General features: G+C 40.0%; 6 protein-coding genes across 16 annotated transcripts in view; 3 read left to right on the top strand and 3 right to left on the bottom strand.

Annotated features, from left to right (window-relative positions):
- Window positions 1-16,072, top strand: part of HNRNPA3 (heterogeneous nuclear ribonucleoprotein A3) — a 17,288-nt gene extending 1,216 nt beyond the window's left edge. Inside the window, exons 1-14 of one of the 3 annotated variants that reach the window (XM_062498594.1) lie at window positions 1-83; window positions 2,603-2,714; window positions 3,180-3,203; window positions 6,814-6,936; window positions 7,027-7,173; window positions 7,255-7,465; window positions 7,701-7,790; window positions 7,851-7,958; window positions 8,135-8,215; window positions 8,893-9,039; window positions 9,947-10,072; window positions 10,151-10,223; window positions 13,270-13,344; window positions 15,460-16,072. The exon at window positions 1-83 is cut by the window's left edge and continues 181 nt beyond it. In XM_062498594.1, the coding sequence (XP_062354578.1) occupies window positions 2,649-2,714; window positions 3,180-3,203; window positions 6,814-6,936; window positions 7,027-7,173; window positions 7,255-7,465; window positions 7,701-7,790; window positions 7,851-7,958; window positions 8,135-8,215; window positions 8,893-9,039; window positions 9,947-10,072; window positions 10,151-10,203 (1,176 nt within the window). In that variant the 5' untranslated portion in view covers window positions 1-83; window positions 2,603-2,648 and the 3' untranslated portion in view covers window positions 10,204-10,223; window positions 13,270-13,344; window positions 15,460-16,072. The remainder of the gene's footprint in view (window positions 84-2,602; window positions 2,715-3,179; window positions 3,204-6,813; window positions 6,937-7,026; window positions 7,174-7,254; window positions 7,466-7,700; window positions 7,791-7,850; window positions 7,959-8,134; window positions 8,216-8,892; window positions 9,040-9,946; window positions 10,073-10,150; window positions 10,224-13,269; window positions 13,345-15,459) is intronic. The other 2 variants (XM_062498595.1, XM_062498596.1) reach the window with 2 other exon arrangements.
- A 735-nt stretch (window positions 16,073-16,807) lies between these two features.
- On the bottom strand, window positions 16,808-44,246 carry NFE2L2 (NFE2 like bZIP transcription factor 2). Of its 5 annotated transcripts, none has more exons than XM_062498634.1 (5): window positions 43,957-44,246; window positions 21,849-22,118; window positions 21,596-21,691; window positions 21,083-21,262; window positions 16,808-19,192 (listed from the first exon to the last, which is right to left on the bottom strand). In XM_062498634.1, the coding sequence occupies exons 1-5, from the start codon at window positions 44,125-44,127 to the stop codon at window positions 17,990-17,992; spliced, it is 1,920 nt and encodes a 639-aa protein (XP_062354618.1). In that variant the 5' UTR covers window positions 44,128-44,246; the 3' UTR covers window positions 16,808-17,989. The 5 variants fall into 5 exon arrangements, with proteins under 5 accessions (XP_062354618.1, XP_062354623.1, XP_062354622.1 ...); XM_062498639.1 differs by lacking the exon at window positions 43,957-44,246 and adding an exon at window positions 39,674-39,791; XM_062498638.1 differs by lacking the exon at window positions 43,957-44,246 and adding an exon at window positions 39,419-39,522.
- On the top strand, window positions 40,298-115,239 carry AGPS (alkylglycerone phosphate synthase). 4 transcript variants are annotated; one of them, XM_062498640.1, is made up of 20 exons: window positions 65,477-65,670; window positions 77,367-77,456; window positions 81,101-81,191; window positions 85,594-85,714; window positions 85,796-85,870; window positions 87,473-87,544; window positions 89,107-89,186; window positions 90,716-90,796; window positions 91,855-91,980; window positions 93,982-94,090; window positions 94,492-94,619; window positions 97,205-97,256; window positions 99,338-99,414; window positions 100,562-100,674; window positions 102,231-102,300; window positions 103,268-103,329; window positions 105,103-105,192; window positions 105,582-105,681; window positions 107,773-107,830; window positions 114,939-115,239. In XM_062498640.1, exons 1-20 carry the CDS (start codon window positions 65,477-65,479, stop codon window positions 115,058-115,060), a joined length of 1,911 nt encoding a protein of 636 aa, XP_062354624.1. In that variant the 3' UTR covers window positions 115,061-115,239. The 4 variants fall into 4 exon arrangements, with proteins under 4 accessions (XP_062354625.1, XP_062354626.1, XP_062354624.1 ...); XM_062498643.1 differs by lacking the exon at window positions 65,477-65,670 and adding an exon at window positions 73,187-73,243; XM_062498641.1 differs by lacking the exons at window positions 65,477-65,670; window positions 77,367-77,456; window positions 81,101-81,191 and adding exons at window positions 40,298-40,374; window positions 42,281-42,488.
- A 39,319-nt stretch (window positions 115,240-154,558) lies between these two features.
- Window positions 154,559-156,801, bottom strand: LOC134047471 (intraflagellar transport protein 70B-like). Its single transcript, XM_062498628.1, has one exon. The coding sequence runs from the start codon at window positions 156,799-156,801 to the stop codon at window positions 154,801-154,803; it is 2,001 nt and encodes a 666-aa protein (XP_062354612.1). The 3' UTR covers window positions 154,559-154,800.
- Window positions 156,802-162,852: 6,051 nt separating this feature from the next.
- PDE11A (phosphodiesterase 11A) lies at window positions 162,853-269,654 on the bottom strand. Of its 2 annotated transcripts, XM_062498280.1 has the most exons (20): window positions 268,848-269,654; window positions 256,122-256,280; window positions 226,525-226,614; window positions 224,199-224,339; window positions 222,335-222,399; window positions 218,098-218,233; window positions 215,680-215,755; window positions 214,231-214,298; window positions 213,760-213,852; window positions 211,083-211,133; window positions 194,656-194,802; window positions 194,445-194,552; window positions 189,577-189,686; window positions 186,990-187,080; window positions 185,022-185,122; window positions 182,079-182,156; window positions 180,708-180,775; window positions 177,676-177,746; window positions 176,582-176,665; window positions 162,853-163,014 (listed from the first exon to the last, which is right to left on the bottom strand). In XM_062498280.1, exons 1-20 carry the CDS (start codon window positions 269,652-269,654, stop codon window positions 162,853-162,855), a joined length of 2,706 nt encoding a protein of 901 aa, XP_062354264.1. The 2 variants fall into 2 exon arrangements, with proteins under 2 accessions (XP_062354264.1, XP_062354265.1); XM_062498281.1 differs by lacking the exons at window positions 256,122-256,280; window positions 268,848-269,654 and adding an exon at window positions 231,414-231,545.
- A 5,064-nt stretch (window positions 269,655-274,718) lies between these two features.
- On the top strand, window positions 274,719-287,195 carry RBM45 (RNA binding motif protein 45). The gene is made up of 10 exons (XM_062498188.1): window positions 274,719-275,042; window positions 276,336-276,458; window positions 276,575-276,701; window positions 278,352-278,462; window positions 278,783-278,962; window positions 279,934-280,063; window positions 280,981-281,077; window positions 281,449-281,615; window positions 282,949-283,145; window positions 286,585-287,195. The coding sequence occupies exons 1-9, from the start codon at window positions 274,764-274,766 to the stop codon at window positions 283,139-283,141; spliced, it is 1,407 nt and encodes a 468-aa protein (XP_062354172.1). The 5' UTR covers window positions 274,719-274,763; the 3' UTR covers window positions 283,142-283,145; window positions 286,585-287,195.
- The last annotated feature ends 1,163 nt before the right edge of the window (window positions 287,196-288,358 follow it).

The following is a 288,358-nucleotide window of genomic DNA, read 5'->3' as shown; positions in this document are numbered from 1 at the left end:
GGTGGCATTCTGCCATGATCCTGGTGAGCAGCACGGAGGAGTCTGAAACATACCTAGAGGAATCATTTTTACTCTGCCTGGAGGCAAGTAGTGATAGTCTCCCCTTACCTTCCTTTCTTCAAAATCTTGATGATTTTTTCCTCAAGTGTTTCAGAGTATGGCAAGCAAAACTAGTGCTGCATTTCTGTGTGTGCATGCGCGCAGTATTTTTTTTATCTTTACTCCGTTCACTGACGGCTGAAACTTAAAAAAACCAATGTCAGGGAAATCAACAGCTCACACTGGCATCTGTTCCTTTAAAACGAGAAAAAACTGGATCTCTTATCAAAGCAGCTAAAAATAACTTTTTCACATAAGCAATTGTTTTAGCTACTTCGGGGTTTAATAACTGAGAGGGGTGATGTGTTCAAAGCATTTTAAAGTGGTTCAGTAAAGCTTGGAATCCTATCACATCAGGTATTAAGCTAGTATCTTGGGGTTTTTCCCAGGCATGGGTTCCTGTATCCTGTAGGTGTTGGGAATACACTACCAACACACTTAAAACTGAGAATCAGTTTTTTTCTGCTTTAACTTTTAGGTTTGTTAGAACACCCTACTGTATGCACTTTAGGTCCCACTTAAGTTGCTTAGAGAAAAAAACGGTGCTTTTCCATAGTATTCTCTGACTGGATGGGTGAACTTCCATCTTGGTAATGTCTGCATTATCTCTGTTAGCTTTTCTCCTGTGGGAGATAGAGCAGCATTGTGAGTAATAAGACATATCCTGGTGACTTCTTTAAAATAATAATTTAAAGATTTCCTTGGAGACTGCATAAGGTTCTGTAGTTAAGTTGCAGTATCTAATTAGCTCAGTGCTAGTTGAACTAGCATTTAATGACAAAATTGTTCTGAATATTTCTATTCAGAGTTTGAGTATGCTGTTGGTAATACGAATTTTAAAAATTAGTGCTGTCAACCTTAAGAACTTTCTGTAGCACAGCATAGGACGAGCAGGGCTGTGTTCCACATGAGCTGGTAGTGTGCATTAGCAAGAAGACAACTCCCTTTTTAACCCTCGAGGCCTTCAGAGGCCATTGGGGCAGAGACCATGCCCCAGAGCTTATGTTGGCCAGTGTGGAGCCTTCCTGGTGAAAACGGCAGGTCCAGGAAGGGATTCATAGTTTCCATTACTTTGAAAAGGTATTTAAGTAAGGTTATTCTTTTATTCCTTAACAATTCCTAAAGCTTTATTTTGCCACAGATAGTTTTTTAAAGGCCCTTGAAGTGTTAACGTTGTTTCATACCTCCCTTACATGACTTTAAATACTGAACAGCTCAGATGAAGTACTTAATATCCTAATACCTCTTAAGTCAAACTAATGCTTGACCTCAAGAGCAGGTTTAACACTGTGTAGAGAGAAACTGAAGATAATTCAAACACTTGGTGAATACTTAATAGAACCTTTAAAATTGTTAATGCATCGAATTGCAATACTCATGATTTGGCAGCTAAGTTTTAATTTGAAGCTGGATTTTAACAAAGTTACGTTTAGGAATTTCCACTTCGAATAACAGCATATATTGCTCATTAGTAAGGACTTGCCTGCCTTTCCATATGCAAAAACAAAATTTGCAGAAAGAAAACTTGAAAAATAAACCCACAACCCAAACAAATCCCTCACAGAAGTATGCCTAATCTTGTAAATATCTATGCTTATAAATGAAGCACAAGTATAGTTTCGCTGAAGTATGTTATGTAGTTAGCAGTATTACATTTTGGCTATTGTAATAAATCTTCAACATCCAAAGTAGCAATGACTATTGGCCAAAGATACCAATACATTAGTACTAGGACTAACTGGAGGATCCTAGAAAGTTTTATTAAAAAAAGATCAAAGAGAACATGATTTATTTGTTTGGATGTGTAGGTATGGGTTCATTAACTGAGCTTATCTTTTAAAAAGACTTCCTATTTGTAATGGTACCTACGTTACACAGTTCATGGCAGTAATCAAATACAAAATATGGAAGCTAAAGTAATGCAGATGCCTAGTGCTGTAGACTGCTGATGATCTGAAGTTCTTGATGTTGCAGGGTAGCATCAGTAAGGGGTTCTTGAAGTACTCTTAGTGGAAAGTATTTCTTAATACAGGAGCTATACAAGATACACTATATTCTCTAGTGTTCCACACTGCTGGATAGCTGACTGCAAGAGTTCTAACAAGCAGTATTTGCAAAATCTTGCATTTTTTCAGTGGTTAAAAATCCAGAGAAGCAGAATTTATGTAGTGGGTTTGGGTATCGAGGGTGGAATTTGCTGCTTGTGTATCAGTTGTCTTAACAATAGTTTTGTCAGAAAGTAATAGGTAAAGGTTTGCTGCAGATTTTAGTATTAGTTTGTAAAGTGGGCCTGACTGGGATAACAGATGCTTCTTTTACAGCTCTTTAATCGTTAGCTAAGTAGGCTGAGGCTTTTTATTCTACTCTTTTAAATACTTCTGGGATTTTTTTTTCTGCTTTCACCCATTTCTTCTTGTAAAGCCACACCTGTTCATTGCAGCTAGAGAAGGCCCTGTGCCACAGGAACTGGGGTAAGTACTGACTTATCCAACCTGTTTTCTAGGTTTCCTAGATCTAAAAGAAAGGCCGAGTTAGAGTACCCTTCCAAAATGGCTGCTATTAAGGAAGAGAGAGAAGTGGAAGACTACAAGAGGAAAGGAAGACGATCCTCACAGGTGAGAAGATGGGGGTTTTTTATTAAAAATAAAGTAGTTTTAATGGGAAAAGATGAAAAAACCCCAAGTTAACCATTTCTGATACATTATTTTGTTTTCTGCCTTCTTCATCCCCGTATTAGTGGAGTAACTTTAAATTGCAGTTTGTTACTTACAGCTTTAATGGGTGGGGTGTTAAGCATAATGGGGAAATTTTGCTTGTCTAGCTTTCTGTTACAACAAAACTGATTAAATATATGTTTCTGATTAAAGCAAGGTGTAATTATTAAGAAATTCATGGATCCTCACAGTATCAGCAGGAACTTGATTACTTCCTACCTTCAAAGTCCTGTTTTTAGTGGGAATGAAGACAGGTTCCTCTTTTTGTTTTCCTTTTTTTTTTTAAGTAAAAATGGTTGCCTGATAGTCACTGCAAATGAAAGTGAGCTGTACTAAGTAAAAATAACTGTTTTCTTTTGCTTCTAGCAGAAATACCGTAGACTGAATAAGGTGCGTAGTATAGAGAAGATGTTGGGGCTGTTTTTGGGAGGATGGGAGCTAGTTACTTTCTTGGGGCAGGGTGTGGAAAGTGGGAGGGGGGGAAGTTCTTAATACCCTTCAGAAAATACCTTTAAGATGAGCAAAAAGGGTATTAAACGTGCTTATATAGCTTGTAATGGAGGTATTTTTGTTTACTTGGAGTTGTTTGCTTTCTAACATTACTTTTTCAGGTTGCCTGAATATTTTAGCTAGTTCAAACCAACTTCTTTCTGGAATGATACACTACTGCAATGTGGGAGGGCTATACACTTGAATTAAGAACAAACTTTGTCCAACTTGCATGTGTCTGGTAGTGTATGGCTATTTTGTATTGAAGTACGGTGTGTAAAGTCCTTTTTGAAGGAATGGTGAAACTCACTCATTTGGACTTTGAATTCAGTGTAACTGGGGTCGATCAGTTGCGTACTAAATATGCTCTTGTAGTTCACAAAAGTAGATTGCCCTGCAATGATCTTAAAAACTGTTGAGTTTCTAGAGAGCAAATTTCACAGGGAAAGTTGCTGAGGCCCGTTGCCTGTAAGCTTTCTGGTTTCAGAAAACATGTAGGATTGTAGTACCTGGGGACAGGGTGGTCTCGGGTTCATCCGCAGCTCAGGGTTAGGTTTGGAGGCAGGCATTTGTGGATACTAGCTGCTCAGAGGCAGAATGCATGGTCCACTCGAAAACTGCCTCTGGAGAGAAATACTGCAACTCCCAAGAGGCCGATTATTCAAAACCCCTGCCACAGGAAATTTCAGTTGATGGCGACCGCAGGACAGAAGCCGTATCTATCGGCAGCAGCATTGTCTCAAAAGGTGCCAGGATTTCTGCAAAGATGGAGATGTTTCGCAGGAATCGCAGGGGGTTCTAGCTGCCATCTTCCCTCCCCCTCTTGGCGAGAGGCAGAGTTGCCGAGCGCTGTGGTTTCGGTAGCGGCGGTGCGGTGCCGCGGGCGGCAGCAGCGGAGCGGCTCCCGCAGCGCGGGCCTCGCCCATGGCGCCACTGCGGCGCCGGCCGCGCGCCCCGCCCCCGCCTCCATATTGGCGGCGCGGCCGCCGCAGCTCGGCACAAAATGGTGGCGGCCGGGCCCGCGCAGCGCTTGGGCTTTAGGGGAGGAGGCCGAAGGCGGGGCAGAAGGAAGGTTGTCTGCCTCCGCGGAGCCTTGCGGTGTTTCTGGAAGCTCCTCTGACAGCTTAGGGGGAGAAATCGTGTCTTGCGGACCGAGTGCAGGTTGGGTGGTCTTGCAGCTGCTCTCCCCTCTCTTACTAGAGGAGTGCTGCAAAATGGCGTGTGGTCTCGTGCCGTGTCAGCTGAGCTGGAGGCAGCCTGGTTAGGATGGAGCTGGGTGGGAGTTAACGCTGAGGGGTTTTCTGCGCAGGAGAGACTGCTGCTAGAAATAGCTTGCAACTGAGAAACAACATCTTGTGTGGTAGAAGACAGCACTCTGAAAACCCCAGTGAGAACAAACTGCCTAAAAAAACAATTCCCTAATTCTGTAAGAAAATACTGCCTTCTATTTTTGCACAGTTGCTCTAACATATGTGTTCTAAGAATAATTTCTGTTCAATAGAACAGAGAAGCTGTAACAGCAGGTGCTCTTCCGAAAACAGTGGTTCTCATGCACATAATAACAATAAGCAGAAAAGAACTTCACTTTCCTTTACCTGAAAAGTTCTGTGGTTACTCTTTTAAGGTCTAAGCACTCTTGAGTTGCTAGCTGGAAACCCTCATAGCCTGGAATAATATCAAAAAACTGTAAATAGTCTGGCCAGTTTTTCCTTACACAGGTTTCTGATTTTTGGAGAAGTCTAAACTTAATAGTTTCACATAAAAAATTTCTTTCAATAAATGTAGAAGTTTGAAACTCTTACCTTTAGCCTAACCCATCTTTAACATAACCCAACTAAAAATTGTCAGTAGATTTTAAAAATGGCAATAGCAACAGATAACAGCACTTGACATAAAGCAGTTCTATATGCAGAAGGTGCATAATCCTGTAAAATTAAAAGTTGGAATGTAGTGAAAAGGGAGACTTCTTTTTAATGCCTTTGTAGTCTGGATCACTTGGAAGACACTAGAAGCTTTACACTGTAGTCATGGGACCACTGACTGTTAATGATTTGTATGATGATCCTGAGGTAACAAAGCCCTAAATAGGGTTTTGTAAGGGCAGGGATTTACTTCCCAGACAACTTTTCATAATCTTGGTTACCATTTGCTGTAGTACAAACCGAGTGTTATAAACCAATGGTTTGCTGAAGCACTATATAATACAGAAACTCTCACTCAAAGGCGTTTAAGCCTTCCTGGTCAACCCTAGCAGTGTTGCAGAGGTTAAAGCCTCTTTACTTCAGATTTGAGGCAAAATGTCTACACGTAGAAGTCTCTGGCTGTTTCTGTGTAGTTCACCTTAGGATACTGCTGCATGTAGTCTAGTTTAATGCACTGCAGCAGAAACAGTGAAGCCTGTTGAACATTGATGCTGCAGAATTGAAGTCATGCACAGCATAGGTGGCCAGCACCTGGAGCGTTTCACATGCACAAAAGTACCCACTTGCTAAATGAGATTTTAATTTGATTGCTTTTTGTAGGACTTCTCTGACAACGGCACTTGTGAAACCATTTTTTTTGTGAACTCCTTGTCAAATGTATGAGGAAATTGCCTGTCTGCTAAAAATGAGCAGCACTGAAACAGAGTGGTAACAGAGTTACACTCTTAAGCCCATTTCAGTCATGTGATAGAAAACTGGGATCTGCAGATTTGCACCTTTTAAATGTGACTGGTCATATATAGGCAGTGTTACCAAGTGCTGTTAAATTTGCTTGTTCTGTGATGCTTGCTAAGTTACCAATCTTACTGCAGTAGTTGTATCCTCTATTAGTCATTGATGAATTGTTGCTCATGGCAATTATTTTGTCCTTAAGACGTAGGTCCATGTTGCCTCACATTTGAGAAGTGTTGCCCGTAACGCTAAAATCCACATACATATATACTTGCACTTTCTTGCTTCCATGTACTCCAGTAATAAAACCATCAAAGTACAGAATTAATGATTTCAAGGAATTTAGTATTGATAAGTTTCATAAAAATGCATAAAAGTTACCTTTCAAAATGGACATCCCTGAAGAGTAGACACTCAGCCTGAGCAGGAACCTTTTTTTCTTGTGTATTGCGTCCTTAAAATTATTTGTAGTTCTGCATATTTACGCTTCATAAAGTGTTAGAACTTCCCTTTATCTAGCAGTGTTTCATCCCCAGTCCCTACAGCACGGTCTGCAACTCAAAAATAGGCACAGAATGAATGCTGGGTGGTGGGGATCAACTGAGTTGCTAGTATATTGAAATCCCTTTACTGTTTGCATTTTACCACTCCTGAAGTTGTTAGTGTTTTAATTAAAATCACACCTCATTAAGTGTTTACTATTCTGCTGTCTAAACCATTAGAAGTCATTGTTCTTTCCTAAACATGTTTCACCTATTTGTAGTTATAATGTGCCCATATAATTTCTAGTAATTCAGTGAGAATTTAATTCTGTGATTTGTATTCAAAATACTTTTTCCATTTTTTTTTTTCAATAGGGCCATGAGCCAAAGGAGCCGGAGCAGTTGCGAAAGCTGTTCATTGGAGGTCTGAGCTTTGAAACAACAGATGATAGCTTGAGAGAGCACTTTGAGAAATGGGGCACGCTCACAGACTGTGTGGTAAAGTCTCTATTATTTGTTTGTGCTTTTGAAAGGGTTAGGTACTTAAAGTAGCTCAGAAATGCAGAGTGCCTCCTTGTGTGTTTGCAGGTGATGAGAGACCCACAAACAAAACGTTCCAGAGGCTTTGGCTTTGTGACTTACTCCTGTGTGGAGGAGGTGGATGCTGCCATGAGCGCTCGACCACATAAAGTTGATGGACGCGTGGTTGAACCAAAGAGAGCTGTTTCAAGGGAGGTGAGTTAGTGTTCCAATTAACCACGTATCCTAATCTTTACCTACAACTTTAAGCACTTAATGTCATTTTTGGCATTGCAGGATTCTGTAAAGCCTGGGGCACATCTCACGGTAAAGAAAATATTTGTTGGTGGAATTAAAGAAGATACAGAAGAATATAATTTAAGGGAGTACTTTGAAAAATATGGCAAGATTGAAACCATAGAGGTCATGGAAGACAGGCAGAGTGGAAAGAAGAGAGGCTTCGCTTTTGTCACTTTTGATGATCATGATACAGTTGATAAAATTGTTGGTACGTAAGCTCTTCAGTGAGAAATTACTTGAGGATAAAAGTGTTGGGATTTCAGAAGAGCAGTATGTGGAATGAGATGATTGCATAATCAGCTGCTTAACTATTGTAAGGGATAGGGTTGATTTAGTATTAGTTTTCAAAGTAACACATGCCTTACAGCAACTTTCTATGAGAGTTTTGCAGCATGTTGCAGTAATGTGATTTTCTAACTTTCCCTTTTTACTATTTTCTGTAGTTCAGAAATACCATACTATAAATGGACACAACTGTGAAGTGAAAAAAGCACTCTCTAAACAAGAGATGCAGACTGCTAGCTCTCAGAGAGGTGAGTTGTAGTTGTGCATAGCTATTTTGTGTAACAGGTTTTCAATTAATGTAATTCAAGTGAAATATTTTGTAGGTCGTGGGGGTGGCTCAGGCAACTTCATGGGCCGTGGAAACTTCGGAGGCGGTGGAGGGAATTTCGGCCGAGGAGGAAACTTTGGTGGGAGAGGTAAATGGCTGGAATATTAGTGTAGAATGTGATTTACATTTTGGTTTGGGTTTTTTTGTTTGTTTTTGTTGTGTTTTTTCTTTTTTTTTCTTTTCTGTGTCACTTGGCTTAAACACCTATTTTGGCTTAAACACATGTTTGTTCAGGAAAACATTCTCATCTGTTTTGTGTTCTAGGAGGCTATGGGGGTGGTGGTGGCGGTGGTGGGAGCAGAGGAAGCTTTGGGGGTGGTGACGGATACAATGGATTTGGTGATGGTAAGTGTATTGTTCACTTGCTTTTCCCCCAATGCTAGAACCAGCTGTAAGTTTTGCCTTCATTTTGGAAGCAAAGTCTATTTTGGTGATAATGTGATAATAGCAATAATAAAAATGAAATATTTACATTGTAGAGCTGTGAAGAGTTAGCTTTTTTTTTTTTGTTCTTCCCACAAAATGATGGGTGAAAAAATACTTGCCTGTATTAACCCTTTTAAAAAATCTCATAAGGTCATGAGGGAGCTGTTTATTACTGAGAACTAAGTGAGGATTCTCATGTCAGTTGATGACTAAAACTGAATATAAAGTAGTGAGCAACTGCTTTCAGTCAGTTCTTAAGACTTCTTGTGGTTCAGTAGTATATTTTTCAGGATGCAGTTAGGATGAGTATCCAAAATGCATCTGAAGAGAAATGCAGCAATTACCAAAAGGCTGAAAAATGCAATTACCAGAGTGCAAAAAGGGATGAGTGAGGTAGCACGTAATTAATTACTTAGGTCCTGATTTTTCCTAATGAAATAGTTAAGGTAAATGATGCAACCACAATGAACATAATACTGAAAACACTGTGGGACATTTCTATTGTGCAAGTGTGTTGGTTTGGGGTTTTTCGTTACATTGATCTTCCTTACTAGTATTCAGCATTTTGTTAAGTTTGACTCTTCTTTTATTCAAAGGTGGCAACTATGGAGGTGGTCCTGGCTATGGCAGCAGAGGAGGTTATGGTGGTGGTGGAGGCCCAGGATATGGAAACCCAGGTGGTGGATACGGAGGTGGAGGAGGAGGATATGATGGCTACAATGAAGGAGGAAATTTTGGTGGTGGTAAGATTCCAGCTTTAATTCCACGTCCATGGCTCTTAAGGTTTCATTTCACAATGCTGGAAATAGGGTAATGCATAATATGAGTTGTATGTCTGGATTTTAACACAGAAGGTCATGTTGCATAAGGAAAGTTCTTTTTCATATGGCTTAGCTTTGATGAACTACAGTGTTGTTTTGCCAGGGATGTATTTTTCAAAAGGTTTTGGCTACAAATCTGGAGGCAGAGTACAAGAATTTTAATGCTTTTGACTGTTTCAAGTATGTTGTCCTCAGATAGCAGTTCTCAACATGTAGGTCACATCCTCCTTTGTGAGGACTACAGATGCAGATTCTTATAATCTTCTGTATTGTTTTCCCCAAATTCGGGGAGTTAAGCTGAAAAAACTGCTGTATATCTCACTATACCTTCTGATCTCTGTATGCAGCATGTCCATTACAGGGTTGTTTGGGGTTTTTTTGTTTGTTTGTTTGGTTTGGGTTTTTTTGTTTGTTTGTTTTTTGTGGGTTTTTTGTTTGTTTTTTGTTGTTTGTGTTTTTTTTTTTAATAAATTGTAATTTACGTTATTGTCATATATGCAGAGTTGTGCAGTATAAGAATAATGGTGAAACTGTTTTCTGATTTTTGGGGCCTTAATTTGGCCTATTGGGTTAACCTCAACTGGCTTACTCAAATGTGCTTATGTAATGTGATGTGTTTAATCTTCTATAAAATCCAGATTTCTGTCATTAAAGTACAAGGGGTCCCTGTTACTTGTGCATTTTGCAAAGAGGTAGCATCAAAATACATTAACTTCATTTTAAATTGTTCTAAACTACTGCAATTTATTTTTACATTGGATAGTGGAATTTTGTGAGTTTTGTGCCCCAAGTGTAGACCAAACATTGCTTTATAAATTCCTTGTTTCAGGTAATTATGGTGGAAGTGGAAACTACAATGATTTTGGCAATTACAGTGGACAACAGCAGTCTAACTATGGTCCCATGAAAGGTGGTGGCAGCTTTGGTGGCAGAAGTTCAGGCAGTCCCTATGGTGGTATGTATGATTTTGTACAGAAAATATTTTTTAATTAAATCCCTTGTTCATGTATTTCAATATACACACTTCTTTTAGGTGGTTATGGATCTGGAAGTGGAAGTGGGGGCTATGGTGGTAGAAGATTCTAAAAATGCAACCAGAGAAAAGGGTAGGTGTAATGCATATTTATAATGATGATTAATAATGTACAAATGTTCACTGAGAGTAATAATTTTCTTATCCTGTATTCAACAGGCTACAGTTCTTAGCAGGAGAGAGAGCGAGGAGTTGTCAGGAAAGCTGCAGGTTACTTTGAGACAGTCGTCCCAAATGAATTAGAGGAACTGTAAAATCTGCCACAGAAGGAACGATGATCCATAGTCAGAAAAGTTACCGCAGCTTAAACAGGAAACCCTTCTTGATCAGGACTGTCATAGCCACAGTTTGCAAAAAGTGCAGCTATTGATTCATGCAATGTAGTGTCGATTAGATGTACATTCCTGAGGTCTTTCTCTGTTGTAGCTTTGTCTTTCTTTTTCTTTTTATTTTCCCATTACATCAGGTATTTTGCCCTGTAAATTGTGGTAGTGGTACCAGGAATAAACAAATCAATGAATTTTTAACTTTTCAATATTTGTGTAGTTCAGTTTTTCCACATTTAGTACAGAGAATTCTATAACAGAAATGAAATGTAGTTTAGGGTGTTTCCTTGTTAGTTAATAGAGAAGATAAATGCATTTCTCAATTACTATTTTGTATTAATTTAAAGTTAACAATAGAAACACCTATTGATTTGCAGTCTTAAGGGGTCTAGTCTCAGTGTATATACGTAACTGTCATTGACATGAGTTACATAGGCATACAGAGGGAAAACATCTGTATGTTGCATTATAGTTTGTTTAGATGTATAACTAGGATTGAGTTACTCAAATTAGTGTTTGTGAATCATAGAACTAAGCTTTATCTTAATGAAAATTTCAAATTACTTTTTGGTTTGTGCATATTTTTTAATTTGTAGTTCTGTATTAGTATTAGCGCTTCAAGAAAATAAGGCATGATAAATATTTTAACAAGACCAACTTTAGACACGTGAAAGCTGTCTGCCGTCTCATTTGAGATGCATAAGGGATAACTGAAGTTGTTAAAGTCTTGGGTGGAGAGAAAAAGAAATTTGCTTTTTACCTTTATATTTATTGTAATTCCCGAGAAGTTAAGGTGGGGGGAATCAAGTGCCTGTTTCTTTGGGATATACAATGATTCTGTCTCAATAAAACTATACTTTGGGGAGGGTGGCTTGGAATTTTCATCCCCTTTGTCCCCATTTCCTTTTCCCTCACACCAGACTGCACTGTTTCAATTAAATGAGGTGTCAGAGTAATAGGTGTGTTCCACAATAATTTAATGGCTATATACTTTCTTGCATGCACCCTAGGCAATTTTCTGGACACATGCTTCTGACTGGGAGCCAAGGGTAGCACAGGTGTAATCACTGACAGTCCCAGGTAATGCGATCCAAAAGCTCATTCCCCATGGGCTTTTAAAATAGCAGAGTTCTTGAGCTGCTTGCCTGGCAGATGTCTGTGCTCAGCTGAGAGCTCAAAGATAAAACATGATCTAGATGTCTTTTACTGACTAGAAGCACTCCCACAATGTAGAGGAATACAGTCCTGAGTTCCCACAGGTAGAATGAATAGTGTGCTACAACTGGATTTGGTGTAGGGGAGTAGAAAATCTGACCAGTATATGTGGCTAGAAGTTGTACTTCATTCTCACTTCTGACCTCCAAATTAAGGCACTGCAGTCTGTCCTGTCCTCATCTGATGTGAATTCTCTTAACTATTGCCAGGCCAGTGCTTGCTGTCAATTCAGACTCAGAAGAGTAGGGACCCAGTCAATAAAAGAAATGCTCAGACACTTGGCAATATGTATTGGAATTACTCACACCTGTTTCACTTCTGGGTCAATGTGCAGTATAAGGTAAATGCAATTCCAGTGTAGGAATGAATCTGCAAAGATGTATGAAATGGCTTAAGGCATAATCAGTCATATTAATAATGAATTATAATTTTTAAGAAGTGGTAGAAAAATAAGTGTGTTGTTTGAAAACAATTAAACATGTTATTTAAACGCTGTTATTGGAGTGTATTTAGACTGCAGTACACTAAAACAAGGAACCAGTGTCAAGATGGTAGCCTCCAAAATGGATTTCAAAGTCTGCTTATACTTGTCTGTGGAGTTCCGAAAGATCTCAAAAGTTAAAGCAAGAATTGGTGGTTTAGTGAACGCTTCTGTTGTTGTACGTGTTCATTTGGGCTTGGGGTGGGGGGGAGGCTGTACTTCAATAAAGGCATTTTTTAAACAACCCATTTGGAGTTTGAAAACATGGGGTACTAAACCACACTCACTAGGGAGTGAGACACCTAACTGCTGACTTGCTTTGTACGTTACCACACTAGATGTGTAGACTTGCACCTGGGGCCTGCATGTGATTGCAGGGACAACTGGAGGATGGGGTTGGTGTCCCTTCTGACAATTGATCTGGTATTCCTAAATTTTTTTAGAATGTATTGACAGTGTTCTTTTTAACAGGGCCTCTTGTAGCTGTACTGTGACTACAATGTTAACTTTGAAAAATAGTGTCATAATAAACTTTATGAACAAGATCTGTATGCAACCTTTTAAGAGATGGATGTAAGTGACCGCTTTGTAGGTGGGTGGGGTAGCTTAGCTGTTGTTTGTGACCTGGAAAAGTGTAAGCCATGAGGACAGTGATCCGCCAGCTTTACAGAACCTAGGATGTACTTCTTTGATCCATACATTGCTAAGGAGACTCGTAAGACAGGACTTCAGCAGCCTATTGAGTATGGAGAAGTCAGCCTAATTAAAGAATGACAAGGCAGCAGGAGCAACAGCTTCAACTTCCAGAAAAGTGAAGGAATAAGATACTGTGCTGATAGTGAGCAGCTTTCCCAAGGCTAGTTAAATCTGCTTATCACAGCTGAAATATCGAAGAAAGTCTAGCAAGAGTTCTTCACCTTTTGGAACCTCCTTGAGTGATAGCTACTTGAGTTGACTCAAAATCAATAGGTCTAGCATTTAGACCTGAAAGGAAGGGCAATGAGCATAGGTAAGGTTTGCCTTTAAAATTTTTCATGAATTACAAAGAGCGGTGGGAGGTTTTTAAACAAGGTAAGAGTAATTTCTTTAATTTTCAGGTTGAATGAGAAGCTGCTGCTTGACAAAATGGGGAATGTCTTGCACATCCTCTTCAAATGAAGGTTTCTGACTGGGTAAGATTTGTAGCGTATAGTAAAAACGTGTTTAATCCTGATTTCCTTCTAGGCCTTCCTTTGACAGCCTTTTAATAAATATGAAGGGAAGACCTAAGTACTGAGCAGCAAATATTCCAGCCTATGTCATCCAGTGTTTCCTGTTCTCGATGCGGGCTGCTTGCTGGCCCAATTCCTATTGAGCATCTTCTGTTCTGGCAGATAGAAAATTGCTTCGTGTCTGAGATGAACAAGACAAGTTGTTACAAAATGATGTGTTTTGGTTACTGGGGAGTGTGCTGGGGTGGGGGGAAATTGTTCTGTGCCTTGTCATGAAGAGAGGTGCCCCAGAGAAGCCCAGAAAGGCAGTGACACAAGTGGTTCATCAGTTCTCAGCAGTGTGTGACCTGCTGCTGCTGCCCCCGTTCTGGGAGGGAGCTTGGTGTTGGTGCAAGCTGGGATTTCCCTCCCAGGTAGTGATCTTGGCTGAGCAGGTGATGTTGTATTTACCTGTACAAATCAAGGTGCTCCCTTTCAGATTCTGGGTGCTTTCAGGCAGGGTCGTTGAGGCTAAACACTGTTACATGATAGCCAGCTGAAATCACAATGGCATTTGTACAGGCAAATGGAATGGCAATAAAAACTCGTGGAATCGTGATTTTATGCGGACTAGAACATATCAGTCTTGGAATACATATTTAGTTTTCTGCATCTTTGATTGTTACAGGTCCCTTTATATGCTGATCCTGTGCATTCTTAGGAATTCAATTTCTATTTTAGTGTTGCTTACACTTCAGTTGCTCTGAAAGTAGTCAGGTGGAACCTGGCTTAATCAGAGGCACATTCCAAACTGTTACAAGTACTTAAACTTTTCACCTGCTGCCTGTAGTGTCCCAGGAAGTAATTCCCAACTTTGTGATAGTTAAATGTAATTTGGAAGTAACATACAGAGACCTCCATAAAATCAGAAGCTATTTAATTGAAAATCTCACAATGACTGCATATATTTATTAAGAAACATTGAGACAACTTTGTGCTTGGCCAAGGTTTAGCCTAAATCTGACAGTGCAGCAGTACAGTCACTTTGCCTTAGTGTAAATGTGCCAGCTTGTTGCTGAGGTGACAAGCTTGCTTTCTTAGACCTGAAAGTGGAAAACCTCTGCTTTTGCTCTGCTTGGCAGAGCTCCCACAGGTATCTGTTTAGCAACAGGTAATGGGGAACAGCATTGCCCCTCAGTGCTCTAGCACTTGGCAGTTGTCTTTGGATTTTTTTAACAGTAAAATTTTGAAAATGTTTTAACAAAATTAATTTTTAACAAAAACTTTGTAGTTTGCCTTGGTACTAGGCCTGTGTATAAAGCTCTTATCTTTCCTTAATATGAGAGGATTCCACATTTTGCAGACTTGTTCTGTGCTCTGGATGAGTCTTTTTGCACCACATACAGAAATAGATAATCACTGAGAATTATTTTCAGTTTGGTTTATAACACTTGTTAAGACTAATTTGCTTATATTCAGTTATTTATAGCTAAATCTTTTCAGAAATAACTGACCAAAATAAACACATTCATGGGGAGTAATTGGTTAATTGTGTCTCTGTTCAAGAGGCACTTTTAAGAGTTGAGAACATTGTTTCATGGCCATGATTTTGTTTACTGCCTTCTGTTGGAAAATAGCTTTAAATGGAGGTGGGAATGTAAAGATGCAAAGCTAACAAAGGTCCCTAAGGTGCAGTTTTACCGAAGTTAACCTGATAACAACAATACTTCAGGTAGAGAAGGGGGTTTCCCCAGGTAGAGAAGGGGGTTTCCCCAAAGACAGCCCAGATTGATGGAGGTATCTATTCTATCACAGAAAACAGAAATTAAACACAGCACCTTAACTTTTATATCCTTTCAATACTTAAGGTTCCTATTCTTTTCAAGCATTGATTGTGTGATGTACTGAATGCTGTCTTTGGTTCCTGTGTTATGACTTTAACATGTACTGTCTACACTGAGATGGAATATTCACAGATCAGTCTGTGGTCTCTGACAAGTGTGTGTATCTTAAATTATGTGGAGCATGCAAGATCTTGAGTATCACTGAAATTCACATATCTGATGGATGGTTCTTTTTCTGCTGTGGGTGCTACAGGTTGACATCTCTCTCTATTAGCTTTTTCCTGAACTAAAGTAATCCAAGTACCTCCATAGAAGAAAAAATGGCCTTCACGTAGAAGATAATGTCGCAAGATGGGAAACAGAATAAAATGGTATAACTGGCAAAGACTTCAAGAGCAGTGGTGCTAGTGTGCTGACATCTTGAAACTTGTGGTTAAACAAGTTAAACTGGAATGGAAATTTAAAATTTCAGTATAGTCCATAATGGATTGAAATTTGTTAAAATATTTCAATTTTGTATCAGAATAAAGTATATATTGTCAAATGACTTACAATCTAAAATGTGTTGGCATCACCTTTTTGTAGTGCTGTGGAGAACACAAAGTGGTCTGGAATTACTGCAACATATTTTCTTACAGGAGCATCTTTCCAGTTTGGGACTGCAAGCCAAAACCCCTTGGTTCAGGCCTGCTTTTCAGCTTTTGTCTTAATAGTTTTAAAACAATGTTTTGATCAAGAAACAAATGGTTTCCACGTGGCAGCTTGTTAGTGTATGAGATCAGCATTGTGATGTTTGGCACTGTCACTACTTAGGCTTGAGAGCATACTCTGTACCTCAGTAATAATAAAATGAAGGTTATAGTTTACAGTCTGGTGTTTTTGTATATATGAGTAATGTGGAGGTTTTTTTTCCTTGATGATGTTGGGGGGGGGTTGATGTTAGAGCAGCATGTGCTGTGTTGATGATGTGAAGGACACTGGTTTAAACTGAATGCAAGTTCTCACAGATCAAGTTACTTCAGAATGATTCTTCACCTGATGAAATTCAAATAAGGCAGCTGTGTTAACTGCAGAGTTTTTGGTTTTTGCACTTTTATTTTGGTAATGGAAGAAGTATCTTTGTAGTGTGTTTTAAGACAAATGGATGGTACAAATACAGTAGTCCCTGCAAAGGCTGCTGCTTGCATTTGGCTTTCACATTAGTGAACAAATAAAGGAATAAATCGAAGTGCAGGGCAGGAGTTTACCAAGATGTCTGTTTAATAGCTAATTTGAAATTCAAAGTATTTATATTGCAGCTGTAGAGAATGTTTTCTGACAGACATTTAATAGCATAGTTCATGGCAAAGGGATCCCAGGAGCTTTTTAGGTGCTCTGTGCTTTGCCACCAGCCCTTGTGTTTTAAGTTACTGTCTATCAGTGTCGCAAGACTGTCCAGGGCCATGGCTGGGTGTGCTTTTCCCTTGATACCTGTGCTCAGAAATCTTCAATGATGGCTTAGTCCTCATGTTTTAAGTGGCAGCAGTGTCCTGCATTCCCCCAGTACCCACCCATGATATGGACCATCAGTGGCAAGAAAAAAAATCACTTCAGATCAAGCATGTGTTTTAGAACTTTCACAGGGATGAAGATAGTTTTTAATGTTTAGATCAACAAGTCTTACAAATTACGCATTTTCTGTATTGAAACAATCCAAAATGCTCAAGTGCAATGAGTTCCTTTAAGTAGTAAACAAAACAATGCTATTTATTTGCCCATTTTTTATTCTTTTATAAACCATAATTTAAACTCCACAAAGCTTTTCAATTCACTGAGCAGAGATTCCAAACAGGGCAGGTGGCTGGCTGCTAGTGTGCAGTTTTCCATAAGCACCAAAGTAACAGCAGGGACACGGGATGCTGGTTGGTTGAAGTCAGAGGCACAGTAGTGTAATTTCTAGGAGAATTGCACAAGAGCCTACAGCAGTCTTAGCTGGAAAAAGGCATAATGCTGACAAGGTTTGGAGAAAAGATTTCATCAATTTACACACTGGGCAAGGAGGAAAACAAAAATGTCAGCTTAGCATAGATTTGAAACTTTGTGTTATATGGTCTTTCCAAAGGTTATTAAAATGAAGCTGAATGAAGCATTAGTAATGCTGGCATGCTGTGTGGTTTAGTATTATGCTAGAGGAAGACTTAACCTTGGATAACTAGCAAGGATTTCTCTTCTTTAGGGAAATAAATGTGTATGAACTACAGCTTAAAAAGTTTAATGAGCTGATAAAGCAAAATCAAACACTGAGTGTCAACTTTTATACTACATTAATATATTAAATATAAAGCAAATATAAATGTGTAAGAAAAATGGGGAACACTATTGCATATTTAGAAAAAATATCAGAAGCCATCCTGGTTGCCTTGCACGAAATTATATTCAGAAGGCTAAAATCATTTTTATTTATATATATATCCAATAAATCTGTGAATATAACAATAGATAGGAACAGTATATAAATATGGCATATTTAAATATTTACATAGATGTGGAAACTAGTCAAAGTGGTGCTATATGAAGGAAGCATCTGTTATAAAGTCAGATTAAAAATTCTGTATCTGTCCATATGCATTATGTGATTAATTTTCAACTTGCATCTTCCGTAAACTAATTAACAACTTTAAAATTATCATTGCATAGACTTACTTGACAAATATTAGTTAATTCTGCATTCCACCTCACAGTAAAAACTACCATGATAATGATACAAAAATAACTCAGAGAACAGGAGCCAGCTGTACTGCCCTTCAAAGTTTAGTCCCCGACTTCCTGCTCTTAGGAACAAGAAAGACGTTGCCATCTCTAGTTTGCTGCAGTGAATATTCACTAGGAGAGTAAGGCTTTCCATCTTCATCACGTAGCATGCTGAAGACCTCGAGGTACAAGGTGGTGAATTGCTTTTTCATTTGATGAAGGCTCCTGTCATGCTCTCCTTTTTCCTTAAGTAACTTCTCTTTCTCATCTTTAAGGTTACTCAAATCATGCTCCAGTTCTACTATATTTTCCAGTTTTCTTTTGCGGCAATTTTGAGCAGCCACTTTGTTCTTGCCTCTCCTGCGTATATCTCGAATAAGTGTAAGCTGGGCTTCATTGAACTGCTCCTTTGACATCATTTCACTGAAGTCCGCAACAGGGAGATTGATGATTTTTTCAACAGGAAAAGGGATCTGCAGAGCTCTTGCTCTTTGCTCATCTCTTGTGAGATGAGCTTCAAGGCGGCCTGGAGGTTTATCTTTTGTGAAGGGAGCTTTGGGTTGGCCGGGAGCAGGAGGGGGTTCTTTCCTTGGTGTGGCTGTACACGGCAAACTTGGTGTTTGAGTGCTTGGCCCTAAGGAAGAAAACGCCTGATCCTGGAGGTGCAAAGAGTACACATCAGCACTGCTCTGCAGCACGCTTCCAGGAGCGCTATCCACGTCTTCCATTTCAGAATCACTGCAACCCAAAGTCTTATCTCCACAGGCAGATGATTCCACAGAGTGTTCCGGCGACGCTACGCTGGAACTTGCATTCAGTGAAATACCAGAGTCAGAATCGGTACATTCTGCTCTGGTCCCTGAGCCATTAAAAGCTTTACACAGTGCAAAGTCAGAAAGATCAATAGGTTCACTTAGAATCTCTGCCAGGGATTGGCTGATTGTGTTCGTTGCTGCTGCATCACCGTTCACCTTTGTATCAATGAACGTGGTGTAGAAATCCTCACAGAAATCAGGGTTTGAAGGGGATGTGTCATTTAAAGAGTTCACACTCAGCTGGCTGGTGTCTTCTGGTGGCAAAATGCTGGAGAAGGGGCCCTCCATACCATCCAGGAAATCTGGACTGCAGTTAATGTCTTTTTTCAGCATGGGTAATGAGCTGCAGTAATTGTAGCTGTTGTGCATCTCTGCTGGCTTGGTTTCAGGGCTCGTGACTGTGCTCACCTCAGCCAGGTTATCATTTTCAATGTTCAGGCACTAGATGGGGAATACAAGGGAGAAGTTGAGCAACGCATCTCCCAACTGATAAAACCCTTTTCTACAACCCAAAAGCATTAAATAGCTATCAGCATGGACATAAAGGGGTTTTATAACACCACTGTAGTCTAGATGGCTACAGCACCCATGTGCTATGAAGAGGCAATCGAGAAAGATGACAGACACCAAGGTAAGAGCACAACACAACTTGTTCTGGACAAAGATGTTTAGAGGAAGAGAGCAGAGCCTCTCGGGCTCGGAGCAAGATGCTGAAGACACCCATTCCAATGTGTTATGGAAACTGCATGGAGCCCTCCTGTTCTGGCAGTTGCTAGTGGGGATCCTGGAGCTGCCAGGTCTGAGCTTCTCATGAGCACCACTGCTAGGAATGGCATGAGTACAGAAGTGTAAAATTCCTGAATGAGACTTCATGAGCATGTACACCAAACAAATACTTCTAGCACCATTACTTTCATGTCACAGTTCCTCAAAACCAAGATTCTTCTAATATTTACTGAATGAAGGCACTAAGAAGAGTGCTAACATGGAGCCTGGCAAACACACGTTAGTTCAGGTGGCTAACACCAGTGTGAGCATCAGACTGCTCCTCTGATGGGCTTTCTTTTGCTGGTTAGAAGAACACCTTCCCAAGGGGACAGCAGTTGTCTAACCGAAGCTGAAATAAGCAGGGCTGCTTTCCCCCAGGAATTACTTAACTAGAGGTCCTTCATGGCTTAAGCTAAGACTTTCAGTGTGAGAGCTCTATTTTTCCATTTCTCTAAACATAATTTGTAAAAGGCAGTGCCCTCATTTTAATTATCCTTTTTTTTCTCCAGAAAATTATTCAAATACTATTCAGAATTACTGCAATAGATTATTTTGGTTTGGTTTCTTAATCTATTTTCACCATCACTACTGCCTCTTCACACCTAATTGCCCTTGTTGCTTCTGTAGGGCCTTTAGGCCTAACACAGTAATCAGGTTAGAAAACTAGATTATAAAAAATATAAAAAGATAAAGGGAAAAGGGAGAGTGGCAGGAAAAAATTCAGCTCCTACAAATTTTCACTTTAGTTTTATGAAATATGATTCGGATTTACAGGCACTCCACCAAGCAATCATCTCTTGTATTAATAGCATAAAGTAAAGCAGCAGCATGCTGAAAAGCATGATGACATTCTACAGTACTATATTTGAAAATAAATTTATTCAATTTTATAGTAAAATATAAAGAAAATAGAAATAGAAACATGATAAAAATCCCTACATATTCTCTGTATTAGCAAAGTGATTTTTTTGTTCCTTTGAAATATCCAGTCCATGTACATTACACAAGTTGTTGTTACTGAATATATGAACAGCATTCATATAAATACACCTGACTCTTTTGTGTACCAAAATATATATTCTCACTTTAAAAAAACCAAACTTTTCCTTAGATGAAAGTTGAATACAAAAGTAATCATATTCACACAATCAGACACTGACAAAAAGCCCCCCAACATTTACAGTAACACGTGTGAAAACAATTCCTGTAGTAGATCAATGACTCAGAAGTGTCCATTTCTGAGCAGCTGAATTTTGACAATGATCACGCTGTATCAAGTTGCACACAGAGGCAAACAGTGACTTGATAAACGTGAGGAAGTTCTGACTGAGAAGTGTTTCATTAAGGCTTATCTGTAAAGAGTTAATTTCATTCTTTCTACATGTTTTTCAAGACATTCTTTTTGAAAAAAACTAAAGCTTATATTGAGTTATAAGCACTCTACAGGTGTAGAAACCAAGTCATAATCACCATCTGTTCAGATGCTGTTGTACTGCCTTCCCCAAAATACTACAGTCCTTCAAAAACATCATGCTTTGTTTTTCAGGTGCTTATCACACTAACCTGTAACTCTGCAAGGGACAGTAATTCTTCCCAAACTTGCTCTATGTTCTGCATGTTCTCTGTATCAGTGGGTTGTACTAGATCAGGGGATTCAGGTGGCTGAGTTTGATCAGAGGAAACAAAGGCTGGGTTGCTATTGACCTGAGCAGGAACCAGTGACTGAAATGCAGCTGAAGAAGCCTGAAGGGTTTGAACAAAAAATTAAAAAGCTGAAGCAATGATAACTAAAAAACCCACTCAAAAAACAAGATGTGCATTTTCAAAAGCAAAAATCTAGTTTTTGGAGATCTACCATTTCTGCAGAACAAACCGGTATTTCTTAAAGAAAAGCTTTTTTTTAATATAATGAAATAATATAAAAATAGGCTTAAGCCTACTCACTGCTTTATGCCAGCTGGAGCCAGCTTGAGGAAAAAACTCAGATCACAAATTAGCCTTATGCTTCATCAGAGAAGACATGAGACTGACCCCATGGAAGACTACCCATGAAACCACTGAACTGTGCATTTTTACCTCATGCTCATCTATAAACGGGAATGCTTCTGCCAAGAGCTGCATGCAGTCATCAAAGGACAAGGCCTCTGCTTCTGGTTTTGAAGGCTCTGTGGTCTAAATAGGAGAGTTATGAAAAAAGGTTACTGCAACTTTGACTAACGAAGATCTTCCATTACAGCAACACATGCAAATTCATTTTAGGCAGCCCCTGGTATTATGCCTTCCTGTGAATGGGAACAGGGGGACACACACTCAAAGCACTGGAGTTTACCTGTGAGAAGACAATGGATGGCTCAGTATTTTCTGACTGAATGCCCTGAGCTGGCTGCACAGGAACAAATTCACCCGTCTCTTCATCTAACTCCAGCTGAGCCAGCAAGGCTTCCTCCTGCTCTTTTTGGAGCTGCTCTTGTCTTTCCTTTTCAAGTTTCTTCTGTTTCTCAAGTTCATACTCCTTCTGTCGCTGACTAGAATCAAAAACTTCACGTCTTGCCCCAAGGTCTATATCTTGCCTCCAAAGGATGTCGATCAAGTTCATGTCCTGCAACAGAAATGCTTTTTTTAAGCAAGTTCCTCCCCAGCAGAATGGTTGAAAACAACAGCAAAGCTTTAATCTATGTGTCAAATGGGTAGACTCACGTAACTGAAGTTTATTCTCTTAATCCTAAAAATTACCAAAAATAAAATATGCCTCTATGTGACCTTTCTGAAGTGTGTGATCTGATGGTTTGGTTCCTGTGGCCCACACACAGGATCACAGAAACCAAGAATTTATTACAATTGGTAAGGAAATACAGGAACTAGCCAGAGCATAAATATATTCTTCTTTTTTGACTTGTCTTATAGAAAACATGAAGATACAGAATGAATTTGTCACAAATAAATATTTTTAGGAGAAAAGAGAGAAATTGAAAAGTTTGAACATGTAAATTTTTTTTCACACGTTCTTGTAAAACTGCAAAAGCTAACTAAAAACATGATGGAGGCTTCCTGAAGTAACTGTAATAGCCATACTGCAAAATGTATTTTGTAATATTAATTCATCTTAAAGATGGTATTCATCTTAAAGATCAGCAGTACAGAGCTTCAGAGCTGGAAGAGAATCTGGTTTCAAAGACACCAAGTGACATAACATCCCTAGCATTAAAGACAATTATTAAGACTGTTAGTTAAAACCTGTAATTTAAAGCTTAGTCTGTGTTGATGTTCTAAATGTGACTGGTTTGGAGCAGCTGAGTATAAAGTAGCTGCAGGGTCTCACACTGTTAATGAGTTGGCCCCTGGCTCATCACAGAGTCCAAATGGAATTCTGCTGTTTAGGAAAAGGCAATTGCTTAATACTATTTGCTTTGGCTAGAATTACTTTTAATTTATTGCATCAGGGTTTTTTATTGTGGGGGGAGAGCAAGAGGGTTAGTGGATTCTTTTGTTTTAGTTTTTTCTTGTTCAAACAGTCAATATTTTTAGGGCTGAAGTCTAGAGTATTTTCTTCTATGAAGAAAACCTAACACTCAAAATTTCAAAATTTATCAATTTGTATGCCTGCTGATACAGAATTTTAACACTTGCTAGCCACATTTTTCAGATGCGTAAATGCCAACCATTTAGCTGGTGCCTAGAAGTTTTTGATTTTGCATCATGTTTCATTATGCTTAAAATTACCCTTCAGGGGCAGCATGTAAAAATAATGTTTGGTGTTGGGCATCCTCATCAGATTAACACACTACAAGTAATACACCAAACACAGCTTTTCATTTAAACAAAACCTTCCTGATTCACCCAGCAGCTCTACACCCAAGATACAATTTTTTGCCAGCACATCAAATTCAAACACTCCCTTCTCTCTGAAGGTTATTTTCAAATAGAGAAGCAAAGCAATCTGAATGCCAGCTCATGCTGCCATTCAAAATGATCACGTCTGTCCAACAGTTATGGCAAAAAGCTTTAGGCCCAGTCCACATCTGAACAAACCAATTCAGTGTCCTCATTCCATGTGGCATGAACAACTTCTACTAATAACTAAAAAAATGTATTTTTACTAAACCAGGTAGTTACATAAAATATCTCTGTGTAACATAATGCAGGCATTTCCAAATCTAAAACATATTTAATATACCTTGCTGGGAGAGACCAAATGCAGCTTTAATGGCCAGCAATGAAGAAGCTGAAATTATTGCAGTGGCTGCCCAAGACAATGTTTGGTCTTTCCAGATTGGCAGGGTAAAACGAACTAATTAAGTTCTGCAGTAATTTGAGACACTGCAATATGGTACAGCTTCATTAAGGGCCAGTAGTTTACCAGCTGCTCAGTGTCTCCTTCTGCAGCAGATCCAAAAGTGTTTCTTAGTTTCTGAGCATTTGCAATATGTTCTGGATAAAACTGCAGGATCTGGATTTTAGGGCTCACTTCTGAATTATTCATTTACAAAGCACCATTAAAATGTGACTCAGAATTTTTTTTTTTGTGCATGTGTGTGTATAATGCACAAAAATATCAGAACAGGTGATCAGTTTCAGGTTAAGTCATGAAAAACAAAAGTTTTTCTTTCTGTAGCTACAGAAGGCAAAACACATTCTCCTTAAGAAGAAAATCCACGTAGCCTTAGTACAAAAACTTAAGACCCAGCTATTACATCTTTCTAATAGCCATTCTAATGGCAATATTCATTATCGAAGTAGCTTTGGGTGTTGCCTCCTTTGTGGGATGAGATGTCTCCAAAGACACCAGCTGACCAAAGAAAATGCTGTGGCTGTACAGCTCTGCCTCTTTGTGCGTGCAGCAGTCAGTTCAGGATTCTTTTTTGAATGAATATGCTCACATACTTATCAAGATTGTCAGGAACTTGAGCTGCTGTTTGACAAATATAACAGCACTGATTGGCTCCTGTCACCATTTTTCAAGGGACCATATTTAGGTCAGTGTCTTATCTCTGGCAAAGAGCTGAGCTTTGCCAAACAGTCATGCTCTACCCTTGTTGGGAGTACTTTTAAATTTTATTTAGTTGTGCTAGTGACACTTAAAACCAAAAGGATGGGTTGTTTTGTTTTTGTTACCACCATGCAACTGGAAAAGAGCCCTCTTATTTTCAGTTCAAAAAGTTGTACATAAATACAGCAATGTTAGTCTTAACTTTGAGTAACAATGCAACTAATTACTCTTAACATAAATAGGCTACTTGGAGGGAGTGTTCTGGTCAATATGCTGATACGTAGTATCTAACAGCACACTGATTTAAATATTAACCTGCCACTTAACACTTATCTATAATTTCAGCCAATGCTCTTAGTAATACTTCCCTTTTCAAGAAAAAAACGTATTCTGGTCATTAGTCCAAAGCCTCAGGTCAAAGTTAAGGGAGTCAACATTGACCAGTGATTCACTGAGGAATGAATCACAACCACAAGCACGAGGTAATGGCAAAGAACTCGTAAAAAAAACCCTTGCAGCCTAAAGCAAACATTTTGCAATTTTGTTCCTCTAGCCCCTCCACAGTCTTCCTCTTTATTTCCCTGCCTTGTCCAACACCAGCACACACATACATACACAGGCAGGCATCCTGCTTTAGGTTCATCACTGAAGCAGTTTTCCCCTTCTACTGTGAAAGTATCCCAGTAGTAACTGTGCCTCCACGCCTGGAGTGTTAAAACTGAAGCTATTAAAACGTGTTCTCCTCTCCTGTACAAGAGCAACCTGCTGGTTTTTAGATGCCTCAACACCACATGCTGGTGTCAGAAAGACTCATTTGGAGGGACAAGGGAGCACAGACTGGCATCTAAACTGAACACATGCACCCAGAGTCCTGTGAAAGATGCACCTGACCCAGGGCTGGCTGCTGCCCTTCAGAGCCAGGCTGACCACTTCCCTGAAGATCAGGCACATTTACTGCAAAGGCACAGCCTCATGTGACAGCCTCCACAAGCGCCCACTTGTTCTTTCCTCCGTTGTGCAACTTCTTGGATTGCATCAGAGGAAACGATGGGTTTGGCAGAGCCCGGAGGCTGTGCAGGAAGAGCCCAGCCTGTGCCCAGGAGGGATTGCAGCCATGGTGCTTCCCCCTGGCCTGGAGCTCAGCTCCTTCCCTCCGAGCACCAACGCCCAGGCCAAGGGCAAACACATTGCTGTCGTCCCACAGTTTTAAATTTGGACAAAATGGTATGGGTTTAAGATTTCCACAAGCAGACAAACAGTGATTTGCTTTTGGTTGATTTTGGTTTGATTTTCTTCACAATTCTGAAGACAGAGAAACAACTTCTCTCAATAGAAGACATTTTTGCTTTCCCATGATCCATGTAAGCAGGAGGTGCCTTGTACTGGTGGTTTGATTTTTCTGTTCATTTAGTGATATGCTCTTCCAACCACATTGATAGCTTAGTTTGGACATATAAAGGCACTTTTAATAAGATAAACATAAATGTTAAACAATTCACATTAAGCCACCATCTGGCCCCCAATGGAAATTTTCATGTTTTAGATTTACATATCAGCATTTGCCATCTGGGCAGAGTCTGTTATACATTTTATGAGAAAATCTCTGACTACATTGTAAAGTTTGACAATTAACTCTTATTGCTCCTAAGCAAATATTTGCAGAGGGGTAAACAAAGGAAAGAGACCCTGTTTTCATGTTACTTTCATGGACTGACTTCCGTGCATTAAACAAAATGCTAATCTTTTGTTTCATCCCTGTCTGGTTTATCTGACTGGTTTTGGTAGTGTTTAGAATGTAAACCATTTACAGGTAGCAGCCCAAGTGTCAGCAGAGAAACAATCTCAGCACCTTCAACCCACTGTAACCTGTCCCCTGGAAACAGAGCACCTTGTGAGGTTTGTGCATTTACTTCAAAAGTCATACCTTTTGCACCATAAACTGAGATAACATGAGCAGAATCTCTCACCAGACAAGGATCTGTTTTCCTTTCCCATGATCTGTTAGCACCTAACCCCACAAAGAGAGATGATTTCACATGCCAGCATGAGCCAATAGAAAAGCAACAGAATCAATGATATTGCATACAGCACGGAGGTCAGGCCAGTGCCACAGGAGGAGCAGGAAAGCATTCCTACAGCTTACTTGCAGAAAGAGATAGGGCAAAGTTTCCCTCAATTCTTATCTGTTTTCCAGAAAGTGAAGGGAATGAAGAAAATAGCACCTTACCTTTCTGTTTTAAAATAAAAAACCCGTGTTGGATGTGAGACAGGCTCTAGGATGTGAAACACTTCAAGGCAAGAATGAAAAGAAGTCCATCAAGTAATAAGGCAAATACAAGAAGAGCTGGAAGCATCTCACCACTTAAGAAAAGCACAGTGGAAGCAACAGCTGAAGGTTTTCACTTCATTTACTCAAGAAGAATTGATTTTGTTCAAGTAGTTTTTAGAAATTATTTATAAATAATTTAATGTTTTCAGACAATCTCTGGCATCTCCGTAACTACTGTTTGGTTTTCTAAATCTTTTTCAAGGTAAGTTACTTAATTACAGCTTACAATTACAGAACAAAATTCTGGAAACATAAGCCTTATGCTTAAGAGAAGGCACAGAAAGCAGATAAAGTTAGCCCAACACCCTAACTTTTAAAAAATAATTGAGAAGAATGGGGAAAAGGGGATGACAGAAGTGACTTACACTGGTGGGCAGAGGGGTACAACAGCAATTTCAGACCTCTGAATTCAGGGTTTGGAAGCGTGACAGGACAGACAGCTGTCAAACAAAGCCACACAACAGCAACTTGTGATTTGTGAATATACAAGGTCAAATCTCCAACTGCCCTGCAGAGCTGTCTGCTGTCCCATATTTTTCACCAAGACTTTCTAAGAAATCTGGGAGGAAACCAGGAGCTTGGATAGATGCAAGGGGACGTATTTTTTCTGTCTTTCATATCTGTGCCACCTAACACTGGTGTGACTGTACTGACACTAAACCAGAATGTTTTGACACTACACCAGCCTGCTTCTCTTTCTTTGTGCCCATTTGTTCTTCCAGGTCCTAAAGTCTTTGGATGCCTGAGCCACAAAACACTCTTAAAGCCTTGGCAGGCTAACTTAACTAGGAAAGGACTCCAAAAGGGTTGTAAAGCCCTAGCTTTAAAGAAGTGATATTGAAAAAGAATTTTTGTTCCCTATTTGTATAAACAAACCTGTTAAAAGCTGTCCATGCTGAGCATGCATCTTGGGACATTCTTCTGCCCCAAGAGAGCCAGGTAAGATCAGCTCCTGAAATGTTATGTCTATGTATGCAAATTTCTATTTTCTCCTAACACACATCACATACTCCAAACTGTACCTCCCACTGTATTACAGCAAGCTCTCTTAATAAATGTCAAGTTGTCAGGATCTACACTTATAAATTAAGATTAGTTGAAGAATTCCTTGTCTGGATTGTTCAGCATTCTTAAGCAAGCCTCACCACAAGCCTTGTCTAAGGGCATTACTGTGACAAAGACTGGGAGAGGTTCTGCCTGGCTGGAAGTACCATTCTGGATAGCACTCGCCCATTCTCCCAACCCTCACTCCAGAAATAACTCCTCTGACAGGTGGATTATTTATGTATTTTACCTGAAATGTCATCTTCCAGGAATGGTATCAATAAAGGCTAAGTCTGTAAGTTATGTACAGCTCTCAACATGATGGTTTTCTTGAACACATCCCATGGCAAGCAAGCTTTCCAAACTGCCAGGGAAAAAAAGGTACCTCATATATACCTTGTAAAAAACACCCTGTATAGTGAAAAGCCAAGTTTCTTTAAGCCCGAAGAACATTAAATGAGCAAGAATGTAACTGCAATAAAAAACAGCTGTTGAAGGCTGTTTATGGTCATTAATGTACTAACTTTATTTTAATTCCAAAACCTGAAAAATCCTAATGCTAACAGTAAAGCAAGAATACAGCAGGTAAAGAAAAACACCATCAGAAACACAGCAAAGACGAGGAAAAGGAAGAACACAGAACAGTTTACTTCTTCACTCTGGCAAGTCGTCTCTTTTTTTTCTGCAAAATCCATCAATCCCCACCTCCCTGACATTCCTTAAAACACTGGACATGTCCAAGTGCCTCACAGCACTCTGAGCCTGGGGCACAGCAGCAGGAGCAACACGCTGCTCTCTGGCTCAATCTCATCATCCAGAGTCAAACAGGGATCTGTGTCCTTTTCCCAGCACATCTGGGCTGCTTTGATGTGACCATTTATGGTACAACAGATCAGGGGACTCTTGCTCAGTGCTGCAGATCTTTCTGCAGAAGACTGTTCCATGATCTATCTCAGACACTCCAGATGCAGCTGTGTTTTCTAAATTGTTTAATCAATACATATTTTAGATGGTAGGTTTAAAATAGTAAGAGTTTAACATAGAGTGTTGGTATCCAGGGACTGAATGGGGCCTGGACTGATCCCACCTCAAGATACTTAAAGAAAAAAAAAAAGAAATTTCAAATCCACTGTCTCGTTTGCACGGCTTACAGAAAGAAAAATCTTAAGCCTGATATTGGTACATATTTTCTTTGTCCAGTATGTGATTTTTCCAAAGTTATCCTCTAGTACTGAAGACTAGATCTATCATGCATTGTATCTGCTCCAAATTCCTTTATTTCTGCCTTAGTCATACAGAAAAGACAGAGTAAGGTCTAACATGGTGAACTGATGACACTGAATTTTTCTTAAATAAACTGAATTATGCCCATATTTACAAGAGCTACTGTGGCTGCTCAGAACAAGCTAAAAATGGCCATGGCTGTCATCCGACTTCTTCAAACTTAGTCCTAAAACTCTTGACATCCCAGAGTGCTTTCTGAAGCATCTGTATCTAAAGCAAGGAGCCGTACATGTTTTCAGAGCTTTGCTTTTTAACTTAAATGGGTTCTGTTTTTCCCTTTGCAGTCTTAATTATATCACGTCAATCCAATTTTCACTTTTCCACAGTATACTTGGCTAGTAGTGCTGCAGTCCCTTACACTCCAATTCTGAATCCCTCTTTCAGCTTAACAGAGTTATTGACTTGCTATTTCTTTATCTTGCATCAGCACATTACAAAATTAAGTCAATAAACACAAAAAGTTAATATGTATTCAAGTTACAATCTATTACACAACTCGCACAATGAACTTGGGAGGCTGGCAAAAATACGGGATTGTTTTCATTAGAGTAGGTTAGTCTGTCTATTTGTTTTTGCCTGATACATCAACAAAATTCTGCTGTGCAGCCCCAACAAGTAAAGTGAGTGATTCTGTGGCTGACTTTCTAGCTGTTGTCTAATCACCATGTACTGCACCACATAACTCCATTTTGAAAGGTATTCAAATAGCAGCCATCTCAGATAGACAAGCTCTTTCTGAAATGAAATATGGCTTTAATGACTTTGTGTTTTGTTTTTTTTTTCTTCCCAAGTTAAAACAGCATCATAATGAAACAGGCATTTATTGAATTTTGTCATTTATACAACAACAAAAGGAAGCCCTATATGTAAACAAGTAATATAAGAAAAACACTGCTAATTTTTTAATCACAGGAATACAAAAGCCTCTGTGTGCCACTTCACTTTCTATATTGAACCTACAGTACCTGAAAAACAGTTACCTGTTAAATTATTATCTTCGAGCTATTCTGCTGTACCCAGCCAAACATTTGCTCTGCAGACATTGCCACAGGATACTCACAAGTTTATACACAAGAGGATTTGTTTATAACAGTGGCTCAGTCATCTAGGAAACATGATCCAGTCAAATTATAGCACATTATTTTGTCCAATCAAACAAATCAGAAAGCAAAATAGCACAGGAACAGAAAAAAGAACCTAAAAGACTGCAAATAACTTTCAGTTGTATAAATCTTGGGTTATAACTTATTAGCCACTATTTTGATTTCACACCTTTTGGAAAAGCATGTTTCAAACCAAACATGAAAACTGTGTGCTTGTTTGAGAGTCTATATATTCTCCAGGATTATATCTTTCTTGTACTACACGCCTGCACTGCACTGCACTGGCATCTTAGTTCAAAATCCCCACTTCCAGCCTTTGCTTTGCTGATGGCTGGGGAAGTTACAGGGTCAGCACCTGTGTGTCAATACAGCTGCAGCAGAGCCTGGATGTGCACACTGCATGCTCTGACATCACGAGAGGCAGCTCTTGTCAACTTCCACCTCACTCAGCTCACAAGCAACTTACTTTGTTAGTGGTGGTTGTGGACCAAGCTGCAGTGGCAAGCAACTGGAGTGCCTGGGTGAGTTAAAAAGCAATGAGGTTCACCCAGTGTCCTGCCAGCACATACCCAGCAGCCCTCTTTCAGAAACAGACAGCTACTGTGGCTGCATCAAGGAAATTGCATATGAACACCTCATCAGCCAGGAGTACTATCTTAAGACTAAAAGTTTAAGAATAGGGTAATATTGCAGGAACAGTGTTTGCTCCAGATGTGCCCCCATCTGGCAGAGTACATAGGTACACAGTTCCCACTGCAGTCTGTGGGGCACAGGTGTTAAATACCATCCTGAGTCAGTCCTGCAATTAATACGCCTTTTTCACATACATAATCCATCTAGACACTGCTGGGAATTCAATCAGTGCACAGTTCTCACTAAACAAGCAGAAGCAGGGGTTCTTTTCAATGTTCAGCCTCTAATACACTTACTGTTTAGTTTCTGCAAGGGAAGAGAAACCAAACCCAGAAAAGAGGCCAAAAATACCTTGCTATTCAACTGCTCACCACTGGGCAGTACAGAATCATAACAGATTTGAGAAAGGGATACCAGAGGGGTATGTTTTAGCTGTGCTGGCAGTATCTTTCCAAAAGAGAAATTCATGGTTAAATGGTACTGTGAACTCAATTTGACACTGTGAGCAGCCTTCACTAGTGACGTACTTCAGTCAATAATAATACCATTCAACTGTGCACTGTTGACCAAGAACACTCTACCTAAATTTATACAAAGCATCATAGAAATCATTATTCAATTTGCATGAAAGGAGTTCATATAGCTTTTCTCTAGCCACACCAAGATACGTGAGTTATCCTTCCATAGAATGAAGCAAGGGTAGGTTGTACTCATTTTCTTAAGCACTCGTAATCCACACATTTATCTACAAAATGCAAGCCTCTAGAAATCATCAGGCCTCACAAAGGCTTCAGGAATCTCCTTCACATGAAGGTCCTGTGAAGTTAAACAGCTAAATCAGAAAGCTCGATAAGGGGCAACAAGTCAGGCATCTACATGTCCACAATGTCCAATTTCTGTCCACAATGACAGCTTTTGCTTAAAAAAGGTAAACCCACTGAGGAAGTGAACAATAACTGGGTAGAAAACTAAAGCTTTGTCTGTGTGGGGCATTTCAGCCCTCACTTTTCAATTTATAAATTCTGAAAGCGAAAGAATCTAACTCATCTTCCAAGGCACAAACCAGAGCAGGTAAAAGGTTTTATAACTCTTGTCAAAGTAATGCTCAGTGTCTTCAAAAGAGCAACAAAACTGCAAAGCTCAACCATCAGTAACTGTCCTGCCATCCAAATCAAGAACCTCCACCTCCCACCACTTTCCTCAGAGCTTCTTCCATGTCTGTCCCCTTGGAGGATACAGTAGACTCACAGCCCATTTTATCAAAAACTCTCATCCCAAGCTTCATTTTGAATTTAACATAATACTGTGGGTCTGACCATAGGGACACTTTCAGAGTACTCTGAAGCACTCCACTAACAGTTTTATTATTTAAGTGGCTTCCATTCTTCACTTTGCCAACAAAAAGAAACTTTGAGAGATGAAAAATGTCTACAGATGTATGCACTAGCTGTCAGCTGAGCAAAGATTCCCAACAGTGGTCAGTGCAGACTACACTCCTGAAGTGGTCAATGATAAAGGATTACAAATTGAGCCAGAAAAGATGCTGTGGCACTACAACACTTCACTGAGTCACAACAATTTGGACTAGTTGAAGAATTAACCTGATAACATTATAGTTCAAATACTAAAACCAAAATAGGAAGCACAATATCAGAAGTCACTGTGCTGTAATTCTCTGTTACAACCTGTTACAGCTGTTACAAAGCTGTAAGGCACATTAATATGATGTGCATTTCCATAGCCAATAATTACATTTAAATAATTTGGAAGACCAGCTGTCAGAAATCACAATTTAGATTCAAATATAAATTCTGGTTTTCATATTATGCTATTCTACTAGCATAATTTTTTTTACTGACTTCTATTTTCATCCTTTGGCATCTTAAATCCTACTTATTTCAAAAGTTTACTCAGGTTTGATTTATTCTACAGATATCAGTGTGACAATCCTCCAGAAATTCCTCAGCTGACACAGATCTGCTCAAGAACCATCTACAACAGAAACAAAGCTGAGAGTGAATATAATTAATAAATTTAGTGTCAGATAACATGTCCATGCATCTCATGTCAAGTAATTCACAGCAGACTGCACCAGGGTCTGCAGTACACTTGCACCAAGGACACTTCATTACTCTATTAGCTGCACTGGTGCAGACATATCAGTGACTCCTGCTGTGATAGTGGTGAAGTCAAGCATTAGTGTCACAAACTGGGGTGAATACCCACACTGACAGGTCTTGGATGACCTCTGCTGTTACAGCCTCCACGATCTCCTTCCAGCCATGAAGCATCTGAAAATCTTACCCTTCTGAGCTGAGCTGCACCAGCCTTCAGAGCCACCCACTCATCCCTGCCATCCTCTCTTGTCCATTGTTCTGCTACCCAGCTGACTGTGGAACAAGTCATCTGGTCACACAACTGCACGCAATCCAACGGCAAATACCCTGACTTTGAACAAAATCCAGTCTTCTTACCCAACAGCATGTAACTCAAGCAAACAGCTCCTGAAGGCAGAAGAAGAAATGATGAAGAGCCCCCGCCCAGGCAGAGCAGACATTAAAACTGGCCCTCTTACACGGGAGCGGGCAGCATTCCCAGTGCCAGACCTGCACCAACCACGTGCTGCCTGGGAATTCTGAATGGGGATCTCCCAATGGGGAGCCCAAGCAGCGCAGGAATTTTTCCACTCTAATTACAGCAGTAAGTAGGAAGATGCTCATTTTACCACAAGGTTTCAAACAAACAACCCCCCCATGATCTTTTTATCACAGCTCTTTACGGCAAAATGGTGGGGTCACCTGAGAAGGAAGCAAATCAAAGTCACAGCAACTTTCATGTAACTCAGCTGTTGAAAAGTTACTGCTTTAACATTTTCTAGGTATTAATTTTCAAACATAGCAAACAGACACACCCTTAATCATAAAACAAACCTCCTCTTACAGGCACACTATCAACCAAGCTCCTTCTGAGTCAAGTTCCCAAGCATGCAAACTTTGTTTCGCAAGCCGTCTCCAGGAGTGGAATTTTGTTATACTTAACAAGAGACAGCATGTAAAATCAATAGAGCAAACTGCAATAAAACTTTGAAACTGCAAGACAGAAGTGTGAGCATGGAGGGAAAAGTTGATATCTTTACATTTCATAGCCACGCAGAAGATACTTCCTTAAAAGGTTTTAAAGAGATGGTTTCAAACTCATCTTACGTAACTTTGTTGCTGCAACTTCAATCTTAAAGGAACTTTCTTTCCCTTTCTCTTCTCTTAATTTTAACTAGATAATAATAATACTGCAGAAGTCAGGCTACAAGTCTAACTGCAAGACATGTACAAAGTTGAGTGGTTTCAACTCCCTCCATACTGCAACAGCATCCACATGAACAGACATACCTTATAAAATGGTCTAGTTTACATTTAAAGACAGAAAACATTAATAGTCATTTACAGTCCCTCCCAAATAACTTTGCTAAACAAACACTGTTTTATATTCCTTCTTACCAATATAAAAACTGCAGCTAATCAGGCCCAAATGAGAAATCAGAACTGACATAATAAAAAACTTCAACCCCATCTGTAGTGCATAAATTGCAGCCACATAACTAGTATTTCTAAGCTATACCCATTCTACTAGAGCTGCACCAAACAGTACTTGTGCTAGGGTTTAATAATATACTACTGAGCAGCAGTTATACTCTGCTGGTAGGACAATGCCAACTTAACTCTGATTTATTCACATTCTTACAATTTCCTGAAAGCTTTCCAAGATCTCCAGAACATGTCAAAACATCTATGTATTTTAAAGTGAGTTTTAAAGTGAATATTTACACATAAATTAAGTGGCAAATACAAAGCAAATGTATTGACATATTGAAAAATCAATGTGTCACTTCAAGAAAACACAGAAAATGTTTCATCAAGACTTCAAAATAGCAAAAGACAGAAAACAGAAGATCCTTCGTAAGATAAAGACAAATGCTCCTCTCCAAAGCAGTCAAATAATTAAACACTTTTATCTATACTAGAAGTTGTTACAGACTGCTTGGTAAACCAAATTAATATTTAATTAAAATATTGGTGCCAAATTAATACTTAAGTGTATTGTTCTGAGAGACTTTGCTTCCATTTGAAATGGCCACTGTTGACATATACATGTCAAAGTATGTTACAACGAGATAATATAATGAGGAATATTTTTTTATTTCCTTATTTTAAAGAATAGTAAAAAAAATTAATACCTATGTAGAAATCACAGAAGCACAAAAATAGGTGTTGCTCTGATTGTTTCACTACTGTGCTGCACAGAGCAGTAACACTGCTCTTCTACTTTAGAAAAACTGAAGTGCTATAAGATAATTAAATTCTTGCTACTGCCAATTAATACGTGACTGTCACTAGCTTTGCTTTTCCCATACAGAAAGCAGTTATTGGGTAAGAAACCTTTAAGCACACAATGCCTATATTTAATTGAATGCATTTGCCAGTATCTGTTGCAGATAAGCCTTCCCCAGTTTCCAGCAGTTTTATCCACCACAGATAGCACTGCCACCTTCAGTTCTTACCGCTGGTTTAATTGTTTACCTTAATGAAGCAGATATGCCATAAAAGAATTGCAGTTGAGCAACCCTGAGGGGCACTGTGGTTCACTGTATATCAGTCATCCTTGGATAACATAAATTCAAAGTCATGACTTCTCATTGGTCATACTGGAAGACTTGCAGAGGTAGCAAATGAAGTGTTTTCAAAAGCAATTAAATCAGTTTATTGCTGAAAAAGGACTAAGCAGACCAATGTGTCATATTCTTTCCCCTTCACCTAAAGCAGCATTCTGTGGCACAAAGTCTAACTTTGTTATAATATACAGGATTGGAAAACTGACCAGACTTCAAACCCTTTCAAGTTTTCTAGGAATGTGCTACATTAAAATAATAGGTTACTGAGGCCTGGAATGAGATGGAGGCCAAAGCAAACTTTAACCAGGTGATTAACCTGGAGACTTTGCAGGACTTCTTGCTGGCTGCAACTCAATCAGCAGGGGATTAATATTTAATTCATGCCAATAGGTTACTGCCTGAACTTGTACTGCCCTGGCCTCAGCCAACACAATCATTGGAAGTACATCGCACTTGCACAAATTGACCTAAATTTAGTGAATGGTTTAGTAATTTTAAAGCTTATCTTTGTAATTGCAAAGAGAAGAAAAGAGAAAGAAGCAGTGCTTGAGATACAAAAATCAACCCAATTTCTTCTTCACAATCAATCACACACCCTGTGTTACAGGTATGGGTACATGTGGCATCACTTACTGGCACCTTCATGTGGACTTTCTGTATTTTTTCTTTGTCCCTCAAGTTCACCCTTTTCTGAGCCTGCAATTGCCTATTTTGATTCTCCTTATGAAGTCGACTGCATTCCAAAAACTTTCAGTGACAAACTCCATCAGCTCTTGCTGGTTTGAGTTTTCTTAGTTCTTCTACTGAAGGAACAAATAAAACAAAATTTTACAACTACATATGAAAAACTTCAGTAAGGAATAGTATGAATTGTTTTTACTCAGAACAAATGCTTCACTTGGGTCCTTTCACTTCTAGTGCTCCTCAACAAAGCCCAGTATACTCCACCAAGCTATCTGATACTTTTTAACAGTATAAATATGTTCAAGATGCTATTGCTACACTCATTTCAGTCAGGATCATGGAAGTAGCAGTAACTATCAAACAGGTACTTTTCTGCTTTGCAAATTTAAGAGGTAAAGAAAGCAAAAGAAACCAAAATGGTATTCAGGTGCAACAATAAATACAATAATAATTTTCAACCATTTCCATGGTTATACGTAACCTATGGCATTCTTATTCAGGATGAATATTATAATATCTCTATCCTTTCAATTAAAAAAGAATAAAGAAAGAGACAGAAAGCTAAAATTTATTCTTGCTATGAACATTAGTGGGAAGTGAACACAAACCTTCCTAACTGCCCACACAGTCCAATAAAAACATCTCAACTTCTTTAAAGCACACAGGAACAGCCAGCTGCCTTCTGCTTACAATGAATGTTCTTTTTAATTCCAGTTTGGTCTCTTTCAAACACTTCCCAATAAACTTTCAAAGCCAAGCTCTCCTCCAACTTTGAGTGTTAAAAATTAACTTCTTCAAGGCAGATAGTCAGGTTTTCTGAGACATGATCTCACACTTCCCACAGTTCCCAATATAGCTGTAAGTTCTTGGCACATTTTAAAGTAATGCTACAGAACAGGGCTCATATGATGGATATTTACTACGCTAATAACAATATTCAATTAGATGTTCTCCAGGATGGATTGACAAGATCAGCTCCTGCTAGGCTACATTCATTTCAGCCAAACATGCTACACTGCATTATATCTAACACTGGCTTAACTGAAAGATATTATTTTTTGAGTTTTGAAGGAAAGAAAGCTCTGCCAATATAGCTCAATATCAAGGTGAGCACAGAACTACTGGGATGTCAAAATAAATGCATTTTTACTTAAGGAAGTGCTTGTGATAAGCTTTCATCTACTTCCTCCAAACTTGTCCTCCATTTTAGTAGATATCAATATATTCAGAAATATGGGCATTTCTTCATTTTATTCACATAGATACATGAATAGATATATCTACAGATATATTGATCAGATATCCCTATTCAATAAGGTTATTAAATCCCATTATCAAGAACATTAAAAAAAAAAAAAAAGAAAAACATCAACTGAAAAAGCAAAGACTTGCTGCCAGCCCTGAGTGGGGTACTTTTTTGACTTTCCCACAGAATCATGTGGAAATGAGAGGCTATTAGGAAATAAAAATAAACCCACTCACTTGATGATTTAGTGCAGCACGTCAAGAAAAAGAAAAGTACATGTAATTCCTCATCAAAGCCCTCTATACTGAAGAGATTACACTAATTGAGCTGGAGACTCTTCAGGACAGCTCTCTAGAAAAACCCTAACAGATACACTTGCATGCACACTCAATTATTTGTCTATTGGTTTTGCTAGTTGTTGCGATTAGTCTTATTTCCAATCTAATGCAACCCACAGCTTCATTACTTGTGTTGGAAAGGGAATTCTTTTTGCCCTCTTGTTGTGAGGCTCAAAATTTAATAACTAAGTGGCTTGTTGAGCTTTTTCACATGGTTACAGGAAACTCTTTCAATAACTTCACATTTACTGAAGAGAAAGGTCCTGCCTTCTCAAGTGTGATTTGAAACATCCAGACCACTTGTTCCACTGCAATCTTTTTTCTAGGATGGTTTGAGTTCTATGTAGGCAGTGTTCCATTTCACCTCTGTGCACAGAGGTGCACCCTCTTTCCAGGCAGAAAGGTACAACAAGGGAATACTTTTTACAAGAATATTGCAGGAGAGAGCTCTGCTAACTCCCCCAGAAGTACATAGCTGAAAGTGGAGGTTTCACATTCTGGTTAAGGAGTTTGATCAACCCCTACACACTCACCTCTACTGCTATGACTATTGCTAGCAGGCACATAGACACTAAGAAAACTTTCTCATCTGCTGGCATGCAAAATGAGGGGCCAAATGAAGATTGTGTTCCCCCTTGAACATTTTGAGTGAACACTTTTTTGCTACAGGGCACGTGAATTTTACATTTAATGAGTACTTTAGGACTATATGTCAAAGATGATGATAAGTTGCTATCTAAAAAACACACAGCCTTTCAGGCTAGGTCTGCAAGAGAAGAAATCAGCAGCTGCCAAGCTTAGATAGGAAAAGTGCAACAGGTGGCTTAGTAGAGAAGGTTTGACAAAGCAGGCAGACTAGTAACAAAAGTGAGGTTTCTGGAAGAGAAGTCACAGTGGACTGGGGAAGAAAGTAAGAAATCATGCAGGAATTAGTCTGTTAAGAGTACCTCAGGAATGAGACCAAAAGTGCCTGGATAATATAGACAAAAACCAAATTCCCAGGGTGTTTACGTAGCACAGCCCAATACAGTGATTTCTTTTGCAGTATTTGCCAACAAACTGAGGAGGCGAGGTGGAGGTCATGGCTGTATTACCCAGGGCTAGAAAAACAGATGCGCCAAGCAGTGCTGTGAGCAGTCCAAGACTCAAAAGGACTATCCAATAAACAGAAAAAGGTACATCCCATACTGCTGAAGTATCTGCAGAAGTACCCACTTATATATCCTAAAGCACAGATAATGTTACAAGAAACTCTACTGGATAGTACATATTGTACCAACACACACCAGAAGAGCATCAGAACACTTGAGACTTGAGTCTTAATTTTGCAGTATGAAAAGAATTAAAGCAGCTCCCAGAACAAGTTTTAAGTATTATTTCCTTAAACCTAGTATTTTGTTGATAAGGATATGTTTCTATTCAAACTCCCAAGAAAAGCACAATTATATAAATTTACAATGGAGTTGAATTATGTTTTCAGTTATTCAGGCAGCTGTTGTGCAACTAGTTTGCAACACAACAGTACTGAATTCCCCAGGCTTCGAGAGAAGAGGCTCCACAGCACATGAGTACAAACCACAAGCACCTCTGAGCCTCCAGGACACCGGCCCTGGCAGAGGCCACCCCGGCTCCGTCCGCTCGGCGCCCAAAGCGCTGGCGGGGTTTTCCAGCGGCGGAGGTGCCGGGGCAGCCCGGGCTCCGCGGGCTGCGTGTGCGAGCCTGGTCCGGACCCCACGGCGAGCCCGGAGCCGCCCCGGGACAGCAGCGCGTGCTTGTGCGAGAGCCCAGGAGCAGGAGCGGGCCCGGGCTGCAGCAGCGGCGGCAAGCGGCGGTAACTCACCCGAGTGGGAAGCGGCAGCGCTCGGGCCCGCCGGGGGCAGCGACTCCAGGCTGCACCCGGCTCGGGCAGCCCCTCCGGCGCCGGCGCCTCCCCGGCCGCTCCCTCGGGGGCGGCCCCGACCCCTCGCCCTGCCCGGCCCGGCCCGGCCCTCCCCGCGCTCCCGAGGCTGCGGGCGGCCCTCGCTGACCCGGGCCCGGCCCCCACAGCGGGCAGCGCGGCCCCGCCCCTACCGTGACTCAGCACGTTCCGGGGGGCGGGGCCGCCGCCAGCGCCACGTGCTCGCGGGCTCGTGACGGCCGCCCCGCCCCTCGCCCTCACGGCCGGGCCTGCCCGGGCCGCGGCACCGCTCTCACCTGCGCGATGCCGGCCGCCTCGATCTCCATGGCGCGGGGCCGGCTCAGCGAGGGCCGGCACGGGCCGGCACGGCACGGCACGGCACGGCACGGCACGGCGCGGGGGCGGCGGCTGGCCCGGCACCGCCCGCCGCTTCTCTCGGTGCTGTTTGGGGACGGGGCCGCGCCGGGACGGCGGCCGCCCCCGCGCTCCGCCCCGGCCCGGCCGCGCAGCCACTCAGCGCCCGCCGGACCCGCGGAGGCGGCGGCTTTCCCGGCAGCGGCGGCGGCCGTGACGGGCGCCTCGTCCGCGCTGCCGCGGCCCAGCGCCCCCCGCTCCCGAGGCAGCCTCTGCTCCGGGTGTCGTCGGTGAGTGTAGGAGCGGCCCTGCTCCGAGCGAGGCCGGGGAGTTCGGCTCTGGAGCAGGGAGCACTGCCGGCAGCCCGGCGGGCAGCGCGGAGGGACGGCAGAGTCCCGGCAACAGCCCCGTGTGCGCCGGCTGCCGGGCAGGGCATCCCGAACGAGCCGTCGAACCAGCCGAAACAGATACCGGGGGATCCGGGGTTGGCACGCACCAAGTGTTTGGAGTTGGTAGCTCCGGGCGAGGGTGCCCTCGGAGCGACATACCAGTCCTGATACCATTTTATCAACCTTTTAGGACTGTTTAATATGCAACACACGTTAAAACAACACATCACAACCCCCAACACATCTACTTCTCAGGTGCCAGAGCGTGCCTAAATGTAAGGGGGAGTGCCTTAGAGCAGACAGCCAGGCCACAGGCTGGCATCCTTACATGTGCCAGATTTACCAAATTGTTGCAGTGTCTTTTATCTTAAACACCTGTCGTTATATGGTGAATTACATTACTCAGAGAGCAAGTTGAACTCCCCTTGAAAGTCAAACAGTTAATCCACTCAGTGCACTGAATACCACTTTGGAAAGGGTCTGCTGCTGCTGTGTGTGTGTAGCCTGGCTGACAGCGTATGACACTGTGCCTTTCAGATGATCCTTGGGTGGCTCCTCAAGCCCATTTCTGACGTACTTTCAATGACTAATTGAACCAAATAGTGTGAAATTAGAGGACAGTTACTATACCTGATAAATCTCCCTGTTACTCCTTTGCGGGTGTTTTGTTTCTGTGCTTTGCAGCCAGAGTACTCTACCGAGTTTGTGTCAGACCCTGCTTTGGGTATGCACAGCTGCTGGAATTTAAACAGCTCATTTAAACAGAGCTAGGGTGAATATCTCGTTTTCAGGTTTGCCCTTCAAGGTACAAAGCTGTGACTTCACAACTTAAAAAATAGCGTAAGTATATAAATTTGATATGTCTCTAATAATTTAGAAGTTCTTTGCACCTTCATGTTGCAGCTGTGTGTCTACCCAAAGATCTTGCTGTAATTACATGAAATTGATACATCCCTTGGAAGGAAGAAGAATCTGTAATATAAGTGGATTTCCTATATACATATTTGATAACTGTACAAGCTGCAGTGGAAGCACTTCCCTTACAATGAAAGTTTAGTTGAAGCATGTCCGTGGAGCCACTAGACACACTGTGGAGGTCTAAGAAGGACATGTGCTGAATGAATTAGGTATATTGAGGCGGCTCTTACAGTGCTGTGGCTTTGATTTCATGGAGGTAGAATACAAGGTGACAATGAATCATTTGTAATGGACACTGAATTTGTAATGGAAAACAAACAGCAAAATGTAAAGTATATTCCTGTATATTATTTTTGTAGCACCACTTTATTTTGAGGTCTGAAAGTGAACCCAAGTGAATCCAACAAGAAGGACTCTTGTTGAAGATTCTGGAGAAACTGAAGCAGGCTGTTGCAAGTTTAAAAACCTTTTGAATGCAGCTGCTGCCAGATCCTTGCGAATTATGTTTTTATTAAGTACCAGCTTTTTACTTTCTCAGTATTATAAAAGGAACAGTAAGCAGACAAGGAGGAGTAATACACAGAAGGAGTAATACACAATGCCAGTTCATTAAAAAATGCTGTGAAGCTATAAAAGTGTCTTTTCTACATTCTTTATTTAATAGAAAACAAAACGAAAGAAAGTATGAATCTTGGGCATTGGCATAGGTTGTATCATAGAGCAGAAATAGTATGCAGAGCCAAGCAGCTTGTTTGGAGCCTGGGGGGAAGTAAAAAATGGCAAGGACACTTTCTGGTCAGGCAGATAAAAGAGCATCGACTATATATTTCATTTGCATTCCTTACTTAATTTCTTTTCTCCTTTCCTTATCTTCACACCTTGTGCTCAGGCTGACCAGGACTTCACTTCTAATGAAAAGGCAGTCATCCAAAAATCGGCTTAATGAAAGTGCTGTGTTGCACTGGATTATTCCTGCTGTACACTGCTGAGAAATGAGATACATGGCATTGGGAGCTTCTGAAACAAAGTACCCGCAGTGCTTATACTGTTATTTTGTCATCAGACAGTCTGGAATACCTGGAAACACAGATTTGTTTGTGAGTTGCTCTTTACAGATTTTTATAGAGTAAAGTTTTTAAGAAAATGTTTTCAATTAACATTGCATCTTTTTAATCCTGGAGTTTATTTGGGATATAGTAACATCCCCGTATAGTATACATGGAGGAATCTGGCCCTACGTGTAGTAGTGCTCTAATCTCTGCTTGTTAAGTGTAAACTTTCCACCACAAAAGAAAAATCCAAATGCTTTTTCCGTTTGCCATATTAATGTTTGTATACATTCATTTACCTTATAAAAAGTACATAACTTATTCTAGATGTATTGACACTCATCATTGCAGTATTACATTTTATAAGCAAATGAGATACATATAATTGCTGGGAAATTCAAAGTAGCTGAAGTAGTATATTCAAGAACAACTCAAGGGGGTACTTTACAAAGATAATACAGAACTTTTTATGACACATATTTTAAATGTTACATGTTGCCTATTTTGATACTAGACATTCTCATTCCTCGTCTTCCATTAGACATTTTCTCAATTGTAATATTTAGAAAAATATTTATTATCAGAATTTATACTGATGGCTTTTCTTGTTCTTTTTATAATAATTTACGTGCATTGAATTTTATATTAATTTATATTACAATATTTGTGAAACTTGATAGTGCCACCTACTGCCGAAAAACAAACTTTTTAAAGACTTGATCGTTTGGGTACCTTCAGATTAAATGGCAGTGTAAGAAAATATCTGTTGAAGTAACAATTTTCAAACTTCTGAAAAATGTTGGAGACAAGTCCTGACTTGCCAAGTCAGCTTCAGTCTCTGAATTTCTGACCTTTCAACCAGTGACTATTTTGACCGAAACTGTAATGAGAAGTGACTCTGAGGATCTTGGATTTTGAGGTTTTTTGATGTTGCATTTTTAATAAAGAAATTTATTTTAAAATCAGTCCCTGTGATATCCCTAGAAAAACACCAATGAAAGGAATCAGTGAAGCAACACTTATTTTTCACTCAGTGGTAAGAAGACATCCTCTGTTTTCTGTTTTAGAGAGATCTCAGCATGAAATGTAAACCAAACAGCCTGGAATTAGCATTACACGTGACACATGTTCTCTTCCCTTCTTACACCACAGAGTCATGAGATGGACCATAGATCCCTGCTTGCTAATGGCATAAGGTGGCATGTTTTCAGCCACCATGGAATTATTCTTCCCTAACCCCTGCCATCTAAAAGCTGATGAGGTTAATATATAATCTGAAGTCCAGTACTGGTTTTGCCATGTCTCCATAGTGAAGACCCTGTGTCTAGGACTAGTGGAATAGTTACCATATGCCTGCAACCTTTGCCTAAGTCCCAGACATTAAGTATTGGTTGTGATTTCATTCTTGGGAACTGTGGAAATACAGGAAGTGGTAAGACTTTGTACATGAATATGAGTAAGTAGAATATACACCCTTAATCTTCCTGAGGAAAGTTCAGCTTTAAATTTGACTCACAGGAGTCAGGAACAGTTGATCTTCTGCTGGTACTTGTCCCATCCTGTAGAATAAGTTGGCATTGATATGGTTTGAATGCTTGATTGTGAGAGTTTCTGTCTTGTTACGGGTTGATGACTTAACCTTAGAAATCAACTTCCTTTCAAGTTGAAAAAATCTTGAGAACAGCATATTAAAACAGATAAAAAGATAACACAGGGGTGTTTCAGCTTTTGCTGAGCAGTGCTTGCACAGTGACAGGGCCTTCTCTTTTTTCTTGGGCCGGTGAACAAGGAGCTGGGAGGGGACACAGCTGAAACAGCTGACCCCACCCCAACTGACCACAGGGGTATTCCAGACCATATGGCATTGCATTCAGCATATAAAACTGGGATAAGAAGGAAGGAAAGGGCAATGTTTGGGCTGGGGGTATTTCATTTTCCCAAGTCACTACTTCACTTGTAGTGAAGCCCTGTTTTCGTGGACATGGCTGAATGCCTGCCTGCCTATAGGAAGTGAATAAATTCCTTGTTTTGCTTTGCTTGTGTGCATGGCTTTTACATTCCTTATTAAACTGTCTTTATTTCAGCCTGCAATTTTCCCCACTTTTACCCTTCTAATTATCTCCCTCATCCCACTGGGGTAAGTGAGCCTGTGGGTGTGTGGGGCTGAGCTGCCCACTGAGGTTAAACCATGACAGTCCTGTTTTGGTGACCAACTTGGGGCTCAAATGCTTTGAGGTAATGACAGGTTTGGTCAGAGTTTGCTAGACTGAATTTATCGCTTTTAGTGCTATTTAGCTATTAATTGGCAGGGTGCTGTGCTTGCCATAGGTCTTGCTTGCCCTGCTGTGCATTAGTCTAGAGCTTGTTAGTGGCTTCATTCCACTATGGCTGTCTGCTGTGGGGCTTATCATCCTACCCAGCTGTGCCTGGGAGCACTCTGATAACAGCCCTGGCAATGTGCCTGGGCTGGCCCATGGCCTGGGCATTACTGCTGGGCCAGACAGGCTGCAGCTCCAGTGTCAGGTTGAATTGAAGGGACCTGACCTGTGGATAGGTCCCTGCAGGAGCAGGACAGCCTGAAGTGTCTGTGGTTATGGATAAGTGTTGGAGCAGAAGCATCTGTGGCCATGGCTATGTCTATAGCACAGCAGGTACACCCCTGGAGAGACTGTGGCCCTTGGATAAGGCTGTGCTGGAGGAGGTGCACCTCCAAGTGACTGTGGCTGTGTAAAGGCCAGGCCACATCAGCTGTACCCTGGAGGGACTATGGCCCGTGAGTAGGTCCACACTGGAGCACGTCCACCCCCAAGGATGGAATCTCTGGATAAGTCCACACTGGAGCAGAGGCAAGGGTAGGAATCCAAAGGGACCAGAGATGGAGACTGTAATGGATAGACCTTTAAATTGTTGAAAACTATGATCTGAATTGCTTGTTATAGGATTACTGCATCAGGAGACACTGCCAGTGGAGAACAAGCCTTGCAAAAAGTGGAGCATGTGCAGCAGTGACCCTACCTGAGCTGGCTTTGGTGCCCAGTAACTCCATACCACAGCAGCTCTCTGGTCCTGAGTGACCACCAGAACAGATGGAGCCTAACGTCCTGACTAAATGAATTCAATTGACATTTCACAGACATTTTATGGACATTTTACAGGTACTTATATCTGTGAAGACAGCGAAGGATGGGAAAGAGGAAGGTGGCTGATGAGGATCTATTGGATAGTATGGGACCTGAGCATGATGTAAATAGTAGAGAATAATGTGTGGAGATTGTACTGGCTATGACTGGGATAGAGTTAATTTTCTTCATAGTAGCTTGTATGGTGCTATGCTCTGGATTTGTGATGAAAACAGTGTTGATAAAACACCAATGTTTGTGCTTCTCGTGTGACACAGGGAACACCTGCACTGTGACCAAGGAGGAAGGATGAGCACTCTCACCCTTGGATAGGTATTTTCCTCATATGCAAAGTGCACCAGTTACAAGTTAATGGATTGCATGTTATGAATTAGAGAACTTGTGAGTTAGAAACCTCACAACTGATGTGAATTAGTGAATTCATGAGCTAGATTAGTTTGTCCAGAGGGGATGCTTGCTTTCTTTCCTAATGAGCTTATAAAATATAAAGTTTAATTTGAAAAGTACATTTTCCTGTGAAATTGAGAGATCCAAACACACCATGACAGATTAGTAGTCTGTGGCCCTTCTCCCTATTGCCTATCCAAATATTTTAAAACAGATGCAAACAGGCAGTGACTATGGATCCTTCTCTGAAAGGAGTAGGGGAAATCCTTAGTAACACTTAAGTTCTGTGTACCTTGTCTACCCCACATTTTGTTTTTCTTTAAAGGCTTTGCCGAAGACCTCTGGTGGCTGCTTTTTGTTTTCCCCAGGGAAGTTACAGTCCACCCAGTCCTTCTCTCTTGTTTCACTCAGTATGGACTATGGACTTTTAGTGTTAATGTGTGTCAGCCTAAATAATTAAAAGCAATGCACACTGTATCCCAGAAAACTAGAAAGGTTGAAAATGTGCTTCTTCGGTCACAGAGAAATATGCAAACTCAAATCACAGTCAGCAGGAAAATGAATAAGCTATTTGGTGATACCATGTGCAACAAAACAGCATCATAAAAATACAATTATTTATAGTAGCATTCAACTCACGCAGTCATCACTGATTTAGTTTCCAATTATACAGAGGTAATTGTATTAACAAACTGCCTTATTCAGTTTAGTGGGAAGACAATTGAAAGTTTTAATGTCCTGGCATCTTCAAATAATAAATGATATGATCTGTGCACCCAATCCAACTAGAATCCTAATGATTGTTTTACCCAGGGCTTACTACAATATCAATATGCCTGAGATGGAACATACTTCTATGACTTTCTGGAGCCAAGACAGTTCTGGAATAAATCTAGAATAGAATAACTGTTCTAGAAATAAATATTGAAATACATAAAAGAACTTATTCCAGAATTAATGACTCTGTATTTATTACTATTTACAGTACAGGTTCAATTGTGTCAATAGAAATGTTTGCAGCCTGCATTTCATTGAATATAGTGGGAAGAACTTAGTTTTGTGACTTCAACTGCTGAAGCCAGACTAACTCTAAATAAACATTTTACAAAGACTCTAGAAGCAACCATAATGGGGTTTAGAGTCAGAACCCCATGTTTGATCTGCTGTTGAAACCCCCACTATCCTGCAAGTGCTGGGATACAGTTATGCTACAGGTGAGCTGACCCAGCTCCTGCCTGCCTTTCTTTACCTTTAAATTCTCAAGTGTTCCCAGGAGCCTAGATTTTTCTGAACTGCATATTATAGCAGTTCATGGATTTTTGTTGCCCCTTCCACACCCCCAAAAAAATATCCAGAAAGTGTGAAAGTGAGACTAGCGCAGAGGTTTCATTGACATTCATTTTCTGATGCAAGAGGTAATAGAAGCATTGGTAGGATATCTGTTCTATGAAAGTATTTTAGTATACTAAATCTATACAAATAGAACTCTTAAGAGGAACTTAATCTATGGTTTTTCATAATCTCTTCTAGGGAATACTTTATTATCTTCTAACTCTTATCTCTGTAAAAAAAGTGTTAGCTAAACAGGGGAGGCCCTAAGTTATGTGCTGTTCTGATTTTCAGAGAGGATGGGACAAGCTGGCTGCTTTACCAGGGTGTTTTTGTTGTTGTTGTTGTTGTTTGTTTTTTTTGTTTTGTTTTTGGTGTTTTTTTAGATTTTCCTCTTGATTGTCACATGACTTGCGAACATAAAATGTTGTTTACTCCCCCAGCCTCTTGTCACACCCCACATATTCTGCTAATGCAGCAGGCAGTTTGTCATTACTAAGTTTAGAATCTAAACAATCTGCTGTCTCTATTCACACTGTTCTGCAGGAGCTGCTCTTGGAGCAGCTGCACAGGTGCTGGCCCAAGGTAATGAAGACTGTATTTGCATAGGAAGGAATATCAAAGAATCGGGGTAGTCCTTAGCACTGGATGGGACCATGTGCCTCACTTTTATCTTAATACCTGTTAGAAGTGTGTGAGGTTTGTCTCTGAGAGTGAGTCTCTGAGAAAATAAAACCTAATCTTGATTCTCAGATATGTAAATGCAACTCCCGTTTTTATGTGCTCTGGGGATCTGCTGCACAGTAATTTTCTGGCTGCTCAGTAGCAGCAGCTAACAAAGCAGTGTTGGTATCTCTGGCGGCCCATGACCTGCTAACCCCTTTTTTTCTACTTTCTGTTTCTAAGTAGCTTGTTCCAGAAGAAGTAATCCACTATGAGTTCCCCTTAATCACCCATAAAGGTTTGGACAAAGTTAAACATATGCATGTATGTCCAAATAAGCTTGGCCTCCAGCCAGTGATTGTTTTTCTGGCTTTTTTCAAAATTCTTTCTCATTTATCTTTTCTCTTTTTGACAGTGTTGGGGATACAACCAAATATTGTAAATTGTAAATTGTACATCTCAAGAGCCTGCAAATACTGATGAAGCAGGTTCTGAAGCAGAACACAGCAGTGTTCTGAAGTTTACTTCATTATCCCGTTGAAAATATTAAATAAAAATCAGTCCTCACCCCCATATCTCTCACAGCCCAAACATCCCCTCACAGTTCAATGTATCCTATGTATTTGCAGCTCTGTGTTGAGTATATACTGGGACTTGCAGCATAAGGTAAACCACTTTTAAGAGGGAGAAGCCGTTGTGGGAGCTGGAGCTGCAGTTTGGTAGCTGGCAGAGTGAGGCAGCTGGGCTGTAAGCAGCCTGAGAGCATCCCAGGGAAATGGCTTGCTGCTGGCAGGCAGACAGCAGCAGCAGCAGGACAGAAGGAAGCAGGAGACACGACAGAACTGCAGATGTCACTGGCAGAAGACTGGTGTCAAATGATCCCAACACGACCCACCACAAACGATTGTAATCCTCATTTTTGTTTCAGCTGCAGGGCTGATAAGGCTGCCACTTTTAAAAGCTAATTGTGCTCAAAGGAGTTGCCCTGTTTGTTCCTAGAAAGCCACTGAGCAGTGTGGCTGCTTCTGCAGCCCCTGTGTTACACGAGGGCTGGTAAGGAGCCTGCAATGCACCAGCCCTGCAGCACCAGCACTGAGCTGGGCAGGCAGCGCCTGCGCTCAGGGCATGGCTGTCCTTGGCAACTCACAGCTGGCACAGCAAAGACGGCTGGAATTCATTTTTCAACTTAAATCTTTACAAAATATTGTTTGAAACCTTTTAAAAACATCTACTACATTGCATCTGCTGCCTTCTCTTCAGCCATTCCTTTTATAAATCTGTCTGAACAGAGTTTACACTCAAGTTTACACAGTAAAATTTTTTTAATAAGACCATAATATTTTTTGACTGTGGCCCTAGAACTTTCCAGATGTTGAGCAATCACTGTGCAGTATTTCTAGTAATACTCTCTAGGAACAGAAATTTTGCTTAGGAGAGACTGATGCCAAGTACTACTCCTTTTCCTTGTGAAAACTGGTGAGGTGTTTTGTTAATATATGTTCCTCAGCTTTCCACATTTATTGTGGTGATAATTTATGTTGTAATTGCAATAAGTGTATCATGTGCTTCCAAAACTATAGCAGAAGGCAGCTACAACCCCAATGCAGCAAACATAAAGGATTTCCTGTATTCATTTGCAGTTTCTTAATCAATTGATTAAGCATCTGATTTTCCATTAAGCTCTCTTTTTGCAAGGTCACTAAGGCTGCTTTTCTTAGCACGCAGTGTGTGTTATGTTAGCTCACAGACTGTTTTCAAGTGCAACAAGAACTGAAGGTGTGTTGCTTGATGGAAACAAGCCCACTGAGCATCTATGTTTTGCTTAGGTGAGCTGATAATACTAAGCAAAGAATGTAGGCTTGGGGTAGCCCCCATGCTATAATTCGAGATATTCAGGACCTTTGCAGGTCTTCTCAGGTTACTGTGCAAACAACGGAAATGAGAACTTTTTAGAATGAGATTTTGCTGCAGTTCACACATCTTTTTCTCTGCTAATGTAGACAGTAAGTTGGCTATATTAGTTGGCTGCCTTTGATAAACTAAATTGCTGGGACTCTGCCTGATTTCCTTTCAAAATGTGAAGCTGTTTTTAAGGAGATTTGGTGAGAAAACAGAGCACAGTGAATTTCACTAACTTCGGCTGGCTTGTAATGGAAAGGCCTGCAGTTACCCTTAGGCATGAACTTGATTATATGAAGAATAAAAAATACAAAATAAATCACATGCTTTAATTCTAAATTACATTATTTGATGTAATAAGAACTTCCATACCAGATAAAATCTAAATTAGTTGTCTGCCAATAGTAATTCCCAGATGTCTCTGAGGAAATTGCCCTATTCTTCAACTTCCTTTCTCCCCTCTGCAAGTATAATTGATAATTATGTAACAGCCTGACTGTAGAAGTTATTTTCTGACCTCAGGCTGGTGGCTGATTTATGCCCTGAACTGTGAACATTTATATCCATTATGAATTTTTATCAGGTCCAATCTAATTCCCTGCACAAATGTATGAATATGTATGTATAACCTTTTACTGAATCCTGCTAAGCACTTGGCCTCGATACCATTTGCCAGCATGTTTCACAGGAGTATTACTTTTGACTTTAAATATAATGCCTTTTACTTTCATGATGACCATCATTTGCTTGGGGAGTGTATCAGTGGTAGTGATAACCCCCAATATCCTTTTCCCCAGTAAATGCCTGCTCTGAGCAGCTCTCAAGCTCTCAAGCCTCAGCTGGATCCTGTGCTGGACCAGAAGGTAACAATCTCCAGCCTGCCAACATTTCCTGCTCCATTCCTCTTAGTCCAGACCTCACCTTTTACCTTATGGGTTGACGACAGGCAGAAGGATGATGCTTGCAGTAAATGGAAAGGTTAAAGTGTCTTTAGGACTACAGTCACTCTGCTGCACTATGACTTCCTGAATCTGAGGAGGTCATTACATTTTAATGTCAGGAGTTTATTTTGGGGAGAAGAAGTTGTTTTGGACTATGGGAAAGACATTAGTTTTGATTTGTGTTGGGTCAGGTCAAAGAGGTGCTTTTGTAAAATACTGGGGACAGAGAACTTAATCTTGGGGTGATCTATCACAGCTACATTTTATCACAGGAAAAAGGTAGATTGTGTTCAATTTGGTGGAAACTGGTTATACCTGGTAGAAGAAAGTTGGATTAGGAATTATTCTGAATAGAAAAGTAAGAACTGTTTTACCTAAAGATGGAATTTCACTGAACGTATACATGGGCTGACTGCTACCATGATAAGAATAGTTGGGTTTTGACTAGAGACAAAAGAAGATGAGACAGACTGTAGGGAAGATCATTCAGAAGCAGCAAGGAAAAAAAAAAGTTTTCCTTTTTCCTCTCAGTCCTGAGACATTATTGGTGGCACCTGCAATGAAAAGAAGACAATGAGACCAACTTCAATGGTCCATGCATGAAAAAATATGAGTTTGTGAATCCTTATAACACACTCTCAGGAACTATTATCGGTCTGGAAAAGTTCCTTTATAAAGAACAGGGATGTATGCAAAGCCAAAAGAGACATGGGGTGGTTACAACAGACAGTTAGCAGTAACTCCATACAGTGATCACAGTCAGTATTAAGCATCTGTGGACTTAGCCACAAAGCTTCAATTTTGGTGTAAATTCTTTAGCTTAGGAGTGAGGGCTGAGATATGGTCTCTTGTTGGTTCACTTAATTATATAATGAACAGCTCTGAAGTTTTTATTTGGATTAAAATTTCCCTGGAACTCAAGTAATTTAGATCTGAGGTTTTGGCTCTAGTCCATTCCCAGCTTGTACTCAATATAAATTACTCTCCTAGAACCATGACATGTTCAATTTATCCTCCATTTTAGACGGTTGAAAAGTGGATGCATAATTCTGCACATGTCACATGTTCTGTAATCTACTGTGACGAATGGACCAAATGACTGAAACTGCTAGGTAATACACTTTATTTTAGTCATGAACCCACACCCAGCCGTAGTTAAAATATCAGGCATTTGAAATATTTGATTTGAATCAATGCCAAATTCAATCTTATGCAAACAGAGAAAGAGAGAGGGAAAAGAAGTCCTGGTATTAACCCAGTGATTTATGTGTGGGAACATAAGGCCATTACAAGCAGCAATTGGCCAATTGTAACAAAAAGGAGTGGACCACCATGAAAAATCTTGACAACTTTTCATTGGAGCTGCTGTGATTGAGGGGTTTGGAACATGGTGATACTTTTACACATAGATAATGACCACAAGAAAAGTAGACTCAGGGACCAGGATTCCCCAAATTCCACCTTCTTTCAAAAATACTGGTCAAGCTCAGTATACCCATCTCCACTTACATTGGGAGGATTTCCCAAACAAATATTCCCATTCTGGAGACAAAACCAGAAAATAGTTCTAACACACCTATCTGAGAGAAATAGATATTTTTCATTATCTAATTCCTAATAACTATGTCAAGTTAAGAGCTGTATCCAGAAATAATGAACTTTGGTGTTGAGTTTGGATCTCCTGGGTCCATCTGACTTGCCCATTAGGACTACAAGTTTAGGTACAGAGAGGCAAAGTCAGCTGAACCTTCCCCAGGAGAAAGGAGGACTGCCTAGAATTTTGTCAGCATTAGACATCCCACAGGTATAATGACTTTGAGGATTGTTTTATACTCTGAAATATTACTATTTTTCTAAGGGCTCTTTTTACTATGTAGCAAGGCAATGTTTGCATAACCAAATGATAGGAAAGGTAGCATAAACAACTTTTAGCTACAGCTACTAATTCCAGTATTCAACTCAACCCAACTAAAGAGGTTTCTGGGTAGTGGTGCCCAGATACGCTCTGAATGAACTTCATCTGAAGTTATGCACGGAAAGGTCCAACTCCTTGTAGCTCTTTAAGCAATTTTCTCCTCAGCCAGAGACCTATCCCCTAATTTGATGTCTCTCAGTGGAAATTTTTTTCCTCTCAGTTGTCATGCCAAACAGTTGTTCGCTTTGTTAGTTTTTTCACAGAAAGGCACCTGTTCAATTTTAGATACTGTTCAGCCTGTTCCACTTCAGTGGTCTGCACTGCTCCTCTGAGAGCCCTGAGCTCTCCACATATTTCAGGCTGCCAGCTCTCTTATGTGCTTTTCCCCAGCAGCCAATTTTGCTCAGAAGCTCTTACGACTGAGCCAGCTTCCATTCCTTCATAAAGGGATACCCTCTTGTTATTGCAATTGAGGAGTTTCATAAGAGGCTTTTAATGTCTCCAGAGTGTTGTTGTGTACAATAAAATCTTGAATCAAGCTTTACCTAACACTCGCTCATGCAATACTCATTTATTGGCAAATTGCATTTGTTTCTGCTGTTGACAAGTACTTCTAGGTTTATTTCTAATATCACAATTACATTATCAGATTAATGTAGGCTTAAATAAAATGGTACATGCTTAGTTTGAGTAGCAGGAGCATTTCCAAGCCTGAATCACTAGTATGTACACTGCCATCTTGTGTCCTGAAGTTCTAGATAATATCAAAATGCTCAATATACATAGAGCTTTTCAGAAAATAGGAGTTAGCTGTATGAGTGGAATCTGGAAGGTTATCAAAAGATGTTTACTGTAATTTCCTTCTCTTTCTTGTAAAATGTAAAATAGTCATTAAAATAACAAGTTCGACTGATAACTCTAAATCCATCTGTTCTAAGGATCTATTCCTTTTCATTAGTGATTTGTGGGTAACCCAGTTTAAAAAAAAAAAAAAATAAAGAAAAAGGGCTACAGAGAAAATTGTGCTACAACCAAGCCACTCTCCCTTTTCCAGCAATAAGGTCCAATACAGACTCCAAGGTCTGGCTCTGTTGCAAGGCAACCTCTGAGCTGGTGTGGAGTTCCCAGAGCAGTTCTGTGCTAAATGCTTCTCTTCTGCTAAACAGGGGTATGATAGAAAACAGTGAATACTTATATTTTTAGCTAGAATCTGTCCCTTTGGAGCAACCGTGGTCTGAACATAACTAGATCATCACCGAGTCTGTTCCAGTGCTCACCAGAGGACTGGGCACTTGGTTCAAGAGGACCTAAAGTGACATGGACTTACAAAAATGAAGAAAGAATATAACATTTCTGCCCCACAGTGTTTATTCAGAACTGGGTTCAAAACACAAAGCCAATGACATTTTGGTGGATGAAACAAGTACTGCATGCTCTTTCCCTAAAAATGATCATTCCTTCATAACATGCTAATCAAAGAAGCCTTTTTGTATGTTTATACTTCCAGTTGCTTCCACTGTATATAACAGTATTTAGCTCTGGTTTTTTATTTTTAAAATTAATTTTAGCTTCTTTCTTCTGTTATTTATTATTATTTTGTTATTTATGATTGCAAATGTGTAGGAGCACTCTGAAAGTTTTGAAAATGGCTCTATAAAACCCCAAAGATTTACTCCAAGCAGTGGTTGTTCTCTGAAACAAGCATAGGGATCAAGACAGGGAAAAGGATGCAAAATCAAATGCTAAGCTTAGAGACACCTGGGGCAGGGCAGAAAATTGTAACAGCCTATCCAGGTAATAGATGCCAAGCTAAAATGGAAGAGAACATCAGCAGGGGACAGAAGCACCCTCAGCCTTACCCACTCAGCCATTTGCCTGAGTTAGTGGTTTCCATGCCACAGATTTTTCTTTCCACCTGTTTGGCATTTCTTTGCCCCTATGTACATACTTGTGTACGTGAACTTACAGCATTATTTTCCACCTCTGAAAGGCAAACACTTGTGGCACCCATTATTGTCTGAGGCAGGCAGGGCTTCTGTCTCCCAAGGTCATTTATTTATGCCCTACATACATAATATACAATGACACAGAGTTTAAAGAACCTCCCTTTCTTGTGACATGAGCAGTTATAATGACTTGAAAGAGCTTTTGCTTCTGTAATGATACTTTTATAATACTTTAATGCTTTATGAACTTGAAAAAGCAATGTGTGTATTGCGGCCTGGTTGCATAACCTCCTGCTCAGTAACAGGAGAACATTGAAACTGTTTGCACAACAGTGTTTAAGTAACGCAGAAAGCTTATTGAAAAGGGCTTTGTCATTTCAAAATCTGGAATGCTTTGCTAAGATTGTTAATGCTATTTTATTTACTTTATCTGCCCATAAGATTCCTGCCAGTTTTCTTAAGTTTTCTAGTGGAGAGTCATACTTCCTTACTTTATATCCTTTGCTGTGTTAGTATCCAAGAGATTTTCAGATAGAAAAAGCTAATTGGATACATATGAGGAATGATAATACAGTAATTCCAGTACTCCTAGAAGTTACATAAAATTAAGCAGGAAACTGTTTTCTGTAATCTCTGTTCTACTGTAACCTTTGATGGGGTGTGCATTTACCTCCCTGGTGACTGAATAGCACTGGCTGCAATAGTTACGGGAAAAGCAGAAGAAGGAAAACCACTGCAAACAGAGCAGGTCTGGGAGAAGAACTGATGTCTTTTGTGTCCTCAGTTCCTGAGGATGTTGGCTGCCACAGCCTGTGACTGGTCAGTCCAAGCCTCTCAAGCACCCCACGCTCCAGCTTTTGAGTGTCTGCCAACAGTTGCCATACTGTGTTAGACTGCATAATGTCCTAGCAATGGATGAACATTTGTGGTTTCCATTTCCAGGTTGCTTTCCATTATCTGGTTCATTTTGTCACTGTGAGACCTTCACTGATGCTAGAAGATGCATGTCCATCAGCTGGCCCATTTTTGTAACTACCTACCAGCAGAAGTTGACGGTGGGAGACAAAATATGAGGGATAATTCTAACTATGTGAATTGAACCTATCCCCTCTGGATGAGTTATTACATGCTGCAGTACCATGTCTGAGCTGCTGGGTGAATCCTAAATGTGAACTTTGGAGAAAATACCAGCTCAAGTTTAGACTTTCCCATTCCTATCAAAAAGTGCCCTCTGACCACCTAAAGTCACAAGCAATAGGCAAAATTGCAACCACTTGTGTGCATCTGGGTCCAGCTAAATCAGCTGTGTTCTTGAGAGATCAAAGAACACTCAGAGAAAGAATAGCATCAGGGAAAGGCAGATACAGCTGCATTGAACAAAATTTCAAAGCATTTCTTTATACTTTATCCTGTAATTCAGCTTAATATTTCTATGCTTTTCCAGGGGTACGATGCCCACCATGTGTGTTATTGCAGTCTTTGGCTCTCCTGGTAGAAGTAAACTACCCCACGTCCCTAGAGCACACATTTCCCAGAGGCCTTGCATGTACTTTATAGCTCAAGCATACTTGTCTAAAAAAAAAGGAGCTCTACCACCGAGCCCAAAATAACAAGTCTTGAATTTTAAGTTTCATAGGCTTTTGTTTTATGTTTTAACAAAGCTGCCTTTCCTTTAAAGTGTCCATCTGCAGGGCTATAAACATTAGTGAGGAAGCCTCTGCTTAGGTTTATTTTCTGTTAGCAAGAGCAGTTGGCCATCTGCTGGGTAAAAGGAAGGCTGGGCTTTGGTGCATTTGGAAGCACAGGTCACAAGCAGCACATGCCAGTCCTTTGCCAATGACACATTTAGGCTTGATTATCAGAAAATTGTTAATCCACCAGCTCACCTTTCCAGATCTCCTTAGATGAGAACTCAGTATCATGGAATTTCAAATGGCCTTCACACAGAGATGCTGCCTACATAAGATAATTGCTGTCCCCAGGTGTGGTAGGTCAAATGAAAAAATGTCACCAGGTCTCAGGATCCAGCTTCAGCTTCTGTGTTTCAGGATCTGAGATGGGGATGTCTGAGGTAGCTGGGGACTCCAGGACTCACTGTTGGCCCTGTGCTGGGACCTCCTGCAGGGATTTGCAGGGCTGAAGACAAAACTTGCCACAGAGGCACTCATTCAAATCAGCTCATTACAGGTCAGCTCTCCAGAAGTCTGAGGATGCTTGTGCAGCTGGCTCTGGAGTCTTGTTCCAACACTTGGTACATTTTGAAGAGTCCTGGAAGCAACGTACAAGGTAAGATGGAATGAGAAATCAAGGGTTGACAGGGGAAAAAAACCACCAAACTTGGAAATATTTTCTTTTAAACCCAGTCAAAACATAAATGACTCAAATGTCAAGTAAGATTGACAAGGCACAAGGATCAAGTCTGCCTGTTTTAACATGGCCAACAATGCCATGCAACTCAAGTAAGAACTATGGAAGGCAGGAACTCTTGGCAATGCTGGGATACACAGTATCACCCGGAAAATAAATCTGATGCAAGTAATTTTTCTGTTTTAATTTTTAATGGCTTTAGAAAGTGCTTAGAAGCTGCAGTAAAATGTATTTAGATACTATAACAAAAATGTTTAGAAGATGCTTTGCTGATATATAAATACACAATTCAGTCTACAAAATAATTGCTAAAAAGCTTTCTGTAAAAACCACTGAAGATCCAAAAGCCGTGCATTCTGCTCTGAGAGTTGGAGAATTTGAATGATGTACTGAGCATGAAATGAGGAATTTAAACATCTTACTGGAGACATAAGACAAAAATTATTTCCATCTAAGGAAAAATTCAAACAGAGAAAAAAACCCTCAAATTAGGGGCTCGAGAACAGTCATTTTAGCTCTGCCTTGCTTTCCTATGTACCAGGAGTCATGGTCCCCATTCCAGCTGAAACTTGCTATTTTAATTGGACTAAGGCAATTTTAATGCTATTGGCCCAAGTTGCTTTGTACCAAGATGCCCAAGCAAGTGCTACCATTGTCACAACAAGATAATTGTCCTGATAAATGCCTCAATTTTCTAACTCTCCCTCTGCTGAATTTGTTATCATGGTTTTATTCTTCCTTCAGTCACAAGGTTGTACTATTTTTCTTAACTGCCCTCTTAAAACTAGTGCATCCATAGGCCAGGAGGGAGTGCTGTGGTAGGGGAGCCAACAGTATTATTCCAGAGTCTGGATGTTCCAGCAAGCTTGGGAATGATTGCCCTGAGGTTTCTCACCAAGCTGCTTTCAGCTCACAAGGGCATGAGGAATCACTTAGTACTTCTTTTTATGCCTAGTCATTAGGTATATTTACAGTAGTACTTTCTCCCTCAATGTCTGGCATTGTTTTCTTTGCCCCTTTCTGTTTTACAACTGTTCCTTTGCCCCTAAACTTTCAGTACTGCAGCACTGAGGAGCCATGAACACAAGAACAGCTTGTTTTTTCAGTTCTCAACACACAAAGAATGTTGTGTTAAAGAGAAAATAAATTCTGCTTTTCTCTCATTTAAAAATGCCTACCTTCTCCAGCAACATCACTGCATGTAATGGAGCAGTAAGCAAGCAGCAGAGATTAATTATCTCACAAATATTTTGGAGAATCAAGCAGTTCACCCATTTGTGCTGCTCCATTTCCCATGTTCTCAGCTGAAAGAGCAGGCTGCTGTCTAAATTGATGGCATCCTTTTCAGCTGAGACCAGCTTAATCTATTTTGTGTTCTTCAAAAAAGGAGCTGCCTTTGTTGTCCCTTGTATGTGCCACATTTCTCTGTTGAAACAAAGAACTGGAGAACAGCATTGGCTTGACAGTGCCTGAGACTGGAGTCCTTAGGTCTGGCAAGGCAACAGCAGCAGGAGCATTTAAGGTGTCCTGCTGCTGCAAATTCCACAGAATAAGCTTACTCCTGTCATTAATTGTATATACTTAATTAAACTTCTACAAGGCGAAAATCAAATATGCAGATAAATTCAAATCACATCACCATCATCAGGAAGGAAATGACATTTTAAAAAGTTAAAATCAACAAATAACCAGTATTTCCAAAAAGGAAAAGGAGACAGACAGCCAGGCTGCCTGCTAGTGACTATCACTGTTCTGTCTTCAGCAGTGCTTGCTTACTTATAGGTAATGATGCTTTTTAGTGGTTCCTACCCATGAGTGTCCACTTTACTCTTCTCCAGGAGGGTGTCTCTCTCATCACAAAGACTGTTTAGCTGCCTGTGGAGCAGCTGCTGAACTGCTCCAGTTTATGGCCTTGCATATTCAGATAAATTGCTGCTCATTTCTCTTAATATACGGTGCTGTACTTTGAAAAATCCTGAAAATTAACCCTTTTTTGCCAGCATTTTGATGTTAAAACTGTATTTTAAAAACAGGAACAGATTTGCATCTGAGCAGAAATGTTGCTTTTACTCATTCAAATATTCTGTTCAGCTGCCTTTGACAGCCCCAGTCTAAACTAGAATTGAATCAACATTTGTTTTGTTTCACATGACAGAATTAGCTACATTTTTTCAAACTTCCTTGATTTACTACCTGGTCTCATTACTCAGAATTCAGTCTGTCTCCTTTTGTTTTTTCGATCTCAAAAGGGACAGAATTGAACAACTTAGATCCAGTTCCAAGGAAAAGCAGAGTAAGTTATGGAAGCTGTGTGCCTCTGCCCCAAACAAAATGCAAATGGTCTAATACTGTCATAATGATAATTTAACTGCCTGTAAACCATTAAATCACTAGTTTTCTGCTGTGGTTGGCCACTGGTGCAACACCACGTGGTGGATGGTGCTGACTAGCTTGTGTTTAAGTTCCTTGTTCACAGCTTTGTGACTCGGGTTCCTCTTTTTCTGACTGCAATTCCTCTTTCCCATTTCTCCATTTCTTGAGCAATGGGAGAGGTACAAAAGAAACATGGTACAAGAAAACAGAATATGGTATGTTCATGGCATTGGCAGTATCCTGCTGAAGCTTTCTGTGGCAAGCTTAAAAAAATGCCATTTCTAAATATTCATTTTGCCTCCATTATCTTGCCATGTAATTGCTCAGGGTGGTCAATCCCCTCATGGCACAGCATATGAAGGGACCACTAAATGCCTAAAGCCACCATGTGTGTTTGTCCACACTCTGCCTGACTCTCATCTAATCTGTTCTCATTATCTTTGCATGTCTTTGCATGTATTCCTAAATTCTTCATTCTGAGGCATGTCTCTCAAAATGAATTGTATTAGTCCCCTACATTACTTCAGTGCATCCAGGGAGAGCACCTCTTTATTTGGCAGTCCAGAGGGAATCTGAGCCAAATTAGAAGGAATTGCTGGAAACTTTGAGGGAACAGACTAAGGAGGAACTGAGTATCACTCAGGGCTGAAAAAAGAGACAAGTTCAGGGGATGGGAGAAAGTGGCTATTTGGGTAAGCATATCTTAAAGTAGTTTAGTGCATAAACTGCAAATCTGCAGAACATCAGGACTCAGCCTAACCCATTTCCCCATCAGACCTTAAATGAGAGTCACAGTTTCCACTCTTAGCTGTGTGTTAAATAACTATGCATCTGATATATAAAAAGGATATGAGTGCCTGCATGTATCAGAACAAATACAGATGGCTCAGAGTGATTGTACACTGCCTTCCATTTTCACAAAGCACCTGGAAATTCAGATGTTTAATAAAATTTCCTCTTATTCATTATATAATCTTGACTTTCCATTAGTAGCTACCTTTGCAGGTATTGTGAGGACAATTTTACTATTGTGTGGAAGATAATTATCAAGTAATATGATATAAGAATTATTGAGACAAGCAAAATAGGTATACAGAAAATTCAGGTCTGGAGTTAACTAAAGTAAAAATATATCACTAATAACTCTGCTTTGGAGCACCAGTAGAAGGCTTAGTGAACTCACAGAAGTTTCACTGAGGAGTTATGTGTTTTTAAATATACCATGGACAAGGACTTAGTATTTGATTCTCAGTGATCATTCCTTGTTCAGATACAGACTTACTTTTAAGTTCTAGCATTTCTAAGCTTTCAGTTCATCTTGTTGACTGAAAGCTGAAATAGTTGAGCTCCTTTTACATTTTCTCTCTTTATCAGGAGACAGTTGACCACCATGTACAAAAACATCTGCATTTTTTGTATGTGTAAAGAGAGAAGACACTGCCCACTAACCTTTTCTATACAAAAAAGGTCAGCTTCTGGTTGGAGATCCCTAAATTAGAGGTTTCATTAATGGCCATGCTCTTTCTAATAATTTTTCCCATATTATCACTCCTATCCTTGTGTAACTTTTCAGATCCAGGCTGATCCTTGCCAATGGCTTGAGGTCCTTCAGGCTTCTCTGTAGCTCTAAGCTCTGAGACCTGGGCCTTTCTTTTTCTGTGGCACTGAGGCCAACAAGCTGAGCTCATAGTGCTGTAAGCTGGTAGTGGATGGATGGATGGATGGATGGATGGATGGATGGATGGATGGATGGATGGATGGATGGATGGATGGATTAATGAAGGCAGTGCTTTTTCCCAGGGACTCTGCTGACATAATAAAAGTGTCACAATGCCTAAGTAGGTATTAGAGAAATTGGCTACTTCAGGAAAATTTCTTGGCCCATTCCACATCAACAAAACTCCTCCCAGAGCATGAATTACTTGGTGTTGAATGACATGTTTACAAATGTGTGTAGGCTTGGTTGTTTTTTTTTCCCTTTGAAAAAAAAAAAAGACTAATCCAGAGGTTATCTCAAGGACTTATGCTTTTTTACCCTCCCCCCCCCCCCCCCCTTTTATTGCCTCAACAGCTTCTTCTGAGTCCATGATTCAGCTGTGGATGTCTCACACCCATCCTAAACATAGGGCAGCCAAAACCCCACCTCTTCTGTAGGTGGTGTCTTTTTGTACAGGGGTACGGAACAAAAAGGTGTTCTAATACCTTAGTGTCAGCCACATCTTAATAGTGGTTGAACTGGAGAAAGCAAGAACACCTGGAACATGCCTTTTTCAGTAGGTGTTTCCTCCTGTTTAAACCTTGCAAGCAGCACCATGAAGTGAAGGGTCTTGAAAAAATTAGTTTCTACTTTTTCATTTTTCTGGTAAGCAAAGGCTTCTTTTTGTCTATTTTCTCAAAGCCTAGTATTATGATAATGTTATTCTGTTGCCTTCAGAAGCAGTGAGGTGAATTAAGAATTGTAGCCCAAACCTAAATCACTTTAAAAATAAATAAAAAGAATCCCACAACACTCTTCCTGCTATTTAGTCAGTAAAGGAATAGCACAGACACATACTACAGCACTGCACTTCCTACCAGGACCGGGAACTTTCTCATGTTTCAATAAAACTTCTTTGAAGTGTTTCAAAATTCTTACTACAGTTTAGGTTGAACACTGTACTTTACCTTCTCTCCCAGATATATGTACAGTTGCTACTTCCCATCAGTTGATTTTCTGCATCTGATACCTACATCTCAGGGGCTCTCATGATTCTCTACAGCCTGTTGCAGGACTCCATTCAAGGCAAGAAGATTTATCTGAAGAGTCTTTGCGCAATCTGTGTGCAGGTTGCCTAGGAGTGTAGTGTTTGTCCTGAGACCATGTTCCCTCCATGGTCTCCCATGGGACCACTGCGTAATGGAACTCTGAGGCACCTTGTTATGAAGACCTCTCTGAAAGTTTAAAGTACTCTGGCAACTTTATTTTGTATTACACTGTAAACTGGCCTTAAAACTGTGTTTCTTAAAAATGCCAATATGCCAAATTCTGGAAATGCATGCCTTTAATGACATGAGATGTCACACCAAGTTGGCATCTCACTTATAGTTACAGATGCACTTGGTTTTGTGGGAAGGGCAGCTCATGGAATGGCAAAGGCTGCTGCTGTGGCTCAACAACAGTTAGAATACTTCCAACTCCTGCATTGTAGATCTGCTGGTATTTTTACTGATATAAGTTCTCTTCAGTCTCACAACATACTACTTTCAAAATCATGTTTCCTAAGTTTTCTTCTCAGCACTAATGCTTATCAGAATGAATTATATGGCTAAATTAGATATAGATTTGGAAAACATGCTGGTGGTTCACTTCTGGCAAATGAGAAACAGTAACCTCACAATCTGACAGCACATTATGTTACTGCTGCTTTTTATGATGATTGCCATCTTTCCAAGGGGGAGCAGGGACTGCATGCAGAGCACTGGTAGGAGCTAAGCATTCTTATTGTAAGAAAAAAAACCCCCTTTTTCACAAAAATGAGGTGTGACTTAGCTATCCATCTGCTTTGCAAAAGACAAGGCTCTCAGTAGTTTCCAAATCATACCACCATGTCTCTAGCATCCCCAGTGAAATCTCCATTCACACACATACTTAAAAAGTAATTTGGAACTTTTTTGAGAAATAAGTTGTAAGGTGGTGACAAACATTACTTATCAGATTCTAGTTGAGGTTAATTTTTTACTGTGAAGCTCTACAATTAGGATCAAATAAATGACCAATGGGCTCATTATTTTTCCTTACAATGCAAGTGACTGTGATACCAGGAGACATTCTAGGAAAATCTGAAGGATATAGTATCTCTTTGGCAGCTTTCAGCAATGTGGAAAGTTTTAGGTAACTGTGACTGAAAGTTCCTCCAGCTATATCCAGAACTTCAGTAAACAATGTGAATGGAAATTCAGTCAAGACTTGTGTTTGTTCCCTACAGACTGCCTCCACAGCAGCAGACAACTAAATGTGGATATGCATGAGTTAATCCAGAAACTTGTATACAAATTATTCACAGGAGGGAAATTTAACTCCATAACCAAACTATTGAACTGCCACAACAGCTGTTTATGTTGCACTAATACCAGAAACCTAACTTAAGACTGAGATCCCATTGCAACTAGTGCAACCACTGCCCCAGGAAAATTGCAGACTATTTTCTAGACAAAGTACACAAAGGGCATAAAATCAATGAACAACGGCGAGAATAAAAGCAAAACAAACAGTAATAACACCTGGGTGGCTTTTATGAACTGCTTTGCATCAGTAGGCATTACTGGGGTTGGTCCTTTATTGTCACACAGTCCATAGTGTTTTTATCCTCAGACCAGTCTCTCTAGGGACATACTGTTATCCTGAGTTTATATGTGGGGAGCTTTGACTCAAAGAAGCAACAATATTGCATGTGAGGTAAGGAACTGAGCCCAAGTCTCACTGCTTGTGCAGTACTGCTCCCCAGAGAACTTCTGCACATTGCTTAGCTAATGGAAAGGTACCACGCTGAAGTGTCATGGGAGAAATAGGTCCCTAAAAGAGGTTTGAAAGAGGGCAAGAGTTTTAGCAATTTTCTTGGGATTTTATTTCACATATGTGACAAACATCTGAGGAAGAAATGAACAAATAAATCCACACTGATAGACAAAATGTCATTATGAAAGAGCCAGTCATCACATAGATCCCAGCAATCCACTTCGGGACTTCCAAAAATCTGTTTGATGCCAGTCAGTGGCAAAAGCCAATCATGAAAAGTAGGTCCCGTGTGACAACTGAGTAGGCTTCAACAGTGTGAGATACTTCATGTCACAGAGGAAAAGTTGGAATTAATCTGAGCAGGTCATCTAGCCCATCACCTTGCCCTGAGCAGAACTGCTTATAATGATATGTCTGATAGATGTATGTTGTCTGTTCTTAACATTGTCTAATGAAGGTCACTTTGTTCTCTGCTTAGGCAGACTACAACAGTTTTTCATTTTCACTGCCATTACAAAGTAGTCTAATGCTAATACTGAAGTTATATCTTGCAGTTTGAGCTCATTACTTCTCACCAGCCTAGCTGGGACATGAACAGCAGATTGATTGCTTCCTTTCATTCCACAGCAGTCTTTTACATACTTGAAGACTGATAACCTATCTTCCTCAGTCTTTAGTAAAGGACTCAGTTTGTTAAGCTTTTTTTCATTCCCTGATGGAAAAAATGCTCTTCCCATCTGTTCTACTTTAAAATGTTTCCAGTTTTCACATCCTTTCCCGAGTGGAAATCCAAAGCATTCTGGTGCATCAAGGCAAATTCATAGCAGAAAACACCTGGGGTTGGCATCAAGTCTGTATCTCCCCTTAAATCCTAGTTCTTCTCCCTCTTCAAAGTGATGCAACGAAGTGAACCCCAGATGTTCCCAGAGGCCCAAATACGGTCAGGATTGTCAGTTTTGGCAAGGACTGGCCCAATGATGGCTATCCCAGATACAGAAGGGGATGCATTCCCAGCAGTCGGTCAGCAGTCATCTCGTGGTGCGGGTTTATTGAGGGGGAGCAGCTCACGGGGACCTGGATCCTTCCTGCCAGCACAGCCGGGTTGCACGGGCAGAGAGAGGCACCCGGCTCAGCAGCCCTGCACTCACCAGGGCCTTGCGTCCCTATCAACAGCCATGATAAAATCTCAACACCTGTAGGATTATCTGCCACCTCACCGGCCTATTTCTTAAGTAACCCGCCTATGATGTTGCCATTAATTAGCATTTCATCATGAACTTAGGCAATCCTCTCTGAAGGCCACCTTCGTGTTCTCTCAAGTTTGTTCAGCGACCCAGAGGGGCTGTAATTACAGCACCGGAGGCGGGAAATCTTTCATAAACGCCTTTTCTCTCTCTCTCCGGTTAGCCCACCAAGCCCAGCGCCGCCGAGGCAGGAGGCTGCGGCAGGACCGGGCAGGACCGTGCCGGGGAACGGGAGCGAGCGGGCCGCGGGGCGCGGGGGGCGGGCGGTGCCGCCGGGCGGTGCCTTCCGCCCGCGCGCCCTCTCACCCGGCGGCGGTCGCGGCACAACACGGAAGCGATGGCGGCCGCGGCCGGGGAGGCAGCGGGAGGTGGCGGCGGCTCCCCGTCCTCCGCCCGGCGGCGGCTGCGCATCCTCTCCGGGCACCTGCGGGGCTCGCCGCGGGCCCCGGGGCGGGGAGCGCTCTCCCCGAGCCCCTGCAAGGCGCAGGGCGGCTCCGCCGGGCCGGCCTCCGGCTCTATCCCGAAGAAGCGGTGGGTGCGGGCGGGGGTCCCCGCGACGGGGCCGGGCCGGGCGGGCTCCCGGAGCGCGGGGCCGGGGCTGCGGGCCGGGGCCGGGGCGGCCCGCGCTCTGACAGCGCTCTGACAGCGCTCTCCTCCCCGCCGGGCACGGGCACGGGCACGGGCCGGCGGGGCCCGGGGAGGGCCCGCGTGGGCTCTGCGGGAGGAGCGGGGCCCCGGCGGGGAGGAGGGAGAGGCAGATCCCAGTCGCGGGTGAGGTGCTGAAGGCATGCACCTCTGAGGGGGCTGGAGGAAACAGAAAGAAGGTGGCCTTCAGACTCTTCCGTGTCTGTAGTAAGTGGGATGGTGTTAAAGTCGTTCATGGGCATCTTAATCATATCTTTAGATGTGATGGAGAAGTTTTGTTTTTGTAAAATACTTTGAGACTGCTTTTATGAGGAATGCAGCACGTGTGAAGAGCAAGGTCTGTGTCTGGTCTCTCAGTCCTCTCCTGTTCACAGAAACCTTCACCCGATGTGAATATTGGCAGAGTGTGCTCATACATTAAGCTCGAACAAAAGTTTCTTAGAAAGGAATAATTTTAGAATTATGAACTACTTTCTCTGGTTCTTGCTGTCTGTAGTAGTAAGGAGTCAGTTATATTACACCAAGGAAAGACAATCAAATTCTCTAGTTCAAAGTTGTTTCACTGGCTCTTGGATTTGTTTTTCTGCTAGATCTTTTTAAAAATGCTATGATTATAATACCGTTATGTAGTTCCATGTAACTTACCATGAGGCTCCCTTTCTGCTGGGGTGGACTTGTACTAGTTTTGTGACATCCTTTCCCCCTTTCTCTGAAACTGATTTTCTGTATGTGTGTTGGCTTTCTATCTTGTAAGAGCATTTTAAGGCTTAGGTTGTAGACAGCCTCCTGTTGTCTCTTGAGCTGTGGACCAGAACTGTGCACGGGGGCAGTTCAGAGGCAGACTGGGCAAGAAGTGAATGGAAGAGCTGTTCCTCCTTCGAGCAAAGTCTATTCAGCCCATGCTTTGCTCCCAGCCTTTTCAAAAGGAGAGCAAGAAGCAGCCTGGATTCTCTTGACGGGCAATTTGTGGCCTACGGTGACCAGCTGAACTTGCCTGCTTTGGGAGGACTGGGATGTCATGCACATGCAGTCAGATGTGAACAGCTTTTGAAAGATTTTAGTTTTCATTGTGGGGAATTTGATGCTTGTGCAGGAGATGAGTCAAACAGTGCTGCTCACTGGGACAAATGGTTTTTTCTGAAGCTGTTGCCTTCCATTTCGAGTTTTTGTTTGGTTTGAATTTAGGAAGAAATCACTATTTCTGAAAAAATACCATCTTAGCTATTTTTCAGGGACTTATTTTAAATGGATTGCTGTATAGTTTCTGCAGCCAGTTATTGCATCTGTGAAGAGCAGGAAAAACAGACTTTTGTGAAGATGTCTGTGAACTCAAAGATAGCTTCTTTCTCAGTGGAAACACAGGCTTGGGGAACTTAACACCTGTATTTCTACAAGTTATTGACATTGCTTTCCCCTGTTAGGATTTGCTGTAGGATCATAATGGATTAGTATTTTTACTCTAAATACCTTGATCTGGACTCAGAATAAAAAATTTCTGTGGAGGTGTAAAGGAGCTGCTGGACAGCTTAGCTTGTTCTTCACCAGAGGTACGACTTTATTGCTGTACTTAGAGCCCAGCCTTTTTGTTCTGTGTGTAGAAACAAGAACAACTTAAAGGGAACTTTATCTCTGTCTTAAGCTTCTGTCTGAACATCTGAGATATGGTTGAAACACTCCTAAGATGCTGCATGTGAAAATTCTGTTACTTCAGTATAGCTAGGAAATTAGGATCTTGGTTGAGCTCGTGTTTGAGAGCAATACCCAGGTTTTGGAGTGATGGAGGAGAAAGTTCTGTTGCCTACACTGATTTGGAGGGGGCAAGTGATGAACTCCTGAGTCTTGTTCTAGTGACTCACAGCTAATCTAGAGCTGATTTTTATTTGTGAGGCTGAGAAGGTTGATGGGGAAATCCAGTTAAAATAACTGACCTAGACAAAGTGCATGCCTTTTCTTGGTAATATTAGGACAATCCAAAGCTGAATGCTGTTTTCTGGTATAAATGCTGATTCAGCTATTCCACCTCTTTTGAACTGATAGTTTGATTTTTCCTAGCAAAGCTGTAGCCTAAAGTACCTTAAGCTAAATGTTTGTTCCTTTCACCTGTTGCATCTTTCCTGTAGTGTTTGAAATAGTAGCAAAGCTATGGACACTACTTTAGCAGATTTAGGTGTGCTTCGCTCATGTTGCATTTATTCTGCAAGTAAATGGCTTTCTTTGATGAAAAAAATGGCTTTGTAGTACTTTAGGTCTGTGACCACAGATTTTTTTTCTGGCTGCTTTTCTAACAGTCAGTAGACAGTGGCCTCTAGAAACATGGCTTTCTTGTTGATAGTTCAACAACCAAACTGTTAAAGATCTTACCCAGACATTATCTCTCACCAGCAAAGGGAGGATGGAGAGTACGTGGTATTGACTGAAAGTCGGTAGGTCTCATCCAATTCTTGTTTCCAAATAAAAATGCCTTGAAAGACTGAGCAATGCATTTGCATATTGATGTGTTTAAGGATTATAATACACTTTCTAGTTTCTCAAGTTATGGTTATTGAGATGGGAAAATTCCTCCAAAGACAAGCAACTATTTGTCTGAGTATCCTCTTGAGGGAAGTCTTTGGTACTGTAAGAGTAGAGAGATATTATTTCTCAGTGGCACTCCTGGATTGAATGTAGTATTTTAATTGAGTGTTGCAGTGAAAGATGGAATCATAGTAACACAGTGTGTGTTGAAGCCTTAAGAGGATGATAGGCATGCTGAAAAAGTTGGTAAAACAATTGAGCCTGAAAATAACTCTTCTTGAAATTACTTTTGCTGTCCTTTAATGTTATGCTGTTGACTTCTGTTGATTGGTAGGCTCACTTTGCTGGTGACACTTAAGTTAAAAACTTACTTAATCTTCAGAGTAACTGTGTATACACAAAGTGTTAAACTTGGTGTTGTTCAAGTGTTCCAACGGCTTTGGAAGCAGTTAGGTGCTGCAACTTCCTGGAGCAGGGTTGTACCAGAGTAACTGCTAGGTGTGCTAGAAAGTAAGAGTGCTTCAGGGGTGGAGCATGCACTGATACTGATCTCATCAAAATAGCTTGTATAGTCTAACTTATTTAAATCAAACTTTCAACAGTTTGGTCTTTGTCAAAAGGGATAATTGATTTAGTTTAAATAAATGTTGATTCAGTAGCTTGCAGGCTTAAAATTTATTCTGTCCTAGAGCAACAGAAAGCAGGACAAGATCTCCTGATTATCCTATCTCTGTGGAGAAGCTGCTTTCCTAGGGGATGCAAAGAGGCTTGTGAATATCTTTTAATTATTATGGACATACTGTTACACAGGGTAAACTAAAGGATGGGTGTGTAGCAAGCTGAGTGCTGTGTGTTGAGTTCACAGGCAAGTGGTTCAGGGTAGTGCATTCATGTTGCCACACCTTCTTCATATAGACACTTGCAGTTCTTGCTGCAAGCAATTATGATGTTATTATGCAGCAACGTAAATTAACTCCAAGAGAATTGGTACTATTGAATATAACAAGTGTCTTCAGAGAGGCTTTGTATCTTACCCCAATACTCTGAGGGATCTTTATTATAAAGACTTCATCCTTTAGAGAACAGTGTTTAAGCAACACGTGGTGCTAAGCTGTATCCTGGTGTAACTGATTTCTGAGTTTAAGGTGATGAAAAAGGGTGAGGAAGGAAAGGCCTGGTGCCACTACACCAGTCTTAAGAAATCAGAAGAGTAAGAACCTGTTGCATTGAGGAAGGTGTGGCAGTTCACAGGAGGTTGTGATTGCATCAAAGCAATTAATTGTTAGTCAAAGTTAATACTTGAGGAACAGATAAAGAAGATTTTCCTATGGAAACATCAACATGAAAAAAAGTGTCATAATCTGATGGTAAAAGTGACTTCATATGTGACAGCAATTCTAGCACGTAGCACCTAGTAGTTGCATGTCAGGAAGATGAAGTGTAGGAAATCTATAAGAATTTAAGTAACACGTTATTTATTGTTAGATCACTTGATAACAAGTAAGCCAAACTGGATATACTCATTAGCTAAATTTTATTAGAAACCAAGAGCCTAGATGAAAGTGTGAAGTGTTTAATATGTGAAGCTCACTATAGATTATTATATGAAAGCAAGGAGCAGTTCATAGCAACAACTGAAAGACTTTTGTATGTCAGCTGCTTGATATCTAGTGAGATATGTACTGTTAGGTACAAGAAAATGAATGTGTATATAGCTGTTTATTTAAACTTGATGTGTTTATTTAAACTGAATAGAATTAGAATAATCTGATAATGCAATAGACTTAAGTGATTACTTAGACTAAAAGCTACTTTGAGCTGAAGCAAATTAAGGAGATCAGTAGTGTAGCGGACTGCAGTCAACTAGGCATTCCTGAAGTGTTACTGTACCTCTTTGTAGAAAATAACTAATATTGAGTATTAAAAATCAGTTGCAGGTTGAATGTGATGGACAAGCCTAATACCTCTGTAGTGTTATTATAATCCAAACACTGGGCTGTTTTGTGCAACACCATCGGGGTTGATGGTGTAGGCCAGAAAGGTTTCTTGAGCTGTGATGTATTTGCTACAAAGCATGATAAAAAATTCTCCATGGGATGGGTAAAAAGGTGTCTAGGAACTGAACTTGTGCAGAAAAATGGCAAACAGTTGATTAATTCAGTAAGTTATTTCTTTTAAGACAGCAAAGCAGATTTCCTGGTTTTGCAAGCTTTCAGAAAATACTTCTCAAAGGACTGATCTCTGTGCTGTTTCATTTACTGCCTGGAAATAGCCATGTGTGTGCATTTTGTAGTAAAGCAGTCTCTTCAAAGATAAAAGTGAAACTGGTGTCAGCTGAAGTAGTAGGTGGAAGAGTAGGTAGAGAGAGCTTCTAGTAAAGTATTCTGTTGCATAAGAATCATTTGGCCAAGTGTCTACTGGGAAGAATGATTATAATATCTTGGCTTTCCTCGATCTTTAATTCGCCCTAATTGACTTTATTTGCTATGGAAGAACACTATAGAAACACTAATTTCCATATTCCTTGGGGCTTTGTTTATTACAGTGTGGTGAAATGAAGAGTAATTAAATAGTCAAAGCTAAGAACGTGTGTAAGGAAAGTGAACACTTGTTTTATCAGAATAGTTTAAAGAAAAGCACTCTGCTTTTGGGTACCTAAACCCTTGATGCCTAAAATCTGGTTGTCTGCATTTGCTGCTTACTGTAGGTATAAATTGTAGTTATGAGTCCAGGTTTGTGTTGTATTAGGTATTCAGCAAACAGAATGGCAACTGAATCGGTGTATGTGCAGCTGCCAGGGCTTAGCTGAAAGTGTGGGCTACAGAACCTGGATGTGTCCAAGGATATAAAATAGGTGTTATTTGACTTCAGACTTGAGAACAACTATATTGGGTTTGCTGCAGGGAAGGTCTTCCAAGAGGGAAAAAGTATGAGAATGACAAATACAGCAGAGAGTCTCTGCCTGCAGAATGGCATTCCTCTCTGGATAAATGATGCTTTCAAAAGCAATTCTTGAAACAATTCCTTGGGCTGCATGTTCTTTCTTTATTTCAGGCACCTGATGCTAATTTACTGCTGGCTTCAGATGCACTCGATAGTGTTGCTGGTTGAGAAGTGGGACTGTTCAGAGGAGAGGGAGAGAGTGATATTCTAATACCTGTGTAAAGGGTTCTGAATTTCCAGCTGGGGGGTTTGGTAACCCAAAGTCCAACTGAGGTAGGCTCCGAGGAGTTGTTCCTTGGGTAATGTTTTCTTGTAACACCTTACCACCATAAAACTGCCTCAGTATTACTGCACCCACACACTTGAGCTTTGCAAGAAGTCTCCAACTTGCAAGACTGTGTTACATTAGGCAAAAACTGATGCTTAAGCCCATGTGGTAACCCTTAAAACTGCCACATTAAACTGATTTCCAGGAATCTGCTGCTTCCATTGTGCAACAGCAGTGCCTGTGAATATTTTATATGTATGTGATTTTAATGAAGAGCATCCTCTGGTGACTAAATTGACAATGTCAGTGGTTATTGTGGGGAAACTGATGGGAGCATCTGGGCTTTGCTCCACCTGAGTCAGGTTTCTCCAGCTGGATTGAACTGCACATTCATCTTGTTTCTCCAAAGAAGCCTTGGCTGTCTGTGGGAGACTATGCTTATCCTTCAGCCTCCTATGGGAGACAGGAGAACTTTTTCATCCTGTCGCTGTGCTGGTCACTAAAACCTGAAATCTGCAGGCAGGTACAGTTTGTTGAAATAGAGTAGTCTTCTGCCTCTGCCTGCCCAGCTGAGCAACTGGATTCTTCAGGAGCACTAATTCAGCTGGTGGGCCAGGGGCCACCCTTCTGCCCCCCCCCAGCTGCAAAAATCCTTATCCAGTGAGTCAAACTAGTATTTCAGTGTTGGGCATTGTAATGGAAGTGGAATATTTAAATTCACTTAAACTAATCGCACTGTGGTAATCTATTGTCACTGCTTCCATGGTGACTTGTTTTCTTTCAGGCAATATAATTTCATGTATTTATATATATGTATATATAAAGATATACATTAGAGATCTTAAGCAAAGTGTGATTTATACTATTTCATATATGTCAGTAGTGAATTTCTGTCATTTAAGTTAGAAGGCAAGAAAGTACTAGTCAGTTTCTACTGTTTCTGATTAAAATATTCCACATTTCTGTCAAAAATGAGATAGTTAATGAGCTTGATATTTTGTTGGAGCCAATGTACTGAATTTGAAAGGTGTTGTCTTTAAGACAGTTTGGGTACAATACTGAATAACATTTAGTTTACAGTGAGAATAATGTCAGATGTTGCTGAGAGTCTTGGCTATATATTCTTGGAAAGGAATCTGGAAAGATAACCAGAAGGGTATGTAAGTTGTATCTTGCTACACATACAATGTGTAGCATGAACGTGTCACTTGACTAAGTCAAACTGAGCAGCTTTTTTTTTTTTTTTATGCTGGGACATGAAACTTCCTAATGTATTTTGATGTATTCAGATATTATACAAGGTATTCAGGTTTGATTGTTTTCAGTTATTTTTAACATTTAGCAACCAAGTCCTTGAATTTTTGAAGCATGAGGATAGAAGCAATTACTGAAAGGGTAGTTTTGTTCCAGATGGAACAAAATACTGATGTTTTAGCAGATACATAATTTGTAAAAGTGTAGGCATAATGATGGTACATTATCAGTTGCACATCAACAGGTAGCTGAAGTCCTCGGAGACAGCATTGGATACATTGGGTACTTTTACATGGAGGAAGATTTTAATGTGTGCTTAAGTCTGCAGATGGTCAGCAGTCCTTTCTGCCCTTTATGTTCATCTGGCATATGAGATGAATGATATTCTCTTAACACTGAGATACTTGGAGTGAAAGTCTGGGAAACATGGAAGGTACATCGATTGCTCAGTCACATCTCAGATCATTCTTGAGAGCCAAGGTAAACATGGTGCATGATGCTAATCTGGCAGGCAGCTCTGATTGCTGCACCAGGGCATTAGAGGGCAGTGGGAGTGCTGTGCTTCAGCTGGGATGTGAAAAGTGTTTTCTAAGTAATGGTGACTGTAGAAATAATGCTGTGCAAGGGCAGTATAAAAATACTGCCATGGGAGGAATGCTATTACAACGCTTAAAAGACTTTTATTCCTTGCTTCCCTTCTGTTTCTTACAGTCAAATTCCAGTTTTGATTTCCAAATGTGAGCTGGAAAGACAAGGCAGTGCAGAGCCAGTGTGTGTTACAGTGTATTTCCCTTACTGGAGGGAGCTAGGGAAGAGCAGCACACTGCCCTGGCTTCCTCTGGCAGAGCTGCTTACACCTGGGCTGGATAGGGTGGCAACTAATATGTAACACTCTTCCAAGAAATTCAGTCTTGAATTATATGAATATGACATTGCTGTTGCCACTGTAGTCATAGAGGCTTGGAGGTCTCTGGATGGCTTCTGCTTTCCTCTCTGCTGAGGGTAATTTATTTGAGTCTTGAGGTTCACCTGCTCTTGCTTATGAAGAACATACCTTTGAGGTGGTATTGCAAGAAGATCTGAACAGCTTGGTCTTCCTTCAGCCTGTGTGATTTACAAATCAGAGCTGACTGATCAGCCTTTCTTTTAAAATCTGGCCTCTTTAGGCTTCACTTTCTTGGGAAGCTATATGTAGTATTTCCTCTGACTTGTTTGTAGCATGTAGGCATGAAGTGCTAGAAACTGCAGTACATAAATAAAACCACAGTTCTTAAATTGGCAGTACTCTGGTGTGGTGAAACAAAAGAAGGACTAAATGTAAAATGACTCATTCCTAAAACAACTCTTCCTGTCTCCAAATAGAAATCTCAGACTTGCTCAGTATAGTTTTGAATATTGAAATTGGCAGCTTAAGTTTCTTTTTCTGGTGTTTACCTGCCCCAAGATACAGCACTGTCCATTGTGTGTGGTGGTGTGAAATCTCCTGCCTTTGTGTTGCAAGGTAGCCAAGATGTTTGGGTCAACTGTTCTCCAAACATGTAAACTGTTGTTTTAGATTTTAATTTAATTATTATCATCACACCAATGATGGGAGCTATGCTGTCTGACAGAGTAAAGCTTTATGTACTTAATTGACTCAGGAACAGTTCAACCAGAAAATAAACACTTGGGAGTTAAAACTCTTAAACTCTGTTCTGTATTTTAGAGCTTGATCAAAGTGCCAGGTGGTTTAACACCAACCTAGGAAATTAGGCCTTTAGAACAGGCAAACAGATGGGAATGTGGTTAGTGGAGCAGAAACACCTCTTATCTGAGTCTTTTTGTCCTTAATTAATAATAACTCCTTATGATTTTGTGGGAAGTATCTGTCTGTACTGGCATCAGGACTAATGATAATTTCAAATCTGGCCATTATCAGTTTATCTCAGGTCACCAGTTTCTTTAGGGCCTGGCTTTTTGTGTCTTGTCTCCAGATTTGCAGGTACTTTCTCTAGCCTGTTTCATGCTTCACTGTTGGCATATTTATTTTGGCACTGCCTTGCAAGAGGACTTCCCTCTCTAACTTAGAGGGGAAGCTGTTTGAGCCTGCCTCAATTTTGCTTAGTAATATCAAGTTTGTTCTGACTTCACAGGGTTCAATAAACTAGAGGTCAGGTATATAGAAATACTCCATTTAGTCAGCAGAGGGGGAAATCTTCCCTTAAGGAGGTCTGTAGTGATTGGGATTTGAATGGAATGTTTAGTTAAAAAAAATCATTTGAGCTGGCCAATTCTGTGTCACCTTCTCAGCTGGGAGCAGCTCCACTGTATATGACTTAGTTTCTTTGTGGAACTTTGTATAAATATATGCAGCATTTATAAACATACATACATAGAAACAAGGAAAGAAGTGGGCAAGTCTGCAAAACAGGCTTTAAGAACCCTTTTTGATAATCTGTCACACAGCAGAATAGCACAAGGCATTCCCATGCAATGGAACACAAGTGGATGCTTGTCCTTTCCTGTATGAACCCTACATGTGTAAAGATCAGAGAGAGGAGGCAGCTGAAGAGGCTTCTCTATCTGGACAGCTCTTTTCAGTTTAATTTTGGCTGAAATTTTAGAATTTACTTCAGTATGGAAGAGCAACATGGACTGGCTCTTTCACAAAACTGTGTAGAGTAATTTCAGTACTCAGTAACTGATAAAGTTTGCTTTAAGTGCCAGATTTGTCAAAAGCTGGTTGAAATGCCTGAATCAAACAATTGTAATGAAATACATGATCATGGCTTTTTCCCATTTAATTAATTAAAACCTTGCATACAGGCAGTTTGAAGAAAATAGATTTTGTTTAAGCCAATTCTATTGAATTACACTGATAGTATGTCAGCAGCCTGTGTTAATATTATCTTTATAATGAAAACCTTTGTTAATCATCATGTGGTTATCTTGCATGTAATGCTGGAGCTGAAAGTGATTGAGGCAGTGCTTTCTCTGAGCCACAAGGTCTTTTTGAAATGGTCACTCCTGATCATCTTATTTTTAGGTAGTCTAAGAGTTAAAGAGCTACATTTACTGTATATAGGGCAGGGAGGTAAATGATCTTTTGACAGACTTCTTTGAGATACATTTCTTCTAACTAAAATTCAGTTTCTGGGTTAGTAATTTCATTTGTAAATGAAATTTACAGTGTTTTAAAGCAAAGCTTGATTAATGTGTAATTACTACTAGTGTATTTCTTAAGTCTTAAATATAACTTACACTGAAACAATTCTGATTATTTCATCATAGTTAAAAGATCTTCTGATAGTGGTTGTGCTTAAGATCTTTCAATTTTCTGCTTGTATTTTGGCAGCTGTTTGATCCTTATGTATTTGTAGTTTCATGCTATCACATTCTGGTTGTATTTGATATGTTAGTCTTGCACCACTTGAGGTTTTGTTGTTTGTGACTTTCAGTCCAAATGTGCCTCAAAGTGTCTCATCAACTGAATGTTAAGAATGCTATGGGATTGCAATAGTGATGACAAGCAACTAAAATCATTATTCTCTGTCAAGAAAATAAATTAAAATACTAAATGTCTTTCTTATTCTGAAAATATTTAGATGTTACCTATTTGTATGTTGATGTTTATGTATAGAGTGAAAACCAAGCATCTTTCACACATTACTCTTGCCAGTAGGAAAATACCAATGTATCACCAGTGATCTACTCCTCCCTCTCTATGCAGAAGGAAAGCAGACAAATCCCTTCAGTCCCAACAATCACATATACTGCTACAGCCTGGGGTCAGAGTGGCTGGAAAATGCCCCTCTGGAAAAAGACCTTCAGGTGCTGGTCAGCAGCCAGCTGGAGTGAGCCAGTGCATGCCCAGGTGGCCAAGAAGGCCAAAGGCATCCTGGTCTGGATCACCAGGGGCTGGAGTGTGTCCAGAGAAGGACAGTGGAGCAGGTGAAGGGTCTGGAGCACAGGTCTGATAAGGAGAGGCTGAGGGAGCTGGGGTTGTTGAGCCTGGAGAAGAGGAGGCTCAGGAGTGACCTTGTCACTCTACAACTCCCTGTCAAGAGGTTGTAGCCAGGTGGGGGGCAGTATCTTCTCTCAGGTAACAGGTGACACAGGATGAGAGGAAATGGCCTCAAGCTGCACCTGGACTGATTCAGGTTGGACATCAGGGAGAATTTCTTTGCTGAAAGGACTGTCAGACATTGAAACAGGCTGCCCAGGGAGGTGGTGGAGTCACCATCCCTGAAGGTGTTCAGGAAGTGACTGCATGAGGCACTTAGTGCTGTGGTTTAGTTGGCATGGTGATGTTTGGTGAAAGGTTGGACATAATCATCTTAAAGTCTTTCCCAACCTTAATGATTCTATGTTTCAATACAGTGTGCAATGGCTTAAGCTGGTGGTTGTTATTATAGAGCTGGTCTTTCAAGTCATAGGATGCAATCTGAAGGAGTAATGGTTGTGGTTTCAGAATTTTTTTGGCTCTAAGCTATGCGCTTTTAATATGTACCTGATTTCTTGAATTACTGTCTGGTAAGACTTTTTTCCAAAACCATATAATGGAAAATCATTTTGGATCTGTAATATGCTAATATTGTCACTCACTTGTTGTTCTCCCTTTAAGGCAAGAACTTTTGAAGTGGAATGGATGGGGATATAATGATTCCAAATTCATCTTCAATAAGAAGGGTCAAGCAGAATTCACAGGAAAAAGGTAATTTGAAAATTTATATAAATGTAGTATCTTTTTAAGTATTTTATTTGAAAAGAGTTTAAAAGCTGCACAATAAAGTTAATTCAAAGAAGGCAAAGTTGCTTCATTTCATAGAATAGGTTATTCTGCATTTAACAGGTTTATTGAAGTGTATACACAGGAGTCTGACATAGTAAAGTACTGTGTGGATTATTGAAATGTTGATTAAAATGTTATAAAGACTAATGTGAGTCTTCTCTGTAACTTGATATAATCTGTGTGTTAATGAAATCACACTGAGAATCTGTACCACGTTCCAAAGTTTAGGTAACATGCAGCATGTCAGTGCAGTTTTGAGAACCTCTTGAATATCAACTAGTTGCTTTATTAAATTTCCACTTTGTTTTGGGTTTCTTAACCACCGTGTGTGGAGCTACTTTATCCTCTGAACTTAAAAACTACTCTTCAATTGTATGTTGTGTAGTGGCACCACTTCTGATCTATTGCCCCCTAACCTTTTATGCAGCAGGCTTGTTTTTCTGAGAAATATATTTTTTGAGAAACTACATTAAAATGAAGTCTGCTTGGGGAATCTTAATTTTGTTCCAGTGGAATTTAAACCTGTTGCCATCTTACTGGTTTGGGTTTTTTTTTTCCTTCCTGAGTGGAAAGTAACCTTGCAGTCTCTTTGCTGGTTTAAAAATACAATTTCCATAAGAGTTAAAAGAATGGAGAAGAGAAATAAAATTCTGTCTGTCCTAGAAATTCCTTCCTAATCTTTGAGTCTGTAAAATTGCTTGAGTCAAAGCTGCAAAAACCTAACTGGGGTATTGAGCACTTTAGTTGTTAATTTCTTGATTTTCAGACCCAAATTAAAATGCAAAGCCTTATATAAGCCAGTTCACTGTATAATATTTAGGGAAATGCTGCACAGAAAATCCAAGCACACTAAACAAGAAGAAAGATAAAGGTCAGGACTTCTGTTTTTTTTTTTTCAGGAGGAAGCATCAAGGCTGTTTGACTGCTGTGTGACTGATAACATACCAGTCACTGTTCTAGAGCAGTGGTTTTTTTCCCTCATCCACCCTCTCTCTGAGAGATAACATTAGAAACACCTTGTTGGGCCACACCAGTATAGTTTCTATTGAATAGTTTGACCCAGTGACAAAAGGAGTGTATTTGAAGTGTAAATAGGAGAATAAGCATCTGCATGGGTGGTGTGGATGCCTCATCTTTTCAGTACCCACTAACAGGTCTGTTGTCCATAAATTTGTCTCATAACTTCTAGTCTGCTCATACTGCCTGCCTATGCAGCATCCAGTGGCAGCAAGTTTGAGGTTCTGGTTGTGTAAAGTAACAGTAAGTATCCCTTACTGTTTGCAGGACTCGGTGGGTGATAGTTCTTCAGCCTATCTGCTGTGTTACTGATTTATAAGACTCAGTCATATCTCTTGCATTTTCTCTCCATGCTTGCAGTGTCCTGGGCCCTTCAGTCTGCTTTTAAGGCCCTTTGGTCTTTACAGTTGTGCTCTGCACCCTTTCTAGCTCCACTAGATCTTTCTGGAGATAGGAACAAAAGCTGTGTGCAGCACTCAAGGTGTGTGTGCAGCAGTGTTCTACAGAGCAGCAGGAAGAGATGAACTGTCTTTCTTACACCTGCCCAGATGATGCATAGCACAGGCTGCTGTTGTATGTGGTCAGTGAAGATGCCATGATACTGACTACCAGTGGGATTCTGCAAAATATGCAATAATGCTTTTTTTTTGGCTTTTGCAGTTATCTTAACTTCCATGTTTTTTTTGTCTGTTTGGGGTTTTTTTTAAACTAGGAACTGAGTTCCTGTCAGTGTGATCAATAATCCCTGCCCTTTGCTTCCTAACCTTATTTTATCCTTCAGCCTGTGGAAGAACCTTTTCTTCAGTACTGTAGTAGTGTATTTTCATAAATAATTTTTGGGACGAACACCTGTGGAAATACAAGGGAGTGTGGGATTTCATGTTCACTGTAGCCCTTTTATTATTTTATTATTATTTATAGCCCAAAATTTTATGTTTTGTTTTTACACCCTGATAAAACTCCAAGGATTAGTGAAACAGCATTCCCCTTCAGGAAAGTAGTGTTGATTTTCACTACAGATCATGTGTCGAATGATCTTTTTATTATAGAGTGCCATCTCCACAGGATGGATGGATGGATAGATAGGTGGATGATACTTGCTAGTCTGAGCAACTAAAGCTGTTTTTTGGAGTGTATCTGTGGCAGGTGGTTTTTGGGGGGCTTCTTGCACCATTGGTGTATATGTACAAAGCTTGCTTCCTGAGGAATCATGCATTGCAGTAAACTAACTTCTTCTATGCTGTGACTTCTGTCTATGTCTTGACTTAAAACTTTTGGTGTTTCTGATAGCTTTAGTTGTCCTTTGAGTAAGGGACTAAGGTTACCCTCAAAAACCAGTTACAGTGATAGTTTAGCAATACTAAGAAGTAGGTCTGGAGAAGAAAACACACCAAGCTGACCTGGGTCTCTGCCTTCATTGTGAACTGATGCAAATGCATTAAATTTTCATTGCTTATTGTGCTTTCCTTTTATAGAATTCACATCATTTTTGTATGGGTTTCACAGCTGTCACAAGAGGAATGATTGAACACTGTCTTCCATACTGAAGAGTCTAGCTTGATTTAAGGTTGTACCCCTTTTAGTTCTAGGAGTAGAGTAGGGGGTTTGTCAATAGAAGAGCTGGGAGGGGTAGTTGAGATGTGGAAACAAAGAGTTGATCTTTCTGTGTAACAGGTGACTCAGCCATAGAGTTGGTTGCACCAGTTGTGAAGGACAGGGTCATAACTGGAGTTGCAGTGACTGAATGATCTTAGAGGGAAGACCTAATTAGGTCTAATGCAATGACCCAGGTGAAAATTATGGTAAAGACTCTAAGCTACTGAAAGCTCTTAATACCAAAGGAAGATCTTCTTTTTCCCCTCTTCTGGGAATACTTTTGCACCCATAAACATGCTGAAGGTGTGTATATGTATACAATTAGTAGCAGTAGTTTCTAGCTGTTCTCAGTGTGCCCCCAGCCTTCTGTGTTTTCACATGTAGTGCACATAGTCAAAACCAGCAGCTCTGTCCCTTGTCTTTAAGTCTGCATTTGTCACATGGCTAAGCTCTTGCCAGTTTGTGCTGGAAATAATTTTACAGGGCTGGTGGATTCCGATGCATTTTGATGATGAAGGGGGAACTTCTAATACTGTTTCTGTTTTCTTGAAAGCATAAGGTGTACTGAAATGGGTTTGTGTGTCTTAGACTGCCATTTACATTGCAGTGTGTCCTCTCTCTATAACTGACGTGTGAACTCTGGTGCTCCTTTCTACACTACTGCAAGGGAGAGACCTTCTTAAGAGTGGTGGAGTGGGATAACTGAAAAGCCTTATGCCCAAAGCAAAGTGATAGCATGCTGACAAATTATTTGATTCTGTGTGAAGTAAAGAACAGTTGCATACAATGAAGTATGCAGTTGCATGGAAAGTAAATGTGCAGAAGCCTTGAAGTCCTGTAGGTAAAGAGTTTGATTTTAAACTTCTGTTTTGTATGTACATAGAATTGAAAGAAGTGTATCTGACATACATTCTTTTAATTTAAAATGACCCTATGTAATATTGACTTTTCAGGTACAGATTAGGTGGTATGGTATTACCAACTTTTAAGGAATGGATAGAAAAAACCTTTGGAGCAAGTCTGGAGCACAAAACTACCTCTAGAGTAAGTAAATAGCTGAACCAGTTCCTTTGAACATTAGTCTTGGTGATAATCAAGACCACACTGTTAAAGATGATTCAGCTGTCGCACATAATTGATTTAAATATAGTGTATTAATTCTTCCAAGTTTTTGGAAAAAAAAATTTGGTGTAGAACTACTGTGTGAAACCTTACATGTCTTAGCATGACTTGTGGTTTCAGGATAACTGGCAGGACGTTTATTGAAATGAAAGTTTCCAGTTTGGGAGTTTTTTGTCCTGCCTGTAGCTTGCATTTCAAGACTGTAGAAACTGTTAGCCTAAGAGGGAATTGTTTATACGAAATCAGGGTTATTCATGATAAGAGACAGAAAATACAGGGAAGTAAACTGTGATGTGTTTTCGGTGTATTGAAAGATGTCAAGGTTCTTATTGGACAATAATTTTTGTCTACATGTCTGGGTGCTGAAAACTGACTACCAGAATACTCAAGATTGAACTGAATGTTTTCAGAAAAATAACACATTGGGAATGTTCTGGGTTTTGTAAGTCATACATACTTTGCTTTGTAGAAAGAGTAACTTATGTTTGTTTGTCAGGAGAGCTGGTTCCCTTACTAGAATCCCTTTGAAGCTTCAGGTTCCTGACTAGATAGCTGCTACAGCAGTATTGGAAGCAGGCTGTGCTTGTACTGTGACTGTAGCAATGCAGCTTTGGGTAATGGTTGTACTCATCTCTTGAGTGAGTTCCAAGATTGCATTTTCTTCGAAGCAGGTAATTTCATCGGGCCTGAAAACTTAATGTTTCCTCAGTCTTCTTTTCGTCAAGACATTCTTTCATCTGCCATGACTTACAGGATCTCCATCTGCTGATATTTTTAAAGAATTCATCTGGATGTGTTTTTGTTGAGCAGGGTTGGTCTTAATTGGCAGCTGCTTTAACTTGCTGTGAACAGGGGTCTTGAGAACTGTTGTTCCCTTTTTACATGCAGAGAAAGGATAGAGCAAAGCAGAATTGAAGGAGAAGTACAGTTATATATATATATATATATAATATATAAATATTTTATATATATATATTTATAGATATATTTTTATATAAAGATATAAAAATAATACCCCAATTTCACAGTACATCTTGCATACCAGCTCCCCAGGATATCTGCCAGCAATGTTGAGTGCTTTTCTGTTACATTGTGCCCCTCTGGTTTTGATGGTCTTGTAAAATCTGAAGCAGGCTGGCTGCCTTGATAAGGGCTAGGACTCTTCAGAGTCTCCAGTGTATACCTGGAGTTCTCATAGCTGGTCTCAAGTGTTGCTGCAGGTCCCTCATTTTCATGGCTGTCATAACTCCAAGGTGTAGGTCAGGTTGTCGTGCTACACTGGGTTTTCAACGTCTGCTATCACCTAAGCATGAAGAAACTCGGATATAGGAACAGCAGCAGGGAAGTGATCTCTTGGTTCATTTGTCTTTCAATCCTATGTCTTCCTCCCTCTGTCATGTAAGATAGGAGGGTTCCCTGTTGCATGTGACTTTTGTGTTTTAATTAACAACAGTAAATGTACCTGCTTCTGTGATCTTCAAGATCTGTTGATGCCGTTTCTTTTTTCAGACCAGACTTAACATAGAGAGCAGTTTAGACCTAGTTCACATTGTTTTCCTAGCTTTTCAGGGTGCAAATTTTAAAATATTTCAGTCCTATGAGAATAAATAAAGATGTATTTTTGTTTGTCACTCTTCTTAAGATTTTATAGATAAATATTAACTTTTTAATCTTGAAGATTAAAACTAAAAATTTAAAAACCTTGTGGAAGAGTTATAAAAATCAAGATGCTTAAAACCATCTGCAAAGAATTGTTACAGCTGTTAAGTAGCTCACATTATAGAGAACAAAGATCTTCAGGCACTTAGTGTTCAACTTGATATGAAAATCATCTGTCTATGGAAATCTATGATGAAAGAAAAGTCTGAAGTCTAAAATGTAAACACAGCTAGCAAGTGTTTTTCCTAAAACAAACGTTTTAAAGATCTTTATTTGGTTCCTGTTTGTTTGTTTCTTATGTTTCCTGGGTTGCTGTCAGCGTTCTTTGGGCTAGCAAACAGCACTGTGTGAATGTGCATTGATAGCAGAATAGTAAGAGCAGCAGACCAGATTTACATCTTGTTTATTGTGACTGGTTCCTAAAATCAAGTTGTCTCAGTAGTGGAATTCCTCTCACCTAGCATTTAATTTCAGCTTCTGTGTTTGTAGGTGACAAGGTGAATATATTGGAGGGAAAAGGCTTTTTTTTTTTTCTTTTTTTTTTTAGCTGTGTGACACCTTATTTCAGTAAGTACAGCATTATCCTTAAAGCAAGCCAGGATGGCACATACCCTCTTCCAGAAGTCAAATCACTGTTAAAACTGCATGTTCATTATGTCATGTGTTCCACCTGAGAATTCTAACCCAAACTTTTGGCTATCCACTTGAACCTGTGAATGATGTCAGCTATCAGTAATGAACATCTCATGCAGCTATTTCTTTCTGAATTACTCCTGTCAGTACTCTTAATTTCTCCATAACCTTACATAGTTTTTGTAGGGTGGACACTCCATGTCAATGATACAAGTTTCCTGGTGAGTTTACATCTTACCACCTTCTTCTCTCACAACTCAACCCATTCAGAATAAACTGCTGCTGTTGTGGCAGGTGGAAGACTATTGAGCTCCAATTTCCTTACTGTAAGGTTGTTAACTGTTAAGATTTTATCTTAAGACATATCTTGGCAAAAAGTATCAGCTGCTTTGGAGGTTTGTAGAGCAAAGATAGGCAAAACTCTTTTCTAGGAAAGAAAACTTCGGTGTGTGAGTATGCTTTCTGTAAAGGCAAACTTCAGAAGATTAAAGCAAAGTGAATTCCATTTTATTACGTTTTTTTATTTGTCAAGAAGCATAGGTGAGGCTATGTCACCTGTTAAGTTTTCTTAAGTTTGTTTGACTAGGTGGAACATTACTGCACAATACTTATTGATGGTGGGGCTGTGAATGAGTTCTTTCAGGCATCACTAGGCAGCCTGTAATCTTTCCTGAGAGCTTTACAGCACAGGCACAAGTGCATTCTTCTCTTTGGGTTGATGCTAGTTAATTTTCCAGCAAGGCTTCCATGGAAGAAGTGTGAAAGCATTGCACTCCTTTAATTTTTGTTCAATCCCTGATTTTTAAAAGTGTATTTAAAATAAAAGATATGGTGGTAAAAATCTTTCAGTTCTGCTCTCGGACTTGATGGACACTGTTAAGAGGATATAAGACTCTTGACCAACATTTTCTTTTGCAATAAGACTTGAAGTCAAGAACTTAGATTTTAGTCATCAGACAAACTTTTTGTTTAATTAAAGAACTCTTTAATTAGAGGCCATTTGTGAGTGAAGACGTATATTTTTTCGGGAGATTTACCCATATTTGCTCAATTTTTAAGGAGAAAAAAGTCATGGTGTTTTTGGAATCTTCAAAGAACATAAAAGTCTTACACTTAATGTCTGCAAAATATTTTTAAAAATCTGGATCTTGTAAAGAATTCATGTTCTCTGAGTGGGTTTAAAAAGTTGACACGTGAACTACGTTTTTATGTGCCCAATAATCAGAAGTGGAGTTCAGAAAAGAGAGTTAAGTGGTTATACCTGCACTTTGAGAAGCTGTAAGAGTACTAAACACGACATCTGTTGGAAGAACCTGGAAGAATGGGCTGTTAGAAAATCTTAAGCAGAGGTTTTCCCTCTGGACTTAGAGAATTTTGATTCAAGGTCTGTTGGTAAGTCAAAATGTCCTGTGTAGCTTCCTTGAAAGAACACCTTTTCAAGGTGTTGGTTGGCACTTTAGATGGAGGCTTTCTGGAAACACCTGTATGTATGTGAATCAATAAGGATTTTTTGGAATCTTTCTTATAGGTGAGATCTGCTTAAAGCGTTGCAGTTATGTTATATCAGTCAATCTTAGTTTTGCCTAGCACTGGACTTCTGATTAGGCTTTGGTCCAAGTTGGATTTAACTCTCTGGACATGACAGGAGGAAGAGAAGTGGGTTAGTGAAAACAGAACTGTTAGTAGAAGAATTTGCAGTGTGTAGTGGCTTTAGTATGTATTCTGGTACCTTGGGAAGTCTTAAAAAGAGGTAATTTCTTTAGCATGCGTTAATTCATAAGCTCACGTATTTCTCCAGATTTATCAGAAGAAAGAAAGGTAAGAATGTGCTACTGAAAAAAAGTTTCTTGTGTGCAGAGTAGGATAAGCTGGATTGGTGGTTTGAAGATGTGAAGGAGAATTGTTGTCTTTCTGTTCTGGACTAGGTGTGTTTGGGTATCAGTCACTGTTAGCCTGTTTTTCTTATTTCTGTTGTACAGAAATACTGTAAGAGTGAACCTATCTTTAATGAATTTATTTTCTTATATTGTAGGCATCCTTAAATGTTAATGATGTACCTCCATCCATTGTAAATGAAGAATTTCTTCAGGATCTTAGAGCCACTAAAATCTCATATTCCCAGGATGCAGAAGATAGGGTATTCAGAGCTCATGGTAAGAGAACTTGATTTGTGTAACTGTGCTGCTTTCCACACTTCCTTGTTTGAATCTGTTAACTTACTGTTTGTGTTCCAGGTCACTGCCTACACGAGATATTTGTACTCAGGGAAGGAATGTTTAAACGAATTCCTGATATAGTTGTATGGCCTGGTAAGTTTTTATTGTCTTTTTCCCCTTTCTGAGCTGGGTGGCCATTGCTTACTAAACTCCTGTGCTTTCTAGTCAGGGGAAAGCTGTCTCTTGGTTCACTGATTTCACTCATCTTTACAGAAACTGGAGGAATTTTCTCATGAATGGTAATCATGATTATTTAGCATCTGGACTGCAGGTCATGTCTGTGAAATCCCATCATTTTGTGGAGAAGTCAATTTACTATTAAATATAGCTGAAGTTTATGTTGACAGATGAATTCACCACTAAGTAACCACAGTGTAATATAAACATGTATGTTCAACAAGAGCAGTTGTCAAAAATGGCAGTCTTAATTTTGGGTTCTAAAGGTGTACATGATGCTAGAAGGACAGTGACATGTTTGTATTGAAGAACATTTTTTTTTTTTCTACATGCTGTACTGTAGGAAAAAAAAAAGTGTAACACTTGTAACTCCTATCAGAACACTTTACAAAATATCAATGACTGGAATAAAGGAGTGTAATCTGAGTATAGGCTAGGCCTGCTTGTTTCTGCTTAATAAAAGGATACAAATGCCTTTTTTTTTATTGAGTCATGTGTCTCTAGTCACTGGGAACTACTTCATGTGCCATTCTTCAGTAGTGAAGGTCATTTGATCTAAGTAAATGTCAATTTCTGTTCAGTTGTATGATTCCAACTCTTTTGTTACCTTTTTTAACTTTGATAGCTGCACTGCATTAAAATCCCCAAAATTTCTTATAAGAACTTAATCCTACTCAGTTTTGCCTCCTTTATTTAGAGGGGAAAAAAATCACATATGGGAAACATGAAAAGAGGCACTATAAGATGAAAGTCATTACTTGAGATCAGGTACTTGACAGCACTGGTGACTGTGAGCAGGACTTGCCACAACTTCTATTTTGCTTGGCTCCAAAAGCAGCTGAAACAAAATGATTGACTACTTTCATTTAAAACATCTCTGTATGACAAGAGCAAAGTAGCCAGAGTTTGGAAACTTATTTCTTTAGTCCTGCTCATTCTTTGCTGTTTGTACAAACTCATGTATGCAATGTATTTGATCTCTTTTTTGATCCTTTAACTTGGCTGTGCCCAAGCATTTCCGCCTCCCTCTTTGACCAAGGACAGAATGGATCCTGAAAAACTAGATTTCATCAGCAACTCCACTTCTGAAACTGAATGTCAGCCAGGAAGAAAAAGATGTGCTAGTCATCTCTCAGAAGATACTTATTTCTCACTTAAAATAAATTGGACAGCCTTTTTTCAATAAAAGCTTTTCATGTGATTTGTTCTCCAAGATACCTAGATGAACTGTTAACTGTTTGGTGGTCCACCTTGCCCTGAGAATTTGCAGGAAGTCTCAATCCATGAGTAGAGCAAGGAACTAAGACTGTAGTTAGTTCTTCAAATGTAGAATGTTTAAACTTTACTTTGCACTGATACTTCTGAGCCCAGCTCTTATTTCGTGCCTAACTTTGAAATGTCTTTCTTACTGGTGCTGGAAAGGAGCTGTTGCTTATTCAGACTGCAGTATTTAGTAATAAGCACAAATAACAGTACCAGGCACAAATCCTGTAATTTTAACTATTTGTTCTTTTTTAGTTTGCCATGAAGACGTAGTTAAAATTGTGGAATTAGCCTGCAAACACAATCTCTGCATAATACCATTTGGTGGTAAGTGAAATTATGAAATCTCATATCTGTTTAAGGTTATTAGTAAAAATGTCTTCTACTTCAATTTAAATATGTGTTCCTCCTTACTTGTGCACTGTTCCCACAGCATGTATAAATTAGGGGGTTTTGTTGCACTGTTGAAGCTCAAAGTTTCAGAGAGGATTGTGGTCAAACACTGCTGCAAAATTACTCTTCATTTCCTTGTAGACATTGTTCAGTAGAAACTCATGTGGCAAGAGGTTTTTCAGGAAGTGTTCCAGATAGAGAGTACAGCTAAAGGCCTGTACAATCTGTCTCCTCCTCAGCCTAAAGAATTTGTAAAGGACTTCCAGTTTTCACTGTGGATGTCTCCTCTAAGCCTGCTGAAGTAGAGTTGTGAGCTACCTTGTTTTGACATAGAGCTTTGGAAACGTGAGATGCTGGCTTTCACGAGCTCAATCTGTGAGGAGGCTTTTGTCAAGAGCTTTTAATTCTGTGGTATAAATCTGTGTATTTTACTTGATACTTGCTTATGCTGTAGTAAAGCCCTTGCAAAAGGGCATTAACTACTTGAGAAAAGAAGCATTTCACTTGAAGACAATACCAAACTTGTGGAGCTGGTTCCTCCCTAAGCACTGTCACCCTTGCCAGATTCATCTGAAGGGCTGCAAGACTGCTAAAAGTCACCTTTTAACTCCTATTAGTAAAACGGTAGAGCTGAAAGCAGCAAGATTGACAATTTCTTGTTCACTGTCCAGGACACAGAAGGATCTTCAGATTGTTTTCCAAGTTTTTTTCTAGTAAACTACAGTCAACTTGTGAAGGGGTTGGTATTTAAGGAAAGTGCCACCTTTTCCATCCCTGGAAACAAAGGTGATGGACATCACTGCTCTTGAAGAGTGTTTTATTAGCTGGCACTTTCTCCGTACTTGCCGTTGTCTCTTCTTCTCATAGCCTGCTGTGGATCTTGAGCATGCTACCCTCTTTTCCTATGGCTGTGGCAGTCTTGGGAAGCAAAAGGCTTCTTGGAGGCTGTTCTGTGGCATCCCATAAAGATACATTAGAAACTGCTTATAAGTCTGATGCTTGATTTTATCCTTTTATTTTTTTTAATAGTTAAACCCTTTCAATTGTTCTTTCACATAAGTATGACCTTCTTGTACTAGGCAGACTTCTTATTCCAAGTTTCTAGGTTGATAATGGCTTCCATAGTAATATCAAAAGAATATACAGAAACTTTAGCTTGAATGGCTTTGTAATTTCTTGAATGGCTTTGTAATTTCTTATCCTTCTTTGTATTAAAGCTCTGTGCTGGGCTTAACAGAAGCAGCTGAGATGGTTACAAAATGTCATATTTGTTATGGAGGGCTGCTAAAGCATTGTTCAGCTCCACTGCTGGCTCGATTTTGTGGAACCTGGTTTAGGAGAGGGGGGCAGTCTTAAGAGGCTAATCACTAGCCTCAAACAGTTAACTTCAGTGATCTTTATTCAGTTCCCTATCAGTAAGGAGGGACAGAGGCATGCTATTGGAAGAAAAGCTACCTGAGAATTTTATGATCACAATATCATTCCCATATTTGCAGGAGGGACAAGTGTCTCTAGTGCCCTTGAATGTCCTGAAGAAGAAAAAAGAATGATTATCTCACTGGATACATCACAAATGGTATGATCTCTTAAAGTTTTATTTTAATTTTTTTAATCATCCTACAGTTACTTGGGTGATCACTAGAGAATGACATTTCTTTCTTTTCCAGAATAAAGTAGGGATGGAAATATTAATCAGCACCATGATGATTAAACTGATACTCCTTCAGTTTGTTTTCCTGCTATTAGTCTTGTTTTCCTGATATTACCTGTATATATTTAATAAGGAAAAAAGGCACTGTTAAGCCTTACAGCAGCTTTAAGTGATCAAACTCAGAGAAAGCTACTCTTCTTCTATATTGGAATTTGTATCTGGGGATAAATTAACGGCTAGGAGGAAGTTATAACTGCAAATTTCACTAGTCTTTGCACTAGACTTCAAATTACTTAAAGCAAAGATCGATAAGGTGACCTAATATCTGTAAATCAACTTGAAGGATAAACTTTAAAGAAATAACTGGGGTTTTTGTGTAGATAACATCTTGAGAATGTGAAGTTCGTAGCTTTATGGCAGTCCAGAAATGAAGCTCTGTAAAATTTATTGCTAGTTTTCATCTTTTCATTATGAAGTAGCTTTGTACTTTTAAAATGATAGATTTATGGCTACTTGATAACGAGATGCTTCAGAAACAGCTCTGTATCTTTGACGTAAGGCTCTGCTGCCTCCAAGTACCTGCTGAACTTGTTAACTCCTTTAGCCTTGAAGGTAATACCTGGGTTTTGGCTCAGTTTTCTCCAATCATTGGTTCTTCAGTTTTTTTCCTGCAGAGGTGGCAGTTGTATGTTGAAGGAAGCTCTTCAGGTGTCTATACAGAATGAAATCCAACAAGTGCAGTAGTGACTCAGGCCTTCATTTGACCTCCCTGTATTGTAGCCCACAGCTTTGACTTCTGTCAGGTTTGGGTGTGACAAGGAAATGTGCTTAATTCTTACGATCTTGCTTTTTTGTCAGCTAGATGTGTAAATAAGCATTGAGTCAGGAAATAAACCAGTTTCACATGTCTTGAATGACTGCCAGCCAGTTCTTGTAATCATTAATGAAGAGGGAAAATAAGAAAATTAAGGTGAAAGGAAGCATTGTCAAAGTTAAAACGTGTGTGTCTCAGAGCAGCTAGGATGATTGCTGAAGCTTTACTATTTTAATAGACACTTAATGGTTATCTTTACCCTAAATCTAGGGTCTGTATTGCATAAAAGCTGATTTCTATAGGCATCTGAGATCATTTAAGCAGTTTATGTTGGAACTGAAGAAGCTGAAGTAGTTGGCTTTGAATAATTAGTTAGCCCATACTTTGTGAGGGGGAGACTCCTGCAAGAGTTTTGATTTAATTCTTTCTGCCATTTTTGCTTTTTGTTCTGTAAACGTCCCTGGTATAAATTGATGAATATATGTGTTAGTCTCTTGTAGTGGTGACTTCATAAATTGAAGTTTGAGGGAGTGAAGAGCCAAAGCTTCCACTGGTGTAATAACCGGAGTGGTATTAATATAAATTGTATGACTAAGCATGTTGAATCTTAAACACTCATTTTTGATTGGCTTTTCAACAGAATCGGATTCTCTGGATAGATGAAAAAAACTTAACAGCTTGTGTAGAAGCTGGCATTGTTGGACAAGATCTGGAGAAACAGGTATTTTTATCTGGTTAAGTTTTATAGTATTTTTTATATTTTTCTTAGGTATTGTTCATATTTTGTCCAAATCATTGAATTCTAGCTTAATTCTTGTGTGTTTTCATGCATCTGGTGAGAATTATATGCAATGGCTATGAAACCACTCTTCCTCATATATGACCAGTAAACATACAAAGCCACAAGTTCCTGTGGTATAGAGAGAACCATGAGCTAAATGAATTGTTGTAGACAGGATGTAGAAGTTACTTTCAGTCTTTAAGTTAGACCCCATGGGTACAACAGAACATAGTTAATGGTCCATATTACGTGGTATACTTAAATACAGCTGTCCAACATGATTGTTATCAGTTGGTCAGTGCAAATTGGTTATCTCAAATGCACTAATGCAGTTATCACTTAATGTGAGACTGCTTGGCCTTTAATTCTTGGTGTTTGACAGCTTTGGCATTGTAATTCTGAGGGCATCCAGTCAACCTCAGGTGCTGTGCAGATGGCAAATCCAAGTTAATGCAGAAAAATGAGAAACAAGTGACTACTTAATGTACAGGAGTGCATGATCTGCATCACAAGTAGTTGACAGTGTTGCATACAGGAAGCCCAACCAGATGGCTGTATATTAAAACACATCTCTCCTTGAGAGAATTAAGTACAGGCAATTTGCTCAAATTTTCTGCAGACCTGCTGCATATCACATTAGGATAGAAGGAACAAGAGATTAAGTGCCTTATTTATTGGCAGCATTTGTGCAAAGTTGGCAGTTACTTAAGTTATAAGTTTTTGCAGATGTCTATGAATTCGCACCTTGTTTTGAACAACAGAGTTCTCAGTTTTAAAATACAGGGCAGGAGTGTTGCAGGGCAATGTGTAGCACAGGTATGTACAGTAGAAGCACAGTCAATTTGCTTGTCATGTACATATCCAAGATTAAAGTTGAATAAATAGGTGTCTGATCAGGATACCTATTTTTTAAAAAAACCCAAACAAGTATATAATATTGAATTTGGAGTACTAAGTCAGTGCAGGACCTGTAGGATGTATTTTTTTCTTTTCTTTAGCTTGCTGAAAGTGGCTTCTGTACAGGCCATGAACCAGACTCCATGGAATTCAGTTCACTAGGAGGATGGGTAGCAACACGAGCATCAGGCATGAAAAAAAACATCTATGGAAATATTGAAGATCTGGTAAGTAGTTTTAATGTTTGTTATAATTTCTCTGTTCAGGTATTTGACTTTTATGACTCACAGTGGGAGAGTAAATTGTGGTTCTTTGTGTAATACTGTTTTGGCATCACATCTTCACTGAAATGCTTGTTTCCTTGCTTTTGGTATTAGTATTAATAATCCGCATCACTAATATAGAAGTAATTTTCATTTGACTAGCTTAAGGAATTGTTACCCTGTCCTGGCTCTGGTGCTGTCTTCTACCACTTTGGACTCTATTAATCCAGTGTAATAATCCTGTCAAACTTCCAGAAGTCCCATGTTCTCTCCTCCCTGTTGTGTGTCCTGAAGATGACGTGAAGATGTCTAGCTGAACTAACTCTGACAACGAGCAAGCTCCCCACCTTCCTACATGCCCATGGCTAGCAGTATTTTTTAAATCAGTAGGCTGATCTAATTGACCATGTGGGTGCACAGTGGTGAGATCTAATGTCACCACACTGTGTGTAGGGACCCAGAGGGAGGAAGCAGTGGACTGGAAATGGCAGTATTCTACTCTTGAATCTGTTTTTAGTCATTAAATTGGTTCAACTTTATATTAACTCTGATATTTTTTTGTCTTTTAAGCATGCTTTTAGATTCTAAAGTCTACATTTTCTGTTATAACAAATTTATTGAATATATTGAAGATAAATCATCACTGCTCAGACTTTGCCTGCCTTTTTGCTTCAAACTTCCAGCTTTCTCTCATAGTTTGTATAGCCCTTCCATGTGTGAACTTATTCCTTCTTTCCTGCAGCACACCCATGTACCCATGTTACCTCAGGCTTTTCTATCAGCTCATAGTTCAGGCATACTTGTTCTGTATACAGATGTGACACTTCACTGTGAGTGACTGAGGCTGGCAGGAACTACAGTTTTTATTCAGCAGACCTGGCTGAAGTAAAACTAGTACAAAGTGTCATCATTCCCCTGCTGCCTGAAGCGTTGCTGAATGGTACAGTTTTGCTTGTACTGGGAGTTGTGAAGCAGAAGGCTTCTCTGTTACGGGAGCATAACTTCAGGCTAAAACATCTTCTGAAATTTTCATTAGGAGGAAATAGGATTGAAAATCGATTCAGAACAGTTCATGAGTTTCAAAATAGCACAGTGAGAATGTTTCAAGGAAGTGTTTACCTTCTGAGGAACTTTATATCTTGAAACTGTGTGTTATATAAGCTGCCTAAAATCCACTACTGCAGAATCAACGGTTCATAAATTGCATATACTGAAAATTACTTAGCTACCTGTGCTTGAAAGGTTTAAAGCCATTAGCTGAAATTCAGTAATTTTGTTTCATTTAAAGGCATCACTCAAGAGAAGCTGAAACTCTACCCTTCCTTGGTATGAAATAGAGGACTGAATTGAATAGAGGATTAAAAAAACCCACAAGTGAGCTCTATTGCATGTGCCTGAATAAAGCTGGAAAAAAATGGAAAAAAAAAATTTAAAAAACAACCCTTCTAGCCCTACACGTCAGTCTTGTGATAGCTTTTATAGTGATAATCTATTTCATGAAGCTTACTTCTGTCTTTCCTCCTAATTGAAATATTTCTGTAGCCGTCAGTGACTGAATTTTAGTAGCTTTATCAAGCAGCAATTCTGAAGCAAAACTTAAGCAAAGTTTAAACCCTCACCTTTTTTCCCGCTGTAGTACGATGTATATTCTGGATTAAAATCCTGGTATATATGAAGTTCTATCTGTGAGGTTCAACCCTGAGAAACAAACAGTTTTAACTGGTATTGCCTGGATGTAGCCACCAGCTGATATGATTTGTCATAGAACACAAACAATCTGTTGTGTGGGGAAAACATGCTATGTTAAAACAATTGTTGGTAACAGTCCTGAGGTTCTAGGGGTTGTCTACAGAATGTCTAAAACCTATAAAGCCAAATTGTATCAAACTTAATATGTTTTGTGGAAAATAAATAAAATCTGTGCTTAATGTTAGTATTTATAGTCATTGCACTTTGTTTGAACAGGTGATTCATATAAAAATGGTAACTCCTAGAGGAATAGTAGAAAAAAACTGTCAAGTACCTCGCATGTCAACAGGACCTGATATCCATCACTTCATTATGGGATCTGAAGGTACAAACAGAGTAATTTCACATACTGCATCCTAATTCAGCTTCTGTAATGCTTGAGTATTTGAGCATCTTAAATGCTGTGGCTTCCGATGTCTTGATGGGTGGCAATGTGCAGGCATGAATTTCTTGTGTTAGGATAAAACATTGAGACCTTAATTAGGACTGCTTTAAATGGACCTGTGGAGTCAGCCTGCAAGTCTAGTAACAAAGAGCACCATTTAGAGAATATTTCATAAGAATTCACCACGTAAAAAGTGAGAACTAAATTAAGTACTACTGCAAACTGAATTTTTGGGATTTCTGATTTATGTTAACTTACAGCATTCTGGTCAATGTTAAGTTGGGTATCTTGCAAGAAGTTCATCTTGCAACATTTTGCTCAGTTTTTCTCCTCTCCTGAAGGAACTCTTGGAGTGGTTACTGAAGTTACGATAAAGATTCGTCCAGTCCCTGAATACCAGAAGTATGGCTCTGTGGTCTTCCCCAACTTTGAGCGAGGGGTGGCCTGCTTGAGGGAAGTGGCAAAGCAGGTAAAGAAAAGCTGGATGTTTACTTCACTCAGGAACTCGTGGATTCTAGCAGTAGGGGCCTATTAATGCTCGAGTATTTCTGGCAGTAGATAACCAGGAATTGGAGCTAGGACTCTTGTAAGCATGTATGGTCCATGAAATGCAGGATATGGTCCATGAGGATTCTGCAAATTGTTCAGTTGAGGACTGAACACATTATGACTTTGCTTGGTATTCTGAGCCAAAACATGGGCAGGCCTTTTAATGGCTTGATTCAGGGGAAGTTGTTTTCATACTGCAGCCTGAAAAATTCAGCTTTGCATCTCCTTCAGCGGAGAACTTTACCCTCAGATTAATTAGGACTGAATAAAATGGACCAGTGTTTAAAGGAATTGAGTTGCAGGAGATACATATGAAAGGCAGTTGAATTAATAGCTTTGAACTGGTAAAGGAACAAAAGGTATGCAATGGAAGGATATGGCCTGTATTTAGAAATCACTGCCTGGATCACAGTGATGTGGACAGGTGAGATGGATATTTCCAAGTGGAATTGTGCTTAGACTGTAGTATTTAAATAGAGAATAGTGCAGTCAGATGGTTTCAGGTAGCGACGTATTTAGGCATCCGAGTTCTGTAGTACTTTTCCTCAAGGCTGTGCTTCCAAACAAGTCTTACTCTGGCTAGCCTCTTTCTCCACTGACTAACTTTGCTTTGTTCTGTGCAAAACACACTAAATTATATATATGAATGGTAGAATGTACCCTGAATTGGGGAAATAATTTCAGAAATGTTTTAATTAATGCCAAACTAAACACAGCTTTACATTTTTTCCAGTGATTGGTCTAAATTAATGGCTTAATGTTCCAAGCCAGATGTTCAAACTGGTATGTGAATGACATGTATATGCTAGTCAGCAGCACTTGCCAGTTTTTCTGTCGTGCTTCTACTGCTAGTGCTTGTCCTTCCTTTTAAAGGTACCTAAGCAGACTTTTTTGGGAATGCTTAATCGTATGGCTGGTCAACATTTGAAATCAGTTAAGGAACTCATGTCTTTTCCCTGTCTGTGGGCTAAGTTAGAGGGGAAAAAAGAGGCACTATTTGCCACTTAATGTTGCTCCATTTCTAAGCTTCTGTTGCTGCTGCTGCTGTTTCTCTGCTTACTTGAGCCTGAACCACTTATTCTCTTCTGTTGCCCCTCGCATCAGTCTCAGTAGTAATACAATGATTGCTGTCTGAAAAGCTCTTTTTTTATGTATCAGTCCACTTTGATGTGAGAATAATCAGCCTGCAGGTTGTGGGGGGTCTCATTTAAAACCACTCCCACAGCCTTCTCTCCACCTGCCTAGTAAGCTCCCTTAGTTCTTCATGTTCTTTCTTCCTCTTGTGTGATCCAACAGATATTAAAGATATTGTGAAGTGTGAATATGGCAAATGAAGTGAAAGAGCTGTACTTCCATATCCATGTGATGCGATGATGACTAGCCTAAAATTCAGACTTTGTCATATTCCTCTAGCCATACATTTCAGTACGACTGGATGTGGCCATCAGCAATTATATGGTGTAGGCATATGCATGACCAGAAACTTACCTAACTGAAGGCAGCTGTTCTTACAGTTTTTCAGGTTCCTGTAGTCCAGAATCTAGATTAGACCCAAGTACAGATTTTGATTGCAGTCTGGCAGCAGAGCATGAGTGTACTGGGTCTAGCCAGGATGGAGTCAACTTTTTTCATAGCAGCATATGTGGTGTTAGCTTTTTTACTTGTAACCAAAAGTGTTAACAACAGTGTGTACACAGTGTCAAGGCTTTTTCTGTTTCTCCCTCTCTTCCTGCCAGCAAGTGTTTTGGGGGGAGATGAGAGGCTGGGAGGGTACACAGTTGGGACAACTGACCCAAATTGACTAAAGGCAGATACCTTGTAACATCATGATCATAAATAAAACTAGAGGGGAATGTTTCCTAGGGGTTGCCATTGCTTGAAGACTGGCTGCATATTGGTTAACTGATGGTAATTGATTGCTTTTGCATTGTGCTTCTGTGGGGTTTTTCCCCCATTTTGCTTACCAAGCTGTCTTCATCTCAACCCATGGGTTTTTTCACTTTTGCCCGTCTGATTTTTCTTCCCCATTGCACTGGGGAGGGGGCTGAGTGAGCAGCTGTGTAGTACTCAGCTGCATGCCAGGGTGACCCTCCACAATTAAACCTTTTCAGTGGATTTCTGTTATGTATGTATCTCTGATTACACAGAAACATAAACTCGATGCACTAAACAAGTGTTCTATCTTTAGTGCATATGCCATTTTAGAAGAACACTCAAAATTTGAAGATCAGTGTTTTTGAACTATTACTGTGGTGGCTTGAGGTTAAACTGAAAATTTGCAATGCATTATATCTAGACATACCTAGTAGATGTTGCTATTCCAGTGAAAACAAGTTGTAGTCACCTCATTTCAATGATTATGATGGCCCCAGGTCTCTGGTATCAAATTGTGCTTTCTTATATGCTATTTTAAAATGAAAATTTGATTGTAATGAATTTTAGAACAGCTATGTACATAATCTTTCTACTCTTTCTCCCTCTTACTCCCCTAACTTTGCCTCCAAGAGATGTGCTCCTGCATCAATTCGCCTTGTTGACAATGCACAGTTTCAGTTTGGTAAGTATGTAGATCATTGTGGAGTATCATCTGTTTCCAAGTATTTTTTAGTGGCTTCAGTCTGTTTTGGGTCGTAATTCTTTTGCTTAAATTTAGACAGAGGGCAGTGAATCCAGAGTTCAAGCTCCAGATAGTGCCATAATGTGAGTTTTGGAAACAAAAGCCTGTCTTTTCTCTGAGGAAACACTGTCAACTACTTGAGTCAGTAAAGAGCCATGCTCTGCCTATAAATGAGATGGGCTTTCTGCTATGTTTCCTTTCTTGACATTTAGTCTATTGGTGAGATTGAAATTCTGGAATCACTTCTTCTATTTTGCTATAAAGGAGCAGAGATTCTAGTTTTACAATATAGTACTTGAAGCATTTTTTTCCCCAAGACTACTAGTACTAGTTGGATATGAAAAAAAAAATCAGAATGCCAGCACCTCATTTTAAGGTAAGTGGCTTGATTCCTTTATTTTTCCTTTTCAGAAAAAAAAAGTAAGATAGAAAAAATAAGATAATGTAAATACTATCACTGTGAAAATTCAGAAGATTCCTGAAGACAAAAGATTTTGTAAAATTTCATCTAGTTCAAACACTTAAATAGGACAGTGTCTCATATGCAGAACAGTAATTTCTCAGCAATTCTTAGGAAAGGCAGTAATTTTAAATTCTAGAAAATTTGGCAAAAGAGACATTCTGGCTCAAGACACTCTCATGGAGACCCTAAAGTTCCACAACACAAAAGCTAATAGTTTGCAGAACTTACTGAGACTTGCTATTTTGATTGTACCCAGAAGATGAAAATGGGAAGTGTGACTAACCTTGAAAACCTCTACTACAGTACTTCAGCAATTCAGAATTTCTGAAACTTCTTTTGCACAGAAGCCTCAGTGATGAATCTCGGCTTCAAATGGAATTAATATAATGGTGTTGAGAAAGCTGAGCTTTGTTTTTCAAACCAAGGAAATAGTGATTGTAAGAGCTGAGAGGCCCAGCAAGCCTTGCTGCTTGCTTTGCTCACTCTTTTGTGTTACACTGTTCTGCTCAGACATGTCCAACAGAAGGCAGATGCATTTATTTTTCTTTTTTTATTTGGGAAGCACAGTTTGACCAATTGCAAGCTGTAAACATGATTTTAAGTGTGTCAATATTGATTTTTCTTGTAGCCATTATTAAGTAATTTTTAAGATTGTGGTTTAATAAATTCATGTTTATTCATGATTTCTGTGTGCTTACTGAAGTGTGCTTGTAGGTGTCTTCCTTGGGGTTTTTATCTGCAGAGAGGCTCTCTCTTTGCTTAAGAGGATAAAGGAGCAGTCAGTTGTTGAAGTTCATGTGTTATTCAGGAGGAAATGCTTTGTGAAGTATTTTAGAAGGAAGTATCATGTAAATGGTGCATAACTTTTTATGAATTGGGCTCACAGCATGTAGGCCAGATGCCAGGCTGCTAAAGTGAAGCAGTAATGAGAGTTCAGAAGTTGTTTGTGACTGAACACAATGGAACAAACAGTAAAAGACTTTCATCTCAATTAAACCCAGTCCTGAGGCAGAGATGTTAATTTAACAGGCTCCAAGACACCATTTATATATCCTGGTAATTTTAGTTCCCCGTTTGTCATTAAGGAAGCAATTACTAGCTTTATGTAGAAAACTTCACACAAGTGATATAACTGTTAAAGAAAAAATTGCTTAGCTCCTAACTTGCACCGTTTTTGGCTGTTTGTTTCAGTGGTTTTGGTATAACTTAAAAAAAAAGTCACTGATTTTTGCTTAGTTTTGTGGTTTAAAAATTAATGAAGTGCTCTCTTAAAAATTTTCCACGTGCCCTAGGCTTGTGAAATCTAAACGAAGGCAGACTTAATTAAAGTGTCAAATATTTGTGCACAGTTGTACATATGTCTTCAAAAAATTAATGAAACCTTTTCCTAAATCATGTTTTAACTGCTTAGAGAGAATTCTCTTTAATTTTGATAATCAAAGTGCTCCAAGCAATTCTTGTGATTTTGACAACCAAGCCATTTTTTATTTGCCCCTTGAAGTAAGAAGCTTAAGAGCACTGTTTGCCTTAATATGCCTTTTTCTGCTTTTTGCCAAAGGTCATGCTCTAAAACCACAAGTTGCTTCCATTTTTACATCGTTTTTGGATGGACTGAAAAAGTTCTACATCACAAAGGTAATTTTGGGGTTTTTAATACTGGTTTGAATCTTATATGCGATCCATAAAATTCAAGTATTTTTGGTAAATTGCTTCTAATGCAGCTGAGTTTAACTGATAATACAGTGTAAGAACTCGAGGTTCTAAAGGTGGTTTAATTCAAATGAGATTGTGTTTGAGGAATTATTCCAAGAGAGCTGTTGTGACTGGTCATACCTGTGTAAGAGATTAATGTGCTTTGTCTAACAGTAACTTGGTGACAGGGGAGGACTGGAACCAGTTTACTCAGCTTGCAGATGAATGATAAGCAGTGAATACTGATGGAGCAAGGCTCACACTCTATATTTTTATCTTCCTAGACTTTCTCAAGGCATGATCTACCTTGTTATTACAGTGAGTTAGAATTTTGCAAGATCTTCAGGGTATTTCCTATATAAAATGATTTTTTGTCTTTCTGGAATTAATTCATTTTTAACCTACAATTATTTGGTGCCAAAATGATGTAACCTAGGTTTTTGTATTGAATATTTTGTCTCATTATTGATTTTTTTTCTCTGAATTACTGGACTAGAGAGTTACTGTAAGTATGGGTATTCAAATGTAGAAAATTTCATTATCTTCCAAGAGGGGGCATACTTCTGGAAGACAGTGACTACTGTTGATTCTGCTGCTTTTTCTTGGACTACTAAAGTGGGAAATGACATGTGTCTTGGGACTTCTTTTGTTAGGGAATTCATATGCTGTTTAGAGATAGCCCAGAAGTTTTTCTTTCCCTCCACATTCATGGTGGTCATAGTTTTCTTCCTGCTTTTATAGCTGATAGGGGTAGTTGATTGAATATGAATGTCTCTATTGCTCAAAGCATTTAAGAACTGATTTTTATTACAGCATAGGTAGACAGCTATTATGCCTATCCTGCTTTTTAACAGGAGGAAAGAGGTGACAGATAATTTCTGTTATTTCAGTTGACCTGTCCTCTCAAGGAAAAACTGAAGTGTTTTGGCAGTAAATTTTTGAAAGATTTTTTTTTTCCCTCCCAATCATTCCTTTTAATTGCAGCAACTTCTTGACCAGGACACATGCCATGTATTTGAAAAGTAAAAACCTGTTCCTGGTGTTCTACCACATAGACTGTGAGTAATGGGAAATTTGTCTCTCTTTACAGTTTAAAGGATTTGATCCCAACATACTGTGTGTAGCAACCTTGCTCTTCGAGGGTGACAGAGAGAAGGTTCTTCAACATGAGAAGCAAGTCTATGATATTGCCACCAAGTTTGGGTATGCTTTTCAAAGAACATTTTCAATGTGAAGCTGGGAATGAGCTGCCCAGGAAAAAATTGGCTTAACGTATTTTTGTAGTGGTTACTGTATGGATATGTTCTCAGTTTACTAGTTTGAAGTGGCAGCAGTCAATTAGCTACTGAGTGTTCTCTTTGATACATATGGGTTGTACTAACTCATAGGTAACTTTACTGAAAAACTTCAACTGTGTATTGCAGAAAAAATACTTACTAAATATAGAATGAATGTTATTAAAGTGGAACCCAGCCCTTTTAATTGCTTACAGGCATGGAAATAGCTTGTTTTGCAATACTAGACTCTATATTTTGACTACAGAAAGGGAGACAAAATCATAAGAGTGGTACAAAATTTTTGCAGAATTCATGTGAGTATATGACTACAAGAAACTTGTTTAGTTGAAAGAGTAAAGTGATTTTCTGTAAAGGGACAGAAAACACTCACTGAAGTGGCAGGCTGAGTAATGATCAGGCAGTTTCTTTCCTTCTGCCTTGATTAAGTGTGATTAACACCATCACTAAAACTTATTTGTCAAGAATGTACTGTTATTGCTAATATTGCTCTCAGTTATTCAAATATACATATAAGTGTTGTTTTATCCATTTCAAGGCTATAATTTTTCCATTTTCTGCTTTTGTTGTGCTTTTACTGTGTTACTTCAGCTATGAATCCTTTTGTATTTTGGTATTTCAAGATGACAGTGTATTGATAAGGGGGGTAACTTGTCTGTGTTGGGCCCATTAGAAGATGGTGCTGTCTATGCTGCTTTATTAAGGTTGTTATTGAAGTCTTTAATAGTTTAACTTGGTTTAAAATGCTAAACCATTGAATGGTTTTATAGTATAAAATACTTTAATTCTATGCTTCAGGGTGTCTGATTTCACACCCACCCCTCTCTCAGATTTATGGGAGCTTGTAGGAAGACTGATTCCAGATGGATAGCACTTTCTTGTTCTTAGAAACCAGTAGTTAAAAACAAATGCTTTCATAATAATCCTTGATGGACTAGTGAAAGCAAGGCTTCCTTTTTCTGTAGTGCTATGGCTTTTGTGTCTTTTTTTTCAATTCATTCGGATCTCTTATGCTTTGGGGATCTGAAGTCTTGGGCTCTTGTGCACATAAAAAATTCACCATGCTCAGAAATGTAATTACTCATGTACCTGAAATTAATATCCAGGATATACTGTGTCTGCTTGTGTTTCTCCACTCTTCTGAGAGTTTTGAAGACTGTTTTTTAAGATCAAATCAAATATTTTTGCTCATCATCAAATATCATCAAGTTATAGATCATCAGACATCAAATATGTTGCTAAGTTCTTCTCCAGGTTGTGGAATGAAAAGAGAAATTAATAAAGGTCTGGTCTGAAGTAACTTCTGATTTCTAGTGAGGAGACCTTACTATTAACAACTATTTTAGCACAGTTTAGGCAGCTGAACTTGCACATATGTTTAATTATCAAAGTTATTTCATAAATAATTTTTGTAAACTGGTGTCTAATTTGGTGGAATATTAATTAAATTCTTGTAAATTGCAGTGGCTTGGCAGCAGGAGAAGATAATGGACAGAGAGGATACATGCTGACATTTGTCATTGCTTATCTTCGGGTAGGCCAGCTTTTATCTATCTGCTGCAACTTCTGTTAATTAATGTAACAAAACATAGAGATGTTTCTTTGAAGATGTTTCTCTGAAATCTGAGTGCAGGCTGCCTTAGATGATATCTCAGACTCCTCCCGGAGGTTGTATGTCTTCCATTTCTGAGCAATGATTGTTCATGGAATTTCATCTGCAAAACACCATACAGACACCAATTTATGTTCTTCTTAAGAAAATATCTTCTTGTAAAGGGTATGGAAATTAGTTTGAGGAATCCACAGGGTGAATGAAATCAGAGGCTTGGAGTGTACTTGAAATACTCATGTGTTCACTTGTCTTTTTATTCTTCTTTGGCAATCTGCTTATGGCTGGATTAAATCACAATTCCAGTATAACAGACTTTTAGTCTAAACTGCTGTGGCTGTTCTTACGAATTTTAGTCTTACTGTTTGAGATTTTTATTTTTCAGAACAATATGCACATCCTGAGTGTTTGATTTGTTGGGGACAAATCACTGAATCTCCCTTTATTTCAGCAGGCTGTGTGTAAGATGGGAAGGTGTTTGTCTTTTTTCTATCTAGACAGCGACTACATCGCAAAAAAGAATTTTTTACTTTTATATTGTATATTATAAATATGTAACATTTACTTATTATATTGATGTGCACAGTGAAACTCTTGGCTTGGTGCTATAGTTATACAAATATGTGATTAGTGTAGACACACTGAGTCTGACAAGTTGTCTCACTGTAGCTAGGACATTAAAATGTTTGTCATCTTTGTCTTTCAAGAGCTTTCCTATTTCCATAATAATAAACTTATGTCACTGGGACATGTGGGTGTTTTTGCTAAAGTAGAATTGCTCTTTTTCTTCTGCGAACTAAAAAGTTGTTCACCTGATAGCTGTGTAGCATACATTGGAATCCCAGATGCTGATGCTGAGTGTTACTGATAATTTCCTTATTCTTTTTATTAGGACTTAGGCCTGGATTATTACGTAATAGGAGAATCATTTGAGACATCTGTTCCTTGGGATAGGTAAACTTTGATTACTCTTTAGAATTTCTTAAAACGTGATTTCATTCAAATTATTCCTAACGCGTGTTTGCTCAAGAGGGTGCTTATTTTAGGCCTTACAATTATTGGATGCAGCCTGATATACCTCAAGTCTTGCAGCTGTGTGTTCTTGCTGTAGCTGCTGATAAATTACATACCAGAATTTTGTAAATGCAGTGTATCAAGCATTCAGTAGTATTTTGTCTTAGGTTAGCTTACTGTAACAAATTGAGAACTTGAAATTGCCCTGTTTAGGAGGTAGGATATTGGTGACAATAATTGCAATGGGGGATGAACAGCCATGTGTGTGGGATCAGCAGTGTATTTCAAATGGTTAGTCTGTAGTGAAGAGGAAAAAATTTAATTATATTTAAATAAGTTTTTTTTTCTTTTTCCAGTAATGTAGGGAAATGAAAACTGAAAAGGTAACTTTTGCCCAAGATGGAAATCTTTTACCTAACAGTATTTTATCTGTTATCTATGGTTGAGAAACATTTGACCATAATATACAAAATAATATACAAAAAGAATTAATTTAATTTAATTTAAAATTAATGTACAAAAATAATTTTGGATGCTCCTGTCCATTTGGTAAGCCTGAAATCTCTTAAATAGGATCTAAAGTGATTTGAATCAAAGCTTGACAGCATTCAGTGCAAAGTCTGATTACTTAAGCAGGCAACCCTATACTCTTGCTATTCAATTTGGTGGCAGTTGTAAATTCCAGCCCGTTTGAAAATTGGCGAAGTATCCTAAGAGTATAGAAGAAATTTGAGGACAATTTTAAAGTGAAAGTGCTCTTCCTTTTACTTTAGCTTTATAGATTTTGAAGCATGGTAACTTCTCAGTCACCAATTTGTTTTGCTTCTCTCTCATTTCAGAAGACAGTGAATTTTTACTTAAGAACTTAAGAAAATAGTTTAAACTGTCCTCACCAAAGCAAATCTTTGAAAACCTTTTTTACTTTGACTCATAAGGACCGTGCAACTTTCCATAAACTGATTAACTTGTTCTTGACAGGTTGCAGATACTTGAATAAAATATTTAGCTGGCTTTCTTACTTGCTAAATGGTTAAATTCCCTTGTTTTCTTTGACTCTTTAGTGTAGTTTTAAATCTGTGTAAAACATCTTAATTGGAATGATATCACTGCAGACCTTTGTGGGAGAACGCGTAACTGAAAAAATGGTCATTTGAAAAACAGTTATTTCTTTTGGTTGCTCTAGCACTTTGTTTTCACCTGGGTCTGTCCTAGAAGAACCTAAATACCAAAAAGCAGAGCAAGTATGGCTTCTGACATGGTCTAATAGCTCATTGCCATATTAGAATTACAGTGTTTCAAGTTGGCAGAGTAGTGCCTAGCTGAAGGATCACCAGTTTTGGCCTTGCAGCAACACAAAGGTATGGTGTTAGTAGAGTTTGCCAGACCTTTGAGTTCTTGAGATCTCCTCTGTAATTGTTAACTACTTTGCCAAAACTTTGAGGCTGCTTTGGAAAGTAAAGACACACAGTAGTAGGTAATCTCCTTATTTATTTTTTTAACATTTTTGACACCTCATCCTTATGAAGAAGACCTTTCAGGTTTTCTGTTTCAGGGTAAACTTGCTATTCAGGAGAAGTGCAGAAAAAGGAGTGGAGCCTTGATGAGGATTATTCTTAGAACAAAGTCTAAGCTAGTTCTTTTTTTTTTTTTTTTTTAGAAGTTCTATAAAATAATTTACTAACATTTTATATTTTAATGTGTTTCCTGTTGCAGGGTTTTGGATCTTTGTAGAAATGTAAAGGAAAGGATAGTACGAGAGTGCAAAGAAAAGGGTGTTCAGTTTGCTCCCCTTTCCACCTGTAGGTAAGCCATGCAATAAATCTAAATAATTTTTCTTGACTCCTTGTTTTGTAAGAGATCTAGATATTACAAATACTAGTAGCCTTGACCTTCCTCTTGAACCTGCAAGTGGATTACGTAGAAGAGTGGGGAATTCAAGGGATTTGTAGCACTTGCTTAGGCTTTAAACTTGCTTATTTGGACAAGAGTCAAGTGTAATGACTTAAGAGCTTCAACTTTCAAAGTCATCGCACTAAGTTGCTCATGGATTAGGAGCAAAAAGGATAAAAATTTAAAGAAAAGATGCTGTCCCTTTGAGTAAGAAAGGAAGTACTCTTAGGAATTTTATAATGTCACATAGTGGTTGGCTTAATATCATAAAGCTTTGTTTGTAACACAGTTCTCTTCAACAGGGTGACACAGACTTACGATGCAGGTGCTTGTGTCTACTTCTACTTTGCCTTTAACTACAGAGGAATTAGTGATCCTATTCATGTCTATGAACAAATTGAGGTAATGTATAAAGGAACAATAATAGTTAAAGAGGGAAAAGCTGATGACCTGTGTTTTGTTCTGAACCTATTGGCTAAGCTTACTGAGTTTTGCAGGAAAGATTTCAAAAGTCTGTTTGTAAAGCTTTGATTTTTATTAGTAATAAGAAGTACATGTTAATAGTTCATCAAGTACAGAAAAGACTACCAGGTGACTGTTTTAGGTGTCAGTAAATCAATAGTTATGACTGAAGTATAGAAGAGCTTGACCTGGAGTTTCTTTGGTGGCAGAAACTTCAAACCTTAAACCCCAAATCCCTTAGTTCCATTATTTACAAAGCTACTTCTGCTTAATACTCCATCTTTAAAATTCATGGTAAAACTGTCAAGATCATACTTCATTAATAGTGCTGCATGTAGAGAAATAAGGAATGGTACTATCTTGTGCCATTTCTGTTAGGCCCAGATAAGCACTGGTCTAAGTCCAGTTTGTTAGACCAGTTGTAAGCTGGTTCAGCATTGGCCAAGAAGCTCTGCAGTAATTCTTCTGTAACACTTCAGCTCATGAAACACTGTACTTTCCTAGTTGGGGGATATTAGTTTCCCCCTAACTACCTTCAAGATGTAATTCTTAGAAGGACTATTGATACCTTAGCAAGGCTGACCTGGAGCAGAGGCTGGACACAGCTAAAAGAATAAAGTAGGCATTTATTAAAAGGCCTCAAAAGGATGCACCTTGGGCAAAGATACACCAAGGGCCTGGCCAGGACTATGACCAGGATGGATCCATGATGGATCCTGGTCACGAGTTCTAATACTTTTATAAGTTTTGGTCTATTTACGTATTTGGGTTAATTGTCCAATTACAGTTTCAGGTCATGAAGTCCCATCCTCCTTGTTTGCTCTCCTCACTTCCCCATTGTTTATGATTTTTGGGCCTGAAGCTTGTAATGATTGTCCTTGGTCTCAAGCTGGAAAAGGACTGTTTTGTCTAACTACCCTTTGAAGAGAACTTACTAACAATTCTAGGCAGCACAGAATCTGACAAATATGAAAGATAAAACTTAAAGCATCACTATGGCCAAACTGCTTTTTGTCCTACCTTCTGGTGCCTAGCTCAAACTTCAGCACCAGAAAATTGCTAATAGGACTGTGGAGAAATAGTATTTATAACTGAGATATCATTCTTCTCATACTTATTATTTAGAAATTTCTCTTGAATTTGGCAAGTGGATGCAAGGTTTTATCTAAAAGTTCAGAGGCTTCCATGTGGTTTCATATAGGGCACTGAAGAATGTAATACTTGAGTGTTTATTTAATTAAACTTTATTTATACCTAGCCATTACTTTTATTTGAATTAGTTTCTGTCATGATCTGTATGCACAACTTCCATTGTAGTGACTAAATTTAACCTAACAAAGGGAGTTTGTTGACCATATATGTATGTACTCCATGGCAGACTGAAAAATCTCTTAACTGCATAGCTACATAGCTATGCTGCATAGCTCCTAAAAAAGTGCACTCTTTAAAAAAAAATGCAGTGCTTGGGGTTAGAAAAGCTTTCACTGTTACACCTTCTAAGCTCTCTAATTATTCAGAAGTGAATGACAAAGAAGATTCTGCAACTTCAACATTCTTAGCATAAAAAACTGAATTTTCTTTTTTTGCCGCAAGCTGCACCCATCAAAGAGTTGTTTATAGTAAAGTACTTCACTGCCTCAACCAGGATCTTGGAGATCTGGGTTGAACTCTGGTCTAAATAAGGACTCACTCTGATGAGCCTGTTTTCAAACTTCTTTTTCGAGACTTAGTTGTCTTCCAAATGAGCATCCCAGCCACTGGACTATGATCCAGAATATTCTATTCTTGAGTAACACGGTTGTTATAAGAGATGCCATTTGAAATGTCTTGGCTTTGATAATGTTTGCTTAGAAGACTCTTACTTCCCTTTATCTGTAGGCTTGAACTATAATGTTTACCTATATAACATTCCCTAACGACTTCAGAAACTTTTCATATGCCTGTGTGTTTGAGTGCAATAGCAAGCATTTCATGAAATCCAAAAATCTGGTGCAATTGCTGTTGAATAAATGCCATGTCTTTCAAATTTAGAGGGCTGCTAGAGAAGAAATACTTGCCAATGGAGGAAGTCTTTCACATCACCATGGAGGTAATGTTCTCAGTTTAATATTAGTCTCTTTGATACTGCTAAATATTCTTGAGTACATAAAATAGTTTGTAGTAGAACTCTGAAAAGTATTTCATGGCATTAACTGAAACTGCTGGGGGAGGGTCGAGGGGGAAGGAGATTTCCTGGCATTTTACCTAGAAACTTCCTCAGTCTCTTTCTAATTGGATCAGTTTGTCTTAAACAACTTTTACTGATCCTTGTGTAGATATATATTCAGTTACAGACTTCAAATGGGAATTTCACAGTTTTAAGACAGTTTTGTGTCCCCTGTGGCTTTGTGAATGCTGTTAGCCCAAATTCCAGAGCACTTGGGTGAAGTGTCTGAATAAAAGAGCCAGTGACTTTAAACTGGACTATGCTGCAATCTACCATTTTTTGCATAATGAATGTTATGTAAGTGTTGACTTTACTGGCCTGCTTACTGGTAAGTTCTCGTTACCTAGTTTCCTATCTTGGAGTTCAGGGATTACTTGTCCTATGTTACTAGCATCTTCACAAGGTATTTTGTGCTTTAATATTAAGAGCCAGTGTCATGTATAAGCAATACTTCCTATACCTGATGCTTACATATACTTTTCCCACATACATGGATAGTCTAATTTGAGTACATGAGGTCCTGTATGATGCTGTAACCTTGGATGTCAGGAAGACTTGCTGTGAAGTCCATGTGATTTGTGCAGCTGCCTTCTTAAAACTGATTATCTTAATGCATTTATTCTCTCCGCTCTCTTGGGGGCATTGCCTAGTCACAGATATAAGAGCAAAGAAAAAGTGTAATGGGTTAAAACCAGAGAAAAAAATTGTAAATCTAAAAGCTCTGTAAGGGGGGAAAAACTGAAGGGTGGAATCTGTGCTTTAAAATGTGTCAGTGACTTCCTAGACTTGAAGATTTTAGCTAGGGCTGCTTTCAGGCATCTTGCTTTGTAATGGAAACTGAAATGGACTCTGCTGTAGCAGTATCAGGATATTGAAAGATGTATAGGTAATAACATGAGTGAAAAGGTTTCAGTATTTTTTTATATGCACTTGAGGTCCTCTGATTAAATCTTTAATATGGTGGTGTAGTGGACCTGTCAATTCTCACACATTGGATGTGGAATTACCCCCTTGATGTACTCCTGTGCTTTCCCTGCTGTGGCAGCTCTATTTTACTGTGCCTAGCATTTCATCCAACTCGCGTGCAGCTGGAGCCTGTCACAGTTGGTTGTATTTGCCCTCACCATGTAAAACCTTACTTGCCACATGTGTTGAACAAGAGAAAAAAATTATATAGCATTTTCAAACCCTTGAATGCTTGAACCTTGTGACTCCACAGCTATGAAAACTGGGTTTCTGTTTGACTTCGTATGTTCCTGTTGTATGCATGACTGCCTCTGATACTGATACATATTTTCCACTTTGAGTGGTTTTGTCTAACACTTCATTGTGTTCAGTATTCAAGATTATTTTTTTTCTGGTGCTTACTAGATGTGGTGCTGAAAATTAGCCTATTGTCCATTTCATTTACTGACCTTCAAGCCTTGTCACTCTTAGCACTGACTGGTCTATTGTGTGGGGTAAAAGAAAATACTGGTGCAATTTCCTTTGGTGTTTGTCTTGTAATTGTGATTAATAACAGTTGTTTTCACTATCTGGAAGCAGACAGGCTGATTTGTCTGCCTACAATCATACTGTGATAAATGGAGCTATTTTAACTCTGGGTTTGTATATCAAAGAAAACAGATGTAGTCTGGGACTTGAGGCTATAGGAAATACAAAGCCTGCTTAAGTCAATCTTCATAAACTCCTTTGAGTGAAGGAATGGTCATATATGACAGTTTGAGTTGTGTAAATTTAGAAATTACAGCTGGGGAAGTACCAAGTGCAGGTAGGTGCACAGAGAGAACTGATATCATGGTACTTTTAACTTTACAAAGAGTAGTTTCAGAAGGACTTCACTGTGGATAAATCTTCCATCCCCCCACCCCCCATTATAGCTGTCACCCTGCCTTGACTGCATCCTACACTCAGAAAGGGACATTACACATCTTCAAGCACAGCTTTCATCTTTCTGCTTTTCTGGGCACTGGGTATCATTAGATTTGAAGTCATGTAAAGTTGCTAGAGAGCCATAGATAGTGTTTAAATAGAAACTTACTATTTAAAAAGCAGCATTAGGAATGACAGGTTTTTGGCAGATACTAGTTTATGTTCGGTTAAATTATTATTCTAATAATTTATGCAAGCCTTAAAAACACCCATATGATGTGTCACACTTGAATTTCTCTTTTATCAAACATGTCCTTTTTTGTCCACTTGAAATAACAAATGCTGAGGAAGTATCAGTAGGTATGGCTGGTGTATAAATACAACTATAACCCCTTTGGGGTACGCTATCAGAGAGGGAGAAGGTTGGATTTGTGTCTGATCCCTTTCACATTACCAAGCTAATGACCCATGTAAAACTAAAGAACAGTATAAAAAGTAATGATACATTGCTTCCCTCTGAGGAACTGTTCTAACTGAAACAGGTTACTTAAGGAAACAATTATCAGATTGTGGGGTTGAGGAAAATAGCCTCATTTAGCCACTTAACATAATAGAACTAATTTTGTTCTACTTTCTAGGCAACTGACTGGAATAAAGGTTAACCAGGTAGCCCAGGCTGTGCAGCTTTAGCTGTGGTGTCAAAGGCAGTTTATGTAGGAAAACAAAAAATAAGAAAAAATACCATAACACTAAAAACCAAAGCAAAACCCCCAAAACAAAGGAAAAAACAAACCTTGCATCTTATTTGCATGCAATTGCATGTTTGACATTGCAATTCTTTGGCATTAGGAGGCTGTGACTTAAGCTATACAGTGCAGTGATTAACTCAGGCAAACTACAAAATCTGAAATTCTAAGGTGCTTTTATGGGAGGGGATTGAACACATTCTTTGCTCTTCTACATAAGGAAAAAACTCTTCCACCCTTTGGTTAGATATACTAGAGCTTTTTCTATGCATTAGAGTGAGTTGAAACTGATACATTTGTTAGACCTGGAGTAACCTCATGTGAAATAATACAATAACACATGGTCCTTGGTCTGTTGAAAATCTTAATAGAATAGTCATCTTCAGTGCCTTAAAAAAAGAGTAAAAAGGAAAGGACCTCCTGATTCATTAACACTGAACTTGAAAGTATTTCAGCTGTTAAGATACCAAGTGAAAATACGCAGTATTGTGGTGGTGGTGTTAATTATGCAGTAGACTTGGTGAACACTGGTCCAATATACTCCAGTACTGCCCTGTTTTACATTACTGCTCTGACCTTTCTTATTATTGCACAGCTCTCCCTGGAAGAGTAATAGCATGTTAAGCAGTTTATAAGGGCAGAGAGCTGCTTTCTGGAGGGATAGCTAGCTTTAGGAAGAGCAACAGCTGGATGAGCCTCATCCTTCTTAGAAGCTGTCACTGGTGCTCCTTTTGCAAAGCTGTTGTTATGCAGTAACTGGTTCTTCAGGTAGAAAGGGCTGGAGCAGAGAAAGTCTGGAGCCATGTGCAGTACCACCAGAACCTATTTCCACTGGGGCTGCACAGTGCTATAAATCTGTTCTGCATGGGTGTAGAATAATTCCTGGCATCAATCAGCTACATGATAATTTTCTTTACAAAGCTGTTCATGTCTGCCCTGGTACTTCATGTTCCAAAAGTAAGAAAACCAGTTGCTGCTTGCTGTTTGGTCACTCCATTTTTAGCAACCAGACTTCTTGAAGCCATCCAGATGCATTTTTGAAGGTGCACAAGTGCAAAAGGGCAATGGAAAGATGAACAACTTTTCCAATGAAACCAATATGGAGCAGCATATACCAGAACTGGGGAAAAGTTACTTAGCCAGTTTACATATTTCTCTTTTTATGTAGAGTAGAATGATAGATAAAAACCTAAAAATGTAGTTGGTGTTGGACTGTCTTTGGAGTTGCTACCAAGCAAGCTCCATAGCTTTCTGATCTGAAGTACCTTGTGACAAATAGGCTCCCTGCCATTCTGTGAGGTTTGTATTCAGTGTTAGAGGCTGAGGTTCAGATTGGAGGTTTCTGGCTTCCTAGCAATGAATGTTTTAAGGCACTATCAGACTGCTTAGCACATCTCAGGAACAGGCTACTTGCCGCCTGTAAAACTTGAAAACTGATTCTCTCATGCTTCATCTTAGATACATAAGATCACTGAATCACAGAATGGGTAAGGTTGCAAGGGGCCTCACTGGGTCATTTCATCCAATTTCCCTGCTCAAACAGGGCCATCCTAGAGCACCATTGCATGGGATTGTGTCCAGAAGGTTCTTGAATAGCTCCAGTGAGAGGGACTCCACACTCTCTTTGGGCAGTCTGTTTAGTGCTTGGGCACCTGCACAGTAAAGAAATCATTCCTCATGCTTAGATAGAATTTCCTGTGCCTATTGTCTCTTGTACGTTTGTTTGGCACCACTAAGCAGAGCCTGGCTCCATCCTCTTGACACCCTTTAGATGCAAGATGAAGTGTCTTCAGAGGACAAAGATGTAAGAAGGGAGGGCTGTGTTTGTTTCCAATTGGAGCACAAGGATTCTGCATGTGATGGTGTGTTTAGCTGGGTGGACAAGTAGTAACTTGCTGTGCTAAGCCACTACAAAGACATTGTTAATAATGTTATGATGTACCATACAGAATCAGGTGATTTTGATCTCATTTTTTAATTGTGAAAAGTATCCTGTGTTGGAAGCCTGGAAGTGGTATATGCTTGTATCAGTTCAGGTTTTGTGCGCTGTCTCCTGTCAGTTCTAGGTAAATGCTATCATGTAGGGCTAAAACTGAAAAGTCTACTTTCTCTAGGCTAGAAATGGGAAGTTGGTTTCCTGTAGTCTGTGATAAGCCTGAGGTTTTTTGGGTTGTTTTTTATTGTTAGGGAAGTTAAGGCTTCCTTGAACACAAAGCTGTTCTTTAGCTAGGCTTAGAGTGGAGGTAAGCAACTTTGTCACTTGTTACTGTGAACATAAAAATTCCATCTTTTACTATTGTGGCATTTTTTTCCTCTTTTTCTCTTCTCATCCTTGAAGCCATTTGGGCTGTCCTGTGGAGGAGAAGAACCAGAAAATGTATAGCACAGTGCTAACGTAAAGTGAAACAATAGATAAATGATCTTTCTAAGTGCTGCTCTCATTTTCACAGAGCCTTTCCTTCACTTGGTCTGTTTTCCATTTTATCTGATGGACCAGTTTAGAATTAGGAAAGATTACTTCAAAGCTTTTTAACTCTAATGTGAAAACTGGAGTAGTCGAAAACTCCATGTATATTTTATTGACATGAACAGTGGGAACAGGAAATCAACTTTGCTGTTATGAAGGGGTTAAAATCTTTTTGTTGAGCATGTTTGTGAAGGACTGCTGGTAACTGTAGTACAGCTTTTTTTTCTTTCCAGTTCACTAATCAGATGTATGTTAGATTTATTATTGCAAAAGTATAAACCATAGAAAATTTGACAAGATAGATGTGTAAATTATCACTTTGACAGAACTAATGATGCACTCCAAGCACCTTCTGTTTTCCAGCACTTGGTGAGCGACTTCATTAAATATGCAACGACTGTTTGGTGCTGCTCAGACAGTAGTTCAGTTCCTTGTGGAATTGCATTATTACTGGAGGTGGAAGAGAGGCAGGCATGCTAGCTGTTGGGCATCCTGCTGTGATTCTAATGTGCTCCATCTTGTTGGAGCAGTTGTTTGCAGTCTTTTCAGGACAATTACATCCATAACCACAGAACACATTCACTGAAACTACATTACAGATAATAGTTGAGCATAGTAATGACTGTTCTTCAGCTACTTGTGTAAAAGCCAGTGTGAGTGACTTGAGGGGATGGTCAAGCCACATTCACAACTCGGGTGTTTTGTAGTAGTAGTAGTAAAGTTTTAACAGATAAAATTCGACCATGTCAGTGTCCTCAGACAGGCACATTGTAGTGACAGTATATTCACAGATGGGGACTCTTCCTTGAGCTGGGGCTGCAAAATGCAGCCAGGGTTCCTACCACATGACAAATTCTTCTGTCCTTCAGTTGTGATCTTTGATCTTGACACACATGCTGCTAATAGTCATTTTCTAGCAAACTGCAGATTTCATTCTGTCTCACGTTATTTGCTTTTTCTGTTGGCATTGTGACTGGCTCATATTCCTTAAGGTATAAACAAATATACTCTGTTCTCCAGAGGTGTCCCTGTAATTTATTATTCTGATGACAGTTTGATGGTTACCCTGAAACAGGGCACAAAAGATAGCTTGAATTTAGTTTCAGATACTCTTAAAGCTTTTCTCTCTCAAACCTTTACTATGTCTTATCATACTGACAAATGGATTGTGTTTCAGGCTGGCAAGTTTAATGCTAGAGTGTGTTTAATGAAAAAAATGCCCTCCGTTTTGAATGATCTGTTAATCAGAGTTGATGATTTGGTTAATTAACATTAACAGGACTAACAGGACTATTGTGAGAATTTAGTGAAATGAGTTCTTATAAAGATTGTTTCATCTTTGCGTATATTTGGTATATGTTGTGAATAGCCATTTTTACATGGGAAACAAAGCTCTTGTGTAATGGTATTGAGCAATTACCAGGCAGCATAGAAGTTTTTAAATGAAATATTAAGTCTTCTTCATAGAAACATTTTTTTATTTAAATCAATACTGGTTTAAGCTTGATTATTGAGTTATGTTTTTACTTTAAAGTAATCAAGAAATGTGGGGTTCTGCTTTTTAGTAATCTCCTCTACAGTTTCCAACTTAAAATTAGTTTGTGGCTTTTTAAAACTTACTACTGATTCCTTGTCTTAATAGAACATGTGATTTCAGCTTAAGCTTCATCTAAATTTCATAGTTTTTAAAGAAAGTAGACAGTGTGGAACACAGTCTTCCTCTGGGAGTATGCTGAGCTTAATGAGCTTGATAGTCTGGTGGGCTCAATAAATCAAATAAAGCAAAACATTTCTCATTTTTGAATAAAAGCATTTATCACACAGTGTTTATTCATTCATGGTCACAAGATTGATTGGCTCCTAGAATCCTGCCATATATTGAAACACTTTGTTTTTGTTTTTCCAGTAGGCAAATTGCGGAAGCGATGGATGAAGGAGAGCATCTCTGATGTTGGCTTGGGAATGCTGAGATCTGTTAAAGAATATGTGGACCCAAATAACATCTTTGGAAACAAAAATCTTTTATAAAGCCCTGCACAAATGATGTACTAAAAATTAAAAATTAATGTTGAAATTCCTCCACTTTCATTGTATTGATATCCCAGTAATCAAATATAACATAGACTAAACTTTAAAAACTAGTAACTTACATTGATTTTTTTTTTTCTACTCCCTTCCCCCTTTTCCCCAATAAAGTGTAAACATCACTGTTAATGTTTATGGACTTTTACTTAACAATGTTCCAACTACTGGGCACAAAGTACCAACCAGGAAATGCAAATTTGACTTTCCAAGTTGGGCTAGGCAGCACAGCTGACAGTATTTTCAGTGCTGGATACTGCCAGATGTCTCTTAAAGCATCCCCCACAAGGAGGACAAAGACTGACAACAGTGTTTTCTACAGAAGCAGCTGCACAGCCCAGCCTCTTGCTGAAGGAAAGCTGCTTAAGAGACAGATGAGAGAACACCAAGGAGTACCTCCCTGTACTGGATTAAGTATGTAACAGACTTTAACCAGCAAATACTTAGAGTACAAATGTAGGCTTTCATCAAGAGACAATGTAAGTCAAACTACTAAAAATTCAGTAGTCTCTCACTGTAGTACTAATGGAAAATCTTACACAATTGAGCTGTTCTGAGTTGTATTTGCATTGCTGGGATAATCTTAAATTAATTGTAGGTCAGTCACTAAGTTTTGTACAATGGACATTTCTCACTGTATGTTGAAAACAGGTTTGTAACAAAATTTTGTGTTCATCTGTACTTCAGTCCTAGTGTGTATGAGTTTTGTTCCCTTGTGTTTGTTTTGCACAGATGCAAAATATCTTTTTCAGTTATTCAAATGAAACTGCCCAGCACTGTCTTTTGAAACAGTCACAACAGTTTAATAAAACACTTAAATGGACAACCTACTGTCATCCTGGAAGTCAGATTTCCCATTTAAGTTTTGTACAGTTTCCTATGGCCTTTACAAATCATTTATTTCACAAGTAGCCACAATTTTAATTGTCCATTGAACTTTATGAAAATGAAATATTTTCTTGATCAGTGTCATGTGAGAGTAAGCATTTTTACATTGAAACTTGAATCTTAATCAGTAAAATAAACACTTGTCAATACTCATGATCCATTTTTAAGGTGGGTTCTTTCTTAAAGCAAATTATCCAACTTTTTGATAATTAATGTATATGCATAAGGTAGAAAAAATACAGACTGTCCTTTGAGGACACTGTCTCTAGTCATCTGCTTCACAGCTCTGTAGTGTCAGTTTGGACACCTTTTGTATTGGTAATGCCCTTAATGAGGAGAAAATGATCAATTGCATTTTTGTTTTTAAACTATTTTAGAATACTCTCTAATTAGCTTTTAGTTTTGGTAATATACCAAAAAGAGTATAAAATGCTTGAAAAAAATACTGCATATCAGACAACTCTGAACTTGTTCTAAGGTTAATTTCAATGCTACAAATTAAAACGATTGAAAAATATGGACACTCAAACCATGACTTTAAACTGCATGCTGTCAAGGTAATTAAAAAAAACTTTTTTACGATCTGCAGGTCATAAGACAGAATGTTCATGTGATATTTTTAATGCAGCTGGATTTATTTTGAATGGTCTTTATTTCACATTTCAGTATAAAAATCTATTTTTTTTTTCTTGTCCCCAGAGTTTGTATTTCAGCAGTAACCAAAACAGTAGGTGTAGTCGGTCGTAGGAAGCGGAGCCTTCGCACTGTGGCTAAGTGTTCCTTAAGTACACAGAGGTGTGTGGGTGAGTGAATCTGCCCATGGTGGTACAGGGACTCCCTCACCTCATCTGCACGGCTGGCACCTTGCTGGTGACTTGTGTCACTCCTCAGTGGAGACCTTTCTAGGAGCTGGTAAATATGAAGGGTGTTTATGTGCCTCAAAGAAAGTTTGTCTAACTATGAAGAATTAATTTTGAAGGGAAAGCATGTGAAGCTTTTTTGCAGAATGACAGCACAGAGTAGAACGAGTAGTCATAGCTTAGTAATGCTGATCTCTTAAGATTTTGACTAAAGTACAACACAGCTCTATAGCATCTTTCCCATTTTTAAATTTTCTGACTATGATTTCCTCATCCTTTTTTGTATTGAAAGTACACAGGTAAAAACTCCTTATACTCTCTAACCTTTAAATAGCCTCTGACTTCTGAAGTGATTTAAAATGCAGTAAAGATTTTTACTATATGTCAGTTGTCCTATGGGAAGGTGAAATAACAGGCTACAATTATCCCAAACCACTGTTACTGCATAGCTCTGAGGAAAAGATTAACTCCAAATGTAGTGAGTATTGCTGTCTTCCTAAATACTATCTTATGAACTGGTCAGAGCTTAGTTGAAACTGCAGTTGAAATATATGTATTACTGTCTTTAATTTCACACTAATAATGAAAATAGAAAAAAATCTCATGCAAGTTCAGAAGACCTAGACAGAGCTCATTCACCATTTAAATGAGGTCTTACTTTCTCCTACTATAGTCTTCCACCACCCTTCCTTCTGTATGCTCTACTTTCTTTCTACAGACTTCACTTCCTGTAGATGCAGCCTGTTCAAAGATGGAGTTTGATCCATGCAGATTAGAAATGCTGATGCATAACACAACTTTTGCATTTGCTTGACTATTTTGGCCATATGTAAGTTACAAGCAGTTTTAATTAAGCTTGTAATGACTTCCAATTACACAGCTTCTCTTCCCTTTGAAGGAGGAAAGGTGCAGAGAGTGATTGTGGCTTGACTGTAAAATATGTTTACATTAGAGAAATCTTTATAAATGTTTGGAGGGAAAAGAAGCAAATCTGTTAAAAGCTGATCCAGGATCTAAATCTTACAGTCAAAGAAAAACATGTCTTGATTTGACTTAAGAGTATAGTGGTTAAGTTAGAGATGTCATCTTTGCCTTACAGCTGTGAACAGAGGCCAGGCCAAATAGTTCTTCCGTAGCAATGTTAATTAACTGAAATCAATTTCAAAGGCAGGGATACATTAGCACTGAAATCCAGAAAACACAAATTGCTTCTCAGTCCTGGAAATGTATGTTTATCAAGGTTGTAATTTAATTTTCTGCAAATAAAGCCAAACAGTGTTTGTCATTTTAGTGTGAGATTAATTGTAAAGCTTTAGTTGTAATGTTAAGAGATTACAGAACCTTATATTATTAATAAAAAGAAAATCAGCCTAAACCGGTATGTGTTTTTTGTGATGAAACTAAACAAATATATTCTACCAACTTGTCATATTGATTCATTTTAATTTGGTGATAAACTCTTACCTAAGGAAAACTATTAGGAAAGTTTTGGCACTTGCTACATATAAATATATGCAAATAGGAGCTCTGCTTTTGTGTCCCATGTAAAGAACAACAGGAAAGAGAGAATTTCAGGGAAGGAAGGGCAAAACAACACCAGGCTATTTGGTTCAGAATTTCACCTCTTTGGTGAGGGCAGGATGGGGACCATGTTCAGCTGCTATTTGAAAGTTCTTTCAATATAAAGCAGAAGCTTAGCTTCCCTATATTTCAAAGCCCTGTTGTATGAAGCTGTTGCAGTAGGTATCTAATTTCCTGCTGCTGTGCTCATCTCATGTAAAACCTCCTTGTTACAGGACCTGGAATATGTTATAGTTCTGCATGCAGCAATGCATCAATTGTGAGTAGAAGCACTATTTCTCAGTTACCTGCATCATTGCTATGAAGACTTCTTGTCTTTTAAACAAAACTGGCTGAAATCACATGTTGCTTTAAAGAAGTGTTGCATTGTCCTTTGTTAGCACTATTATTCAATCTTAACACTGCACAAACCCTGCAAAACTCATAGTATGCAGGGGACAGAAGAACTAATGACATGATTCACCATGTAGAACTATGATAATTGCTCAATATGATCCAATTGTTTTTGTGTGTGCTTGCTCACAGGAAGGAGACTACCCCATCATCAAGCATTTTATTTGTGTTTTCCTTCTATTAACAGCATTAAAATGCAGTATTTTTACTTGGATCCAGTGAGTCTCAATCTGAAGGAGATTTTAGATGATGATATACTTGTCTCAGGATGACAGCCAGACCCTATCAGTGTTTTCTTTGTTTCAAATACATAAATTTTATAAAAAGTTGGATCTGAACTCACAGCTGTGTAAATACTACAGGCTCACTGTTTATGGTTTTATAGTCCCAACACTGACTTTGAATTCCACGTTACCTTTAACATAAATTGATGTCTTTCCTCAGGCTCTCTATGGAGACCAGAATTGGCAGGTGGCTGCTTTTTTCAGTGTCAGCTTTAAGGTCTGCTTTGCTCAAAGGGCAGAGGTGGTCAAAAATGCTATTCAAAGATGTTTGCTGTGCTGTCTCTGAAAAATATTAGTGCTGTTAGTTTGAAATTAAAGATTCCATTTCAAAAATGGGGCTACAATATTTTAAATTGTCCTGTTATTTGCACTATTTAACAGTATGAATTACAATAATATGTACCTTTATTGAAATGCTGTGAAATGTTACCTTTATGAATTTGTTTTTGCACTTTGGAAAAACAAGGCATTTATCTTTTTACGGGAAACTTTATGAATCTTTCATTTTGATTCAGAATACATCTAAATTTCAGTTGACTGTTCATAATTTCTAGTATAACATTCATATCTGAGTAGCACTCTGCCTGTTCCCACCTTCATGGTAGTAGTAATGTAGTAGTATTGCCTCCCCCCAAAATGGGGACCATAGCAGCTTTTACAATAATGTATTTGTTGTAGTACTGTGAAGTATCATAGCCTTCTAAAGGATAAAACAGAAGTGTTGACCACAGCAGTGGATTTGGGTGTGTGCTAAAAGACAATGGACAAAATTCAGTGATGTGACTCTAATCATGTAAAGTTTGAGTTGATGCTTCTGAAACTTGAGATCAAATTAGGGAAATAAGTGAAAAATGTTTTTGTTTAAAAATGATACTTCAAAACTCTATTTTTGAATTAGGAAGAATGTAAAGTGGTTGTCCCAACTCTGCTGTTATCATGTGGCTTGTCTGAGTGTGACTGACTTCCAACAATGCTTCTGTATAGCAGAATATAAAATGGATGGTCTCCAGACAAGGGCGTGATACAGCTGCTGCCATTTCAGGCTGCTGGAGGGCCTTGGCTCTATTCCCACGAGTGACACGGACACTGAGCGTGTGGATATCCCGCAGTGCCATTGCATCAGTCAGTGCTGGCTCAGACACACGGCGCTCAGAGTGTTTTAAATACAAGGAATACCACTGATGTTACGTACTCCATTTTAAGTTGGCAAATATCAAAAACATGAAGGGGCAATTTGGCAAGTTCAGTTCTTGACTGGACTCAGTCCCGGGGCTGTGGTAGTAATGAGAAGGTACAAACCATCCGCTGACCTTCCTCCCTCCCTCGCAGCCCGTGGCAGCAGCAGTGTTTCCTGTCTCGCTCTGTTCCTGCCTCTGCAGAGCAGGAAATCCTGACTGCCCAGAGGCCAGGCTTAAAAACCCTCCTGAAACATGAAGTGACACACATGCTCACCTAGCAAATACATAGCAGCTGGGTAAATACATCTAGAGATGAGGCCATAAAAGCTGGTTATTAAGGAAAGTAAATCTGGCTAATGTTAGAAAGCAAGATGTGGGTGAGCCAAATGCAGTACTTTGGTAAGTGGGTAAGCCACAAGGCAAATTTACCTTCTTAGTACTGTTGCTTCTAGAAGTACAGGGCAACACTGTTCTTTCAGACAAGTGGGGTTTTTTTGTTGTGTTTTGTTTTGTTGCTTGGTTTTTTGTTTTATTTAGTTTTTTTTATTAAGATTTTCATTAAAAATTAAGATTCTGTCTTTTCTCTGTTCAAGCTTGTAACTGTGTTATGTCTAAATTGTCAGTTGTATTTAGGTGTACAAGTTAGCACATTCTAAGTGCAGGAAGATGAAGAATAGAAGCAGCTGGCTTTCTTGAAATGGTGTCAGAGCTCAGTTTATTCATGCGGAAGTGTCTCAAAGTCATGGATTGTGATTGGTAGCCTTCTCCTAAAGAGGTGAGATCCCTTTAAAGCATAGCATTAAAAACAGTCTGCAGAGAACAAAAAGAAGCTGTGAAAAGGGATTGGAGAGAGGTAAGGCCGAAGAGAAAAGATGTTGGAGGACTCTCTGTAGCTTTACAAGGGTGGAGATGTCCCTGTTGTTACCCAGCAGGTGGCTGAGGGAGCTGGCTTTACTGTTTTAGGCGGAGGAGATGAGTGACAGCTGCCCAAGGGGCAGTGGAGTAAGGACCTTCTGGAGAGCCTTACTCCTGTGCAGTGCAGAGGTTTAGCATCACACCCTGGGAACACAGAGGCTGTCTCTCTGCAAAGCTTCAGCAGGCAGCACAGCTTAATAAAAACTTCTTTGTACAACTTCACCTGGCTGTTGCATGACTTACTACTAACAAAATCACAACCACGAAGCAAAGAGAATTGCTAATGAGGAAAACAGAGCAAGGGCAGTGCAAGCCAGTGTCTTGTGTGTATGGCTAAATTACAGTGAAATGAACATCTGGCAGCAACAGCCAGGCAGAAGGACCTGGTTGCTAGATAGAAATGATAAATTTCAGATGGTAACAAATCTGCTGCCTTGGTTACAATTTAGTACTTTTTAAGGCTGATGAGAGGGAATCACTGTCTCTCCGTTTGTAGACCTGTGTGCTGCTCTGCACACATGAATAAAACTTAATGTTATTTCCTGTTCTTTTCAGTAGTTCATGTAAGACTCCCGTGCATATCAGGGCTCGAGTAGGTGTTTACAGCTGAGCCTTTGTGGGCTGCCTGCCCAGCCATGCTTCAGTGCTTTGGGTCCTTCCTCCTCACCTCTGTCACTGCATGATTTACATTACTAAAACCAAAAAACTAAAATTATCCTTGTTGCTGTTGCAGGAAAAAAAAATAGCACTTTAGTTTTCTTTTGTTTAAAACCACGGGCTGATCTGCTACAGCTGTAGACCCGTCAGAGCAAAGTTAAAACCAGCTGAGTGGTTGGGCAGAGAACCTTGTGAATGCCACATTTGTGGTAAGCTAGCAGCTGCAGGGACACTAGCAGTGAGCTAGACCGTCAGCAGCCGAAGCACAAGTGCAGATTGTCTGAGAGAGAGCTGAGCACAGGTTTATGAGCACAGGGACTAGTGTCCAGAAGTGGTGTCTGCGTCTCTTCTTCCCCCCTGCGTGCACAGCTTCACGTTCCGTGGTGAATCTTGGCATCTCATGTTGTAAGCGTGATGTTGTGCTTCTGCTGTGAGTCCCAAGGATGGAATTTGCTCACAGCTTGCACATAAACTCTCCAGAAACAGGATGCTTGTGTGTGCCGACTTCCCAGGAAGGTGGCCCGGGAGTCACTCGCCGAGACAGCAGAGTGTTGCTGATTCCCTGCCAGTCCGGGCTGCGCGGGTGTTTGACACACGGAATATTTAGCTGCTCACAAGAGCCGTTTTCATTTTCTGCATCTGCAAACTCCTGCCGTTTTATTTCAAACGTGCTTTCCTTGCTCTAGCTGTGTGCATTCTAGTCCTGAGAGAGGCAGGTCTGTCCTTCCCAAGATTACCAGCCCCGTTCGAGCAAATCTCAGCAGCCCCGGCCGTGGCCACACGCACCCCGTGCCCCGGGCTGGCAGCCCCTGGCGGGACAGCTCTTTCCTCTGGAGAGGGGATGGCCAGACAAAGGAGAAGGAGGTCAAAAATCGCAGCACTTGGGAAGGCTGTTGGGCCTTTCCCACGACGTGTCCCATCCCTAATGACCGCGGCAGGTCTCAGCTGTGTCCCGGGGAGCGGCGGTTCGGTTCGGCTCCGTTCGGTTCGGTTCCTGCGCTGTGGGCGCTGTGCCCGCTCCGGGCCGTGTGAGGGGCGGCTGCGGCCCCGGGGCCGGGCCGGCCGGCAGGCACTCCTCCGCCAGGTAAGAGCACACGCTGATGAGGATGCCGGTGATTGTTCTGCCTCCGTGGGTGCGTGTTGTCAGTGACACGGGGGCTAGGAGCCGGTGGCTAGTGCGGGTCGCGGATGGAGGTCGGTGCTGGGGCCGCTCGTGGCTGGGCAGGGTGCCTTGAGGAAGCCCTGCGGTCCAGGAGGCTCGGAGGTGGTGGCAGAGCGGCGAGGGCACCCCTCCCTGGGCCCGGGTGAAGCTGCATGAGGCAGCCCTGAGGGAGGGACTGGAAGGTCTCGTCGTTTCGGGGCCGGGAGAGCGGCCAGCCCGGGGCTCCGGGCGGCCCCAGGCTGCGGCCGTGGCCTCTTGGCCTTTGCATGTGTTTCACATGTCTTGAGGCAGCGCTTAAATATGAGACCTGCGCGTCTCCAATGGCTTAAAGAGGCAATTTCACTTCTTCGCGGTTGTATTAGTTACTTTTGATAGCATTCAGCAAGTCACGTTGTGCCCTTGTTTATAGGCGGCCGGCCCACGCGAATCCAACCCGGCTTCGCTAACGCGTGTGCTCAGCCGCTGCGGCTGTGGAGCAAGGCGAGTAATCGATATTTGCCTTGGTGCTCTGAAGTCACTTGGCAATTTTCACTTAAAAGAAGCGTAATTTACATCTTGCTTGGTATGTTGAGGCTTCTGAAAGCAGGAGGCTTCTCTGGTGCTGCTGAGGGTCACTTGTGTATTATGTACTCTGGGCTTGGCCTCTTGTCTGCCATTGATGTTGACTCTGAAATGTGACTGTGAAATGTTGATGCATTTGTTTAACAGTTTCAGGTGTGAAAAACGGCTCCATTTCCATTTGCTATTTTTCTAAAACAATACATATGAAAGCAAAAATCATTGCTCTACAGTGGAAGCTACAATTGAGTTTGCTTTTAACCACTGTATTACAGTTGCTTGAGTACAACCTGACTGTAAAACTCTCCAGCTGCTCTCACTCTTTTCCTGTCAGAAGGTTGGCCATAGAACAAATTAAGAGTACAGAACTGAAACCAAGATGTGAAATTAAACTTTTATTAAAGTAAATCAGGTCCTGGATTTATTTTAAAGAGTGAGGCAATAAAAGTGAACATATAAAAATTGCAATTTAAAATAATGTACATTCTTTTTATGTCATTTCTCTGTTTTCAATTTTATTGGTACAACTGAGTTATATTTACTGAAGTTGCATACCAGCATTTTTCCAACTGTGATGGTGGCTTGTGAGTTTGATGACTTTCACTTTGGGGATGTCATGGAGAAAGGAGGGGAAATCTAGGGAAAAGGGAAACCACAGAGAGCTCGTTACAGCTCCTTGGTCTGCCACCACCTGGCAGTGTATGCAATGTAGGGTAGCCCAGCAGTCTCCTTATTTTACCCCAGGGAAGGAAGCCTTGAGTCGAGTGTCCCACACCTCCCAGGCCCCAAGAGGAGGCAGCTGCCTCAGCTGTGGGGGTCTGCACCTCTGTCCTGCAGATTGGTGGTGGCCCAGCCCCTCCAGATGTTCTCCATGTGGCTCAGGGGCAAGGGGAAAAAAGGGACAACTGCAATGGACAACGATGCTGTCTGCTGGCCCTGGGGCTCTTTAACTAAGAGTTCACCAAACCTCCTTAGTTATAAAATGATAGTGTCCAGAGCATAGTTTCTCTGTACTTCAACAGCACTTGTGGCAGGAGTGGTTTGGGTTCTACTGACTTGCTTTACCTGTTGATATCATTGATGTGTATTGCTTAACTTCACTGAAGGGGAAATCTTCCCTTTTGCTTCAGGATCTGCTGTGGTAAAGAGGGAGAGCCCTCACTTCCTTTCTGGATTCTTCTGAACATACTATCTTTGTACTGAAGAAGCAGTAATTCCTGTGAAAGAGCATTTCGCAGTGTGTTCTGTGAGGAAAGCTGGAGGACAGGGAGTAGCAGGTGTGGAATTGGGCAGGATGCATCTTGTACCTAAAAAAGGATGTTGTGTTTGCCATGGATGCAAAAGGAGAAATCATCTGAGCGGAATAGAAAAATTACTTCAGAAAAAGTGTTTAACACTGTTTAATTTGCTTATTCTGTCTCCTTCCCCTTTATTTGTAGGACTGTGGGCTCAATCCTGCAATTGCCAAACCCCTAAAATGACCCTCATTTTTGAAGATGCACTAATTGTAGTGGCCCACGCATCACAATCAGTCCAAAAGGCTACTCTGCATCTCTAGTAGTGCCATCCGCAGGTGACTAGCAAGGTTACTCACCTCTTTCATAGGTACAGGAGTTGCTTTCAAGCACAAAAATCAAATTTCAACTTCTTTGCAACTGAACATTGCCTTATTCCTAAAACGAGCTGGCTAACAAAGACTGCAGGAGCAATGCATTTTAAAGTCTCATCAGATTGGGCTTGCTCAGTGTGGACATAACACTGCACTCTCCTGAGTTTGTTGTGCAGGTTACATCATTCTTTGGATGATAGGGATGTTGGCTGGGTGTACAAAGGCAAGGTCATGCAGATGTCTTCTTGTCATGCAGGACAACATCTTCCCCTGTTGGTCCTTTTGGCATTTAATAAATTAAAATAAAGCAATGTATATGTTTTGACCTGTTTATAAAGCTGGAGAGAAATAGTTTAGGTTATTTCAGTTGGACAAAAGATGAGATATATAGTAAAGTGTCCTGAGTAAAAGCTGTCTACTCTGGGGCACTCAGGAAAACAAGCCTATGTAGGCTCTTCTCCCATCAGATCTGGGATGAACTGTGTACTTTGTGGTGTTCCCAGTTCACATCAAGGTAGTTTGCACAGAGACATTAACTCTGTATAGGTAAACTAGAGAATGAATTACTACACAATTGATGGCATTACTGAAGAGAATCAGTATTAATTCTCTGTGTGGATACAATGCTAAATAATCTATTCTGGAGCAATTGTGTCTCAAAAATTGCAAAGCTCAGCACCAGCCTACAAAGCTCATTTGAGAATGGGCAAGGTTATAATTTTGATGACTGGATCCCATTCTTACTTTCCCCATTGCCACTGCCCTCTGTCCCTTGTACTTTGGAATGGGAGAGATGCAAAGGATTTGTGGGCTGCAGTGCTGGGCAGAACAGAGGGGGCTAAAGCTCTTGAGGTTTCTCTGCTCTTACCAGTGTATTTCCATCTGGAAATCACTGAGGGAGCCTGTTAATTCAATTTTATTGCTGTATATTTTAAAGACTGTCAAAAAAGCTCAGGGCTTTGGCACAGGTCTTCATTTTAGTTTAGTCTAAATCAAAATAAATAATAAAATCCTCATGAAGATGTACAGGCACCATGAGATACTTATCCAACCTGACATGATGAAAAAATAAACTAATAATGTTTTATAGGCTCATGAAAAAAATATTTACTTACCTCATATGACTATGCCAATAAAGTTTAAAACAGATTAAAAGCTAAGACGGATGCCAGTGATCATACCATATAAAAAAAAAAAAAAAAAGGAAAGCCAATTATGTCAAATTTAGGCTCACTAAATCTGATTTAAATATATTGATCTCTAAGTGTGACATATACTTAATTCTCTTATAAGACCAAGAAATTTGAGTATACATTTGGCAAATCCCTTGAGACAGCTGAAGAAAAATGATACAAATGTACACTGGGTAAGATTTTGGACTGGAATATGCGGTTTGGGAATCTTAACAAAACTTGAAATGAGGCTACTTTGGACTGTGCAGTTCTGTTTTCAGAGGTGCATCTGAGATGGCAGTGGCTGTGGGGTAAGGTCTGCGGGGAGATGGGGCACTCACGAAGGCAGCACGTGAGCACAGCTGCATGGAGCTGAGTGCTGCGGTGAGCACACCCACATTGAAGTGTTCCAAGTATTCCAAGTACTTGTCCAGGGAGTATAAATGTCTGGGAAAACTGGGGAACATCAGCAAACTCTCTACCTGGCACAGAATTACAAAATCTATTAGGTCGGAGAAAAAACATCTCTGAGTTTAAGTCCAACCTATGACCAAACACCACTGTCAAGTATGCTGTGGCACTGAGTGCCACATCCAGTCTTTCTTAAACACCTGCAAGAGACAGTGACTCGACCACCTTCCCAGGCAGCCTATTCCACTATCTAACCACCTTTTCTGTGAAGAATTTCTTCCTAATGTCCAGCCTAAACCTCCCACAGCTGAAACCTATGTCCTGTGGCTGTTGGCCTGGGAGAAGAGCCCACCTGGCTACTACCTCCTTCCAGGGAGCTGTAGAGAGTGCTAAGGTCATCCCTGAGCCTCCTCCAGGCTAAGGACCCCCAGCTCCCTCAGTTGCTCCTCATCCTTCACCAACTTTTTTGTCTTTCTCTGGACAGAGTCACAAAGTCCATGCTGCCAGAAACAACCAGTTTGGGTTGTGTATGTGTTTCTTAGATGGGAAGTTCTTTTGGCACAGAGCTGCACTTCTGCTGTGATTTGTATCCCCTGCTAAAAAATAGACTGGTAGCTCTGAGACTAGGAAACTTTGGAATCAAAATGTACTTCATGGATAGCTCCACAATGAGAACATGAGAACACGTTTGTGAGGTGGAAAAATCCTCCTTTTTTTTTTTTTAATTTTAATTCAGACCAGCAAATCAGCTTGTAAAATAATGTGTAAAAAATTGCCTAACATATTTCTCTACCCGTGGGAGATCTGTAGTTGGATTTTATTCTTTTTAAAATCAGATTTGAAAATATCTAAGCAGCCATGAGTATGATTGAGATTAACTGCTATGCAAAATGACTGCTTTCAGAGAAGAGTGCTGACCAAAGCTCAGCAAGACTAAAAGGTGTGAGCTCTGTTATGTGATATGTATCTATTGTAAAAAGACTGGCAGTGCTTATGTCTTACTGCTGTTCGTTTTTTTTAACCTCTTTTCTTTCCTTAAAAACAAAGAAATTATATGCACCAGAATCACATTCTTCATACTTCAACATACTTCAAACCAATGCATCGAGCAGTGTTTAGAGTCCTGCTTAGTGGGCTCTGGGCCACTCCTGTGGGCCCATACAGGGGGGGCTGAGGGTGGTATATGAGCCTGTCAGTCCTCCCCCTCCTTCACGTATATTTATCTATTTTCTAATGCAGCACCCTGGACTGAAGAGGCTATTTCTGGTCCCTTTCTCAGGTATGCCCTTTCCTGCAAGTGCTACGTGACTGTGTAGTTTGGCCTGTTTGCTTCCTGAGCTGCTTTTAGAAAAAACTCCAACATTTTTATCAATTAGAGCTACAGGAAAAGCTGTCTCAAGGCTCACTGGTAGAAGAAGAAAGCCCATTCCCTAGTACTGGATCTCAGCACTCCCTAACTGATAAAGCTGCAGCTGTCTCCCACCAGCCATGATGGCATGATGGATGAGTGAGTCTCTCTCCTCTGTCTTCTCCAGTGCTGGCCAAAAACAGTCTGAAAATACAGTAAATCTTTATTTAACTCTAGTTCAAAGATCATGTTATGACTTGAGAGAATGTTTAATCCGACTTAAAGTCAGGTGGTGCAGATTTGATTGCTAAGAGGAAAGATGTTAAACAACAACTGGATAATGGAGTACTTATTCAGAGTTGGACTTCTCTGGTGTTAAAAAGTGTTTGCTATTGCCACCATGCAGCAGTCAAAGATTAGTCCAATGTTATTTCAGTTTTCTGAAATGGGTTTAAGGTGCTTAAGATTAACACAAAAGTTTTAAAGACAATTAGCCAGGTGTTTTGTTTGATTTTGTTTGTTTGGGTTTTTTAAATAAATGCCTTTCAAAATCCTTATCTTTTTTTTTTTCCATTACTTACCTACTATCTAGCAGTCATGAAGATCTTATAGGAGAAACTGAGCAACCTGATCACTGCTTGTGCCAGTGTACCCTAGAAAATGCCAGCTGTGGCTGGCAAGCTTCAGTCAGTTCTGTTACAGAGGCTGTTGTGATCAGGAGGAACTCTAGTCAGACAGGAAGATTCCCAGTTCATTTAACCTTTGGGCTTTCTGAAGGCATTAAAATGGTATTTATTACTGCTTTTTGGTTTTAATGGCCTTACTAAAGGCTAGCAGCTCCTCAGATGTTTGGTGGGCCCCTAGCCCAGTTGTGAGTAATGAACTGTCCCTGACAAACTGATGTGAATTGAGCCCACACAGGGCAGTTTACTATAAACAGAAATTCACTGGCTCCCCTTTTGACAGGTTATCTTTATCTCTCTCACAAACTTAGCCAAAGGATCTGCTCCAAAGATCCCAAATTCCAGGACATTCAAAGTCTTCTTGCAAACACTGCAGTTCAGGACCATCTTTTAATCGCTGGCTAAGGGAAGAATTAGAGGTGCAACCACAAGATGCAGGGCTGCCACACTGAAGGGATGATGATAGAAAAATCCTGGGGAAAAGCTTCAGCTGGAAAGAAGAACTAGCCTGTTGTGTTCCCCCACTGTGCCCCAAGTGACAAAGGGTGTCACCTCTGCCAAGTAGTCCTTCAGTTTCACCATAGTTGCTTCCAGGTTTGTTCTTCTGGTCTCTCCCATGCTGTGGTCTCACTGCCAAGGCATTCAGCCCCCAAGAGGAGATTTCCTGTTGTGGGATATTTCCCTTCCCATACAAAAGCACAGGTCCAAATTGTGTAGCTATGGTAGCAATAAGTTGCTCTGAATCAAGGACTATCCATATGTTTTTCCATATTGACCATTCCAAAATTTGGGGATGCTTTCCTTTCTTCATGTTGCATCCCATTTCTGAAATAACTGAGTTCTGTTAGCTATTCTGATTTACCTTTTGGTGGTTTGCTGAGCTGAGATTTTCATGTTGCTTTACAGAAAACCATAATTCTTCCTGTGGGTGCTGGGTTACAATTACAGGGCATTAATGGGCCCTGACAGAGCAATTCTGTGCCCTGAAGCGTCATAGGGTTTGCTTTGGGGCTTTGCTTCTTTCTCTCTATGATACAGCTTAGATATGTATTAATTTGTTTTTTTATTTCATGTGTCCCATTGTGTTCACTGGCTTTTCTGCTCTGCCAGGCTGAGAAGTTTAGCAGGACTTCTTCCATGCAGAAATGCAGCCGTGTGGGGCCTTGAAGCAGCATTGCCAGGGGTTTGCTGATAAATGTTGTGTTACGTTAGGGTATGGGCAGAATCCTTCTGATCCCAACTTTGCTGTGTGTTTGAAATGTTAATGCCAGTAGATTGTACTCTTTCTTTTTTTATTTTTTTTTCCTTTTTGTGCTTCTTCTGTTCATTGTAGGGTTTTGCTCAAAAATTAACGTGCTTGGGTGTCCATACTTTGTTCTGATCTTCATTGAAATTTTCTGTGATCTATGGCCCCGAGCACAAGGAACTGGCTAGGAAGTGCCTGAAATTGTGGTCTGGCTGCAGATACTGTTTTAGAGCCCCATCCCTCTATAAATCTGCATTACAGACAAAAGGCTAGATCAGTGCAATTCTCCTGAGCTTCAATTCAGTGACCCAAAATATATTCCAGCTGAGGATCTGGCCCGATGTCTTATTTATAACTGAGATAAAATTCGCAGAGAGAGATACCTTTTATTAGATCCCCTTGATTTATTTAGGGATGGACTGCAGGGGAGGTGGGAAACAATCTTTTGGGCATGCAAGACTTTACAGGGAGAAATGTCTTTAGTATCCTCATCTTCTGAGGATACCATAGAAATTGTTATTACAGTCTATTCATGGCAAAGAGGTACATGAAAAAAGTGTGAATAATGACAAAGCACTGAGCTTTCTCTTCTGGGTCTTGCACTCTTGCCTGCACTGAGCCCTCCCCTTTTGTCAGAGCTGTCTGACCTGGGAAAAGAAGACCTGTGGTCATCTCTTCCCAGATCTGACACTGCCCCATGCAGCTGACCCTGTTTCTTCCTCAGGCTGGTCTGTTTTTTAGGGTTGGTGTTGTAAGTGGCTGTGCCTCCCTGGGAATGCTGCTTCTCCCTTCCCATGGTGGAAGGGAGCACACAAAAACCATCTTGCTGGGTTTACGCAGATGGGCTGGGACCTGTGACTTCACCCTCTCCACCAGGTCCTAGGACAAGTCTTGGTTTGTTGTGCTGTCACATGTCCAGCACTGCTGTTTGTACCACACAACTAATTAGATGCAATTAGAAAATATTAACTTGGATGTACTCTTGGAACTATTAACCCAAGACCTCTTCAAAGGGGGCTTGAAAATAAGATAGCTAAGACTGTTTGAATGAGTGGGCAGTGCCAGGTCCCCCTCTGAGGTGTGGGTTCAGCAGTGTCGGCACCACAAAGAGCTTTCCCTCAGAACACACCTCACCTCAGAAAGTGAGGGCTGCTGTCTGTTTTCTCCAGGCAGCCAGAGCTGCCAGGTTAGCATGTGTGAACACCAGGTGTTGGTGTGTGATTTTGGCTGCCAGTACAAGTGGCATGACAGAACCCCATGAAGCAGAGATGGCAGCAATGCCTTTCACTGCTTGTGTGCACCTAGTTAGTGTTCAGAGTCCCATATATAAAGCGGGAATTTCATAAACAAGCAAGGAAACCACTTCCTCAGTTTCCCTAGGAGCGAGTGAAATAATGTCTTTCTGGGAATCCTCACCAGCCACTGCCAGCAGGTGTCCCAGCTGTGCTTCTCTACTGAAGATTTACCACTTGGTCTGTCAGCATGGACACATCCCACCTTCTTCATGTTTTCGGACACCCGGTGGGGTTTGCTGCAGAGGCCATACCTAGATTTCTTTGCTGAACTAGTCAAGAATGTAATCAGTGAAATGATGGAGGGAACTCAGACTTAAACGCGGGGGGTACAGGGTATAGCAGGAAGAATAAATCTTTGTCCCCCCCTTCCTGGCCAGATGCACTGTAAGCCTGACAGACTTATGATTTTATATGGAGAGCAACATATGCTACAGCTTTTATTTCTCTAACCATTAATCAAAAGGTATTTTGTATAAACAGCATAATTGCCAGCTCTGGCCAGCGTGGGTGGGCTGACAGAAAGGCTTTGCAGTTACAGATAATCCTCGCCAGACACTGGCCCTGGTAGCCAGCAGCAGCTGTACAGACCATAAGCCAGCATGGGTGGGTGTGCAGGCTGCACACCAGGCTCCAGGCAGAGCCTTTCCAGCTAGCCCAGAGAAATGCTGCTAAAGACTGAGTAGTGGTGTTTCAGCAGAGACAAGCCCTCTTGCATATGTCTGGACTCTTTGTCTTCATGGACTTTAGCCTGGGTTATGTCTGTTCATTTCCATATGATACCAAACCTGTGGTTTTTAATTTCTTAGTTGTGCCAGAGAATGTAAAACTGCAGACGAGACAACCCAGCACACATGAGCAGGCAGCTTCTTGTCCAACTCAAAACAGGGTAGGAAACTGGAAAGGTTAAGAGGACTTCCCTTTGATGCAGGGGATGGGGGGTGACATGAGCAAGTGCTGGGTGTAGAGGTGGGTGTGATATTCTGGCAGAGAAGTGCCTACTGGAAGTGAGCTGGAAGGGAAATGCTGGACTGGAAGCCTTTTTATGGATCTTCTGAAAACCAAGCTGTAGGTACTTTCTACCTCATGTAAGTCTGTGAGAGAGGAAGAGACACATGGTGCTGCAGTAATGCTTGAGCACCTTTTTTCGGAGGGCAGTTGTGTTTTCAGGCTCTGCAAGGGTGCCTGCCATGAGTAGACTGTGCATGCACAGCTTCTGGGGAGTTGGCAGGAGAGGACAGCAAAGCTTCCCAGCATCAGAGTTATTTATTGAAAGGAAAACATTTTATTGTCCAGTTTTATGCCACTATTTGGTGCCGTAGTAATTTATCTCAAAGGACTGTTTCCAGGCTACTGATGCCAGGTGATGTGAAGCTAGAGCTAGGGCAGAACTCTGGTGCCAAGGTGGTTTTGAAAAGCAGCCAGTGAGAGCAAGGAGTGCCAGGATGATAATAAAACACTGATTCTGAAGGCACTTCCAGGAATTAACAATCTATGTTAAATTTAAAAATCTGACGGTTTTGTAAGGGTAATTTCTAGACTTCTGGGATAGGTTTACCAAAGAGCAAATGTTCTGATTCTCTTCTAGAAGTAGTCATTGATTAATTTAAAATACCAGACTTACAACAGGATTAATAACATCTGTATTACAGCAACAAAATCATGCATCTTTGTTATTGATATCTTCATCTGTTGGGAAGGATCCCATCAGCTACAGATTATCTCTTGACTCCTGTAGTTACCATCAGTGGCAAATGAGGCTAATGTGAAGTGTGAAGGAATACACCACTGGGTCAATCCTCCCCCTGCCTGCTTCCAGCTGTTACATGGTGTTAGTGTGGTATGGGAGTGACAATTCTACTACGTTTAATTTCCCGAGGAATCATCAGAAAAATGGGGAACAAAGGGAAATTAATTCAGCCATAGGGATTGTCACAAAAAGTTAATAGTATACTGAGAGAGACTGGCACCAAGTAGCAAATTTCAGAGCCAAATATTGATGCCTGAAAACTCAAGAAGATTCTTAAATCCGGAGATTTGATCTAGCCAGTCCTAGAAGTTCTTAAAAACTTGCATAGAAGGTAGCATGCATTCCTCACCATCTCAACATTTAGTGCTGGTTCCTTTGTAGTGAAAGCAGATTTATGTTTTGCTGGTGTTGGAGTGACTGATTTGCTGAACATCAGAAGATAGAATTTGCTATAACAAATTGTTGGATTGATGATCTAACACATGATTATGGTGTTACTGACAGCCTGTGATGATTCAAAGGCAACAAACATATCTTGCTGTGCCATCTTTTAAGAAATAATTTCTTCCTGACACTTACAGTGATCATCTTACACCATGAAGCATGAGATTTGATTACTGATGCTTTAGCATGCATAACTACAAAGGTTGTTAGTTTTAATGGAGTGGACAGTGTGTCTCATGAGAGGTATAAACACATTGTGTGTGTTTGAAATATGATTGCAATGATTTGGCTTATTCTAATACAGAAGACTTTGCTCAATTTGATTAGCTGATGAAAACACAGCATAGCTCAACAAATCAACAGGGTTCATAGTTAACAGTTTTCATGAAGTCTTACTGTAAGGTAGGTAGTTTTCCTCTCAGTAATACATCTATCTTGAGCAGCAGCAATTGCTGCTGGGAATGTCAGGCTTAGGAACAGCACTGTGGAGCTGGAAGTACCAGAAATGGCAGTTTTATATATCTTCAAGGGAGAATTGGAATGACAGAGCTCTATGATTTGGAGTGATCCATTGTTAAGTAATGAATTCTCCATCAGCCCTTTTGGGCCTCCCTTCCATGGTGGTATTTTTGGCCAGCTAGCTTGCATATCAGAAGGACTGGTCTTCCACAATAATTTTCTTGTGCTGTTTAAAACTACTTCCTCAAAAGGCTGTGCCAGTCAAATTCAGTCTTTGATGCTTAGGTGTTTCAGAGGTAGCAGCATGCTAGGATTTCACATGCTGCCTCAGGAGTTTTCTAGTTTGCATCTATGTATTGTACAACTGCTCTGTCTCAGTTTAAACAACAGTGAGCAGAGGCTGACTAATGAGCAGCTTCCTTCAGCTTTCTGCATCCTGGCATCAAGGTTTAAACTGTGGTTGACTTCACTTACCAGCTGTAAGGGCAGTCAGTCAGGCAGGAATTAAATGATGCTGTTGACATCTCCTTAACACAACTCTTTAAATGTAAATAGAGTTGCAATAGTTGATCTTCAAGCCAGTTTGGTTATGAAGGTGCCCTTTGGCAAATGTCTCCTTCTCTGGAGATAAAACCCACCTGGAGGTGACTTACTCTGAGCTCAAAGGTGGCAAAGGTGTAACCTACCTCTTGTTTTTTTAAATTTAATTCTGAATTTTATATGAAATAAAAGAGCTAGAATGATTCCAGAATGGACTAGAAGTGCAAGCTCAATTATTATTATTGTTTATGAATTATTTCAGAGCAGAGATTTTGTGGGATTTGCTGTTGAGCTGTACTCTCTACACAGGGTGACAGTAAATGTGAGGGCTCTGTCACCTTTGGTCCCATACCTGGCTCTGTAGTTTGATTTCCCAGAGTGATCAATTTGAGGCAATTTACAGCCTGAGTGCTGGATTTACAACCTATCTGGTGTGGCCTACAAATAAAGAATCCTACTGCTAAAGATAATATTCTAATTGATCTTCAACATAAGGGAAAATCCTTTAACATTTGGGTTAAATCCAAGCTCAGAGGGATTTATTTCTCTTTTGTCTCTTCTCAGACAAATGATCCAAATGGGAAAATCCTACGGAGTCCTCTCCTGTCTGCTCTGATTTCAGCCACGACATTAAAGCTGGCCATGGTATTTGCAATTCATGAGACCCTTTTCAAGCCCCCTCTTCTGCCTGGCATATCTTCAAAATCTTGGAGTACTTGAATAGATTATCACTGGGTTAGGTAGCAAGCTTGGAAGGAAGCTGATGGCCCACAGCTGAACCCACCTTTTCAGAGCTGAATGTGTGCAGGTCCAGTTGCACTCTCCACCACCAAGATTTCAAGATTTTTGACCTTCAATTTCAGTGAAACTGAATAGAAGTTAAAAGCTGCCTACTCTTAAATATTTATGTCATTTTAAGGGGTTTTTCTCTCTCTCTTCCCACCCCCTCACTTCTTTTTGATGGCTTTCTTGTTCAGTACTTCTTGAATCCAGCCCTCACATTTATAGAGCCCAGGGGAAGGTTTTACCGTGGGTCTGCCTACCCACACCAGCCTTTGATTTTTATAGAGACCCGCAGCAGTGCCTGCATTTACAGTATAGCAAACAGAATTAAAAACCAAATTGAATCACACCTTGTGGCCACCTCAATCCAAATGCTGTGAGTATGAGGACCATAAGTTATTATGCAGAAACCCTTATTTTCTTCAGATATGCAGACCAAATGTTCTGTGTCTGTTTCACCTTTTCTTCATTTCACCTAATTTGAAATTAGAGCGACAATGGATACAGAGCATGCCTGGCTGCCTATGTCTGGCAGGATTTTGGTCATCTGTGAATTGATATTGCTTTTTTTAATACTGCTGATAAGTGATTACTTTTATTTCTAGACCATCTAGGAGATACAGAAGCATTAAACAGTATGATCAAAGCAGTGGACGAGCTTACGTGAATCTACCAGTAAACTACTGTTACCAGATCTATATAGAGAATTAGGAAAAGTAAAATTATGTAAGATGTCTTGTAACCAGGCTTCTTTTCCAGACTGGGTGTTGAGATCAGGTTATCTAAAGTAGGTGAGGAGTGAGTGGTGTTATGATTCACTGCTTACAATGCCATTCTGGAGACTTTTTTTAGTTGATTTTTAGTGTTTAGTGGGTTGCCCATTGATGGGCCCTGTTCTTCACTCTTGAAAGGAGACTTCCGTGCTTCTGGACTACCAAAGCAATACCGAATGGCAGTTATTCTTTCCTGGATAGAAGTGCTGTTGAGAGAGTGCTAATATGAATCATCATCAGTCAAACCTTTCCAGTTCATACCAGTAAACGTGCTCATACTTACCATGGCAGCACTAACAACCACAGGGGAAAGACCCCAGCCTTTTGTGCCAGAGCAGAATTTTATAACCCCCTGCCTCTCTGCTTGCACCCGTGTGGTTTAGTGCTTCAGTTTTTTTAACCACTCTTTTGACAGCTTCTCATCTTAGCCATGGGTAAGGCTGCAGCTGCAGTAGGTGTTTCTGAAATTCTCCCCAGTGCAATGAAATTGTGTAGCAAATCTGCTGCCTCCTTACTACAAAATACTGCTTCTAATCCCTGGTAAACCAGCTGATTTGCTAGAAGAATTTCTAGTTATATAATTTTAAGTCTTTCATTATTGGTTGTTCATAATCACTCTCAGCCTTCCAAACTTTTATACCCCAGCATTTTATTTGTTATAGTTCATATTCCCTTTCTATTGGCTTCAGTTGAGCTGAAGTAGAGTCTTTGGGTTTTCTTTTTTTTTTTTTTTTATTGAAAGGCACCTGTTTGGCTTGAACTGTATCTTGCAATTTAACCTTTTTATTGCTTTCCCCTATACTTTCCTGCCTCCTCTCCTGAAAGAACACCTCTTTTTTTTTGTGCTCTCCATGATCACAAACAAGTTTCTTGAATAGTTTCCATGCTGAGTCTAAAGATTTTAATTTCCTTGGTCTAAAGTTTTTTAGTATTTACTGCATTTAAGCATAAAGTTTCTCTTCTCTGGTGCTTGTTGATGTGACTCCTCCCTCTGATACTGAATTACAATATGGCCTTAGACAAAAAGGGAAGGTCCTCCCTGACCTCTTTCTGATCCCCTCTTTCCTTAGCTCCACCCTGGCCTAATGCTTGGATTAATGAATCTGATGGGGAAACTGCCCAGGGGGATGAAGAGGAAAAAAAAAAATTACTCTCATCCCCAGCACCTTGTGTGGGACTTGAAGTAATTCAGTGTTTCTTGCCAAACCCCTCAGAGAGAGCCGGGTTTGGTTTCAAGTCCCACCTGTACCTGGATGCTGCTACAAGATGGATGAAAAGGTGCAGAATCTCCTGATGTATTTGGGAGCAGAACAAAACCTGTTCAGCCAAAATCCTTATTCCTGTATAAGAGCCACACTCTGACTGTTGGTCTGAGAAGAACTGGAAGGTCTTGGAATAGGAAATTTGATGATAAACCCTGAGCTGGCAGGAGTGACTTCAAATCTCTCTGCAGGGATCCTGACACGAATTACCTTCAGCCCACCCAAATCATAGTGTGCTTTTATGAGAGCACAGCATGTCAGGTGTGAGGATGGCTCTGATTAATAAAATCATAAGAGGTCTCCATAGTTTAGCAGGCAGACTAATTGGGATCAGAAGATCTGGAAACAACAGAAATGTGATGTGCACTGACATGTTGTTTTTATTTTCCCTTGGTGCTTTTTAATTTTTTTTTTACTACTAGGCTGTAAGTGATAATGCTCCAGGGAAAAGCCAAGTGTGTATTTTAAATCTCCCTTTGCATTACTCTTATACCTCAATTTATTATTTTCTCTGGATTGGGATTGAACTGAAATAAACTACCTCTAAATCAAAATAACTGGGCACATGAAAATTTGCACCAGTAACTTCCTGAAACGATTTTACAGAGCTTGGTATTCCCAGGCAAAGATGCTACCCTAACACCCTGTGAGTTTGTACTGACCCTGGACACCCATGGGCAGCTGTCTCTCTGGCTCCTGGCTGCCCATGAAGGCCACTGGGATCAAGAGAGGCATTTTCTCAGCAGGTGCCTTGTGCACTGTCCCTTCTCCCTTTATGTGCATCCCTTGGTGAGCTCAGTGCAGCAGAGGCTGTTTCCAATCACATAACTAGCATCATGAAGACTCAGTGATATTTGGGACACAAAGGGAAACCTCCCTTACTGCTCTAGAGTGGGCATTTCTGTTTTGTCTCCAGGCTTGATGACTTCACCCACCACAACTCAGGAATGAAATGTGAGTGGTGACAGATGAGGAGTGGATAATTAGTGTCAGGAGAAACTGTTTTGTAGGGAAGAGCTGTGAGTGGATTTTGTAGTTGTCCAAGATTGGCTCAGTTGTGAAGGTGTGTAGGAATTCAGGTGGGGTTGCCTGAGTAAGTGGTGGTGGTGGTGTGCTGCTGGCTTTGGCTGAGCTTCACTGGTGTCACAGAAGTCAGCAGGGACGGACAGAGTGGGAAAAGCCACTTTGGAGTATGTGCATCCACATGGAGGAGTTTTATTTTGATCCTTTCAAGCCCTTATTGTGCACGTTTCTGGTGTTCAAGGAATAGTTGTAATTGAAACTTGAAGGTAAAGCATGCAAATATAATATGGCAGAAGGAGGACACTGGCTTTCTCTCCTCATATTGCCAAGAGACTCTTGGTGGAATAGTACAGATGTAAGTCCAGAAAATTCAGGAAATTTTTAAACTTGGGAGTATGGTGGTAAAATCTAAACAAATATTTCAAGGTACATATTTCTTAGGTTTTAAGGCAGCTCTTTTCTGGAGTTCAAGTTTTTCCTGTCAAGGACTGCATGAAGAAAACAGATGTCAGAGCTTTGCAGACCTGAATCCAAATTGTGCAGTTCCAGATTGGCTCCATTTTCCTTCTCTCTGCATTGTTACCTTGAAAGTATCTAGCTCTGTTTGTTACTTCTTAGTTTGTTTGGGGTTTTTTGCCATTTGCTAGAGCCAGAGCACAGTTTTAACCTTAAAGAAATGTTTATGATCATGTTCCGAACTCCTCAAAGAAGTTATTTGATTGAAAGTGCTGCCTTTGACTGGATCTGTTCTAGCAGGGGCTGCAATGATGCATAATAGCACTGAGTGCTGTGACTGGTGTCTATTACTACCCAAAGGGGATCCAGAGTGCAGAACTTTAGCAAGTGACAATTTCCCCATGGATAATGGGACCCTGCTTGCTAGAAGGATCCCTTGACCATTCTTGCAAGATAAGTCACGGAAAATAAATTACAGGCTTTTGTAATGACTGTTTATCACTGTAGCAGCGCTGGCCAGTCTGGACTAGTAATGAGTTTAGGTGATTCCCTAGTTTTGTTACATTCCTGTGCCTTAAGAGTTTTTGTAATTGAACTGCTGTGTTTTTATTGCCAAACTTTCCTGGCTTCAACATGATACGAGGCAGTTCACGGACTAGGGAAGCATGGAATAGCTTTAATTGTTTCAGATTCCCATCCGCTGTTCCTCCTCCTCCACCCAGTCTCTCCAGAGGTGCCTCTGGGTCAGAGTTGAATTGAAAAGTCATTTAACATAAATGCTTTAGCATGCCTTGGTCCCCCAGGTACAGTGGGCAAGGTACCAAACTTTCAGGCATTTTTAAGAACATCCTGAGGATGGTGTGCCATAGCAACGGTGCTGCTGGCTGCAGTCTTGGCTTGCATGCTTTCCTTCAGCAATGCTGGAATTCCTCCTGCACTTTAAACAAGAACAGACACTGTTCTCTAGGCTTCCTTCCATAAGTATAGTCAAACTGGGTCAAACTCTTTCCTCAGTTGCACTGAAGTAAATCAGAAGTAACTCCACTGACAGCCATGAACATTGCAGTGAAGTTACACAGACAGAGGGCAGAATTCTGCTTGCCTGGGTATGTAAAAGCTGTCACTACCAGCAAAGCTGAAATGCTCATTTACTGCAGCACATGGATAGCATTATTGTTACTACAGACTTTGTTTGGGTGGAACTCAGTGGTTAAACACCTGAAATCTCAGTAGACAAAAGAGAAGACTATAAAGTTTTATGACTGCAGAGTAGGAGATTGCAACATGTAGGTTCGATTAAAAAAAAAATCAGAAACTATGTTATATTACATACTTTAGAGGCTTTGTCACTGAGTTGATTAGTATGACTTAGTTATTAGCTGTTACTAGAAGCTTTCCACTGAGAAATGGAATTAGAAATACCAGTTGCTGTATTTTTATTCACAATCCTGTTGAATTAATCTCACTCTCCCAGATGCACAGAGACTGAGTCCTAAGGCTGTTTTGCAGGTTTAAATATTTGCCTATTTCTTTGTGGGGGGAAAAAATGCAATCTGTTGAGAGAAAACCATGTTTTGTGACAGCTGGGCTTCAGATGCACACACCAGAGCAATAAGGGATGAGGGCTGTCAGCTGCATTTGTCCTTGGGCAGCTGTAATTTTGGGGACTGGGATACTTATTTTCCCAGGCCAGCACTTGGTTTCTAACTCTCTTTGGCACCCCCTGACTTTATCTTAGCCCTTTGGTTTCCCTTTTCTCTGCCACCCTTACAATTCTCCTTCACTCTGCATCCCCTCTTCAAGCCCTCTGATAGCTACCCTGGCCACTAAAGAAAGGCAAGGGATTAGGTAAGAAAACATTCATGTTCTCTCACATGCACAAGAATTCACAGGGGGACACATTCCTGAAACATATTTAACATATCAAGTATTTTTTTTTTAATCTTGCAGCTAGGTCATATAAATCTTTTAAAAATACACATTTTTGTCCAGTTTCTGACTGGACAATTTCAGGTATTTTCAGTGCCAGCGCATACATGAAAAGATGTTGAAATGATGGCAGAAGGTGTTGAAATGAGGTTTACCTGTGGACTTGACTCTCATATGCAATTTCTAGGTGTCTTTTAGACAGCTAAATTTGCTACTCGGAAGAGCCTAACATCAAAACAGAAAGCCTTCAGCCAGACTGTAGTGAATTCATTAGAAATACAAAATAATGTTTTCAGGCAGTTGTTTGTAGTATCTGTCCAGCCCTACTCCTATACAAAGCCTTCTTCCTCCAGTTTTCCTGTCTTATCCTGTGTATTTTTAGCCAGTACAGCCAGTGAGATCAAGCTTCTACTGAACTGGGCTCCACTAGGGGAGCTTGCTGGGTTATGACATTTACAGCCGGGAAAAGCACAAAAAGTAGTTTGAGAGAGTAAGTTAAGAATTAAGATGAGCTTTTGAAGGTGTGGCAGCCCCCAAATCAGCCCACCCCAATGGGTTTGACTACTTGTACTGGTTGCAATGAACAAGTGTTGATGTTCCTCCAGCCTCTTAAAGTGAGCAACTGGGCTAACGCAGCAGGATCCTGCCGAGTCCTGCTTTTTGACCTGATGCTGGGAGCCCTTGATTGGAGCATAAAACACTGGTAATGTGAGCCTTCAGTTGTTTTCACATTTCTACTTGAGCATGGTGTGCCCAAGGGAGACTTGTGGATGTTTGGGAGTTCGCTGGTAATCTTATTTTACCCATTTTTATAACAGATTAAAAAGTACAGGGTTGATGGGATTTTTTTTCTAGTCCTGGTTTTGCTGGTGGAGAAATACAAAGAAAAGAAATCCCTTTTGACATGGGAAATGATGTTATATTTTCTTTAATAAAGAGTAAATTTTATTGTGCGCCAAGCCAATTTATAAATGTGGTCCCTGTAACTAGCACTTTTAATTATGGTGGGGGGAACGGAATTAGTTCATTAATGCTGTGAAAAAGAACAGTGACCTACCTGCCAAATGGCAAGGTGGAAATAATTAATCTGGTCAATTAAAAAGAAACTGATAAATTAAAATGCAAAGCCTTCCATGTGGTGCATTAAATTACAGTTGTAATTTCCAGAATGTTGTGTTTATTGTCAGACTTGATCCCTTCTTTTCTTGCTTGCCTTACTTCTATGTTTGGCAAGTCCTGTTAGTGAATTCTTTGGCGTTCTATGCTAAATTCCTACGCCCATGTATTTTGCAAAAGAGAGCTTGCAAGATCAAGCTCTTTATGAAATCCAACTGATGAAATGCACATGCCTTGTTTTTTATTGCCATATTACAAACCTCCATATTCCTTTTGCTTTGCTTTGCTTGTTTTCCCAACGTTAAATGTCACTTGCCTTTCCTTGGGCTTTAAATGACCCGGGCATGGGGCTGAATTGCTGGGGGTCACCCCAATCAATTTATGACCTTAAAAATCCGATACACACAGAAACTACTGGGCTGATGGAGCTGAACCCTAAAGTACACAGCATATTTGCTCCACAGAACTGGAAGTAGTAAAACAGTTTCTTTTCTATAAATATCAGTAACTCCTCTTGACATTTACAAGTACATAGTATTTTTTTGAACACTGCATGATCTCAAAAGTGCTTAACAGATCAGTGAACTGTGTATCTGCTCAGCATTTGTAACTATAAAGCCATTATGTGCCCTGCACCATCCCTCACAAAAGCCCAGGACATTTGCATTAGCTCCTGTCCATCTCAAGGCCATAAATTGCAATAAGAAATATGGGCTACTTACTGAATGGTTGACCAGTGCTCTGATGCAGCCTACAGGAAAATATGAACGTTATTGTTTACTTTAACTAGGGCATATATCATACAGAGCCAAGGACTTCTCGCTTGTTGAGAGTTGCTCTCCTCAGAAATACTCTGGGGCATGTCCCATTGCTAGGGAAAAACAAAACTGAAATCCAAAAGCTAGGCAGAGGATGATCTGCAAGTTTTATATCTGAAGTGTTAGAACTGGCAAGCATTAAAAATACAGGGGGAGAGCCAAGCCAGATGTTTCTGTGATGTGGTAAAAATAAGCAGTGCGTGTTACAGCCTCTTCAGAAGGTGTGGGTTTGCCTTGTGAGAGGGAACAGTACTAGATGGAATAAACAGCTGTGGCCAGAAATCAAATTCCTGGCAGTTCAGCAGCTCTGGTCCTCCTTCTCCAAAACTACAAATCACCAGGGGGATTTCCCTCAGCCCGGCTCCTGCCAGCAGCTCTGCAAAATCACCAGACAGCCCCCACCACATGGTTTTAACTCCTGAATACTCATATGTGTCAATTAGATTTCCTCGCTAAACCCTTAAGACATTATGATTCAGAGCTGAATTATACACTCTGCACCCATTTTTCTTATCTAAACCAGCATATCATTGCCTGTGTCCAGTTGGGAATTTCCTCCTGGAGAGAAGGGACAAAAGAAGCTCCTATCAGTGACCAAGTACAGGGTGAAGCAAGAGATATCAAATTTATTTACTGCAAATGAGCACAGAAAATATAAGATCTACCCTGAGGTATAAAACTTACAAAACTTTCGTAAAATCATAAGGTTTCTCAACACCTCTGTTAGTTTCTGCTGTAATGGCCCTATAAAAACTGAGGTGGGTGTCCATTGCTGCATGATGAAAGCTATCCCATTAAAAAAAAAAATCCTCAGAAAGCAATTAAAAGGTTGCTGGGACCAGATATGTATGGGAGGCTGTCCTGACATGACAAGCTGTACAAGCATTGCTAAAGTCAAGGGAAATCCCAGCCACTCAGAATGCCTGTACTATTCTCTTGACTTGGTCTTGCTGGCTTGCAAGGCTTGTTCTCCTCTAACCCCTGTGTCTTTCCACCAACCCATGCCCAGGGAGTGTTGTGTCTCACACAGCTCCATCTCAGATTCAGATGTCCACCCAAGCTGTGTGATGAGACTATATTATGCTTCTTGAGCATGTAAGGAAGTTCTCTCATGGGTCATGAGCTTAGGTTGTTTGATAGAAACCATGCTTCTCCTCATCCCTTTGTGTTTTGCCTCGATGCTTTGCTGCTACACAGTTGTGGTCATGCCTTTGGTCAGATTGGCTCTTGTGTTGCATAAAACAGCAGAACAGGTGTGGGAATAAGCAAATCCCAATTTGTGTTTCATGACAGTGCCTGTTTTCAAACCCGCAGCTGAAGGATTGAAGAAGAGAGGGTTTAAGATGGACAATAAACTGAGTAATTTAAAATGTACTGTCAGCATCCCAGTAAGCCAGCATTCCATTTGCAAGGCCCAAAGCAGGAGGTGAGGGGCTGCTCTGCAGGTATCAGGATGCTGCTACCTGGCCCCAGGGGCCACAGCCTGGCCAGCTCCTTGCTCTGCACGGGGCTGACAGCCTTGCAGGTGTGCACTTTGAGGTGGTGTCTCAGCATGCCATATCCTTAGGCACAGATTCCCATGGGTATTTGGGAAGCTGGAACCCGGAAGCTCAGGTGCCTACATGCCATGCAGATCTTGGCCTGAGGGCTCTGTTGCTTCATCCACAGTTGCTTCACTCCTGACCTTGGGCTAGTGAGCGAAAAGGCAGAGGTGGCGAGATGATCCTTAAAAGCCTTCTGGGGTCAGAACCCAGCTTTGGTGCCTGCATGGTTCTGATCCCACTTCCCTATCCCAGGGGAGGGAGAAGAGCTGCAGCTCACTGCACTGAGGGCCATTTTCTTACTCAGGGCACCCCTGGGTGTGTCCCTGCCATGGGCAATCCCTTCGGGGGGACAAAGGAGTGAAGGGGAGCACACGTGCACCAATGGCTGAGCTGCCAGTGTGACAACTGCGTGATCCAAACCTGAGTTGGCCTTCCCTGCTTTTGAAAATTTGTATTTTTCCAACGGGCTAGGCCTCCTTATGCTGTCTATAACTTGAGTCTTCCTCCTTTGCTCTTTGTGCCCCGTTGCGCCCATGCTGTACTTGTCCTTATTTCAAAACCTACACATGTGCCTCTGAGCAAGCTTTCAGGCTGTGGCATGTTTTATGTGTTTTTATTAGCTCCAAAGCTGCAGTGAGATTACACGATGTCTAGATTTCCTTGCAGTCAAACTTAATATCCTGAGAAATGGGAAATTTTACTGAAATCCTGCAGCACTGGCCAGGGTGTGGGAGGGTCCACCCTGCTGTTACCATGCCTATGTTGTTGCCATGGATGTGCAGAATTATCTGGCTTGATTTTTTTTTTTTCTGTGCAGGGAGCAGAAAGAGGTGATGGGTTTTTTTGTGTGTCAGGATGGGACAAATGCACTTTAGGTAATTTTGCCACTGCCCAATTTAAATTAATGCAAAGTTGTGATGGGAACTCAAAATGTGTAAATCTGAAAAAACGTATGGGAGAAGAAATGAAAATGACGGTGAAAACACTGCATGAGTACAATGGGAAAACAAACAGGAATAGCTGTAAGCAATAATCAGAGGGATATGAAATGTATGCTGGTACTCAACCAGGATAAATATTCATTGCTTCAGGGGAGCCAGGCAAGCCAGCATCAGCTGAGGATATTAGCTACATGTCATGGACTGAAATATTTCTGTGAAAAAGAAAGGAGGTGGCTGTTTACAACTGCATTTGCAGGCAGAGCCAAAACAGTCCCTTGGAGGCACAGAAGAGCACCCGGGCTCCCCTGCAGCCCTTAAAGACTTTATCCCATCCCATCCCAGTGCCCTTGCTACCGTCAGTGCTCCTGCTTGGCTGCTCCCAGTCTGGGATTCATTTCACATGGGAAAGACGGCAGAGTGCTTCTCCCTGGGAGGTTTGCTGCATACACAGGGTGCTGGGAGAGGGAAGGTGCTGGAGGATCTGTATCAGAAGCACTAAGCTGATCCCAAGGGCTGCTCACCATGCGTTATCCAGCTGCCGGGCTGACACACAGCGACAGCCTTGGACTCACCCTCCTGTGAGATCCCCGCCTCTGCTCTCTAATGACGACGGGCAGGCTCTCGGGGCTTCAGAAGCAGCAGCAGCAAAGAGCCCTCGGGAGGAATAGTTGCCAGGCTTACTCCCCAGGTTTAAAGTAAAACTCTCCCTGAATGAAATCCAGCACAAATCCTCACTCTAAATGGAGATATGGTTATTGTTAGTGCTGTAGTAGAGCCCCGGAAGGCTCCTCCAGGACTGTATCAGATTGCAGGGATTCAGACACACAAGGTGAAGAAAATGGCAGTCAGAAAAATGGGTAAATGAATCTGTCTTTGTTCAGTGTCAGGAAATTAATGCCAGCTTCTTAAGGCATAGGAAATGACATTGGCTGCCAAATACAAACTGCTCTAGATTTCATGGGAATAATTATGACAGTGAAATATTTTCTTAACTTGACCTTTGGCCACATACTAAATGGAAAGAAGTAAATTTGGCACTGCAAATGCAAACTGAGCCAAATTAACTTATGCCCATGGAGGATCTGGCCTTACAGACCCTGCTCCACAGGGCCAAATCCTGCTGTCACTTGTGCTGGTGTAAATTTGACTCTGTTTTGCTGAACTGCATAGAAGTATTTGGGCTTGCACTAGGTGAATGTGAGCACAATTTAGCACTCAGTGAGGACCCTCCCTCACAGGGGGTCAGCAGTGTCCCGACTGAGCAAAGCCCCAGCTGGTGCAGGAGCTCTGTAAGGCAGAACAGTAGGGGTGAGGGGCCCCCTGCGGGCTTGATAGAAATGTGGTCTGAGGTGGGAAGCCCTTGCCAGATTTGCATCCCTGTTTGCAGACAGCCTTCTGGTTAGTTCAGAGCCAGCGACCCCCTTCTCAGGGGTGAGCACACATTCACTAACAGCTAAAATGAAATCTCAGGTTTTGTAGCTCTGGTTTGTATTTCTGGTTGTTTCCAATGTGTTGATTACCAGTCCAGTCATGGTCATTTGCCTCCTGCCCCTGGAACCTCCTAAGAAATATTGGTATTATTACATATTATATATATATATATATATATATATACACATACATATATATATATATAATTTGTATCAGCACAGATTGAGACTTGATGGTTCTGAGTTCAAACAACAAACAAAAAGACAATGTTAGCAAATGAGATGATGATATGTTTTGCATTCTCATTCTGGGCTCATTTCCACCAGTCTAATTGAAGAATTACTTTAGAAGAATAAAAAATATGATAGCACTCTATTGGTACAACAGGACAAAGAAACTGGACTCATCCAGTTTATAATTTCATCAGAAAAAGGGAGAACATATCAGGCACAAAAAATATTTTAGGAAGAGAAATATGTCACAGCCTACATTTCTGGTTTACATTTCTGCAGTAATTTCATGGCAGAAATATTAAGCAAGTATTGTCACATAAGTTGCTTTCCTCATCATCTGGAAGCAAAGCTAATTACTTAGGTTAAAACTCAGAATGAAAGCATTGGTTGTTTAGGTTTCTTGTGTAAATATGCATATAATTGAAAAATGGAAAGCAGAGAAAATGATTCTCCAAAATACAGTACAGTCTTAAATTACGGGAGGTTAATACACATCCTCAGTGTTTTCAAATGCAAAAGGTGGGAGGTTTCTATTTAATGTGTCTCGCCAGGGAGGAATTATCTGATCTCTAACATGAGAAAACACCAAAGCCAAAGCATAGGCCTGCTGTTACTCTGCCACAGAAAAACATGTTTCTTTGAAATTTCATCAGCTAGAAAATCAGTGAGTATGGTTTCAGATTTCATAGAGGAACTTTACTAGGGTTTTTCTGGGCACAAACGATAAAAATGCTATAAATTCTATCTCAGACTCTGCAAGTGAAAGGTTTAAGAGATTATGTGAGTAAATCATTCATCCCTTCTGAATATCCTGCTGATAAAAGGGATCCCCTGATGTGATATATACTGTCAGGTTTGAATCTGAAGCAGAGAATTTCTTTCAAGTTCCCTTCAGGGAATCTGTACATTTTATGCTGAATATTAGGATCACCTCTCCAGGCATGGAGAGGAAGCTAGAATGAGACCCTAAAGCCATAGAGAAATTATCAGAAAGAGATAAACTGGTTTCCTTTTTTTATTAAATTCTCCTATAACCTGCTTTATAGCCTAGCAAGTCACAAAAATTTCACAGTACATTACACATGCTCGCTGGCAGGCATTTCACGAGATCAGGGAGGCGTCTCTACGCGTTCTGCCCTGGATTGAGCACAAAGGCAGAGGGCAGGGCTCCCGCATCTCCCTTCCCAGAGACGCCATCCCGCTCTAACAGCTTTGTATTTTGTTGACTGTTTCACTGCTACCGAGTCTTGTCACCAGCATTTCATGCCCTCCGAAGCTCTCGTACATTCTTGCGCAGGCTGAGAGGTAGAAAAGAAGGTGGCCCCGGTGATGCCGGGTAAAAAGCTGTGGCTGCTCCCCGTCCCTAAAGGCAGGGTGATTGTTGCCTCGCACACAATTGCGAGCGCTCAGCAGAGGCGGATGGGGCGGTGCTGCCGTGTGTGAACAGACGCTCCCTGCGGTGCCACGGGCACGAGTCTGGGACGCTCTGGTGAGGTCGGGTGTGCACGGCACTGAGCAAATACCTGCCTAGGATCAGACTGCGCTGCTGAAGGGCAGGCTCCTCTCCAATGTGCACTCCCTGGAAGGTGCTAGAGGGGAGCAGGAGGCTGCGGTGGTGCATGGCACTGCCTGAATCCCTGGGCTGGTACCCAAAATTGCTGTCCCCCTGCTGATGCTGAGAGGCAGCTCAAGCGCCTCTCTGCAGGGCCGTGCAGCCTTGCTCCTCCTAAACGCGGGGATAGGGCAGTGGGGATGTCCTGGAGAGCCGAGGACAGGCCACCGCCGTGCCCGAGGGAGCGGGGATGTTGCCATTCACCGCTCGGCTGTGGCTTCCCTTCTCCATTCCTTCTCCTAGCCATGCGCCGCAGGGAGCTCTACCGTGGGCTGGGAAGCGCGGGTTCCACTCCCCTTTGTGTCGGGGGATACCCTGCGCCGGCAGCGCGGCCCGTCCCCGTTCCCGGCAAGGGTCACCCGGGGCGCGGCTCCCGCTGAACGGGGACCCGGCTCCCGGTGCTTCCTCGGGGAAATTCGGAGCAGCGGCGCGGGGGGTGTCGGTGTGCCGGCTGCGCTTTGCTGCCGGATCGGCCATCAGAGCGTGTGGCGCTGGACGCTGTAAAAACGCCATGTGGCTTGAGCTGCTCAGCAGGGGATGAGCAAAGGATTTATGGGCGCTCTGAATGCCCCGTCCCTCAGCGCCGATGGTGCTTCTCCATCTCCTCCTGCTCCGCGTGGGAGCCGCAGTGATAAATACTATTGTCAGAGCACGAAAACCCGACACGCCGTGTCGAGCTCTCGCGTTCCTGTTTGCCGGCCGTGTGAGCGGCCGTGAATCAGCTCAGGGACACACAAAGAGCTCTGAGGCAGGCACCAGAGAAATGCAGCTCAGAAAAATCCGAGCTGTGCTAATTTTAATTTGGAAAACGGCTGTTAGTAAACAGTTCAACCCAACAGGATCTGAGTGTTCGCCAACTCCCTCTGCCCTCTCCCACGGGAAAGAGAGCTATAAAATAAAACCGACTCATAAAAAGCTGTTCGTCAACCTGTTTCCTGCTCGTGACACAGGCTGGAAAGGGTCCTAGGGCCAGAGTTGGGGAAAGGAAAAGGTAAGCAACAAGAAAGGCTGAAATTCAGGGAAGTGGATGGCTGAAATTGAGGAAGTGCACAGCAGAGGACAAAAATGCCACGAGAGGCTCAGACCGTTCCGAGCCAGAGCCTACATTCACCCCGGGAAGTTTAAAAGTTTGTGATGCTGAGTGACGATTCCCACGTTCCAGAGAAAATGCGGCACTGGTGTTTTCGATTTCCCTTTCCGAGCCGCTCCCGGTGCGGTGGCTGTGGCGACACGGGTATCTCCTGGGACCGGGGCTGCGCTGCGGGGCTGGTCCTGTGCGAGGTGGCTGGGAGTGCTCATCCCTGTGCTCGGAGCCACGGCGGCTCCGTGCTTGCTGGCAGGGGCTGTGCCTGGCAGGGTCCAGGTGGAGGATCAGAATCCCCTGCCGGCTTCTGCTTCACGATGTGCAACAGTGATGTTTTCTTAATGTGCAGCAGCTGCACCATGGGAAACACGGGGTTAGCTGATTTCTAAGCAGTATTGTAAGTGGGTAGAAACAAGGAGTTTTGTCATTGAATAAGACTGGGGTTGTAGCATTCCAGTATTTTGCAGAAGCTGCGCTTGGATAGCTTGAGATAGTAGTCCGTGAAAATGGGTGTTTTCCAAGGTGCCAATTTAAGACTCATTGAAGTAAATGTGAACTCTTTTACTGCTTTTCCTGGCCTGCAGTTTGGACTATAAACTACAGTGAATTTAGGGGAAGATCTTCAAAAATAGAAATATTCTGGGCTGATTGGTTTGGTTTGGCAAGGCCTGCTCTAAGGCTTTATTAGTTTAAATTCAGGCAAGATCTAGGAAAATTATGCTAATCAAAATGTTCTTAGGAAAATGAGTCCAGATGTCTCGATTTTTCTACTTAATGGAAAAGCATCAGCCAAAAAAAAAAAACCAAAAAAAACCACAAAAAAAACCCGCAAAAAAAGCCCCCCACAAAACAACCAAAAAAAGCTTTGCTGAAAACAGAGCCTAAAAGTTTGTTGGTAGTTAAAGCTTATTTTACTTAATTTAGAAACTGCTTCTTTGTGTATGATGGGTTGTCCAAATGAGGTCCAAATACACTACCTTCAAAAACATGAAGAAGATGTGCATGGTCCTGGCCATACCCACTCCTTAAGAAGGCAGCAGGTTTTAGCAGAATTGTAAAATATATAGGCATTTCATTTACTGAAAGTTAAAGAGAAATAAAGGAAGAGAAGCCTGATGGAGAGGAGGAGATGGATCTTTCAGTGCTTATCTTTCAGCCCACACAGCCACATTTTCACATTAGTGTTCCAAATCTGAATTTTTCAGGCTTAGACTCTTCTGCCTTTGCTGGAAGCTAAAGTCAATATGGATCTGTGGAAGTTTTGGGCTCAGGCTTCTAAAATAGGATGTGTCAGTAAGATATTGTGGAATGGGCTGTGAAGATGAGCTTTCATTCTTGTATTTAACTTCACTATTTTTAGAGAAATAACATCCCTCCCCTTGTTCATCTGCTAAAAGGGGCTTGCTTACCCAGTAGAAGTATACACAACTCTCCCAAGGAAGTCAGCCATCATGCTCCTCCCAGCACTGTATAGGAAGACTCTGCTGTCTCACCTTTTTTTCTCTGTCTTACCATGAAGTCAGCCACCCCTTGATTACAGAAATTTTTTGATCAGCTCTGACTGTGATCACAAGGGTCTCTGGCATTCACTACCTGTGTTGTGCTGATGGTGTTAGCAGACATTTGATGGAGATCTGAGCACCAAGGGGATCTAAGGTGGGGCATGAAGTAAATTATGTCTCAGGCCCTTTGTGCCTCTCCTGCCCCTGCAGTGCAGGTGGGCTGCTGTCAGAAGGCTGGTGTGAGGCCTTCCTTGTGCAATGTGTACCGTGATTACTGCTTGCCACCTACAACATGGGTGTCAAGCCCTTGCAAGTTTTGAGGACAAGAACATTTCACAAGATGTCCTGTAAGGACAAGATGCAAAAGAGGCTATTAGTGCAAGTAAAATCCTAGAGACTAGCTTTGGTATAGTGATGATGTATATGAGAAGCATCTTGTGCTGCTTATCTTTCAGACACTGATGCTGCAACAGTTTTCCCCTTGCTCCCAATAAAAAACAAACAAACCAACAGAGGCTCTTGCTTAGGAATCTGATCTTATCTGCAGCTGTTTGCCCATTGCAGGCCCTGGCAATATGGTCAGATGTTTCTGGGTTGTGTTTTTTGATATTTTTTTAGAACAAAAGGACTCTGCTGGCTTAGGGCATCAATTTAGACAGATTTTACTATATGTATAGGGAGCATAAACTGTTACTTGCTATCTTCCTTTCTCTCTAAATAAAAATGTATGTGCTTTCCTTTAAAAATGTATTTTGTGTGTAAGTCACATAGTGATAACATTAAATGTGGTATAAAGATGGTAATAAAAGTGGTTGTAACATTTATATATTTTTCATGACCGAAGTGCTCTGCAGTGGGAGATGCTATAAACGCATTCTTGCCACTGGAGGAAGCAACAGTCCTGCGCTGCAAAAGATGTCAGCCACATGAGTGCAGGCCTCAGTTCTGGGCACAGAGCAGGTGGGTAGGCACCTCTCCAGGACAAAACGAGTCTGCCCCAGCATGTCACTGCCGTGGGAAGGTTGGGTGCTATGGCTGAGGAAGAGGCCATGGTGGACAGGGTGGAAAATGCTGCTGGAATGGAGAGGAGACTCCACACAGATGCATCTGCAGAGATGCAGCAGAGGAGGAGGTGCTTTGTCCCAGGCATCATCTTCCTCCTGCTTGTACCTCAGCTCTGCCACTTCTCCCTCTTCTTTCAGCAGTAGAGGCCTCTCCACGTTGAGGTCCTTGTCTTCAGCATCACCCAACCTGCTCAGAAGCCCTGGGTTGTCTGTGGACACAGCATACTCCCTGAGGAAAAGCACATAAAAACAGCAGGAAAAGGGAAGAACAGGAAAAACGTTGCTCCGGCAGTTTTGTTGGGATGTAACAGGATGAAGCAAATGCCGACTGCCCTCTAGCCCTATCTTCTAAAACAGCCACAGCTTGCAGAATTCCACAGGCTTTTCCGGGGACATGTTTTCCATTGGGAGCATGGCTCACGTCCGTCCCCAGCCCGTGCCACGGTGCCTTCGCGGCAGGCTGCAGTGGGCAGTGTGTGCCGCAGCCGGCGGGCCCTGCTGCCTCTGCCCGTTCGCAGTGCACCCCTGTGGGCACGGGAGCCGAGGAAGGGATGCTGCATTGGGGCTGCAAATCCCGGCAGCAGGATGATGAAAGCCCTGATGAAAAAGCCGTGCTCTGGCTGTATGGAAAACCAAGAGCGTATGAGTATTCGAACTGCTCTCCATTAGAGGGCATTCAACATTTGCACGGGCACGGATCTGCAAAGTGATTTTTTTTTTTTAAATGTCCGGTGACTTTTACAGAAAACGCACAATGAATATTAAATAAAGGGCATTGCCTATTACTGCACTTCAGATGCTGTTATGTGGTGCGACTTTTTAAAAACTTTTTTTTAAAGGTCATGCTGTTTATGCTGCATAATATATAATACAGTTGCACTGTAAATTAGAGACATGCTTTACAGCCTGCTGCTGTGCTTCATGGAGGTGAACAAAATTTGAAATCACAGGTCTCCTCCCCATGGGGAAACAGTTGTGGGAAATATTTAATATCACAATAATCAGGGGCTTAATGGCCTAGTGATGAGCTATGGAGGCCCTGTCTGGGACACCTTGCTGCATTGCCTGCCTGCTCTCTAGTCTCTCTAGAACATTTTTCCATTCTTAACACTGTTAAATTTGATTTTAATTAACTGTTATAGGACGTTTAGGGTAAACCGTAGCATTACCTAACCCACAGCATTTCCTTTAGCAGCACATGATATGCTCTGCCCTGCCAGGTTTCTCCCCCAGCAAAGAGTTGACTTTCTCTGTGTTGAAATGATTGTGGGCCTGTACAGTTCTATATAAATTAACTCTCTGGAAGAATTAATTATTCTATTCCTTTATAATAGCTTCAAAGCTTCAAAAATGCTGTTCTCTTTCTTTCCAGGTAAACCACAGCATAGAAACTGGATTCTGAAGGACATGCAGCCCGATTCCAAAATTCCCTCAGGACAGTTCTTCAGGGAGCCAGTATCAAAGGTAAGCAAATGAATTAAAGCCATGGATTTTTGATCCTTATTTTAAAAACTTCAACTAACACATTGCTTCAAAGGGCAGAATATACAAAAAGGAGAGCAGCCATGGAGCAGAGAACCAGACTGCATAGAAACAGTGGAAGGCATTTTGGTCACACTTCACTGTGGAACACCTATGTTTGAAAAGGGATGGGAAGACTGTTGTGGAAAATATATTGAGTGATGCCAGGGTGAAGAAAATTACAAGTAAAGGAATTAAGCAAATAAGCAGGGTTTTGGAGAAGTGTTGAGTGGTACAGGAAGAGTGTAACACAAGGAGGAAAACTCATAAGCAGGTTTCTTCCACCCAACGGTACAGGTTGTAAGCCTTGCATGAAATGAAGTTGCAATGGGTTTTTCTTTAAGAAAAATGAAAAAGAATGTAATTTCAGATTCACAGGTATCTTACCAGATTTAGATTGGAGGGGCTGCACATGGAGGACTGAATTACTACATAAGCCCTTACTACCAAACAGGATTGCAGGGCCACAGCTGCCACCCAGATGCTGTGGGCACTGGGACTCTGAGGGGCAGCACTGAACAGTGTCTCTGAAGCCAGTTGTCATAACAAATTTTACTGAGGTATCATCCTAATACAACCTTAATGGAATTTATTCCCAGTCCCTGTATTAGTTAGAATTTTCTGGAACACTCGTGCACTATTAATGAATTAGCAAAAGGAAATATTTATGTTTGTAGAACTGATATTTTAATATAGAGCCATTTCTTGTGTTTAAAGACACTGTCAACATGATCTGCAACATATTAAAAATACCTTTGGAAAAGCAGAAGGAAGAAATGTTTCACATATAGACAAATTAGAGAATTAAAACAACAGTTTCTTCAAATTCTGTCCTAGAAGAGACACATAACAAATTTTTTTCAAATGTCAACCAAGGAAACTTGATCAAAATTTCAGAAGGATTAAATATTATCTTATGGGTGAAAACTCTGTGGTATTTCTATAATTACATTATTGGTCAACACATCTTAAGTTTTATTTAACATGACTGGTCACTGAGAATGCTCCTAGTTAGCTGGTACAGCTTGATTTCATGAAAATATTCTATTTTCTACTGAAAGTTGTTAAAATACAGCAGAAAATCTTCAGAGATTTCTGGGAGGGTTAGCATTACCTCACAAGCACAAGAACAAAGTTCTAATTTCTGGTGTATGATAACAACATTTACTCAGCCCACCCAGTGATCTTATACATCAGTGCCCTCAAAAGCCTGGCTTCATAGGTGACTGTGTTTTTCCCACTGTGTGTCCCACTCTCTTCAAGGGGGTGCTCAATGACAGCTGGGATGTTTCTTCCATACTGTTCACATTGCTTCAGAAACTGCAGGCACTCCTCAATCACAGTGTCACGCAGCATGATCATGTGCTTGGACATGTTCTCCAGCAAGGACAGGAAACACCGCTTAGCATAATACCACGTGTCCGTGCTCAGTTTTTTGTTATACGGCTCCAGGCTTTTAATGATCCTTGAAATACCGAAATCATAGTTTCCCTTCACACAGTAGAGGGTACCAATGACTAAATTGACAATGCAAAGATGGTAGGTATTTTTATCAGGATGATCATAAGACAGCTGCTCTTCTGCCTTCTCAATCTTCCTCATTAGTTCCTCTGCATCCTCGTTCTGGCTTGTCAGGATGTAGGAAACGCAGAGGTTTGCTAACACAATGGCACTGACGTCCAGAATGTTGCTGTAGTGCTTTTTAACTATTGGCTCATAGAAGCTAATAGCCTCTTTATACTTGTTCTCCTGCATGAAGAGCACGTGAGCCACATTGAGCTTCCACACCTCATGTTCCTTGCAGAACTCCACTGATTTCTGGAAGATCTTTTCTACCATTGTGTAGTTCTTCATGTCCCAGTAAATCTTTGCCTGCGCCATCAAGACAGGTACATATTTATCCAGAGTCTCATCATACTCATTAATTGCCTTTTTTAGGGCTTCATCATCCCAGTTTTGCCTAGCTTCCTGTACCTGTTTTGTGAGCTTTCTCAGCTGCTCAGTAATTGTCCCTGCTGAATCATCTAGCTTGTGGAAAGCCTCCTCAGGGGCAGTCTGACAAGTAATAATGGCATCCAAGAAGTTGTACAGATAAGGTGTGAGCAGTTTGTAAGTCAGATGGGCATTCTCTGCAAGCACATCAGCTGCCAGGTCGTAGTATTGATGCTTGCAATAGAGAAGCAGCAAGTTACCAAAAGTTTCTGGTGGATAGAGGTTCTGTAGGAGAAGAAACTGCAGCTTCCCAAACCCATCAGTGGGCTGGCTGTCCATGTTCATGAGTGCTTGGTTGTGCAGCGTGACAGGGTCCAGCTCTTCCTCGGCCCTCGGCGGCATATCCGTGAGCGCTTCCTGCGCCGCTCGCACGTTGCGCAGCTGGTACTCGATGGCCGCCTTGAGGTTGAAGGCCTCCACCAGGGCCGTGCGGTGCAGGAGCAGCGTGTTGCCCACGCTGCGGACATCGATGCCCTCGGTTGTCATGCCCACGTTGAGCTCTGGGTGCTGCTGGATGCCGCGCTTGATGATGTCGGAGATGTACTTGAGGGCAGAATGGTACTGCTTGGCTGCGTAGGAGCACAGTGCCATGTTGTAGGACAGCTCCGGGCAGTACCCCAACACTTGCATGGCACCGGCAAACTTGCTGCTGGCCTCTTCGTGTCGGCCCTGCCGGTACAGCAGGCAGCCCAGGTTGACCTCGGCATCGGCCCGCTCCGAAGGGTCCTCGGCCGCTCCGGAGCCGCCATCAGCAGCGGTGGCGAGCTCCTCCTCCACCAGGCTCTGGGCAGCCGGGAGGTCGCCCTGGGCGTAGTGGACAGCGGCCTGGAGGCGCAGGGCCCGGCGGTGGAAGGCGGGGACGTCCAGCAGCGGGCTGACGACGCGCAGGGCCTCGGAGAACAGCCCGGCCTTGTAGAGGGCCTGCGCATGGCACAGGCGGTACGGCAGCAGCTGCGGGTGCAGCGCCACCAGCTGCTCGTAGAACTCGGCGGCCGCCGCGAACTCCTGCAGCTGGTAGTGGCAGTAGCCCAGCAGCGACAGGCAGCCCCGGGAGCGGCAGCTTTTCTGCAGCCCGCGGTTCAGCAGCGACACCGCCTCCGCGAAGCGCCCGCCGCCGATGAGCCCGTACACCACGGCCGTGTGCTGCCCGTCGGGCACCGGCGCGGCCTCCATGGCGGGCCCCGGCACGACCGCGGCGGGGCGGAAGCGGGGCCCTCGCTGCCATGGCAACGGCGCCGGCGGGGCGGAAGTGCTCCCGTGAGGGCGGGCGCTGCCCCGGAAGCGGGGATGTGGCGGGGATGTGGCGTCCCCGGGCCTGACCGGCCGCACTGCCGCCACTGGGAGCTGGTTCCGGCAGCGGAGCCGCGTCCGCTGCGTCTGTCCGCTCTCCTTCGCTCCCTTCCCTGCGCCCGTGTCCCGAGCACTGACACGGCCTGTGCAGGGCCGGTTCCGAGCTGCCGCAAAGAGCTGGAGCCTCCTGAGATCGCTGCCTGGGCCAGAATGTTTCCCTCATTTCAGGATCTCGTGCAGCTGGGAGGAATAAAGAGTAAAAATCACCTCCTGTATTTCTAAATGCTGTGTTTCTTTAAGCAGTAAGTGGTGTAAAAGCAGGCTCTAAGCTAAAGACGTCTCGCGGGGCAGGAAGCATTAGACTTCTGTCTTGTGCTTTGTCAACATGAAACACCTCCTTTACAGCCCATCAAGATCCAAAGTTGGTTATGGCTGGTGGATGACAGGAAGTATGTCTGCACCTTGGCGCAATCTGACAGCTTTCCTGCAGCTTTCAAAAGTAGAAGGAATTCCAGCTTACTCAAAAATATAACACTGCTTTGGCAGGACTTCTTTCCCCCCATGGCATTTCTACTGACAAGTGATACTCTAGACCACAGACTGTATGATGTAATTTCTGTACAAGTGAGTAGCTCCCTTAGGGTCACCAGACAGATCTGGTTTCTGGTCATTCCAGACTAATGTGAAGCATATCCAGTGAAGGAGTTTGGTTTGCCCCCAGGAATGAGTGCTGCAAAGTTGTGTGTCAAAAATCGTATCTGGGCCACTCAGTATTGCATGTTTTCAGGATCTTCTATTTGTGTGATTCAGTAATTGATAGATGCAGCTCTGGTTGATCCCAACAAGTTTCAAAGAAAAGTAATAATAATAAAAAGAAAATCATAGCAAGCCATTAAAATGATTTATTTTTTTAAAGACCAGTAAACCCAAGTTGCTAATTTCAAAAGCATGCTTAGAAAGCTGAACCAGCACAGTTTGATTTACTAAGCAAAACAATAATTGTTTAATATTCAGAAAAAAAAGAAGGGGAAAAAGATGCAGAAGTATTTTAAGTTACACATTTTGCAAGTATCTGGGATTCACTTGCCTTAGAACAGACATGGTATTTCTGTGTGTCTGTCAGCTGTCTCCCACAGGCAAAGGTTTATAATGGTATTCCCCAGAAAACTGAAAGATGCAATGGCCAACATGCTTAAAAATTTATAATTAAATAGAAAGTAATCCAAGAAAGAAAAGTTAGCAAGCAATATACAGGTTGTATTCCAACAGTGGCACAGTCCAGCGATGGGAATCTATGGGGCATCTCAGTTCAGTGGATTATACATCCCACTTCATTGCTATGTTAGAAACCATTCACATGATTTTACTCTTTGAAAACTTCCTTTGAAAAAGCTGGTAAAAGAGCTCTTCTTGCTCTGTAGTTTCTTGCCCATAACACTCTAGGTATTGAAGTGCCTGTTAGTATGTTTTATGTATCTTTGAAATAAACCTGTTTTAAAATTTCACTTAGTGCACAAATGCCTTATCAGGAACTAAAATGGTTTTAATTTTATAAAGGGAAAATAAGTAATTGGCCTGTAGACTGAAACACTCCTGCTTTTTCCACTAGAACGAATTAATCTAAATATTACAAATTGCATTAGGCACTACTGGTTGCAGTCTTCAAAAATGATTTGTGAGTACTAGTATTGGCTTTGTGGGTAACTACAGGCACATTATAAGATTGCAGTGCACTCTAAGAAGGAGCAATTAGCAAGGTCCCCAGACCAGAAAAATGCAGCTGCTGTGCCAATGACACCATCTGAAGAAATATCTGAGCTAAAATGAAACATACTTGTCTATGCTGTGGTTACAAAACATACAACTGACATTCTTGGTGAGACCCTGGCCCTGTAAATAGTAGGGGTTGGCTGAGACAGAGCTGTGTGGAGAGTTCTGTGCCCACCTGCCATGTGAGGCATCCAGTTTAAATCTCTGAGCTACTGCTTCCTGACCTTGTGCAGCTCTGCTTTAGAGCAGGAGCAAAACCACGTCCTGACAAGCAGAATCTGCATCTCCATCACATTATGAAGCTGTTCTTATTTGTCTCTAGGTCCTGGGCTGGGAGGGAGTTGTCTGGTTTCATTACTTGACCTATGGCCAAAGACACCTTTTGGACATGCTGTTCTTGGCAGGTTCTTCTGTCTCAACCACAGGAGACCCTCTACCCCAGGGGGTAGGTACCTCCTTGCCTTGAACTTTCTTTGGTTTTCTGGTGGGGTCACAGTGTTGTCTTTCAGGGGAGCACTTTAGTCCAAGGGGGTGCATGCACGTACAAGACCTGAGCTCCTCCACCAAAGCCTGTCTGTCCCATGCCCCTCCCAGGAGTGAAGCCAAAATTTGGGCTGTACCCAGTGGGCATCATTGTATTCTTGCTGAGCACATGAAAGGGGCTTTGGCAGAAGGGCAGGAGACAAGCCCATCCTTGTTACTCGCCACCAGCTGGCAGGGCAGATGCACCTGCAGTTCAGAAGCCTGCTCGAAATCAAGCAGGATTTGAAATCAAGCTCCTTCCTGATCAGCCTTTGCAATTGTAGAACATTTATGGTGGTGTTTTTTTAAAATTATTGTTTTGTTTGGGTTTCATTTTTTTTTTGCGAGGAAAGGGTGATTTTGGTAAGCGGTTTCACAGGTGGGAATCCTGAGTGAAATTACTGTTTGGCCTGAACTGCCTTTGAGGATGGGGATGAAGACCTAGATCTTCTTGTGAGTATTTTCTGGTGACAAAATTAAGGCTGCTGCCTGGCTGTTGTGAGACTTTAAGGCCAGTAATTAATGGGCCTGGAAATCTGACTGAATTCAGGCTGCAGCTGGCACGAGGCAGTAGGACACCTAGAAAAAAGGCATTGCCACAAACAACCTGAGGCACTTCTGGGTGTCCTATGGACAGTCCATGTACCCATCAAATTTTAGCACTGAAATTGTAAATGCTAGAGGCCTCATTCAAGGCCAGATTTCCACTTACAGCTGGGGCAAAGAAATGGTGACTTGTCTTTTGCTGATGTGCTGGGCATCTCAAGGAAAAAGGCCAAGCAGCACTGTCCAGGGTAACAGTTGTGTTCTCCATGTGCTCTCTTGATTTGTCCTTGCCTCTTGTGGACCCGTGTTTTATATGCACTCAAAATATTAGAGATTTTTTTAATTTCTCCTTGTTCAGCAGGCAGGGAAGCAAGTAAAAGACAGAGAATGAGATTAAATAACCTACACAATCATGGCTCTTGTGCATATCTCAGAAAATTTGGCAGAAGTAACTGAAATACTGAGAAATTGTTTCCCTCTCAGAAATAATGAAAAGCAGATACAATTTCTGATCACCAAATTTAGAAGCAGTAGTTAAAAAGTATTTCCCACAATCTTAAAGTATAATAGACTTGAAATATGTTTACTGTACTACATGCTTCCACAAAGAATCATCTTTTTCTGTTTTTTGTTTTCTAAGCTAAGTCTTAGAAAAGGAAGATAAAGTTTTTGTTTGTTTAGCTGCTTGTTTTTTTTTCAAAGATTGAGCTATATGACTTTCAGAGACCTAATGCTGTTCTGAGATACACTACTGGGCCCCCCAGTTTCACTAGGCTTGCTTCATTTTGCCTGAGAACAATTTGATAAGATCAACCCGTGTCCTCTCATTTTCTTCCTTGTGATGGAGGAACAGAACCATAACATTAGTCAGCAGTTTCTGAATTTTGACCCACAATGGCAAAGATACCAAAAGACAGGAGAAATGGATGGAGGCAATTACAAACAGTCACTTGATTGATGGTTGACATTGTTAGGGCTTCAGCTGTGTGTCAGGCTGCGGTGCTGCCGAGTCCCCATCCCTGCCAGTGGGTGTTGCCATGGGCAACAGTGCACTGAAGCAAATAAAAAGGAGAGGAAATGAGGGGAGACTCAACCTTCAGGGAGGCTGTAGGGTACGCATTATAAATTATGTTATACTTAGCAGTATGCAATATCAAAATTGAGGAAAGCCGTGTGTACCTGCCAGCAGTACTGTCGGTTTCTAGTAGCTGTTTTTCCCATAAAGTACGTGTTGTATGGCTTGCTGCTTACTAAACTGCATCTGGCTTTATTCAGGGAAGAAGGAAGTGGTAAAAGAGCAGCAGAAACATTTCCATTTGGTGCATGTACTCACTGCTGTGCAGTTTGCATTTCTGCTCCTTCCCTGCTTCCTTCTGCTAGAGTGATGTGGTTCAGTTGTGCACTAGCAGATTGGCTCTCAAAGCTACTGAATTTCCAGCTATTCTCCTACACATCATTAGAAGCACGGAACAGTTTTGTTTTGTTGTGTTTCTTTTAAAGAAGGGATCAGCAGATTTGTTGCTTCTGTTTGATTGTCAGATAGATGTGGTCAGCTCTTCTGAGTCTCTAACAACTCTGTTTCCTTAGAAAGGAAGAAAGCTCTTTTAGCATCTGGTCAGCTGGGCCAGGCTCTGATTTCCATTAAGTTGGTGCCAGTTCAAGGTAATTCCACTGAAGTAAATGGAGTTTGGCACAGGTGTAAAACTAAGCTGAATTCAGTTTTAATTTCTGCTGCCAGACAACCCTAGAGTCCCATTTTTCATGGAGTACAAAGGCTTTTTTTTCCCCTATGAATGGGCACTCGCAGGCACTGCAATATGAGTCCTCTTGTGTCTGGTCATGCAGCAGAGAAAGCACCCTGGAATCACAGATCACAGGTATGCTGCATTAGTAATCTTGGCACTAATGGAAGGAGACCAACTGTCAGGTAATACTAGGGTCATCACACAGAGACATGTTTGTTTTTGTGACCTGTCATACTTGGTTAGATTTTTAGGGACACCTTTACCACAGATGTTGACACGTGAGCCTTGACTAGTGCTGTGCTACCTGCAGTAATAATGCATTTCAAATTGTACTGGAAGAACTGTGAGAGAGTAAGGGGTAGTCAGTCCAGTGTGATGATACTCTACCTAGCCACTGTTTCAAAATGCTAATTTAAACTGGAAATTATATTAGAAAGGCTTATCCATGGTCTGCTTTTCAATGTAATATAAACCTGAAGCACAAAGCAACAGATTTCCTTTTTTATTTGTAGTCTGTTTTAAAAAAAACCCATTAATCTTTTCCTTAGGTGACACTATAATTTTTTAAAAAATGAATGTTTTACAAGAGCATTTTTTTAAAGGAAAAAAAAACACTCTAAAATTACCATGCAATATTTTGCCTTTATGCAAACTTCCTCTTGCTGAGAAATTTGCTGCACTGTTAATATGAATTTCTCAGGGAAGAAGGGACAGCTTGGTGTTTTTAAAGATAATAAAGTTTGTTTTTAAATGTAGCAAAGGTAGGCAATTCTAAAGGCCCTGATCAATCACTAAGAAGCTTTGTTGTAAAAAAATACTTCTTCAGAATACAAAGCAGGCTTTTCAGAACATTCAGGCATAAAAGAGGAGGGAGAGTAAGAGAGGAGCATCACAAACGCAGGCGTAATTGATTCATAACATGTACTGAAGAGATGCAAAACAACAATGTAATTACACACCATTCTGTTTTCTGCAGCTCCTTGCATATGAATTGGCCAGCCTGCATCCCAGTCCTGCTCTGTATTATTAATTTTATTAAGCTGCGAGTTCTTATATTTCAGTCTGTTGTCAGCTTTACAGATTTTTACAGCAGAAGTTGAAATGTAGAGGAGCTGAATGAACGGTTCTTCTGTTCAGTGTTCCATGTCGCTCCAGATAGCAGTGCAGTCCCACTGCAGGCTTCCCTTCAGTCCCACTAAGCCTTCCAGGAAAAGCAAACTGTGCTGCCATCAAGATAATATCTGATCAATTAAGCATGTCTGGGAAAGCAGTTTTTAAAAAATGGTGGGTCTAAGCTTATGAAAACCTTTCAGATAGCTCTTATTGTAAAGTGACACTGACATTTGCTGGCTTAATTTATGTCTTTGAGAGACATGGTGAAGCTGGAGGAAAAGGAGGACAAGGGTGCCGCCTGGGAAGGAAGTCTTTTTTGGTGCAGCTCCTCCCATTTACCTCTGTTTACTGCTACAGAGTCCAGCATAGGCTTCAGTTTCACATTCAGCTTCACTAGACACTGGAAGAAGATTAAAAAGAGGATGAGAGAAGAAATAGTGACAGTATATCCACTCCTTTGAAGGACAGTCCACGGCATAACAGGGGAAAAAAAAGAGTTTAATCTGCACTATGCCCCTACTCTCCTCACTCCCAGCTGTAAATACCTGTGGAGGTAAAATTATTGTTCCCATTGAGTTCTCTTTATCTATCTGACTTGTTTTACATAAGGCTTTAGGCCACCATAAATGTAAAAAAAAGACACATAAGATAGCAGAGATACAGTTCAAGTATTTTTTGCAATCCTTAAAGATCTTTTGAGGTATCCCCAAATGCCTGAGGCTACCAGCTATGGCATCTATGAGCAGGAAGTCCACTGGTTGTACTAGAAGCTGGACAAAGATGAAATAATCTCCATAATGCTAGATTCTTTTTTCATATAGGTGACTAAACCACAACACTGTGCTTTCCCAAGCTGGCAGAAAAAACAAATAGTGTGTGCTCAAAATAAAGAAATTTAAATGAGTTTTCTTCGAGGTTGCACTGAAATTGCCTCTCCTTTACACACCCAGTCCAAAACTAACAAAGGCCAGTAAGAATCTTTAATCTAGTTTAATCTATCTTTGAATACATCCCCAAATTATGGAATTCCTGCATACCTTTGCTACAAGTTTTTTTTACCTTCCCCTTTAATATCCTGCTTATGTGCAAAGACCGGAAGTGCTTCACTAGGTTTTGTATCTATATTAAAGACAGAAATTGACAGCAGGATGTCAGTGGATGTCAGGAAAGGGTTAACCAGTGGCCTCCCAAGTGGCCATGTAATGTGTCCTTTCAGAACAGAGGAGTGGGTTTTTGCAGCTTTTCTGATTAGCAAGCAGTGGTTTCTGCTGAGAGCTGGGCAGCATGCTTTCTCCTATAGTATGGAAAATATGTACTTGTCATTGGAAAGAAAGGATTGGAGCCAGTTTAAAAACCAAAAATGACAAAGACAGCAAAAGTCGTTCTTCTAAAAGTGCAGAAAATTGTAAGAAAATGAAAGGAAAGGAAAAGCAGGTACCTTTCCAGTTGATCAGTTTTTGCTTTAAATAGCAGGGTTAACAGCAACTGCTTTAAATGGTCCCCAGAGCCCAGATGCCACTAAAGAACTGGATTTTTTTATAGCTAGCTTGCAAAGCCATGGGATCTTGCCTTGAACTAAGTCTTGGCAGATTTTTTAATTGAGCTATTATATGACAATTAAGGGTTAATGGCCTGATTTTAAGATGTGCTGAAAACCTGCAATTTCAGTTGACTTCGGTAGGAAATATGAATGCTCAGCATTTATGAAAAATCACATCATGAGGAAGAAGCTGGAACTTGAATCAAATCCACTTCAAATTACTTCCTTAGAATATGGGCCAGACTGGGCAGATACTTTTGCAGTCTTGGGCCTGGGGTAAGAGGCAGGGGTCACTGCAGTCTCTGCTCAATACAGCATTGTTTGCTGCTGCTGGTCATTCATTTTATAGAATAGATAAGGATTTTTAACATTCCCATCACCATGCCTCACAACTCTTCATTTCTATATCTTTATTTCAGACTTCTGTGTATTCCTTAATTCCTCTACCTGATTTGGTAGAGTCTAAAACAGAGGGACAGTAATGTATTATAAACAGCTGAAAGTATCTGAAAAGCTCACTGCCATTACCATTAGCACCTGCATTAGCACTGCCAGCTCAGTCTCTAGATGTAGCACATGAGATGCTCAGCCCTTGACAGCAATGTCAAGATCAGATCCTTTCTGTGCCTGGCCAGTATCTTCAAAAAGGTTTTGTGAGATATTTTTTCAATATACACCTTAGTTTTTTTAAAAAATTAGACAAATCAATAATATATATATATATTTATAAGCAAACAGCCCGGTGGTTAAATCACTATTTAAAAATCAGTATGCTTCAAACCTCTCTAAGCACAAAGATGTTGTGCACTCAAATCCTGTCAGCCCCAGGATCTGTAAGTACAAAATGCAGTACAGGCTGTTCCTGTATATTTATACACACACACACACACACACACACACACACACACATATATATATATATACACATATACATACATACACACACACACATATATATAGTATATGTAGTATATATACTACATATATTATATATAGTATGCACAGTATATATAGTATATACAGTGTATGTATATATACTATATATACTATACCCAGGAACCTATAGCAGCTCCAGGCAGCAGAGAGGAGATGGAGCTCACTGGGACTGCAGACTCTGTCTCAGTGTGGCTGTGCAGCTCTCGACTATGTCCGTGTCCTTTCTGTGACCTTGCTATTTTGCCAAGACTGACCACAAGACCGTGATGTTTTCCAGCCTAGTGCCAGGGAATAATTGCAGAGGTCTGGGCATGACCTCTTGCTGTGCCTGTCCCTCCAGGCCTTGGCATCTGCCATGGTTTATGGCAAGAGACAGCCCTGTCACGTACTGTGCCAGGATGACTGCGAGTGCTCGAGATGCTTACAGCAATTACCTTTGCTTTGACTACAGCAGGGACCAGGAGCCCAAGGAGGCTGGGAATAGATTCAGGAAGCACCCCTACAGTTCTATGGTAATCACTGTTATCTTACGAGCTGTAAACATATTTTAAATCTGTAAGTAAATACACATATATTTCTTCAAAATATAGATCTAAGCTGACATTAGAGTCTAATAGCCCAGGTTCAACAGAGGCTACCAGGTAAATAACAAGAATGGTTAACTACTAACATTAACTTTGATGAAATAGATTATAAGGAGTATTTAAGAAAGAATAAACCATGTCTTTGTTATTAATTTTTACCATAGCAGCAGCAATTAATTCAATGGAATACATACAAAATATATAGTGTAATTTTAAGAAACTTTATTTTGTTACACATTAATTTAGATTAGTGATACTTGACAGTGCAGATTTTGCACTTGGTCTATAAAATGTCTTTATTTAGACATTGATTTGATGTTTGAATCACTGCTTCTGTATTTACCATCCTTTCACTTTGGGACTTTTTCATTCTGATCTAGTCTTTTAATTAAACTGACTACTATAATTCCTATGGAAATTAGCTTTTATTTTATTTTTTCCAGCTACCAAAGCATTTTCAGTAGGGCTTCTCTGATACAAAGTGCACAAATTGGATTTTATTTCTTCTCGAAATGTAATTAAAAACTCATTTGATTGCTATATATCTGGCCCTGTTTTAATTATTAAACTCCAGTAATCAATTTGCTTTTATGAAGCTTCTGGGAAATTATCTCAAAAGCAACACATTTCTCTCCCTTCTGGCAGGGTCTGGACCATTTACTGAATTACATTCATTGCACCTGTTCCTGATCCGGATTAAACCACCAATTTATTCCCAAAGCTCTTTAAGTTTATTTGGCTGTAGCCTTGTCAGGGTTTTCCACCTCCTGGCTGCAGTTTTTGCTTTCCATTTTACAGCATGAGAACCCCTTGACATACTGCTCCTCCATGCCACTATTTTTGATGCACGCCTCTTACAAACAGCTTTGCTAGTGATCTGTCTAATTTGGTGTCTAGGTTCTTAATGTCTTATTTATTACTTGCCTTCCTAGGAAAAGGCTTGGTCTTCACCAGCTGTCTGACATGGGATACCACCACACAAACTCGGTGGCTGCAGAAACGCCCTGTTCCTGTCCCTGCTTGGTGCAGCTGGCAGGCTGGGAGCTGGCAGGCAGCTGGGCTGGGGAGAGGGAACCCCTGCCCGGGGAGTTCCTGTCTCCTGAGGCTTGGGACCTCACTGCCCACTTGCAGTCCTTCCACTGCAGTGCAGCTGCCTTGCTACACAGCAGTAGGTACAGGACTGGTGAACTTTCCCATTCTGTGCCCTTTACTGTAAAAGCTGTTCTTAGTCACAGTGATAAAGCCTGGGAGGACGCACTGCCTGCTCCAGCATTAGGAAAAGCCAGAGGATTGCAGTTTCCTTCTGCATCCATGTGTTGTTACCCCAGATGTGTGACTAAGCTGTTTGTCAGAAAGTTACTCTGTAGCAGTGTCTTTTTCTTAGGGCCTTCAATTATTTAGATGTCTTTTGGGAGTGTGTACTACTCTGCCCAGAGCATTCTTTCCCAAGGTATAGCTCTGCTTGCATGTAAGCTCCTTCAGCACAAGAAGAGGTTAAAGGCACTTCAGCACTACATTGTGTGCACCTGGGAGAGGGGCAGAGCTGCCTGAAGGAAGAACTCAAAATGGGGAAGAAGAGCGTAAGATACTCAGAGGAAGTTATTTATGGGAGAAGGTGAGGAGGGCAGGGTGGTTTGGTTTGTTATTGTTTCTCCTTTCCTTGTGTATAGGGATGTATATTTTGGTAGGTAAAGCATATAGAATGCAGAAACTGTAGCACTAGAAACAAACCCCTTCAGGGAGAGGGTGATGGGGACCAGTGGGGGTATTTGTTTGTACCTATGGGTACCAACTTCCTGGGTTGAAGTGAGGTGTGGGGGGAAGAAGACTTTGTCTACTACGTCACCTTCATCTCTGGGGAAGGATATTAGTGAAACTGCCAAGATGCAGCACAGATGTGGTCAGAGGCTAAACTTGCTAAAGCAAATACAAAATTTTGTTGCATTCTAAGACAATTACTGTATCTCTTTAAAGAGGAGCTCAATATGTCCCAACTTACAAACACTGCAGGACTTCCAGAGTATATACTTTTGTTTTTGCCCCTTCCCTGCTGGAGATTCTCATCCAAATATTGACCAATTCTGACCTTGCTTAACTTACGAGCTTTGACAAGATTACAGCTCATGAAAGTATGGTTGCGGGGCTAATATTTGTAAAGTGAGTTTATGGAATAAGACCATATAAATTCATTTTTATGACTGAGCACATATAAAAAAGTTATAGGTCTCAGTGTTCACTCTACTTTGGAACCCAGTGGTTTCTAATGAATCACTTTTATTATGTAGGCAGTTTCTTAGTTGGAAGGGAGGACCAGTGATCAAGAAGCCATGGGGATAAATTCAGACTCGGTACAAGCATATGAAGCATTGTTGAAGTCAAGAGAGTCATGACCAGCTACAGCAAAGCTGAATTGGACTCCTGAGTTTTGCTGAAGTGGCTTTCATATGAGAATACACAGGCCAAAGGTGAGCCATCTATCTGAAAGTCCTTGAACTTCAGATTAGTTCAGATAAAAGGGAACCTGTGCTGCAGCCACAGATTTTATCTTCATAATACAAATACTTGATGAAGTTGTTTTGAAAACCCAAAAGTATTTCTGTATATATGCCCATATACTAAATCCCCCAAAATTTCTAGAATTCTACCTTCCATAGTAGAATAAAGAAGATTAAGTGATACAGAGAAGATGTGGGGATTAACTTCTATGAACCCTTGACTGCATGTGTATATGAATTAATTATTTGCCCTACTGATTCAGGACCATATTTAATCATTATGTTTTGCAAAAAAATACAGTATTTCTGAGGGGGTTGAGTTCATGAAAAAAATTTATTGCAATCTCCTTGTGGTTGAAGGGGACTTCGTTTATTCCTTTTAGGGCTAAATGAGGAAGGGTCCAGGTCATCACATACATAATGCATTAGTGGATTACTTTTTCATTTCTGCCAGGGATTTTTTTTCTGATGCCTAAAAGTGTAATTAGATTAAATGAATATATTACTAATTTCCCTTATAGAAAACAGGAGTTTCTTCTAGCTTCTCTCTAAAAATTGTTTGTGGAAGGAAGCTAGTTGTGACTGCATAGGGATCTAACACATGCACAAGTGTTCTGCTCTTCTGCTGTGAATTAATGTTAAGCTTCTTTGTGGTGATGGTACAGTGGCAAGAATAATACTGTACTCCTTTGGAAGTAAACTAGAGAGGGATGATTATAAAGTAAGATTAACCATTGGTAAAATGTGCTGGGTACTTCAGGGAGGAAAGTATGTACAGAGCTCCTGGCAGCAAAATGTGCTCTGACCAATATCATGCACATTATGCTGCCAAAGGGAGAGTGATTCTGAAGGAATGGGACCAACTGAAGTAGCTCTACTGATGTATTGCTACACTTGCAAAGGATTCATCTGTTCATTACAATTTCATGAAACTGAGGGCTTGCTCAGAAGAGTTATTATTTCATAAACAACTTCTTATTTAGCTCTGCTATTTATGGTTTTGATTCTACATCTAGAGCATGCGAGAGACAGAATGTTTCTAACTCCTTTCCTTTCAACATTTTAACCAAGCAGCTGATCAATGTCTTCTGCCTTGCTATTAAATGGATTTTGAAAAATTCTTCAAATCATATAAGTCTCATATGCCAATTTAATTCTTTGAATTTGCCCTCAGCTGGGAATTCTGCAGGCAACTGTGATTCTGTTGTGTTAAACACTTACTTGAAGTGTTTCATCCATCATCATTTCTAGTCCTTTTCTGATGCAATGTAGTTTGTGCTTTGTCTTTCTTGAAAACTGAATGGCTGTTAAATTATCCATTCATCTTCTTTCAGATTTGCTGTACAATTTGAGTTCCCTCTATTGGCTGTCTCTTCTACCTTATCTGCCAACTTTTCAATCTGCTTCCTCAGATCTTTATATATGTTTCCATACATGACTGCCATGTCCTTCACAACACATTGGGCAGATAATTCTAAGTAAAACAGCAACAGAAATGTTAATATTATGAGTGATTCAATTTTTCTCACAGATTAGGGTGAAAGCCTTCAATGAAGCTTAGCTTCACTGAAGTCAATGGGAAATGTTTGTTTTTCTGTCTTCTCCCAAAGACCTTTGTTGATGAACTGCCCTTTCAGCTGAGACAATTTTGGCATATGATGACTAAGAAGTAAGTTGAAGTACTCTTGTCTAAAAGAAAAAAGTACTCCTTTCTACTGCCTCTTCTAAACATTTTAGAGAAACTTGTAAATTCTTAAATTTTTTGATTGTAATACAGTGTTGCATCAATAATCTCACCAAATTACAAAAATCAGCAAAAATAATATTCTAATTTTCAAAGGTGAAATGAAACCCTCCCTGTTCTAAGGAAGCAGAAAAAGAGGATCAGGATCCTTGCACCTTTTGTAAAAACATGTTCATGATAGTCACAGACAAAAAAAACCCCTTTGCTCTGAATCCACCAAAACTATACTTTCCCATATTATAGTGTGAAATAGTGACAGACTAGATGGAAATTGCAAATAAAATAATTTTTTCTTCTTTTCCTGGTTTTTCTTTCTTGTATAGCTCTTCTTAACCTTTTCTGTTAGACAGAAAGTAGCAGACAAAAGCTTCTCTGATTAAGGGCAATAGGTAAGGAAAATAATTTGGTAATGCTTATTCCATTACTGGAAGTTTTAATACAGGGATGGTATCCAGAGTTTTCTGAAAGTTCCAGAGAATTCGTTCTGGGTGGCCTCATTTAAATTCATCATTAGTAGACAAGAAACAAAGCAAGAAAAGTGCTGAACCTTTTTAACTTCCTGCTTCAAGGCTACAGAGAGATCCTTCTACTGTGCCAAAAATCTTTTCTTTGGGCTAAACCCTTATTCCTAACATAATCCTTAGCTACCAACTTCCCCCAGCCTTGGGATTTGGCCTGATTAAGTTTCTTCTGAAGCAAATTTCTTACAAACACAGCAGAATATGTTGCACCTGCTCTTCCTTGGATAATATTACCCACTGGATTTCAACAGAGAGGGTGACTAATTTGATCTGCCAACATCTGTTTGATCTGCCTCGGTCCCTGGTATCATGAACTGCATCCTAGGCTGATGTGCCTTACTAGTCCTTGTCAGCCAGGTGCTCTCAGGAAGCATAAATGATTTATCTCTCACTCTCCATGTCCAAATCAGAAATAAACCCTGCCAAAAGTGTGCATCTTTTCGGTATTCTTTAGGATCTATTGAAAACTATTCTCCTCTTCCTTCAACATGGTACAAAGGAAAAGCTGGCTTCAATGAGAATCACAGACAAATTGCTTCCATTGATCAAACTGCTTCCATTGAACAGATTTTTCCAAACAGCTTAGTCCTGATTATTTTTGTTTTGTTTTTGTTTTTTATTCCCATTAAAACACTCAACAACTTATGAACATATTTCGTGGACTGTCTATATATGTGCATAGTGAACAGCTAGTGAATTCCCTGCCTCCTGACTAGTTGCTAACTTAAAATATAAGAGCAATGCCCTGACTTTTATATCAAAAATCCCAGGTATGGGTGAATGGTGGAAAAGCATTTCCAAAATGTTCACAGAGATAAAGTCTTCTTGATTAAGTAATTTTAGAAGTTTTTCGGTTCTAATTGTATAGAAGTCATTGTTTTGGCTGCATCCAGTGACTCTTGGGTAAGGACTAAGCTATGCCATGCAGTCCATTTTAGACAGGCAGGGCTTCTCAAAGGAGTGCTGCAAACCCTAAATTTCTTATACAATATTTCATCATGCAAAATTGTAAGTGAAAGACAGAAGGAAAGGGATAGTGGTAACTGAGGAAGTGCTGCATCAGGATATAGCAGCGTACGCATGATTATTGAAGGCCTTTTTAATGTTCTCTTCAAAGGAGAAGTTAATCTCCTGTCCAATGATATATACATAATTTCAATATATATATATATAATTTCAATATATAAAGTATATACCTTTAGAAAAAAAATCATGATATGTGTATGCACTTCCAACTCAAGTGTCAAAGTCAGCTCTTGGACCAGAGAAGTTAAAACACAGAAAGCCATGACTGTTTAAGATTCCTATGTATCTTTTCTGTGCTTTGTAGAGGCGTTACCATTTATGACAACACGTGTATTTAATCTCAGTTTTCAAGCAGAATAGAAGCTTTTGCAGCTACATTATCATGGACAACAAATGGATTTAATTACAAGGCCAGACATTATCTTCTGTAGGAAGGTAGGCATATCAGAACTCTTGGAGTTGCAGACAGAGCAATTACATTTCTTTCTAAGTACTTCAAACAGTGTGATAAAGAAGGAATCTGTCCCTCCACATTCCATTTAAAGTATTTAAAATACTTGCTAGGCCGAATGTTTCTACTCTTCCCAGGTTCCCCCTAGAATCCTGGATGCAGTAATGCAAATTCAATTCTGTAGATACTATTATATGCTTGACATTCTCAATACCCAAGAAAAATCTTGAATAGGTCTAAAAATAGCACTAAAATGGAGCAGTTCAAGGGAGCACCAAGGTAGAGGTGAGCAGGGCAATCTCAGGCACGCATAAGTTGTAAAAGCCATGAGCTTCTTTATCTTCCACAAAGACATCTCTCTTAAATTTAAATAGCTGCTGTCATTGTCACTGACTACCTGACTATGTATTTATCTGCCCAGAAGCAGAGTGCATGGCCTTTGGCCCTGCTATTCATAGCGTTACTGTCTCTGCCTAACAATGCCCTGAACAGAGCTGGGTTTCTGTTAGCATCTTTTGTTTGATGTGAATCGCTGAAGCTTTGATGTCGTTTGTGAGAAATATAATGATTTCAAAGAATAAGATCTTCACTTTCCCACTCTATGTGCTCCCCACAGAGAAATCTAATCTGAGTTGGGAAAAATCTGTGACCAATCCTGTTTTAGGTAGGCACAAATGACAGAGTCCAGAAGAGAAATCTGTTAGTGTTGAAACTCTTAGCATATCTTTACTGATGGGTCAGAGAGGTAATTTGTCTTAATGATCAAAATTCTGTTTCCTGTTACACAAACATTTATAAATAGGTAAGGAATACTTTCTCTGTGATAGCCAACACAACAGTCAGCAAAGCCATAGTGTTTTATTTTCAGTGCTTCAAATTTTCTGCTTTAGTTGCATGTGCCTCCTTTTTATAGGGTATTCTAACAAAACAAGGGATTGATTTTATACTGAAGCTTCATTAGTAGGTTTGAAATATTCTACAGTTTCAAAAAAGTGCATTTTTCTTTAGAAATTATTATTCTAATAAGCTTGTTTCTTGTCTCTACTGATAAATGCTTTTCTTACTGTCAGTTTTGAATGAAGAGCAAATGTGATGCAGTAAAGTGTAACTAAAGCCCCTAAAATCTGAGATTCAGTGTAAATGGATTGCTGTTCTGCTACTCAAGACAAAAGCTCAACTGTTACATAAAAATACTCTGATCTGGGATCACTACAGTAACCAAAAAAGTAAATAATAAAATTATAATGTCCTAAGTGTAATAAAATGGAATGAAAAAAAATGTGATGCTTTTATCTTCACAGACCTTTGATCCACAGTGTGAAGGAAATGGATTTGATTACTAAGATATGAAATTGGAGGTGACTTGATTCCTACATTGAGCAGCAGACAGGGGAGAGAGCAAGGGAGCAGAGCTATGGCTGACCTTGTGCCAGGAGCAGTCAGGTTTACAGAGCAAGCACAGAGGTTTTGGATTTAGACACTTGGATATGGCAAAACTATGCATAATTCCAGACATTAATTATTTTTATATATAGCTATATCCACCTTCAGTCTTTACAGTAGCTCGTGGTGTAGTACATTTTGTATATCACTGACCTTCTTCTGAGTGGCATGGGCATTCCAAGGGGCAGTCACACAGGACTGCTAATAGAAGTTGCATAGAATAGATCCTCTTGATTTGCTAGTCACTTGTAAACCTTCTCACTAAAAGGGGCCAAACTCAGGGACAGTCCTAGCCAGGTAAGCAGAGGGATGTGATCCATGTTCCCCAATAAAAGAGACTTCATTACTCTTTACTTGGGGGAACTACTGCACCTCCAAGTGAGCTACCTTCAGGAAATGCAGAAAGCAGAACAGATAGAGCCACATCTCCACAAAAGAGGTTTCAGAACTGAGGAAAATGAGAAGTCTAAAAAAGCCGTAACTAAAATGTGCTGCAAAGTTTATATATTGTTTTTAGTATGAACCTCTCCTCACAGGCACTCTGGTGTAGCCTAGTTCATTAGCTTGCACTGCAGACAGGATACAGTTTGTTCTGGTACTGTGAGAGGCACGGCATGATATCAGACCACTTCTGGAAGTTTGGGCTGTGAAGTTCCTTCAGTACTGCATACTTCAGATGTCCTCAGCTACCAGAAATAGCCTGCTCTTGGGAATTACTTTGAGCAAAGACAATTTTAGGTAGCTCTGCAGATCTTAACTAGACGTTATGGGAGCTGCCAGCATTCAGTGGTTCCTAGGATCATCTCTGCCCTGTGTGTGTGTGTGTAATAACACAGAACACAGCATTAGGTCCTGTTCTAGCAACTGCATTGGTAGGGACTGGCACTTTCCCCACAGCATTCCTTTTGGGGCTCTGGATGCTATAGAATCCCATGTGGATTCAGGATTTCTAGTCACTAGCATGGAAAAAAAATAAATACAAAAGCCTTGATTTTGTTCTAAGGTTTAATGTTGTAATTTTGGTATGAAAATAAGTGTCAAATGTTTGTGGGTTTTTTCAAACATAGTTTTTCTACGTCCTGTGGTAGTGAGCTGTAGGTGTATCACTAATATTTTACTGATTTATCAGCTGCCACTGCATCTCTCTATATTGCATTTGTAATGAAATAACCTGTTCTCTCCCTACATGCAGTTCCTACAATGTACTACAATGGCAAGAGTTTTAAAGAATATAAAAACCCACCAACCCAAAATCTAGGATATGGCCAGAGTTGTAGTGTTCAGCCAGCCCTCAACAGTGGATTTACAATGCCTGAATGCTCTTCTGATGGGATATGTGTATTGAAGTTTGATTAAGCTGGATATGAAAATTAAAACTTGGCTCCACACTGAAGAGAGAATCTCCTGCAGTGTGATACTATGGCATCAAGTTTTCTGTTTACCCCTAAGGCTGGTGCTGCTATGACTTCCAGGTTTGATGGTGTCTCTTTTTTAAGTTGTTGAGCAGCAGGCTAATGGCTGCACAGCATGATGCAAACACAGTGGAAAGCAGGGAAATCAGATGTGAATATATTCCCCAGAGATCTCCTGCTAAGATGGAGCTAACTAACCAGAGCTTTAGTGCTCAGATGTACTTTCCTCATGCAGAGGACGGGCTGATTATCAGCTCTTCCTGCTTTACTGTACATTTTTGGATTACAGATGCTATTAGAAATAATGAATTCTGGCATAATATGCATTCTAGTGTAATATGAGCTATTTTATTGGAAGGAACATTATTTTTAAAGAGTGTCTGTCCAAGATGAGTGTTCATCATCCCTCCCACATATTGTCCAAAATGATCTTGGTCTTTTAAACAGTATAGGTGTATATTCTTCCGTGCTTGCTTTGCTTTAATTGCTTGAAAGTGGTAGCTGTAGTTTACTTCATCAGGACAAAGACTGACAGAAAGGGACAGGATCTCTTGGCAAAGCAGCAGCCTGGATTACCGCTTACACAAGTGTCTGCTCTCTGCATCACATAACAGGAATTGCCATTGCTGCTGGGTAGTCATTTCATTATTTCCACAGTGGCAGCCTCAGATGCCACAAGGTATAGAGGGGAGAGGGCACGTTTCCTTCTTAGGGGCCTTTTTATGTCCTTATTGTATGGTATTGGTTTTATATCTGGTCTAGAAAATGAAAGGAACTGCCAATCCATCTTTGTTTGTGTGTCAGGAAGCTACGTTCAGGCACAAGTTGATAATTTTAATGTTAACATGGGAGTTGTTATTGCTGTGTATCATCACTGAACCGTTCATTGCTTTGAGGTCTTAGGCAGTTTAGGGTGCAGTGGGAGAATTTGTTGCAGTTCCCCAAAGATGCTGGATGAGAACATCCTCCTGTTTTCTCAGATATCAGTGGCCAGTCAGTCTTTGGTGGTGCAAGGCAGGCTGTGTGGCTTCAGTCAAATCCTGAAGCTGTTTAATCCAAAAAAGGCAGAAGCATTGTTCTGATAGGAAAACATCCTTTGTGAAATGGTGGTCAAGCATTGGAATAGGCTGCCCAGCAAAGCGGTGGAATCACCATCCCTGGAAGCATTCAAAAAACCTGGCAGTGTCAGATTAATGGCTGGATAGTAGAGGTCTTTTCCTACCTTTGTGATTCTGTGCTTATCTCCAGTCTTAATAAAGAAGTACTTGGGTGTTTACACACCATGTGCCAAGCACCCAGGCAGTCTGTGTAGAAGCACCATTAAAAGAATAAACTCTGAGTTAAACAGCACAGGTTAAACAACAAATTGTTGGTCACTGACCTTACAGATTTGGCCTAGAGTGCCCCTTAGCAGTTTGGGAAGGTGACAGAAGGAAGTGCAAAGGCTCAGCCTTGAGCTTCTCTTTGGGTCACCCAGATTTGGACAAGTTTGACAGCACCTACTGAGACTGTCCCTCTGGCACATCTCTGTACAGCACTCCATACCTCACCATGATGAGAATCAGTTTGTCTCAAACATAATAAAGTAAACAATTGCCCTATCAGCTTTTATAACTTAGAGAGGAATTATGTTTACAGACATTGCCACCTTCAGGGAATCTGAAGATTTCTGCATGGAATTCAGACTTTTGGGAAAGTCAAAATAAGATAAGAGTTCAAACAGCCTTCAAGGTTGCTCTTAAAGCTAGCTCTTTTTCCCTAGAGAGACAAGAATAATCTTCTCTGCACTCTACAGGAGCAGTAAATAAAAATTACCTCATACAATGGCATGCAGATACTATCAATCCACTCAAGCTGCAACCTGGGTAGTTCATGTTTCCTGTTCCGATCAAAAATGGCCTGAATTAAGAAGGAAACAAAATTGCCATGCTTTAATTACACTGGAGTATTTTACAGATACATCATCCAGCACTTTGCAGCTATGGTCAAATTATCACAACCAGAACACTTTGTAAACCACAATCAATCTTTGCAGCTGTCTTTCTACTGCTTTTCCTGGCATGAAAAATAAACTGTTTATTTTCAATTCTGTTTTGAAACTTTTAGGCTGAGTGTGTTTGTGTTTTGGAATACTATGGTGTAAAATAAATGCTGCACAGTTGGAGTTGAACTGGTAAATAACCTCCTGTAGGAATGTAGATACTTTGAGTAGAATTTTCTCTTTTCTCACATGGGGTTTTCCAGCTCAGCCAAACAGTGGTGGATCTGGGCTGGCTCTCTCTCCCTCCCAGTTATTCTAAAGAATAACTTAGGGTAACTTTCTGTTACCCTTCTCCTGTTGCCTCCAGGTAATTGCTGCTCAACAAGTTGAGTTTTTAACCTGGATAAGGCTTTCTCTTGTAATTGTTCAGTGAAAATCTTTATGGAACTTTCCTAGTTCTTGTTTGACACTTTGTATCCTCAGCCTATATTCCAGTCAATTCCAATTTATCCCTTCAATCACAGTACTACATTTACATGTGTACTTACAGAAATGCATTTCAAATAACACAGATATACAGCTGTGACATAAAATAAATCTGACAGTTTTGATTTCCATAGGTAGCTGTAATTTTTTTAGTTCAATTCTGTGTCTTAAACCCAACACCTGCTGCTTAGAAAATTCACCGATAGGATAACCTTAGGAACAGATACAGAAAAGGGGTAGAAGGGCTCAGTGCAAAAGTGACTGTGTTGACTGGAAAGCTTTTATATGTGGTTATAAATGAATATCCTTACTGGACGGAGCTTTTATTTGTTCTAAGGTTTCTCTTTATGTACAAGATACAGTTAATTTTTCTGAATGAGCCCAACAATATCTTCTTACTCTATTCAAGGTAGTAACTATTTCAGAAGTGATAAAAACTTACTGAAGGGGTGAGTTTGAGTTCAGATCTCTCTCTGTCTCCTTGTTCAAAGAACTCACTGGTTACCAGCTCAGCTGCCTAAAATCAAAATAATGAAAAAGATTAGAGTTCTTGTTACATATTTTTTAGGATAATGAGTTTTTGCTCAGACCATGACTTCAGCCTGTGCTTAAAGAAGTGAATAACCTCACAGGACATCAGGCATGTGTTCATACAGTTTTTGGGACTGGGTCTACACGGGCTATAATATATGGCTGTAGACAGCCACAGTCAGGCACATGGACTTACCCCTTTTGGTAGGGATTTGACTTGGGGAGTGAATTACATTGCAATGCCAAGCTAGCACTCAATATAGTTATAAGACACTTACTCAAGAGCTGAGACCAAACCAGAAAATGATAGCTTTTTGTTGGCATCCACTATTACGTTTATGAAAATGTTTATTAAAATGTTCTGTAAAACATGCAAGAGCTCTCTGGTTATTGCCCTATAATAACAACTTTGCATATTGAAGAAACTTAATTAACCAATACCTCCTGTTGTTTTAATCTAAAGTGAATTCATAAAGGGTTTTCTCCCCCACTATGCTTTACTTTCTTTCCCGGTGACTGTCATCACTATAGGATCTGGATATCTAAGTATGAACTTAGATTGTGATGATCATCTTGATTTAAAATCAAGAAATGGTTGGAAGTTAGAATGCATCTCTCTGACTTCTGTGAATGAAGATGTTCTATTTCCTACAGAGGGTTGTGCTTCTTAGAAGAAGACAAGACTTTAAAATAAATACAGTTATGGAAACCAGAAGAGTTTTAGGAAGTCAAACAGTAAGCAGTTCTGATGTAGTACTGTACTCTTACCATATGTGAGGCTTTGAGTGTAAGCACATCCAACATTTTGAGATGCAAAAAAACTGGAAGCCTATCTACTGAAGAGGCATTCACATTCTAAAGCTTCTGCCATTGCAGAGTATTGTTTTTAAGCTAGGAATTATTTCATAATGCCAAGGCATGAGAGGGTAAACTAAGCAGAGAACCTGTACTTCATAAAATCTCAAAACTTGCTGTAGCAACTGCATGGTAGATAATGTTCACAAATGCTAAGCTTGTTGTAACTGAAATAAGGAGTACCAAAATAATTTGGAAGTAGGTGAAGTGATGTTATAAAGTACTCTTAAATCCTAAGACAGGCTATCATAGTTTGGAATTTTATAATGTATGTAATACAGTGCATTAATAAAATTCTGGATCATATTTCAGATAAAGGAATAATTTAACAATTTATCAACAATTAAGGGTTTGTTAAGCATGTTGTATAAAACTAATCAAGAGACAGTATCATCACTGTCCCTCAGCACTATTCTGATTCTGTTCTTCTTATGTCCCTTTCTTTCTTCCTTTATCTGTTTCAGTCTTCTCTTCCTGAATTTTTCTGTCTTGCATGTGGTCTTTACTCCCTTTTTTTCCAATAGGTTTAATTTTTTTTCTTGTGGCAATAGTTAAGGTTCAACTATTTCCTGTTTTGCCTCTCTGGACTTATTAGCACTTCTGCTCAAACAGGTAATATTTTAAGAAATCCCAGACTGGATTTTTCAGTATAAAGTAAACCTGTATAACTAAGCTGCAGGGGACTTTTTACCTGTAGACCCCAAAAGTGATAAGCATAAAAACCCCCAGTTTGCCAGAGACTCCAACACAAATTCAGCAGCATAGCACAGAGATTCACAACTAGGAAAGCAGACCCTACCTGACACTTGGCTGTCAATGAAATTCAGAAGCTAAGTGGGTTAAGGAGGAAAAATGAGCAGGGATTGCACACACTGCAGCATTGGCCAGGTGGCACTGAAAAATCTTGTTACTTAATTTCCCACTGCGGGATAGAGGGGGCTTTCCTGATTTCCATGTGAGGTGGCCATATTCTGGCCAAGTAGAGCAACAGCCTTGGAAGAACTTTTGTCACAGTCTGCTGATAAAGCAAAAATGACTCACCTGGCAAAACTGAAAGCTGAGGTGAAGCTCTCTCCCCATAAATGTTTTTTTTTTTTTAATTAATCTGATGTGCATGTAACTTCTGTAGATCCCTTTCAGCTTCTATTACTTCTTTTTCCAAGGAATGGGGGTGCTACTGCACCACTACTTATCTGGCCTAGCTTTCTCTTTTTCATCCCATCTGAATAACCATTACTTGCTGTTACACCAAACTTCCTCCAGCTGTGTACCCAAACCCAGCTGCACTGGTATATTTTCAATTTGCTTCTTGATGCTGTCAATTCCTCCAAAACCTGACACAGTCTGTCTTCTACTGGCTTGTTCTGGGCTTCAGTGAAGGACAGAGAATGATTAGCATGGATACTGGAAATATTAAGGATGGTTTCTGGGTAGAGAAGTATGTCTAGAAGAGGGAATATCATGGGGCAAAGGACATGAGGTTTGGGACAAGTTGCTTTCTTATATTGTACCTGTTTGCGAATGCTGGATCCATTTTTATGTGTATTTCTAAAGAAATACTCTGCTTCAGATTAGTAGTTCTACTCAGCAGCAGAACCATGAATTTTTCTTTGTTGGTTTCTAGGTACAGGATGTTAAAGAAAGCCCTATACTACACTTGGAGTTTTGCAACATCCTTAAGAAAACATTTATCACATATACTGAAGATTTTATGCTAATGTTGATTTGCAGATAATCTGTTGGTATTTTTTATTTAGGGAAAACTGCCACTGCAAAGGAAAACCATGGGATGAAACAAATAAATGTAGATATATGTGGCTAAATGCCTTTTTTGTATAATCCATCCATTTTTGGATATGGATTAAAAATGTTAGTAAGTGGAGAGGTTGTAAAGCCAGATGTACACAAGCAGCATGTGTACAGGGAAAGATTATGCAATAAACCATTTTTTGCAGAAACCCCCTGCTATTTTTTTATAGCATTAATACTGCTGTAAATTGATTCCAGTTTTGGTCCCTTGTAAGCCAGGGCCCTGGGAATATTGTCCTACCAGTCCCGCCTCCTCCCAGCCCCGCTATTAATCATGACTTGCCTGTCTTGAAATCTCCCACGGTTTGGTCACAGCTCCAAGGTCACAGGCTGTCATTAGCATTGATCTGAAAAACAGAAATGAACAATACAAGCTGAATCAACCTTTGTTGAATTTCTAAACAACTCTGCTCTGGATGCATAAATAAATAATACGTATATAAAATGTCAGCCCTGGCACCTTCTTTTCCTCTAGAAAAGAATGACATGTTTGAAATCTTAGCCATCAGCATGGCTTTTACATTACAATTGTGCCTCAGAAACCTAGTGTGCTGCAGGTCATAAGATGATGAATTTTGGTATTGTGCATTGCACACTAGAAAAGAAATGATATTGCAAGGGAGTAACTGCTAATTTTGCAATACTTCTAACACTACTTACATTAATACCTGTAATATATTAGAAAGCATGTGCTTCACATGATATAAGTAAGGGTATTATTACATAATAACACCTGCAACTGGATTAATTTATATGCCTATTTGTAAGTGACTGCTGTAGCAAGAGAGCCTATAATCACAGGAGGCATCCTAGACACTGTTTAAGCAGTTTCTACTGCTCATCTACAATAAAAATTGAAGATTTACTATGAGCTATACGGTTCCACTGTAGTTTAATACCTAGCTACAACCATGTTTTATATGCATTAGGAGAAAGAAACCATTCAGCTGTAGAAAGCGTTTATGTACAGTACATGATGCAGATAAAAGTCTAAGAAAGTTTAAATGAAGAACAAGGGCACTGAAAATGAAGCATCAAATATATTGCCTGAATCTAAAATTAGGAATGTGTGAAATGGTATGGAAAATAGAAAATGGCCAATATTTTGTCAAAAGACCAAAAGATAACAGAATTTTAATGAAATTTCAGATAAAATGAGACACAATCAGGCATGCATATGCAAATACACACACTTTATTGTCTGCAAAGTGTGACCTACTCAAACCACCCACAATGCCCGAGGTTTTCAATAAGATGCACGCTCAGGGCATTCTTGAGGGCTGGAAGAGTACTCCATATATGAACAGGTACAGACTGGAAGAGCAGAGGAGTTCATGGCCAGTGAAAAAAGACAGATGAGAGGAAGAAGAATCAGGGAAACAACAGGAAAGATCTTTGTGTAGAGCGGCAGAATATTGATACTTTCTGGAAAAAGCAGAAGGGCTGAACAGGAACTGGTGAGGCTGGGAGAGAGGGAAGAAAACAGGACTGAGTGTGTAGGAGAAACAGAAATGGAGAAGGTGATTGTATTTTTAAAACAAGATACTTTCTCTTTTTATTCTAAGCCTTCAGTCCACAATACATGAAACTCCTTTAACAAATATAGCTACACTTTGAAATAACCAGAAAGCAAGAAAAAACAGTGCTTACCGAAATACTTCTCGGTGGTTTTTTACATTCCAATCATAACCACCTTTACTGACAAGTTCAAAAAATTCGGTCCTTCTCCTGCAAAAAACCAGATTGTCAGAGAAGGAAGCAAGAGACTTCCAGGGCAGCACTGCAGCAGACACTCAGCTCTCTGTGTGATATGGAATCACTGCACCTCATGTATTATTGTTAAAGCCGTTACACTGACAGTCCATTTAAGCGAAACATACTAATTTCCGAACATGTTCTATAAATGTCTGTTATCTGTGTCAGAGTTGCCTAGTAAAAGCAAGATTGGATTTATGGTCTCCACAGATAAGGAAATGAATGGCTTTGAAATGTTCAGTCTTTCACAGAAGTATGAAATGTTCACCCACAGCAGTGGACAGGCAGACAATAGAAACACCCCAGAAACGCACACACACTTCTGTTTTCTTGTCCTTGCAAAATGGTTTTTACTTCTATATCATGAAGGGTTTTTCAGAGCTGTGCAATTCCTGTTATTTCCAGCACAGGAAAGAACACACTTCTGCAAGCACACAGAAAGAAACAGAGACACACAGGAGCTACTGCTGTCTTGAGTGCATTGTTCTTATAGACTGGAAACTAGGTCTGCCTGCTTGGTTCCATGGTTTGTCTTCTCATGCCTTCTTCATGTCCTCAAACAGGGACAAAATGTGAGATGGACAGAACATGTTAATGCTTGATTGTTGCCTTTAAGAATCAAAATTCTGACTCATCATAGTCTGTAATCTTTTACGCACTGAGACTCCAAGCAGCTCTCACTCCTTGCAATGTGACTACAATACATAATAGATCCTGCCCAAGATACAGTAGAAGTTGAGGTACAAAAACTTGGAGCAACTTGTCCCCAGTGACACAACATATGAGCATCAAAGCTGGAAAGCAAATACCTGTGTCCTGAGTGACAGTCCAGTGCCCCTGCTCATATGAGACTGTGCTCTTTGTCAAGAGGAAATGGAGTTAGATTCAACAGGAGAGAGTTTGCAGTCTTGTATTTTCTATCAGTATTTTCTATCGGTACTTTCTATCATTTTCTAGTTTACATCAACTAGACTGAAATTTTGAACAGTGATTATTGACAGTGCAGTCTGATGGCAACCAGAACATGTTTGAACACAAGGAGATGTACACTTCCAGGAACACTCCTTTGCTCAGTGGACAGAATATTATGTGGGGCAGGTTGCAATGTTCTGGTCCCTGGCTGTCATGGTTATATGACCAGTCACTCCTACTGTAAGGCCTTTTTATAATGGATTTCATACAACAGCTAGAAAAGGGCTATAAAAGGGCTGCATGATGGTATCTAATCCTGTACTTTGGGAAATAGAAGATCTCATTTTGAATTATTGGGTATTCTGAGCAATTCATATGTTTCTGGACAAAAAACAGGCAAGAATGTTTAAAGCTGAAAGCTCAGGATAAAAGTCTTCATAAAACTCTTCTGGTTCATGCAGCACCAAAAAAATCAATTATGCAAGTAAGAAAAAATAATCTTGAACTTCAGTTATATCCCTTTTGGACATTATTTCTCTGTATTAAAACTAGAAAAACAACTTGACCACATAGTTTTTCAGCTTAAGGCAGGCAGGGAAGAGAGCTCCATCACATCCTGAACAGGGTCTATCCCAAGGCACTGCCGTGAGCCCTCTGGCTCCTCCAGGGTCTCCAGGATCTCGGCCAGGGGGAGCACATGGAGTTGTGCCAGGGCAGCTGTCCTCTCAGTCCCTGTCACTCATCTCCTCCTTGAGAGCACAAAACATTGCTGCAGCATTTGTTTATGATGAGACAAGTGGACCTGTGGTCCTTGTATCTCACAGAATGGAAGAGACCTTCAAGGTCATCGAGCCCAACTATCAACCCAGCACCACCATAATCACCCCTAAACCATATTCCCCCCTGAGTATCACATCAACTCTTTAATACTTCTAGAGGTGGTGACCCCACCATCTCCCTGGACAAATTATTCCAATGTCTAACCACTTTTTCAGGGATTTTTTTTTTTCTCTAATATCTAATCTAAACTTCCCCTGGTACAACTCTAAACCTTTCACTTGAGACATGGCAGAAAGACAGACAGGATAGAATGCTAATGGACACCAAACAAAAATTTCTAAGGATGGATTATTGTCAAGACTGGGAAGGCAGTGCACTGAAACTGCACATCTGCCAGACTTCCTCCCCCTAAGTCAGCCACAGGCTAGTGCCAGATGCCAGAAGTGCAGTGTGATGGTGACACCACGAATCCTCTGACTACATGCATCCTCCCACACATCCTCGCTCGGATGAGCTTGGTAATAATTAACAATATTTGAAATACAGGACCAAGTTGAAATCTACTTTGAGATATGATTTGCAAACAAAGAAAAGGAAGAAAACTGGGTGAGAGAGATCCTACTGTACTTCTCCCCAATTAAACTTTGTAAGACCTATTCTCATCATGTGATATGAATTGGCATAATTTATCTTCAAAGCAGCAAAGTGTCTGCTTTGTTGCCTCTGTAACTGGGTCTGTAACTAAATACAATATTTCTTAGCATACATATTTAGAAATGCAGAAATGGTGGAAAAAATTCTCAAATGTCATTGATTTTCTATCAATTGCCCAAAGAAATGATCATAGAAGGGACAGAAAATTTATGGGACTGAGCTGTGACTGGTTCCTGGGATTGCTTTGAAGTATAAACATAGGATTTGACTTGCTTTTGGTTGATTCAGACATGTTACACATTAAAGCAAAACTTACTTGGACACTTGAGATATTTCTATTAGTCTTAAAGATACTAAGTATTAGACTAAATCTCTTCAACCATAGCTAAACACTAATTCCTCATATAATATATCCTTATTGGTATTTAATAGGTCATTAGAGTAAGTTCTTTGAATTTTCATTCATCAAATACCAGAAATGCCAATACTTACTCAAAATACAGAGTGAGGTCTGTTGCCAATATCGATTGCTTCAGAAGCTGCATAAGGTCACTGTAGTCCTTAGAGGACAAGTTAGCAAAGATGTTGTGACCCTATAATGAAAGAGATAAAAGAGGTAAAGGGCTAACAATCAATATAGGTTTTTAAAAGGTTTTCTAACTTGTTAGTCTATCATTTCCCTGTAACACAAGCCTTTTCTGATTCATGGCAAAACTATGACAAAATACTAATGTTAATACTGCTGAGATTACATTGAGGCAGAAGAGTTGGCCATTATTATCAAGTACCTGGTATGTTTCTCTGAACTCTGCTGAAATTACAGCCTGTTGAGTAAAGATTTACTCTCTTCTCTGACCCTGCACAGACTCAGTTTATGGTGAAAAACTATGAATACATCTCAATCTCTCATCTTATTAAATGTTTTGGGGAGCTGTGTACTGGAGCTTTTGAGTAGTGATCCTAATAGATTTATCTGTGCTGCTGCTTGCATGTACGCAAACTGCTGTTAGAGCAGTCAAGGGCACTAAATCAGTTTTTCATTCAAAGCAGCCCATTTGCTCACTCTGCCCATTACTGTCTTGTCCAACAGTGTAAACAGCCATTGCCTGTGTAGGTTAAAGAACCACAACTTTATATGCAGTTTAAACACCCTTTGTGGGCCCAACTGGCTGCTTTTAAAGGGATTGTGGATTAAGAATTTGAAAGATGCTCTATGGCCAAAATGAAAGGAAATTAATTATTTGACTGTTGCTATTTGAGACAGGGAAGGTTCTTTTGTAACTGGATTTCTGAAAACAAGAGGGATAGAGATCCTATAATTCCTCTCTGAAATTCTCGAGAAAATGAGATGAAAGAAACAAAATTAATGAAAAACTCTAAATGTAAGCTTAAGAAAATATATTTGTGACAATAGCCACATACATTGACATACATAAATGTATTTCAGGTCTTTTTTTCCTAATCACCTACATAAATGTTGAAGTTCTTTCTAAACAGAGTCTTATGTTGGTGATATTTAGTCCTGTAGTGGTCTCATTCAGTATGCACTGCCATCTACTGCTTAGGAAGATTAAAATGCCCTTAAAACCAAGAATTTTCCAGCAACAGGGTTACTATAATCATGATAGTATGAGGACATATATGAGATAAGGTCTGGGGAGGTGCAGTTCCATGACATCTCCCTGGCAGTGTACACAGAGGTAAAGCCATCACGCTGTTCCCATTTGACTGTGTTCATGAGACATTCCAGATCTCTTCAGGTGTTACTGCAGATCAGGCTGTGGTCTCCAATTGTGCTGCATGAACAGCAGTTTTGCTACTAAATGCATTTTAGTAATGTAAATTAAGAAAATGCCTCTATTGTTCTGAAAGTACTCCATGTCAATCCTTCCACTTTCCTCAGTTATTAAATACATGGTGTATAGTGTTATGTGCAAGCTATTCTGGACAAGAGCCATGTCTTCACAGGTATCTGCAAAGCAATTAATGTACTTTGAACAGCATGATATTACTGATTTTAATTTTAGAAAACAGTGTATTAAATTATGAAAAAATCATAAAAATATTGATTACAGAAAGGCAAGGCTGCCAAAGAAATTAAATTGGTGCAGTAAAGGATGGCTCTGATACTCTGAATATAACACCTGTAGGGAAAGGTAAGCACCTGTTTCAGCTACCTATAAACCACTGAGCAGGATATATGTAAGAAAAATGAGAAAAGCTGACAATATGATTAGGATGTATTCTCCTTGCCCCTTGCTGATAGAGACAGATATAATCTCTGGGCTCTATGATCAGCATTTGTAGTTGTTTAATTTTGTGCTAGTTGTGACCTTTGTGGTAACCAATAAATAACTCCTCAAGGAGAGGGCATTAAAAAGGTACTGTACATGGTATTTCCTTTCTCCAGTTGAAACTGCCCAACAGCTTACAGTGAGATTAATAGTAAAGCTTTTGTACCTCACTTTGGAGAATCATGACAGCATGATTGAAATGGTGGTGCTCCAAAGTAGCAGAGGTGCCATAGAGCTGAGCTAAGGCTGATCCACTCCTGAAACAGAACATGGGAAGTCAACAAATCCTGCTCGCCTGCTTACAAAGCAGGTTTCAGAGACAATTTAGTGACAAAAGCACATAGCCACACTCTACCTCCACTTCAGCAACCTCACTTCAGACAGCTGATGAGGTCAAAATACTAATTTAAATCCAGATACAAAGCATTTATGTTCCAGTCTTTTCTAAATATTGCCAGCTGACTGAAGATTCTTCTGGAACTACTAGAAATTTTGTAATGCACCTTTCCAAGTGCCTTGGCAACAGCAGAGACACAGAAGTGCACAGTAAAGACACACAGTAATATCCTTGAGTTGGGACATGCTGTTCCCCTGCTACCTTTAATTTTTAATTCTTAATAGACATAAACATAAGAGCTTATAATGGGCAACTAAAAACTCTTAAAATAAAACCCCAAAACACAACTGCAAATACTAAGGTAAACAAAACACCACAAGTGAGAGCACTGAATATTAAAAAAAGTAAAGCTTAGCCTATTTTCTCATCACATCTATTGTCTAAACCAAAATCAAATTCAAAATACACAGAGCAGGTGGGTTTTCTATGTTTAAAGGACAAAAATCTACAGAATAATACTATAAAATTGCAAATTGCTGGGAAGTACAGAGAATGGGACTGGATTGTCAGAATGGTCACTGTTCACCAAGTTCCAAAGTAGTTCAGGTAAAGAAAGTACTTCACTTCTGGGACCCAGCCTAAAGTGAGAAGATAGGTTTTCTTTCCAAAGAAATGAGAATAAGAGATTATGCTAGAGACAGAAGGAGTCTCCTGTGGTTTTTATACCATAAAACTGCACCATACTGATACTTAATTATCAGAAGCAACTATATGAGAGAACAGGATGTCCAGGAAACATCATCCTTAGAGAATGTGATGTTGACATATATAACAGAGCCATTTGAGACCACTGTGATATTGCCTCCATCATATACCTCTTGATCTTTCATCATACAGAACAGCAGGATTGGACACTGAAGATAAAATAGGAAAATGTGATGCTTAAATTTATGCCAGGTTAGAGGAATAAATCATAGTTAGCGTTATGAAAACTACAGCTTCTGTTTTCAGGGATGTTTTATACATGTGTGGTAATGTTTGTCTTTCATTAAATGTCTTCAGCAGTTTCTTTATGGAGTCATAAAATGGTAGCCTCCTCTCCGTACTCTGTTGTCAACCAACAAGTATGAGTGATAGCAGTCTAATGCTGAACCCTGTACCTTTAACTCAGCCACCCCTCTGCACTAAAGATACTCTTGTGTAATGGTACAGCAGAGAAGTGGTTAACTTAATCAGAGCCTAAAATGGCTAGGATGTAAATCTTAGATCTCCTTTTTGTAAATTAGGAACATAAACATCAATCAGCTGAGCTCTTCAAGACTCAGCTGCAAAAAGGCATCTAGCAGTGCTTGGTAACCTTTGCACCAGAGCTCTGTCTTTTGAGCACTGCAATTGATTTTCCCTGCTATGGTGATTGAAGATCCAGACAATGTCATTGTTTCATTGAGATTGTATGGCAACACCAATACCTCAGGAAATGGCAGCTTAGTGAACATCAGAAACATCAATTTGAGTGATGGTCACTGAGGCAGCTTGCCCTCAGAATTGTAGCAGCCCACGCATACACACAATTGCAGCAGAGTACTTCTGCAAAAGGCAGGACAAAATAGGCTAATACAGCATCACTCTGCCTTTAAAATATCTCTGGACAAGCATTTGATCGCTCCTCCATCACACTGGAGGATTAGCTGGGAGGTAGAACAGAAAAAGCTACAAATGCACACAGGGATCTGCAGGACAGGAATGCCTTGGGGCCTCATATTCTGATTGCAGAGGAACTGGGGAGTGAGGAAAACAACATGGGATTTGAAGGAATCTCTGTATCTGGCAGCTTTATTTCACAGCTTGGCCAGGATGTTGCTGGGGACATTTTCTGCTGTCCCTCCTATTCTCAGGGAATGCAGAATTTGGAATTAATTTTACCTTAGTCTAAGGAGTTCCCTTCCCTACACAGTAAGAAGTACCACCCTTAAACCTTCTACAAACCTACTTCACTGTGCCAGGGGGCAGCAGCATGGTTTCTGTGAAAGCATTATTTCAGTTTCACTTACTTTCTTTTCTTTGCAATGCTTAACATCATGCACCCCAGTCAGCAAGAACAACCCAGACAGACAATTTAGGTGCTTCCTGGATTGAAAACCAGAATCAATAATAGCTGAGCCTGAAAAGAACAAGTTTTGGCACCACATTTCAGTATGTGGTGTCAGTTCAACAGCCAGCTACAAAGGACAAGCCAGCAATTACTTAAAGGAACAGAGAATGATAAAGATGAATAGTCCCTCACTGCACACAGGAATAAGAGTACTTGGCCTTGGCCTAGAAGGCTTGAAATTAATGCTTCATTCTTTATCCTGGTCACCTTTTGCTCTCCTGTGGAAGAAAACCAAATTAAAATAGTAAGAATTAGAAAGCTTACTTGGCTTGGAAGGCATTGTTGGTTCCCCTGTGGTCAAGGTCGTGACATAAGCATCCCACAATCAAAGCTAAAATTTCAATTTCAGTTAGAATCTCCTGAAATCCTGCGGTCTTAGAGCAGAAAAAAAAAAATAGCAGCTGTAACTATCAGTAGCAAAAGGGATAAGTAATGTTAGTCCATCCAGCAACAGTCAACTTTGTTTTGATACCATGAACGTTTCAGTAAGGAGAAGATAAATGCTTTATTGTCATATTCTATTCCCTGCTGTATGTCAGATGGTTAGCAGAATAGATAATGTCCTTGGAGTGATCTGTTATTATCTCTTTGTTGCATTTCCAGCCTGCCATTTCTCTGCTACCCAGGAGGCACTAAAGGCAAAAAGAGCTGAAAACAAATACCAGTAACTGAAAACTGAGACAGGAACTGGATTTTTCTATCAGAGAAATAAAAACCCAAAATTAAACTGATAACAATTTGAACTTATTATTTGGAGAACTACTTAGAAAGATTTCTTCAATCCTGAGATGACCATTTTAGTCAATCCCTATTGTCAGAGATAGCTGACATGTTAAGTTGGAAGACCTTTAAAAGAACCCAGATAAAATATACTCTGTGGAACTGTGATGAACTATTAGGAGGTTTTTTTTTCATCTGGCACAGTGAAATGAAGTGGCATGATTTAAAGTGGAAATGTCTTAAATGGCATATTTCTGCTGCAGATACCCACTTGAATTTGGGAGAGGTATTTGAAAACAGATGCAATGAAATTCCCTACAAGCAGTTCAGACGTGACTGTGAATGGGGGAGTTAATCCTAGTAACACATTTTTACCACTATGCTCCTCGATTTGGATACTTGTCATAGCAGTCTTCCTGCCTGAACAGACTCATGTCAGAGAAAAAACACTATTTTGTTTTTTCAAGAACACTGCAATTGCTAACCTCAAGCATCCTGAACAAATCCTGACTGGAGGAAGTGCTAGAGCCTCTGTGGGCCACCCTTTTGTCAGTGCTGTGCCTCTTACCCACAAGCAGAAACAACCTGGTTCTTCAGAAGCAGAAAGGCATAATGGCTGTATGGTGACAGGGCTGAGCTGGAAAACTTTAACACTTGTCTTTTCCCAGTGCCAGTCTCCAGTGACACTCCTCAATTAGCCACATGATCTAGTTAGCATGAAAGGAAATTATATACAAGAAATACAAAATACACCTGTATTGGAGGACCAAACCAAGGCTGAACAATAACACCACGTAAGAATTCCCAGATTTCATTGATTTTCAAAGGGGCATAATTTCACCCACTGGATAGAAGAGGGTTTAAGTGATACACTGGGACTTGTTGCCCTTCCCTGGTAGGAACTCACACTCAGAAATGTCAGTCAGTTGCTGCAGTGCTCTGTGAAAGCTCTGTTACTCACCCTAAAGACCATAAATTCTACTTAGAGAAATGCACATTCAAATCTAAGTGTTCTCAGTTTAGACAGTCTGAAATGTGGCCACAGTTAATACTTAGGCAGTACAGGGAGCCAAGCTCCCCCAGGTGCTCAGGAATGCACTTCAGTGGGAACTGAGGAAGTGCAAGGCTTGCTACAAAAGCTTTATAATTGCTTAAAGTTTACACAGCAGAAAAGATGATAAAATATGAAGAAAAAAAAAGAAGACTAATAAATTTTATGTAGAATCCACCATATACAGAATAACTTGAATATTAGGAAAGAGGATCACCTGATTTCTAGTGGCATTGCTTTTGTTTTAGTTTCAGTAGTGTCTACCCAAATAGAAAAAAATCCTCCAAAAATAGTGTTTTCTCTTTTTGTTTTAAACATAGCTCTTGTATAAGAAATAATAATAAAGGTCTATTTATAAAAATGATTTAAAATAGTTTGTAACTGACAACACACCATATGTCAAGTTTCAGTCTAGAGAAAATATTCATGGCTGAGTTAAAATAACTTAAAAGTTTTATAATATGAAATTGATGTTGTAATAAATATTCTTTAGTGTAATCCAAGCTTTGATTAAACTCAGGGATTCAACCTGTACTGCAAATGCAGGGAAACCAATTAAGGAATTTATTAACAGTAGCAATATCTCAAAAATAAATGCCACATTTTATTTAATGAAAAGTCTTGTTACTGAATAGATGAAAGAAATATAGCATATGTCACATAGTAAAAAACATTTCATTTAAAATACTACAGTAAGGGGATATTTTCTTTGAACATAATGCAAGTAAACAGAGGATTACATTTCCCCATTTCTGAATTTACAAGAGAAAAAAACCCACATGGCTGTAGATGATGGTGCAGTAAAATTTATTTTCACCAGAAAAGGAATGATCCATAACTCATGAGTGGCAGAGTCTCCAGTGAGTTATGGAGGTCATTCTTTCATGTGAGGAAATGAATTGCATTCATTATACCTTGCCCCACATCTATATGTTTTGTTATTAGCACACCAGATGGGATTTTAATTTGGTATTGCTTACTTGCTCATTTTTGCCCTTTGAAATAAGTATCAATGTGAACTGTGTTGGCAAAGGCACTGATAAAGGAGCCTGGGCTTGATCCTGCACTTCACTCTCATGTACTCCCTTAACTTGCAGGAGCAGCCTTGCTGCAATGCTTGTCTTCAGAATTCTTGGGCATCTGAAATACAGAACTATGGCTTGCAGAACTGGGCTTATGATTGTTCAGGAGAGAGAAAATATACAGATAAACAGGAACATGCTTTAGATACGCAAAAGGCTGAGTTTACCAGGAATGAAACAGCTTTGGTTTACTCTTTGTTGAATTTTTGTTGTTTGGCTTGCTCAACACAGCTGAATTTTCTTGTGCATTCAGTGGGAGTACGGTGGGGCCCTTGGAGGCTACTGTATTACAGGTTAGACATCACTGTGCTTATGGCAAATCCTACCTGAAAATGCCCTAAAATACAATTACTGGTTTCTATCTGTGGGGCAGTCGATATTGCTGACTGTCATGGAGAAATCACAAATAAGGTGCAATAACTGCAAAAAGCAGTGTCTTGACCAGCAGAGAAGGGCTCTGATAAGCCCTTCAAAGGGTTTGTCAAAGAATTTTCCCCTTTTTACCAGTGAAAAAAGAAAGGCACACGCTAACTTGGATGGAATCCCCAAGACAACTGTAGTAGGAGGAAACCTTGAATTATTACTAATCTCAAGTCTCTCTTTTTTTTTTTTTGGTTTTTTTTTTTTGTTTTTTTTTGTTTTTTTTTTTTTGCACAAAATGAATCCTCCTGCACCTGGAAGGGAGAGCAGACCAAACAGGTCAAGCACCTGAACTTACTCTGTTCTCAGCCAGAGCAAAGCGGGTGGGATGTGCAGAGACTCCAATGCTGTGGCCACTCACATCCAGCCCTGCACACGGAATTGCCCATTCTGCTTATGACCAGGAGCGTGGGCAGGGAAACGAACCTGGCTTAAAAATGCCGGATCACATCTCACAGACAGGCGCATCCCTGTGCTGCCTGCTAAAAGGATTCTGAAATCACGCTGTGAGAGCCCGGGTCAGAGCAGCTGTCGGTAGAAGCGGGCAGGCGGCCGGCGGCTGCTGCAGCGGCGGGGTCCTGCCTGCTCTCTGCTGGCCCCGCCGCGGGCACCGCCAGCCGGGAGGGACGGGCCGGCTCCCCGGCGGGGAGGGACGTGTCGCAAACCTGGCCTCGGAGCTCCACCTAGGGGTGTCACCGCTGCCGCGGGGGGCTCCCCGCCCCGCCAGCCTCTGGCGGAAATTACTGTGATCCACATCCAGCCCGCCTTTGCCCATACCCCTCGGAGAGAGCGCTTTCCCTTTTTATAAAACTGGGGGGGAGGAAACATGTCACATTTATAAAACCATAAAAACTACCAACACCCAGGCATTACCACCGAATTTCCTTAGAGAGCATCGGCAAGTGCCTGCTGAAACAATGTTAATTCTGCACAGCTGAGCGGAGGAAGAGGTGCCCAGAGGAAGAAGTGGCCGTTCCCCCGTTGGACGCCTTCCCTTCCTTTGTCTCATGGTGCATGGTACAGCTTCACTATGCCTCCACCAACACTCACAGAAACACGCCCACCCTGCTGGGATGGACCGAGCACTAGAACAACATCCTTGCCTGCTAGGAGAAGTCAGAGTCTTTTTTTTTCTTGCCCAACACACAAAGTTCTGGCATCCAGAACTCCTGGGTTTTTTATTGGTACATTTACAAGAATGAATGAGCCAGACATGGGTTATTTCATGCAGTGAGGTTTCTGTGGGGTAGGGAAAGGGAGCAGTATACTTGTTCTAGTATGTTAGCAGTGGTACTTTCAGCAGAATTTACTTGAAATTTCAGCATAATTTACTTGTATGCTGACTGCTGGAGATACATGCTAATAAAACCCTTAAGTGTTGACAGTGTCCAGTGGAGACTCAATATTTGCTTAGATCACTATGCTGGAGGAAAATTTTCAAACCTTCTGAAACTATTTAGATGAAGCTGGATAAGGAGATAATAAATATCAACATAATAAATACTTTGGGATTCTGATCCTTGGGTTTGCACTTCCCAATTACGAGTTTGAAATAAATGTCAAATCAAAGAGTTCCAAAAGAAAAACATTTTACAAGATCAAGATCTGTAATAACAAGAGCACTCCAAGGCTACCATCTGTTTTTAGTCACTTTAATGTGCCTATGATATCACTGTCACCAAAACACTATGAGGTTTTGCCAAGTATGTGCTGCCTTAAGTTGGATAAGTTCTGTCTGCTTTGTTTTTGGAAATGAGTAGCATAATAACTAGAAAAGAAGTTGAATGCTGGAAAATGTTTAGACAGGTTAGGCAGTGTGGCAGTAAAAGCTCTTAGGGGCTGTGTAGCTGGATACTCACAGTTAACATGGCAAACATCAGCTGGCAGACATTGAAAGCGTGCCTCCAGTTGTGATACAAAACCATTCGATAGTTCTTCCGCACTGTCAAAAGCCACCTACACAGTGTCTGAAATCAAAAGTACAATTTGTAGCAGGGCTACTGAATGTGTACAAATGGACACAGCAGTGCCAAGACAAAAGGAGCAGATATTTGCAGCACAGATGGTTACCTCGTAGTCAATTTTAAATTTCTGAACCATTCCAAGTTCCATGAACATCCGCAGAGCTGCAGTAATCATGGCATCCACATCGAGTGAGAAGTCATCAAAATGGATATCGTCAATGCCAAGCTCTGACACCAGAGGGATGTTTGCTGCCTGAAAATGCCAAAGGGAAATTTCTAATTCCAAAGTTCAGTCTTTTTTTCCTTTTTTTCATTCTTACAAGAAACAAACCGTACATCAGTTCTGATCTGCCAAAACATCCCCTGCTTGATTCAAATGCTGAGCAGTAAAAGTCTTCATCTGAGGAACACAAACATGTCAAACTAACAGAGTGTGGAAACAGTGGGAAGGAGAAGAACCTGGTATGAGCAGGAAATATGTTCACCATCCCAACTGGAGCCCAGATACAGCATTTAAACTGAAAGCTGACCACTTTACTGCCACTGCAGTAACACAATATATTCCAATGCAAATTACAGTGCTGTTATGCAAGTAACATCTGGATAGCCAGAAGCTGGGAGTTATAATTGCTACCATTTAGAAATGCAAAGTAAATATACTGCTCTGCAGAATTTCTTCATGCAAATCCTTCACAGTCATAAGCATACAAGTGCCCTGTGCTTTACACTGTTCACTACACACACATAGAACCAGAAGAAGAGGAATACAAGAAATGTTTAGCAGAAATACTCTCCAAAGTGAAATAATTGTCAACATGCTGATTATATAGTAAGTCAGTAGAACAGCAGCAAAAGTCTTTCATTTTGCTCTGTGTAACAAGGACATCGGTTTGTAAGAGAGGAATGAGCTGCTCTTGCACACACAAACAGGAATGTGTGCTGGACTGGCTGATGATTTAGTTGAGCACACAGATGTGCTGTGGCTTGCTCAGTAGCAGCACCTGCATGAGCCAGGCAGAGGTGCTGACAAACCTCCCAGGCTTCTTTCACTTTCCTTATGGCCCTTCAGACTTGCTGCTCATCTCTCTAGAGAGGGCAGGTGCAGGGGGTGCATTTGCTGAAGGAACATTTGACCCCTGCTCCCACAGTGAGAAGGTGATGGGTCAGGTAGAAACCTCTCAAAGGGGTTGGATCCAGCCCACAGGCTATGAGCTGGACAATGCTGATTTAGTTACAATCACATGAACACAGCTGGTGTGGAACATCCAGCTACACAGTTGCATAAAATACCAATTAGTTCGTGCAACTGTAATGTAAGTTCACCTTGACTGTTACAGGTTCTACTTGTGTTTTGAAATACTGCACTCTAACTACAAATTACTGACATGTAAAGATCTTCTTTCAGCTGAAGACAAAGTGCCACCTCAATAATTACTTTATGTGGAGCTTAAACTGCTGTAGCTATACCACATAAGAAAAGATGGTGTAAACCTGTCATAAAATAGTATTAACATTGTGGTTTTAACTTACTGGCTAGGTAGAAGAAAAGTCTTTTTGGTTCAGTACCCAGTAAAGCACACCAGTACCTCAGAAAATCATGGCACTGTGCCAGGGAGTTAAACTGATTCAGGAAATACAGCAAACCCATTAAGTCAAGTGTCATCCCAGGACACAGCTTAAGAACCTCTGGAGCATGCAGGCAGAGATGCAAGTTCTGTTAACTGCACACTCAGTTCTCTGCTAACACACTCATCCAGGCTGAATCAATTCAGCATCTTTTTTTGAGTAATCATGGAAATATCTGGAATACTTCTAGATGACCCCAACAGGAGTTACACCTTAACAACCTATAAGATCTGAAAAACTATGTCTATACTTCCAAGATAAAGAAAGAAAGAAAATATGGTTAGGTGTGCATCAGGAATGCTGGCCCAGAGACTCTGCTGTCCAGACCTTCAGCAATCTTACAGAAATTGTGACTTTTTTATCATTCAGTTATTCTTCAAAGACTTGGGGGATACTGGAGATGCACATCAATCTTAGTGCAAGTCTATGAACACACTCACTGGATAGAAATAAGACTCACAATATAATCCCTTTTTTGGGAGGAAACACATTTGTACATCATTCTCCTTAGCTCCTTAGTGAAAAGCTTAAATAACAAGCTGAAAGAGAAGCACTTGAGTGTGAGTAGACCTTCTTGAATTGTTCATCAAAACAATCTTTACAAACCTACTACTGCATTTTCATTAACTTTGATCTAATTAATGTTTTCAAAGTTTTTGGCCTCTAAAAGAAAAACAGATCTTTTCCTTGCTATTTTTGCTGGAAACCAACAACTTTATCAGCCTGTTGCAATTCAAGGTGGAACACTTGAAGCAGTTGCTCAACTAAAATTGTTTTTCCGTTTGTCAAACAGTGGAGAAGTAACTATATATTCCAAATCTATCACAAATTGAACAACAGGATATTAACAAAGCAAGTCAAAAACAATTTCTTCCCATGTCAGTCTAAAACTTTTAAATATTTATGAGGTTTTACATTCCTAAATTTAACAGGAGTGCCATAATCCAAAATAACTGCTGAATTAATAGCCAGGAGATAACATTTGTATAAAAGAACCATTTGCTTTACAACAGCAATAAAGGAAACAACAGAATTATGAGTGCAGAGCCTAATTTGAATAATGTTAAAAAAATGATAGGTTGTGGGGCTGCAGCAGTATTCTGACTGCACCTGCCATTGACCATCCTCAGATTCTTAGGCTAGAAATGCAAAAGTCCAGGGTTTAGAGAAGAACAGTCATTAAAACTTCATTTTTTTATATTACAGAGATATAAAAATATTAGTAATGCAGAATACTAAAACATATCCCTCCCTGAAATTTTGCAGCGCTGCAGGAAAAATTTGAGTGGATTTCTTAAAATAAACAACAATAACAACACTCTCTTTCAGGAAAACAGAGAGGATGAAAATACCGTGACAGCAAAAGAAAGGGGCAGGAAATTAAAATTCAAGTTACAGTGAAATTATTTTTTAAAACACTGCCGTGATTTAGAATCACTAAAAATGCTATGGATTTTTGAACATTTTGAAGTTCAATTTTCCCTTTCTAAAAACAATTAAGAACGTTTTACTCTGGAATCTTTTACCCTGTGAATCAAGCTATTTCAGTGCTCTTCATATCCTTGAGGAAAATTCACATGACTCTTGTACGAGCTTATAGTAACTTAAAGATGTGCCTCCTCTGGTCACATTTCCATACCCCAGTACTAACCCAAACATTTATCTTTAAAGGAATCAAGAACAAGAATTTGGCTGAACACATTGAAGGCAACTGGTCTTGCCTGATAAAATACAAACTTGGCAGTTGCCAGACTAAGAAAATACAATCAGCTCTAGGTAGCTTGAAAAAGAGGATGTCATGTCTCCAAACAAGAGCATAAGGATAAGATCTGTGGTTACTCCATACTCAGGCATGCATGGAATAGGGTGGAATAAATACAGGAAGAAGGAAAAGCACCTTTGTACTCAATTCAGATTGGAGACAGATTCTCCTTTCCTCGTTGCTCTTTGCTACCATGTAAATTCTATCACAGCCTGCTCATTACTTGTGACGAGGTAAGAGACAAGGGACTGGTTGAGCCTTAGTTTCCATCAGCCATCACAAAAGGCTAGATGTCATTAATGACCCTCTTATTGCAATACATGTGGAAAATCAAAGTGGCTTTCACCATGCAGTCACAATTCTGGCCACTATAAAAGACAGCCCATGGGAACAGAAAAATAACATCTTTGGTTCAGTATTAGTAAACCTTTGGGCTCCTGTGGATGAATAGAGCCTAAGAAGGACACTGGTTACTAAATGATTTTGCACTAACTCATCTAGCATATTCTTCACAGTCTTCTGTATCCATATTTGATAATGTGATAAAATCAGCTGTAAAGAAACTGGTGTTCTTCCCAAAGCATTCTTCCTTTGTAAAATGTGCACTACCATGGTAGCAGCCCAGCTAAACACAGAAAACATTGACACCCCACTTTGCCATGTCATCTTGAAATCTCTCTATTTGAGTTTTAGTATCTGTGTGGGTAAGACATCAGTGCATATTATGCAAGGGAAGTATTTTGAAACATACTAAGTATATTAGAATGGCTTTGTTTAAGAAAAAGGTACATTCTGCCACTTGATATACTTCCTTCCTATGTGATACCAACTACTCTGTAACAGTGAATGTAGTGCACTTTTTACATAGCCTTATTTACAGTGGCATGTGGAATGATCAGCAAGGTTTGCTCATCAGAAACTGCTGCCAGACTGATGGAAAGAAGATTATATTTAACACTTATAAAGATATCTCATGAAATATATATCCCAATGTAGCAAAAGAATGGCAAAATAATGTGGTATACATCTTAAATCCCAGGGGCACTGTTAAGAGTCCAGAGTCCACATACTATTCGAATAGCAGGTCAGGATCTGACCTCATGTGCACTCTGGAGTGAAACAGGAGCTCCAGAATACATGACACACAGAGAAGAAATAAAACTGCCTTTTCAAGTATCTTTTCATCTCACATCTCTCCCCTAAAATTAGGATCTGAGAAACCTTAAAGGATGATAATCAAAAGCAGAGGAGAAAGTGTCGAAGTGAGGAATATTTAAATATGATGCCCTCATTATCTCTCACATAATCTTCTATGATTCCATGAAGCCATTTCGAAGACATCATTTTCTGATGGCAAATATTTTTATTTGTGAAAGGTTCTTTTCATATATAAAGAAAGGCCCCTAAAATACTTGCTTATATTTATAGCTGCAGGCAGGCATCTTTTAAAACATATCTTTATAGTCAGTTATTAGCAGTAGTGGACAGATTTTGTACTTCTTCATAGCCATGGAAGACCAAAGCCTGTTATATTCCAGTTTGACACATTAACTCTCTCCAAAAGAGAAAGAATCAGACGTTGCAGCTCCGGCATGTTTAATGCTCAGAGCAAACTGGCTTTTAAAGCCTCCATCTGTTACTGGAGACAGTGGATGGCAACTCTTTGCCCTTCACAACACTGAATTAGCATCTCTTTTCCAATGACCAGCTGAAGCAGAGGCAGGATTGTGGCATTAAAGGGGAATTTTACAGTCTTTACAGTAAAGGGGGAATGAGTATGGAAATGACTGATGTGTATTTTCCTCTTGATTTTGATTCTAATAATTTTTTAAACATGATTAGCACAGGAGCATTGCTTTGCCTTCAATAGTGAAATCACCCAGAAACACAGCTTCAGTTTAGTCTGGAGAGAGCTTTTGAGACCAACCAGCCCTGTGCCCCTGCCCCAAGGAAACCTCATGCTGCCATATAAACACACTTTTCAGTTGTCAGATCTACCAGACTCCTTCGAAGTTCCAGTCTCTGTGAATGTCTTATACCTGAACAATTGTTGGATGAAAGTCATGGTGAAAAAGGATTTGTGTATTTTATGCCTCCTCAGATTAACCCCACAGATAAACAGAGGGTTGCATTTGTGAGACCAAATGCTCAAACTCTGCCCCAAGTCCCACAGAAGGTGTCTGAGCCCTATGCTGGAAAAGGTCATGCCTTGATTTAGTCAAAGTTTTACATCTGTAAACCAAGAATAATGCAGTACGTGCATCCAGATTCAAAATCTCCAGTTGAAGCAGGTATATGTATGTGGTGCCACTGTTGCACCTTCGAATGGCAACAGTTTAACATGTACTAAAGTACTTTAGACATGAAATGTAGAACAAAGAAAGTTGCATTTGGAGTTGTTTCAAAAAGCTGTGTCTGGTTTGGCCATTTACAAAACATAACTACTGTGTAGTATGATGCTGGCGTTTCTTTTAAATGAAAGAGAAATTTCACAGCATTAAGAAAACTATTTAGTCCGCTTCTTCTATCAGAACAAGAAAAGTAGCCATTAAGTAATATATCACTATCAAATACAGCATTTAGGATTTTCTTTTATTATCATGAAGTGTGGGCTTAGGACAACAGTATGGTTATTTACTTTCTGCTTTTGGGATAAAACTGGATGTGCCTGAGGAAAGGATTTGTCTTCTTATAATTTTCATTTTAAAAGGGCAAGGGAAGGTATGCCTTTACAGTGTTACATATGCTATTTCCACAGCTCGCCCCAGAATTATAGCTAAAAAGCAGAAAGCATTTTGAATATTTCTAATCCGTCAATCAATCCTATCTGAACATATTACTTTCTGAAATTGGGACCTATCAAAAAGAAATAATACATTTCAGAGATAAAAATGGCATATAAAATTTTGTTACTAACTATAATAGACACAAAAAAATGTTATTTTATGCTACTAAAATCAATCCTTGATCCTAGAGTTGTTTCCTAGTACACAGAAACAAAATATATGGTAGCCTATAAAAGGAACAAGAAATTTTGATTTTAAAAGAACAGAGGCATAAAATAAAAACAATTAATGGTCTAGGCATCTATTATTCCTAAGGCCAAAGTCCATAACCACAGCAGCCTAGGACTGGAGTTTTACAGGGCATGCACATTGGACACAATGATCTCCCAAGGCGCTCTGGGGAGCGTTCACGTCCTTTTGGATGCTGGTGATTAGGAAAGAACCAGTGTGTCACATACTGCAGGCTAGCAACTGTCGAGTTTTTATGACCATCAGTGCAGATGAGAAGTTTGTACAAAAGGGTCTATTCAGTCTCTGTTTCAGAATTTCAAACAAACACAAGCAGCAAATCTAGGGCAACTATTTCTCTATACTACACAAGTGTCAGGCTGCCATTTCCCACAAAGCTTTACTTGGCTTTGGTGGCAAAAAGTCAGCTTTGTTACTCCCATGAAGAGCAGAATGGGTAATGTGGACTGACCCCCCGTCACGCCTGTAAATTTGGGAGGGTGAGGGAAGTGGGATACAATGTAGCCTTTTCCTAACCAGAAAATGGAGGAAAAGTTCCAGCTCCTTCCTTGAAGACTGAGAAGAGGAAAAACATGATTAAGGGTGGAAGGAGCAGGGACAGGTTCTTCTCATGGTGGACATGGTGTGAAGTCATAGGGGGGAACTCACGCTTTTGGTGACAAGCAGCCCAAGCTATGCCCTGCAACTCTCAGCTGGGCATATGGTGGAAGAGAGCATGTGAAAATTGAAGGGGCTGCCAAAAAAAAAAAAAAACCCAGAACCTCAAAAATTGCACCAGAGCCACAATGGCACGTGCACTGATATCACACTATTTTTATGATCCCAGCACACTCCAGCAGCTCTCAGTGCACCAAAGCCAACATGCAGGACCACCAGTCCTGTGTCACCTCAGGGCACGGTGGTGCTGCAGGGGCACAATGACACTGGACGGAATTTCCTGGGAGCCACTGAAATTTTCTTTCCGAGCAGCTGTGACAAATCAGGCTGGCAGTACAGTGACTGCTGGGGAAAGTTATGCAAATATATGAGTGGGTTACTGCTCCACCGGGGAGAAAGTCCTATTTCAGACCTGCTAGAGTGACAGCTAGAGCAGAATACTGTCAGGTGGACAATAAATAATATTGACAACCCCTTCAACCTTACAACGTTTACAGGAATCCTACAGAGAACATTCCCGTGATTCTCCTTAAAGTATGTTTTTTCTTTTTCTCCTTACCTTTTCTCAAGTTCTGATTGCAGGTTTAAAAGGAATCCAGCCATCCTATTCTGAAAACATAAATCACTCCCTAGGAGCACTCAGGACTGCCCAAAAGGGCTTTCTCCCCAAACCAGAGGTTCATCTCACTACAGCTTCACAAGCCAAGGCTTATCCCATGTGAGACTTCTGCAGGGCAGGCTGAACACTGAGCCCAGCTCCTCTCCAGAGCAGAATGCACATCCTCCACTGCCCCCTTCATCCACAAGGCCTCCCAGCAGAGAAAGCCTAAGCACCCTGCACTGCAGCATGACCCCTGGTTCACACACAACTCACAGCCTCAGCACCACAAGCTTTTTGACAAACCCCAAAATTAACAGATCCCATTCATTCAACAAAAAACAAATAATAGGCACTTAAATCTTATATGTATTCAGCTCCTTATTTACCACCTACATACTATGAGCTTCATAAATTTTCTCTAAACAAAAGTTGTTTTATATATCACTGCTTTGAGGTAAAAGGCTGCAATGCAGACATAAACACTTGTTTCTTGACATTCATGTTTTGAATACATGTACATATTATGCTGCTTATAGCTTTTCCCTACCCCACTCCTCACAGCAACAGGTTTCCTTTGGGAAAATTAGAGGTAGCGCAAGTAGATACTGGAGTCAGCTTAACTGTAGGGTATATGAAGGCCATATATAGACATGGAATTTTTGGTTATTTTTGGGATGGGGTTTTTGTGTGCCCCGAGCTTGTTGCAGGGACAGAACACACACAGCTGTGTGGCAGCAGAGGAAGCAGGGGTAGGTGGGTTAACACTGAAGCAACCAAGCAGGCTGTTGTATGCACAGGCAGATTGTGATGGGGGTGTGTGTGCTAGAGTCTATTTCTCATGCATGTAAAGTGTTTGCAGTTTAAATTTGAAAGACTAAACTCATAGAACTGCTGACACAATTTCTCTTAGAAACTATGTTTACTCAGCCTGGGATTTTGCCCAGACTAAACCAATAGCAGACGCCACCCCCTGAGCAGACAATGAAACAGTGCAATAAATAACCTATACGAGATAACACTTACAAATATTTTTGTACATAATATAGGCTAGAGATAATGTTTTGCTTGGATGACCTAGGCCCATACATCCCAAATTGATCTAGAAAACAAGTGTGAATCCGGGGAATTTTTTTTTCTTTCAAATAATCCCAGAGTTTACATTAAAACAGCATAGAAGCATGGTCACTCACAAGCTCGTGTGGGAACAGCCCTTTCAGCACAGCCTCATTCTCACCAGCTGATGGAGGAATGAAAAAAAATAAAATTGCTGGATATAACATGGCTGAAACCATAAAGATATTCCTCTCCAGTCTCTCAGTGACATGTGCAAGAAGGACATGCAGCCTTGTGCTGGGAACACATTCTACCACATGAACACACACAAACATTATGATGGTGTGAAATTGCACTGGCATCACATTTTTTCAGGATTTTACTGCTTAACAGAAATGCTGCTTGGCGACCAGCCTTAAAGTGGAGCAAGGATGGCACCCAGTGGCCAAACAGATTCATCTCAGAAAAACACATCTTCCACTCTTCACTTTGGAGAGTTTTACTTATAAAAAGGTTCTAGCTCTAATATCAACTCATTATCAACTCATTGGAAATGTCAAAAACTTTTAAAGGACACTGCCTTCTTCTTTTGGGGGACATTTATGTTTTTTGCTGCGAAATATTTATATATAAAGCCTGTAGAAATATTGCCATTAATAACTTAAAATCAACACAAGCAAACATTTATGACAGTGTCCTGCTTGCAGCTGGAACACTGCATAGAGCAGAAATAAACAAAGAAAAAATATTTTGTCCATTTGTAGGGTATATGCTAAGGGAAAAAAAATCCTATTTTTAAATTCAGTGCAACTAAGTTTTTAGTTTTTAAATTAACACTGATAATATTAATTATTTAATTATAAAATTAACATTGATAATACCAATACCAACTAGAAAGTTACTATCTAAATAAAGTTTGGTGCAAAGCAACTTTATTTTTTAACCAGAAAATTCCTAGTTATAATTCTCAGCCTGCTGAACCGACAGAAGAAATCAAGCACAGATAAGTAAGGAATAATTTAAGATGTGAACTACTATGCCATTTTTATAGGTTTCTTTGAAAATTTTTTTCTTCCATGCAATAAAATAAAGTACAGTGTTTTTTCTGGAGCAGTTGGGAATGCAGGTCTCAGAAGCGTGGGCTGTCACATACAGGGCCACCCCAAGGGATGTCTTACCAGCTGCACAGGGAATAATTTGCTCCTTGTTAGTGGCAAAAGAACCATGATAAAGTCACACTGAAGAAATCCTAAGCTACCATCTTTCACTGAAGTACCTCAGGTTTTTAAATTATGCTGGCTCACTTCCAGTGCATGAGTCTGCTAGACAAATTTTCCTCCCTGTTTGAAAACCTTTCCAAATTGAAATTCCTAAGTCTGTCACTGACTGAAGTACATTATTATTTGACAAGTGTTAATATTTTTTCCTTTTTAAATCATCCATCAGCTATCCCTCTGGCTTGCATGGAAATTTAGATTTATTCCATGCCTTATCACTTTCTGCATGGTTGCTGGCTAAATAGTGTAGCAATGTTGAGTTCTGTTTATTCCTTGATGTTTTCCATGTGGCAAGGGATTCTCACGGAGCATGATGACTGATCAGATTGAAGGACAGACAACAGAGTCTGTTGGGTAATAAATAATTTCATCTTCAGTTGGGAGGAATGTTGTGTTCCGACAACTGCTTTTTCTAACTTATTTTTCTAGGTGTTTTTAAGACCTGGACCAATTGTGGTTTTGCATATGGAAACAGATGCAAGAAACACAAAATTTCCCATGTGAATAACAAAGATCCAGTATCTGAGAGCAGCATACTAGCAGCATGCTTTTTTAGTATGGACAACTTAATAATCCTAAGTGTTTTATTACTTCTCTGCTGAAAATATCTGTTGTTTAAGTATCACTGTATTACTGTGTGTAATTATTAAGAAACTGAAGAATAGCCACTATTAAAGGCAGTAAGTCAGTAATATTTTTCAACTACTTGAAATGGTTTTTTTTAGTACTGTAAATATTAGAGTATAGCATAAATAATTAGAATTATCTAGATCAATTGAAATCTATTTCAGCTTTACAGAAAAAAGCTTTTAAAAGCAACTAGTACAAAGACTGTTTTCATCATGCACATATTTTAATTTTCCATTATTTGAATTGATTAAAGTTTTTTACTAAGGTATTTAATGAGGAGATTTAAGTTCTGGTCTAACTATGAAGCTGATATTGGAAATAGTAATTTATTATTTAATATTTCTAGTTGCTGTGTGTCTTTACTCTGCAGTTAGAATAGAAATGTTGTTCTTTCACTTTCATTAAAAAATCATAGCCCTTTAGATCCCTTCCTTTTAACCTATGGTGTAAATATATCCAAAAATTTTTCTGCATAGCATAAACACACTGGAATAAATATATTTTGCTTTCGCATATTAAAAAATTTCCACATCTTTCCCTACTTCACTTCTCCGTGCCATTCCCTATTCACTGAAACTGGAAAAAAACTGAACTACAGAGCACTTGTCTGAAGTCAGATGACAGCCTCACATTTCAGAAACTAGTATAAACACTCAGTATTTATTTTATCATTGTTTATTATTTTCAGTGTATGCAGTGTGTTCTTGACTTCTTATTTCCATGACTACTGAAGACATGGGCACGTGTCAAAGCGTACAAAATAATGTAATACAATAGAGACCTTGGTTTCATGAATTATGAAACTCTCACAGTGCTTTAGCTCTCATCTTATGTGGGCAGTGGATGTGGAAAAGCAGAGAAATAAAATGTGTTTTACATCTTCTGATCATGTACCTTTCTCCAAAGGGAAAAAGGGGATATTCAATATTAACACCTAAGCTCTGGTTACCCTCAAACTTTTTCTTTATTTTTTTTTCCTCTGGTTGCTATTCTCAGTGGAACCTGAGCAGCTGGAGTAGCACTGGGGACAAGCTCAGTGCCAGCCTGCACCCTGCCACGACAGCCAAAGGGAAGTGTGTGTGAGCAGCCTTGGGGGCCAAGCTGGAAAACCCTGCAGCACGTGAAGAGCTTCGTGTCTCTCCACTCACACAGCCCGGCCCACAGCTCACAATGCTGATGCTGCAGTGGGACTGTGCTTTGTGGGTTTTGGGAAACTCAGGCTACCAAACTGATGGACGCCGCAGTGCCATAAAAAAGCAGCAATGCATAACTCCTCATATTCTATGGCAATATTTCATAAATGGTCCAAAACAAAGGCCAGATTGCCTTTCTGAAGTTTAATTGCTGAGGAAAACTATGAAGTAATTACTATAAACTACTAAAAATTATTTAATTACAAGCTTATAAAAGTAATTAAAGTAGTTCTAAATTGAAAGATGACATCACAGCAGAGAATAACACAGCCAAGGAATGCTTTAACTTATTGTTTCAAATACTGAAGATAAGATCAGTACAAAAAATTTCATTTGTTTTCATTGTGCTGCCCATTGTTGCACATTTACGGGTGCATAAGGCCTGAGTAACAAATGTTAAATCATATATAACTCACTCCAAGTATCGAATTCACATAGATCCATCATCTTTCATGGATTCAACTGTTTACATTATCATATACAGTAGCAGTCTTAAAAGTTGCTTTTTTTTTGGTTTGTTTGTTTTTTTTTTTGGTTCAACTATTTTCATCATTCTGTAGTTAAAGGAGTGTTTTTAAGAAAGACACAAAAGCCTCCCTATGGAAGGTAGATCTTAAATAGCCACACCTCAGGCTACAAAACTGAGAAAGGCAGAAATTGTTATTCATGCTACTTTTGAATTGAAGATTCTGTAAAGCAGGTGATACATTATTTTCCATTGTGTATCTCTCCTGTGTGCTGTTTGACCTAAAAAACGGAATCTCTCCCAGGGCTATAAATAATGCATCATAGTCATTAAATATTGATCTGGCTTATACCATTGACAGCTGTGCAATTAAGCTTGCTTCTCAAAAATAGCTTTTTGTACATTTCCCATAATAGGACAGCGTTTACATATTCTCTTTGGAAACTACATTGGTTAAATTTAAACGTGATGTGTGTTTGTGGGGCTGCTTGCTAAGTCACAGGACTTGTTCATTACTGTCTCATAAATCAGTAACTCTTGCTATAAATATCTTGTCCTGGACACAATTGTGTTCTTTACTCATGTATCTATATTTGTCTAACACGTAACTATATTTAGGCTTGCAGAACCTGAATTTCAGTAAGAACAAACCTGACACTACAGGACAATGCTATAGGATAGCTTTAATCTCAAATTAATCAGACACAATGACACAATTGTTTATAGCACTAGCACTGGTACACAACAGAAATGACAGAATAGCCTTTTAAGTCTAAAATGCAAGGGAGAGCTGACTTGTCACAGTTTTTAAAATCACAGCTATTTCTAACTTCTTGAAAAGAAAATTAACAGTGATATTATTTAGTGGTGCTTTACTGGCTTATCTTGCCAAAATTCAGTTTGAATTTAGCATAGTTCTGTAGATGCAAGAGAGGAGAACCACTGTGATAAATCAGGCTGAAGACATCAGACATTCTAAGAGACATTTGCACTCAAGGTGGTTTTGTTTTGTTTTACTTGCAAACGCCCATGGAAAGTAAAGTTTAGTTTTTCTTTCTGTATCTGGAGGAAGGGTATCAGAAATCTACCTATCACAGTAATGCAGCACATATCAGAGAAACCTAAAAGAGTTCTATGCAGTTTGTATGAATTTACGGTATATTTAAATATTTTTAAGCCATCATCATTTAAACCTGAAAAAAAAATCTAAAACATTTAGTAGCCAATTGTATGACGTGGTCTCTTTTCATACCCTGATGTTTTATTGTTCCATACTGTGAACTTAGCTCTGTATTTTTTCAGCTCCACCAGCAATAGTGCTTTGCACCTTTTCCCAGATAAATATGTGGAGAAAGGTTTAATATCTTAAGGGTTTCTTATTACGGTGGTGTTTCATGAATTCTCAGATGGGATTATAAGAAACAGAAATACATGTTATTTATTTTACAGAACCTGGTCACAGTGATTATGCTTCATTCTTCAAAAGATACCAGATATATTTGTGAATTCATCAGCTAACTTTAAGAAATTATTGGTGAAATTTCAAGTAAAAGAATCAGCTTTAACTACTTTTGCTAGGCTTTCTATAATGCAATAAAAAAATTCACTAGTAAATGCCAGAGGAAAAATAAACTTCAAGTAGACTTGCAATTTTTCACTTTTTATCAGAATATTCTTGAGATCCTAAGCAAATAAAAATTAATGGAAAAAACATTTTATGAAGACTATAAAAAATGAGATTACAAAGAGGGAAAGAAAAAACTTGTACTACAAGAGGATGCAATTATTTCCAAGATCCTGGGGTCCATTTACAGCATGTTTGGGGTAATACGTTGAGACTTTGTCAACTCAAACGTATTATTGTCACTCCAAAGTCACAAATTATTGCCAGGTGTTGTGTCAGTCAGGAGCCAACAGTGATCTCCTGGCACGACTCTCATTTAGATGTTTCTGTCGTGTGTGTGTGTGTCTGCTCTGACTGAACCAGGGCATCGTGTAAATTGTAACAGACGTTTGCTCTGACATCTGCCAATAAATCACCACAGAGAGAGGGGGCACTCTGAGCCCCAAACACCCCCAGAGGGAGGGATGCTTTATTAGCCAGTCAAGTCTAGAAGATGACCCTAATATAACAAAGAGCTTATACAAAATATAACGATATAACAAACGGGGAACAGAGCAGTGATTTCAGGGCAGGATGCCTCGGGAGACCTCAGCAGGGAGGCTGGCTGTAAGCAGGGAGATGGGAGCAATTTCATCCCACAGATGGATGGCTTCTCTCTGGGGTGAGCTCTGTGTCACAGGCCCACAAGACATGCTGGTTGTCTCTGGGTTTTTGTTCTTTTGCTTTGTTTACAGCCAGTGGTGTAAAAGCATTAACAAAGACTACTTGAGAGTCATTTTGTCAGGAATTGAAAGTGAGACAACTAGATATAGATACAGAAAAGGGACATTTTTTTCTGAAAAAATAGCCTAACTTCAAGCATAGCTTGGTTATGTTCCTTATTTTCTCATCAATGTTCTTTATAAGAAATGTATCTTTTGGAGTTACTATGAATAAATGCTTTTAATTTCCTTTTACCTTATTATTAGTCATTAAATGGATAGTTGCATGCCTTGAAGGTACATGGATAATGAAAAGACGTTTCTTACTTGGAGGCTGGTCTATCTATTAATGAAGTCACCTGGGAAAACAAGTAAAATAGCTTCTCATCACACAAGCATCTGAGTCCAAAGAGTAACATAGCAGGCTGTTATTTCAACTACAGATACTATGAAGGAGAGCTGTCTTTCAATGGCTGACTGTAATCAAGTATGGGCCTCTTGTACATACAGAGATACAGGTGGAAGCCTGAGAGTCATAGAAACTGTATTACAGATGCTTATTCTAAGGTAAATGGAAATACAAAAACAAAACAGAAAATTAATGGTGCTTTATCTCTTTCCTTCCTCTTTCTCAACAGTGTTCAGTTCTTTTTGCCACTGAATACAACTTACTGCACACACAAAAGTATTTCCTGTAGTGTTGGATGATCAAGCATGCTGATTCCAGCACTACTTCAGTAATCACATCTTCAGCATACAGAAGTGTGGGTAATCATACCAGTAACTACAGTGGAGGGAGAACATTACACCCTTATCACCAGGTGTCAATACAGATACCAGGCACAGCCATCATTTGGGCAATAATGCACAAACTAATCAACTAGCAAGAGCTGCCCTTCCTCAGCCCAGATCACTCAGCAGTATCAGCTCTATGCCAGCCATGAAGTTCCCCCTTTCAGCACAGCCAGCCCCGTGGTGCAGAAGGAGGTTGCAGACTGACAACCAAGTGTCAAAAACAACAGACAGATGCCAGGGCTCCAGAGCAACGAATGTCAGCAATGTGGGGCTCACAGCAGTCCAGATGTCCTCCCCAGACCTCCCTACAGTCTCTGATGCACTGTGTGTTCAGGAGACCAACAGTGATACCCACCATGAGAGCTTCCCAAGCAGCTTTGAGGAGCCCTCTACCAGCATTGCCTTCCTAGAGCCAAGGGAATCATCACCAAATTTCCCAAGTGCCTCCTCAAGCAGGGAAAGACAAACAGTCTCTCACAAAAGCAGCTCTGGAGTGCTGGCAGTGATGAAAGGTGAAGGTCACTGTTCCCCCCACTTTCTAGCCCATGGCAAGGCAATATTCAGTGAGAACACGTAATTATTGGGCCCCACCAATGCTACGCTCAGAACAGATCACTTCCACATTTTGCCGAGGGCACTTACAGGAGTTACAAGATCCCTCACCTTCCCCTCCAGTCTTCTGAGCCTATGCACAATCTGGATAGTGAATGCTCCAGTTTTTTAGTAAGCACAGAGCAGCTTCCACGCTAGAAGCATGCAAAGTCTCAAATTCCTCTTTTTCTCTAGTTTCTCTCTCATCTCCTACATGCTATGACTTCCCTGTGATGGTCCCTGCTGAGGAGGACACCAAACCCACACTGACATGCAGTTCCAGTAGCTGGTGCTGGGACAGTGGGACTTTGCTGCTGTGCACCCACCACTGCAGCTCTTTATCCTCTGCAACAAACTTTCCACCTTCCCTGCCTAACAGCCTTACATGTAATTTATCCATTGCAAATAATTTTTAATGAATATTTTCTGCTTGTGATGTAAAGCTTCTCTTAGATAATCTAGGCAAATGTTAATTTACTGTTATAGTTTCAGAAATAGGTATATTAAAAACTTAAATCTTACCTTGAATTTATCAACTTCTGCCTTCGAACATGTTGCATGATAAGACAACACCTTCCCCAGAACAAAAGAAAAAAAACATTTTTGTACACTTGACCAGTAGCAATATCAGGGCTCTGTACTGCAGTCTAATCAATTATGTTTAAAGCAAATTTAATTAGCATTTGTGTGATAATTCAGTTCTGATTGACAGCATGTAATAGTTAATTGCAGGTTATCAGGCATACATTTGGTAGTTATACTGCAAGGAATTTTATAGGAAATAATGAACAGTAAGTAATTTAATATCATAAGGATTCCTACATTGTTCTCCTCAAGTTCTGCAATCAAAAGAGAAGGAATTTAATGCCAAAGTAACAGTAGATTTATAGACTTTTAATAAAGCCTTTTGCTATACTGAAAAGCTTTAATGCTTATACTAGTGGCACATTGCTGCATCTATATCAGCACCTCTGTGCTGTGTCTGATATTCTCTTCAATACTGTTCTGCAGATAGCAGCATCAAATAAAGTACTGCACGCCTGCTCTTATTGCCTCTTAGTATGCATCCATTCATAGGCAGCACATTCTATCCTTGTGGGTTGATACTAACACAGAACAAGCACTGCAGAAGGTGCAGGAGCCATCCTGTGCTCTGGACCCACCATGGTCTGGCTGTGCATGGGATGAGCTGCTGGTCCACCAGGGAGCTCCCAGAGCCAGAGTGCTCCCAGCAAGGACAGGTCCTCCTCCCTGCGCTGCAACACCTGACCTGCTGATGTGCTAAAGCCTTGATACAGGCTTCTCACTTTTAAATAATTTTCATCCATGAATGCCTTTGGCATTCATACAAACACCTAAACTGTGTCTCACAGGGCTTTGATTTGCAGCACCTTGTGTCAGTAAGTCCCAAGACTTATTTACTCTTATCAGTTTTACAGAGGCCACCTTTTTCAGTAACAGGAATTCATTCCTGTACCATAAAAGAATAAATAGAAACCATAAATTCATTTGTTCTGTACCCCATTTTACTTTGTATGATTATACATCATGTCCTTTCTCAAATAGTATCTATTTTTTTGTCCAACCATACTGCAGCTTCTCTCAGAAACTGGTAAGATTAATAAAATTACATCTTCTGCTATGACAGATTACACTTAATACCAAAATTCTCAGCAAGCTTCTCCTTTATCTGTGTTCATTATATCCCTCTAGAGTTTTACAGTCTTCCTTAGTATTTATTATTCTAATCTTTAAATAATTTGCAAATTTTGTGTCCTTAGTATAAAAGAAGTATTTAGTCTAGCTTTGAATCATGACAGCGTTTCCTGATCATTTATTTATGTTTTGCTCTTCTATTTATTAGTCAATCTTATCAGAATACTATATGAAAACCTGCGTCAGTATATATGGATAAGAATCTTATTATGATCTATAACAAGTTAATTTATTTTACATCTGTTTTCAATGTAATTTTCAAGTGCCATTCTAGTTAAATATATAAATACTAATGAAGTATTCTTTTTAGTGAAAATCAACAGTCCTTCGTCTCATACCATTCTAGTGTTCAGTACTTTTCTCCTGCATCTTCCATGACTTCATGTAAATATTATCAAGATCTGTTGCCCATTTGTAGGAAGAATGACTCTTCATTGAAGAATGATAGCTATTTATCAAATCTGTACTCTGTAAGCTCTATGGTTACTAGTCTCTTTCTAGATCAAAGAAAGAAGCTGTATTTTAAGCCAAAATAAAAAAAAATTCTTTCAGTAGCAAATAAAAAAGTCTGTGTGAAGTTTCATTCCTATATATCTGTGTGTGACATCTAGCACTGCTTTTTTTTTTTTTTTTCTTCCTAGGAGGAGCATTCATTCTAAGGTGTCATATTGCACAAATATCTGGGACATATGAGGACTTACACTAATTCAAGACTATGACATGTAAAGTATAAGAGATCTTGCAGGAGGCCTGAAAAGGTAAGCTTTTAACTTTTCCTCCTCCATGGGTAGATATATACAAAAAATAAAGAAAGCCACTTATGCTTAGAATTTCTAACATCAGTGACTTTGGAAAGCCTTAGAAGGCCTGTGTGCATCACAGGTTACAACCCCACTATGCAGATTACTATCTCAAACCCTAAAGCAAAGAAAAAAAAGCCTCTTTATAGGAATTCAGTTGGGTTTGGTTATTCTTTTAATAGAAAGAAATAAAGGCCAATGTTATTTCTGTGGTTCTTAATGTAATGTTGAGTACTGGAGAAACTCAAGGGAGTTACACAGGTAAAAGGTGCACACATCAGGTATAACAAGATCATTTTCTTCCCTTATCACATGTGAAATTTAAAACAATAGCAATATCTTAGTGATGTTACCCTTTCCTCAGAGAAATGTTTTAAGGTTGATCAGTCTTGCATTATGCTTTTCAAAAGTTCTGAAATTTCATTCAAACTACTTTTAATTACTGTAGTAGGAATAATGTAAATTTGTAAAGCTATCCTCAAAAGTGCAGGCCTTTTTCTCACCAAGATTATTTTTAATATGATAATGTTTAAATCTCCAGATATAGAATAGACAACACTGCTATATTGCTGAATCTGGTTAGAGAAGTTTGAGTAATCATAGTTTTTTAAAATATAGTGGGTTCTTTTACATGTGACAGTCAGAAGCAAAAAAAAAAAGGTTTCACGAAGATGTACACATACGTCAAGAGCCACAGACTGTTTTGCCCAGGATTTCTTCACTTGGTCATACATAATTGTGTTGTTGATACCCAGGCCACAAAAAATAACAAAAGCCTAAAATTTAAAAAGAAAAAAAAGAGAGTCAATTATGAATGGTTATAACATGAAAGTTATAATACAAAAAGATGAATACTGGCTTAATCATTAAAGGAAATTGCATTGAAATATTAGAAATAACCATGTTTAAACAGGTTCTTTTAAGAATGAAGGTGAGTCACTGGCCTCCAGATGAGAGATTAGATGCCAGAAATTTGTTTTAATTAATTTAATTAGGATGCCACCTTCTAAGTGAGTATTTCTGAGAATTAATGTCAAACCACAAATATAGACAAGATATTCTCCCCCCATCCCTGGAGTGGACTGAAGCAGATCACTGAGAAATACCAAATGCTACTGAAAAAGTGTGTTAATACTGAACTGAATGCCTCTTACTTCAAACAGTCGCTGGTCAGCATCGTCAAAGGATTTCCCATCAAGCCTGTTCAACACTTGAGCTACACCTTCAGAAAGAGTTAATATGAATTATAATCTTCATTCACTAATGCACAATGCAGAATGTTTTATTCATTGGTAAAATGTAAACCACGTATTTCAAACTGCAAAGCAAAAGGCAAATATTTATTCTGAAAATAATTAAACAGGCACAGATGTGCAAAAATTTGATTATTCGGATACCAGGAATTTCACATTTTTTTACTCCCTAAGTATAATACTACAAATCTAAAAGTTTCTTACAGTGCTTTTCACAAAAGGTTAAAGATCTGTTTGAGAAAGAACTTGATCATTTTGCTAACAGCAATCACATAAGTTGTCCTAAAAATTTGGAGTTACCAACACAATTTACTAAATAAGTTCTTTCAATCCTAAAATCTTAGTTTACCATCACCTGGGTATATTAACTCTTTTTTTAATGATGACTGGTTCATTAATTTACTGAGCTGGTAAAAAAATGCATATTCTGAACTAATACTGATATCTACTACAACAAACATTTCTGTTTCACTAACTCACTACAATAAGCCCTTAAAAATATTGTAAGAGTAATTAGCTGTCAAGAGTTCAGATTATTTCTCATTCTTGAAGACAACGCACAGTTCAAAACAAGACGTATTTTTAAAACACTCAACTCCCACATCATCTCTGCTAAAGAAGCTCAAAGATCCTGCATGACACCAAGTGCCTTCAGCTATGCACTACTGATCTCAGCTCTCCCTGACAGCCACAATGCACACGGATCTAATTCTTGCCCTGACAGTAGAAATTGCTATTGCTTTGACGTCAGTTCTTCTGAGGAAAATTAGCAGAGGAATCTGGCACTGTTATTTACAAGCACTCCTTTTTGTGCCAAAAGCAGGTAATAACACAGGGCCAACTGCTGGTGCAGCATAGCTGTGACGCATCCTATCAAAGATCCCCTAAAACTCTGCCACATCCTGATCCAGCAGCCACCTCTGCAACAGGCAGCTCCAACCACTGCCACAGCCCCACCAGCAAATCTTCCCTGACTGCATCCAGAGTGTATCACTAGAGGGAAATGGCCACTTAGCTTGACTGCAGAAACAGTTGCCTTGTACTGAAGAGGGAGATGCAAGGAAAACATCAATGCATATAAACATTTTTCACTAATATGATTAGAATTTCTCTTTTCATCTCATTCAAGTTCAGTACAATATATAACTTAACAATGACACAAAAGCTGGAAAAGTCCATAGAGTATCCAAGTCAAAACATCCCTTCTTGGATACTTAGCATGCATCCTAGGTACCATAACTTCTTAATAATATTCAGCTGGGAAAAAGAAGAAAAAGGAACACAGAATTAAAAAGATAGAATTAAATTTATATTAGCACAAAAGTTATGCAGCCATGAGGAAAGTCTTACCAATTATTTGGTGGGTGCTGTTCCATATAGGAACACACAGAACAGATCTTATGTGAAAGCCAGAAATTTGGTCAGCCTAAAATGTAGAAATGAGAGCTTCTATTAGTAGTGCTGTTTTCAGCCTTTTAAATCACAGTAATAGAAATGTCAAGGAGTAAGTTTACGTTATCAATGTCATTCCGTAAGAATCAGCTTTCAGAAAAAACTCTGCTGAAACATCATTCACAGTAACCAAAACTCATAAGGATTATTCTAAAACTTCCCAAAGAAAATACAAACCTTGGCATCTTTGCCACATTAAGCTTACACTATTTGACTCTGACTTGGCACTAAAGACAAATTATAAATTGAGGTAACGTCCAGACAAATTCTGCATTACTTACACTGGTGGATTAGTAGAGATATAACTTTCACTGAACAAGTTTGCCTTAGAAAGTACCCTTCCCAATGGTTACAGGAAATACACATTTTAAGAAGAAAGGTGAGAATAAGCAGGGAATTGTGCAGAAGTGCAAATCAGCAAAAAATGTAAGGATGGAGCCAAACCATGGATTTGAGATGATTGGTCCTTTTGCTCCAATGACAATTTACTGCCTCATTTATTTTTTTCTATCTAATACAGTATAAAACTTCACAGTTTATTTTAAATGTCACTGATTCTCTCTTTTTTTCAGTTAATAAGCTTTATTCTTTAGTGTCACTGCTGCAAAATCTAATGAACAGAAAACAGTTTTTCAAAAGAGATTAGAGAGTGGAATGAGTCCACCAGGAGATGTTCTCTTACTAAAACTGCCACTGCTACAGGCAGTCTTTAATAGAATAAAACTAAAAGACCAGCAGTAATTAATATATGGAAAGCTGGATGGGATCACTGTGATCTCCCAGCTAGCAAAAGATATAACTCAGGGCATAATTAGATTAATGTCTACTTATACATATTCAGAATTCGTCCCTGAAAACAGTGTGGAGTGCCACCTAAAACCCAGGGGAGTGGGTCAATAATTGATTCAGACATATGTCGTAAAATGAACTGCAAAATATGTTTGCATTAAGTTCTCGATGAATGAGTTGAAAATTGAGCATCAACATTTGCAAATGAGAAGCGTTCTGAGAAAAAAAATAGATGATTTTTAACAGAAGCAGAGAACAGAATTTCTGTTCAAAACTACAAATGTATGCTTGATTCTATCTAAGTAATAAGGGATACTATGTTCCTCTTATTACTCTTGACTGTAGAAATAATTGAGTAGAAATACTGAATTTAAGAATTAAATTTTCATAGGAACCCATCAAAAGAAAATTATTATTGTGCTTTGTATAATTTTCTTCATATATACTGGCCAGTGCCTCCAACTTGGAAAGGACTAACTGTGAAATAAATAAGAGATAGCTGAATTATTCAGGATATTATATAAAATGAGTACAACTGCAAACATCAAGGACTGGCATGCTTCAAGTTAGCATATTGAAACACCCCAGGCATTAATTGTACTTCTTGCAATTCTGAACAGATTAACATCAATGCAGTTTTCTTTTATACTGGTATAGAAGGCCCCTTTTATTTCTTCTTGTTTCAAAAAAATCTGCTGGTTTGAGATATAATCCCTTTAATGACACGTGGAATAAAATTGGAACCAAGCAAACTCTCAACATGAAACACTTCCAAGAACACTTACTGCAGTAATACATTTTAGGGAACTTTCTGACCAAGGCTGTGATTAATGTGCTGTCTGGCTGCTGGCCAAGTCCTCCATAGTAATGCTGGATTGGAATTCAGTGAAGATTTTGTCCTTCCATATGCCTCTACCATTTATTTCGATGTTAAGTATACTTAACATTTTTATCTGTAGCTACAACTCCCTAATAAGAAATGAAACCTTAAGATACACAAACAACTTTTATTTGGAGTGATATGTATCTTGAAGAGGTACCCAATCCAGTGTGTATTTGAGTAAATTAAACTGTTGGTTGGCTAAATTAGATCACAAACAACATTTGTCTGTCTGGACACCAGCTCTGTTCACACTCTGTCTGTGTACAGCCCCAGCCACCCCAACAGCTAACAACGCTGGTGCTGCTAACACTGAACACCAACAAATTTTCAGCAATAAAAATCAGTTCACATAAATATCAAGGCAATTGGTAGGGGAAGTTATCACTTATAAATAGGAAAAAAGGAAATAATGGACAAAGTAATAGGTTAAATTAATATGCTAATTTAGTGATCTGTGTTTACAGTATAAAGCCATGTCAACAACAGAAGAGAAGGACAGAATAGATACTGTCATACTGGATAGAAGAAATGATTCAAAATAAATGTTCACACAGCTCACAGCCCCTTGGATATAAAACCAAAATTTTTATATTAATCCCAGTGCTCAAAAGTAAAATATAACTAAATTTGTAAAAATCTCTTACATCAGCATCAAAGCGAGGATCCTGATAAGCATCACTGATGTTCACTGGGAGACCTGTGGAAGCGACGAGTTCAGCAATGCTATTATTTATTAGCCAGTCAGAATAAGATGGTGATTTTTCCACACTGTCTTTGAAACTATCAAAATGCAGGGCAAGGGAAGAAAAAAATAGTCAATGTTAATTTCAAGTCCAGAATGTCTTAAATGCTCATTAATAAGAGCAGCAGAATAATTCACAGTTATTAATGGCTACCAAAAATTAACTACAGAAAAATAATTTGATATTATTGAAAGGGTACCTCAAAAATTCTCTTCTTTACATAACTCTTTCTATTGAAAACAGCATTGGTGTCTCAAGTAAATAAAATATTTGATAAATTTTTCCTATGAATCAAGAGTGGATTGTGTTCTAAGTTTCTGTAGGATACAGGGCTGCTCAGTTGGAATAATATTTTCTGTAGAGTTACCTGAAAATATATACTTTTAATATTTTTAAAATTAATCTAATAATCTGTGATATTTTCAATTTTTATTTTCAATAGTTTTCCTGTCAAAATGGCTTTTTTTAAATTTTGGCACCTGAAATGCCAGATCTGAATGGCTGAAGAAGGGATCATTAAATAAGTCTTAAATCAATATTGCAAGTATATTGCAGCAGGTGGATCCAAGCAATCACACCAGACATGAAGGTTTCCTTTTCTTTTTACCTGGTTGAGCTTCTGCCACAGTTACTGAGGGGCTAGGGAGCTATCACTAAATGAGCATAAGACACTAGAATTATGGCCTCACCACACTCCACTGCGGCTTCCCCAGAAAACTCTGTGCCTACACAGACCTTAAAGCCCTCACCACATACCTCACCTAATCAGCAGGAAAGTTCTCTCTGACTTATGATTTCTGCCATAGGAAAGATCTCTCTAACTTATTTCTGGCAGATTTTTGACATTGGCATTGTCTGGCTACTCACATGTGAATAAAAAAAAAAAAAAAAAAGAAAGCCTGTTGTCTTAGTTTAGAGAAGAAAACTGAAAAATTTTTAACACGTGAGAAACATTACTTAGAAAAAAGTTATTAAGAAGCTATGGAGAAGACTACAATAGCTTGAGGCTTTGAAGTAATGCTTATGAATGAAAGCAGGTTGCACAGTAAAATCCTCAAAAGACAAAATGCAAGTGAAAGGATTGATTTTTGTTGACTGCATTGATTTTCTGGAGATTAATTCAACTACATCCCTCATCTGAAAGAAAACTTAATATGCTTAAAAGACTATAAATAAAAATAATAACGATTTACAGAAATCTGAATGAATCAACTTTCATTTGGGATAAGAACTTTGAGTGACTGTAATAAATGTTATGTTTATACTTTGACAGAGACTTTTACATAAATATAATGGGTTTAGTATTTTTTTTTTTTTACTAAAAAAAATAGTATTGACAGTTTAAAATTTAACTAATAATTTAATAAATTTCAAATACTTTAGAAGTAAAAAAATCTTTAAGGTAAGGATCTAATTTCAAATGCATAGTTACCAGTTCATAACTTATCTGAATGGTATTAGCATTATCATACATAAATCACATAAAGACACATAAATCAGGACTGCATTAGGGGTGTCAAGCACTTTAAGCAGCGAATGAATTCAAGTAAAGGAAACATGATGAAATTAATGAAGAAGTTTTAAAAGTGGGTTCTGTTATATTCTCTCCATTCCTAACAAGCACTCTACACCCATACTCCAGAGGACAGGCACATCATCCCGGAGACATTAACACAACTGAGGGATTTCAGCACTTTCTCTGTACTGGCCCAAGTGGGAAGGAGCACAGATATCTTTGCTCACACAACTCATACTCCGGCCCAGGCAAGAGACCTGTCCACTACCACTGGTACCCAGGCTAGGGAATTGTCATCTCAGCTCAAATGTAACCTCATCTGCCAAAACCACTGCCTCTGTGCAGACAAGGCACAGTGCACAGCACGTTCCGTCAGGCTCATCTCCATCTAGATCATATCAGAACTGAGCCCTCATGGATTCTAGGATTTATGTAACATTTTTCAAAGGGAGAGAAAATTTAGGGGTCTTGGCAAACTTGTACTTCAAGAGCAAAATTGCTGGGAAAAACAAGAGCATCAATGTGCCAGTAGGGATAATAAACAAACTTGATCATGCTGTGTGATGAAAAATTGCAAACTCAACAGATAAATGCAAGTGTGGCCTTGCAAGGTATTTCTTTACAACCAACAGCAAAGAAAAATAGATATGAGTATTTATTATTATATTTAGGGATTAAACAGGTGAGCTGCTATCAGGCAGATACAAGGAGGGCAAAAGACAAGCCAACTTCTTCTAAAACGGTGTGAGAACGTATATTAGGGCACAAAGGTCATATTGCTTTAGGATCTTCTTTCTCATTTAGGTAAAACTAATAATGAGAACTGTTCTCAGCCCAAAATTTCTTTATTTCAACTAAAATTTCAAAGAAGTCATATTTTTCTTAACTGCTGTAACGATGAAGAAACTCGTCTTGCCATTTTTTCCCCCCATGAAAAGTCTCATGACTTTACATCAGTTACAGCTGCAGAATGTAGAATGAAAAGGGCAAAACTCACTAGAAAAATGCTCAAATGTCAAGGGCTCACGGCATTGTTCTGTATCCTAACTAACCTTTATTTTTCCACAATAGTGCCAATAACTCAAGCTGTGCCTGTGCAAGATCCAAATGTGACATCATATCTGCCAGTCTAACCTTGGTCTTTGTGAAAGCAACTTCACTCTCCCCAGGGAAAAAATCTTCAAAGAAAAAGCAATACATCTTCATGTTAATATACTGTTATGATTGTTTTAAAGGACTAACTACTAGGTTGCATGTGTTTATTCATGTCTTGGACTAAAGTTAAAATAATCTTGACTTGACTACATGCAGAGCAGGCTACTACAAACTGCTTTGTGGCAACATGCTAATATAACTATGGTAACAAGAAATGAACCAGCTTGGTTATCTTGACATCACTCTACATTGTTTTGACTAATCTGGCTACAGATCAAGTTTGAGAAAAACAGGAATAACAACCACATTCCTTGATTCATACTCCTGTCCCTGAATAAAAGAAATGTATTTTCACCCCCTAGGAAAGACCACCTGCTACTCTGAAACTCTTTGTCAAAAGCAGTAACTTGTGATTCCCAGATGAATCAACAGAATATTTATTAATATTTGAATCTTCCTATTTTCTACTGCCTATTTTCCATTTGCTTTACCCTTCCCATACCAGGACATGGAAGGGAGATAGTTTCTACCCATATTTCTCTGTGGTCCTGGACTCTGCTGTCATTTTACACATCTTAGAAATTTTCTAACACTACCCATTTTTCTAATGCTGCAAAATCAATCCATGAAAAGGTTTATCACCATGACAGCCATTTGATATGGAAAATTCTCCTTCAGAATCAGTATGAATTAATCTGCATAAAACCTGTGTGATAAACACTGAGCCCTGAAAGATGGAAGAAATGTTCTCACAACAGCCCTGAATCCTCATCCCCTCATTTGGTATATAGGACATTTTATGTGAACTGCTACCAGTGGTGCAGCCTTGCAGGGGTTGATATAACAACCCCACATGAACAAAAGGCTTTCTTTTATTACTTAAAATTGGCCCTTTATAAATGTTTACAGATCCTACTAAGCAAAACATATACTTCCATTCTGACTGGGCTCCCAAACAAGATTTAATCACAGGAACAGAGTTTCTAGGAAATACATATGCTCTGCAGTTTCTAGGCTTTCCAATTTGACAAGAGCAGAAATAAAATTTTACTGGAAACCTCTCAACACAACCATACAGAGGAATTTTGTAAGAGATCAACAATCTAAAATAATTTTGTAGTTTTTACTTCAGTATCAATCATGCAAAACAACATCTGCATGTTATCAGTGAGTTCAACCATAAAAAGTCAGTTTTCCCCTGGTTTCTTACCTGAGACACTGATACAATATTACTGCATATATACACACACAAACATACATATATAAAAAATATCAGCACGTATATTTATTCAAGCAAGTCTCAGTCTGAAGCAAGCAGGAGTCTTGTCTCAGTAGAAAACATAGGCTCACACTCCTGAATCAAATCTACACAAAGTTCCATAAGAAAATAAAATCTTGACCAAGCAAACTTCAGAACTGTGTAAAAACATTAAGTTATCAATAAGCACAGAACACGGGAGCACTAACCTGTTGTCAGTATCAGCACTGCATTTTGGAGACAACAATTCAAAGGATTTTGTAAATTTCACCACCTGTCACAAAAGAATTAAGTTACTTCTTTTCAGGTGAATAAACATCTAAGAAAACAGCAATGTGAGGTTCCTCTATTTAAACAGTATTTTTATCCAATAGTCTTAAGGTAAAAATACAAATCTGCATTCTCTCAATGGAGAATTCATGTTGAAAATACACACTGTGCACAGTTCCCTAAGAATCAATATCAAATCAAATGCTATCTTCAGATTCCTTCAGAAAACTATTTTCCATGAGCGTGTACGCTTCCCTTTAAAAGCTTCCGGGACATGAATTATGGAGCTTTACTCAAACTTCACTTTTTTAATACAGGAAAATAAACAGAAAGGCAGCTTTGCATTACTAACTGCAACCAGTCACACTTGAACATGCATCGGAAGCACTTAAGTGAAACATCTTAGGAGTGGATAAAGTGACACAGAACAGAGGCCATGCTTTTGGATGTGTCCCCATCTTCACTTTGGTTCTGAATCGTAAAAGCTTTCTGCACAACGTACAAATGACAATATTGTAGACATAGTTAGACATTGAGTTACTCTAAGGAGATCTGTTTTGTTACACGTTAATCCTTCAAAACAGGAGTAAGTCAGGAGAATAACTGTTTTGCCACTTGTAAAAATTACCAAGTGGGTGGCAAGATTCTCCTAATTCTCCTACTTCAAATTAACATGAGATTCATGACCATTTAGAAGAAGTTTAAGCTTTTTGTCCATATTTCACACTTTTGTCTAGAGGAATAAGAACTCATTGCTTGTGCTTTGGGAAAAGCTACTCCAAGCTCAAAGGCAGAAATAGTACCAAGATCAGAAGAATGAACTGCCACCCCACCCAAAACTTCCTAACACAATGGACATTTCTGTGAAAAGCAAAAATCGTATTATAAACAAAGTGACTTTTCATAAGAATGTAGTAGAACAAGATATCTTGAAATTATAAAATTGGGGAGGGGGAGTTGTTAGGGGAATACAGAAAGAGAAAATTAACTAGAAGCATAAAAATTCTATAGTAGAGAACACAAGTGAAATAAAAACCTTGATCTTGCTTTTAAGAAAGCTGGTATAATTTAGGGCACACTCCAATGAAAGTTCTTAATTTTTATTAACTGAAATGACATGTGAATCATATCTTTCCTCCAGGGAAAAGAATGGGGATTTTTTTCTGCCATACAAACAAATTTATGATTCTGTCTCCAACTTGTCACAGCCCAGCAACAATTAATTAACTGTAGAATCAGTGAATACAAAAATAATAATTGGTTAGAAAAAAATATTGCAAACAATGGTTTATCCTTCAACTACTTCTCAAATCAGTAGAAAGGAGGGTAGCTTATATTGAATAGCCTGAAAACACTGGAGGAAGCTAGAAATATAAAGGCAGCCACTTAATTTATTACTAATAACAATACTCATAAAAACTTCAAACATTTTTTAAAAGGCTCTCATACCCTATGAATATCAGTACTGCAAAATCCCAATGAAAGCCCCTGTCAAAACTGTCAAATACTTTCTTACAGTTTACATCCATCTGTTCAACGGAGCTCTGCAATGAAATAATTATTCATTGGTCAAGCAGAGTAATTGCAAAAAACCAAAAATACCTCAGTAATTCTGAAAGTTGGATTTCCATTTCACCTGCTCAATGTAAAAGCGTACTGCTACCACTAATATAAAGCCTACTGGGATAGGACACAACAGGCATGTTGATAAAGTTTCAATGTGTACCTAACCTACGTTTAGGAACAGCACACTGAAAAATACCTGCTGTCCTGTGCTCACATACGATATGCAACTGTACTTACTGGTGATTCAATATCTTCCAGAAGTAATACCGAGCACCGCTCACACTTCAGTAGAGTCTGGGCCCGATGCATAATTTTCTTCACAATTTTCTCTAAGTCAGTCTGTTCCTCAAAGAGGTCATTCACTACTTCCAGTAAAGCCTGCATACAGGGACAGAAAACTCTTGTAGTGGTTGTAGAATTAATAAATACATGGAGCATTGCTAAGGAGGCATCATATCTGGGATGGATTTTGTATGAGTGTTCCATTGAAATCTTCATTTAAATAAAATTCTTAATGATTATGGCAACAATATTGAAGTGGGGGCATCTGAAGAGTGAAAGAAGTATTCCTTAGCTCACAACTGGGCACAATCCAACTCCTAGCAAACAATGGGAGTCTTTCAAACTATTTCACTTTGTTCCAAAAGTGAAGCAATGGCTGTAATGCAAGGCAGTATGGATTGAGTTGCTTGATTTTATATGCTAAATTTTCTAGGACATTTAAATCCATTTTATTCTCTTATTACCCATTTTGCATGTTCAAAGCTGGAAAGAAAAATACCCACATCAATACTTATATATCCCAATAGCATTTTGATCCAGTACTCACTGCTAACAATGTATCCGTAAAATACAATGTTTTAAAATGAAGGGTTTCCCATCTCATTTCATCAACTTCAAAAAATACAGGCCGTGTTCTTTCTTACCATGGGCCCAAAGGAGCTTGCTCTTCTCTTTAATCTCATTTAGGACACTGACACTAAAGAACACCATTACAGGAAAGCATATTAACTGTAGTGGTCTTAGCTCTTCGAACATAGAGGTCATCAGCAAAATGTTGGTCACTGTCGCTGGAAGTTGCCACCATTCAGGTCTGGCTTCACAGGGAAGGCACAGTATGGGCTTGTGCACCACTTGGTACTTGCCAACTGACTTCAGCCATGGGTCAGGCAAAGCTAAACACCACCAATAGGTCAGAAATACAATAATGTACAGGCTACCACACAGCTGCCCAACAGCACTATTTGTTACGCTTTGCAGGGCTGAAGCAGCAACAAGAAACAAAGGATCTCTAACTCAATTTACCAGAATCCACCATTTTCTAATGAAGAATGGGAATGCCCCTAACACTTTTCTGCTGATTATCTCCCTCACAAGATTGAATGCTGACTCCTCAGTGTGGAAACCTGCAGCAAAATTTAAGTCTCTGTAGTCAAACAATTATTTTATTTGAACATAAAAAAACCCAAACAAACAAACAAAAAAAAACCCACAAAAAACCCTGATGATCCCAACCAACCAACCAAAAACAAACAAAAAAACAACAAACAAACAAAAAAACACCAAAACAACATCAACAACAACAACAACAAAAAAAAAACAGCAAAAAACTTTGACAGACAATCCTTTTTTTTCCCCCCCAAATCTCCAAATCTCTTCCCCAAATATAAGTCTGTTGTCAGACATGGACAGAAGACAAGCTCATATGCCTCATGACTCTTAAATATAAAGGTCATTGTTTTTCAAAGCAGTGAAAAGAATTAATTTTCATACATGAAAGCATCAAAATCATGAATACAAAAATGTCAGAGCTCAATATACAGACCCAGATTACTGTAGTTACCCCTACCTTGTGAAGGAGGGGTAGGTTCAACACTACCAGAGGTATTTCTACTGAAGTTTTGGACCCGTGATCCAAGCTAACAAAGATACAATTTCCTGTCATTGCAGAAAGGATGATATAAAAGAATCCAACCATTATTAAAAACCCCTTAAAATTACCATTTTGTTTATAAAAAAAATAAAAGACCTCCCTGACAAGGGAATGACAGGGGAACTCAGCATTATTTTCACTTCAGAGCCTCCTGTCCCAATGCATGCACGGCACCAGCAATCACAAGTGTGTATTCTATGGAGATGTGCTGTCAAAACCCTTCACATATAGGGTTTATTTCTTGCTTAATTTTATGAAGACATATCCACATTATTTGCACATGAACTAAATATTAAAAATTCAGGATTGCAAAGGCTTGAGATTAGTAGAATTTTATGAGAGCTTGAATCTCTACATAAGTAATACTTTCTCCTGCACTGTCTGTGCCACAAATGCAATTGTTTCAGCACCACAAAACGTGGCACTGACATCAGGAAACAACAGCCACCACTACAACTGTATTTCTCTTCCACACTCTCTGCTCGCTGCCTCAATCAAGACAGGGATCTTTTGAAAATAATTTTTTTAAAAATAAAACTGTCTGCTTAGCAAACACATATGCACAGCTGGAATCTGCAGGAACAAAAGAGAAAAGTTTGATGTTGGTCCACTTGATGATTTTGCACTTACCCTGCTTCTGTCATATTCTTTCCTTGAAGCTGCAAATAGCTGGGCATTGGATATGGCAATCCCACAGAAGGGGAGGTACATCTGCATCACCTAGTATGGAAAGAAACTTGCAGTCATTAAAAACAACTGCAATTTTTTATAGCAATTTCTTACTGGGAGAGAGATCTAAACTTAGAGGACGTCACAGTAAGGTCTCAGCTCACTCTTCAGCAAAGCACTACACACAAAACAAAATTATCATGGTCAAGGCATACCAGATGCATGAAAAAGATCAAATGTCTAGGAAAGAACAAATGCAATTAAGTTCACAGGTCCCAAAACTCAAGGTCCTCCATAATTTCTCTGGGAATCTGTGGATTCTCAACTCTATCAAATGTCTTCTGAAGACTACTTTAAATTACTGTAGACATTACAGCTTCCCTAGAAAAATATTCTTTATTCCTCAGGACTGCTTTTTTTGTTCTGAGCTCAAGAAGCAAGCTCAAGTCACATCCCTGTTGAGGAATTCTACATCTAGGGTGCATAGATTTTGGAGAATACCAGCACAGTGGAACACAGCACATTGATCCTACATTATTAGTCAGAAAACTGATTGTCTTCTCAAAGAAGGTTTAAAAAAAAAGAACATGCTTGAAAAAATGTATCATGATACATTTAAAAAGATTGAAAAGGAGGGACTGGGAACATAGCTTGAGGTGCCCAAGATGATTTTAGGTTTTCTGTGTGACGTTAGTAAACTAGATCAGTCAAACAGTTGGATCCCTGTGGGACTGGCACTTCACAAGGATGACAATGGCTCAAAGTCCAAACCTAGCATTTTTAAGCCACACTCTAGTAAGAAGTCTGTAACATACTGCCACTCCTGAAAAGTTCCCAGGCTTAGGTCTGAGACTTTTAGTAAATTGTACAGCTGCTGAATAGTCTTAACATTTGCAAAGCCAGTGAGACTTGAGGCACTCTGCTGTTCATCAAGCCAAAAGAATGCTGCAGCAGCTAACCTTTCTTCTCTTTGGTCTGTCTGTCTATTGTAAGAAATCCTGTCTGTGACAAATTTTGGCATTAAGAGAGTGGCATTTGTCTTTGAAGTTCTATTCAATTAGAAAAATACTGCTAACCCAGAGACGTGGGCTATTTAGACTATCTGAGGAAAGGCCAGAAGAGCAGAAACAGCAGCAGCTGTTGTTATACTTTATCTGCCTTGAGCACTCCACTGGTTCCATACCTGCTTAGTCTGTGTTTGAGTAATGATGAGCTTTTGGAAAGGATCCTCAGATCCTCTGCATTTTGTACCTTTACATCTGTCACTCTGTCACAGTAACTGCAGACTTTAAGGGTGCACACCTACACTGCTAATTTGGAAACACTCTGCTTTCATTCTCTTCCCATCATGGTTGCCTCCAAAGGAAAATGACACTTTAGACTCTGCAAACACTCTCTTTTTTTTGAAGAGCCAGTAATTAAAGTAGCCAACTATCATGCCAGATCTACAGGACAGAGTACACAAATGAAAAATGAAGTACAAGTGTAAAAAAACTGATAAGAGGGATTATTTTTTTAATGGCCAAAGATTCTCTGAGAGACTTTTGCATGTTTCAGTTTAGTTTTTATTTCCGAAGGAAACACAAAAACCTTATCTATTTTTCTTGTACTAGTACTAAAAACCACAGCCAAGTAAGTGATCAGAGCAGAAAAAGTTAACGTAAGAAAAATCTGACCCTTAGTGAAATTTTGAATACTGTAATGAGACTGGATACATTTTTACTTAATAAGTAAATACTAGTATTTATTTTCTCCACACTGGAATATCTATTCCCAAAATTAACGTGGCCCTGTGACAATAGAAAGCACAAGAGAAGCTTATGAACCTTCAGGCATCACAAAACCAGCTAGCAAAAATACCTTTTTAGTGAGAAGAAAATAAAAACTTGCACTATTGAAAACCACTGGTCTCTATAACCCAAACTCCAAGGCACTGGCTCTATACAGATATTGTCTTCCATAAAACACTGTTTTATGAAATGTTAAGAGCCTGGAAAGCCACTGACACACATCACTCTTTTCACCACTCTAACTTATTGTATAAGGTGCAGTAAAATTAAGAAAGACACCAAGTTGTTTAAGAAAACCAGTAGAAGAAATAAATAAATAAATGTAAACAATTATGAAGAAAAAAAAACAAAACAAGTGAAAGCCTGTCTGGTAGAGAAGAATCACCCTCAATTATTTGAGGTATCCTGTCTACCTAAGATTGACAAAACAAAAAACCGACTGTTGTTCCTCTTTCGTACTCTCTGAATGGTCGAAGGGACTTTTCTTTAAACCACTTTTGGCAAGTTGTAGTACAGCACCAAGTACACAAAGAATGAAGATGTTTCTAATGGTAGCTGAATTTTAAGTAAGACTTTTTTAACCAAAATTGCTCAGATGGACAGAATGCAGTTATTGCATTATTATTTCAGATTACAGATTTAAACCCGCAGTATTAAGACTGTTTTACAAGCACCTCTAACATGTTTATGCTATGACCGTGGACACTCCATATAAACATGGAATAACATAATATTCAACTCTTATCTGTCTGAGCCACAGACTGTAAGGAGCTGGTATTTTTATGCCAGATTCACATTTCAGGGATTTTCCCTGCACAGGGAATGTAAAAGGTTGAGGAAATGGTACATAACACCATGAGACAGACACATAATTTCCCCCACCTTTTAAATGACAGATAACTAATTACTAATTTCCTGGTGCTCCAAGGTAAAAACTGGCCCAAAGGTTGAGTATGCCACATGCTTCCATTACACCAATGCACAAAGTGTTTGTGTGAAACCCATGGAAAAACACCTTATATACCTTCTGAAGTACATAAAGTCATTTTCCTTTGTTAAACTGAAGGCTATTTTAAAAATAGTTTTGAAGCAAAATGGAATATATCTGGAAGAGAATTTCCTTCCACATCTATTTTGAATTAATTAAAGGAAAAGATTCTGCAGATTTACTGAAGTGATTTTCTAAGAAAGAAAATAGGCAGAACTAAAAAAATTACAAAAAAAAAGCTTTAACAGATGTGCCTCATTAAATTATTTTGTCTAATAGGATTAGTTGCAATGATTCATCACAGTTCTGTATGACATATTGACAAACACATCAGTAAGTATGTAACAGTACATTTTATAAAATTGGTGTTTAGGCTGAGTAACAACCTAATGAATGTGCTGAGATGTTGAAAGAGACTAGTTTTTGTTGAATTTGTTTTTTCATGACAACTATAAGGCGTTCAGATACAGTAACTTCAGGTTAAGAAGTTTATATTGTAAATTACTTGAACATTCAGGGTCCAGGTGACCTGGCCCAGTTTCTCTTAATTAACCCTCCAGTAAGTATCCTTGGGTATCACCTGACAAATTCACAGCAGCATACGAAAGCTAAAAAGCTGTACTCACAAACTGTTCAATATTTTATCACGGGAGAAAACCTATGAAAAGAAGTAGTAGTAATGGGCACTTTCAGTGTCTCACTTTTTTCTTTTTTGAATTCTATTACTTCATTACTGTATGCTAGGAGTATTAAAACACAAGTACCAAGGAAACAAACAGTATGATTACAAGAAGTTTTAGTATTCTGTTATGCAATGACTTACATTTTCAGCTAGGTCTTGAAGATTACATATCTTTACTTCAAAACTATTCCAGTAAGATGAAATGTCTGCCCTGGCCATAGTTACTTTTGATTTCTCACAGCATATATTTCTGTTGCTTTAGTATCTCCACACACCTCCAGACTTGTGTCCCCAATGTCAGACCTTCAAATCCACAATAATGGAAGCAGGAGCTTGATATTTAGAAGTATAAAAGATTTCCAGTTTCTGCAGTAGTTAATAAGCTACAAACTGTGTAGTTAGTAAGCTACAAACTGTGATTGTTAGGTAGATAATTTTATTTTATGGCATCACCTCAGAAACACACCAGTGCTCCCTCAGAATTTTAAAGGGCAGTCTTCCATATGTTTCCTCTTCATAATGACAATTTTACAGGCCAAAAGTTCCACACCTGCTTTCACAGTTGTCTGAGCACATCAGCATCTGGACACCTACACTACAACAGCATAATGTCTTGTGACACACATTTTCCTTTCAACTAGCTTTTCGTAGATGATGAGACATAAAATACGTAAGTTAATAAAATGCTTCTTAGTGTTCCTCTGAACATGTAAAAATGAGGATTTCTTCTCATGATCTGGGTTTGGATTTCATATAACTTCACACGTGATACAAATTTTTTTTATCATCAGAAACAGGAAGGAGACCTCTGGCCAAGCTCTTTTTGACAATGCGTGTCAAGAGATACCACCTTTCCCTTTGCTGCACAGCCTGGGGATGAGGGTCCTTTTGGAATCTGCAAGCTCTTTCCTTGCTGCTGGTTCAGAAAAAGCCCCGCTGCTTCCAGCTCCTGAAGAAGACTATTTTCTAGAATTGTGTGCCTCACAGGAAGTCAGGTCTGAAATTTTCTCTTAGGAGAGGAAGGTATAAAAGCAGCAAAGTTGCATGTGTGCAGACCTGCAATGCAGAAAGTTATTAGCTAATGGTGAAAAGCAGCCAGTGCTGCAATGGCAGCACACTGCAGAGGTAAAACGTGAGCTTCACGCTTGCTGGCTGGAAAGCAGCCCTGACTTCAGCTTCAGCAAATGCAGTGACATTTACCCTGCTTCCCCCACATACAGCTTCAGGCTCACGGAGCCTTCTCCGGGAGCACACGCTGCCATGACTATCCCAGATAGTCTAACTCACGTTTCTGGCATACTCCAAGCACCCCCTGCCTGTGGTCAGAAAAGAAAACAATTCTGATGTCTGACAGAAGAAAGAGGCTTCTCAGTAATGCTTGTGTACTCACTCTGGCACAAACTCCAGGCTGAGCTCTCAACAAATGCCTGTCTGGTTCAGTTGTTTTCTTTAGCGACCACAGGAGCCACTTCTCTTTACACAGCTTGCTTGGTGAGCCTGTGGGGAAAGGAGCTAGTACAGCTTTCCTAGAAAGAGAAAAGAAGTCCTTTCAAAGGAAATGTTTTTGCTATAGTTTAAAATGATAAATGCTTTGTGGACATACTTGAAACCAAATCAGGGAAGCCAGCTGCCCTTTAAAACATTTCCTAATGTGTTCAAAATAGGTTCAGAGAATTAAATATTCTACTGAATTCTAAAAGCAGTAAACCAAATCCAATTGCAAAATGGTTAAACACAAGTGTCCATCCAAAATCCATTACCTCCTGCCAGCTGTGCAGGGTCTGGCAAGCCACACATCTGATAAAATTTAATTGTCATCTAAGTTCACAGTTCTAAGAAATATTTACCAAAATTATTTTTCCACCCAAAGCATGGGAAGAACAATTGGTTGGTAAAAACACTCCATGAATTGTAGGCACCCAAATAGCTCCTGAGCTCCTGCTTGTATCACTGAAACTGCAGAGGCTTCTGGACTAGTCTTCTACTGCCTTATTTTTTTTTTTTAAGATTGTATTTGTATGTGGTTATTAATGCAGTTGCATAAAAATGTGTTAATGCTTGCAAACATCCAGCAGCATCTCTGCCCTATAAAGCTCACTATCTAACTCTGGAAGCTTTTGGTGTCTGTAAACAGCCTGAAAAGGACCACGGGAGCAATCCTTCAGCACTGACTCCGTATTTGCCTGCCTCATAGAATTACTGGCACACGTTCAAACTAGATAACTGCATCACCAGACAGATTACAAAACATGTCTCTGGTAGAAGCAGACTTATTACAATTTTAAAACCTGACTCCTGTCTAGGTCACTGTCCTCACAAGCCATGGCACTGGGAGATGATTGCATGCAGGACCAAGGGGCAGGAAAGGGTGGCAGTGCAGCCAAATGTGCTCAACTCTGACTTTTCTGCAGGCCCCATCACTGCCCTCTAGTTGTTCAACACAGCCTCATCTTCTCTCTTTTCTGCTATGCACCCAAGGTCTTTAAACCGGGAAAACAAATTAACACATTGAACTTGATTTACAATAATACACCTGTAAAACTGTTTATACAGTCAGAACACATCTACTAATATTATTTTTTTTTTCTGGAAGGTATTTGAACAGTTCTTGACCCAGTCACTTTACAGCTAGATATTATCCATTATTCCCCTCACTACATAGGTGTGAACCTCAAAAAAACCTTAAAAAGTAATGCTGAATTATACTGTCAAAAAACAAAAAGCATTGGAAGTTGCTATTAAAGCTATTTTAAACAATATTGGGTAAGACATAAATATTTTAACATTGCATTAAATGTAGCACTCGGTATAAAGTGAAAAGGAGAATAACTGTACTGTAAATTTCCTTTCAGCACCTCATTTTAAATGGTGTTGCTCCAAATGAATCTGAAATATGAAAACATTTCTGCTAAAGAATAGAAAGCCAAAAATAAATATATGTAAAATGGCTGCTATTCTAGGCTCCAATCATCTGATCTCCTACGTACAAAATCCAGCTATTTTCACTGGAAATGTCTCTACATTTTACACAGACCTGAATCAGTGATGCCCACCAATAAGCCCCATCCCAGCGAACACGTCAAACTGCTACTTAGTTATTCAACATATGATATTAAGCCAGGATTTCCAGAAGGGAAAATGAGGAAAAGAGGAGGAAAAAAGTTTCACAAGGCATACCAGTGTTTCTATTAAAATCAGAAGTGTATGAACTGAAAAAGAGCAGAGGTAGCAGATAAGGAGCATCACCATGCCAGTGTAAGCATCTCTAAGACCAATACCTGGCATCAGCACTTAGCCCCAGGGCTTCAGCAAATGCACATTGAGCTGTAAAGCAAGGAAAACTCAGCTCGCAGGCAGCCCGAAGGAGGGCTGCAAAATTACAGCAGTATGATTAAAGCAGTGAACCGACACGTTTCTGTGTCACAAATATACTGACAGCAGTGGGGACTCCTCACTGCAAGGGCTGCTGAGACTCTCAGATCCGGGTGGTGGAGCTATGGGCTATGTCTGTGGGACCACCCACAGGTAGAAGGACATTAAATCAACCCAACAGTTACAAATCATGTTTCTTTATCAACTCTAGGGTTTCCACCCACAGGGCTTTGTAGCTAAGTCTGAGAAATGCTAAGCTGCTTTTATTAGTTGTCTGAAATAACAGGGATAAGAAGCATCACAAAAGGTCATGAATCCTCAAAACCACGACTCCTACCCACAAATAAAGTTCCTCTCCATCCAAAGATGAACGTCAGTTATATCTGAAATATCTAAATTATGTAATTACCTTTAAAAAAAAATCAACCAGAGATAATTCACAGAGGACATTTCTCCTGTGTAATGCTTTCCAGAGAGACTAAGAGGGGCTGTTACTGCCTGGCTGCTCTGCTCTGCCCTGTTTGAAGAGGAGTCACTAGAGGCCAGCCCCCAAGCACAGGAGCCTGCGGTTGTTATGTAAGGCAGGCAGTTCTGCAGTGCCTAAACCTCAGTGTCTCAAAGCACTTTGGCTGACCATGAACAAAGTTTTACAGCAGCAATGTCAGGTAGTAATTTTTATCTAGAGACAGCAAAACTGAGCCAAAGAAAAATTAACTGATTTCTGAAGGGAGGAAAAAGGTCACAAAGAAAGATTTTGTCAAAATTTTGGAAAGACTCCTGGCTTCCACTAGGCTTGAATCAGTGGAACCAGCTTTATAAATGTCACTGCATGAGATGGGAAGATCTTTGCATTGGCAAAGTGAGAGCTGTGAAGACTGATACTACCAGTGCTAAAAATAGGAATTACAGATCAGACCTTTAAATTGGCATAGAAGAATTAATAAGTATCACCTGAAAGCTATCTTTCTTACAACATAATTGCAGACTTTGATCTTACCTTTTCAAGTTGCACTCATCTGTTGCCTGGCAGACAATATATATAACAGTTGACCACACTAATTGAGTGACATTGAAACCAAGAGATAAATTCCATATGCATCCATACAATTAGAATGTCATCTTCAAGTCACAGTTCTACTTAGAACTCAGTTACCAACTCCCAGTTCTTGTTCATGATGACAAATACATTTACTTACTTCCTGCTGATGACCATAAGTATTAAAGTACACAAACTGAAAACTACTTCTGTTAATTCTTGACTTATCCATAACTGAATGGAGATGCCTTCTTTCACTTTTCGTATGAATTAAAATCTTCTCTTTAGAGCCACAGTGCAGATACAGAACCAGAAACACAAACTGGCTGAGACTGGATGGGGCCTTTGGAGGTCACTTGGTCCAACACTGCTCAAGCAGGACTGCCTAAAGCTTTCTACTTTGTCTAGACAGCTTTTGAATATCTCCAAGGCTGATGATTTCACAATCTCTCTGAGCAACTTGTCTGTGTCTCTCACAATAAAAAAAAAAAGTGTATCCTGACTTTCAGACAGAGTTTTCAGTGTTTAAGCGTATGTTCATTGCCTGTTGTCCTGCACTTGGCACTGAAAAGAGTCTTGGCACTGAAAAGAGTCTGGCTATGCCATCTTTGTATCCTACCATCCTCTACTTATACACAGTGATGAGACCCCTCCATGAGCTGACAGCACTGCTTTGCTAAACAGTCCCAGCTCCCTAAGCCTTTCCTCACAGGGGAGAGTCTTCACTTCTTAATCCTCTTTCTGTACCTTTATTGGACTCTATCCAGTACATTCATGGACAAACTTGTACTGGGAAACCCACAGCTGGACATGTTGTGTAGGATCATGATTGAAACTTAATCCTGCTGTTGTATGAATGCTGTGTGCAGTTTAACAAAGAAAAAAAATAGCTAATTTATATGTAACGGTCTGCACTGAGATCCCACTGATATTAATAAGTTTTTATTCAAGTTCTTTTCTCACGTACTTCAAGACGTGTTTTCTGATTTTTGAAGAAGAAATTACTTGAACAGTAGCCTTTTTTCCATATTGGACTTTGTTTAAGAGAGACTGTTTCTGGCAGAACTTACTGCAGATGCCTGATCCGTTGCCATGCTGAGCTCCTCTTTCAGCAAGGTGGGCATTTTTGCCTGACTGAAGTAGCCAATGTCAGCAAAATCCTTCCAACTGAAGCTTCAACTGGAACACAAAAGCCTGAATCTAGCACATCAACCAACCAGGTTACATCGTGCCTGATGTGCTTAAGTTTAGCTCACCCAGCTTCTCACTGTTTGCAGCATCAGTTCCAGGGGGATGGAAAAGGTTGGTTCTGTTCCACTAGAAAAAAATGTGAAGCGATTTTTTTGTTAAGTGACATGCATAATTTGGTGACAGCTTAAAAGCAAGCCAGGGAGTCAAGACTCCAACTGTATTCCCTTACATTATTGCTTGACAAACAAATTTTCTCTAGTGTTTCTTAGGCAACAAAAACTTCACCCTCAAACAGAAAAAATCTTCAACTGAGTGGAAATATCCCACAAAGGACAACAAATAGCATAAGTGACCCTTCCTTTCATCACATCATTTTATATCTCTCTTCCAACCAAGAAGATCCATCTGCACCTTGACCCTTTCTTCCACAATACATAGAAGCACCACCACAATACAACACAATCACATCATACTTTTTACAGATATCCTTACATTATTTTGTTGAGGATTTTCCTCAACATTGGGAAATTTGACAGTGGTTTACATTTGCCTATTTTGAATTTATGTATATTTAGTGACTAATAGTATATTGAATGTCATGGCATTTCATGCTGGTGACACTTGCCTACTCTTCATATATTTCCACAGAGAGTTGCTCTTACTCTTTTTTCCACTTTTTAAGATGAAAAATGATGGTAAGGAATGTAGTGTATTTGGAATATATAATTTTTACTCATAACTTTTTTCTTAGGAATGCAACGTTTCTGCAAAAGCACAGAATCTTGTTTTAGCAGAATTGATTATACAACTGGACACACTTGACACATGCTGTTATTTGAATCTGATTACACAAATTAAGTAGTCTGAATTGTTTTGAATTATAGCATTTCCAGAACTGATTAAAAGTACTTCTAACATACTGTAGTGTGTACCCATAACACTGTGATAATGTTTCACATGAGCAAGTAGGGGAAAAAACCCTGCAAAGGTTTGCCTTTAAGAAAACAGCTCAAGACCTCGTGTTGAGTTCATATCTGAGGAAGAAAGAAAGCCATGTATAGTAATAATATCTTTAGAACAGCTACTATGTAAAGTGACAGAGAATTTGCTGGAAAGAAACTTAGCTATTCTTAGTGGTTTGAGGTTGGCAGCTACTGCATTGGTGACAAATGAAAAGTAACCTGATTCCAAGACAATAGAATAACTTCTAAAACCACAAGAAAGAAGAAGGCTAATTTTTATTTATTTCAAATGAAATGAGATTTTGAAAGACCATCACAAAGTACAGAAAAATTCCTGAACTGCTTTCTTAATAAAACTATTTATAGAAAAGTATGTTGAACAATTATACATTACCTCTCCAGTTTCAAGAAAAAAGTAGCAGAAAAGTAGCTGAGCCAAATAGTGCTCTGATTTACATTACTGTGAGCCTGCAGTTCTACCCCTGACATCTTTATTTGGATTAACACGGCTGCAATTTACAGAATTCTGTTGTCTTTAAAAATGTGGAAAGGTGGTTGATTCCTCAGGCCATTTTTAATCAGCTCTGGCTGTACTAATTTTACTGAAAGCAGGCTGACATTAAATTTTTTTACCCTTTCCTGGCAGATGTCAGTCAGAAGGAACTGAGTATAAATATTAACAGAATTTCTGTGGAACCAGGTAATTTTTAGTGCAGCCTGAATGGTTAGACATTCCACACTTTTTCTGTAATTATATTCTATATCTACCAGAATGTCCAAATACCACATTTTACTGTTTAGTCCATGCACAAGAATGTGCCAACAGAAAAATGAAAAGAGATTCTAATCTCTGCACAGAACTTTGAATCTTAACTGTAACTTCAATGACAGTAAGAAAAAAATATATGGTGCCTTTTGGTAAGGCCTAACCTCAATATTTTAGAGAAAGTGATCCAAACTTGTGCTTCAGTTTTCTCTCTTTACTTCACTGCAAAAATAGGAAAAAGAAGACATATGGCAAAAAAGATTGTCCAACAAATAGTAAAATGTGCAACTTATGAAGATAAACAACGATTCAATCTGCTGTATTGAAAACATACCAGTCCTAGGATGGAAATGTGCTTTCATATGAAAAAGGATTCACTTACTTATGTCTTTAAACTTTAGTTATAAAAATAACTTGAATCCTGTTTGAAAATTCAGTTGTTTTGCTAAGAACCCTCACCTGGCATCAGAACTCAAGGTATCCCCTTTCAGCTTAAGTTAAGCCTTGAAAGGATAAAATTTGCGACCTGTTAAAACTAAATCAGGCATGTTCAACAAAACAAAACAAACAACAACAAAAAAAAAGCTTGTTTTTTCTTTCCTTCGAATTCTCTCCAAAACTAGCACTTTATCCTAAATACTATTTTGGTATTTGTTGATTTCTTCATTACACCTTCCATTAGCCCTGCAACCAAGGAAGTCAATATCATTAACTGTTTCCAGTTTCAACTCATGAAATTTTAAAAAGAAAATCAAAAAATAATTTAGATACTTCCTTAATTCCTTAGAACTTACAAGTAAGTATGTGTTCTAAAACAACAATTTACAGAAAGCATCTGTGGCACACATTTGTGAACGTTAATTGAAATTGTGATAATTAATTCAGTAAATTAGTGACTTACAAAACTGCCTTTTGAACATGACTGATCAACAAGGTACTGGGAGAAGCACTGGATTCCATATTGCTGCACCTTTGAGTTTTAAGTCTGGGTGGGCTTCAGCATCCTGATGTGAAAAATTTATTTTCTGTGCTGCAGACTTCAAGGGGCTGATGAAAGTGTGTGGGCTGCTTTGGATGTGAGCCATGCTTTTTCCACACATCATTGTGTCTCCTGCACTAATGACTCACACCTGCACATGCTATCTGATTTCTAGACAAAGTTATTTATAAACTGGAACTGCACTGCTGAATTCTGGCGGTGTAACTGTACTAGTCATTATTTACCTAAGGTGCTTGTCTGTGGAGCACAGACAATTTGGGGACACTGAGTTTGCTCACCTTTGAGGAGCCATGAAAACTGGCTGCAGCTTCTCCCTGATAAAACCCACACTGCATTTTTATCTTGCAGACTTCTATGGATTTGATGTGGTAACATACAACTTTTCACATGGTTGCAAGATAAGCACAGGATTCCAGGGTCACACACACAGAGAAAAACCCCACCCTATCTTCTTTCACAGCACCTACTGGAATTATTTCCTATAGCAGTGTTTTATACTTGAAGACATGCATGTTGCAGGCTTTAGGAAAAAAAAAAGCTATTTTATTCAAGCTAAAATATGGTTGCCCCAAGCTTATGATTATAGTCTTGTCTGCAGTGTCTCACTCACTGGTCCAGGAAAGTATTTATATTTTCACATTACATTCTCTACCTTCAGACACTCTTCCCCAGCGCTCAGGCTTTTGCTAGCTGTAATTTGTAGAAGCATCAGCATTTGCTGCCAATTACATATCTCTTTCTCCTTCATCTGCAAGTGGACATATGCTGTTTTTCCTACAGCTTCACATGAGGCCATTTGTCTTCCTTTCTTTCTGTGGGGCAACTCAGTGAAGAGCACAGAACAGTTCAGAACAACTGCCTAAATGACCTCTCAGTGAGAAGAGCATTATGAAACATACAATGGGTTACATCCTCGGAGAGACAGAACAGTGCAGTGTAAATTTTTAAATATATTAATCTCATGCCTAGTAAGCACACAGCATCCTGCCCCATAATCTGAAAAATCATGTAATGTTTTGAATCTTGGATTGAAGTGATTGTGTATCTAAACAAAACACTGTGTAAATGAAAAAGAAACAAACAAACGAAAGCAAAACAATCAAACCCAATAAAGTCAGCCTTTATATACAGAAAATCAGGTATATAAGCAAGACTGTTACTTACGGTCATACATTTTCCTTCCAGCAACACAAGGTTCTTCCACACATAAACTTACATACACGTCTCACTGTGTGCCTCAGAAGAAAAACCCTAAAGTATTAATATTAATATGGCTGTTAAACTGCACACTGGAGAACATTAGATTTCAGGCAGCTGAGTTGTGTTCAGAAGTCAATACTGTCTTCCTTGGTGCAAACTTACTGATGTTAAGGGTTTGCTTCTGCCTATGTTATTAGCAGTTCAGTAAGGGCCAAATGATTTTAAACTTCTACAGATCACTCAGCAAAATAAGGCTTTGCTTCCAGTTAAGTAGTATCATAATTAATTAGCCTCTAAGTAGTATCAGAGTAAATTTAGCTTGATTCTATAGTACCAGAGGTTAAAATATTTCACAAACTGAGTATGGATATCTTGTCTTTAAGCTACAGAAATAATAGGTAAACTATTTCCTTTCATCATACAGGCTATGCTCCCCTCATAGATATTTTACTAAAAAGTGCAAGAATAGAACACTGTTCTTTGATTTGATTAGGGTTTGAGTAGGTTTGCTCTTTTTTTGTCTCCATAATTTTGGACTGCACAAGTTGACATTAATCAAGCAATGAATACTCACCAAGGCAAGGCTGTCTGATCAGGGAAGTGCCCTGGGTGTCATACACCCTTGCATCTTACAGCTGAGTAGAAGTACAACAAAAAAAATTCAAATTCAGTTCACTGCACATTCGTCCATATTTGCTCTCCTTCTGCTTTTTTTCCTTTTTTCATGAGTTTTAATATTTTCCTGATGCCCAGTATTTCTTATCTGCTTAAGAAACTATCATTCTTAGTTTAGTGTGTCTTTTGATATGCATTCAATCTTGTCGCGGTTCTTACACCCACTCATTTTTCCATCTTTTCTATCTTCTTTTTCAGTTTATTCTCTTCTCAAAATTATTATTTTCAACTTCATCTCTGCTTATGAAGCAACTAAGTTATCTAATAGTTCTCAAAATAAAAAATTATTTTAATTCATTAGCTTTTTTTTTTAATAGTAAGAAATTCACTACTTCCATAAGGAAAGTATTTTCTTTATTCATGGAACTAGAACAGCTCAAGAATTGGTGAATTCTGCAGGCCTGCCTGTCAATTGTCCTGAAATACAACATGGTCTTATAAATGGGATTTGTTCTTGCTAGTTTCTCATGACAAAATTTTTACCAGTGCCTGTGTAACAGTGAATTTTATGGTGTTTTTAGGAACTGAACTCAAAGCATAAATGGATTTCACTGAAAAAGACCAATAGATGGTGCAGTACTATCAAATCCACAGAACCAAAGAGCTCTTTATTCTTATGCAAATTGCCTAAAGCACTTTATTTATAAAGGGCTTCCTGCAAAGACTTTATTGATTCTGAAAACAGGTAATTTTTAATTTTAACTGTAAATCTGATTTCATATGCTGGGGAAAAAAAAAAAAAAAAAAAAAAAAAAGAACAAAACCAACCTAACAGAAAAACCCAAACCACCGGGGGAAAAAAAATCCAAAACCCAACCAACAAACAAACAATCCATACACACACTTTTTCAGTCTCCTGTTTCTCACAGCTATGAACTAGCCTTTTCTGGCATTGCTGCTCCTTCCCCATGTATCCCTTTTCACCCCTGTGCAGATTCATGGAAAGCCAAGAACCAAATCCATACTGATGAGGAAAGGAAATACTCCAGAGCATAGGAGTATTTCTGATTTTATCTGCTTTCATGCATGCGGCTGGCAGGCAATCTCTGCACCAGCAGCAGTGTCACACGATCTCACTGGCAGCTGAGCAGTGCCCCTTGTGCAGAGCAGCACACAGGGCCCCACAAGCACTACAGGACATATTCCTGCTGGCCTGCTACAGGAACTGCAAACAAATCCTGCCTCAAAGCCTGGAGTGCCTTTATATCCTCTGCCCAGACAGACCTGGCAGCTCACAATCCCTCACTGCTCTAAGGAACTCTTCTTAAACAACTGGGTAGAGTAGCTTTACTTGTATCCAAATACTCTGCTGTCTACTCTACAATACACTGAGTTCTTAATTTCCTTTAACCAAATTCAACAATTCACTTTTCCTCATGATACCTGCGGTTATCGTCTTACTCAGAATATAATCAGCATACAGTTTTCTCTCTTTTAAATGGAAGAGAAGATTAGGTCCAGTAGCCAGGACACACAGAAGTAAACAGTCAAGAGTGTTGTGGTTTCTTTCTCAGCTCTGCCAGTGACCTGGAGGGCTACTGCAAGACATTGCTTCTAAATGAACATCAGTAGATTTCAAAGCACCATCAAATCACCACAAAAGTACAAAGAACAAAATGGTTTCACTTCCTAAGAAATCTTCATTGAAAACCAGATTTTCCTTCTGTTCCCATATACTATGAAAGTTTAAGTTCTTGATAAATAAATCTTTGTGTAACAGCAGTGAATTTTTCCTTCTTCCCCAGGCAGCTCTTTCCTTTCTCCCAGTTTCTCTGTAGTGAGGGACAGCCAAGGCACTGGACAGGCATTGCTTCTTTTCTGTGGTAGTTACCAGTATGGGTTGCAGACTTCCACTTCAGAGGTGACAGACCTTCTCCTTGTCCTGCAGCTGAGAAAGCACGTCAACATTTCCCTTTTTTGGGACTATTGGGTAGCAGTAACACTGCTCTTAGGTCTCCTTGGGAGGATATGCCTCTGTAAAGTTATACTATGTTCAGATGCTAGCAGCTAGGAAATGAGGTGCCATAAAGTTAAAGGGAACAGAAACTATGAATTTCCATGTCAAAATGTGTCAGTGTCCAGTCCAGTATGTGGCCAAGCATGCTGAAAACCAAGACTTCCAGAGTCATCCTGCAGACATGTGATTTATGTGATGACAAATGTTGCACTTCCTACCATAACTAAACGGGCTCATTACCAACAGAGCTACCAGACTGACTGCAATACATACACAAATACCCATAAAGCTTAATTTTGAATATAAAAATTAATTTCCTGCTGATATGTTCAGCACCCATTTACATTCTTCACAAAAAAGTTGTGCTTGAATTTATAAATCAGCAAAATCAGTAGCAAATCAGTACTTTTCATGTTCCCTTAAGTGCAAAAGAAATGCCAAAGGTATCAATGAATGGCTACCACAAAAAATTCTGCAATTTGTAGAAATGCATGGGGAACCTTCAAATATATGAGTTGAGATTGGACTTGTTTTGTTGAGGAGATGTTTCTGATCATGAGACAATTAAACAGGTACAGATTTAATATCTACATTTTGATAGAAGTACTGAATTTTACACACTGATTTAGGCCCACTTACACACTCTCTTCAGGCCCATTTAGCACAACTGTGACTACAAGTTTGTGTCATTAAAAGAGCTAGACTAAAGAAGTAGATACTGCTTTGAAGCAATGTTGTTTTATATAATGAGTGAATTAATTCATCAGGTTGAACCAAGAAGAAAATAATCAGGAGCACATTTTCTGCTCTGAGTTAGCCTTCAGACAAAAACTCATCTTTCTCAGGGCTCTGCTACTTCTCCCTCGTATATGCCCACAAACCTCTCTTACTTCTGCTTATACAGGCATATACTACATAAGTTTCTCTGGTTTCCACCATGACAAGTGCACATCAGTGTGGTAACTGGGGACAAGGGACTTCTTGAGCCTTATATTCCATAAAAGAGCCTGGTTGCTTCATGTGGCTATCAACACATGAAGAGCAGAGTGATTAAAACTACTGACTTTAAGGTTTAGCACATCACTTGAAATGGTAATGTGCACATTATTAATGCACTTTCTATTCCATTGAGCAATGTGAAATGAAGAACACTCTCTTACTGTGTCAAATTCTGGGCACCTCAGTACAAGAGAGGCATGGAAATCCTGGAGCAGGTCCAGTGGAGGGGTTCAGTGATTAGGAGACTGGAGCACCTCTTTTACAAACCAAGTCTGAGTAGTGCTAGCAACAGGGCAAAATGCAGTGGGAAGAAAACTGATCCACAGGAAGTTCCATGTGAATATGAGGAAGAATTTCTTTACTGTGTAGTCTTTTGAACATGCAGAAGCTGTTATAAAACCAAAAGATTTTTTGCCACCACCAAACACTTGTTTAGTGTTTGAATGAGAAGTAACACATGACTTCTATCAAACAGAAAATCTATTGAGACTCTTACCTCAGTCACAAATACTACCATCTGCAGAAGGCGTCAGGAGAAAGAGGGATGCTAGCAAAAGCATGGCAACAGGATAAAAGGAAATATGCTGAAGGAAGACAACATTGCCTGTTGCAAAAATGGTGATACAGCTGTTGAAGTAGGAGGAGAAAAACAAGAGATGTAAAATGAGCCATAAACTAGCAAGCAGAATAACAAAGTTCTGAAGATGCAATTAAAATAAAAAAAAAAAAAACTTTTTAAAACCACATGAAGAGTGTTGGGCTTCTCACAGTAACCAAGCTGTGTATATCCCAGCTCACAGCCAAGAATTCTTCTCCAGAACTTTAATGTGCAATAGCGTGACAAAGAAAATATTTTCAAAAACAGCTTGAGAGAAAAAAAATATTTTGAACACACTAAAAGAAAAAAGGCAAAATTCAAAGGAGTTTCTTCTTGAGGAAAAAAAACCACAAACATTCACCTCAAACATCTAAAATGTGATAAAGCTGTAAGTCACTGAAAAAATATTCTGTCGGAAAATATTCAGCTACTTTCAGCATCTAATAAAAGGAAATGTTCAATTTTTAATAATTGATGAAATTGCTAGACTGAAGGAGCCATATATGCAGAGATGCTAGATAACTTTGTGGACAAACAGGGAGACAGCTACTGAGTGCAAGCCATTTCTTGGCTCAGGTAGCCATAAGACTATTTTTGAGTGACAATACCTGAAGCACGCTTAAAGTCTCTTGATCTTCTCAGCCTCAGAAGAACGCTGAAAATTTGGAGGCAAATAAGGTCTGAGGCTGCACAACAAAGCCAGGACAAAGAAATAGCAAACACTGTTCGTTCCGTATTAAGGCAGACACGAGAATCCTCTCCTAGGCAGGTGACAGAGTCAGAAGCGCAAGGAAGCGAAGTCGGGTTCAGTAGGATTTTGGGGCGATAAGAAGGGATGAGGAGCTCGAGGCGCCGGCTGGAGCCGCAGTGCCTGGCATCCACTTGATGGCACTGTGACCTGGGAGTGGGCTGGCAGCGGGGACAGCGCCCCGCGGTCCCACCGCGCCCGAAGGGTCAGTGCACAGCAGGCTGCACCCGGAGAGCTGCGAGCACGGGCAGCCTGCCCAGCCTAAAGCTGGGCTGCACTCCGACGCAGCGAAGGGCGATCCGAAAGCACGAAGGCACCAGAAGGACGGCTAACTTGATTTATGCTTAATTAACACTTACAAAACATGCTGCCGTGCTAACAGCGTACAAAAAAAATAGCAGAAACTTGAAGCTACAGGAGAGTCATCCCTTATCTCCGGGAGCCCGTGCTCTAGCTATATGTGCTCGCTTAAGTTTGTAGCATCATCACCACCAAAGAGGAATGCAAGCCACTAGAGGGGGTGAGACCCTTTTCTGGTAGCGCACGAGTGCGAGCCTCCAGCACAGGAGCGCAGGATGCTTTCCATCACTTGTCTCTGTGTCCTCCGGCTGGGTCTGCCACAGCTTGTCACTCCCTCAACCCTGTCCTTTCCTGCCTCCACTTCCTCTCTCCCTGTTGCAAAAATCTGTGTTAAAGTGGTAACGGTTTCTGTATTCCTACATGTGCTTCTAAATTCTTTTTAACAATCAGCCCATTCCTGTTTGGTTTTTTTCTGTGATAAATGAAAGTGATAAGGTACCAGCATGCAGCTCTGGTTACTGCAAAAGTACAGTCAGAAGACCACAGATTTTTAGTCCCACTGTCATACTAACAGGAGAATTATAACCATGCCATTAGGCATGGCAGCACATACAGCAGCAGCTGCGGCAGAGACCTCTGTCCTCCAAGAAAAGCAGAATCGACTCACAAAATTAAAATATTGAGAGAAAAGAAAATGCAAAATAATTCAATTAAAGAAAAAAAGTCTAACACAGTTCTGCTGTTGTAACTCTGCCGCTGTGAAAGATACATCCAGATACACAATGTTCCAGTTATTGTTCCTGATGCTCACTTTCATGATTCACAGTTATATTCAAATGTTCATAATTATATTTATATAAAGTTTCACTGTAACTTCCCATCAGAAGTACAGCAACTATGCCAGAAAAGCAGGTTCTGTTTAAAAATATCCATGAGATACTGTTTTAAGTTAGATACTTCCTGCTCCAACATCACATTCTACTACAAGCATCTAATGTTTAATCTTTTTATATAAGCAAAAATAGATCTTAGTATCTGACTTGACATATCTATTCTAATAAAATCCACAAAACTGACAGCAGATGCAAAACAGAAGGCCATGCATATTGTAATAAAATTAAATTAGAATCAATTCTGATTATTCATCTCTAGTTCAGTTTTCATTAAAAGAAAGTCTAAGTACCTGATGAAACAATAATTGAAGTGTTTTGTTTTAATATTCAGGATGTATTACTGAAGTATGACATCAGCAAGGAACATGATCTCATTTTCATATTCATTTTATTGAATCCTCCTTATACCCAGAGACTTATCAAATAAGTTTCTCACCATTCCTACTCTGAGAATGGAATTTAATTTTTAAATATCAATTTAATTTTTAAAGAATGTTAAAAGCTGTAAGAGGTTGAGGGGAAAAAAGCCCCAACCAACCAACAACCCCCACCTCTTTATTCTTCCAAAAACAAGCATTAATGCAACAACTTCAAACTGATAGCTGAGCACATAAAAGGCTCAAGCTTATTCCCATAGGCTTTTATGGTGGCTTTTCACATCTCACTGGAATGGCCTCTGCTTCCTATGTATGGTGATTTCCCAAAATTCACTTCAGAAAAATAAAATGCTTTCCTTCTCTGTATGAACTGCTTGATCTGGCAGCAACTACGGAGTTCATCACCCAGTGGTCAGATGTTCATGAAATCACACAAACCAGAGGTAATTTCTCCACTTACAGGGCAAACTACAGTCTCTACATTACATGTTTTTCCAAAACGTATGTTAAATGCAGTTGCTCTAATTTGTTAGTGAGAAGCTTCTTGTCAATCTGCTGGCTTAACACTTCTGCAGGCAGACTTCAGCTTTTGTAAGTCATCCACATCTTCACTGCTTTAATTTTATCAACTTATTGAAGCTTGGAATTATTTGATATTGTTTAAGAGACTGGGATCCGTGTTTACCCTTGAAACAGCTGTACTGTGGAGGTGACATTTCAGCTGCTGAGCGTGTCCAGTAGGCTAGCAACAAACTTTGCCACCACTGAGAATCAAAATTTCTGGATGTTCAGGATTAAAAGCTCATGACTTTACACTTCGAGTAGAGGAAGCCTTGAAGCCCTAGACTAGAGCAGATTACCAATCTTTGTGATTCAAGCATGGAAGTAAGTAGACAGGCCCCACTAGCTATATTTTCTGCTTGGGGTGACAGAAAAAGAAAATTCAGGTTGTGTTTATGGTAACATGTCTTGCAATCTTCTTCCTTTCAAAGCCTCCTCTCCTTAGCAGGGAGCAGTACCACATTCACATCTATTCTGCTCAGTGGGACGAGTCTGCAGGGCTGCTCCAGCTCAGACCACAACATGTGGCCCTGCTGTCCTATAAGATACCCCACTGACACTCACCACAGGCAGTTAGGACATCCTCAGCTCTTGGATGTCCACAAGCCCATTGCTGTTTGCCACTAAAACCATGCCACAACACTGGAGAGCTATTATCAATGAATTTGCTTTGTAACCATGACACCAGCTTTGCAAAATGCTAGCTTTTTTTACACAGCAAAAGCTTTTTCTTACAAAAACCTCCGAAAACCCAGCACAAACTTCACTCACACCCCTCCAAAAAAAAAAAAAAAAAATTAAAAAAAAAAAACAGAAAAGAGAAAAAAAACAAGGTTTATTTTTACCCATTCTACCACATGGACAAGTTGCCAGCAAATTAATGCTAAGGTTAAATCTATGTCAAGTTTAGTCCAAAGACTTCAGCCTTAATAGCTGCCAGTATAAATATTGTTTTGTTTCACTAAAACTGTATAATGCAGATAATTATTCTAAGTGATAAAGTTCCCCAGAGACCAATTTAACTGTTGAGGGTTCTACACAGATCTTTCCCAAAGCGCTGTTAAATGAAGCATTCTTCCTGGTGCCCTGCCCCTCTCACTATGCTGTTTGCAGGAAACATTTTTCTAAATATAGTTCAGTAAACCTGTTCAGGGTTACCTGAAGTGCACTGCATAATTTCCTGCCTGAAATTTCTGACCACCATTCACTATTATGAACAATGTGGCTCAATTCTCTTACAGTTCCAACAACATTTCAACTACAAAAATCATCATAATATTGTTTTAACCCCAGTTTAGTGCTCGCCAGCTCTGAAAGAGATGCAAAATTATTATCATTAATGGTTAAACTACTTTAGCTGTCATAATTTCAGTGAGCTCTAGTTTAGAATATGTAATCTGGCTGCCCAGTAACTCTTAATCTTGTTGACTAATTTTACTGGTTACCCATATTTTTCCTGCTTTGTTATAGGTTGGGGTTTTTCAGTTAAAAACACATCAAAAGCGATTCATTGAGCTGGAATGTTTCGTATGAACAGACACAATTAACAATCAGCAAAATGAACTAGTTAAGGGACAAACAAAACTTTTTTTCATGCTAATGCATCTACAGCAAGATGACAACAGAAGCAATGAAGACATGCCCAGGCTTTCAAAAACAGTTCTGGGCATCACTAAAAGGTCATTTTGAAACACTAAGAGAAGTGCAGTTGGCTTTTCAGGCTTGAGTGTACAAAAAAATTGGCTCAAATGTCTGAAGCTTCTCCAGACATGGAAAGTACCAACGGTCAGAGCAGCAAAGAGGCTGACCAGGGGTTTTGGGGAGCAGGCACCTTTCCTGCCAAAGCAGAAAGATGACTGCAGACAAAACCGCTGCACCAAGTGTGAACTGGTGAAGATTTTTAGGGCAAAACAACTAGGATGAAAATGAATAGGGAATGACTTTTCAACTCTGTTCACTAAAAGTAAAACAAGAAAGAGTAACATTAAATTAATTAAAGTCACATGGCCATTCTTCACACAATGTGCAGGATATTGTGAAAGTTATAACTTTTCTTGCTTCAGGAAATGCCTGAATAAATTCCTAAGCAGAAAATCCCTGGGGTGATATTAAATACACAGATACTGTGTCTGGTCCTGAGCTACAAATAACAGTACACTGGTGGGCTATATGAGAGAAATACCATCATGTGCTTGCCTTATTCCAGTCACTTGCTTTCAGCTGCTGACAGAGAAAGGTCCCATGAAAGACAAGGACAAGAGTTTTATTCATTTGTGGCCACAAATTTAAACAGCCATTTCTCACATACAGGGGAAACACATTGCTGTATCCTCCTAACAGGCATTACAGGTATATTGCTGCTTACATACTCCAGCTGCTGGGATGCAGACAGGAATTTCTCAGGTGGACAATTGCAAAGATAGCATGGAGGAGGGATGAATACCATCAGGAGTTTGCCAGTTAAAGAGCAGCTACACTTTTGCCAAAGACAGCAGGGTGGCAAATTGTCATTGGAGCAAGAAGCACTATAGGCAAAGCTGGGACAGAGATGCAAATACTATATACAAAGCTGGGACTACTAAACAAACTGCTGAAACTGATTTTTAAAAAATTGCTTTGGTGTTTTTTAACCAGATCTGTTCAAATAAGGGATGCTATGTGCAAAGAAAGCGGTCAACAAGGCTTCAAAAGCTCAGACTGAGTAAAAAGGAAGGAAATTACTTCCTTATTATAAAGTAAGGATATTTAAAACTGAAAATTTGATAGCACTTATGGAACCATCTAATGCCATTTTTAGAATTATGTTTCAGAAGAGAGATCAGTCTAAAGTGATTTGCTCAAGGGGATACTGTGAATCAGTGCTAGAACAACAATACTGTTTTAATTACAGTTTCTTATTAAGCCTGTATTAACTTGCTGAAGGTCAGAGGTTGACTTAATTTTTAACAAAATTATTTGCGAAGAAGTTTTCAATATCTCATCATGTAACCTATAGCTGCAGATAGGCTCTGCATCACTATTCCAGGGGGAAATACTTTTGATGGCAGGAACTGCTGTATGAACATTTCATTCTGCTTCAGGAAAGATAGTCAATTCACAGGAGATGCAAAATGCTATTTTCTAAAAGTATATCAAGCCTTGAAGTTATTATGAAGAACAGCTAGGGAGAACTGAATAGACTGACTGAAGTTCAGAAAACACTTCACTAGGGACCAAGTTCTCCCATCCAGCCCACAGGGCACATCTCCAGTAACAGTCAGAAATAGAGGCTTCACCAGCTGCTGACCACAAAGGTTTCCTCTTACATGCTTCTGTAACAGGGCCCCAGTGCAGATTTCACTTCAAGCAAACAAGATTTTTCTAATAAGCTATCTGATCAAAATAATTTACTTGGTTTAAGGGATTTTTGCCAAGAAAAGAAAGACAGCTGAAAGTAAAAACTTTCTTCCTTAGGTAATGGAAGAGAACAGGGTTTTCCCCAGGAAAAAAAAAAAAGCCCCCAAACAAACCAACAAACAAACAACAAAAACTATCTTTTCAAATCAATTCCTTAGATAGGCAGTAGCTAAGGGTTGCACTGTAACACAAGTACACATCATAGTTTTCAAGACCCACAGGCTTTCTTTCTGATGACAGATGTATCAAACAAAATCCTAATCCTCCAGAGCCTTTGTATTATTTTTGTTTTGGTATTCCAAGCTTTTAAGTGAAAAATCTGTTAATAAAAAAATGTAATACTAACATCACCCTTTCTAGTTACTAAGGTGTCTGACAGTTACCATCAGAACTGCAGAATTCTTAGCTTTTAGGCTTCCTGTTGAAAAATTTATTCTGCTTCTGATTGAATAATGTAGTATGGCTGCAGAAAGGCTTCCAGGATCATGGTGTTTGGTTGCATTACCAGTCTTCCTGAGAAGTTGTTCTTGTGTTTGACCAGTAGAGATGTGGGCTCCTTTCTCCTGCTGCAATGCCTTGTGAATACTAACAAGAGGAGAAAACAGAACACAAGCTCCAGGGCTATTTCTATGCTTCAGAATCTGCAGGAATACCCAGCGTTTCTCTTAGTAACATTTAGACTGAAGGTACTACTGAATGCTTCATAATTCATGTCTCTGAATATATGAGCTATCCTCATCACTCCTCTGGATTTTTTTCAAACAAGGATATAATTAGTAAAAGCAATTTTTGATAATGTGACTGAACAAAGCATGAAGGAAGGCAGCACAGTTGACTTTGAACCTGTCTCCTCCAGTGGAAGCAACAGGAGCCAAAACTGCTCCTTAACCAATCTCTTTTTAGTGATCTGACATGGATGAGTTTAAGCTTCATCAATAGAACTGGGGGTCTGCATTAATTAGGTGTTCTTGTGTTAGAAAGGAACAGAAGTTTGATTTTAAAAAGCTCATTAAATCAGCAGAGATTCTTTCATGTCGTTTAGTGAGCTCTGAGTCAAATACTACAAATATTAGTCAAATGACAGTCAAGGTTTACAGATAAGAGCCCTTATTTATTCAAGTCTGTCCATATAAATTAAGAAGATACCACCACAGGCAATATAGGAAGAACCATCAGGTTCAGATTCCCGCTGGCAATTGCAGAAAGAATCTAGATGTCTTGTGTAATAGGGAGAGTAAGGAAGGTAAGAACAAAATTCCAATCCCCACAAAAAAACCTGAATGACAATTTGTCTTGAGCTGTTCTATAGAGGAAGCCCTTCCTGACACCAAATTTGACCATTTGTTTTTTATGTTTTATGATAACATCTAGGGGCATCAAGCAAGAATCAAGAATTTAGTTTAATATGTACCATAAACACACAGCAACAGAATAGCCCAGGAGTCTAGGAACATATACATTTATATTTGAAAACAAATATATAGTTCACTGAAATACCCCTGCAGCACATTTTAGGCAGGTTTCCATACCTCAGAGGCAAGGATGACTGATTCAAATGTTAACCTCAAGTCTCAAAACAGAGATACTGATATAGGGAAGTTTTTGTTCAGTTTTCAGTATATTTCAAGTTCCATAATCAAAAAGAAATCTAGTCTTTCAGCTTAACTTGAAAGCATGACTGAATGTATACAAGACTAAAAGAAGTCCATGCAAATGTCTGTCATGGTAGTCATTTTGTGCTGTTGGTTGCACACCAGTGGTGTTAAACTACCTTGATAAAACAAATATCCTAGTGGCAAATTGCTTTAAACTCCCCCAGCAAGACAGTTCAGTTACTGTGATTTATTTTAATTTCGATTTGTGTAGCAAGTACTTTTCAAGAAGTGTGCCTAATAGACCATTAGAGTTTTCTCAGATAGCTGTGGTGCTTCAGCACCTTCATCCTTCAAATGTCTTTGTTATTTTCAGTCTTCTTTCAGCAAATTTGTCTCTTGCACTGGGAGGTAAGTGACATGTGGGCCACATGATACCTTTGAGAATTATGCCATTTTTAAATAATAGCTTTTGGAGTCTCACTGCCATGCCAGAGAACCAAGGCAGATATTAGCAGGAGGTTGTCACATACACTGCAATATATGGAACACGCAAAAAAAATTCTTCATCTGATTTATTTCTCATGTTCCTTTGTAGTGGATCCATCAATTCTTTTCAGGTGACTTTCCTAAAATTTTTTGAGGTTTTTTTTTTTTTATAAATTCCACACATTAACAGAGCTGGAGTTATTTTCACAGCAACCATAGATGCTTGCTTGCTTGCCTGTTCTGGATCACTTCCTTTCCTAGCAGTTTTATTTACAGTTGATTACTTCCCTAAGATAAAGAACAGTCCTCACTGACTCTGAAATTGCTATCTGCCTTAGATAGAGTGACTCTAAGCTCATAATGCAAAAACTCACAGAAAATTAATTAGCAGGCATAACAAAATCCCTGGAAATCATTTATCACTATGGCAGACCTGATGCAGAATATATTTAACAAATGTGGACCAAGAAAGCACAAAAAATTGGAAAATTCAGAATCACAAAGCCATTATTAGGAATGTAAGAAATCAAATGTTGGAGCATGAGAACACTTATCTCCAAGCACCTACAAACCACATAGACATCAGATAAGTCCTGGAATCTACAGGCAAATATACTTCTTAATAAAACTATGCACAGAGCACAGACAACCAAATCCAGTTCTTACTTCTCCCTCCCAGGTCTTCCTGCATTCAAACTACTGGTTTTCAGCAAAACCAGCAGGGTTTAATTTGAGATGGCAGCCTGGGTACTTTTCCTGCAGTCAATTCACTTCTTTCAGACTAGGAGGATGTCAGAGGCAGAGAGAACCAGGATGCCAATTTAAGTGACCATGGAGCTGCTGTTGCTGTTTGTTAAGCCTCTCTGATGGAGGACTAGATTTGTTTAGGCACTGAATTTCAGAAGACTCTAAAGGGAAGACAATAATCTAAACCACAGCCTGTCAAACTCTTGTTGGGCTTTTCTCACCAGTCCTGGAACAAGTATGACTCACCAGTAAATAGCACATACACTTAAGTGAATCTTCAGCACAGTACAGGGAATGCACGTTGGATGCACAGTTCTTTCCAAGGCTTCTGGCCTTTTATCTTTCTGCTCTTTGTCTGTGCAAATGAACTGGTCTCTTCATTTGAAAAATACACGTAAAATGTATCACCTGCTATTTTTCCAAAGTTACCAATTACACAACATAGTATAATAGTGATGATCATTACGGGTAATAAGGTATTCTAATATTGTTTGTATCAAACTAAAAATCTCCAAAATGAGCCTGTTCAACTGAGCCAGTAATTTTGGGGTGACAAAATGCATTGCTACACTGAACATCTTTCTCTCATGCTTGTGGGTGTCATGTAATTCTGCACTTAAACAATGAATTGGCTGAAACATACCTAACCAAACATCCCTAACCAAAAGGACAAAAGAGATTTGGAAGTGGGAAACAATATTAAATGTGGAAAATTCACTTCTATTTGTTCTTAGTGCTGTGCTTTAAACACTGTGGTGAAACATGTAAAAGAAAACCCTGAGAATTTGCCACGAAAAACAAAACCAGAAGAACTTTGCAATAGAATATTCCATTTTAGATACTGCAAAATATAAACTTGGTTACAGCTTGAGAGCATTAAAAACTCCTCAAACCTTAAATATTTTATTTGCTATTAACTTCCTGAAAACAACTAAGAGTACATAAAAATGATGCTAGCATCTACTTAATTCTAATTGAAAACATAAGTCTTTGTTTCCTATTGACTCAAGACAGCAGTGCCGCCAAGAGACATTTCATTATACAATATAGTCTCGTCGTTTTATAAAAAAATTCCAACAGATTATTTTAATTGCTTTGCACAATACTAAACGAGGAATGACACTTGCAAACAAGAACCAGACTCAAATGATACTGACATTTCTCTGAGAGAGTTTTTGGGGCAGGAAAAAGGCTGCTAATTTACATTTTCATTTTCTTACCATTCTGAAGCTGCTGATTGTCAGAAACTGTAACATCAACATAAAGCTGCATATAGGTCTTTTGCCAGCTATGTATCAGGCTTTTCTCTACAAGCCACGTCAATACCCAGGCTACCAAAGTTTCTTTGCTTATTCTGAAGAGGGTTTCTCAGTTTTCACCTGCCTCCTTTCCTCATAAACATCTGTATTGATGTTATGGTTAAAAATACTTGTTTGCTAATTCTGCAAGACAGTTCTCCTGAAAGTATGTGCTCTCTTGCTTCCCTGAGGTGTATCATGCTTTCTAGGTTACCAACTGAGTGAAAAAAAACTTAACAAGCATGGGTTTTTGAAATAACAGCACATGGAGTGCCAGGCCTCATCAAATCCAAGATTTTTACAGGGCAAAATGTTGTGTTCACATTTACTTTTCCATAAAATCTGTATATCAGAACCCATTCAATATACTCTTGAAGAGTTCTAATATACAGGCTTCCAACTATAACAGTGATATAAATCACTAAAAACAAACTAAAGATGACAAAGTATGGACAATTTGCTGATTGTTAGATAATATTTGGTAGTCACGGAATGAAAGCAAATGCCACAGCATCAGTATCAAATATTCATACATTAGAATATTTATGTAATACACATTTCAATACACAGTTGTTTTGCTAGTTGAGAGTATGAAAATCAAATGTAAGACCCATGTTGAAAGCTTTATTTAAAACAAAATTCCCTTTACAAGGACAGTATTAATAAAAAGAAGTGCTGCAAACCCCTATTCAGGAAAGGTTAATTTGCATTGAGTTACCCATTGAAGTACATATTACTAATAAATCAATATTCAACATACAGTATTCTCAAGAATCAGAAGCAACCTATGGTTACACAGGTCAAAATTCCTTCTAAAGAAGGAATTTTAGAAGTACTGGATAACTTCGGATAAAGTACCGCCTGAAAATTGAGAGTTATATTCAAAGTTAGCTAATTCAGTCTAAATCACTATGCCAAATCAGTTACACAAACAACTTGCAGAAATAAAAACTAGAGTTAATTATTTCTATTTTTTAAAAAAAGAGGGTGCATAACTTAAACTGCATTTGAATCAATATAAAGAGCTTTTTGGAGGAAAAGTCTGCCTCTAACTACACTTCCACAAAAATGAGATGCAACAATATTTCAAAACACAGAAGAGTAGTTCCCTATTACGTGCTTAAAGGAGATTCCATGTCTCTCTCCTTGGCTGATGGAGTTGCAGTTCTGTTCCTCCCCAGTTTGCTGCCCTCTGCCATTCCCTTCCCCACTCATGTTTGGCTTCATGCACATTTTCCCTCCAAGGTCAGCTGAATACATTTGCCTTCAGCAGCAGCATTTCCTGTTTCCCCCTATCTTTAATTCAAGCTCCTTCTTTGCAGATACTTCTACTTTCCTGCCTTTTGAGCTTACTTTGCTCTCCAAATTCCACCTGAGATACACATACCTGGTGTTCTTTCCCATCCTCTCTGTACTTTCATCTTTAAGTACTTGCAAGTCTCAAGTATTTTAGAATAACAGTTTTGTATATGCATAATCTACTCTAAAATAAAATTACTTTTGCATATGCTACAGGCATTTATCCCATGGAAAGTACTTAGAGAAGACCTTGATTTTTAGAGTCAGCAAGCTTAGGAGTATCTCTGTGATAATTTCCCTTCCCCCTCCCCCCCCCAAAGTAATTCTTACAAGTGAAGTTTTCAAAAATAAAAAAGTCTTCCTACTAAGGTCTACTACATAAAAAAAGGTCTGCATAAGATAAAGTTTCAGGCACAGGAACTCAAACATTTACAGAACAGATTTTCTATTTTTTTTTCTTTCTTATTTCTATTACATTTTCTATTGAAAACAACAAAAATGTACACTTTGTTATGCACTTCCAGAAAAACATCATAAACACAAATTATGTGCTATTTACTTACTTAGATTAAGTGTCTTTAGACAAGTCTTCTGAATTGGAGAAAATATTTAGAAAGTATGCAAAAGCAAAGGTAACCTTACCTTTTCATCATCATCAGAAAAAGGGGCACCTCCTGGAGTCTTATTTATTGCTTGAGCAACACCAATAATCTCTCCATCACTGTTTCTTATGGGCATGCACAAGAGTGACTTTGTCTTGTATCCAGTCAGTTTGTCAATCTCATCATTAAAGCGTCGGTCCTTTGAAAGAAAATAAGGAAACATTAACATACATTTCATAAATCTAAGCTTTCTTCAGACAGCAAACTACTTTTCTCAATGTCTGATACGGTATTTTTCAGTAGTATTAGGCTGTTGCCTCTCTGCCTATTCTTTATTAGCTGTTTTTCCTCACTTTTCTTAGGGGCTCAGTACAAGACTTACCATTACATAATCACATTCACTGAAGTCCCAAACTTCTACCTCTATTAGAAGAATGCCAGCAAAGACTGATATCTGCCATTAGTAATGTGACCATACATGCACACTTCTGCTAGGCCCTGCTGCCATTTCCCACCCATACTCTATAGTTGCTCACCATGTCTCTCAAGTAAATGGAGACTCTTTTTGGCCATGTTTCTGTTCAAGTAAGACTGGTTGAGTGGAGTGCTATTCCAATGCAGTACAAACACGTCCTCAAAGAAATACAGGCAAAACCTCAGCTCTTTCAGGAAACCTAAGTACAGGAATGACCCTGCTCTAAAAAGGCACTGTGCAGCAATCCATTTTCTGGAACACTAAAGCCACAACTGCAGATCATAAAGTAACTCAAAGGAGGCTGAAAACTTAAGAGGTAGTGCTGACATTACTTTTGTTCGTCTTGGTAGAGCATAGTCTTCAACAGCTCTTCTATCAGCCAGAGAGGAAATTGCTGCTTTTCACTGGCAGCAGCTCTGTTCCTCCAGGGTGAAGTTAGCATTGTGCTGCAGGCAATAGGTAAAGCCCGTTCAGACTTTCCTAACATGAGGGAATTAAGCTGTTGTACGAAATTAGGCACAACTTGTTGTTTTCAAAAGTTTAAACAGTATTGGCTGTGAAATAATGTCCGTATTTGTCTCAAGTCATGAAAACAATCCACAGTCTTTAATTTGATTGTGATGAGGAATTCATTAATTTTTTACTGATACTAAAAACTGACAATTGTTTTTCTTGACAATTTTATATCTATTTGTATTTCCCTGTTGTAAATTCCAAATGCTATAGAAATAGTCTCTTCTAGTCACTTTGTGACATGATTTAGAAATGCTCTATTTTTACTCATTATAAAGATTAACATATACATTTAGCTACTTTGTTACTTATTGCACATTTTTCCAACATCTCGACCAGAAGGAATTAATACCAAATGTACCTAACATCTTATTTGGGAGAACCAGAACGCCCATGATGGATGTTTTTTAATAACAGCATCAAGGATGCAGATCTGCCTAATCTTGTGATCTTTCCATATGCTTCTAAACACTTCTATACCAACTTCAGTACAAGATGAACTGTTCTGTGCCATAGAGAATCCTGCCTAGAAAAATACAGTTCTACAACAGAAGAAAGGAAAATGCAATTATCACACAGGCTTCACTAATGGATAAATTAAATATTCCTTCCAGTACTTTCTGGCAATGTCTGAACTACTCTTTGGTATTAGTTGCTGCTTGCTGCTGAAATATTGATAAGATATTTTATGCTACTGAAGAGACAGTCCCTGCTCTACCGATTTTGTACCAAGCAAAGCAGGATACAGGGGGAGAACTCTGAAAAAGCAACAGTATGCAATTGAGTAGCAATACTGTTGTTGATTGGCACCTAGTGGGCCTTACAAAAAAGTAAACTTTAAAGGGGAAGTTTAACTGAAAAAGAGCTGTTGCTCACACCAGCAGTGAGTTGAGATTTTCTCATTTGAATATACTCCATGCATGTGGTGTATGTAGCTGTTGCCTTTTCAACAGGCCTCAAGATTAACATGAAAGGTGCTGTTTGATCTGCAGGGTGTGGGGGCACACAGGACCTGTCTGAAGGAGATACACACAACACCTGCCAGTATTAGCAACAGATGTTAATGATCAGCTATGGAGCCATCGTTCCTTAATGGATGCTGTGGAGCAGCAGAGACACAAGGGGGATTGGCAGTCTGAAAAGTGCTGGTGTTTCCTTTAATGTACAGCTCATTCCTGCTGCATTGCTTCTCTTTTCAGGCAGATCATGGAAGTTTCCTGCTGGTATCTCTCCTTGAACCTCTACACTAGGAGGAAGCAGGATATCAGATTATATCCACTGATGCTAGAGAACTGGATGACCTTTTGCAGAAGATTATTACAGCTTGGAGCCAAAACTAAAGGTATAGCAGTCTAAGATAAAGTCAATGCATTTATTTGGAAAAAATGAGACACTATTGAGAAAAAACTCACTAACTTGGTAAAAGCTGAGAATCATCAGGATATAAACCTACCCCTAATCTTTTGTGGAAAAGCATGCCAGAATTTCATTTGGGTGACATTTGAGAAAGTGATGAGGAGAGATATGTAAGTGAACTGAATAAAATGCCGTTCCTGGCAATATTGATATTGTTGAACCATGCAACATGCACAGAAAACAGTGACTGGATGACATGCATTGTGTTCCAAACCTCTCATCCCCACACTCTCTTCTTTCATCAGTTATTGCCATAATAAGACATAGATGGCAGGATCTAAGAGAGAGGTTTTACTGAGTTTAACAGTACCAATAAAAACTTTAATGCCCAGGTGTGAACTGTGATGGCCAAGAATGGGCAAAATTTATACCTCCCCCTCCTCACAGGGTAGTAACCTTGAGCAAGGAGGCCTGTTTAGCAGCTGATAACAAAGCTGGTAAATCAGAGAGAAGCTCTGTCAGATTGCAAACATTTTGAGATATAAGCTACATTATCCCACATGTTGGAACAGCCTGCAACACAACAGGGTCCTCATTTGCACCATACTCCTGGGCAGTCTGAAGAAGTCCCAGTGTTTATGACAGCAATGCAATACTTGCTTTTAAGTTTTTTACAATGAAGACATATCCAAAATTCAGGGACAGACTAGATAAAAGTTTTTGAGAGAGACGGAGACTTCACCGTAATTGTACTTACAGTATTTTCATGCGAGAACACTCATGAATTAAAGTCTTCCACTGGCTGTTTAAAGCATTACTAAATACTGCTTTGGTTCTATATAATAAGTTTTCTACACAGAGATAATAAAAATGTGAAGCCTGAGGCACTTTTAACTGGACTTTCGCATCTGCCATCAAGGAAAAGTTAATCTGTAGGACAAACCCTACCCCAGTCTTAAGGATATTAATTGATTGTAAATGTTACCATGTGAAAGGTGAGTGAAGTAAAGACCTAGAAGAGAGCAAGTGTGATCCATCAATCCAATTGCTGGTAATCCAGTTACCTGCACAGGAACAATGTAGTCCCAGGTTTTTGGACATATTTGAAGATTGCCAGTGAATGAGAACAGACAAATATCTTCATGGTCTTTTTCTGTAGAAGACCAGATTAAGGTACTAAAGGATTTTTTTCCCATTAGGGTTCTAGAATCATATATAATCATATAAATCTCAACTTTCAACTAAACTTTTGGCTTCTGAGCAGCTTCACCAACTGGCTTTTGGTGTTGATTTTGAGTTGAAGATGGTAGCTCATACATTGTTAGCAAACATACAAGTTTCACTGTGTTTTTCTGTTTTCTTCAACATAGGATAACTCTTTGAACTTGATAGCATGTCTTTTTATAACCTTATCAAAACTAGTATGTTTACATTTTATGTGAGCATTATTATGATTTAGAACAAAAGAAAAAAGTATAACCCTAACCCAAGTTAGCTAAGAATCAAATAGTATAATGGAAGATGAAACCTGCTTGATAACATTTCCAGGAATTAAGCCTTCATGACAGAGCCACTTCCTCTTTCTTCAGTATCTAAGGAAAAGTGTTTAATCCAGTGAAATATGCACCAAATGCTTCAGCCAAAGCTGACAGCTAAAAGAGAAAGCCATTTTTGATTTTATTATTTGAAAACACCTTTCAAATCTTCTCATGAAGAGAACACTACAAAAAATGTTCAATTAACAGGCCTGGTCTATTATATTTTACCATTCACAGCACCATTTTTTTGTTGTTGATTTGTTTTCTTTTCTTTAGAAAGGGCTCTATTAAAAAAAAACAAAAACAAAACAAAAAAAAGCACACAAACTTGTATCAAAATTTCCTGGATTATACTGTATTTAAATTACTGATCAAGTTGCTAAGTTGCATCAAAAAAATGAATACAAACATTATGACAGCATTGTTAATACCTGAGTATTACTGCAGTACCAAACTGAATGGGATAGACAAGTTGAGTGAATTTATAGAAAGCCATCCTCCAAGAGCCTTTACAAAAATAAATAAATTGAAGTTGGAAGATTTCATAACTTGATTCATTTTCCTAATCACACTTCCTGTAAGTATAATACATAAGCTTTTATAGAAAGAAAAAGGAGCAAGAAATCTAAAAGAGCAATCTAAAAGACAGCAAGTTCTCTAGATTCAAAGCATAACATTAAAAAGCTAAATACAAATAAAAAAAATAGGGCATGCAGTCTGTTGTAGATACACTTTTCTAAAAATCACATATGTTGCAAATTACATAGTACATAAACAGGAAACAAAACCCAAGCAATAAACCACTAAAGGAGATATGGGGAAACCTTGTAGACAAGAAACTCAAACACAAAACACAAGTAATAAAGCAATCTCTGAAGAGACTTCCATGTAAGGACTGCTGCAGCTGTTCCTGCCATCTCCCCCAAAATCCCTAAGTTCCCAGAGACAAAGGCAGCAGGAGAACAACCTAGTACCAGGCAGCAGCATTGCAAACCCAATTCTCCCGAGTAAATAAGCACAGTCTACTTCTATTATGATTATTTATACAGTGACAGCAATATTTTTTATAAGAAAAAAATTACTACAACAGATAGGACACATGACACAGCTCAGCCAACCCTTATTTCTTTACTCCCAAAACAGTTCTCATAAAAGGAGAGAACATTGATCCTCAAAAATTTTTAAGTTCCAGATTTAAAACTAAGAGCATATGTAGTCTGAATTTATAAAGTAGCTTACTTTGAAAAACCGGAGAAGTTGTTGATTTGCAACAACTCAATACTGAAACTCTTTTGGTATTTTTTTCCCCTGCATATGTCAGGAGTTGGGGGCGTCATTTAGTTTGATTGGTGGGAGTGTGTCATATGACTTATACTCTTTTTCTGAGCACTGTTTCTGTTATTAATTTGACAGTGCACATTAGTAACAATGCATGTGTCTAATTATGACTTGCACAAAATTAATGTTAAAAAAAATCATATAATAGTCTTAAACAGGAAGAAAAGACTATACACACTAGGAAGTCTGCCAACATGAGTACCTACCTACTAAGCATGATTACCACTCATGCTTCATAGTCTGAACTGATCAGCAGTAAGGGTAAGGAAAATATTCCTTTGCAGGACACACCTAGATCCATCGCATAAGGATTTTGGTTTTTTCTTCAAAACAAACTCCAGGGAGATCACCAATAGCATGACAGTGAGTCAAGTTATGGCCTTACGTACAGCAGATTCTGTGCACTTCTGGTCTGATTGTATCACTCTTAAATAAATTGTTTACAAAGAAAAATATTTTTCCTCTAATTTTCAGTATTTAAAGATGACATCTGGTTACTCCAGCATAGTGGTTCTCTCTCCCCTCCTGTACCAGCCCTGACACATGCACCACTGGGCACCAACTGTAACCATGCCCACGTTCCCATCTTGATCCAATATTTATTTGGGACAGACTTAGTGCGGACCTCCTAAATAGTCATGATTCTTGATACAAGACATACACACATAGGTGGCTTTAGAAAGCTAATACTCCTCTGAGCAAGGAAACCAAGAAGACTCCTGGGTGTTTCAAGGGAAATCTGTGTATGGGTTTAAACCTAGCACCTGCTGGAGATCACTCAGGTGGGCAACGCCGTTTAAAGTGTTACAGCAGCAGTCTCAGTGTGCCAAAGCAGTAGTGCTTGTTATTGACAAAGCAGCACTCATTTTGAAGTGTGCACTCTAGAGACATGAAGCTCAGGCTACATGGAGTTGCTGTTGCCCTGTTAACACACAACTGCTGAGCCATTACTGTCTTATTTTTCATACTTCGCCAATAGGGTTATTTTAGACAAGCAAAACAAATTAACTTGCATAACGACATATGTATGCTTCTTAAATTTGTTATTCTATAGAAAAGCTATCCAATAGCACACAACTGTAAATAACCAAAATTAAATATTCATTTGTTTTGAAAAATTGAAAGCCAATCAAGCAGAACACCAAAATTATTTACCACACAGAACTAGAAGTACAGCTTTACTCAGTCTTGTGCTTGTAACAGGACCTCCACTAAAATCTGAATGGCCAAATCCTGCAGTTTCTTCTCTTTGTCACTGACCTGCTCTCATCAAATATATATATACTACTTTCTCATGAGGAACTATAGGCCACAGAATGTCACCAATTTCACATCTGTTCTACAGACACATTCTACAATGTCTGAGGCAAAAAAAAAAAAATCTGAAAACATCTGTAGCCTTCAGACAGATGGATTGGTTCAGTAATAAACCAGTTAATGTCTATCAGCTTACCAAAAGGAAAACCATCCCAGCTCTCCAAAACATTTTTCCTGCCAAAGCTCTACAGGGCCAGCAGCCCAAGGACCTGCTGCAGGAGGGAGAGCTGGGGACTAGTGCAGGGTCTTGTGGCAAAGAAGCTCCACCTGGGCACCCTGAGCACAGCCACTGCTGGCCCACCCACTGCTCTCCCCAAATATCTCAGCAGCAGGTCCATGATGAGCACACCTGGGGCAGCAAGCAGGTGATGAGGATCCATGGAGCAAACCTGGTGGGGGAGACAACCTCGCCTGCTCACACAAGTGTGGAGGGAAGGTGTGACTCCTCACCATACCTGAGGGCTGCTGCCAGCAGTGTACACTGCACTGCACAGCCCCATCTGTCCTGGGGATCCACAGCAGCAGCACAGGGACACAAAACAGCTGAGCCTTTGCTTTGGACAAGTGTCCGTCTATGTGTGCCTGGTGTCAGCCAGGAGCTCCTGCCCCTTGCAGGCATCTCCAGAGACTCATGTGGTGTGACCTGGGAAGGCCTTAGGGTGCTGTATGCATCAGTCAGAAACTGCTCCTGGGGAAGAACACTTATGGAGTGAGGGAGGTGACAGAAAGTGAAGAGACATCCTCGGCTACTGCCCTGAGGGCTCTCTGCCCTTCCTTCTCAGTACCTGCCTCCTGTAGAAAGCTCCCTCTCCCAGGCCAGCACCACTGTGACATGAAGGATGAAGGACATGTTCACAGCCAGTGGGCTGCAGACACAGGGATAATTACAACACCCTGTCACCAATTTATGGACTTAGAATTTCAAGTTTTCCTAAATTTTGCATGATGGGCTGGAGCGTCCTTTTCTGCAAAGCACATCAGAGCATCTTAGTTTTTACTGTTGCAGTTATTTCCAGCATTCTCCATGGTACTTCCTAGCACTATTTAATGTACAGCAAAGAAAATCTGCTTTTAAATCTTTTTTTTGTATTACATGGAAGTTTTAAAGACCTCTGTGTATTCTGCTTGCCAGGTCTTATGATCTTTGCTCTCTTAAGAGCAACCTCTGTCTTTGTTAAGAGTCAACACTGAAATTCATAGAGCTGTTGGTGCCACTGTCCAGTGCTGCTGAATAGAACAAAGTGCTTCCCATTTGCAGAGCTGAACCTGCCAGGCCCCAGGGTTTTAGTGCTTTAACTGCTCTTTAAAATGTAGAGAGACCTGGTGGTAATGCTGCTGATCACACACAGCTACCCTATGTAAGGAAATGTGGCTCATGCCTCTTCTTGACCTTCTGCACCCACAGCCAGCCCCCCAGGGTCCCCCCCAGGCTCAAAGGTTTGCACCCCTGAGCAGTAACTCTGTGATGCTCTCCTGGCGCAGCAGGAGACACTGAATGCTCAGAGCTCACCAGGAGGGTTTGAGAAAGACAACACCCGTGCCTGTACCTAGGTATCCAAAGATGGTTAAAACTCCCTGTGAAGGGTTGTGTGGGCATTTACTACCTTACACTTGGCCTAAGATTGAAAGAGGTAACAGGAGAGTCCTGTACAAAGAGAGTTTGATTTGTTTTTTTACTTTTCTTGATTTCAGCTGCAGTAATGTTGTTACATTTTCTTTTCGAGGATTTGAGCTGTATGGAAAAATGACTGGTCATATTTTGCAGCACTTCCTCTAACTTATAAAACCCACATCTTAGCGTGACTCCATTTAATATTTCTCCTCTTTGCTACATGCTTTATTAAAACATCCATCTGGTAAGCCATTTTTGTCTTCTGTCTTTTAAAGCTACTTTTTAAATTCCAAATTTAACATAAGATGTGCAGAAACTTTATTCAGCTGACACTGGAAAATGGCAGAACACATTTTTCACCACTTTCTGATATATGCTTACTATTCTAGAGGGTAATTTTTTTTCCCACTAATTAGAAGGATTTGCGATGCTATTAAATTGTTTCCTAATTTTTGCACAGCTAAAGGTATAACAATAACCAAACATTTCTTGTAATTTAAAACGTTTATTATTTAAATACTGCTGTAAAAGATGGAACAAAATTGAAATTATCAATAATTTCAGCTAAACACCATGGATTTCCAGTGAGAAGAATGAATGACATGAAAAAGTCCACAGCATCAAATAGGACAAAACCTTAAATTTGAAAACAGCTTCTAAAAACTACAGGTAATGGTCTCTGTCTGTGTACTTACAATAAGCTTGTTAGTCTTCATATATGATGATGGAAGCTACATCTATTCTTTGTCAAAAGGAGCCTCAATTGACCTTAAGGCCCCAAATTTCCTTGCCAGTAGGACCTGATTCTTCTTCCAACATGTGTGCTCAAAATATAGTGCATTATTCCCATATGAAAAAGGAGTCAGAAACACTTCCCAAAATTTACATATGGGAGTGTCCAAGGCCTTATTTTAGAACTTGAAGTGACTGAAAGTTTGATTTACAATTCAACTGGATTAATTTCAGGAGGAACAGTTTTAGACTGGCTTCAAACTGAAAATGAGAGAAAGTATCTAATTGCTTTTCTTTTCTCAAATTCTCTGTACTGCTAACACTAGCATATCAGATCATGCATGTTACAGTTAAAATTATAAATTTACTGTCATCAAATGACTTTGCAATGTAATAAATAAAGCTTTCAGTGCCATTAATGAAATTGTGCAACTTTTGAATCAGTTATATGACATTCATCTAAACTTTTCCATAAATTATTTGTCAAATTCTCTGTTGCTGTGAGCCTCCCAAAGTTTGTTCAGTCAAAGCTGAACTTCATAGATTAAACTACTGTGAAATCTTACATGGCCATTGTTTAGTACTAAAAGAAGTGATTGTTATACAGTCGCCAATATGTGATATTAATTCCAAATCTCTTATCTATGTATGTTTATTGAATTAAGAAAGATTTTTCACATGAACAGATTTTGAAAGCCCCACTCAACAACATCAACAATCACCTGGACTGTGGAAAAGCCCCATCTTATAAATGATTATTTTTTTTTTAGAAGAATAAATGTGTAATTGAAATAGTATGCTGTCTCTGATAGTGACACAACCAGTCATTTACAAATGCTTCCTGAAACAATCAGTCTGATGGGCACAGGGGACTGCCTGCATGGAACACATTACAGAATCACAGGGAATAGCACAGTTCTACAAGCAGAAGGAATAAAATCAGACTGCAAGAAAAGGTTTGTAATGCAGAAAGGGGAAAAAATAAAGGAAGAAAGCCAGTTGAATTTTTTCAAAGGTGATCCAATACTCATTTTAGACTGAGCATTTTTACCATTCCCTTTGAAATCTGTGGGCTGGGAACCTCCATCAGTGTGGAGCTGTGAGGTACTTATTATTTTTCAAATACTGTTTGACAAAAAGAAATAAATAAGTATTCAGCCCCAAATACATATACCCTGGTTATTCTTCTTTTGTATTTAAAAACCAAAACCAACCAAATCTTATTGTTCAAGTTTCTTCCTTGTAGTCTGCTGGAAAGAATCATCAGTTTATTAATGTTTATGTTTTTGTTATCATTGTAGAGTAAAATAAGACACTGGGCAATGACTGTGATTCTGTGAACACATTACAAGACATGACAGCATTTAAATGTAATGTTGATTGCACTGAAGTACCATTAATGTCAGTTGTAGCTGAAAGCATAAGCAGGAAACAAAATTTGTACTCACTGGTAGAATTCCAAATGGTATTTGATCAGGCTCTGAGAAAGTAGAGATGGTTGAATAGTAATAAACTTCCCAATACAGTAAACTAGCTAATTGATGATATGGACGTATGTTTACTCATTTTAAACAAGTTTGTTAATTTAAAAAACAAGCAAAAGAAGTTTAAATTAATCTAGAAGGTCCTCTGACTTGTATAAGGCCTTTTCTTGCCAAACAGTTAGCATCAGTGTAGAAACCCTCTTCAATGGACAAAAAAAATGGTGCTCTGCTGTCACCCTTTTTTCTTCAGCTCCACCTGACAGACTTTCCTGGTGGTGCTGGCTTTTTACCTGACAGTTGATTAAACACTTTCATCATCAGTGGCGGAAAATAATATTATCATATTTATTAATTTTTAAAGTGCTCCATTGTGAGCACTACAATGATCTGAAATGGAGCAGCTGTCACCTCTTCACGCCCAGGTACCTGGGCTTCCATAGAGCTCTTTATACCATTAAATTAGAAATGTCTCCTTTTGATGATGTACAATGGATATATATCCTTGCCAAATAAGAGAAGATAAATTGTACAAACTCAGAAACATAACTGAAAGCAAGGCCCTGCTTTATTATCAAGCAAAACTTTCATTACAATTGGAAGGTCTTAAGTTTCATTTGCACTAAAGTCAATGGAAGTAGCTCCACTGAAAGTAGGGAAGTTGCATTTGATTTAATTACAGGATGGTCTTGGATTAGAACTTGCCCATCTACTGCAACTAATGCACTTAGGGCTTAAAGATATAATGAGTTGTATTATTTATTTAAATAATTTAGAAATAATATTTAAATTGATTTCGAATAAGAGCCAGACAAAGGTATAGCATAAATAGCACTGAGAATAGCAACTGGTCTTTCACTTTTCTCTGTGGATGAAACAGAAAAGGAACTGTTCAAAGAAGCTGGACTTTTTCATAGGGAAGTGAACACAAAGTGAACAAACACTGAAGAAAAAAATAAACATAAAAACAATATACCTCCCTAGGACTAGAAAACTATGCCATTTCAGTGACATTCTCACCTCTGAAAAAAGGGTGGTTGGAGCTATCCAGAGTTAGAAGGAGGGATCAAGTTCCTTCCTAGCTAAACTCAGATATCCTTTATCTGTTTAGCAAGTTGGGACTATTGAGAACATACTGCTTAATCTACAACAGCAGATATTCTGGGAATTGCACAGTTCTACAAGTGAAAGTAATAAAATCAGATTGCAAGAAAAAGTGTATAACGCAGAAAGGGGAAAAAATAAAGGAAGAAAGCCAGTTGAAATTTTTTTCAAATGTGATCCAGTACTCATTTTAGTCTGAGTATTTTCACCATTCCCTTTGAAATCTGTGGGTTGGGAACCTCCATCAGTCTGGAGTTGTGAGGTGCTTAGTATTTTTAAAATACTGTTTGACAAATAAATAAATATTCAGCCCCAAATACATATACCCTGGTTATTCTTCTTTTGTATTTAAAAACCAAAACCAACCAAATCTTATTTTTCAAGTTTCTTCTTTGTAGTCTGCTGGAAAGAATCATCAGTTTATTAATGTTTATGTTTTTGTTATCATTGTAGAGTAAAATAAGACGCTGGGCAATGACTACTACTAGAATTCTTCAAGACAAACATCTCCCACCTTTCTCAAGCTTTCCAAGATCCTAACTGAGAAAACGTGTCACTTTGTGATTCTTCATTTTCTCAAGAACCTCCAATTGCTAGTACTGTCTTACACAAATAAACACTAGAAACAGACCCCCGACCCCCCCCCATTGCGAAAGAGAGGTAAATTTCAAGTCAGGAAACTGAAGGCTCTGCTCTACATTGACACACTGGAGCAAAGGCTCGTCTGTCCCTGCTGAAGCCAGGGGTCAATATCTGCCTTGAAGCCAGAACTACATTTTCACAATTCACACTGAAGCCTCTAAGGAAGTAAAAGGTGGGGAAATTCTTTGTTGGAGAATAACAGGACAGTGTAACAGGACTATATCACTACTAGGAACGGGTTTGAAAACACATGTGGGCTGAGTGAGCATATACAAAGGTGAAAATATATGCTCGTTTAAAAGCAATATGACTTTTTTCAGCAGCGGAGAGCCAGGGACCATTGAGACAGAAATTTAAGAACACCATCATTGGGTGCGTGCTGTCACGAGCATTTTTCTTAAACTTTTCTTCAGCCGGTTCCAAAGCATGCTTTAGAAACACGTGAAGCGCCCATCGCTCCTGCGAAATCCAGACCACTGCCGTGCCCATTGTAGGGCACCTTTCAGCCCCAGGGGCCACCCAGGCGGGGCTTCCCCTCCCGCTTTCCCCGGCAGTCGCCCCGCGCACACCGCGGCGTTCCCGGCCGGGCCGCCCCGGGGGGAGGCAGGGCCCGGCCATCGGGGGCTGCTCGGTCCGGGGGAGCCTGCCCGGCTCCTACCTGATAGGCGTCGGGAATGTTGACCGTCTCTCCGTGCTCCGCCACGTAGCCGATGATGCCCTTGCCCCAGGGCACCTGCACCTCGTTGCTGTCCTCGGTGGAGCCGCAGGGCAGCAGCGGGGTGCCGGCGTGCACGTCGAAGAACTTGGACACCAGGGTCTTCTTGCCGGCGGAGGTCCCCTCCACGAGGAAGAGGGATCCCCGGTCCGCGTCCACCATGAGGCAGACGAAGATGAGGATCTTGTAGCTGAGGCTGGTGAGGTCCAGGTCATTGGAGATGTCCTTGACCAGTTCAAGGAAAAACTGACGCTCGTTGTGCTCCTTGAGGTAGCGCTTGTAGTCCAGGGCGGTGGGGGGGTACTGGGGCAGGCTGACCCGGGACTCCAGCAGGGCGCTGAGGATGTGGGCGGTGGTGGGGGGCAAGGAGCTGGCCTTCCGCAGCAGCGCCCGCCGCCGCACGCTGCTCAGCGGCTCCTGTGCCCGGGCGTGCACATGCTCGTCGTAGGTGAGGTTGACGTGGATAGCCTTGGAGCGGGCGAAGCTCTTCCGCAGCTCCTTCTGGGACGCTCGGCGCTGCAGCCCCCCGGGGCCGGGGCCGCCGGGGCCGCCCGCGCTCCCCCAGCTGCAGCCGGGGCCGTCGCTGCTCCGCCGCTCCTCCGACGGGCCGGAGGCGGGGGCGGCGGGGACGGCAGGCGCTTTAGGGAGCGAGTTCTTCCTCTGCAGCCACTTCTCCACCAGCTCCGGGTGCCTCTCTAGGAAACTTTCCACCGCCGCCACGTCGAGGCCGGCATCGCCGGAGGCTGCCATGGTGCCGGCGGCGGGGGCGGCTCAAGCCGCGGGAGCTCCCGCTCTGGCCATGCCTCGCCGCCGCCACGTGCTGCTGCTGCCGCCGCCCCGACGGCCGCCCCGGGGCACGGGGGATGCCGGCAGCCCCGGCGAGGGGCCGCTTCTGACCTTTGCCCGGGCCCCTCCTCAGCGGCGCGCCTTCTTCTCGCCTTCTGCTTTCCCCCGCGACCTCCTTTTCCTGCCCACCACTCTTTATTGTTGTTAGTAGTAGTATTCGTATTTTTCTAGGTATTTTTTGTGCTTCCCGGTTTTCAGCCTTTCTCCAGCTCTGGCCTCGGTTCTCGGTTCTGGGCCGATCCCCTGGTGAGTCGGGCAGGCGGTGCCGCCGCGCCTCTGGAGATGCTCCGGGAGCGCTCGGGTAAACCCCTTCTGCCAAGTGCTGTCAGTGCTGGCGGCGGCTCCTGCGTAAGCCAGCCGGCAGACCACTGAGAAGGAGGGAGGGGAGGACGCTTGAGCCGAGCGGGGGGGCAGGCGGGGAGGAGGGAGGGCTGGCGGGAGCTCGGGCGAGCCCCGCTGCGGCTGGGGGGGCACAGCCGCCCGCCTGGCAACAGCCGCCTCGGTAGGGCGGGCGGGGCGCGCAGCATCCCCCGGCGGGAGGACCCCCGGCAGTGGGGAGCTGTGCTGGGGAGTTTCATTCAACAACATCGGGGGGAAAGGGAGAGGCCTTTTGTCTGTGATGCTCGTTCGGGGAGGGGACGAACCCCGCCGCGGGAGAGGCGGCGGGAGGTAACGGGAGCGCTCCCGTTAAAGACCTCTCATTTATACCGTTATCTGAGCTGCTTCAGTACTTCGGGAGACAAGCAGAAAAACTGAGCCCTTCCAAGAATCCTTAGTGAATTCCGTTTCTTGAATCACTGAGTCGATTTGCGGATAGCCTCACGCGTGCGGAGCCCCGACTGTGCCCGGCTCCCGCGGGGTGTGGGGGGCACGGCGGGCTCTGTCCGCCCGGAGCCGCCCAGGGCTTTCTGCCGCAAGCCGCTGTTCCCCGGGGCAGCTCGGCGGGAGCAGGAGCGCCCAGGCGCTCCTGGGGTGTCCGCTCGGGCATCACCGGCTGCCCGTCGGAAACCGACCGTATCCACCGCCGGCAGACGGACAAGGGTTATTTTTATGCGCACGTGGAGCATTTTTCATTGCTAAATCAATGCCTACGCACAAGCGATTGAAAAAAAACAAGTCATGGATCTTAACACGTGAAAATGTTTTTCATGCGCTCACCAAAGACTGAATGAAGGCGGCTTCAGAAATTCATGAATGGGAGTTCGGGTGGCTGGGAAAACACACGGGCAAATCTTCAACCAAACGAGATTCCGACCTGCCGGGGCCCCTTGTCCCTGCAGCAGCCCCTTACGGCGCGGGGGGCGGGCAGTGCTTGCAAGGAGAGGGAGCACTTTTGGGACACGTGTCGATAGCGCAGGCTGCTGCGCGGGTGTCAGGAGGGGAGGAAGGGCTGCGTGTGCATGCCGGAGGACGGCCGCGTCTCCCGCGGCAATAGGGGTGACCCTCAGGGGCTCCGTGCAGATGCTTCGGCTTGTGCAGCTCGGAGACAGCTTACGAAGCCACAGACAAAGGATTTCGGCTCCCAGCCTCGGTGGCCGCGCCGTTGCAGGCTGAGCAGCAGTTCCCTCGCCGCCGCAGGTCCCGGGGTGCTGAGGCGGCAGGGCGCCGTGCTTGCCCCGCTCTTGGCGGCGTTTCATACGGCTCTCCGGCTCTCCCCGCCGCGCAGGGATGCTGCCGCAGGAGGACGGGCTCTCCATTGAGAAACCCGGCCGCCGCCGGCGCACATCGGCAATAGGGCAGCGGGGGCGGAGCGCAGGCGTGGGGGCAGCCGGGGCGGGGGGCGCAGCCCCGGCCGCAGCTCCGGCAGCTCCCCCCGGCAGCAGCCCCCGGCTCTCGGGGGGCGGAGGAGGGAGCCGGGAGCCAGCCCGGCCTGCAAGGTGGGCGGCGGCGGGGAAGGGTCGCTCCCGGCCGCCGCACCGTGCCCCGCCCGACTTGCGGAGGGCGCCCGGCTGCAGAACCAGCGGCGAGTGGGCTGCGGGGAGAGGGGGCGGAAGGCGGGGAGGTCGGAGGACACACTCCAGGGGGTCCTCCCCGAACTGCTCGCACCTCTAACGAAGCCGAGCTCTTCCCATGCAGGTAGCTCGGGTATGACAAGGCCGCGTATCTCGGCGGGGCAAGGCTCTGTGAGCGTTTCCGAGCGCGCTCGGAGCTGTGACGCAGAGGGGTTTCACAGGCGGGGCGGGCGCAGCCCTCGGGCTGTGCCGCCGCTGTCACAGCGCTGTCCGCGCTCCCGGAGTCCCCTCGCCGCCCGGGGCTGCCCCGAGCCCGAGCTGCATTTGCGGTTTTGCAGCGCTGGCGCAAACACTCCACTTCCACAAAGAAATCCCATGAGCTGCTGGAGGCCAGCAGTACTCCCAGCTCTCAAGCGAGGACCTTGGGTGCGAAATCATTTGTACGCAAATAATTTTTACCATCTCGGTGTGGTAAGGTTTGGTTTTAGCAGGCGCACCAGTGTTTACTGCAAAATGGCTACTGTGTAGCAGTTCTGTATGTAAACACTTAAAGCAACTTAGTGTTTCTGCAAGCCTAGGTATAAGCTAGGTCCTTCAAAGTCTTGCGGCATCTTGAGTTTATTTTGCTGGGATTTTATGCATAGGATTTGATTGCATCAGAAATCTGCATATTGACAATCTCTCACATAGCAGTCAAGACTGAAAAAAGTAAAACGGTAGTTGTCTCCACCGCATGAAATACATAGTGAAAAATTTACTGTAACAGTTTAATTGTAAAGAGCTGTGGAACCTGAAATTCATGTAAAGATGAAATGTGACAAAGATGGTTCGACTGTTGTGCAACTTGCACGGGCTTTGGATATGCTGTCAGGATAAAAATAGGTTCAGAAGCCTGGCCTGGTGTGCATTGATGGATGTTAGGAGGAAACAGGGGTCTCTGTTCTGTCTGCAGGGTGAGTTAAACGAGTGCAGTATACTCTGGGCTGCATCCTCATGTGTTGGTCTGAGATAGGTTGGTTTCAGCCTTTTGTGGGAGGGCAAAAATAGGAAAATGGATTTTGTCAATGCCATGGGATTGTGCTGCTATTGTAATTTTATAGGTATGCTGCAGTGAGGTACAAACATCATACATCTGATGCATCTGAGGTGTGATGCACATTTTGTCAGCAGGGATGCACAACACAAACTCCGACAGCAATGAAGGCTTTAGCCAGCTGCAGCTGGTTTCCTTGGGTACAACATACAGAAATGCCCTAAGATACCCCAAAGGAATCACAAGGAGGAATGTCAGTGCATTTCTCAGGTGCAGTGTGTTTCTCCGCTCAGAAAGGTGGTGGAATAGCACTCCTCAAAACGCATTTGGAAAAACCACTTGAGAAAATGTTATCCTTTGGGGAGATGCTTTATTACTCTGAACAGTCTGGAAGGGGGAAGCAGTCCAGTAGAATCCAGGAGGATGGGAGCATAAATGATGTATCATATAAAACGCACAATGTATACTTTGTGTCCCTTTAATAAGTAAAATAGAAATACTTTTTGGATCATGGAGAGTTGCAGTTCTTTGCATCATTTCATATACAACTACTTACTACTTCTAAACTATGTGAATATCTTTGTAATTCCAATATCCAGAAGATGCAAATTTAATTTCATACAGTTTCAAAAAATGAGCATGAGATTGACAAACCTGCTAAAACCTGTCTCTTTCAATAGAAAGAGACTTTTACTGAAGACTATTGCAATACCTGTAATGATGTGTTCACATTTCTGTCTTCCAGAGCTGACTCCTGTCATTGTCTAAAGTGAATTTAGATATCACTTTGTTTGCTTTTTTTAAAAGCTTATGCTAACATCTGTAAGATTTGTTTGCTACAATTTTACTGGGAAAAAAATAGTTACTGTATGCTGATGATATATTGAAGGAAATTCCTGTATAAAGTGAATGTCGTAAAACGTTTCCCAGAAATCATAGGGGAAAAAAAAGCCACACAATTCCAAAGCACTTTAGTAACTAGGAAAAAAAAAACCAAAACCCAAACAAACCATGGGACACAGGACTGTATTTGTATTAATAGCTTGATTAAATTAACTTATATTCAAGTGATATAAAAAAAAAATGAAACCCACAGAGAACACCTTCCCTTTTAGATGTTCCACTGTTTTTCAATACTCTCTCTGTGAAAAGCACAAGAAAACCCAAAAGTCATAGTGTACTACTAGGGAATGATATTTAGTCAAGCAAAACAACTGCAGCACACCACGATGCCAGTAGAGGGTAGTGACCAGCAAACAAAATCTAAAAGCTCTCCAGAATCAGAAATTAAAATCTGCCCATTGGCACTACAATTTTCTGGGAAAGCTATAAAACTTCTGACCTGGTGTACTGAGTATTGGAAACTGTACCAGTATTTTAATACAGGGAATGTGGATTTTTGTTTCTGTGGAACTGTAGCTCAAATTCATCTGCGGTACTGCAAAGTCGACAGTTGTGATAGTAAATCCTTGTAAGGCTATCATACCTCTAAAGAATTTTTTTTTTATATATGTCCTCTTCAACACTGCACCTTACTTATATTACCTTTTAGTTTTGCCTTTTTGTTTGAATCTGAGCAAGAAAACCCGGCAGCTTGTCGTGTTCTACAGCCAAATAAACCTCAAAGATTTGGTCCTGACTTGCGCTTTGCATCTCTTCCAACACTGTGGCACTAAGAATATTCCTGAACAGACATCATGTTACTTTTTTCAACACAACCCGTTTAGATCTATGCAAAAAAGTACCAAATGGTATCGCGTCCTTCTGCTTGACAACTGCATCTGCTTATGTGAAAGAGAGGGGAGATTTCTGCACATTTAAATTGTGAAAAATAATAGGAAGAACGCGCGCCTCCCGACCTCCACCCGTGCAGGCACGGGGGAGCCGCGCGGGGCGGAGCGGGCGGAGGGGAAGGAAGGGGGAGGAAGGGAAGGGAACGGAAGGGGCGGGCGCTGGATCCGCGGCGGAAAAGGCGCTGCTGCAGTTCCCTGCTGTACTCTGGAGCCTGCGGTGCTCGGCGGCCCCGCCATGGAGGAGAGCAGCGGCATCCGCCTCTCGGCCGAGTGCCTGGACGAGCCGCCCAACAGCCGCGTCTTCGTGGTGCTGGGCAAGGACACCGGCGAGGCGCTGATCCGGGAACGCTTCTCGCCCTTCGGGGACATCCAGAACATCTGGCTGCTGCGGGACAGGCGCACCAACGAGTCCCGCGGCATCGCCTTCATCAAGTTCGCCCGCAGCTCGCAGGCCTGCCGGGCCATGGAGGAGATGCACGGCCGCAGCCTGCTCCCCGACAGCAAGCCCATCAAGGTGCGGCCGGGGACGGGCCGGGGTGCTCGGGGGCCGAGCGGGGGCAGCGGGAGCCGGGGCAGGCCCGGCCCGGCCCGGCCTGGCGGAGCGGGCGGCGCACCGGCCTTGCGTAGCCGCGCTGCCGGGGCTGGCCCGGCCCTCCCGGGCACATCCAGCCGCGGCTCGCGGCGGGGCCTGCCCGCGCCCCAGGATCCCACCGGGGGCCTGAGCGGTAGCGGGCCTGCGGGAAATGCCGCGCCCGGAAGCGAGGGGCAGTTCGTGACGAAGGTTCTTTTCTGTATTTTAAATGTTGTGAGCTAGAGAGTTGCGAACAAATAGAACTGTCTTTGCCAGTGTGCTTTATATGGTTTTATAGCTTGTGAACTCTTTTCAGAACTTTTTTTTTAAATCTATGGAACTGTTCTGTCAGCTTTCAGCTTCCTGATTTGTTCTCCTATTCACCAAGTAATAAGAAAGTATAAATGAGTTTGAAGAGCAAAAAAAAAAATGACGTGTTTCACTTGACACTCCAATTGAATCAGTGAAATCTTTTCTGAGGAACTTGCCATTAGAAGCCAAAAGATCCGAGTTGATTCCTCACACCCTTGCATGGCTATTAGAAAAAGAAGCTAAGAGTCCTGTGAAATCAGTTGCTACTTTTGCGTAAGAGGCTTGCTTTGAAAGTTGCCTCTTTTTTACTTGGCTATTTTGGTTTTGTTTCTTTTTTTTTTTTTAAATTGTTTCTTTGTTTTTGTTTGTGATTTATTTGGGCTTTTTTTCTTGGTTGTCTTCTGGTATTCACTTCTGAGATGAAATTTATTTCAATAGCTAAGAAGATTTTAAAAGTAACAGATAGAAGTTATGATCCTTCACAGAGCAGTAAACTTTGGCCCAGCTGAGCAGTGACCTGCAGTAGCAGATCAGTTTTTATTAAGCTTCTAGGCTTTCTTGTTTGCTCACTTGCTTATTTGTTTCTACTGCTGCTGAACTAGGCTTGTTACAGTAATGCATTCCTGGCTACCTTACGTGTCACTGGTGGTGTTGACACTGCTGCTGAATCAGCAGTGGTATTTCTCACCATTCCTCATTATCCTCAGTAAGGAACTTCTCTGGACCCTGTCCTGTTTGGGAAACTGTTTGGGATTTATTATATTTGTATCACAGGTGGTCACGGATGTTCTTTCCTCTCCATGCTAAGAATGCCAGCTTATGTGAACAAAAAATGCAAAGGCAGTTAAACTATTTCACTTGCTTGTTCATTTGTGTCTTAGACCCTTCTGCCAGTAATTAGTGTCTATGTAATTATTTTGTTAGGTATTTATTGCTCAGTCAAGAGCTTCTGGAAGCCACCGAGATCTTGAAGATGAAGAGCTTACACGAATCTTCGTTATGATACCAAAAACCTACACGGAGGAGGATCTGCGAGAGAAATTTAAGGTTCTGATTCTCTGTCTGTTATTTTAAAATGCCTTTTTCTACATTTATCAGAAGGGCTTAGCACATGGAACTTCTTTCAAATATTGAAAATTAACATGTTTTTTTAATTGTTCTAGATGTATGGAGACATTGAATATTGCAGCATTATTAAAAACAAGACTACTGGAGAAAGTAAAGGTTTGGGCTATGTGAGGTACCTGAAACCATCGCAAGCTGCCCAAGCAATTGAAGAGTGTGATCGAAGTAAGAATCTGAGTGAATTTTTTAAGGGCTTTTTGCCATAAGTGTGTATCATCATAATATACCTTTAATTTTTAGTTTTGTTTATAATTATTTTTCATTTTGTTCGGACAAAATTCTGTTGCAAATAAATAATAGAATTTTTAAAAATTCAGTTAACATTCAGAGAACACTCACCTGATTATGTTTTTTTCAGGACCAAATTGCAATTAGAATCTGTGAGAAGAGTTTGGAAATGGACATAGTTTTCTTCCATGCATTAATATTGGTCTGTAGTGTAGGCTTCATACACAGGAGAATATTTTAATTTGTCCTTTCAAACAGGCAGTTTCAATCAAATGTATTTTATATAGAATTGATTGTTATATAAAATAATATTTTATTATAATAGGGATCCTGTTGTGATTACATTTAAGAAAAAATTCATGCTAACTGAAATTGGGGGAAGGGTGCTTGTTTTTGTTTTGTGTCTTGATTTATCTGCTGCAGAGTGAAAGACTTTGTATGCCTTATTTATTACCAGCCACTTGGTGAGGCACTGGAGCAGGTTGCCCACAGAAGTGTTCCAGGCCAGTTGGATAGGGCTCTGAGCAACCTGGTGTAGGGGAAGGTGTCCCTGCCCAAGGCAGGGGGTTAGAACTTGGTGATCTCTAAGTTTCCTTCCAACCCAAACAATTTTGTGATTCTATAACTTATCATTAATGCTATAGTACCAAAAGTTTGTGAATTTGTGTGAAGCTGATGGAAGGATGTCAGGAGCTGGAACCACAAGACTTCAGAGGAGAGGCAGAGGGAATTAGGTTTGCTCATCCAGGAGAAGAAAGGTTTCCCCAAAAGCCTAACAGCAATCTTCCAGTCCAACCTCCTGTTCAGTGTTGCATAATCACAAATATGAAGCAACTTGGGGTGTGGTTGTTTGTTGTTCTGAATTTTTTTAAGGCTTTCTTTGGTTCTTTTTTCTTCAGTAATGTGTGTGGAGGTTCTGCATTGTATCTATCATAAGGGGTTCTACAAGAATTATATTTGTGCATAGGAATATGAACCTGAGATTACATAGCAGTCAAATTTTATTTCCTTTTTGCTGTGAGGTTAAAATAAAATTAGTCAGCTTGAGTGTAATGCCTCTTTCTTTCATAAAAGCAAAACCTAGGTGAGTGTAAAACATCCATAAACTACTCTTTTAGCACAGAAGTTCAGGTGATGGCTTTTGGAGCATATCGGAGTCCTGCTAAGTATCACAGAATGGTTGAAGTTGGAAGGGACCTCTGGAGGTCATCTTGCTCAACCACTTGGCTCAGGCAGGGTCACCTGGGTACCGGTGGCCCAGGACCATGTCCAAATGACTTTTGAATATCCCCATGCATGGAGACTCCAGAGCTTTTCTGGGCAACCTGTGTCAGTGCTCAGTCACTCTCACGGCAGTTTGCCTTTGTCATGCTTAATTTGTGAGTAGGAGTAATTCCATTTGAATGCTGTTAACTTTCACAAAATTATTTGGGCAGACTTCAAGAGTTAAAATTCAGTTATTCCTCTAAAGCCAGCACTTAGTGGGTTTTCTGAATAATGTTTCTGAATATGGAACTTGGAGAATGCGGGCCTGGTCAGATAACTGAGATGTGCTGAAGTGTTGTTGTGTGTGATTGTTTCTTTCAGGCTACAGGGCCATTTTGGCTGAACCCAAAAATAAGTCATCTGAGTCTTTTGAACATGATTATTACAGTAATAGCATGAGGCCAGAACTGAGAGGAAATACGCTTCCATTCTGTAAGTCACAGCTTTTTACACTAAAAGTTATTAATAGTCTCCTGCATGGTTCCTAAGTAATGATGTGGTTTGAAGGGAGGGAAGCTGATGGAGGCAGCAGATTGAATATTGAAGTTAGAAACTAGCCAGGCATTTCATCTCTTCTTTTATGGCTTACTTTGCTCTGGTTGGCCAATTATTTTGTGACCAGCACTGGTGACATCAACATGTGACCTTTAGCGTATAATTGACTTTGATTACTTTTAAAAGTTGAATGCAACGTATGCATGAAATGAAGGCATGCAAGTATGATGACTCAAATTATTTTGTTGATTCTTGAGGTATGCAGCCAGAATTTTGTAGCTTTGAAAAAGCTGAGGCCCGAATTCAAGAGCCAGTCTCCAAACGCCTGTCGGTGATATCTCGGCTGCCCTTTATTCAAGAGCAGCTCTTTGCCCTCTTCGATTTAGTTCCAGGTCTGGAATATTGTGATGTTCAGCGAGACCCTCATACCAATAGTGGTAAGTAAAAGTACAAAAGGTTTTTGCCTTTTTTTTTCTCTGAAGGCCATCCCTTGTAACTGTACTTCTGTTAATTTGTACTGCAAAATACAGTTCACTTGTTGGGAACAAGCAGTGATGGCTGCTGTCACTGCCTGCACCCAAAAACCCAGTTTTGTTTGAACCCCTGTTTACACATAAAGGCTTATGCCTTTGCTTTCAGATAATGCCAACTCAAGAAGGATGGAATCAAAGTTGTGATAAGTGGGTTTTGGTTGAATTAATAGTTTGAGGCAGAATAAATGAAGTTGTTTCAGCAATTATTAGACATTAAAGTAAAATGTTCTCTAAACAGATATTTTGAAATTTTCATTCTGAAATATGTGTGTGTGTGGAAGTTGACGTGGTAAATGGGATTAAATAATTTCAAAATGGATCATGTTTTCTATTGAAAGTTTGGTTCCAATCTTGTTTTACTGCTGCTGAGACAAATATGGAAGTAGTCTCTTCTCAAAGAAACATGAAATGTAAATGATTCAGAAAGTTAAATGTAACTTTACAGTTCTTGAAATTCTCTGTTGATGGGATAATTGCATTTTAAAATAAAACTGTATATCCTTTTACTAGTTCTGGAGTAGTGAGGAAGACATGTTTTCACTTGTATGGTTTTACTGCCCATTTTTCAAGCTAGCATAAATACAGCTCACGTGTCACTAGTAAATGTCACTGAAGCTTCCTTCACAGGTGAAAGTGATGAAGTAATATTGATGTGTGCTAAAAGGTCTTAAGAATTTTTGCCATCCATGGCTGATGTGCAGTTTAAATGTATTGCTTGTATGAATGAATATAGTATATGTATTTACATAGTAAATAGTATATATACTATAGTATATACATTATATATATATATAAAAATATTACCATATATATAGTATATATTGTTCTGAGGATTTACCTGTTCCCTGCTGACAGTGTGTGCACTGTGCTTGCAGGGTATGCTGTGATTCAGTACAGCACTGCTGCCTCTGCTATATATGCCAAGTACAAACTACATGGGTTTGAGTATCCTCCTGGAAATCGACTAACTGTCGTTTTCCTAGAAGATGGGAATGATAGCTCCGAGTAAGTACAACTTACAACTTCATCAGTTGTGTTCTGGATAGCAAAATATGAAGTAAACACATTTTTGACATAAGATGTAACGTCAGTATTACTGTGAGCTTGTGCCATACTTGCCAGTAGTATTTTCTGAAACTGGTTGGGTTTTGGTTTTTTTTTTTTTTGAATGGTTAAGAATGAGCCTTTGGAAACTTGGTAGTCTTTGATAAAGAAAAGATTAAAATACATATTCTGAGGATACTGTAGAAAAATCTTGGATTTGGCAAGAATCTGTCAATATATCTGTAACATGTAACAAGGATGGAATGTATTTTTGATGAAGTGTATGAATTAGAACCAGATTTATGTACTTCTTCTCTTGCCTGTGTTTGCAGTAGTGCAAGTAGTAGTTTTGTGAAGCACATATGCTGAATAAAAGTTTTGGGTGCTGAGGATCTGATATCAGCACAGTATGGAGGATTCTCAGGTGTTTGACCATCTCTGACTTGTTCCTGTGTTTTGAGTGCCCAGTACCAGTTGGAGCACTTTAGGTACTCTCCTGCAGTGAGTGTTTTGCCTTAGTTTCATCCTAAAGGAGTCTAGTTCATGTCAAACCTGTACTGGGAGGGGGACAGTGGAGGGAGGGACAGTGGAGAAATTGACTTCACAAGTGCATGGCTGATCTGAAAACCCTAAAAGTAGTTTTGTGTATCTCTAAGTGGTAATGAATGAATGTTTTCAGTGAGTTGCAGCTAGCATGCAGGTTTTCAGATCTCCATAGGCTATCACAAAAGCCTGTCTCGATTTTCGTTATCTACACGACATTACAGATTTCTAGAGATATTCTGATGTGTATTAAAACTTACTTTTCCTTGCTAAATTTAAGATTACTGTAACTTAGCTCCTTCTTTAAAGTACTTTATCATCACTTCTGCTTGCAGCCTTATCAGGAAAATGGCAACACAGCTGGTGACAGCCCAGGTGTCGTCAGCGTTGCGCAGTAACAGCGCGATGGTTCAGCAGTACAGGTCGCCTCCTGTAAGTTCAAATCATGGATGGTGTTGATATTCTTCTGAATTGTTGTAAGAAGCTTCACATATGCCAATAAAGAACACTGCTCACTTGCTTCTGCAAACTGTTCTGTGTGCTGCATTTTTAAGACATACCTCTGATTGGTTGGGGCATTTTTACTCCCTGGAAAGATGTCTGACCTTACTTGGATTTACAGTCCAACTTAATGAAATAAGTAAATAAAGTAATGAAGATTAGAACTCACAGGGACTATTTATGGAACAAAAAAATTATTTGTGATGGAACAAAAATGGTAAGAAAGGTAAAATACTTTCTCTGCCCCTCCTTCCCACCCCCCCACCAGTTTAATTATACTTGCATTTTTTCCCTTGTTTCAGCAAACATTTGGAGGAACTTCTGGCCCACAGTTGCTGCAGCCCCAAACAGATGCCATACTTCCACCACCCAAAAAAAAAGTTCCACCTGACACTTCTGTGAAGGAAAGGCTTTTCATACTTTTTCATCCCCATCCTTTACCTGTAAATGTATTGGAGGATGTGTTCTGGTAAGACTCTGTTTACAACTAAGTGTTCCCTAACAAAAAGGAAACAAACTATGAAATACTGAAAGTAAATATTGAAAATAAAAAAAAAAGGGCCTGAGAACTCTCTCCAGAAAAGGCAGTGCACAGTGACCAGTAAGTAAGAAGTGAACAGTTACTTTTTGAAAGGTGTGTGTAATGGGATTCATGTTGAAGCATAGGTGCAGTATCATCAGTATGGCTGCTTTATTATCAATTAACCTAATCTGAAGTAAAATGTCTGGTCTTCTAATGTAGTTTTTTTTACCAAAAAACGTAGTGCTTCCAGTTAATATTTCCTAATTAATTTTACTTTTTTTTTTTTACATGTTTTTGTAAGGCATTAAACTATTTTGATTTCCACAGTAACCTAGGGGGAACAAGTGTAGGGTGTTGTTTTTTTTCTGGTACCTTATAATGGTTTGCATCCTACTAGCTCTGTTTCAACTATTCTTTCTGTCTCCCAGTGTGGAGCGAAGACTTGAGACAATTTCTGCCATCTTTAAAGAAGTCTGTAATTAGCAGTTCTCCAGTACTTTATATTATTAATTTGCAGTATACTCTTGAAAAAAGAGACATTTCCCTTTTCTAATACCTTGAATTTGCAATAAATATTTGGAAAGCCAAAATATTTTAAAAGCACCAAGAGAGGAAGGCATTTTGTGTGGAATTCAAAATTGTACATATAGTGGATTTCTTAATCAGATGCTGGAGGAGGAAAAGGCCATGGACCTGAGTCTTGACACTTCAGTATAACTTCAGTAAGAGGCGAGCAGGCTATTGTAAAAAATATTTAAGCATCTGTCTAGGAATCTCCTGAGTTCTTGGGAATCTCTGTTTTCCCCTGAAGCTGTAGTGCTTGTTTTCTGAGTCATTCAGTGAGACCTTTTCAAAGATGAATCACAACTGAGCAAGTTCATTTAAGTTTGATGCAGATTTAGCATCTAAATTATCTGCTGTCTTGGGTGTGTATATCTTACTTTTGTTTAGTTTGGGGATTCTTCTTGTTTTGTTTTTGTGGGGTGTTTTGAGTGCCATTTAGTGTTTGGGGACTGTAGTATTCATCAGCTTTACATACTCCTTTAAATAAGAGAGAAATCACTGATATTTATGGTTCTATTGTAATATTTCATAGAAAACATCTGTGAACTTTTGGTGTTGATTTGCACTGCTACCCGTAATTCAAGAAAGGGGAATATGCAAATTGGGAGCATAGATATAGAAACACTGTTTTTGCAGTTAACAAAAATCATACGTGCTTCAGATTGGTGATGCTGCAGGAAAATCTGTAAATTACCTTGTTTTCCTCCCCTCCCAGTCGTTTTGGACAATTGATAAGTGTTTATCTCGTGGCTGGAAAAAACGTGGGCTATGCAAAATTTGCAGACAGAGCCAGTGCCAGCGAGGCCATAACTGCACTACATGGCAAGATTGTGAATGGTGTGAGGCTGAAAGTGAGGCTGGCAGACTCACCCCCAGAGGAGCCCAACAAGCGCCAGAGAACTTACTGAGCAGGTGAGTACCCCTACCCCAGCCTGAGCTCTTACTCACATGAAGTACAGCTACCTGAAATAGGGACAGGCTAAGATTTTTGGAGTCAGATACATATATAATGATAAACTCTATTCTTAGCTAGCAAATTGCAAGAGAATTTTATATATATATATATATGGGCGTGTGTATGCTTGTATATACACACATGCACTTTATTTTATAAAAATCAGTTTTTATAGTTCTTGAAAATTATTTTTACCAACTGGTTCATTCTATCTGGATGTTCACAGAAATATCATTTTTGTACTTCAGAGAATCAGTTGACCTTGAAAAGAGTATGCAAAAATAAACAGTGAAGCAGACAAACTTGTGTGTGTCTTTTTTTCATGGCTATCACATGCCCTCAGTGGCATTAGTTAAAGATGAAAAGTTGAGCTCTTGAAGGGCAGAGGAGTGAAGGGGTAAATAAAGAAAGGATGGGGAGGAACAGGTAAGATTGTCAGGTGAAACCAAAAGTTTTGTATATTTGGGTCATCTGTTTTCTCAGAATTCAGGTGTAGCTGAAATATGTGATAGGGGAGAAAAATACAGCAGAGCCTGTGGTGGAGAAATTGAGATGTGTGTTTGAGATAATTAGTTTGAAAACTATTATTTGATGCTTATGGCCTGTGAAAGCTGCCTACACTAGAGATATAAAATATCTTACTGACTTCAGGGACCAAAATTCAATTGTTCTTTTAAAACATTTATTTCCTTCAAATTGTATTGAATTTCATCACATTTTTAAATTATCTTAATTTTTTTTCATCATTAGGACTATTGCCAAAGGAGAGTATAGTTGGGGGAGAAAAACCTAAGCCCTATTTTCTACAAAATAACTCAAATACTACTATAGCTTCCAGATATTTCCAGTACCATACTGTATCTTCCTAGGGGATGTGAAGTTTTGATTTAACTAATTCAGAAAATACCCCATGACTGTCTTTGCATCCTATTTTCCCTCTAAGCTTTGCACTTTGTACCTTTCTTTGTATAGATGTTCTTTGTGACCCCAGAGTTACAAAGACCAAACAAAGCTTTGGTCCAAAGTGTTCTTTATCTCTTTTTCTTCTAAGGACCTCCTTGTTGCTCGTTTGATAAGCAGCAGATACTAAATGTCACCTTAGTTTATATACACAGCTGTTGTTTTAATAAATTGGATTTCGGGGCATTCTTTTTCTGCATGGAATTGTAGCTAGAACTAAATAGAAGCTTTTTTTTTTTTTAAATCAGCAGCTCTGGTGAATACAATTTTAAGTAACTTGTAGCTATGCTCTTAACTTCGTACAATGCTTTGTTTGTTTTTAGTGTGACTTTTGCTTTCAGCAATAAATCCCAGCCTCTATGTCCCTACAGGAATAACTATGATGTGAAGGGTAGTATAACACCAGGTCTGCCTTGTGTACTTTTTACTGGAGAAGTGTAAATACAACATGCATCCAAAATAAGAAAAATTATCCCCACTTTTTCTATACACCAGGTTCCTGGTTCCAAGTTTCTTAGCAGGTTGTCTTGGCATCTGTCTGTTTTCAGGGTAGACAGACAGAATTGTTCATTTGTCCTTTAGTTGGTTTCTCAAATTCAAATGAAGTGGTATCTAAAAGGAAAGATTGCCTTTCAAAAGAGCTTGCCCATCTAAGTGATTTTTCCCCTGCCTGACCTTGCCCTATACTGACAGACAAGCTTGGCAGTAATTTGGAGGCTTATATTTTACTTTCAATTAAAATGTTAAATCGTGCATGTAAAAAGAGATGCAATTCTCTCTTCCTCTGAAGTAGTTTTGGGGTTTTTTTAAGATGTGAGACTACTAACATTTTTCATTTTGAATTTAGGCTGTAGGAAATTACCTTCCTAGCTAAAACTTCTGTGAGTGTTCACTTAAGGAAATCATTGCCTCTTAATTAAAAAATCCTTTCTAAAGTCCTGTTGCACTGCTTGCCTTTCACCTCTAACAAGGTGAATGGATTTCTGAATTAGTCTTTTCTATACAAGGTTTTCTGATAAAAAATCATTGTAAAACTTTTGAATTCTGGAACCTATATGAAAATAAATGTTGTTCAATGGCATAATTAAGTAAAATATTAATTTTTTAACACATTTGGAGTTTTGCCCCAACATCTTGTAAATTGTCTTTTTAAAAATACAGTTTTACAGGCTCTGGTTCTCCTACAAATCAATGAAAATCCAATTGTTTTTGTGAGTAGTTAAAAGTAGCAGAGCAAAGATGAAAATACAGACCGTAGAGTTTTCTTCACCACTTTAAGTTCTAATGTAATTTATTTTGGAGTGTGAAGTTATCTGTTTTTATGCTAAGTAAGTATTAATGGCTGAAATAATCACTTCAAACTGTCTTGCTTTAAATCAGTTTAGGCTTGAGGAGACACCCACAGTGTCTACTTTGAGGCAGTTGCTAAAAGCAGACCTATCTTAAAAATCTTGCTGTTGACCAGCTTGTGCTCTCCACTCAGGGCTTTGCTTTACTTTGAGTATTTTGTGAAGAGCTCACTGCAGTGTCTGATGCCAGTTATATCCACTGTGTCATTCAAAAATAGAAGAGGAAGGAAAGAATTTGTTATCTGTCAGAAGAATGCATTGTGGCATTCCAGTTAATCTCTTCATTGCTACCTAGTAGTTCTATTTAAATACCACCTCCACCCTTGGAAACTCCCTCCCCCCCAAAATTAAAAAAAGAGACCCACAAGCAAGCAAAACAAAAAACCCAAACACACCCAAAATGTCTTTGATAAAGCTTTCACATAGTCCTTAGAAAGCAGAGTTTCTAACCAGTGTTGTATTAGAAATTCCAGACACAGCTACCTGGAGCTAATTTCTGTGGCTTTTAATACTCATTGCTGATTGACTTCAACCCACAGCAGATGGATTCATTGCATTTTTCCCTTGATGAAAAAAACTTGGCTGTTTTAAATAATTATTTAGTTACTGACTAAATTGAAAAAAAACCCAAAAGATTTATTTTGTCATAAAATACTTGGTTATTATTGTCTTTGGTTATTCTTGTCCAGAAGTCCCACGTCTTATTTCATTTGCATTCATTGTATTGACTTAAACCTTTATTAAAATCCTGATGTTAATATGTGTATATTTTAATGATTTACTGCTCTGCAAGAATATTTTTAAAAAGTAATTGTATCGTAGTTTGATATACATTGAAAAAAAAATAGCTGTGTTTTGTATCAACAGTATACTGCAGAAAAAATGCTAGCTTTTACACACTGCTCAGGGAAAGAAGCACTTCAAAAGTTAGAGAAGCATGCCTAAAACTTTACTATTATACTTCTAAAAATATTGAAAGCCTTATTTATATGCTGTTGTAATGATTACATTTTATAATATGTAGTTTAAAATAAAAATAGGTATGTTGCTTTTTGATACTATTTTTGTACTTGTGTTTTTTCTACAGAAACTAAGTAATGACATGACCCTCAGCTAGCTGACTGACTGACTGAAACGTGACTAGACATGGTTCCTGTGGACAGTGACAGCTTTTTTCAGTGACAACTTTTTTTTTTTTTTTGTTGTTAATTGTTACTTAGTTGATCTCTCTATCGTTTCTATCTCCTTTTACTTTCTGAATATGCAGACCTGCAGTTTTGAAAAATATGTAGGCATTAAAAACTGTAAACTGGTGGTTGTTCTTGTAATAGTATATAACCTTGTATTACAGAAATAGCTCTTGTTTTTACATGAATCCTTCCTATAAGATGGAAATTGATGGAGGAAATAAAGGAGCCAGCATTTTCTGACTTGACTGGTTAATTGATAATGATTCAGATTCTGTTAAAATAGAAGACATCTCTCATGATCCAAATTGCATTGAAAATGAAGTACTTTTAAAAATTCTAGCAGACATGACAGTATTAATCTAGATTTAAGAAAATAGCTGTAATCAAGAAAATAATTCCAAGTACGTTCTTAAATATTTTGTTGCTTTGGGCCAGAATGATTCCTTATGCTGTTTAGTGAAAGAAACATTTGACTGTCAGACTACTAAAGCTTCTTGTATTTATGCTTTCTTATCCTGAGGTCTTTTGGCTATAAGTGGGGGGAACTGTGGAGTCTAGGGCTGTGGGTTTGTTTTTGTTAGTTTTGAAGGGTTGGGATGTTTTGTTTGGTTTTTTTTTTTTGGTTTTGTTTGTTTTTTCAGAAGCTTTCAATGCATGTGTTCAAGTACGAGGTGGACAAGTCAAGTTTTCAGCAGGATGAAGATGATTTTGGCACTGGTGGAGTGTAAATGAAGATAGTTCAAATAAATATGTGCACAGATAATTTTCAAATGCCATTACTTTTCTGTGTATTCCTGTATGCTACTTGTTGAATTGGAAATATCCTGGTTATTAAAATATGATACACAGTTAAAATGGAGGAATTCTAGTTCTATGCACTCTCGAGGAGAAGCATGCCCTTGGGTGCTTCCTGCTTCCCAGCATTTCCCATATGGTCCTTTCATCAATTGGTTCAGAAGTTCAAATTCAAAGTAACAAACCATCTATTTTAAAAAACCCAATTTTTCTTTTTTTTTTCTTTCGTTTTAAGAATACTAGAATTGAAATGCTCAAATGGGAGCAAGTTGCAGAGTAAAGGATGCCTGAGAAACCTTTTCCTTCCTTCCATTCCAGTAGTTCTGTTAAAAAGCAGTCCTTGATGACTCACCAGCAGCTCTTTTCCCCAAGTGCAGTTGTTTCATTCAGCACAAGGAACAGAATTGAATAAGAGCTGTATGGTTAACCAGGCTGTAAAACTCCTGCTTAGTTTGGGGGAGCTGTTAAAAAGTAGTGAAAAAAACAGGTTTATGGTTGAGCCTGTGGAAATGGATCCTGACTTCTGGCCCAAAGGTTGGTCATAAAAGGAGGCTTGCCATTTCTCTTGTGCTCCCCTGAAAAATTCCAGTTTGGGTTGGTGTGTTGGGTTTTCTGTTTGTTTTGGTTGTTTTGGTCTGTTGTTTTGGTTTGGTTTTTTTTCCCATCCTTCATGGTAAATTTCAAGTAGCATTTGGGAATTTTCTGTATTTGCACATGGGAAATAATTCTGACCAGGTTGCCATAAATCCCAAACTCCAGAAATGTCAGGTGCCACCTTTGCAGCCTTATCTGTACAATGTGTGCAGTGAGTCCAATATTTTCAGAAAGCATCAGTCCTGTTCTGTGAACATGGAGGGTTCACAGAACTCATACAGA

This window comes from Cinclus cinclus, chromosome 9, assembly GCF_963662255.1.
Source record: "Cinclus cinclus chromosome 9, bCinCin1.1, whole genome shotgun sequence".
NCBI lineage: Eukaryota > Metazoa > Chordata > Aves > Passeriformes > Cinclidae > Cinclus > Cinclus cinclus.
The sequence above is the reverse complement of the archived record's forward strand: the minus strand, read 5'-3'. Positions and strand labels throughout refer to the sequence as shown.

Coding starts and splice junctions, on each gene's coding strand:
- NFE2L2 (XM_062498634.1), bottom strand. CDS start 44,127: ATGCTGTTCTCAAGATTTTTTCAACTTGAAAGGAAGTTGATTTCTAAG. Junction 22,119..43,956: donor ATCAACTGTTCCTGACTCCT/GTGAGTCAAATT, acceptor TTTCTGTTGCAG/GACATGAACTTGATCGACAT. Junction 21,263..21,595: donor CGTTTATAGATGAGCATGAG/GTAAAAATGCAC, acceptor CAAACCCTTCAG/GCTTCTTCAGCTGCATTTCA.
- AGPS (XM_062498640.1), top strand. CDS start 65,477: ATGGCGGCCGCGGCCGGGGAGGCAGCGGGAGGTGGCGGCGGCTCCCCG. Junction 97,257..99,337: donor CAATGCACAGTTTCAGTTTG/GTAAGTATGTAG, acceptor TTTTTGCCAAAG/GTCATGCTCTAAAACCACAA. Junction 105,682..107,772: donor ATGTCTATGAACAAATTGAG/GTAATGTATAAA, acceptor TTTCAAATTTAG/AGGGCTGCTAGAGAAGAAAT.
- LOC134047471 (XM_062498628.1), bottom strand. CDS start 156,801: ATGGAGGCCGCGCCGGTGCCCGACGGGCAGCACACGGCCGTGGTGTAC.
- PDE11A (XM_062498280.1), bottom strand. CDS start 269,654: ATGGCAGCCTCCGGCGATGCCGGCCTCGACGTGGCGGCGGTGGAAAGT. Junction 211,134..213,759: donor AACAGTCTGTGGCTCTTGAC/GTATGTGTACAT, acceptor GTTCTGGGGAAG/GTGTTGTCTTATCATGCAAC. Junction 180,776..182,078: donor AACCACCGAGAAGTATTTCG/GTAAGCACTGTT, acceptor TCTGTTTTTCAG/ATCAATGCTAATGACAGCCT.
- RBM45 (XM_062498188.1), top strand. CDS start 274,764: ATGGAGGAGAGCAGCGGCATCCGCCTCTCGGCCGAGTGCCTGGACGAG. Junction 275,043..276,335: donor CCGACAGCAAGCCCATCAAG/GTGCGGCCGGGG, acceptor TTATTTTGTTAG/GTATTTATTGCTCAGTCAAG. Junction 278,463..278,782: donor AGGAAATACGCTTCCATTCT/GTAAGTCACAGC, acceptor TTGATTCTTGAG/GTATGCAGCCAGAATTTTGT.